Consider the following 288,358-nt stretch of genomic DNA (forward strand, 5'->3'; position numbering starts at 1 on the left):
CACTGTCACCTATCTCTGTGCATGTTTGTTTAATATCAAGGTATGCACCATAGAACAGAGAAAGGTTAAAACAATCTTTTAAATTGTCCCAAGACAGGGCAAGAAGTCTGCATTTCATTACATTCAATCTACACACAATTACAACAAGCAGACTATCAACATTGGCTGTATCCCAAAATATCTAAAATCTACCATAAATACATACAACAGTCAAAGCAACAAATACATAATTAAAGTGCAGTACATATCCCACATCAAACAGCCCATAATCCACAGTCTCAAAACTTTCAGGTGGCGACTACCTACTGAGAATGGAACACAAAGTGTCATTCCCATCCCCCTTCCCCATTCCTACATCTACTAGTGGCACCGGCCGTCGGCACGCCTTCCTCTACAGTACCATGGCAGGGCATCTCCTGGTTGCTTCTACTGCCTGCTCTCTCAACTTAATCTTTCATGATCCTTCTACTGTGATCACTCCCATTCACCTGCACTGCTGCTCACTTTTTTCCTCAACTGTCTCAACACCCTTTTCTTTTTGTCTCTGTCCTCCATTTTTATCCACCACACAACCTTCACCGATGGAGTAGAACCTGATTTAGTAGTGGGGTTACTGGTTAGGAGCAGACATCACCCAATTAGTGCAGATATATCTACAATATATATATAACTAGACGTGGAGTATGGAGATTCACCCTTCACTCTAGTCAGGTGGTTTCTCTGGGACCAAATTTTGTACAGTGGGATGGCATAAACTTTGCCATGCTTCCTCAAAAAGTTGTTCCAGTTCTGAGAAAGTTCATTGGGGATTGTTCATGGACTGCAATCTTTAAGTCTCATCATAAATGTATTATTGGATTAAAGTTTGGACTGTGAATGAGCCACTCAAGGATATTCACTTTCTTTATTTTAAACCATTATTGTTATTGTCCCGCTGAAATGTGATTTTTCTACCCAGTTTTAGATTCTTGGCTGACCCAAGAAGGTTTTCCACTTTCCCCTCAGTCCTGCATCTCGATAGCATCATGCTGCCACCACTGTAGTGTAAGGTACACTTATAAATTTAAACTAAAGAAGTGAATTTATAGTATCACCTTATCACGAATCCTGGAATCGAATAGAACTCAATATCTGTAATAATTGGACGCAGACACCAATTCCAAAGATATAAATTGTCAAATTTATTCAAAAACAAAGACTAAATGTAGCACTACACTAATTATACAAAAGGGAAAAACTAATTAAAATTCAACTCTAGATCAACAAATCAAAGACAAATCACTTCCGTGACCAAATCAAAGACCATGGGATTGCATATGATATCACACAAATAGTTAAACAAAAAAGGTTATAAACACATTGACTACAATACCAGTTAGTAAGACGAAGGTGAGTCTCTCATTAGTATTGTTAGTCGGACATTAAATAACTACGCAGGTTAGTATTTATGTCAGGTAACGTCTCGTTATATATATATCAGTCTCATTTACGTTTAGGTGCCGAGAAAGATCCTATCATTACTTGTTACCACAATTTCCCTTAACTGATTATTATTCAATGATTAAGGATAGGCAGGGCCACCAATAATCTAATGTCTATTAACTTGTGTCAATTTCAGACTAAACAGTTAAACAGGAATGAGAAGATATTTCTCGGCGTTGACAGATTTTATTTCTAAAATTATCAACAAAACAGTTTAATGCAACACACATTTATATTTAAGCAAAACTAAATGATATTACACATTCTAGAGTTATGAATCACAGATTAACATTTCTAATTGATTTCTCAAATGTCATGAATCACAAACTCCAAACTGTTAAACTTATCTGAACTTCGTCGCAGAGAGGCCTCTCTGGCTTCGGGCTCAGATAACAGCACACGGCACGAGGTCCGTGTGGTTTGGAACAAAGGCAGTCCGGTTCGGCTTTGTCCAAGAACTTCCACTCAGTCGATGCACCTGGAAGTTGGGGTTTCGCGAATGTAGAGTCTTTTCCAAATAGATTTTCCACTGGTTTGAAGGCTCCAAGGTTGTGCACAAAATCTTCTTTGTAAGCAGGGTCTCTCACCGTACTTATTTGAAGACAAAGTCTTTGAGGAAAGCAGGGCCCTGTTTGGTTCCAGGGGTTGAGTTTCTTAAGACTCAATAGCTATTTAAATGACTGACACTTTCGTATACATTCGACTTAGTCAATTGTCCAGCTGTAGAACTTCACTGATCAGGTGGGCACAGGCGGGCAGCACAGTCTGTAAAGTTCTTTATTTAATAAAGTCCTTTAAAAGAATTCTTCGTACGGCCCAATCTCCTTCTCCCAGTTTAACTCTTCTGTTGCCGGCAAAGACTTAGTTGATTTCTGGATCCGGTTCTGGCAACAGAGCTACAGGTTGAGCTGTGGCAGTGGGTTACTGGTTCAGGTGAGAGAGAGATGCCGTGCACTACCCTTTATACGCCTGTCAGATCAATAGATGATTGGTTCTTGAGTTTGTGAGATTGGATTTCAGTTTTAGCCCCCAGTGTCCTATTGGAGGGGGGCTTGATTTATGACTGATGTCAATCCATGCCATCTTTTGGAATTGCCGGTTGGCCTGGGTTCGTAGCTCTATGTCGGGATTTCGGCTCTCGTCCATTTCAAAGAGTTTTTATTACGTACAGGCCCCCTTCCCCAGACATCTCACAGCAGGATTCCAAACTATTTGGCCTATTCTCTGTGCCATCCTCCCAAGACTGCCACTTTGATGTAAACCAGTTCACAGCTGATGAGTTAAGAAAATCTGATAACTTTGGGGGGGAGAGGTCTTCTTAAGATCAGTGCTTCAGCTCAGAGCTAAAATGCTCAAAATACACCCAACATAACGCTACACCACCATACTTGACAGTTAGGAATTTGTTGAGTGGACATTGTACAGTGGGCTTGAAGTATATTGGGCTTCTCTCCCATGTAATACATTTAATGTAACCCCACAAATGTCTTCTGTATGTCTGCATTGTCATTTAAAAGATGTATAATAAACCCCATATGAGATTTAAGATGGGTCTTTTTCAGTAATGGCTGTTTTCTTGGTCACACAGGCCAGCTTTGTGTAGGGACTGGGATGTTGTTGATGTATGTACACTGACTCCCATCTCAGACATAGAACTGTGCAAATCTTTCAAAGTCACTGTTGGCTTCTGTTGGATGTTGACATCACAGTTTCCTGATTCCCTGGCTGCTCAGTTTGGTAGTGACTGGGTTGTATGAATCACATTTCTATTCTAAATTAATGTTTTCAGTGACTGAAATCATCTTATAGCTATCTTCTGATCTGTATTTCTCTACCACTTTTTCCTTGTCTTGGTTTGAAAACTCTGGTCTTCTTGAACGATTTGTCATATCACTATTTGAGTTGTGGATTGAAATTCACTTACTGACATAATCATCTTTAGATGTATGAGTTTGGAGTAAATTGTGTAGATTCTAAACATAAAGTCCTATTTGAAAGTTTCATGATTGCAAACTTCATTTATTAGCAGTGAGGTTCCATTTCCATGTTTTATTATTTCTATACAATTGTCAGAACTCCTCTTAAATATAGTACCCATCTTCATGGTTTACATACTACAGTCCAAACCTGGGTTATGCACCTGGGTCAAATGCAATTAAAGCGCTTCTGTTCAGTTGCAGTCAGTTGAAAAAGGTTGCTTGCAGTAGAAACAGGCTCTTCTTTTCCAAGTGATCTGTGAAGGGTTATACATGCACATGAAGCATGTGCTCCACCAATATGTAGAAATGTGGGCTCAGCTTCAGGAATCTAGAACTTATATTTTGCATCTATTTTTATAATAATGAATTAATAATGTTAATAATGAATATATCTCGTAGATGCCCATTATGCACATAATTAGTTTGCACAGAGAAGACTTTTGTTTTTGCTTGTGTCCGACTGCAGCATCATTTGAAAGCACTACGGTCTATTTGAGTCCAAATCTCATTTCAGAGGGCAGTGTTGATATGTGATCGATGTGGGATAGTTTAAGGTAAATTGAAAGTCAAGAGTTTTAGATAGAAAGGGGAGTTAAGAGACTTGACAAAGGTTCTGGTGGGAAATAGGGTCAAGATAAACTTTTTTAAGGCTAGGGGTGGCCTTCTTAAAACCAGAAAGCAGACAGGATTTGTAGAGGGGAAATGACAGGAAGCAAGTCAGGTATAACAGACTTCAAAAGTTGAAGTGGGAAGGGAACCCAATTTGTAGGTTTGTGTTTAACTAGAGAACAGGTCTCAGAGTCAGATAAAGGGGTGATGAAGGAGAATTAAAGGGTGGGGCAAATACATGAGTAGGAGGGATGAAGAAGAGACAGAGAAAAATATAGTTGAAAAAGGATAGAGATAGTAGAGGAGGGGGTAATAGGGGAGGTTTGAGAAGGGAGGCAAAGATTGAGGAAGGCCAAAGGGGATTGATTGACAGGGTATGAATAATGGAAAGAGGAGAGGAGACAACAGTAGAGATCTAGATCACAGGGCATTGTGCATCTCAGTTTCCTTTCAGCAGGACAAATCTTGTGGAAAGTGGAGCAAAGAGTAGAAGAAAGCCAATGCTGGGAATGAGACGACATGGGACATTACTAAAACAATACAATGAACTATTTACATATGTAAAATTTTACATTCATTAAGTCAACCAACTTTATCCTTATCTTACCTTTGAAACTTACAATAGTTAAGCTAACATTTTGACTACTACTTTATATCATATATATTAGTGCATTTTGCTTTCACAAAGACGATAGATACACATTTATATACAGTAGCAAGACACTTGATGGAGAAATAATGTATGTAAAAGAAGACTTATATATTTATATATCTGCCTTTGCTATTTCCTGTTCTTTTATTATTATTTTGATTTCCATATCACCTCTGAGAATTTGTACACTTGGTTCACTCATTAATGGATCCACAATAAACACATAAAAGTACCTGCACTCTTGGGCTGATACACATACAGATACAGACAGACAAAGAAAACAAGCCATTTTCCTAATGACTTTCTGTACAATGTAATCTCAGTCAAAGGAGAAAGACATCAAACCATTCACGTAAAATAAAACAGGGAAGGAGAAGGGAAGAAGAAAGAGAGGCAGGCCAACAAAGTTGAAAAAAAAAAAAAAAATCAACCCCCCAAGAATTTTTAAATGTTTTCAACACATCAGCATGAAGTATCGACCTGGCTGGAATCACTTAGATCTAAAGTAAATGCACTGATTGTTTTCTCAGCAGGATCTTCTTCTTCAAGCGGCAACAGACACTCTGAGGAGCTCCAGTTAGACAGTGTGTTCAGCCCCCCACCTCTGCCTGCTGTAGCCGGTGACATGATCGATCAGGAGGTTAGGAGCCAGAGGAAGCTGAAGAGAAGATTATGATGATGAGGTGAGTGGCAGCGTTACCTCACTGGGTTTGTTCTTTCACTCACCTTGAATCTCTTTGGAGTCAGACAAGAGACACAAACCGCCAGGAAATAAAGGCAGAGAGCATTAGGAAGAACAATATAGATAGGTAGATAGATAGATTTAGATATTTGTATTTATTTATTTTATAAGGTACAGGCTAGAGTATGCAACTGTGTGCCAAAAACTTGCAAGGGGCATTCGAAACATTTCTCCTTTTTTTGGTTATGGTTTAGATGTGCAATGGACATTTGTAAGTAACTTCAGAAGCGGTAGTGGTAGCAGTAGTAATAGTTGTAGGAGTAGTACAACTATTCCTATTACATTATTACCACTATAGCAGTTGTAGTAGTGACTATAATCGAATCAGATGCATTTATATGATGTAATGTGATGGGATGGTATTGTTTTCAATACTGCATAAAGTTAATGAATATAGATCTATAATATAGAACTATGGGTAATGTTTAGATTACATGGCCCAATTTAATATTAAATAGATATTTGATTGATAATCTATTAACATTCAACTAATTGCCAAATAAATATGAATAGAATATTAATGTAATACTTATCTATACCAAAAATGTTGTCAGCATGAAAAAAACACAAGTTACAAAATCGCTCAGCCATGTAAAATGGAGATATCAAACCCATAAGCTAAGTTACAAGAAACAATTTGTATTGATAGATATTGCATTAACATTCTATTGAATTTTAATTATCAAGTAATTGACTTTTAATTGAATAACTATTTAATATTAAATTGGATAATGCACTCTAAAGCGTTACCGAACTATGCACCTAATTAAATACTTAAAAATGTTATTTATTAAAATCATTTATAAGTTTGTTTTTCAAATAAATTTAAAGAACAGTCTCAAGATAATAATGGTAATAATAATATAAGAAGATAAGAAAGTTTACAAATGAGAGGAGGCCTTTCAACCCATCGTGCTCGTTTGGTGTCCATTAATAACTAAGTGATCCAAGGATCCTTTCCAGTCTGTTTTTGAATGTTCCCAAATGTTCAGCGTCAACCACATCGCTGGGGAGTTTGTTCCAGATTGTGACAACTCTCTGTGTATTATTATTATTATTATTATTATTATTATTATTATTATTATTATTATTAATAATAATAATAATAATACAAGTTAAGATGAGAGAAATATACATACATATTGTATAAATTGATCTACCAAAAAATGACATATTTATAAATCCTCAAAGATGATACAGTATTTCTGAAACCAGTGGTGTAATTTTTGGTATAAGGGGAGGACTGTGTGTCAGTCAGAGGCTTCCAATGACATCTGTGCCAAATTAAACTTAAAGGTCACCTCGCAAGGCAGAAAATGAGTAACTTATTGAAGATCCTGTTTATAAAGGTATTTCCCTGAGGGAAAGGGAAGTACAGTGATATACTGTAAGATAAGGTACTGTTCTAACATGACACACTGCCACTAAACAGTGAGGTAACTTTCAGTGTCTGAGAGCTTATTACTTGCATACTCTCATACTAATACAGTAACTAGGGTCCTAACTTCAGAATCCATACTGTACTGCAATCTAAAACATGAGGAAAACCTAAAGTGTTGGGTGGCGGATGCAACCTAGGTTATCTGAAAGGTAAAACAGTTCCCAGAGGGATTGTGGCACATCACCGTCCATACAGGTAAGATTACTGCAGGAAGATCTCAGTCGTTTCCTCTCCTGACTGTCGTCTCCTCTAGGGTTGCCACGATTATCATTCCCTGCGATATTTACAGTATTAAATTACTACGATACAACTTATCGAAGTATTTTCTAATTCGGTATTTCAAAAAAAATCGAGAGAAGCTTTCCTCCTAGTTTGTGATTTAATTCAAAATCTTGTGAGATTTTAATTGACCTTTTAAATTTTCATTTGAAAACAAAGAAAGAGATATGTACAGTAGGTCATGCCCCCAGCCCGCTTTTCATACTCAATCAAAGAATACAGCGTGGATGGACAACATGAAGGAGATCAGTCACACCATGTCTACAGGATCTCCACCACCTGCAGCTGCAGAAGTTACAGAAGAATTGGAACTAGCATCAAAATTAAAAAGACCCTACTCCCAAGTTTGTGATTATTTTGGAATTGAAAAAAAAAACTGAAAAGGAGAATCAATTGAAGATGATGAACCGATTTGTCTGTCTTGTAAAAATAAAATTCCATCAAAAACTGGGAACATTTCAAATTTATTCAGTCATCTTCGAAATTACCACTCAGAAAAGTATGCATTTACAAAAGAAGCATTGCAAGTATCCAGCAAGAAAATGAAAATGCCTGTTAATCTTGGGGTCGAGGTAATAATAATAATTATGATGAGGACAACTGAAAATGTATTTAATTTGCATTGTCTACATTATTATAGGACAGTCTGTACTCTTGCCTGCCTCCATGTCAATTGTTGGTCTGCATTAACTGTTAAGAGTGTATTATCTGTCAAGTATTTGTCTAGTTATCATCCCTCTCATATTGTTCGTAAGGATGATTGAGTTACACAAAGCGATCTGGGTTCCATTAATTATTCTTTGGATTATCAGTGACACTTTCGCACTACAACCTGAGTTTTGTGGCAATAATCATGGACTCACCTTGACCCAGGAAGATTTGCTACTACTCTTGCATCCTCTTCAGCATCAAACCATCCATTGTCCTCGCGGCAGACATCCGACCTAAGAAAAGAAGTAGGCGAGGAGGTGTGCGCACCAGATTGAGGAAGCACCCCTTCAAACCCCCTCTTCCCTCAATCATTCGGTCTATTGTACAGCCCCTCCGGAATAAAGTGGGCATAAATTCACGCCACATTCCTAGTGGAGAGGGCCTTCAAGGAGACCTGCATCATTGCCCTGACTGAAACCCGGCTCAACAAGGGTGCTTAAGGTCTGTGCCATGGAGCTCTCTCCAGTTCTCCACCAAATCTTCTGGGAATCCTACAGGACTGCCTCAGTACCCACTCTCTTGAAAACATCCACTATCATACTGGTGCCCAAAAACCCCCTCAGAACTAAACCACTACTGGCTGATTGCACTAGCATCAATAATAATGAAGTGCCTGGAGAGACTGGTGCTCAATTTAATCCAACCAGTTGTCGGACCACAGCTGGACCACCTACAAGGCTAAATGGGGGACTGAGAATGCTGGGGCTTGTCTCCTCCACTCCCTCCTACAACACCTAGAATCACCAGGTAACTTTTCCAGAGTGCTCTGCTTTTAACAACATTCAACGTCACCAGATGATCAGGGAATTCCACCATCTCAACATCCCACCACTCCTCATCCACTGGGTACACAGTTTCCTCAGTGACAGACCACAAACAGTAAACATCCTCAACCACCATTACCAACACCGGAGCCCATCACGTTTGTGTTCTGAGCCCCTTCCTATACACCCTCTCCACTAATGACTGCACCAGCCCCTCACCCATCACCACATACTTCCGATACTCTGACGATACTGCCATACCTGCACTCCTGAATGACAATAGATCTTTTACATTCGATCAACACTTCATTTCCCACTTCACTAAATGGTGTAAAGACAACAACCGGCAGCTAAATGTCACAAAGACAAAGGAACTGTCCATTGGCACTCCTGGCACAGCTGCACAGCCCATAACCCCACCTCTATCAATAATGAGACTGTTGCGATGGTGGAAAGCTTGAAATGTCTCAGACTCATCCTGGAGAATAGAATCCGTTTCAATCAACACACTACTGACATTCATAAACACTGCCTGCCAAGACTCTCCGCCATCGGTAAACTTTATGCACTCTGTTACCCCCCCACTATCTGTTATTGCTCTACAAAAGCATACTTGAACCCATATTACTTTGCTTTACCCATATTTACATATTACATATTACTCGGATCTGCAGAATTGAAGGGGAGGATATGTAATGCAGTGCAGGGTGTAGTCAGGGAGGGGAGTTATGTGAAGCAGGGTCAAAGCCATTCCTCGTCTCCACCCCCCCATTTTTGTACACACGCACACAGCTTCTCTTGTGCTGTAAAAGGCAAAAGAAGCTTTTCCACCTGCATGCAGTGTACTTGGGCAGTTGTGGGGGATGGGCTAAGTCAATGCACATAAGGGCCTTTCTGAATCTTTGCTTTTGAATACTTCCATGTGAAAGCTGATGTCCCATAATCCCTTAGGGAACTGTTTTGTAAGTAAAAGATAAGTGATTGTTTTATTTAATCTTATTTTACGGTTTAAAAAATCATGCACTGTGACATTGTTGAAGAGATTTTCTTACTGCATATTGTAATGACTATGGGGGTCTTGTAGTTATAATGAGAGGTAGCCATATTCACAGTTCTCAAATGCCCTGGTTTATTGAACACACTTGCAGACTTATTTCAACAGTTTACTACACTACACATACATGCACTCACATATAACAGCAGCAGTAACAGACTGACTCCATCACGGGGTGAGCACATTTTTTAAGCCCTCACTTAGGCTATCCCATGCTTGGCACTGCACCTAACTGTTGTGTAATACGATGGTTATAAACCCTTGAACAGAGTAAAGGGGTCTGGGAATGAACTAAATATGAGGGATACAAAGGTCAGAGTTCAGTTTTAAAGCAGAATGGGTCATCAGGTCGATGTGTAAGTAATAAACTCTGTGTGCAATAAAGATGGTTCTGTTAATACTAAATGTAGATGTGAGTGTACATGTGATTTGAAAATAGCTCAATCTGGGCATGTACAGCCAGTTTACACTGCATGACAGAAACATTTTTGGGACGCAAAAAGGTTATGAACCCAGAAAAATTCTCCAAGAACACATAAACACTATATACATAGTGTGTAAACAGATTCCCTCACAGAACACACCCTTGACATGCTATGCTACATGTGTTAAATGTGTATGTTATAAATACCACAGAAAATAAAAATAAAAAGTCACCCACTTAAATGCCCTCCAAAGTAAATTTCTTCAGTTGAAATTTCAAACACATCAATGTTTCAGCACAAATGTTCTTACAGTAGGGTAAAACAAGCTACTAAATGTACAGTAGTGAGTACATTTAAGAAACAATTTGACAATACAGTGATAACAATTAGTCTAATTTATAAAGTAATACAAGTATCAGCAGATTTTCAGAAGTTTAGGAAGTAATTTTTTTGCATATAATGGAAGACATAAAAAAATATAAAATCAAATGTAGTATTCATCCCATTAGCAGTAAGGTTTTTAGGTTATAAATCCAAAAGGGAAACCTCTAATCTAACTAACTTTCTATTCCAAAATTTCTTTGCTTTGTCTGTATGTACTGTACTGCTGTATTGTCTTTAATGTGTCTGGTTTGACTCTTGCTTGAATGTAGTGTGTGGATATACTAAGAGCATGTTATAAATAAAATGTATATTAATAATAATAATAATAATAATAATAATAATAATAATAATAATAATAATAATAATAATAATACACAGGTGTAGCTTGCAAGACGCACACCAGTTCAAGAAACTGGAAAGGCAGTGTACTTAATGCGGTTTTAACGGATCCAATGTGCCAACTTTTCGGATGAATGACATGTCGGATCCAGTTCAGCAGCCTTTGCCATGCTGAGCGTCTTCATCCCCTGTGATCACAGCTCCAGTGTGTTTTCTCTTCAGGTGCTCATGCATCGTTGTTGCGAGTTCAGCATTGCAAAATTTACAGCAAACTGTCTTCTTTGCAGTATAAGACTTACACAGCTTTCGATGGGTGTAGCTGCTGCTCCGACATCTTTAAAGTTTTTTTTTTTAAATTGTAGCCACGCCCCAGGTAGACCCAACTAATCGACGATGAAAGTCATTACCAACAATGTTTAATAATCGACATAATCAATTCTATGGATTATATGTTGCAGCCCTAATAATCATCAATATTTCATTTAGTGTTTACAGATGTAATGTATTAATTAATGACAGGAAATAAACAATGATTCAGTAAATATAATTCATATCAATTTTGGCAAACAAAGATGAATATGAATGTGTTACGCACCTTTCTCAATGTACTTATTGTTGTGCAATTTGGCAACAGTTTAAATAATGCCCAATTAAAATCTTAGTCTTTTTCATTATAAGGGTCCTTTAAAATTCTGTCCCAATGTATACAGAGTCATATGTTCACACTACCATGTGTATAAACACCTGAGCTGCTGCAGGGAAGACAAATCCCATGGTCTTTAGATGTAGCCTGTTTTGCTATCTTGAAACATCACATCTGAAACACCGAAGAGCTTTCCTTTGGGGTATTTATAGTAGCCATGATTATGATGAAAACCCTACTTTTAAGTTTTAAAAATTACTAAAATGATAGAATGTAACAGGAAAATCACAGATACTGTACTTATAGTCTCATATTAAGATATAAACCAATAATTTAAGTACTGTGCTAGTTCACCTTTAAGAAATATTTAATCAATTAATTATTCAAATCTAATGTTACTGTCTCTGTTATTGGTTGCTACACCATCTCCATTATTTAATGAGGAGCAGTACTCAGAGTTCAAACGTTTAAAAATGTTGTGATCCTGGGAGGTGCAGACATCAGATGACAGAGCGGGTCCTGGCCTGCTGGCCCCACTCCGGCCCCCAAGGCCATCCACCAGGGTGACACTGGTGGAGAAAGTACCGGACAGCTCCCTTATATATCGATAGCTTCAGCACAGAAGCTAGAGGTTAACAAGATACAAACAAGGAGCAGCAGGAAGCATTTCTCCTAATGAGGGGGAAGGCTAATATAAGCAGCCCCTGTGCTCTTCCAGGCAGTTGGGCTTCAGTGCTGCTGATGAACAGAGTGTGCAGTCTCACTATACTATTGCCTTTCCACATTGTTGGAGAAGTCCACCTGGAAGGAGCTTTACCCTTATAGAATACTAGGACATCAAAAACTATTTATCACAATTGATTGTATTTTTGTGCTTAAAAGCTGTGTGCTTATTAAGCAGCTTCCATATACATTGCAAGTTGGGGTCCTTGGAAAGTCAAACCGATGTTGCACATGCACAGTTCTTGGGGCTGTACCATTTTTTTAGTCATGACTCAAATAAATGATCTATTACTTATGGTGTTAATGGGTATATTGTTATGGTTAACATTGATACAACAATTCATGTTTTCTTTTATTGTTTAACTGTATGAATGTAGACTGGTCTGTAATTGTTGTACAGGGTATTTATCTGGTGTGGTCTAAAATGGAATTTGCCCAGGGGTGGGGCTACCAGCATATAAGACAGGGCCAGAAAACAACAGAGAGTGAGTGTGTAGACAGGGAGAATGTAGGCTCTTGTCAATGGTGAAAGATACACCATGTTGACTGTTCAGTTTGTGATTATGTGATGCTTATAGGCACTATATATATATATTTTCTTTTTTTTTTTCTCTTTCATGAGATTGTTGATAAATAAACACTGTGGCTGAGCCATCTGTGTTAGGGACCTATTACCGACGAAGAGCCTCCTTACAAAAGGTAAACAACAGGAACTATTATTTTATTTTATTTAATAACCAAACAAAAACTGGAAACCAAAATGAAAACAGCAAATGTATAAATATTGGCTGTAATTTTTAACCTCTCCTCTATGTCAAGTATTACTGCTGATTCTATCATCTGTAGTTCCTAATTTCTTCATATAGTACAATTCTACTGGCTTTCCAAAGCTCTTCAACAGAACACTCTATTATTGAGAGAATAAGGTTGTAGAATATCCACAACATTCAAGTATCAAAAAATAATGTTATTAATCTGAGTGGTGTGCTGGACATTGTTTTTAATGAACAATTTGAATTCTATACATTTTTGGGGTATTATTTTTTTGTCATTTAATAATGGCACCACATATATATACTAGATAATATGATATAATATAAACTGCATAGTATTCATCTAGTTGTCTTACTCTTCTATATATCAATTGCAAATAGTAGCTAATTCAAAAAACATAAGAACATGTATTTATTAATTTATTGGCAGATGCCCTTATCCAGTACAATTTACAGTTTACAGATTACACAATTAAAATGTGTATACTAATATCTGTGTGGTAACATAGACATCTTGATCTAGTATCAGATTTGTATTATAATTCTGCATTCATTAATTCTGTATTATGTATGTTTTTAATTCAGTTAATTATTTTCTATGTGGGGTTGGGCCGTATCTTTTCTCTTATATATATACACTCACCTAAAGGATTATTAGGAACACCATACTAATACTGTGTTTGACCCCCTTTCGCCTTCAGAACTGCCTTAATTCTACGTGGCATTGATTCAACAAGGTGCTGAAAGCATTCTTTAGAAATGTTGGCCCATATTGATAGGATAGCATCTTGCAGTTGATGGAGATTTGTGGGATGCACATCCAGGGCACGAAGCTCCCGTTCCACCACATCCCAAAGATGCTCTATTGGGTTGAGATCTGGTGACTGTGGGGGCCAGTTTAGTACAGTGAACTCATTGTCATGTTCAAGAAACCAATTTGAAATGATTCGACCTTTGTGACATGGTGCATTATCGTGCAGGAAGTAGCCATCAGAGGATGGGTACATGGTGGTCATAAAGGGATGGACATGGTCAGAAACAATGCTCAGGTAGGCCGTGGCATTTAAACAATGCCCAATTGGCACTAAGGGGCCTAAAGTGTGCCAAGAAAACATCCCCCACACCATTACACCACCACCACCAGCCTGCACAGTGGTAACAAGGCATGATGGATCCATGTTCTCATTCTGTTTACGCCAAATTCTGACTCTACCATCTGAATGTCTCTACAGAAATCGAGACTCATCAGACCAGGCAACATTTTTCCAGTCTTCAACTGTCCAATTTTGGTGAGCTTGTGCAAATTGTAACCTCTTTTTCCTATTTGTAGTGGAGATGAGTGGTACCCGGTGGGGTCTTCTGCTGTTGTAGCCCATCCGCCTCAAGGTTGTACGTGTTGTGGCTTCACAAATGCTTTGCTGCATACCTCGGTTGTAACAAGTGGTTATTTCAGTCAAAGTTGCTCTTCTATCAGCTTGAATCAGTCGGCCAATTCTCCTCTGACCTCTAGCATCAACAAGGCATTTTCGCCCACAGGACTGCCGCATACTGGATGTTTTTCCCTTTTCACACCATTCTTTGTAAACCCTAGAAATGGTTGTGCGTGAAAATCCCAGTAACTGAGCAGATTGTGCAATACTCAGACCGGCCCGTCTGGCACCAACAACCACGCCACGCTCAAAATTGCTTAAATCACCTTTCTTTCCCATTCAGACATTCAGTTTGGAGTTCAGGAGATTGTCTTGACCAGGACCACACCCCTAAATGCATTGAAGCAACTGCCATGTGATTGGTTGGTTAGATAATTGCATTAATGAGAAATTGAACAGGTGTTCCTAATAATCCTTTAGGTGAGTGTATATATGTATTTTTTTTTAATCAGTAAACATTATTACCAATATGCAAGCTTACAAAAGTGTGGTTCTCAACTCAAAATATATATATTTTATATAAATATGTTATAAATATATTAGCAGCATGTTCTAAAATGTTCTGCCGTGATTCAGGGAGTTACTGTTGTTGCACATGCTTATAGTTCGATTCCTGCAGCGTACAAGCATCTCTGTTATTTACATGTCTAACCTTTATCAAAGTATACATACATACAGTGAGGGAAAAAAGTATTTGATCCCCTGCTGATTTTGTACATTTGATCACTGACAAAGAAATGATCAGTCTATAATTTTAATGGTAGGTGTATTTTAACAGTGAGAGACAGAATAACAACATAACAATCCAGAAAAACGCATTTCAAAAAAGTTATGAATTGATTTGCATGTTAATGAGTGAAATAAGTATTTGAGCCCTTCGACTTAGTACTTGGTGGCAAAACCCTCGTTGGCAATCACAGAGGTCAGACGTTTCTTGTAGTTGGCCACCAGGTTTGCACACATCTCAGGAGGGATTTTGTCCCACTCCTCTTTGCAGATCCTCTCCAAGTCATTAAGGTTTCAAGGCTGACGTTTGGCAACTCGAACCTTCAGCTCCCTCCACAGATTTTCTATGGGATTAAGGTCTGGAGACTGGCTAGGCCACTCCAGGACCTTAATGTGCTTCTTCTTGAGCCACTCCTTTGTTGCCTTGGCTGTGTGTTGTGGGTCATTGTCATGCTGGAATACCCATCCACGACCCATTTTCAATGCCCTGGCTGAGGGAAGGAGGTTCTCACCCAAGATTTGACAGTACATGGCCCTGTCCATCATCCCTTTGATGCGGTGCAGTTGTCCTGTCCCTTAGCAGAAAAACACCCCCAAAGCATAATGTTTCCACCTCCATGTTTGACGGTGGGGATGGTTTTCTTGGGGTCATTCCTCCTCCTCCAAACACAGCGAGTTGAGTTGATGCCAAAGAGCTTGATTTTGGTCTCATCTGACCACAACACTTTCACCCAGTTCTCCTCTGAATCATTCAGATGCTCATTGGCAAACTTCAGACGGGCCTGTACATGTGCTTTCTTGAGCAGGGGGACCTTGCGGGCGCTGCAGGATTTCAGTCCTTCATGGCGTAGTGTGTTACCAATTGTTTTCTTGGTGACTATGGTCCCAGCTGCCTTGAGATCATTAACAAGATCCTCCTGTGTAGTTCTGGGCTGATTCCTCACCGTTCTCATGATCATTGAAACTCCACGAGGAGAGATCTTGCATGGAGCCCCAGACCGAGGGAGACTGACAGTTATTTTGTGTTTCTTCCATTTGTGAGTAATCACACCAAATGTTGTCACCTTCTCACCAAGCTGCTTAGCGATGGTCTTGTAGCCCATTCCAGCCTTGTGTAGGTCTACAATCTTGTCCCTGACATCCTTGGACAGCTCTTTGGTCTTGGCCATGGTGGAGAGTTTGGAATCTGATTGTTTGATTGTTTCTGTGGACAGGTATCTTTTATACAGGTAACGAGCTGAGATTAGGAACACTCCCTTTAAGAGAGTGCTCCTAATCTCAGCTCGTTACCTGTATAAAAGACACCTGGGAGCCAGAAATCTTGCCGATTGATAGGGGATCAAATACTTATTTCCCTCATTAACATGCAAATCAATTTATAACTTTTTTGAAATGCGTTTTCCTGATTTTTTTTGTTATTATTCTGTCTCTCACTGTTAAAATACACCTACCATTAAAATTATAGACTGATAATTTCTTTGTCAGTGGGCAAACGTACAAAATCAGCAGGGGATCAAATACTTTTTTCCCTCACTGTACACACATACACAGGCTACATACATACTAGGGTAGAACGACTACTAACTTTATGTAGTGAAGAGGAAAGTAGTCTAGTAGAACTAGTCGACTAGTCGGGATTTTACCATTTTATTTTGTATTTATTTGATTCTTGAAGATGAATAATGTTAAATAAAATGGGTCCCCATCAATTCGTCCCCAACGATAATTCGTCCCCGTGATAATTTGTTCCCGCAACAGTTCGTCCCCGTGTCAATTCGCCCCTATAACAATTTATCCCCGATGACAATTCGGCCCCATCATTATATGCTCTCCACTTGAGCATTTGTAACCATGAGTGCATTCACTTATTACAGAGCCATAGTACACACATATGTGTATATACACCGTTCAGCCATAACATTATGACCACCTGCCTAATATTGTGTAGGTCCCCCTTTTGCTGCCAAAACAGCCCTGACCCGTCGAGACATGGACTCCACTAGACCTCTGAAGGTGTGCTGTGGTATCTGGAACCAAGACATCAGCAGCAGATCCTTTAAGTCCTGTAAGCTGTGAGGTGAGGCCTCCATGGATCGGATTTGTTTGTCCAGCACATCCCAGAGATGCTCGATTGGATTGAGATCTGGGGAATTTGGAGACCAAGTCATCACCTTGAACTCGTGATTCATCAGACCATTCATCTTCCATTGCTCCGAGGTCCAGTTCTGATGCTCACGTGCCCATTGTAGGTGCTTTTGGCAGTGGACAGGGGTCAGCATGGGCACCCTGACTGGTCTGCGGCTACACAGCCCCATACGCAGCAAACTGCGATGCACTGTGTGTTCTGACACCTTTCTTAAAATAGGTTTCATGTTAAAGTTGTATATCAGTTGGTGCAATGGTTAGGGAACAGTAGTATGAACCTGGTGATCTGGGTTCAATTCCTAATTAGTACTTGTTATTTTCTTATGTATACATTATTATTATTTTAAATATATAATTTCCTGTAATTAAATGGTATCAGAGTATAAATAACAATTAGAAGGTGATTAATAAGGATTTTAAATTATCCTAATTAGAATTGCGTTTGAATAACGGTTCAGGGAACATGAACCAGTAGCAAATCAGACAGCAAGGCAAATTATAATCCAGTTAGAGTGGATCACTATTTGAATTCAGCCAAAATTAATGTAAGAAATCAATAATAATAATAATAATAATAATAATAATAATAATAATAATAATAATAATAATAATATCTCAATCAAAGAATGAGAAACCCCATAAACTCATCCTAACATGCGACCAGCACAGCCTTGTGGAGCAGCCATGCTCTTGCACTGCCGGGTCAGTTCTGTTTATACAGCTATTATAGAAATCTTCTATCAGTCATCCTATCAACCTCAGCAGAAAGTCACTTGTTAAAGTTAGGCCTACGAGTCCCCTGACGTAACAAGCCCTCTAAACTTTTGGGCTCCCTGCTATTGGGTTTGCAGGTGCTGCAGGCACACCGTTTCACCATGGTGAGTCTTAATGACGAGAGCTTGACAGACCTTCTTCGAGTCGTGACTGGTTGATAAGGTAGGATTGGACAAGGACCGTTTGGGGGCAGGGCTTTGCGAAAGGTCAATTGTTGCGGGAACCAATTATCGAGGGGACGAATTGTCACCAGGGTGAATTGTCGGGGACGAATTGACGTGCTCCCAAATAAAATCTCTTTACCAAAAACAATTACTTCCATTTTGATAATTAAAGCGGAGAAAACAGAATAATGCACTTTTATAACAAATTAATTTCTGCTTCATAGTAAAAACAACCAGCTGAAGTACTGCACAAACATAGTGAAAAGCAACAAATACAATAGGTAAAAAGAAAACCAAATGCATTGTTGTTAAACCTCAGTTTTTAGAATTATTTAGCCTATGATGAAAATGATTTATTCATATTTACATTACTGATTTACTTTTAAAAAACGGAATTATTAGTTCAAACAATATTCTAATGCCTTATAGAAAACAACTAAAGCTCGCCATGGAAAATAATAAAATACATTTAAAAATACCAGCGCCAATACCCATAACTCAGTTATTTTTTATATGGGTAACAAATCAAAAAAGCTTTTCATGTAAGAAACACAGTATTATATTGCTGGCATTGTCATGAACCACACACAAAACATCAATGTCCCAGTGTGTAGTTACACTATGTAGCACCCGAGACCTCGGCAGGGCTTTACCAGATGAGATTGAGGGCAGCAGCGCAGCCAGAACATTCACATGGAAATGTTTTTTTTTTGTTTGTTTTTTATCAAAATACAATTAATTTAAATGGTTTAAAATACATAAAATCACAAACAAAGACATACATAGAACCAGTGAGCAGTACAGGCGAGACGAGGCAGTGAGGATTTTAAACCAGTATTTCTTCCATTAAAATTAAAGCTGCTTTGCACTGCACGGGGACTGGTGAGGGAGAACACAAATTAAATGAAAATGCGTAAAATGTGCATCTAAAGCGTGCAGTGGGCTGAGACCGTTACAGTAATATAAACGGTCAATGTCCTGAGATCATGTTTTAGGTTCTGCTGCTGGTTTAACATTGTCATACTGGCACTGGATAGCTTCCAGACGCTATCGCGGGATGGCATTGTGCAATCGGGTTCAAAACAATGGCTAAGATCCTGAAATTGCTGCGCATGAATTACTGACACTGGACGTACATCTTTCACAACGAACGATATTCGATTTTCTGTCATTTCCTGTTTACGTAGCCTCTGTCATTTATTGGATGCTTTGAAAATCCAAACCTTCATGACTGCCTTTTTTAGGTGTCACTTATCAGACTGCAGTGTGACTTTCAGCTGACAGGTTGAAGGAATGTTTTCTTGTGCTTTGATTGTATTTTACCACTTTCTGACAAAGTGTGAATTGTACTTAGGGTTTGTCTTGCTTTTTCTTTTCAATCCACACTAAACCAGGGTCGCTTTGGATCGGTGGAATTCTGCAGATCGGTGCAGAACTACGGACATCTGTGCTTCTTTTGATGTTGACGTAACCACCACCACAGCAAATAGTGTGAATGGACATTTCCGGTTAGTCGACAACACCTGTAATTAGTCGATTATTCGATATTTGACTCTTTGGTGCTAGCCCTAATACATACATTAAGGAACAAATGAATAAACAAATTAGTTTAATATATAGCAGTACAGGTACAATATTCAAAACATTTTAGAATACATTTCAAGACACACAAGAAAGTTTGACTTGAGAATATAATTAAGTTTGCTTGCAATAAATTATAAATATTTAAATTAGATTGAGTGAATACAGATTTCTGGGAAATTATTAGTTGACAATATGCATTTTAGCTGGTGTTTTTTTCCCCATGTTATAGATCTATGTAGGATTAAATAGATTAAAAGTATCTACTTATTTAGATATATTTTCAATTCACAGTAGAATCCTCAATCCCCACATATATTGCAACCAGGAAGCGTCATGATTCATGGTCTTGTTTTTCTTCTTTTTTTTCTTTTGAGCACGTACATCCATGAGGAGGATATTGCTCATTTGCTGAAAAGCCAAAATAAAACACCAGAAGGCACCTTTTTTTCTGTAATCCCTGTTTTATTTGTTTTCCTTTCAAAAGCGAACCTGTCACAATGTGAATGAACTCGTAGCACTGAATATACAGTATTACGGGACACTCACTACCTCAGAGTAAATCTTTACATTTTTAACAGGAAACTCACTGACAAATAGTTTCTTTATAATAAACTAAATAACACTTTGATCGCTAATCACAAATTACAAATCAGACCAGGGTGTGTGTTTTATCAGTACAAAGCTTGCAACGGTATGGGATTTGATCTGATTTGACTTTTACTTAAACACTGAAATAGTAGAAAATAACAAGACTGAGATCAAATTAAATTAATTACAGTAAGGTAGGGTTTTTAAATATAGTTGTAGCTAGTTTTATATAGATTCATATATGCTTTATTATAATGTTTTATTGTAGAACGTACTGTTATATCAACACTCCCTGCAGACCGGTGACTTGGTGTCCAAGGTACCCTACTTCCCTCTGTAAGGCAATTCCTCGGCTACAGCATTAAGCCATATGCATGTAAGGAGGGGCAGCTCTGGTCGGTATGTTGTTGCACACCGCATTGTCCTCCCAAAGTCTTCCTCAATGGGAAGCAAAGACAATGCCATCACTGCAGTAGTACCTCTAATCATCACCGCTGGTCATCAATGTTTCTAGCCCACTCAACCGGACCTTCAGGACTTGAGGACTGGACGAAGCCCAAATCTACTTCAACCACAACCGGATGCTGATACTGAAACATGACTTCTTTCTCAGTGAAAACGTTGTGTTGGGCAATCCAGGTCACTTGTGCATGGGTGGTGTTGCAGGGGCACGTCTACGTGGTAGGGGCATAAGTTTAATACTTTAAGGGGTTCCTGCCCTCGCCACTTGCTACTCTTGGTCCCCCTCTAAAGCCTCGGCTAATGCGAACTGCTCTGCTCTGCGAGGAAACTCCCTCATGTGAGCCCATCGCACATCTCACTATAGGGAGGGATCTGCACTATGGGCTGGTGATTTAATTAAGCTGTCCCACTAGAAGGGACCTTCCCCTTGTTTAATGCCATCCTCCTACAAAGAGAGAAAGCTTGTTCCCATGGCTCAGACCTCCCTGTCTCTCCCCGGAATCTAGCCCAATCCATGCTCTGTCCCTCAAATAGCTGTTTCCACAGGGCCCCAATGATATTCATCCCCAAGACTGGAAACAAAACTGTGAATCAGATAAACCAATAACTCAATCAGCACGTGTGGATAATGAAGGCAACAACAATAATAATAATATTAAACCACATAACAAGTTAGGATCAAGGAACACAATTACAAAAATGATCATAAATAATAAGGAGCCCCGTCACCTCCCGTGACAAAAGTTTAAGTGAAAGTGTTATGTTTAGTTTAGCATGTTCAATACTAGTGCAGCACCGTATGTGGGGACTGCCGTAAAACAAGTTGCTGCTGTTGTAAGGGACTGAATGGATTAGAGAGAGAAGGAGTTAGTCAAACTAGGAGCAGAGTTTTCACTGTGTTCACTAAATAAACAATGTTGTAAAGACAAAAGCCTTGCATCTTACCTGATACAACAGAAAGCTTTCCTGTTATGAAAACAAAAGAAGAAAAGACATGGGAGTGGTTTTGCATTCCTTTATCACTCCCTCCCAAAAAAACTATCTATTTTGAAAGTCTTTTGCAACTCTGCTTTTTAAAGTTGACGGGAAATAAATTTAAACCATAACATTACCCATAGTTGTAAAACCACTTGTAAATGCCCAAAAAGCATTGTTTACATTTATTTTAGTGTCATAAGTTATTTTAGTTTGAAATATGGTACCAACAGTCTGCAGAAGTCCCTGTAAAACATTACTTTAATATGTATGTTATTCATGTATCTTTGTGTGTATAATATAATAAAAATACATAAATATCTTAAATATCTATAATATCGAAAACTTTGATAATTAACAGTAGAAACAAAATATTATGTTGATTAAACTGTAACATTTATATAATTTTGAAGCTGATGTTAAATATATGTATATTAAAATGAGAGGAAGAATATACTTATAACTGTACATAAGGAGAATATTAAATATATCATTAAAATAAAGTACATATATTTAAAAAAACGCTATTATGAAAAGCAAATACATTATCGAACTGATAAAGCAGTTAACACATACAGTGTAATTATAACATGCTTAAATACATTATAAATATGCAGGAGAGTGGGGGGGTTGTAAATTTGTTTACTACAACATCAATACCACATCTTTAGCAAATTGAGGAAAAAGCGACATACATACAGTAACAAAAACTAGAATGGTCCACACTAGAATTGGGTATGTCTGCATGTCAATACTGCTTTGTTATGCTATGTTGTGCTACAGTGAGATGTATTTAGGCTGTGCATTATTACTCAATACTATTAAGAATAGAAGATGAATAGATTAAAATGCAAAAGGTATATCTGGTATCTAAGATCATAGATAGGTGATCGTCATTTTAAATATAAATAAAGAAAAGGCATTCTTGAGGCATTGAATTCTGTGCAGAATCTTGTTCATTGAGTGATTGTGGGTAATGCCCATAGCTCCATGTTCATGCAGTTTCCTCACAACGCCATGTCAAGCACACCTGTCAGCACCCTGCTGGGTACAGCTGCACCAAATGACCGACAAAGCCGGTACACCAAAAGACCAGTGCTGTGAGGCAGGCAGCTTGTATGCTCACACACTTTGAGTCTGTTTCATATAGATTTTTGTTAACACTTGTTCTTGAAATTAAAACGTGACTAAGTTGAAAAGCTTTGAGAAGGACTATCTCATGGTTCCATGGTTGAAGAGCTGTTACTTTTAATTGTGTCTTTATTTTTCAATAGTTTTAAATTAAACTTCTGACCTTTCTGATTTTCTGTTCATGTTCATCCTGTTTATCTGAAATTACAGAACAGTCAGTACACCATTGCACTGGATTGTTGTAGATGGAGTATTTCAATTTAATATAGCATCCACTGCAAAGTTGCCACAGAGTGCTTCACATAGTAATACAAACACAGTAGGATATATATATTATATACTGTTTAATGTTATTAGGTTATGCATATATATATATATATATATATATATATATATATATATATAACCTATTAACATTAAACATTTTAAAACAGGGTAATGTTACTGGTTATATGAAAAAGAAAAAAGCTCCCAAATGGAACTGTGGGACATTGCAGTGGGAATTGGTGAAAAGCTCAATACAAAGCTGCCAATAGACCTCTGTAGCTGTTACTTAGACAAGCCCTCCCCCTTGTCTGCTTTATCTATAGAGCGCACAGACACACTTCCTCTTTTGTCATAGCCCAAGGACATGGGCTTTGGGAGCTATTTTCATTTTTTAGGTAACATTATCTTTCATGTCCAAAATAGTTTCAAAAGGGGACTATGGGATACCGGGTACCCAAGCTGTTGTAAGAGAGGACTACCCCATATTAGGCCTACACATATTTTCAGGAGCAGGGGCCCTGGGACTAGACTAAATAGCAATTATACCAGAAGCAAGGACCAAGCTCAACTGGAGACACAACACAAAGAGCAGCAGGGAGCACAAAAGGACCCCTGTGACTCCACTGAAAGAAAAAACGATCAGGTGCATGCCATATAAAGCACAGTGCCATCACCGCACCAACAGTAACAGTACCTGTCCTATAAAGAGCTTCCTTGCACAGCGCACTAACTCTATTAAAACCAAACAACTATATTTACCCTTTATTATTGAATAATAATATAAATAATATAACATTCCTGTCAAGTTTTTATCATTTTAGACATGCATTTATTTATTTTTTGTTTAACAACAGTTGCTTTTGACTGCCTGTCATACTGTAGTAGGGATATAGATAGGATACTCACTGTTGAAATTAACTATGATGGCACAGTCAGACCAAGTACAATAACATCTTTATTGTTAAAAGAGTGAGTGTTTTCATTCATTACATAACCTTTTGCTGTAGTTTTCTCTTCTTCAGGTAAGGCACCTTTTCCATTCACTGTTTCAATAAAAGCAAAATTATTGTTCATTGCTTTTTAATGTCTTTATAGGAGTAAAATGCAAATGTTAGCTGATCCTCAGATCATTTAAACTAATAACTGCTCAGGTGAAACAAACCTGGCAAGTAAAATATTTATATAGGTTTATATAGGTTTGTTTTAAAAGTGCATCTTAAATTGGTCTGAATTGCACTATTTAAGAAATTAGGGAGATTATTTATAGGCCGCTAACTCAGATATTCCAAATGACACTTAGAACAGGGGATGTGCCAACTGACTGGAAGACAGCAAATGTCACACCAATCCACAAGAAAGGGGACAAAACTGAGCCAGGAAATTACAGACCAATCAGTCTCACCTGCATTACTTCTAAAATTATTAGACAGAAAATGGAGGAGCATCTTAATGAAAACCATAATCTTGGAGATAGTCAACTTGGGTTTAGATGAGGCAGATCATGTCTTACTAATTTATTAGAATTTATGAACATGCAACTGCAGCTGTAGATCATGTGAAAGCATATGATATGATATACTTAGATTTTCAAAAAGCTTTTGATAAGGTTCCACAATAACAGACTGATCCTCAGATTGGAAGCTGTAGGCATTCAGGGTAATGTAAGTAGATGAATTATGAACTGGTTGATGTATAGGAAACAGAGGGTGTCGATTAGAGGAGTTGCTTCTAACTGGAGTGAGGTTGTTAGTGGAGTTCCACAGGGATCAGTACTAGGACCTTTGCTTTTTCTAATCTATATTAATGATCTGGACTCTGGGATAGTTAGCAAACTTGTCAAATTTGCAGATGATACTAAAATAGGTAGCTCAGCAGATACAATCTCAGCAGCACAGGCTATTCAAAGGGACTTAGATAACATTCAGTTGTGTGCCGACACCTGGCAGATGAAATTCAATGTGGACAAGTGCAAGGTATTACACGCAGGTAACAAAAATGTCCACTATAATTACACTATGGGAGGAATAGAACTAGATGAAGTAACGCATGAGAAATACCTAGGAGTCTATGTGGACTCCTCACTTTCTCCATCCAAACAATGTGGGGAAGCAATAAAAAAGGCAAACACAATGTTAGGGTTTATTGTCAAAAGTGTAGAATTGAGAACAAGGGCAGTGATGTTCAGACTGTACAATGCACTAGTTAGAGCTCATCTGGATACTGTGGACAGTTCTGGGCTCCACACTTCAAGAAAGATATCGCTGCTCTAGAGGCAGTTCATAGGAGAGCAACCAGACTTATTCCAGGTCTGAAGGGAATGTCCTACTGAGAGACTGAGGGAACTGAACCTTTTCACCCTGGAACAGAGGAGACTACGGGGGGACTTGATCCAAGTCTTCAAAATCATGAAAGACATCAACCACATCAAACCAGAGGAGCTTTTCCAGATCAGCAGGGACACACGCACCCGGGGACACAAATGGAAATTGGGCTTCAAGGCATTCAAGATAGAAAACACGAGACACTTCTTCACACAGAGAGTTGTCACAATCTGGAACAAACTCCCCAGCGATGTGGTTGAAGCTGAAAATTTGGGAACATTTAAAAATAGACTGGATAGGATCCTTGGATCACTTAGTTATTAATGGACACCAAACGAAATGATGGGGTGAATGGCCTCCTCTTGTTTGTAAAGTTTCATATGTTCCTATGTTTTTATTTAAAAGTGTATAAATGCAATAATTAAAAAATAGAACTGAAAAGAATATCAGTCTAGTGACACTGCAAGGACCTTCAATGAAGCAATGATGATAGGAACGGTGGAGAAATCAGAGAAAATAAAATAAAAAAGGCAATACATTAAGATGTAATGTTAATAATTAAAGAAGTGCCTAAAGGCACATTCATAGAAGCCAATCATCAGCAAACAGTTGAATATTAATGTGCTTCTCATTAATAATTAGATAGTTGCCATAAGTGAGTGGATATAGTGAATTTCTTTTGTCAGCCACATAAGGGGTACTAAACTATTTAAAGGTTCTTTAGTTTGTTTATACAATGAAATTCAATATAGTTGATCTAATTGTACTGAATTACTCATCAGCTAGTCATATGGAACAAAATAAAGAGACTCAACTTCATTGACAACTATGCTCAGATTAAGGAACAAAGATCATTAGCCATTTGTCCTTCATTTCTCTAAATTAACCATTCGCTGACATCTTGGGGAAAAAAGTAAAAATAAATAAAATATTTAGTATTTCGTTATTGATAGCAGTTGCTCTATTACGTTAGTGGTGGGCCAATCTAATATTTAAGAAGTGAAAAGAAGGGGTTTGAAAATAGACAGCATGGATGCAAAGTTGCAAACCATAAATAAACCTGATGCAAGGGAAGTAAATTGATTTTTTATCTAAATATTTTAATATAAACAATAAATAATTGAATATTATACTTTCAAGGTGGCATTACTTCAAAGGTTAAACATAAATTTATGCTCGCCAGGCTTTTTGCAGAGGGAAGGTTTTGGCCTAGTTTAAAATCCCCTGGTGAAACTGCAGGCCTGCTGTCACCAGCGTCTTTTCTGTGGTTTGAAAACATGCCATCGATGGTTACAAATCATTATTTTATTTTGCTATTCATATGCATTTGTTGACATGGGCATGCCCTGCCATTGTGCATTTTCATCAAAATAAGGGACATATTGACAGAATGCCTTGAAAGATCTCCTCAATAGTTTTTTTTAGTTTTTGTTGCTAATCAAAATGTGACATGTCTGCCTGAATCTCATCAAGACAATGAATACACACTGCTTTCCTAGTGCTCCTAGTCACTTCCTTCCTTCTGCCTTCTGTTCATAATGTAAAATGTATTCCTAATTGATTTGATGAATGAAAAGCCAAGGTTTCAATTATAAATAGGCAACTGAATATGAATAATTAACAGAAAAAGTTATTCTTCAAGAATCGGTATTTCAGCATTTACCAGGAATATAATTAACTATTTCCTGTTATGTCATACAATTTGAAAAAGTATTTTTGTGATATGCCTATTCTAGCTGAAAGAAAACCAACAAAATCTTTAGGCGAGGATGAAGACAGTGTAACCATGCTGCAGATGTCTAGTGGAATGTGGGATTCAGAGCATAGTGCAGTCTTCACACTGTAAGCATGAGAAAACTATCAATTTCCAGATTTAAAAAATAAAATATGCTATATTCAAAAATGTAAATCCTCACTGAAGATATTATGGATGTGCCAGGCTCACTAGGGATTGGAATGAGACAAACAGGTGAGATAGGTAGGCTCTTCATTAAAGTCTTTAATGAAATTAACAAATTAAACCTGTCTCACTTGAGCCCAAATTGAGAACAGTAACCAAAGTATAAATGTTGGCTTTAGCCATATTCAACTTCTCCACTAAACAAGTTATTCCTGCTGCCTCAAACTGCTGTCTTTTCAGTTCCTAATTTCTTTCATACAACACAGTTCTGCTGGCTTTTAATTCTATTCACATTTTACTTTTTTGTATTCAACTAAATCCTGCTCATATAATATATACATATAAACCAAATTTTAGCTTTTTACATGTGCAAGTTCCTAAACAAGTGTGATTAAGAAATTAAAAAAATATGTAATTAAAACATAAATCTAAAAGTTTAAGAGTCTAAGACTTTTAAAAGCACAAAGGTCTGGAATCCAACTCCATTTGAAAGCTCTAACTGAATTTGAATAGATCTTGCACACCATTGGTTATAGCAGATAAACAGGATTCCCACAGTACCCATGATACAGAAAGGAAGCTAGGGCCAGCATTTAGTAATTTTTTATCATTTAACAGTCACATTCCCTGCAATAAGTTGTGTCAATATCTACTGGCAGCCTCTAACTTTACCCCAAGTAAATACAAATATTGTCCAGTTACTATCTTGAAAAATAAGTGTCATGCAAATATGTCTGTACAAAGTAGTTACTGTGCAAATTGAACAGACAGCATCAGTACAGTCTCTCAGACTGGAGAAAACAGACACAAAATAAATGCAATAAAAAATGTATACATGAAACTTTGAAAATAATCCTGTGACACATGGGTCCTGTGCATTACAGAGTCCACCCTAGACTGACATCCAGTATACAGCGTGGTATCAATGCAAGGCAAGATATGACTCCTTATTTGTCAGTTCATTCAGATATTTGTAGTCCACCAAAAAGTGTAGAGATCCATCCTTCTTCCTTATCTGGACAGTATGGGTGACGACCAAAGTCTTGCTGATAGTGTGATGATACCATGCTCAGTCATTGGCTATATCTCTTGTGGGCTTCCTTCATCTTAACTGTAGGGCTTGTGTTTTAATATAGTTTTTTTGGGGGGGGTACTTTTTTTCTTAACATTCAAGCATTTGTTTGGGCAGGTGGCAAATACCAGAAGAAAAAATGAAATGATATATATACGAATCACTGAAAAAAGCACCATTTAGTCCACTATTTCTTCTCTTTTATTTAGCCTTGTTGTTTTAACACACTTCCATTTAGTATAGGCAGACTAGGCTTTTCTGCACGAAAACTTCCTAACTGGCTTGCTTAGCCTAGGGTACCTCATGAACAGACTATACAACAATGAAGAACACAGGTCCGAAGAAGTGCGATTTCAAAAGAGACAACAATGTAATTAGCCCTATTAACATAAGAAAAAACATTACAAATATAAATAACTTGCTGTGTTTAGGCAGCACTAGGATATCTGCCATTTTTTAATTGTTCTGTATTAAATATTTGTGTAAAACATATTTAGCAATATAATCAGTTCTTAACGGAAAACCTGACATTCCAAACTTGAAGGCAGCAGGGCCTTGTAAGGCCAAGCTAATTTTGATTATGCTACTCAGCTGATCTTTAAAGGAATATACACTCACCTAAAGGATTATTAGGAATACCTGTTCAATTTCTCATTATTGCAATTATCTAACCAACCAATCACATGGCAGTTGCTTCAATGCATTTAGGGGTGTGGTCCTGGTCAAGACAATCTCCTGAACTCCAAACTGACTGTCTGAATGGGAAAGAAAGGTGATTTAAGCAATTTTGAGCGTGGCATGGTTGTTGGTGCCAGACGGGCCGGTCTGAGTATTTCACAATCTGCTCAGTTACTGGGATTTTCACGCACAACCATTTCTAGGGTTTACAAAGAATGGTGTGAAAAGGGAAAAACATCCAGTATGCGGCAGTCCTGTGGGCGAAAATGCCTTGTTGATGCTAGAGGTCAGAGGAGAATGGGCCGACTGATTCAAGCTGATAGAAGAGCAACTTTGACTGAAATAACCACTCGTTACAACCGAGGTATGCAGCAAAGCATTTGTGAAGCCACAACACGTACAACCTTGAGGCGGATGGGCTACAACAGCAGAAGACCCCACCGGGTACCACTCATCTCCACTACAAATAGGAAAAAGAGGCTACAATTTGCACAAGCTCACCAAAATTGGACAGTTGAAGACTGGAAAAATGTTGCCTGGTCTGATGAGTCTCGATTTCTGTTGAGACATTCAGATGGTAGAGTCAGAATTTGGCGTAAACAGAATGAGAACATGGATCCATCATGCCTTGTTACCACTGTGCAGGCTGGTGGTGGTAGTGTAATGGTGTGGGGGATGTTTTCTTGGCACGCTTTAGGCCCCTTAGTGCCAATTGGGCATCGTTTAAATGCCACGGCCTACCTGAGCATTGTTTCTGACCATGTCCATCCCTTTATGACCACCATGTACCCATCCTCTGATGGCTACTTCCAGCAGGATAATGCACCATGTCACAAAGGTCGAATCATTTCAAATTGGTTTCTTGAACATGACAATGAGTTCACTGTACTAAACTGGCCCCCACAGTCACCAGATCTCAACCCAATAGAGCATCTTTGGGATGTGGTGGAACGGGAGCTTCGTGCCCTGGATGTGCATCCCACAAATCTCCATCAACTGCAAGATGCTATCCTATCAATAAGGGCCAACATTTCTAAAGAATGCTTTCAGCACCTTGTTGAATCAATGCCACGTAGAATTAAGGCAGTTCTGAAGGCGAAAGGGGGTCAAACACAGTATTAGTATGGTGTTCCTAATAATCCTTTAGGTGAGTGTATAACAGAAGCTATAGCTATAAAGAGACAGTAAAAAAGAAAAAAGAAACCACTGTAAAAATGATTTAAGATTTGTGAACTTACTGATTAAATTCTGGGACTGATTGTACAGAGGCAAATCACTGTGTGTGTGTGTGTGTGTGTGTGTGTGTGTGTGTGTGTGTGTGCGACCAGCAGGGGGATACAAAAAGCAGAAGGAGGAAAATCCCCACAATCCCCTGCAGTAAATCGCATTGAGCATATATTACTAGTGTGAGGTAGAGTGTCTGGCCGTTTGAGAAATCACGCCAAAGGAAATAAATACACTGTATCTGATATCATGAGTATACAGACCACACATCATGGCTATTGCAACAAGAGTGTTTATCTTGTTGTGAAGAAGTACAGTAAACCAACAGGAGTCTCCATTCCAGGGTACCCTGCCATTCAGTTGTCTTTGGTATCTTAAGCTTCTATCTAGCGTAGTTAGATAGCATAATTGGAGTTTTTCTTTGTAATGTTCTCACTTCTCTTACTCAGTTTATTTTATTTCTTTGAAAATGCCATTCATAAGTTAATCATCTATGGATCTGAAACACTTTTTGTGCATTTTTTTCCAATAAAAATAATAAGATGAGGAGGAAGAAAAGATCAACAGTGTTTAAATCAATAGTTATAGTGTACGTGTAAGTGCTGGGGAGTGGTCAACAATATGCACTAGTACAACGGTTGAATGGTAATGTGAAACATTAGTTAATTTCTACAATGTATTTTCAACACATACATTAAATATATGGATTATGGGCTCAAATATATTTAATATGTAAAAACATTGTAATTATCAGTCTGTAAATATTATTGAATGAACAACCAGAGTTTTGCTAAAGTATGACATTTTGAATTTTGTTCTTCATCCATAACCCAGTTTTTATAAAACAGATTATTTGTAGAAGTTATTAATTTCCAATAAAGTACGTATACCTATTCTGACATTTCTGTGTATCTATATATAGAGAAATCTATAATGTTGCCGCCATGCCCTGGAAAAGAGACAATGTAAATCTAAACAATATCTTGGGGAAGCCTGTATCCAACAGGGTATGGACAAATTTTGACGATCATAATGATAATATATAGTGACACTGTGGGGGATTATCCTCTGCACCAGGGCTCAATAATGGTGGGCTGTGGGAAGCGGGCACACACAGATGGGGATATGATAAAGGGAAGTGATTTATTTATTATGTACAGGGCTCGTGCTATAAAAATAAAAAGACTAATCAAAACCTAACTGTCCTAGGGAAGCAGCAGTCCAGGTGCTTCCCCTGTTAATGCGCATCCCCCAAGATCTGGGAGTTTCCCTGCACCTCACCCCACATGGCATCACAATATATAAGTAGAGAAGGAGAGACACAGAGAAATACTTTTTAATCGTACTTTATCCTCAATTATGTGAAAAAACAATGCAAGAGAGAGAAAGGGATAAGACCACAGGCACATTTATTTGAGCATTTAAACAATGCAAAATTCATGAAGTGATTCTGATCATTTTTAATTATCCAACTGAATATAAAAATTTATCGGAATCTCCATCATTTATAAAAACGATTTATCTGTGGTTGTATGATTCAATAATCATACGAAATTCATCATATCTGTTACCGTCATACAAGATTAACAATAATAATATATATATATATATATATATATATATATATATAAGTATATATATGTTCAAAAATAATTGCATGTGAAAATAAATTAATTAATGCAACAAGAAACAGCTAGCAAAAATGTGTTATTTTGTTTAGTTTTTTGCAGTGAATGCCCCCATCAAAATCAAGCTGTACCTTCTTTGCAGGCCCTGACAATATTTCTAAGACATTTCATCTGCTTTCCTTTGTGCTTCATTCCATTTCCTAATTCACTGAGCCTCACTCACATTTCAAGGTGGTCAGCAGGCAGAGCCAATGAACACACAAATGTACAGCAAGGCAGCGCCCTCAGGCCTTCAGATAAAGGTGACAGGCTGGGCTCAGTTTCCCTGGGGACGCCAGTGCCAGAAGGCCAATTGGACACAGTGACCTGTCTGCATGATATGAGCCAGAAATAAGAGGGCTGTAATGTTGAAGAACCAAACTGTCAATCATAGATCCAAGCTTACCAAGTGCTTCTCACAGCTTTTCAACAAAGCAGATATATTAGAGTGCATGCAGAATAAAGGATAACCAATTCAGGTGAACACGGTGTGTATGTAGGGAGGGGGGTGGGTTAATTAAATGGTGGCCAATTAAATTTAAATTGACAAGCAAATATGTGAAAATGTTAAACAAAGACATTTTTAATGTACAAAACTAATACTATTAAGCTTTTCATATTTTGCTAAAATGCATATAATTGTTACAAGACTAGAAGTGAAATGCTTTAGGTGTTCAGTGAAATAAATGTCATATGCTACTGTCTCAGAACAAATTCAAATTTATGTAATGTGTCCTTATTTCAATAATGTATGTGTATTGTGTAAGAGTTGTTTTTTTTGTCTTCTGATACATGGTTCAAGCTAAACTAGGAGCAAGGTTCAAAGCACAGTCCCCTGATACAGAGGGTTGTATTTCCTTCCCAAGTTCAGAGATGGATGATGTCACTATGAGCTCCAAAACATTTACTTGTATATATTATATTATGAATTAGGTGTGTTTTATTAAACCATGTGGTTATTTATTTTCATGTCTGGAAGCAAAAAATATGTAAAGACTGGCACTGAAATATAGCACCTCTCTATCCCCCTAAGATTTCTAATATATGTTTCTGCCTAAACAGATAACTGCCTCCTTTAAAAATACACTATAGAAGATGTTGAACAAGCTGTCTCCAAAGTTTAAATCCGATTTTTGCCAGGAAACTGGAGAGTGAGCCTGGTGAATATAATAGGTTTTCAATATATTGGATTGTCTGAGCAGTAAGTTATGTAAAAACTATTAATTAAAATAGTTTAATGTTATTTAAATTATTAATCTATGCTTTCTTTTTACAACAAAAATAAGTGTAATTGTGGCCAGTTTTCCATCTCTTATGGCAGCATATTTTTAGCAGGAAGACCATTCTGGGGGAAATAGCATATGTTTCTGCAGCACCAGGGAATATTCCCGAATGATGTCCCTGCAATACTTAAATTTTGGGAAAGTTAGCAGTTAAACCATTTAATGGAACTAGACGTAGACAATTATAACATAATTGGAAAAACTCAAAATATCTCAAATGCATGCACTGTAAATTGATTTGATTATTGGATCCCAATAAAAGCAAGCACTGCGTACATGGTAAGCAATAAAAAGATTGTTATGTGTGGCTATCTTGATCAATATCCCCTTACAATCTGGCCTATATGAACTATGAGACATATATTGGGATAGATGTGAGATAGATAATGGAACCTATTTTCATAAACTACCACTAACTGACACTCCTCATATTAAATTGCATATTTCTTGATTTTATCATAAGAAGATTTTAAGATTTACAGATTATGGCATTTATTCTAGGAATTATGTATTTCTTAAAGACGGTTGGAAATAGTCATGGTACTGAATTACCTAGAAATACCTCAATATGAATTTAAAGATGTTTCACATTTCAGACCAATTAAACACCTTACAGACCTTTTTTGGTCTTCATTCAGATAAAAAAATTTGTATTTGTAAGACACTTTTTTAAAAACAGTTTATATGTACGGTTTCCAAATATATTTTCTCCTGTATATATAGACGGGTGACAAATTAAAGGAAAAAACAACATGAAGTGTCTCAGTAAGTGTTGGGCACCACGAGTCGCTAGAACAGCTTCAGTGCTCTTGGCACAGATTCTACGAGTCTCTGGACTCTACTGGAGGGATGAACACCATTCTTCCAAAATATATTCCCTCATTTGGTGTTTTGATGATGGTGGTGGAGAGCGCTGTCTAACACGTCGGTCCAAAATCTCCCATAGGTGTTCAATTGGGTTGAGATCTGGTGACTGCGAAGCCCATAGCATATGATTCACATCATTTTCATACTCATCAAACCATTCAGTGAGCCCTCGTGCCATGTGGATGGGGGCATTGTCATCCTGGAAGAGACCACTCCCATCAGGATGGAAATGTGTTACCATAGGATAAAGCTGATCACTCCTTTGTAATGATTTGCAGTGACTCTTCCCTCTAAAGGGACAAGTGGACCCAAACCATGCCAGGAAAATGCCCCCCACAGCATAACAGAGCCTCCAGACCCCCTCACTGTAGGGGTCAAGCAGTCAGGCCTGTACCGTTCTCTTGGTGTCGCAACACATACACTTGCCCATTTGTCAAGAGCACTAGCCAGTTGAGCGTCTTTGTGACTGAAGCTCCTGCCATTCGTGTCCCAATAATGACCCCTCTTTCAAAGTCACTTAGAACCTTTCCTCTTGCCATCTTGATCCAAAATCGAGGTCAACTGGGCCTGTTCAGCATTTTTATACATGCCACAGAGCATGATAGGAAGTTAATTGCTTAATTGTATCATGCAGTACACCTCTCTCTATGATCCTCATTTATTCAGGTTTTTCCTTTAATTTGTCACCCGTCTGTATGTTTTCTTCCAGATAAACAAAACTTGGAAACAAACACAATAAAATGTAAAGACTAATACACACGATTCCTAAAAGTGTGGTTTTATGCGTCTGTCCATGTTGCTATGGTGTATTAGTAAGATGTATACTAGTCTTCCAGAATGATTCTCTCATATAGGCAAATTTTAAAACTTAAAAATTCAAAACCCAGCATATATCCTTCTTTAGTATTTCAGGATGTGTTATGTTAACTACAAAATCACCAGATTTGTCTTCCTCATGATAACCACTATCATTACTATCAAGTCAACCGAATGTCACTGTTTCTTACTCCATATTCTTACTCCATGACGCATTCGCTTCAACTTGTTGCATGTAGATCATCTAGTTTGTTTGAGAGGCGGTACAAGGAACATATCAGAAGGCGAGTTTCCAGGAAGTAGTTGGGTTCTGGGCATCTGCTAAATGACAAATAATGTAATGTAATTAACAGCAACGTCCAGTCTTGCTGACAAATTCTCAATTTGACTGGGCCATTCTAAGACACTCAGCTTCTTGTTTTTAGACTACTCCAGTGTAGCCATGGCTGTGTGTTTAGGATCATTGTCTTGCTGAAAGGTGAACCTTCACCCCAGTCCAAGGTCTCTTGCAGAAGAAAAAGGTGTTCCTATTTGATTTTCCTAGATTTGTCACCATATATCTTGCCCTCAAGAGAAATCATGAGAAAGTTTCCCATTCCCGGCCAACGAAAAGCATCCTAATAACATGATGCTGCACCACAATACATTACTGTGTTAATGGTGTTGTGGTTGTGCCATATTCTTTCATTTTTTTAGGGATTTAACTGTGCTCCCTGGCATGTTCAAAGTTTGGGATTTTTTCTTGTAGCTCAGCCCTGACTTGTGCTTTTCCAAAACATTCTCTCTTGTTTTGAAAGCATCTTGATCTTTGCGGTGGGGTTGTTTGGATATGTTCTCTGATGTACTCTGGTTTCTTGGCTCAGATTACCACTAACAGTGTAAGCACAACACAAGGGTCTTTTTCATGAGGTCTCCAAAAACCAAAGTAGAGCATGAGCTATGACACCCCAAGGATTGATCATCAGTGATACGGACAGACAGTACAAATACAAAGGCTCACCAGCATCGCTCCTGTCAGGACACATGGCCTGGTTCAGCACCAGACAGCTCCTAGTTTCTGCCCGGTGAAGGCTCCCCTATATTAATAGCTTCAGCACCATGGAGAGATGCTAAGGGCCAACAAGGGACCAACAAGGAGCAGCTGAAAGCTAATGAGGGGGAAGGCATTTAAAATAAGCAGCCCCTGCACTCTTTCAAGCAGTTGGGGCGGGGGGGGGGGGGGTTCAGTGCTGCTGCTGGAGTGTGTGCTGGTTGATTGCTATACCATTGACCCCTGACCAATTCTCTCATATTACTGAATTACAAATGGTACATAGAAATTGTGTCCAGTTTGAAATATTTGAACAATTTGCAGATTATGTTTTTCACTTTGACATTATGGACATCTTCTGTGTTGATCAGTGGCAAAAACTCCTGATTTAATCCATTCTGATTTCATGTTATAAAACAATGAAATGTGGAAAAGTCCAAGGGCGGTGAATACTTTTGAGAGCCACTGTATATACTGCACAAACTTTACTGTAGGAATGTACACCACAGCTGCAGTCAGGTCAAGACCCTGGCGAGGACGATGAGCAAGCAGAGGAGTTCCGTGAGACGGTTTCTGACAATTTGTGTGGAAATTGTTCAGTTTTGCAAAACTAAAGTTTCATCAGCTATTTGGGTGGCTAGTCTCAGACGATCCCACAGGTGAAGAAGCTGGATGAGGAGGTCCTGGGCTGGTGGTCTGTGGTGTTGAGGAGTTGGACAAATTCTCTAAAATGATGTTGGAAGTGGCTTATGTTAGAGTAATGAACGTTCAATTATATGGCAACAGCTATGGTGGACATTCCTGCAGTCAGCATGCCAATTGCTCTTGAGACATTACCATATATATATATATATATATATATATATATATATATATATATATATATATCCACTTGCTTTGATCTACAGCTTCTCCTTTCCATGTCACGCATGCAATGTTTATGATTCTATTTTCCAGTCTTTCATGTGGTTGTCTTGTAGGTCTTTTTTCATCTCTAGGTATGCATTCAATAACTTTCATTGTCCATCTTTGATCTGTTCTGCATGCAGTATGTCCAGCCCATTGCCATTTTAACATTTCCACTGTTTCAAAGATGTCACATATTTTGGCTTGTTCTTGGATCCATTAATTATTTTTTTCTTGTTATTTCAAGCATACATCCTTCCATGCTCTTTTGTGTTATCTGCAGTTTCCGTATCATTTTTGTATTAAGTGACCAAGTTTCACAGCCATGAGTGAAAAGTAAGTGGTAGTATGCATTGATTAAATATATTCTCTTCAGGCAAGTGGGTAGGTTTCCTTTCAACAGTGTGCTGTTTTTCCAAATGTACACAATCTAATTTGTATTATTATTTTGATTTCTTCCATAATATCTCCGTCTGCACTGATTTATTGTCCAAGGTAGACATAACCTTTGACTTCAAGTATCCGTTGATCTACTTCAATTTTCTTACGATTCAACAAAGCTGTGAAACATGACTCTTGTTTTACTCAGGTTCATTTCAAGTGCAGTTTTCTTGCTTGCATTCGAGAGTTCTTGAGATTGAAGCTGCAGGTCTTCAGGTGTTTTTGCAAATATTACAATGTCATTGGCAAATTGTAAATTGTTCAAATAAGCCCTGCTTAACCTTTGTCTTTTTCCTTGGCGTACTCCTTTACAAATCTTGATCTTGTCAGTGTCTTGGAGTTGGATTGTTGATGTGGCATTGTTGTAGATATATTTCATGAGAGTTGTATAGGTTTCTTCAATGTTTTGATTTCTTAGGACTCTGATGACTTATATTGTACTGTATATAATGAATCAAACGCTTTCTCGTAAGAAAGCCCAAGCAAAGAGGAAGCTCATATTATTTTAATCTTTCCAGTACTTCTCATACAACTTCGATCCATTGTGTATCCACTTCTGAATCCTGCTTGTTCTCTTGGTTGAGCAAAGTCCAGTGTGTCTTGAAGGCAATGTCTTAATAACTTTGTAAACAATTTGTTTAAAATAGGATGTAGACTAATGGGTCTATAGTTCTTAAGATCTTCTTTGTTAACTTTCTTGTGAAGGAGAATGACAGTTGCACTGTTCCATTTATCTGGTATTTGTTTATTTCTGAGACACTTTGTTAAGAGTTTTGCCGGAATCATGTCAATTTCTTCTCCAGCTTCTTCAGAGGGGGGGTAGATAGACAGATAGAATGCACACATAAGACAAAGTATTGAGAAATAGCTGACTCCAAACCTGACTAATTACAGGATTCATGTTATTTTTGTCCTGCTGGGCTTTGAGATCACCATATATCATATGGAGTCTGCGAAGGCAAACTGGGTTTCTGGCATGCATCTATCAATCAATGTATTTTCTTAAGAGTCGCAGCCATCACCAACAGCATAAAAGTCAAGTATCTCCACCAACTAGGTTGAAGTAAGTCATGTGACCTCTACAGTACACACAGACATACACATACAGCCCCACACACTCATACAGCCATACATACACTAATATGCAGTGTATGAGTTTTGCGTAGACCTGAAGTGACTTTGACAAATACCTGACGTATGTGGAGCCCGTTATTAAATCAACTGTTCGGTTCAGCACTGTCAGCAATTAGATAATCATTAAATAACATAAACATATCATTAAACTTAAATGGCTTAATGTCTTTCCTGAATTCCACATTTTATTTTCAATTTCTTTGTTATCATAAAACACTGGGTGACGTTTAGAGATTTTAAAATTATTTTTAAATTAGTAGCCTAATATTGCGTTGTTACTTGGACAAATGTCTACTGAAAGTTTTGCTTTGTCTGCTATTTTAAAGTTCAATTATTTTTCATATTTATGTCAGATCCATCCTGGAAACCACCAAAAGTATTTGAATTGAAATTGAAATTATGTGATTTTAACAGATTAAGCCTATATTTTTTCACTTTCTTATCTGTTGAAATAGACTTCAGACTTCTGGACTTCATTCCTTTCGTATTTCTCACTTACTTTAATGTAACTACTATTCTTTTGGGCATAAAATATATAATTGTACATTATCTCATATATGATAACTTTCTTCAACCTGTTTTGAAAAGCTTAACACATAAAGTTAGATTTGAGGTAAAACTACTAAAGGCAGCATACATCCCTGATTGTTGGCACTGTATGGTACAACTCTGACTGCATGATTTGAAATAAATGGTATATAAATAACTTTAAATAAATGTTGAAAACATCTGAATATAATGATGCATAACGCTTAGTATTAATTCCGATGAAAAGGGCTACATTATGAAGGTTTAAGATTGGCTTATTTATTTAAATTTATTTCCTATAGTATTTTTTTTCTATTTATGTCAGAGTTGAAACGTAAATTTAATTTAGTATATTTATTTATTTATTTATTAGAAAATCTTAAAAACAATATAGGCGTTATTATTATTATTATTATAAAACGGGGATATAACCAATTCAGGTATATTAGCCTGTTGGTTTCTTTTCAATGTTTACACACGAAAATACTTAAATGTATTATAACTCTGAATTGCCACTATTGGTCTTTGCAGTATATTTTTACTTTGTATTGTTATTATTATTATTATTATTATTATTATTATTATTATGTATATACGTAGACATATTACTCATGCGTACTAGCTACGAAACACAACAGAAGACAATGAGCGAAAAAATTAATAAAAACTAAGAACAAATGAAACCTAAGAAGGAAAAATGCCAAACTATGTAAGCAAAGCAGTATATATTTTCTCACTGGAATTGCCCAGCAGCGACCTCTATCTTCGGGTGTAGCAGAATAACCATTAAAACTATGATTTAATAGTTATTTATTCCGCAGAATTACACCGTTTACATTGAAGTATAGAGTATGAAACTCAAATAGGCAAAATCATTAATCAACTAACATTAAACAAATAATTGTAAATATCTTGTTAATTAAATTACTATTTTGTCATATTCATAGAAAGTGAGCCTGGAGAAAACTATACATTTAGAGTTTGGTCGTTTTAGTAAAATTGCTCTTAATTCACCTGTTACCTGTAATAACATAATTATTAATAATAAAAATAATAATGAGAATGATTATCCCGATATTAATTCAAATACGAATAAAAAGCACATATGAATTCGCAAAACTACGAACATGTATTTAAAATGTTATTTATTTATAATTAAATTTGGTTTGAAATCGACATTTCAACAGTGCATCAGTGACACTACATTTATATTCGTTCCTGTGGTTATAATTACTCTCTTTACCCGTGCTCCGGAAACCCTATATCAGATAAGATTATTCCTTATTGGCAATTTGCGCAAAGGGCAGGGGGAGTTTTATTTGAAAATGAATCAATGAAAGAATACTTTATATGCACATATAAAGGTGATGCTATGTTAACTCACTAAAAATGCTGTCTAGTCATATTGGTCAATTCTGATAGATATTCGCTTTCCCTATACTTCCCTATAAAGTGATTTGTTAATGATGTTATTGATATCAGACATTTGGTCACGGTTGTAGTGGGGTGTTTAGTGCCTATTGTAACCCACTAAAACGGTTTCCTCACTGGAAATATTGACATATTCTGATAGATAATCATTATCTTTATACATCTAGAGTTTTTATAGTGAGCAGACAGTAACACGATTACAGTAACAATTAGAAATTATGTGATATATCTGTATCACACACGTTGTAATTTATGTGTACTGTGAAGGGGTGTGGGCTTTGATCACAATATTATTATAAATAATATCTTCCAATATACTTCGGAAGTTAATTTGTTGAGAATGCTGTAACACATTTACAACATAAATTTGAAAATTTGAAATCGTGTGCATATCACCAATGTTTGTTTGGTGACTAGTGGGGTGGTGGCGTTTAATAAATCACTTTCCTCAATTGAAATATTGACCTTTTCTGATAGATAATCTCTTCCCCCATACTTGTGAAGTTTATACATATACATACATATATATATATATATATATACACACACACACACACACACACACACACATACAGTGGGGGAAAAAAGTATTTGATTTGCTGATTTTGTACGTTTGCCCACTGACAAAGAAATGATCAGTCTATAATTTTAATGGTAGGTGTATTTTAACAGTGAGAGACAGAATAACAACAAAAAAATCCAGAAAAACGCATTTCAAAAAAGTTATAAATTGATTTGCATGTTAATGAGGGAAATAAGTATTTGACCCCTTCGACTTAGTACTTGGTGGCAAAACCCTCGTTGGCAATCACAGAGGTCAGACGTTTCTTGTAGTTGGCCACCAGGTTTGCACACATCTCAGGAGGGATTTTGTCCCACTCCTCTTTGCAGATCCTTTCCAAGTCAGGTTTCGAGGCTGACAATTGGCAACTTGAACCTTCAGCTCCCTCCACAGATTTTCTATGGGATTAAGGTCTGGAGACTGGCTAGGCCACTCCAGGACCTTAATGTGCTTCTTCTTGAGCCACTCCTTTGTTGCCTTGGCTGTGTGTTTTGGGTCATTGTCATGCTGGAATACCCATCCACGACCCATTTTCAATGCCCTGGCTGAGGGAAGGAGGTTCTCACCCAAGATTTGACAGTACGTGGCCCCGTCCATCGTCCCTTTGATGCGGTGCAGTTGTCCTGTCCCCTTAGCAGAAAAACACCCCCAAAGCATAATGTTTCCAACTCATGTTTGACGGTGGGGATGGTGTTCTTGGGGTCATTCCTCCTCCTCCAAACACGGCGAGTTGAGTTGATCCCAAAGAGCTCGATTTTGGTCTCATCTGACCACAACACTTTCACCCAGTTCTCCTGAGTCATTCAGATGTTCATTGGCAAACTTCAGACGGGCCTGTACATGTGCTTTCTTGAGCAGGGGGACCTTGCGGGGGCTGCAGGATTTCAGTCCTTCACGGCGTAGTGTGTTACCAATTGTTTTCTTGATGACTATGGTCCCAGCTGCCTTGAGATCATTAACAAGATCCTCCCATGTAGTTCTGCGCTGATTCCTCACCGTTCTCATGATCATTGAAACTCCACGAGGTGAGATCTTGCATGGAGCCCCAGACCGAGGGAGACTGACACTTATTTTGTGTTTCTTCCATTTGCGAATAATCGCACCAACTGTTGTCACCTTCTCACCAAGCTGCTTGGCGATGGTCTTGTAGCCCATTCCAGCCTTGTGTAGGTCTACAATCTTGTCCCTGACATCCTTGGACAGCTCTTTGGTCTTGGCCATGGTGGAGAGTTTGGAATCTGATTGATTGATTGCTTCTGTGGACAGGTGTCTTTTATACAGGTAACGAGCTGAGATTAGGAGCACTCCCTTTAAGAGAGTGCTCCTAATCTCAGCTCGTTACCTGTATAAAAGACACCTGGGAGCCAGAAATCTTGCTGATTGATAGGGGATCAAATACTTATTTCCCTCATTAACATGCAAATCAATTTATAACTTTTTTGAAATGCGTTTTTCTGGATTTTTTTGTTGTTATTCTGTCTCTCACTGTTAAAATACACCTACCATTAAAATTATAGACTGATCATTTCTTTGTCAGTGGGCAAACGTACAAAATCAGCAGGGGATCAAATACTTTTTTCCCTCACTATATATAAGCAAGAGGTAACACTCTCACAGTAACAATAAAAAATTATAAACTTGTGCATATTTAATCTTTTACAGACTCACACCCCCTGCAGCAACCTATGGTAATCCTGACCCCCACATTGATATGAATTTAATTTTGGGTGATGTTGAATGTTTTATTATTTAAAATAAATGTCAAAAAAGTTAAATTGTCAGACCTGCAATTGTCTCTCCCGTTTAAGAAACCCTGTTCTAAAAAATGTCTCATATCTCCAGAAAGGGCATCTTGCACTCTCAGGGAGTGCATACACCCCTGGTTAAGTACCCCTGCACTAAACGGTTTGCTCACAAGTTATATTGATAGATATTGGCTTTACCTATATTCTAAAGTTGAAAGACATACACATGCTAAATGAGTTCTTGCAGAATAAAAATAACTTTGACCTTTCCTTTCAGATTTAAGGGTCAGATATATGTTTTGGTGCCTTATAACTGATTACGTAGTATTGATAGAATAACTTTCACTTTAGATCACATATAGTATACAGTGTCCTTTATTTTGACCTTTGACCTCTAGGTAAAATGCAACAATTTAGCACTTTTAGCTCTATTGAAGCTCACAGAGAAAAGAGGACATGGACCTATGGGCAATATAGAACACAAATTGGAAATCTTATATGGGTTTCAAAATATGACCTTGAATTTCATATCTGACATTTCCTACAAGGTCAAACTCACTATGACTATTACAAATATCCTAATTTCAAACTCAAACATCAAATATTTGGAAAGAACATCAAGAATGGTCTTTACCTCGTTACAGAGTGCAGCTAAGGTTATACAGTGGATTGCATAAGTATTCACCCCCCCCAGGAGTTTTGGACATTTTTCAGTGTTAGAATCTGGAACTAAAATTGATTGAATTGGGATATTCTGTCACTGATCTACACAAACTATTACATAATGTTGATGTTGTAAAAAATATATTTTATCTTTTTATAATTAACTGCAAATAAAAAACTGAAAAGTGCATAAGTATTCATCCCATTTGCCATGACACTTAAATGTGCTGTGGTGCAGATTGACTTCAGAAGTCACATAATTAGTTGAATGGAGTCCACCTGTGTGCAATTAAAGTGTCACATGATCTCAGATCTCAGATAAATACACCTGTTTCTGGAAGGCCCTCAGAGAGCATATCCAATCAACCACACCAGGAGGACCAAGGAGAGAACGTTCTGGAAAAGCACCAGTCAGGGTTTGGCCAAACTTTGAACATCCCCAGGAGCACAGTTACATCCATATAATAATAATAATAATAATGGAAAGAATATGGCACAACCAGGACTCTGCCTAGAGCAGGCTGTCCACTGAAACTGGGAAACTAGGTCGGTGGCCGCTCCTTTTGTTTACCTACCTGGTGCTTTATAGTACTAGATGTACTTTCCAAGGGTGCATTCCCTGGGTATTTAATGACATTGCTTATGTTATGTTAATGTCACTGCTTGCTCTTTAACAAATCAATGTTAGAACTATAGGGGAAGCATTTCTTTTTCAGAATATGTCAATAGTTCTAGAGAGCAATTCGTTTAAGTTGGTTAAAATAGGCACTAAACCCCCTGCCCTCACCACCATCACCAATCATCTGATTACAACATCTGTCTTTTGGATACCATTTCTAGCTGCTACTGTAAGTGTATTACAGTTTGCTCATTAAAAAGCATCTTCAGGAATATAGAGATGCGATTAGCTTTCAGAATATGCCAATATGCCAAGCAAAGTGTTTTAGTGGGTTAAAACGGACACTAAACCCCCAACCCTGCTACCATTGTTACTGTAAATAATAGTTTGCTCATTAAAGTATCAACTTTGGAGGTACTGTATAGGGAAAACGCCCCCCTATATTTAAAATATAAGATTATAATTTGTATTATTATATACCGTTATTTACAAGAGGAAGCTATTCACTTTGCACTGTAACCTCGCTAGATACCGTATTAATTCAATACATTTTACATAAAAGTACCCCCCCCATACACACAAACACAGTTGCCCATTTTAATTCATACAACTAAATATCTTTTTTTAATACTTATTTTTTTTTAATCAATAATATAGTATTTGCTTCTGTATAACTGATGTGCTCACGCTGCTGGATAAGGAAGTGGGAAAGGGGAAATAAACTACATTTCCCAGAGTGCAGCGACATTAGCTTCCTGTTTTTATCATGTGATCCTTATAGCTGCACAATGGCGGAAGTAGGAGATCAGGTAATAATTTCTAGTGCCGAGGATTTAAGCATAAAAACAATTATTTGTTTCAACTGACAGTTCTTGAAAAACATTTTTGCGTTTAGAAGTGCTTTAATAAGATTTTATCTACTTGATGCCAAAGAAGGGATATGTGTTGTGAAGTTATTTAGCTGCAATATAGCTGGCTTGCATGCATGATACTGTAATGGAAATAGTAGATTTGATAAATCATTTTTACTTCTGCCTTTCTTTAAAACATAAATAAACGAATCTTTAAATAAAAATAATTAAACAGCGAATTAATCAGATTTGTTAAAACCCACATTTAAATAGAAACATGACATATTTTTTTGCTAACGTATACAGCAGCCATATGAATTTCATGGGACCCAGGTTCCTGCATTAGATGATGCTGTACTTGGTGTCAGTAATTGAATTAATTTGAATGTTTATTGCCTTCGATAAAGGCATCAGCTCAATAAATACATTAGATATTAATCATAATGTTTTCAAAGATCTAATGCAAAGTAAACGAATCATTGTTCCCATATTATTTTATTTCTCCAAAGTTCTAAAACACGTTTCAACGTTCCTTTTAGATTTTAGAATTAAAATGTTCTGCTCTTTCCTTGTTAAGACATGCACAAAATAATAAGTTGTGCTGCAGATTAATGTTATTTGTAGTCCACCATTTTATATCATGAATCAGGGCACCTTTAGGCTTTTTTTTTTTTTTTTTTAACATGTGAAACCTCTACATTTATGTTTTTCTTCCAGGGAAGAAAATCAAGTGAAGAATCCACAGATGACTCAGAGGTAGGCATATTTAAATTCTGTATGCTATACCAGATGATCAGAAATAAAACATGTTCTATAATGGTGTTTTGGTTTGTTTTGTGTTTTTAAATTACATTTAACCATGCATTACTGTTCCTTGACAATTTTCCAGGTCAATTTATTTATTTAACAAGTGTCAGACTGGAAAAGTCAGGCTGACAAGTCCATGAAGCAAAGAAACATGGGATTATATGCTCTGATATTTCATTTCAGCATTATTATGAGAAATCAGCCATAGTTGGAAAATAAAATGAAAGTTTGGAAAATAAAACTCAGACTACTTTAACAATAATCACATTGTGTGTTAAGTTAGGTTACTTGTACACAATATTGCTACATTAAGACAAGTAATAATGACCAGTGGTCTGCTTCCGTAGGCCATTTTGACACATGATACAATTTATGTAAATTATCAGTGAATTTAAGTCTGTTCTTTCTCAGTAGAACTAATTCCACACATATTTGCAAAGTTCATGATGGTCACAAGCTTTTTAAAGACACTTTTCTGATTACTTCTAATAATAAGACAAAATTACATGTTTGGATATTGCTTGTGCTATCTTGACATTGGGGTTGTGAAGGTCACTATGCATTTTTGTGTTTTGGATTGACACTTATCAACATTGTTACAATTTTTGGAAATGGCCCAATACATCTATGTATAGTATAAACAACTCTATTGTAGATGGCTTCCACTATCGATGTGCATTCTGAAACCGTGAAATGCTTGACTCATTAAACTAAGGACTGGTTCGTTTTGGCGATCGCAGATGTTTCGTGCAAGTTATAAGCCTCCCCATGTATTGTAGCCATTGCGGTCTTTGCAGTAGCAGTGCAGGTTTCTTTTCTATGTCGGGTAGAAGGATCACCAGCCTGACTGAAATGTCTTCAAATTGGCATACTTAAAGTGTTAAAGAGAGACCTAACCTTTGCCCTACCTTAAAGTGAGCAAGTTTCACTGTCTGCTGAATCCTGAATGACAGATGACTTAATGCAGGTCCGGCTGTGTGCTTAGTCCCGAGGGGCTCATGCATTCACAGCAGCATGTAACTGAAAATCCACTGGATGAGGTCCATCTATGCTGATTCTGATGAGGTCATTCGTAGTGTTCGTTGAAAGGTGAGAGCGCAGTGGGGTTTTCATTGCACTGAACCCTCTTTCACATGTAGATGTAGCTGGTGATAGAGTTGGCAGAAATTCAACTACGAGAAGAATATTTGTTCTCTGGCATAGTTTTGATTTTAGATACTTTCATTCACTTTTTGCACAGTTTTCAGGGTCTGACATAATTTTTAAATTTTGGTTGCTCTGCTGCGTCCAACTTTTTGCATGAAGGTTATGCATTGTTATATGCAGTGGTGTCGTGGTAGGGAAAAAGGTACCGCATAGGGAGGGGTTGCTGATGGATACTCGACCGGCCAGGTTGAATGGGAAGTTGTCGAGGAATGCAGAGAGCCAAATATGGTAATTAGAAATGAATACTATGTAGGTCGCATGTCCGTCTCCAGTGGAAAACAAATCGGTCACAATGACATAAGGATGGCTGGCATGTAATATAGCGAAGAAGCCTGTCCGACTTGCAACCTGTGTCGGGCAGTTGGACGGACCTGTATGTCCAACTGTGGTTTTAGACTTCATTATTTAAGATTGGCTGGAATTGTTTGATTCATTTCGATATTTCATCACTTTGAAATGTTGCAAGAGTTTCTGCATTTATAATGTTCCATAATGTCAGACACAAAGACGTTTGGGTTGTATAAAAAAAAGTAATTCTGCAGCTAATGGTTTCACTCAAAACTTGAATTTTAAGACTGCATTATACCCTTACAGTGTTCCACTATCATGGGGGGCTGCCCGCTCTCGTTCGCTGGGACCCCCCCTCCATCTGCAATCCGTTAACACCACCCCCCCTCCATTGACAATTCGGGAACACTGCCTTAAATGTCTTCTCAGCACAGTCGCTATAAAATGCCTGTAGATCATGACCAAGTTACTGAAAGAGTGCTTCTAATCATATGCAAGCCTCTTCCAACACACCTGTGTAATGTAGAGCGATGTCATCAGATCGAAAATTCACTGACGCCATTATTTCAAAAATGTTTAGCCAGTAAGGCAAAGTTTTCATGAAACACATAGTTGATCCCACCCACTAGCTGTGATTGTCAGATGGTGTTTTGTTACATTGAAATGTAAATAGAAATGAAACAAATATAAATTAATAAATGTTGAACTAAATATGTGAATAAATAATAGATAAATGTCCATGTATTTATTTAAACTTTGAGATGCAAAAACAGATTTGTGAGGCACATGAAAAAGTGCTGTAATCCAATGTTGCACAAATGGGCTACATTGCGCAATGTTTGAAAAATGTTAATTTACAAAACACTGTCTTACATCATCTTTTTATCACATTCACAAAAGACTCTGTACACATTTTGGACATGCAGCACACTTCAGATTTTTCTAAACCCAATGGGGTGCAATTTGTTTTATCTTGTAATGTGTCCTTTTTGTCCATACTTGTAACAAGCCATGTCACTTTTAATTGAAGGTGGAAAAAGGAATATGCTTCTCAGCACCAGTCCTGGCCAAATTCTGCCACATTTGCGATAACATTGTTCTTTTGTTATAGTTTTGTAGTGTACACGGCCATAATGGCATTTATGGTGTTTTTTAGTTATATGTTATATAATTTCTTATGTATAATATGTGTTTGCAGTTTCTTATACAGCATAATTAAGCAGGCTGGGTTGTTTATGCATAGGCTATTTCAAAAGGTAACCTTTTTCATAATGAGTGAAGTTCTCCGTTGTTTTGTGACTTAACATACATCCTTTTGAATAAATAGTCTGCTAACCATTATGAGAAGTTGTTTTTTTCTTTTTCTTCCTGATACAAGAGTTAACCCCTGAGTCCTATGAACAGCAAATCATTTGACCCAGTCTTGCTCTTGTCATAGTGGAGGTAACCTGGACAGGTTTTCATCATCTAAAAGGGAAACAATTGCACTCATGTACCACAAGTTGTAAGGCGTACCTCACTACAGGGATTTCAAAGTTTGCTTTGTGGTGCATGTTAAATCATTGGAGAGCTCCCTGTGACTTTTCATTTGCACCAGTTGCTGTTCTTGCTGTCTCTGTGACACAGAACAAGGCAGTGCAACTGAATTTTCCCTCTGTTCAGACCTAAATATAGCTGATGCAAAAATGGAATAGAGTGCTGAAATTATTTCATTGTATTGAATAACTTTTTATTTGATCATTACTCTGATCTGAGACACAAAGATTTCATTTGTTGTAATGAAAAGTGCTTTTCTGATATCAAAGTACCTGTGCATACTTTTCCTCCTAGATGTGGAGCTAATGCTTTGAATGCCCTCTTTAATTAGTGGCATTCAGGTTGACTTTGATATCTTACAAATCTGAGATGGACCAATCTCTTAGTGCAGATTTCATTCAATGCCATTAAACTGAAGCGTTGTATTCATGCTTCAGTATGTTAGGTCACTCAGAAAAAGATCACTTGACTTTGCCAATGGATGACTGGCAACTACAGGATTTAGAAACTGAGGAGGAGGGGAAGGGGTGGCGGAGAGTTTGGCTGGGGGTGCAGTTTGGTTTTGGCAAACCATTTTTCATATGTGAAATGTGATATTTTTCCGTTCAAACTGATACTTCAGATAGACTAATTTAAAATTATAAACATTGTTTTCCACATTTTATAAGCCTGTGTAATTATAATTCTCATAATGTGTAAAATCATAGATGTTTTCATCTTCATTACTTGAATGTTCACAAGTATGTTTATTAAGTGCACTTGATGTTGCATTAACAATTAGGCTGCTTGTACGGGATCTAATTTTATGGGCTTTGATTTGAAAAATGTATGAATCCATTGGCTCATTGTATATTATTCTAATATGAACTTTACCCCTTAAGTTTTCTTCCTCTTTCAGCTAATCCTTTCACTCTCCTCTCTCTACTCCATTCTGCAATAGCAAATTAAAAATAAGTAAAATAAACCTAATAACCTAATAAAACTAATACTGCTTTAATATGTAGTGTTGTCCATATAAGAATCAATTAAGCTATCCTAAATCTAAGCTCTGTGTAAGAAGTATCTCTATTTTTAAAATATTTTTTAAAAGTTTGTAATTTTTAATTTTAGTTCTCGTCAATCCAATATGGCTGACATGGGACATTAAAAATCAAATGTTGACAAAGCTTTACATTTCATGAAACTCCACAATCTAATGAGGTCTTATGAGAACATGACTTAAAACATGAACATGACTGCTATGAGCTAATCAAATTTCAACTTAAATTAGTTTGGTAATGTTGTAGTATGTAGTACATATTTTAAATGAATTAAACTCATTATAGTGAAGGAATATATTAACTAAAGTACCCCTGTGCTAAAGCAGTAACGCAATGCTTGGGCAGCAGTGTGGAGAAGTGGTTAGGGCTCTGGACTCCTGAGCGGAGGGTTGTGGGTCCAATCCCAGTTGGTGGACATGACTGTACCTAGATTGCTCAGTGGAAACCCAATTATGTAAATGAGTAATTATATGTTAAAATAATGATATATTGTAACAACTGTAAATTGCCCTGGTTGAGGGTGTCTGCTATGAAAAAATATAATGTATAAATATATATAATGTTTCAACTTTTAGATTTAAATGAATGTGGGTCATTTGGATTTCCTAGTGCACAAGATAAGCTTTGTACATTTTTCTTCTTAATTGTTAAAATAAATAACATTTAATTTCCTCTCTTGTCAAAGTGTTGAATATTGGAGATATCAAGACCATGCTTTTTTTCTGAAGCACAACATTTGGTTAAAAAAAATGCATGAAAGCAGTCTGGAGCTCAGTGTATTTGATATGTTTGTATTGTTTTCTCTTAACCTTTTTTTTTTTTGCATGGAATTAAAAACATATATACTTTTTTAAAGATTTTATATATTTTTTTCTAAATGTCACTGTTCATATCTGAGTCTTGCTGTAAGTCTAGACTTGTGCAAGTTTTGCGAGGTTGTCATAGAAACGCAACTAACTGTCATTTCCACTCAGTTCGTTGATGGTTATATTTGAAATTCTGCTGGGTTATTACAATTTTAATAATATTGTTTATTTTCATTGTATTTGCTCTTGATATGTGTACCCTTGCAGAGGCGGACAAATCAGTAGTCCAGATGCCCGGGCTACTAAAAATGTTAATTGTGCCCAGGCTACTAAAAATGTGCCCGGGAGTTGGTGTAGTTGTCTAAATTGAAGAAGCCGCCGACTGGAACGTTAAAACTACATAAAATAAATAACATCAAGTAAAGGTAACGCAAATTTATTAGGAACTAACTTACATCGAGCTCTGCGTGAAGCGATGACGCGCATGCACGTCTGGCCTGAAAAATCGGGAGCATCAGTTTTGTGGCCAAAAAAAATGGGTCAATCCAAAATACTCCAGTAAGTGATGTAAGAAATTACAACAACACGGGAGAAAACACATGCGAATGCTACGGACATAATTGTGTATATATACAGCTCTGGAAAAAATCTCCTTAAATGGCCGCATTAAAAAGTGATGAGTGAAAAGATCTGGTCAGATTATTTGTAGGTTTCAAGGTAAAGTAAGTGAGTTGCTGAAGGACGTTTCTTGGTTAACAATGGTGTATTTCAGGTTAATGGCAATGTGGAAAGCTGTTTCTTATTTTTTCCTCCCCTTTAATCATTTTGCTTTCTATATTGTTGTGCACTGTTCAGTAGTGTACATTGTGTTGCAATCCTAATACAATATTGATACTCATGACTTGCTGCTCCATCAGTGACGTGAAGAACTATTTAATTTGAACAAGTTGTCACATGACAGCTATGGATTTGATGATGTCAGTGGCTGTATTAGAAACTGCATAGTACACATACTACATAACAACACTTCAGTAATAATGAACTGCTCGTATGTAGTATGTGTATCATGCGGTTTTGAATACAGCCAGTGTCTTGAGAATTGTTCTCACACATGTAAACCACCCTTTCTGTGATCTCCCTGCTAAAACATCACAAGAGCTGTACTTAGAGCTAATTTACATATTAATTCACTCCTTCGCTATGAATTAGCATTATGTCGGGTAAACAGCAGCTCATCTCGAGTGCAATAAACTAAAACCATGTAAACCCCAAGAGGGAGAGGGGCATTGCATCTGTGACTCAAGCATTTTGTCTCAAGTAATGTCAAGTAATGTAAACTGTGCCATTGTATCTGTTTTTTGAAGATCGCTCACAGTCTTTGTATTGTGCGGGTGGGAAGGGAAGGTTTGCAGTAATGTGATGCATTTTGTTAACTGTAGGGTTTCATGATTTTGAAGACTTGGATCAAGTCCCCCCGTAGTCTCCTCTGTTCCAGGGTGAAAAGGTTCAGTTCCTCAGTCTCTCAGTAGGACATTCCCTTCAGACCTGGAATAAGTCTGGTTGCTCTCCTCTGAACTGCCTCTAGAGCAGCGATATCTTTCTTGAAGTGTGGAGCCCAGAACTGTACACAGTATCCAGATGAGCTCTAACTAGTGCATTGTACAGTCTGAACATCACTGCCCTTGTTCTCAATTCTACACTTGTGACAATATACCCTAACATTCTGTTTGCCTTTTTTATCATTTACTATCATTTTAGTCATTTACCATCTCAGTCATTTCTATTTCTGCTTCTTTAGTCCCAGCTGAGCTTTCCCAGTCTATGTTGAAATCCCCCATTATAACAGTCACATTCTTGCTACATGCAGTCCTGATTACACTGTACAATGCAACATCTTGCTGAATATCTGAGTTGGGTGGTCTGTAACACACTCCTACCACTAATCCTCTGTATCTCTTGTTCAAAAGTTTAACCCACAAATATCCTGTTTCGTTACTAGGATCAAATTTGAGTTCTTCTGCCTCAATGTAATTTTTGACACATAATGCTACGCCACCCCCTCTTCGATTTTGCCTGTCCCTCCTAAACTGTGTGTATCCTTTCAACTATCCTTTCAACCATCATTTTCCTCCGTGGTGTAAGCCATGTTTCTGTCACTCCTATAACATCATAGTCAAATGCCAGCACTGTGGCTTCTAGGTCTAATATCTTGTTCCTTATAATCCTGGCATTGAGGTACAACCATTTCAGGACTTTCCTACTAGCAGGTTCCCTTTGTTTTCTTTCCTTAGTGGAACATCTCTCATTGTCAGAGCTCCCTGTCCCCCTGCTCCCTAGTTTAAAAGATTCTCAATTTCTATACGCATACGCTCTCATAATGCATTAGCCCCCCTTCTGTTTAGATGTAGACTGTCTGGTTTGTACAGGTCCCATCTATCCCAGAAGAAAGACCAATGCTCCATAAACTTAAAACCCTCTTCCCTACACCAATATTTCAATCAAGTGTTAAACTTTCTAATCTCAGCCAGTCTCCCTGGCCTGTCACGTGGTAACGGAAATATATCCGAGAAAACTACCGTGGAGGTTCTGCTCTTTAGTTTCATTCCTAAATTTTAAAATTTGTCTTGCATAACCTCTGCCCTACCTTTTCCTATGTCATTGGTTCCAGTGTGGACCATGACCAATGGATTCCCCCCGGCTTTGGCCAGTAGCCCGTCTACAAGTTTAGGGAGATCTGCAACCTGAGCACCAGGCAGGCAAGATACCATGCAGGTCTCCTTATCACTAGAACACACTGTGTGATCTACGCCTCTAAGAATTGAGTCTCCTACTATAACTACCTCCCTGTTCTGGGGGGGTGGGGGGGCACTATGGTACTCTGGTGCCCAACTGCCCTCCCATCACCCTCGGAGTCAAAACATGATTTGGGAACCTGTTGGGCATTTCTAGCTCTTGGGGTGTCTCTAGGGGTTGTGCGCACCCTTTTCTGCAGATACAACCTACTGTATCCCAGCAGTTCTGTACAGTTTCCTGTTCTAAGGTCTCAACTCTCCTGGGTTTTGACGTGCACACCATCTCTCTCATGGGCTGATTGACTAATTCTTCTATATCACTAATACATCACAGATCAACAAGCTGAGCCGCAAGATCACGGACCTTGATCTCTAGGATATCAACATGCCGACAACATTCACAAATGAAATCATCCTGGATGAGTTCATCCAGGAAGGCAATCATTCTGCAAACCTGACACTGTAGTGGCCACATGCTTCTAAAAATTGTTTTTGGGCTCTTGGTTTCTGTCCCCTGGTCAAGTGCTTGACTCTTTTGTCACTGAGAAACAGTGACAAAACCGTGTTGATTCTCAACAGCAGCTTTAAGCACCCTTTTGTCTACCTGCCCCCAATTCACACCTAACTGGCTCCAACTGAATCCACCTGGCACAACTCACTTAACTGAAATCCTGCTAGTCCTTGACTAAATCACCTTTCCTTTCACCAACTCAGCAGCTGTACTGAATTGACTTAAATTAAGATCACTACATCCAAGATTATCTTCAATTAAGGCAGATAAAACAAAATGAGGAATGCTAAGACTGTCTGAAACTAGGAACACAAGATGGCTGCTCTCACTTGTAATGTCCTGTGTCGGCAACTTGTAAATCCAAAAAAAGAAAAAAAAAAAAACAAGCTCCAAAGCTCTACAAAGCAGACAGCAAGAATTTAAGACACCACTAATCTCTTTGGCACAATTCGGTTACAGATATGCATTTATAGTTACCATTTCCATCAGTTTACTACACTGGGTTTTTACTGGTGGTTTATCACCAAATTAAAAGTAGGTTTTTATTTTATGTAGAAGGAGTTTACTTATCAGATAGTATTGTGTTATAGGCTGTATTTGTATCTGTATTTCAACTACTTTTTGGTTGTGTATTTTCTTAATCTAATTTAACGATTCATGTTTCATCATTCTCAATTTAATTTAATTTATTTTTATGGGCTTCAAAGAGTGTTGAGAGGGCTACATGACCTCTCAACACAGCTGTTGAGCTGTTTCCCAGAGTAATGATGGGGAAGTTTATTGGTTTTCATTAGTATAAAACATTGTATTTGTTCTTTAAAACACAAAGTCTATTAGCATGTTCAAATGCTGTGTTATTAATCTTTATGTAATTGTTTCGTTTAATAGAAAATGTTAGGGGGGCATGATCCGAAATAATTATGCAATGACATTTGAACATTACATACTAATGGAAGTAATTTAGCATCAAGTAAAAAGTTATCAGTTTAAGTATACATTATGTATTGGTGAGTAAAATGAGTAATGGTGTCCTGTTGGGTTTCTGATTCTCCATAAATCAAATGCATTTGAATTCTTAATGAATGCATTTAGTAATTCAGCCGATTTGGTAACGCAAGGCTGCCCCTTTCACCTTAGCTGAGAATGATTTTTGATAAACTTGCCCTATCCACTTGCATCGAAGTCTCACATGAGAATTGTTTTTAAGATGCGTTTCCTGTGGAAAGATGATATCTGCAAGATGAATCCTTGCCTATCTTGACAGGGTGATTCATCCCTTTTAGATTCCTTGTAGCAAATGTTAACTCTGCAACCCTTCAATTATTTACTACATTACATCCCAGTTAATACCATGATATTTAATATTTTAGGACATCTGCATACAATAGCTGGACTAACTCCCAAACTTTCCATTTCTAAACAAGGTCCCATACATTTAACACTGATTCCCACCCAATCAAGCATAAACCCCCCATAATCATAATCTAACACGACCTAAAGAAATAAAATAAAATACTTTCAGGCTTCATTACCAAACCCGATTGTTTCAGCACCAGTAATCTGTTGCTAAAGCCTAGCAACTCGGTTTCAGACAGGAGCTTGCTTTTTGCACGTCTGCTTCATGCGGCCTTACTGGAAGTCCCTGAAATCTACCATTGTTGGCCAAGAAGTTCAGCGTTGACAGAAATTCACCTAAACAGTTTTTTCAAATTAATGTTGTCAGACTCTAAAAACATTGAAATGCACTGTGGAAAGGAAATTGTTAACAATTGAACATAAAGTTTTATATGTTGAATATATCTGTAAAATAATAAAAGCTGTGCTGATTTGGAACACACCTGAAAAAGTTGTTGCCATTACTGAAAAAGCCCCATCTTTAATCTCGTATGGGGTTTGTGACAAAGCATGTAAATTATACTGCAGACATGTGGCAGAAGGTTTTGTTGGCACATGAGACATAAGTGTAACCTTTTGGTCTGAGTCCAAAGCATTACATCTTGCACAAAGTCAACACTATCCCAACTGTCAAGCATGGTGGTGGCAGCATCATTTTATGGGAATGCTTCTTATCCGCAGGGACTGGGAAGCTTGTCAGGATTAAGGGGAAAATGGATGGTGCAAAGTACAGGCTAATCCTAGAGGAAAACCTTGTGTCACCCAAGAATCAATACAGGATTGACAAAATCACATTTCAGCAGGACAATATCCTGAAATACAAGGCCAAAGCAACAATGGCATTTTTGCGAGGAAGATTGGGCAAAAACCATCCCACTGGGCAAGGCTAGTAGAAACCTATCCAAAAAGGCTCACAGCAGTAATTTCTGCCAACGGTGCTTCAACCAACTGCTGACTTAGGGGGCTGAATACTTATGCAACCAGTGCAGATCAATTTATATATTTGCTTGCAGATTTTGTTGACATTCAACCTTGACTAGATTGTTTTTACAGATTTATATGTATTTTTAATAACCTGACTGACCAAATTGTTTTTCTTTTTAAATGATTATTCAATTATTAATTTGATCTGCATTCAATAATAGTTTAGCAATGTGAGCTGCGATGCGAATTCCTTAAATTAGTGCCCTTGTGTCAATGTTTTCAGTTGTCAAAACTGCAAAATTAAAAAATATATTAGACTATCTTATCAAAGTAGCTAATTTATACAATCTACTTAACCAATTGATTCACTTTTTCCACGTTTTGAAACCACACTCAACATACACTCACCTAAAGGATTATTAGGAACACCTGTTCAATTTCTCATTAATGCAATTATCTAACCAGCCAATCACATGACAGTTGCTTCAATGCATTTAGGGGTGTGGTCCTGGTCAAGACAATCTCCTGAATTCCAAACTGAAAGTCTGAATGGGAAAGAAAGGTGATTTAAGCAATTTTGAGCGTGGCATGGTTGTTGGTGCCAGACGGGCCGGTCTGTGTATTTCACAATCTGCTCAGTTACTGGGATTTTCACGCACAACCATTTCTAGGGTTTACAAAGAATGGTGTGAAAAGGGAAAAACATCCAGTATGCGGCAGTCCTGTGGGCGAAAATGCCTTGTTGATGCTAGAGGTCAGAGGAGAATGGGCCGACTGATTCAAGCTGATAGAAGAGCAACTTTGACTGAAATAACCACTCGTTACAACCGAGGTATGCAGCAAAGCATTTGTGAAGCCACAACACGTACAACCTTGAGGCGGATGGGCTACAACAGCAGAAGACCCCACCGGGTACCACTCATCTCCACTACAAATAGGAAAAAGAGGCTACAATTTGCACAAGCTCACCAAAATTGGACAGTTGAAGACTGGAAAAATGTTGCCTGGTCTGATGAGTCTCGATTTCTGTTGAGACATTCAGATGGTAGAGTCAGAATTTGGCGTAAACAGAATGAGAACATGGATCTATCATGCCTTGTTACCACTGTGCAGGCTGGTGGTGGTGGTGTAATGGTGTGGGGGATGTTTTCTTGGCACACTTTAGGCCCCTTAGTGCCAATTGGGCATCGTTTAAATGCCACGGCCTACCTGAGCATTGTTTCTGACCATGTCCATCCCTTTATGACCACCATGTACCCATCCTCTGATGGCTACTTCCAGCAGGATAATGCACCATATCACAAAGGTCGAATCATTTCAAATTGGTTTCTTGAACATGACAATGAGTTCACTGTACTAACTGGCCCCCCCAGTCACCAGATCTCAACCCAATAGAGCATCTTTGGGATGTGGTGGAACGGGAGCTTGGTGCCCTGGATGTGCATCCCACAAATCTCCATCAACTGCAAGATGCTATCCTATCAATATGGGCCAACATTTCTAAAGAATGCTTTCAGCACCTTGTTGAATCAATGCCACGTAGAATTAAGGCAGTTCTGAAGGCGAAAGGGGGTCAAACACAGTATTAGTATGGTGTTCCTAATAATCCTTTAGGTGAGTGTATACACTACCGATCTAAGATAAATCAGAAGCATACCTGTGAGTTCAAGTTCCAGTGAATTAAAAATAAATAGCTGGCTATGTATGTAGCTTGCTTAATAATATATATTTTTTTGTTGCTGTCCTTTCCTTTTCTGCCATTGCTAGTGTCGCAGAAGGGTGTGTGGGTTTTAGGTGATAAACATACAAGTTGTAGATCTGTGCACTATATCTTACGCTTCACAGTTTTATAATACAGTATTTCCATGCAGAACTTTACTGTGAGGAAGCCATCGCTAGCCAAGGTACGTTCTAGTTTAGCCAATCACAGACAAGAAATAACATATCCAACCCTCCAGTCAATCTTCATTACCGTGACATAGAGAACCAATCAACAGTACAGGCTTTAAAATAAAATCCATATATACTTTCTTTTTTTTATGTTGAGTGTTGTATTCACTTGTTGATAGTTGCCATCATTAAGGAACAGTTGAATGATCAACTGTTCAGTCTCATCCATAATCAGGGCTCTACAGTGCGAGCATTTTTTTGCAAGTAAAAATAATGTGGGAATGTGAAATACAATTTGGGCGCACAGTGCGAATACAATTTTTGAACTCTATAAGGAAATACTACATTGAAATGATTATGATGATAACATTTTATACAAATCATTTTTACGGTAGCAAATGTGGGAAATTATCCCAATTAACCGACAAGGCAAACGAAAACTACAAGTCCTGTGAATGACGTTTATGCCCCAGTGTTGCAGCGGTTAATTTGGTACGATATCCAATCACCTATTAGCTAGCGTTAGCTGCCTCGTCATTAAAACAAACGTATTGATACAATAGTACTCAGCGACAGCAGGGCTGCAACATCTAATCGATAACATCAATTATTAAAATCTATTGAAATCTTAAAATGTAATTCATTATCGATTATTTGGCTCTACGTGCGGTGCAGCTACTAAAAAAAAAAAAAAACTTGAAAGATGGCAGAGGCTGCAGCTACACCCATGGAAAGTATTGGAGCACTTTACATTGAATTTACACTGAACACAGTTTGCTGCAACATTTGCAAAGCGGAACTCACGAGCACAACAATGATGCACGAGCACCTTAAGAGAGAACATTGGAGCCATAATGACAGGGGATGCAAGGCTCAGCACGGCAAAGGCTGTTGCCTCTGGATCCGACACGTCATTTGTAGTCCGTCATCTGAAAAGTTGGGCACATTGGATCCGTTAAAACTGCAAAAAGTACTCAGCTTTTCCCATTTCTTGAACTGGTGTGAGTCTCGAAAGCTACGCCTGTTTCTTTACCTCCTTGACTACATTATTATTATACATTATACATGTAATACAGCAGTACAGTGCGACAGACAAAACAAACTAAGCAAGAAAACGAGCAGCTAGGTTAGCCCATAAAGGGGAGCAAGCAATTAATGGCTGAAAAGATTATTTTAAAACTTGTAACTAACAGAGATCCTTAAAAACATTTTTCACAAACGTGATTTTTAAGACATTTATTTAAACTATCCTGTGTAGGGGCGCTTCGCACAGCCTCTGGAAGTGCGTTACACAGCCATGGTGCATTATCACAGAAGGCTCGGACTGTATCAAACCAGTGCCATAAATATTGAATGATAGGCCTAAATATAAATATAGCCTATATCAAAAACGGAAAAAATAAGGAAAACTTTTGAGTTGGCAACGGCGCTGCTGTGTGTGCATATATTTACACAGGGACGTGCCCCTTTTCTTTCCCCAGCCCGTTTTTCGCCCTAAAGTGCCCTATATGCCCCGACTGCCCCCCCCAGACCTCACTTCGCTAGCTGCCACCCCGGAACGAATTCCCCCTTTTTTGGTTTGAGCCACTGCCCCCCACGAGGCTGTGCATGGCACTGTATTTACATGTCTTGAACATTGTTTCATTTGTTTTTCATTTGAGCATTAAATATGAACCATTTATGATGGTGTGCCACAATTATTATTTTTTTGTGTGCCCCTAAATTTTGAACTTTGAAAAATGTAGGGGCACAGTGCTCCTAAGGAAAAAAGTAAGCGTAGAGCCCTGGTAATATTTAGTAAATATGATAAATGGAAAACAACATGCTATTCTATTCTACAAGTCTATTCTATTGCTATGAGATGTCTAATCAAATCTCTGTAAGCACTGGCAATGTAATATATTGAAAAACTTTTTTATACCACCTGCAAATTATGATGTTAAAGTGTGACAAGAAAAATAGTTATTTGTCATTATTATGTATCTGTATGCATGACTGATGGAAATTATGCAATACTATTGTATCTCAAATAAATATATTTTGAATTTATGGAAGCATTTATGATGTGGGTTGTAACTAGGGGAAAAAATTAAATTAAATTGGCCACTAGCGAATGTGTCTGGTATAAGGAAAAAACTTACGAGCCACTTGGTATTTTTACCAGCCAAAGGCAAACATCACCAAAAATGCATGAGGGTGCATAAATGTGTGGTGAACATGTTAAAACATGGCATTTATTCAGGTAATTAATCAAGCATCATAACAAAAGCTAATTGCACACCTGTATAGACTAGACAGGTGTGTATGAGGGAAAAGGATCTGGATAGAAAAAACAAGATCCCACACATTTTCTACTTGCAAGTGTTATAAGGTCTTTGATCAAAACATTGCATTCTATTGAATTTATAACACTTGCTAGTAGAGACAGTGTGCGGGAGCATCGTTTTCAAAGTAATCAATCACATATGCAAGAACAGAGCAGCTAATGGGGATCTGTATAAACACACTAAACTAACACATGAGAAGGTGGTGTATATGGTGACACATTATTGCTCTTCATACTCCTCTTCCTCTTCAGTGCTACTCCCTCCTCTGGGATACAGGTCATTAAAAGGATTTCATTTGATTGGCTAGATATGCATAGGGTCACGGTCTGTGGTTGGGTAAAAAATATATAATCTCTAGGAATGATGACAGACAGTAAGATCCTTTCCATGGTCAATACCGCACGCCAGAAAAGACGCAATGCAAACAAACCGCACGCTTCTCTTCAAAAAATCGCAGATCGTTTCCCCCTAAATTAATATGATGTAATTGATGCAATTGATGAATATTTATCTAACACAACAACTTTGTTAAATAAATAACTATGTAAAAATACATTATTAGAAGACGTATGGAAATGGCTTAATAACAGCAGACCTTTCAACTCTCATGCATCTTGTGTCAGACTCTTGTATTATTGTCCCAACATTATCACAACTTTTTATTGTCACAATTTCAAAGTAACTATAAAGGTTGTGACTATTTGTTTTATAAAGGAATATTTTGCAATTACAGCTGTAATTGACTGACCAATATGTTTCTATTTTTCATTTTTTTATACATTTTCATTCAATTGCCAGTTTAGTAATGTGAGCTGCAATGGAAATTCCTGAACAGTAGCTTCCTTGTCGCAATGTTTTCTGGTCACAACAGCGAAATACAAAATGTATAAGACCTATCTAGCTAGCTAATTTATACAATCTACTTGACTAAATGATTGACTTTTCCTCTCCAAACCACACTCGGACTGCTGCTCTGTGTTCGGAAACATAACTGTACTTTCGAGTTCCAGCGAATACAAAATAAATAGCAATAGCTGGCTGTGTGTGTATTCATGTGTTTGTTGTGGTCCTCTTTCCTTTTCTGTCATATTATAATTCTGAAACACTTTGATCCATATAATTAAAAAGTCAGTAATTATGACTATGAAAAGTAATTAAATCATTATTTTTCCACATCCTTAACCACCTTACTTCTGCTTCATTGGTCTCCATGAAATATGTCCTCCTGTACTGAAGAAGCCATATATTTTCAAAAAACATGATATTGCGGTTTGCCAAATCAACTAACATACCAACAATACAACGTCAACAAATTAATTTGTATTTTGAAACATACTGACAAATACTCTGTGAGAAACTAAAAGTTGAGTTCCTGTACACTTGTTGGCTACCACCAAAGTGGCTGGTAAAATTGACAGATTTACCCACCACTGGCTAAATCTAGCCGCATGTGGCGGGTGTTAATTTTATTCCCTGGTTGTAACGCATTCAGTCTACTTTGCGTTACCTAGTTTACAGTCTCTTATATACATATACAATTATGACTTTATTATTCTGTACTACTTCCCCCCCATTTTAAATGCTTTTGGGAACCAGACTTTTTGTTTCAGAAGTATTCAGTTTAATTAACTTTTGCGTTATAATGAGCACATTCTTTTGCTTACAATATATTATAATATCATTGCTAGAGATAGGGTGCAACTTCCAACTATAGTATAGGGCAGAACATTGTCATAAATGTTTTCAAGCATTACTTTTCTGTTTCAGATGGTATGTATTACCCAGTTAATAAAGGATGGTATGTCAGCTGATGGGAAATCTAAAGTTATACAGAAAATGAACTGTCAAGAAAATGAAGATGCTTTAATAAACCTCACAGAAGAAAGAAATAAACAAGTATAAAAAAAAAGAAAGAAAACAATATCCACTTGCTTTATAAATCAAATTCTGCCAGGCATAGTCAGTTGAGGCATATGTCATATCAGAAATCCATAAACCTTCACACATGCCTTCAAATACATGATTATTTGTTCCTTCTGAATTACTACAAGCCCAGTGTTTTTTTATTTTTTATTATTCTTCCATTTTATACTTATTACTTCCATGTGTTGTCAGTGGATGGACATAGTGAAAATGGGAGATATGATCCCGTTGTAGATCGCACTCTTACATCCTCAGTGGTTTAGTGTAAAATAGGTTTATTTTTTCATTAGCAGCTTGACAGTAATGCCCTGTACCCAGAATGGGTAAACTTAATTTTGAAAAGTTACCACTGCCATCAATCAATTAACTATTTTTGCATAATAAAAAAAAATGCAGACACCACATTATAGTACATTTTACAGTCGCTCTCAATCTTATCCTAACTGCACTGAACCAGTGGCGGTTCTAGACAATTTCAGCTGGGGGGGCCTGGCTGGGGCCAGTTGTAATATTAGTGAGGCCATCAATTTCCCCGCGACGCTAGTGGGGGGGATGTTGGGGGGCCAGCCTCAATTCAGGGGGGGCCATGGCCATCCCAGCCCCCCACAGGGTCCCCCCTGCACTGAACTAACTTTGAATGCCTTAGGAAAAATTGCATATTTGTTTTTTGAAAATTATATTTACTATTGTTTGAGATTAAGTATGTACATATATAACAACATTTTCAGAAACTTATCTTAATTTAGAGTCAATGGTTCTCAACCTTTATGGATGTGCAGACCACCTCTGAATCCCCACATCTTGCAGATTACTATAGGCTATATGTCATAATACTAAAAGACTACCTTTTCAGTCTTCATTCAAGAAAATTAAAACCCTACAAAAAGTGTGTATTACAAAAATAAACATCAAGTTTACATTCTATTTTATTTTTTTAATCAAACAATGTACAGTGCTACTTTTCCGTTTAAGTATCAGTATCCTTTTGCAAATAACCAATAGAAAACAAATAAACAAACCAAGAAATTTCAAGCAATCTGTGTGTTCTTTTACTTAATGTATTATTTAATTTAAATACTCATCTGTCAGACTGATCTGGTTTCTGGTTAGCAATATGTCCTGCTGAAGGATAAACCTTCTTGGAATGAACAGGTATACCTATGTATTTTGTGAGTAAGATATGAATATTTCACATTACTGTTTTTCCACCACGTTTGTGCCTCCTTTCATCCAGAAAGCCAAACTAATGGTAATTTACATACACATTTATAACTAATGTATTGATATGTCCAGTTTAATTTATAAAGCTTAATTCTCTCTCAGCTCTCACAGCTCTAAATCTTATTGTATGGCAAGCCAAATAAACACATCCTGAATAGCATTTAAAGATATCTACAAATATTTCAAGATGTATTACAATCAATATAGCTCTAATTTCACAATTTCACAATCTCAAAATAAATTCCCGTCTATTTTACGATATCTGAAACACATTTGTATACATCTTGACCTGAACTTCCTGTATATTTCACGACTTGTTAGTTTGATTAAATAAATTCCAGTTCTCTTGCTTCCTGGCTGATGTCTAAGTAATTGATATGGTTGTGTTAAGAATATATATGATAGTGGTGTTACCGTAATCTGAAATCCATTGCAAATCAAGTCCAGGATAAAATTAATTAAACAAACACTATGATATTAGCAACAGTTTTGTAAAGCAACTGCAAAGCAAAACTATATATCATCATCAATTCAATGTTAAATCCGAGACATACCGGAAACGCTGAAAAACACAAGCATGCAAACTACAAATGCATGCTAAAACCTTAAACCTGCCCACGTAGCTTGGAAGCCAAAAAGCTGCATGCAGCTTTTTTTTCCTCTAAGTATAGGTTTGTATTCATGTGTTTCTTAAGGGCATAGGCATAATGGTATAGCTGCATATCAGAGTAGAGTCCAGGCTAGATCTATAAACGTGTAGCAACAGTAAAACCAAAGCTCACACTAGAGACTGTGACAAAACCTGAAAAATGTAGATTTAAAAGCTGAACATTTTTACTGCAGAAAAAGAAAGCATGTATTCGAAGTAAGACAGAGTTAACAAAATTGTCGCTAACATTACATTTAAAATTCATTCTTGATTTATTTTTACAGCTGTAGTCTGACTAATGTACCAGTTTTGTAGAACATCTTCCCCTAAACCACATCAATTAACACCAGGAAATAACTGAATGAATCAACCCCTTTTGAAAAAAAATCTGTAGAATTTCCATAGAAAATTGTCCCTAATTCTCTATAGAATGATATAGAAAATTTTATGGTTTTCTTATATGATTGCATGGCTCTTTTTTTCTATAGAATTCTATACATGTTTGTAATGTTATTTATATGTTATTTGAAATAAAACATTCACTATTCAGCAAGTGCTACAGTGAGGGAAAAAAGTATTTGATCCCCTGCTGATTTTGTATGTTTGTCCACTGAAATGATCAGTCTATAATTTTAATGGTAGGTGTATTTTAACAGTGAGAGACAGAATAACAACAAAAAAATCCAGAAAAACGCATTTCAAAAAACTTATAAATTGATTTGCAATTTAATGAGGGAAATAAGTATTTGATCCCCTATCAATCAGCAAGATTTCTGGCTCCCAGGTGTTTTTTATACAGGTAACGAGCTGAGATTAGGAGCACTCTCTTAAAGGGAGTGCTCCTATCTCAGCTCGTTACCTGTATAAAAGACATCTGTCCACAGAAGCAATCAATCAATCAGATTCCAAACTCTCCACCATGGCCAAGACCAAAGAGCTGTCCAAGGATGTCAGGGACAAGATTGTAGACCTACACAAGGCTGGAATGGGCTACAAGACCATCGCCAAACAGCTTGGTGAGAAGGTGACAACAGCTGGTGCGATTATTTGCAAATGGAAGAAACACAAACTAACTGTCAGTCTCCCTCAGTCTGGGGCTCCATGCAAGATCTCACCTCGTGGAGTTTCAATGATCATGAGAACGGTGAGGAATCAGCCCAGAACTACACGGGAGGATCTTGTTAATGATCTCAAGGCAGCTGGGACCATAGTCACCAAGAAAACAATTGGTAACACACTACGCCGTGAAGGACTGAAATCCTGCAGCGCCCGCAAGGTCCCCCTGCTCAAGAAAGCACATGTACAGGCCCGTCTGAAGTTTGCCAATGAACATCTGAATGATTCAGAGAACTAGGTGAAAGTGTTGTGGTCAGATGAGACCAAAATCAAGCTCTTTGGCATCAACTCAACTCGCCGTGTTTGGAGGAGGAGGAATGACCCCAAGAACACCATCCCCACCGTCAAACATGGAGGTGGAAACATTATGCTTTGGGGGTGTTTTTCTGCTAAAGGGACAGGACAACTGCACCGCATTAAAGGGACGATGGACGGGGCCATGTACCGTCAAAAACCTCCTTCCCTCAGCCAGGGCATTGAAAATGGGTCGTGGATGGGTATTCCAGCATGACAATGACCCAAAACACACAGCCAAGGCAACAAAGGAGTGGCTCAAGAAGAAGCACATTAAGGTCCTGGAGTGGCCTAGCCAGTCTCCAGACCTTAATCCCATAGAAAATCTGTGGAGGGAGCTGAAGTTTCGAGTTGGCAAACGTCAGCCTCGAAAGCTTAATGACTTGGAGAGGATCTGCAAAGAGGAGTGGGACAAAATCCCTCCTGAGATGTGTGCAAACCTGGTGGCCAACTACAAGAAACGTCTGACCTCTGTGATTGCCAACAAGGGTTTTGCCACCAAGTACTAAGTCGAAGGGGTCAAATACTTATTTCCCTCATTAACATGCAAATCAATGTATAACTTTTTTGAAATGCGTTTTTCTGGATTTTTTTGTTGTTATTCTGTCTCTCACTGTTAAAATACACCGACCAGTAAAATTATAGACTGATCATTTCTTTGTCAGTGGGCAAACGTACAAAATCAGCAGGGGATCAAATACTTTTTTCCCTCACTGTATATGAATACATTATTAAATACAATCTTTATTAGATTAACAATGTAAAACTAAACATTTTATACAATGAAAAAATAAGGTTTGAAAGTTTTCTTAACAATGGGTAACCAGTAAGTTAGGCTCAGAATGCTTTGTTCCAATACATTTACTGAAGTAGTTGTTGAGAGTTTTATTGCCATTAATAACCTTTAGTATTGTAATTAGAGCCCGACCGATACAGGTTTTTTGGGTCTGATACCGATACCCATAATCGGGAAGCAAAATTTCCAGATTACCGATATATCTGCCGATATTTACTTTTTGTTGTTGTTAGTATGTACAACAGACATTGTCTTGCATGGACACCTCAAATCTCTCCCTGTCAGAGAGAAATTGTGTCAAATATGCACTGAAGGCAGGATTTTTACATTTTACATAATAAAATTAACATACATTTTCATCATAAATAACAATCACAAATCAAACATTGTAATAATAAATTAGAATAAGGGAGAATAAAGGAAAAATATAAAAATATGCATGTTCTATACATTAGAACAAAGACCATGGTATATGAGCAATTTCACACACAAATAGAAAAATGTGCATCTTCTATACATTAGAGCAAATAATATGATAGTGTTAAGTGCTGGTCTAGCTTATATTAGCATTTTACACGCGTCGGGTTCACAAGTCCTCCTCAATACTGACCATCCAATAGGGGCAGGTTATAGCACAGGAAGCACAGCACAGCTGCATTTGATTTTAAAAATGGATTTAAAAATGCCCTTGAAAGTGTAACTTATTTAATACATATGTTAAATGTATTGCAATACAAATGAAAACAAAACATGATGTAGAATTTGAAAAGATTTTATAAATATTATGTATAGTTTCCAACATATAGTTTTTTCCAACATTGTCTGAGATGTGTTTTTCAATAATTTTGTATAGATGTTTTACTGTGATCTGAGCTTGCTTATCATTTGGTGACAGTTTTTGTTTGTTGATATCCAGTCAACATCTTCAGCGAACATTTGTGTTTTTTCTTTATTTTAATTGCAATTGTGAATTTTGAAAAACGTTTGAATTAGCTTTTCAGTAAAAAGGCATATCTGTGCCATAGTATACAGTAATCTTCAGTCCAGACAAAAAAAATCAATAATCAAAACCATGGATACAAAAATGCAGCACAGCTTTCAAAAATACTTTCTATTGGTTATGAGGGTTTTAGTAGAACACTTGTTTATTGGTTTTTGAGCCCTGTGTTTCTCAATGGGTGTGTTTTTGCTTCACCACGGTGCTCAGTAGTGCTCGCTGCGCATGAGAATCACTGTGGAGTTGAGAGCTTCCTGCGAAAACTAAAGCACCATAACTATGTTAAAAAATAATGGTATATAAGTATAATAACGATTGTAAAACCAAATTATGTATTTATTTATTGTCTGAAGTCTGACAAAGGATTTTATTTGCCACTATGAGAATATATCGGTGCATTATCAGTGGATACAGATATTTCTGTAAAAGGCCAGTATCGGCTGATAATATCGGTGCTCCAATATATCTGTTGGGCCTTATTGTAATAAAATTGTCTGCGAAGCTGTACAACTGGGTTCCAGATCATCGTGGGAGAGTGATATTGTGAATACTGAATATTGTGAATACTGTGATATTGTACGGGTGTCTGATGTTAGCGCCTGGAATGTTAAGGGTTTGTAATGCGAGGGTTAGACGCCTTTGGGCTGTGTATTATTGTGAAGACTTACGTTTTGAAGAGGAAGAGGTTAAATTGTAGAAGTCTGAAGTGATGTTAAAGGTGGTAGAGAGTAGAAAATTTGAGTTGGGGAATATAGAGACAGGTTATACTATGTTTGAAAGTTTAGGAAAGTAAAATGGCAGGAGTTGTTTGTTGTAGATTGTAGTTCAAGTGGAGGGAAAGGTGTGTGGTTAATGTAGTGTTGGGCAAGTCAAGTGGAAAGGTTAAGGAGTGGATAATGAATGCGAGGGAAATACATATTTGTTAGTATGAATTTGGAAAAGATTGCTGAAATGAAGACATATTAAGTAACTATTAATGGTTGACAAAGTTATAGTAATGTAAATGTGTAGAACTTGAACTTGTGGATTTAATTTAGAAGGGATTTGAGAGCAGGAGTGGTATTGCTATGAATTTGAAATGTGTAGAAAAGGATGTATTATACAATTTGAAACTGGTTAGGTGGTAGTTAGGATGGTGAAGTAAGCTCTGCAAGAAGGTGAAATGTATTTGAAATGTGATATTGAAGAAGGGTGACACAACAAGAAAATTATTTGAAATTAGAGGTTTTAAAATATAAATAGATTTTCCGAAGTGGGTTCTCAAGCAACCAAAGGCAAAATAAGTTGTATTAACCGTGTACAAAACACCAGGTAGATATTGTTACATGCATTCACCAATGATTTATTATTAGTATTATTTATTTATATATATATATATATATATATATATATATATATATATATATATATATATTAATGTAGTCACAATATCTGCTTTTTGTTAAACACATACATTCATTGAATTGCAGCAAAACAGCTATTTCCTCCTGCAACAACATTGTACTCTACTAGTCATCCTTCCATCAGGGGAAAACATTTTAAATTTAGATTTATTTGTTTATATACATATTTTTGTTTGATGGTCTATTTCTGTTTAAGGAAGAGGAGAGTGAAGAGGAACCGAAACTGAAATATGAGCGATTGACAAATGGAGTGACTGAAATTCTACAGAAAGATGCAGCCAGCTGTATGACTGTTCATGATAAGGTATGTTTGTTCCATTATTCTTTTTTTTAGTATTATTTATTCTTTAATCCTGAAAATAACATGTTAAATGTTTTTATTGAATGAAAATGTTGGAAGCAAGAATACCCACTAAAGTTGGATTTCTAACAGCATGGAAGTTTGGATCACTGATTATCTGACCATTATGACATTTATGTTCAAGTATTTAAAAATATTTATTTGGTGTATAATTACTTTTTAGTGCTTTAACTTATATTTGTGTGGACAGGAATTTTATAATGCATTTTTAACCTGTAATTAATGTATGCTACTGATGTCTCTGTTGTCACTCCAGTTCAAATAAAACAAGTAATAATAAAGAAATCATCACTTTAAGGTCTGATTAATTAGAAAAAGAAAACTATAATGTTGAGGATATGTGCCTATTTAATAAATTAACACTTAAAAAATGGCCCTGTAGTTGCGAAGACACAAGCAGTTTAAAACAGTATTTTATTTTATGAAATGTTATATAACAAATAAAGCAAGAAAAGCTCTCTGCATACTAGCAATTTTAATCATCTATTTTTATACGATTTTAATCATTTAAAAATATTACAGTTTTGTAATTATTGTCTTACATAACTGTAATTTTTTTTTTTTTTTAATATATAGTTTTTCTCCAGTTCCTTGTTAACCTTTATAACTAACATAGTAATTAAGTAAATTGTTTAACTAATTATTGCATGTAGACTTCAAGTAAAACTCACTGTGGGAAGAAAACAAAACTAAAAATGGTAATAATATTTTTGTTTAATCTTATGTAGGTCTACTCTTTATGTAAAGTTTTCTTTATTTTTTTCTTATTTGATAATTTATATTTAAATTATAAGCATATGCAATACATCTGAAATGTATTTTGAAGTTAATGATTGGCTGCAGATTCCCACCTCACTTTGCGCTACAAAAGTTGGACTGTTTTACATAGCAACAAACTGAGAGGTTTTGGCGTGTTTTGAATTTTCTGTCCGTCTCCTAGCTGGGATGTGAGAAATGTGTTTCTAAGGTTTTACAGCTTCTGAGGCAGAACTTTAATTTTGCAACCTGTTCAGTGATGTAGACAGTGATGACAGCGATTTGGAAAGGGATGTAGATGTGAGGGGAGGTGACACCACAACACTTGTCGGTTTCTTTGAGCTGTTATCAATGGGGAGATAAGAGCACATCTGCAACAATTTGAAGAGCAGTTGAAATTAATGAAAAGTACAGGAATGTAAGTTTATTAATAATAGTAGTTATACAAAGTAGGCTATTGAAGACTCGATGAAATCCAGAGAGAGATGTCTTTTCGAACAGAGGGATTTAATTGCGAGCAGCTGCACGGAAGAGGTTCCAATCTCAGGAGCAGTCTTGGAGAAGTTACAAAGTACAGGCACTTTTATGCAGACCAGACAGGAGAGAAAGATAGCAGGGCCCACATGTCTGTCCCGTAATAAGTGGGAGCTCAGTTTCTGCCTGACAACTGCTCAGGAACACTCATATATGGTTACACCGGGGTAAAATTAAGCCATATATTTAAAATAAGGAAGCTTGTACAATGTATCAAGCCCAAATTGCTGGTAAAAACTGGTTCTTATCAGACCCTGTTCTTCTAGGTATCAGGGTTGAACTATAGCACAGTACCACAGCACAGTAAGACCGTGAAACAGTGACCTTGTTCACACAGACACACAGGGAAAGACATGCAGTTCTTCAGCTATATTTGCATATGTTTTAATATTTATAAAATGCTTATTCACATTGATTTTAATATGATTTTAAATAAGACTTTTACATTTTTTTCACTAAGGAATAAACATTCGCATCATAATAAAATATGAATTATATAGTAACAATGAAGCAAATGTATTATGGGTGTGTTGCTATACATATTCAGCAATTTATATGAATAAATGACTTTTGAAGGCAAGCATGTTTCCCTTTGCTGTAGTTCTGATGAGCTTGTGGGTAGATGTGTTTTTACGACATGTATGATATCTTTTGAACAGTTATTTGTAAACATCTCTGTATGTTTGTATTTTAAAAAGCATGCTGGGGATTTGTAAGGTTTTTAAAGCATTTGTGGGCATGGTTGATTTTGACAATGTATGTTTTGAGTCTAAAAATGCACTCTGTGTAACATGAGTTTCTTTGCTAATGCACTTTATTACAAAAATAAATGAATAATAGAAAAAAACATCTTGGGTTTCTAGGTATAAATAGGTAATGCATATACAGCTCTGGAAAAAATTAAGAGACCACTCCAAGTTCAGAATTCAATGTCTCTTCATTTTTTCCAGAGCTATATATATATTATGTAAAATAAATAATTTGCTTTGCTATACTAAGTGCCTTCATTTGTTTAAGCAGCTATAGTCCATTTAGCATCTAAAGTTCCTTTTCATCTCTTGATTTGGGGGTTTTACCTGATTATCATAATTTCTGCTCCACAAACACAATTTTCAGGGTTAAAACCCACAATCTCCACGAATCTTAGAAATCGGTTGATGAATACACATGCACACTTGTTGCTGATTCAAATGCAGAGACGACGGACACCAGTAACTGCAAACCTATTTAGGCTAGCTATTTGTCTGGCAGTCTTTGTATCCCTCAGTGTTTCTGTAATATAACTAAGGCTTCTGATCTTCATGTTTCAGCTGATTTAACCAGCTGTATACCCTCTGAATGGCTATTTCTGCTTATGGGTTAGACTTGACAAATCCCTGAATCATCAGAAAACTTGTGCAGCTGTCTGCTTCGAACGCCAGAGAAGAATATGACTGTTCCGATGGTAAAATGAATTACCAAATCGAAAAATATGGAAACTTAATACAAAGGTTATTTTCCTCCAGTTTTAGCGCATTGTAACTTTAATATTTCAAAACTATTTTTATAGGACAAAGCAAGACTTTGAATTTGAATAGGCAGTGTATTCCCACATCCTTTGTTTTTAATTCCTCTTTAACCACATATTTGATGTCAAAGATCTTTATTTTTTCATTTGGACTTTTTTTTTTTTTTCCTTCGTCTCTAAAGCTTCATATTTTCACCAGGGTCTGTCTGCACTGGATGACTAATCAGCATGGCACCTGGTGCATTCAAGCAGGCCTGTGCAGTGGAATAGTCATACCTAGTTATGTCTCCTCACCTGATGTTTTATTAACCAGTATTGATTTTTTACCCGGGGGATTTTTATTTATTTATTTATTTTGGTGCTGGAAAAAAGGCAACCTTGCAGGAGTGAAAGACATTGCAGGACTGAATTTCCAATGAGCCTCCTCTTTCCTCTTTTTTGTCTGTGTGCACGTCCCCCCCCTTCCCCCCCCATACTCCAAACACCCAGCCCTTTCCTTAATGCAGTTTTATATTATAAGTGCTCGAATTGGAATTTCATTTTCGCAATTTCATTTTGATAAATCCTTTTAAACCTGATCTTGCTTGGAAGGTTATTTATTTATTTATTTATTTTGAAGATGGTGGGCTCTGTCTGACATGCTTAGTTGTGCCTGTAAATATAAGCATTTAATTAAAGACGGCACTGAAGCATGTGCTGGTGCTACACAGATCAGAGAGGTTTAGAGGCAAAGTTTTGACTAATGCCAAAAACCTCGCCCTGCTGGGTTTTAATTTATATTTTGAATCCCCCCCCCCTCATTTATACTTAAATTAAACTGTGTTGTATTTCAGCAGAGAGTGTGGCGGTTTACCAAAAGCCGTTACAACTGTCAGCAGAAGCTCATATACTCGAAAGAAAGTATTGCTGGGTATACCTCTGGGGCTTTGATTTTTCAACCCTGACTTGAACTACCAAATTTACAGGTTAATGCTTTTTTCCCCCTTAGTTTTTTTTAACATGGAACAGTGGAATAAATTATAGTCTGATTATTCAGTTTTTGCAGAAAACATCATCTGAATACAACAACAGAACTTATTGCTAATATTCTGCTATTTATAACTTCCTCCACTATCATTTGTGGTCAGATTTTTCCATAACTTCTTTATATACCATATTAGAAGTGCTTTGGATGCAACATCTTAATGCATAATCTTAATTAATGTATGATAAGTTATCAAAACACATCTATTTATAATTAGCTGTACACAAGTACACTTATTTTATGTACCACCTTCTGCGAAATGTAATTACTTAAGTCAGGAGGTGATGTAGCAACAAATCTGTAGAGGCTGGGTGTAAATTTACATGTATACACTTATTGGATTAAGTAAAACTTAACCAGATGCAAGTCTGTTTCTATACACACATTAGTTTGAGTTTAGGGTATTCAAAGACCTAGTTTAAGAATCACTCCATTGATTAACACCAAAGGTTATAAAGCTTTTAAAATCACCCAAGAAAGGAATATTGATTGATATTTAGCCATAACCTTCAAAACCAGGTTGTGATTACTGTCAGGGAACAATATCCTGCTGTCATATATATCCACAGTTACAGGATGATCCAAATCCTGTAGATTTCTTATAGCTTTGATGCCTATAATGAACAATATCTGGTAACACACTCAGGAATTATTTAATTAGTTTTTTTAATAAAGATTTGATATATATCTTTATTATATATGTGTGTGTTTGTTTTGTATCGTGGATATCTGCCTGGGCAACAGAACATATGCTGAATTCCTTATAGCCAATAAACATGCATCTCTTAGATCTGTGGACTATAAAAATACATTTCCATATTTTTCCAATGTGCTTTCAAGACAATACCACCAAAATAAAGTAGGTTGAGTTCGCTAGGCAAATTATGCATTTGAGCAAGGTATTGATCAAGGGTCTGTCTTATTCCCCCTCTTTCCTGAAAAGAAACCTACAATATGAAACAAAACAATTTGGAATATAAAATAATGGAATAAAAATGTATTGCACTTGCAGCAGGACCAGACGCAGAGAAAATGGAAAACCTTTTGGGCATGTGTTGAGCTGCCTGAATTGCATTTATTATGCTTAAGTATTCTGAATAGTATAAAACACCATTTCACAGTGCTCTGTTTTTAATAAATAGGGTTTCCCCAGCAATTTCACAGTTTTTGCTCCAGAGGCTGTTTTGCCCCATGTCTCTCAGACTACATTTTTAATTCCCTGCCACAGTCCATCAGCCAATATGTACAGTGTGCCGACACACCATTTGTTGTCAGCAGGAAAACCTGCCCCGTGCCACATTTTGCACAACTGCTACAATATAAGTAAAAATAATTTCCCCTTGATTTACAATAACTTGATCTATTTCTACTATATGTACTGGCCACTTTATTAAGTACACCGACCTAATAGCAAGTTTGCTCCCACTTTTGCCCTCAGAACAGCTTCAATTCGTCGGGGCAGGGACTCAACAAGATGTCAAAAACATGCTACAGGGTTGTCAACTGGTGTTGGATCTCTACTCCAAATAGCTTGTTCCATCCCATCTCATCCCACAGATGCTCGATTGGTTTGAGATCATTCACCAACCAGCTTATAGTAAACATGTAGTATAATATAGTAGACATGAACTTGATAGTGGTTATGTTTAAAAGTAGATGAAAGAAGCATCTAACAGTAAAAAACAAAGTTGTTTTTTAAGTGTGTTTGCATTTTCTTACCACCAATATGTGAATGCATATAATGGTCTTAGTTTTTCTTATAGTTGGTAAATAAATACGGTACTTACTATAATAATAATAATAAAACTAAGCAGAAAATAAATACATGTTTAAAAAGAAAAATAAGGTATTTACAGTTGTAAGCATCTTGTAAATATGATCCAGACCTCTCCATAGTCTTTACCTATATTATTTATGTGACAGTTTATGTAAATTTGATGTGAAGAAAATTAAGGGTGTAGCAGCATTGAGAGTAGTGGTGTTGGTTGGGAGGGAGAGCGGTTTCAATGGCATGTTTGTAACCCCCAAGCCCAGTTGGAGAACCTCACTCCCCACCCCCACTGTCAGATGCACTCACTCACCACCCCGAGGGAGATTCACACTTTCACCGGCAATTGCAGATCAGACAAATCCAGTTGCGTTGTTGTTTGCCAGGTCTTTGATAGCAATTACACAAAAAATCATAATATTTTAATTTCTCTGTCCCTCCTGGAAAAAAGGTCAAGCTACGCTACGGTGAACACCGTGCCTGTGATTGTGACCGCATGCGCCAGGTCCCAGTTAAACATTTAGTCTAATTGCTGTGCTCATGTAAAACACAAACAAGAACACAACATATTTTTTCAACATTGCTTGAGTCTGCAACTGCACAGGTTGAAATGTCTGTTTATTTTTATTTAACTAATTGTTTTATAGTGTAATTTATAATTAGTTATAGATCTGTGCATGTTCAAATCTTTATTGCTATTTGTGTAAATAGTTGCCTTCACCTGCAGCTGATTTGTATATACAGATTAAATCTTATTTTTTTCCAGAACTATATATATATATATATTGAAGAACCCAGTTTGGATGCATAGATGGTAAATGTATTTATTTAACATGCCAGGCCTGGAAGGGGCCCGACATGGAAGCACTCTACCTCAGCAGAGAACAGCACAAGTGGTCAGCCTTATATACAATGCATGACATGTTGGTCTGTGGGAAGGGGCACAGACAGATTTCCCAAAGTGTTGTCTTGAGATCAGGTTTCTGAATGTCTGTGGTGGTCTTCGTGAGCAGTGGGGGTCATCATGGAAGCAGGTGTTTTCCTGTTGTTGGCATACAAACTGCCCAATCTCACATTTCTTTAACAATGGACAATGAGGTAGTCAATCACTATTATGTAGCATCTTCAGCCTTGAGAGAAGAAGTGGAAACCCCAAACAAACTGGTATCTGTGGGCTATTGATCTGTTTGGGTGTTCCTCTTATCAATATGAACAGAAGTCAAAGTGGAGAGGAGAATGTCTGCCTGTTGCTAGCTTGAGAAATCTACCTTGCTCAGTCTGCATATTATTATTATTTCTAATATAAAACATAATACAGTTTATATAAAACATGAATAACGGCTCTACATATATATATGTGTTTCATTTTATTGAATCATAACGCGCTTCGACACTACTGTGTCTTCATCAGGCAGATACTTAGCTCAACTGATAAAAAGCTTTACATCATACAGTGTTCCTCAAAAATAACCCCTCTCTTCTGCAGGGTGTCCCGCAGTGCTATTCAGGCCAGGCGGACCACCTTGCCAAATATCAGTGCCCCCTGGCCAATGAAATTCGTGAATGGCAGAAAAAACAACAACTAACTATTATGTTAGCTACACAAATTATATAGATAATATATATTGTAATTAAGGTACTGCTGTCTTTATTGGTTTGAAATTGTTTAAGGTAAATTCAAACTATTTTTCTGAAAGGAACATATATTAAATATAATGTAATAGTGCATGCATGGGAAAAATCCCATGCTTTAGCGGAAACTTGATTTTACATGCATTATTTTATTTGTTACATATCGATATTTAAACAGGTAGAGGCTTGTGGAGCAACATAATTTAGCCTTCTTTAATAGCATTAGTCTAAACTGATTTACTGTATGCAGTTTTTTATATTTTGTTTGATCTTTTCAGTTCAGGGTAGAGATTTCAGTAATATTTTCCTACACATCTTCTTTCTTAAAAGTCAACAGAAGAAAAAAAATCCTTATTACATTTTCCTTATATGTTCTTGATACTGCATTTGTTAAAGATGTGATGTCTGACAAATGTATTTTAAAAGAATTCGCAAATTACCATGTTGCTCATACTGCTTGGTAACTTGTAAAATTAAATCAATAATAAAGATGTATATAAGATAGCTACTCTCCAGACTTTATCTGAATAATAAAACAAACTGAACTAAACAAACAATATAATCAAACATTAAACTACTTTTTAGTACATTATACATAAGACATTATTTAATTCACCATTATTTTTTGCTGTCATTTTTAGCATAGAATGGTAAACACTATTGGATCCTTGAAGTTTTAACATTTCAGGATATCTTTGTTTTTTCTTTCAGTTTCTGGCACTGGGAACACACTTTGGCAAAGTTTTCCTGCTGGACATTCAAGGAAATGTAACCCAGAAGTACGAAATCGTAAGTACCAAGGTTAAATCTTATACATTTTTATTGTACGTATAATGACATGATGTACTGACATTACGATTTAACTAAATGTTTGGGAGTAGGTTTGTGACAAAAATCTAAACCTACAATCTGAAGGGAAAAATGTACTTTTCTTGTAATTGTTTATAACCCATTTTTTTTTCTAAATATTAGTAATGTTTATCCTGCCATATCTTTCAAGCCAATATAATTTCAAAGATGCTCTTGACTGAAAGAAACCCCTAAAAGTAAATGTTAAATATAGTAATCTTTCAAGTCCAGAATATTACCCAAAAGGAGTGGGATATTGTAATTTACTATGGGTACTCCTACGCGACCTCTCCTCTGCCTACTTTAACTACAACGCAAAGCGAATCAGCCTCTTTTTAATGTTCATTGGGACTTCAATCCCCTGACTCATGAGCAGTAAAACAAATTTAAAAATAAAATTGTTATAATAAAAATAATCATCATTATCCTTGTTTCTGTATTTGTGACCATGTTCTTTATTTTGAAATCACTAATAGTAATAATAATATGGGGGAGGGGGGGCATTATCTGTGAGGACAGTAGTGTTTCCTACTACTATTCATCCCAGTTTGTGTGTGCATGTGTGTGTGTCTGTTTGTATATACACTCACCTAAAGGATTATTAGGAACACCTGTTCAATTTCTCATTAATGCAATTATCTAACCAACCAATCACATGGCAGTTGCTTCAATGCATTTAGGGGTGTGGTCCTGGTCAAGACAATCTCCTGAACTCCAAACTGAATGTCTGAATGGGAAAGAAAGGTGATTTAAGCAATTTTGAGCGTGGCATGGTTGTTGGTGCCAGACGGGCCGGTCTGAGTATTTCACAATCTGCTCAGTTACTGGGATTTTCACGCACAACCATTTCTAGGGTTTACAAAGAATGGTGTGAAAAGGGAAAAACATCCAGTATGCGGCAGTCCTGTGGGCGAAAATGCCTTGTTGATGCTAGAGGTCAGAGGAGAATGGGCCGACTGATTCAAGCTGATAGAAGAGCAACTTTGACTGAATTAACCACTCGTTACAACCGAGGTATGCAGCAAAGCATTTGTGAAGCCACAACACGTACAACCTTGAGGCGGATGGGCTACAACAGCAGAAGACCCCACCGGGTACCACTCATCTCCACTACAAATAGGAAAAAGAGGCTACAATTTGCACAAGCTCACCAAAATTGGACAGTTGAAGAGTGGAAAAATGTTGCCTGGTCTGATGAGTCTCGATTTCTGTTGAGACATTCAGATGGTAGAGTCAGAATTTGGCGTAAACAGAATGAGAACATGGATCCATCATGCCTTGTTACCACTGTGCAGGCTGGTGGTGGTGGTGTAATGGTGTGGGGGATGTTTTCTTGGCACACTTTAGGTCCCTTAGGGCCAATTGGGCATCGTTTAAATGCCACGGCCTACCTGAGCATTGTTTCTGACCATGTCCATCCCTTTATGACCACCATGTACCCATCCTCTGATGGCTACTTCCAGCAGGATAATGCACCATGTCACAAAGGTCGAATCATTTCAAATTGGTTTCTTGAACATGACAATGAGTTCACTATACTAAACTGGCCCCCACAGTCACCAGATCTCAACCCAATAGAGCATCTTTGGGATGTGGTGGAACGGGAGCTTGGTGCCCTGGATGTGCATCCCACAAATCTCCATCAACTGCAAGATGCTATCCTATCAGTATGGGCCAACATTTCTAAAGAATGCTTTCAGCACCTTGTTGAATCAATGCCACGTAGAATTAAGGCAGTTCTGAAGGCGACAGGGGGTCAAACACAGTATTAGTATGGTGTTCCTAATAATCCTTTAGGTGAGTGTAGTTTGGAACTGAAAACCACCGTTTGATTGTACAGTTTAAAAATTGAAAAATAGCATCTGCAAAATAAATCAGCAGTGGAATGTCTTTGATGGAATTTTGGATAAAAACTTCAAACATATTTCCCAATTTAACATGAAAGAAGGAAAAAAAAATTAAGTACACTGTCTGTTATTAGCAGTTCTGTGGTTGCTGAGAGAAGTGTTTCATCATACGGACATTTTTCACACAAAAACATCAATCCATGAAAGAAAACTGGGTTAACAAACCAACAATGCTTAAAAATCAATAGCAAACTATTATGCACTGGACGTTTTCTTTCATGAAACTCTTAAGTGACATTTCTGTGCTCCTTGTGAGAAACCTTTTATTTATGTATTTATTTATTTATTTATTTTCGCATTCCATTGGTTATATACATATGTTACTGCATTCATTTTTTGTTTTCAGTATTTTTAATCTCTTAAAATGATAAGCAAATATTTCACATATTGTGTTTCTAGTGAATGTTGAATAAAACAGATATATAATTAAATAAGTGTTAGTAGCCAGCTACATTGCTCTGTTACTATGTGTGACAATGCAACATTTGCAGTAATAAAATTACTAATTGAGATGATTAAGGTACAGTTCTGCAGAAGACATTTGTGCTGAAGTCCCACAAGTATTTGTTAAAGGTGAAGATGAGTAGAAAAATAGACAAATATAGCAGACACAAAACATTTTGATAGTTATTATCATTAGTGAAATTTGTGTTGTATGTAGTGGCTTAACTAATAAAATGTATGTATTTCATTATTTAAAAAAGTCTGTGGATGCTGTCGGTGTTAAAACAAGTGTCACTCAGGTTTTTGGGTTATGCAGTAGGCTTATGTACTGCCTTGATTTTAGTATGCCCAGGCAAGTAACAAAAAATAACTAAAATGTACTCGCCCACGAGAGTTTCTTCAGAGCCGGATACAACAAAAGGAAAAAGAAATAAAATAATAAAGGGTGAACCATGATTGAGCTTAATAACATGGGTGCTCTGGGCAGGGTTAGGGTGAGGATTGCGCCTTTTCAAATTTCTGTGGGAAACCCTAGCTTGTATAATATATAATATTTCTCCATTAGCTATTTGATTCAGTTAATAAAAAGTGCAGTCTGTTCTTTTTTTCGTTGGTAATCAAACAATTGGTGTGATGGTACTGAAGCTGAAAATACAGAAGATAGTCAGCACAAACAAAGGCAGGTTAATCACCCGCTGCTGATCTGCATTTCATTTTTGCTACTCATTTATTCAATTGTATCGATTGTGTTATAAATGGTGCTGACATTGCAGTGACAAATTGATATTAATACTAATTGAGCTAGTACCAGCTTTAGATTTCCATTAACCAGCAACAACAATTCTTATATGAGACAATGATTTGTGCTGTTACAACGATTAGCTTTTTATAGTCACAATATATATTAATCATAATCTCACAGGGTAAATAACTGTGCTGTATGGAAAAGTGTTGATCGACAGACTTCAGAAGCCGTTAAAATTTACATCTGTTGATGTTTTATGTAGATGCTAGTAGCATGAGTGATTATAGTAACACTACAAACTCCTAATTTATAATTTAAAATAACTTTATTTTGTTTACCTATAGAATAAATTGGTTGTAAAATGTATCAGTTCACAGATATAACTAGAGATGTGCATGACAAATATTTTGACTATCGATAATTCCACAGCTGTTGTCAACGACTATACGAATAGTTGCCCCCCCCCCCCCCCATTCAAAAAATTATGTAGATTTTTTTTTTTCTTTCAAAAGTTAGATTCACATGTCGATAGTGGCCATCGTTTGCGAATAGTAAAGTATTCGACTATTCGGTCTCATCCCTAGACATAACATGGTATTAAATTAGTCTGGATAAGAATAATGGACAAGAGGTTGTGGTATCATCTTTGTCTTAGTTGGCTTCCTTTGTGTGTGTTAATTTACTTTATCTGAAAAGGAAACATCAGTTAAGTTATCCTAAACTAACACATTTGAATAGTGCAACCACAGACTTACCACCCCCCACATTTATGATGATTTTTTAAATGCGAGAGAGCCCCTAAAACCCCCCAATTTATGGCTGCAAGTCGCATTTATGATGGCATAGACTTCACGTATCATCCCAAATCAGGAAACGCACGTAAGCCAGACTCAGCAGACTTGCAGCTGCTGCTTGAACTGCGTGCATCACAGCAACATCTATCTTCACATTATAGTTATTTCTGTGCATTATTTGAAGTATTTGAACTTGAGAAACAGAAAAGTGATGCAGAGTCCCCTCCCCTTCTGCTTTTCTCCAATAATGTTATATATAGTATTTATTTAATGTATATAGTATAATACAATGTTTGAAAAGGTATATATCACTGTTTTATTTATTTTTCCTTCATTTCTGTAGTACATTTTGTTAATTTTAGGGTATGAAATCACTTTCCAGGAATGGAACCATCATTTATAACATCACGCCTATGAGAAATGAGGGTTTGGCTTCAGATGTCCCAACTTACAATGCCTCTACAGGAACCGATTAGGTCGTAAGTGCGGGGATTGCCTGTACAGAACTTAGTGTTTCTTGTTTTTTCTCAAATGTAAACTTACTTATGCAAAAAGAATAGGAATTTGAATGTGTGGGTGTTCTTTCAACTAAGATGAGCTCACACAACCCTGGGGTTAACTTTTAATGCTTTTACAAAGCACACACCAAGTCTAAACTCTCACTTTTCCTTTGTACATGTCTTTTACTTGTAATAATGGATTGGGCCATGAGTACAAAGTCTGTTCTTTATTTAACATTTACTTTATTTTATTTTAGATTAATAAATTCTCCATTTGTGAGAAGGGGAGCCTTTTCATATTATGCATATAATTCATTCCTCCAATTTACTGTCAAAAGACTGTGAGATAACATTGGGCTGACGTTGAGGATCCTGGGAAGAAATTAATAATTGCGGCTAATTTTTATACAGGATTGTTCCTCTTTATTGACAAGCTGTCAGAAACTATATTTACTCTTTTTCAGACTCACGCTTTTTTTTACAACTTACTAAATTGACTGACAGAATCCACATTTACATTGGTCTTGGTCTGTTTTCTTTTAAACTAGTAGACATAACCTGGTGTTACTTACATGCTGAGGTTTATGGCTCAAGAGATTGATTAGTGACTAAAATCACCACCACTTGAACTTTGTGTTGGTGCAGCTATATTTTCCTGTGCTAATATTTCACCTTTAGGAACTGAGTGTGACATATGTGTCAAATACAGAAGCATGGTAAATTGGGTTCATATATTTTTGTCAAGCCTGTTAAATGTTTGTGACATATAGGTCACACCGGGATCTTAAGGGTTAATTCAATCCTATAGCCAGTCACTGGTTTGTTCACCTCTGTGACTGAATTAGTGTACTGTGGTCTTTTGATATAGTTTAAATCCAAGAAACAGTTGTCTGTTTCTGTTTTTATAGCTAAGATATTAGTTTTCCAGTATTCAGAATATAATCTTTCCCTTTTTACAATTAAATTAATTTGGATTCAATGGATACAGTGAGAACATTATCTGACATTGCATGGAACACTCACAACTAAAATAAACTCATATACCTTTTGAAGTACACCCTAACTGGACAGAAAATCACTTTTAATAATTGAAACCAGTCACATGTTTGATCTTGGCCAATGTTTAGATTTTTCGACTTTTTTTTTTTTTTTTTTAATTAACATATAAATAAACAGATTGATGCAACATGGGCCAACAATATGAAAAGCATTTAAAATGAATTAGTGGACACAAACCAGAAGAGGGGGGCAAAATGAAGTCATTTTATGCATCTAGGGATGCATCATTTTTGCAAAAAACAGTTATTTATTCTAGTATTAGTTTGTCAAGTACAAAAGTGCACATATTAACATGAACAAAATAATACAATATACTTTAATATATTAACTGGTGTAGAAATCGGTATGCACATATCTTAGCAGACTTATACAATTTTAAAACATAAATAACCAGTTATAAAAATAGCATAAATATAAAATATAACATCTTATGCAATGTGAAAATGTACATCAATGCAGAAAACGTTCTTTTCACCAGTACAGCATATTACCACAGACTGCTTTTCCACCCCATGATTGGACATCAACTGGGCTGTTTGTGAACCTGGCAGTGTCTTTATTCCTTGTGCCTGTGGGCAGTGCTGGCTGAAGGGTGAGGGGCATCTTCTCAGGCTTGTATAAATACTGAATTGTAGTTCGAACAGCAGTCTAATAAATGCCAGTCAACCTGTCACTAGCCGTACACCTAATACAACATAATTAGCATTATCAAACAGGTGACTGATCAAGGCATTGATCCAGAGACCTCGGTTTTCAACGGTATTAATATTTAATTCTTAAGGAAAGTTAGATACTTGTTGAGAGCTATATCAGGTGCGATTCTTGAATTGTGTATATTTTGTGACATAATAAGCCAATATAGTTAAGCAGGTAAGCTCCAATAAAAAAACATAACTGTTGTGCTCCAATTAAATTTAATGTATGCACCCTGCTGCATACAGTGGCAAGAAAGTTTTTGAACCTAATTGATAAAGATAACCTAATTAAACAAATTATACAAAAACATGATACTTTTCGTCAATTATTTTCCATAAATGATTTGATGTTCAATATCCATGTGTGCAAAAGTATGTAAACCTTTAGATTCAGTAACTTGTGGCCCCCTGAGCAGCAATTACTTCAGCTAAGCAGTTTTTGTAACTGTTGGTGAGTCTCTCACATCGGTTTAGAGGCATTGTTTACTTCCTTGTGAAACTGCATCAACTCGTGACATTTGCGGGTTTTCTTTTTTTCAGTGTTGGTCTGAACGTTGACAAGTGCATTCTAAAATGTGGAAGTTCTTCTGCCGCCGTCCTTTTGTAGATCTGCTTGTATGTTTTGGATTATTGTCTTGCTGCATGACCCACTTCTGTTTCAGGAAAAAAAAAAAAAAAGAAAATTAAGAGGTTTTGCTTTGGATGTAAAAGTAAAATCAAAAGCAGTTTAATTGATAAACTAAAATATTGTTAACCACTTTAAAGCTAATTATCCTCCAATCTTTAACACTAGAGATGCTCTCAGCATTGACACTTAATTAAAATAAAAACTTAAAAAAATGTGTACTCTGTATAATTTTAAACATATCCAGCTTTCTAATTTTTAAAGTACATAGCAAACCAGTTCATTATTAAGCTACATACATATTAGTTCACTGGAGTGTTCATGAATGAAATTAACATAGTTACATAGATTTTAACTCTGTACCTGAACCTTTTAATATTGTTAATTTAGTGTTAAAGGACAGCATTGTGCAGCGGTTTGCCCTTTCTGAACTCATTCTTCCCTCTGAGAAGTAAATACCTGCCCATATGCTGATATTGACTGTTCTGCATCTACAAGTTTGGGGGAACTGACCGAAGCATGCAAGTTTGACCATATTTAGGAAGTGGAATTCAGACCTCTATCATAAATCAAGAGCATTTATATGTCAACCTTCCTGCTAGGGATTGACATAACTCTCCACCCTCATTTCCGCAGTGGGTTTCACCTCTTGCCTTAATAACAAGATTCACAACACTTGACACTGATCTATACGCTCAAAACAATAGCCTCTCTCTCTTATCTGAAAAAATATTGAACGTATGTTTCTGTTTGTAGGCAGCAAACTAAATGTGTACAATTGAAGCAAAACTTGGTATACCTACACATGTTAAAGTCAACGTGAATTTTGTCCATATCTATTTAATTAAATAAACAATCCCATACAGAACACATGTGAAACATCATGTGTCAGCTCAGATCAATAGTGTTGTCAAAACCAGTTTCATCTTAACACTTATAGCTATAACTATTTAATGTGGTGACCTGGTTTGGTATCCGTATTGTTTGGATATGTTTGGATATTTAAAAATAATCTTCTCTGAAGTAAACCGTTTGATGTAAAATTGTGAAATTATTTGCATTATGAGCTACTTTTAGATTTGTTTAAGTGGTTTGGTCACATGATGTGGTGACATTTTATATTTTTTTGATAAGGCAAACATAAATTGCCACCTACTACCAGTATATCTGTAGAACTTTCTCATTTAAACCAAACCAGGGGATAGGCATGCATGATATGGCAGCAGGGTTTTACCCACAATCGCTGCGCTACCAAACAAAAACCTCCAAAATATCTCTGTGGTTTAACTGCGAGGTAATTGTCACAGCACTTCAACACCAATACTATTGGCTAGAAAGCTGGGCTCATTTCACACATGAACTTTTGCGACTGTCGGATTGATTCCTTTGGGTTTCGGGCGCTGGATTAATAAAAACCCAGGTCCCTTAGATGAAAGGCCAGTTTATCAAAGCTGAGTGCTAATCCTCAGTATGAGTTTGTGTGTAAGTGTGTGCATTCTCTTCTGTTCCCTACTGATCTGACACTAAATGGATTATTAAAGCCTGCTTTTGTCTCAATTTTGTGTGTCAAAGTCTTCACTCCTGATTAGTTTATATGTTTTGCCTTCCCAGAGTCCGGTGAAAATAAATCAGATCAGTCTGGATGATGGCGGGGAGCATGTGGGCATTTGCTCAGAAGATGGCAAGGTAAATTGTGTCTTTATTAATATGAGTGGTGTTGCAGGGCATTAAGGATATTACCATTTACTTTTGATCAACAATGTCTAATAAGAGCAGCACACTTCATTTTTTGCCTGACTTCCCTCACTCGGCAGCTGTGTTCAGGTTCAGCACCTTTCAACAATGGGTAGATTTTTGATGCCCCCTAGTGGGATTACTTTATTTTATGTTGGTCTTCTTTCAAGGAAATAAATGCACATTACAGTACAGTAGTTGATGAGTATATTTGAATATTGCATATTTTTGTAACACTTCTTTTGAAGCACACTTCAATTGTAATGAATAATTATGGATTTTTTGGAAAAACATAAACAGACAAGATAGTGGGAAATATGTTATTTAAACACACTTCCTTGTTTTAGTTTGCTGGTGTTCATTCACTGTTAGTCATGGGATGGCTAAGAATTGAAGGGATAGTTTGTCATTCCTAAACAGGGGGAAAATATGAAGAAATAAATGGTTTAATTTTTGGTACTTCTGTTCAATAGGTAAGATGTTTTCTAAAGAGAAGTATAATTTTAAAAACTGGTCCAGCTTCCTTTGCATTTTAGAAAGTCAGGGCAGTGGAATGTAACTGTGTATACCCTGATTAAAAGTACACCGTCATTTGCAATCAGGATACATCTGTGTCCCAATGATATCCTTGTATTGATTTCCACTTGGCTGTTATCTGCCTTTTCAAGGTGATTATCAATATCAGAGACTCTTTGAGCAAGTAGATATGTATGTTGATATCTCTTAAAACTCACACTCTGTTGCAAAGCAAGCTCTTGTAATCTTTAAAGTGGCAGTTCCAATTAAAATCAATGAAAACTTGTTGTTCCCCTGTGCCAGTTTCATTCTTTTGTAAAGCCCTGTGGTTAAAGTTCATTTTTTTTTATTTGTAAAATATCTGAACTATTCAAGAAGATGGGTAGTGGAAGATTTCTTGCTTATTACTTTCTGAAACATAGATTGTATTTGTTTTTGGGGTTACATATGCCATTGACAATAAAACCAGCAGCCTATTACTGGATGCAAAGAAGAAAGATGTGAAAGCTGCTTGTATTAGATTAATAAAATTATGAATGTTTAGATCAATTATAGTAATATTGATACAGTGTGTCTAAAGACTCATTATTTAAAACACTAGTTATAGTCTTTATTTTCCATACTTCTCTTCTAAGTTTCTTGCTATTTGAATAGTATGTGGTATGAAAATAATATAATTAAATTGCTGGTTTATTCTGTTGTCATTGGGATTGTGGGTAGGGTCTATATGAAAATCTGTTATATTTACATTTTCAATTTAAAATAATGGCTTCATCACAGAAAATATGGCATTGACATTATGTTTATATTCTTCAATTGGAACAATGTTTCTATATATATATATATATATATATATATATATATATATATAAAACACCACATACTAATTAATTTTCATCTAATTTTTTATTCTAGCAGTGAGTACCGAAAGCTATTTAAGTGAATCGGCATTTCCTTTTTTATATAGTAACAGTGATGCCTGTAGGATTTCCCAAAAAAAAAGCAGTAGATACCAGCAATTGTTATATTTCTCTAGCATTTTAACACAAAAAAGTACAACATACAATAACCAAACATCCTAGTACAAATCAGCTAACAACTGAAAACACAAGTGTTCTGTCCCTGGTATGTGCTAAGGGCTGGGGTAGGAATAGGAACAAGAGTAGTTACAGTAACATTATCAAATATAGCTTTACATATTGGTGGCTGAAAATATTATCTTGGCTGTTTAACAGATCAAGGTGTTGTGGTATTAACAGAATGATGAAAAATACAGCAAATGTCTGTATGCCTGCACTCACACACAGATATCTCTCACGGTTAACTATTTCCACAATAACAGGGTGCCAATATTTCCTAAAGTTACTACGTATTTATTTATATTTTTCTTTCAACTTTTTTCCATTATTTGTATATATAACCTTTATAATAATAATAAATAATAAAAACAGATGACTTGCTGTTGAATGTAGCATCCTTTAATTATCTTTGCTGAATCAAAAGAATCCACAAATTGCTCCTGATAGAAAAGCTACATAGTTGATCTTGCAAGCATAAAGACCTTCAAAAGAATACAGAGATGACAGATAGAACAGAGCAATAGATGAATGCATAGAGGTAGGCAGATGGATTTTTTTTTCTGCATCTCTTAACACTGCCTCGTAAACTAATCATTGACTGAAACTGAACTATGAACTTTTCATTTTCTGCATGACTCAAAGCACAGTGAAATAGAAATACATTTTCCACTGCATTATGTGTAGCTTTGTTTAATAGAATAAAAGTTCTTAGTATTGCGATGGTAACTGTAAAGGCAAATTCAGGTTTTTGAAAGCATCTGTTGTTGCATTTGCATTTATTTTACATTATTATTTTTATTAAAGCTTGTTGTTCCTTTTGTCTTTCCGATTTCTTTCATATTTGTTTCTTTAATGGATTTGTGCTTTGTCCTACATACGTGCTTTCTCCACCGAAGGACAGATACTCAAAATGAATGTATGAGCGACTGATATTGCTACAGAAAACTGGCCAGTTGAAAAGGCGATATGATGTATAGGGGAAAAAAAGCCTATACATTGAAAACATTTTTTTTCACTTATTAGACTTATTAGATTTTAGCTCACACATAAAACAACAAAAATAATTATCAAAATTTAATTATTTTTTCATCCTACATATTTGGCTTCATAAATTTCCCTGATAAAGGTCGCTGATAGCTTTGGCCTGGAGTTTAAAGGGCGGCATGTAATTGGCTGAGCACATGTGGGCCCTGCTATCTTTCTCTCCTGTCCGGTCTGCATAAAAGTGCCTGTGCTTTGTAACTTCTCTAAGACTGTTCTCGAGATTGCCTCTCCTGGACTTCTTCCATGCGGCCGCTCGGATTAAATTCCTTTTGATTGACCATGCATCTCTCTATTGATTATTTTGGACTCTTCAGTCGTTCTGTCTACATTAAATCTTGCATTGAGGTGACAGATAGGCAGTGTCCATTCTGGGCTTACAGTGTGAACATAGCAGGACAAGAGCATTGTCTCATTCCTCCTGAAAAAGAAAGAGGGTCATAGCGAGTTTAATAATTGCCAAACCCAAATTTGGGTGAAAAATAATTGGACAATCCAAACCCGCCACAATAAAAGACTTACTGTAACAAGTACAACACTTTACCATGCCTCTACACCATGCACCACCCCACACCAGGTGACAGTGGTGGAGTATGCGGGCAGTGCTGAGTGGACTGGAATATCCTAAAACAACACATGGAGAATCTCCTTCAGTAACTCATACAGAAAGTAACCCTTGGGGACAATGTGGAGACTTAACTGAACCTGTGTGATGACTTCTGAGCAGGAAACAAGGCTGAAAGCACAGTGGACAGGGATACTAGCTTTCTGTGTGGAGAAGCAAATACATTTCCTACAGTATTTCCTCCACCATTATGTATTATAGTTGAATGCACATGCCCCGCCCCCGCTCTCATTCACCATGCCACTGCATTCATTCGCTACGCCAGTAATTATTTGGTTTGCCATTATGTAAATCTTTAAATAGATACAAATATCATACCATGTACAGTCAAAGCAGAAGCATGGGATAATTAGCTACACCCCATGCACTCTTTCCTTTAAACAAAAGAAAGACCATATATTTTACAATGGAAGATCTGTAATTTAATATTACCTATTCATACAATATGAAGCATATTAAATCCTTACCTTTGCTGCAAATGGCTAACCTGTAGCTATTGTCTTTTCCCCTCCATTTCTGATAGGTCCAGGTATTTGGGCTGTACACAAGGGAAGGATTTCATGAAAACTTTGACTGTCCCATCAAGGTGAGATATAACAAAGTGTCATTTATCTGATGGAAAATGTTATGTTATTGCTTTGTTGTTTATTTTGTTGTCATTGGTTTGTCAGTTTAGCTTTTTTGGTTTTCTTATAATCTACTGGTTGTGCACAATACACAAGGATTTATACAGAGATTTTGATTAATGTTTTCTGGCATTGTGCAAACCCCCAGCTCACTTTACCAAAAAGTGCTTTATCCTTACCTTAAAACATGTAAAATATGCTAAAACACATGCAGCCATTTCTGTTCCCCAGGAGCATCAATTATGGAACCATATGATCACAAGTTGCATTAGTTAAAAAATCATAATCTATATTTTTGGTTCTCCTTAAAAAAAAAAAATGTTTTTGTTTAATTAACTATATGACATTTATTTACAAATATTGTTTAAATGCACCTCTGCTTTGTTATTCGGTTTGATATCTCCATGAGTTGTATCTGTGTTATTACAGTTTATTACCAAAGGGACAATTAAAATAAGGGGACATTTTTTACATTACAGTAGATAAGTCATCACACAGGCAAGCTGTGAGTACTGCAAATGGAGCTTTATCCTTTTATGTAGTAATGACTGAGAAAATAAGGGGGAAGAAGATGTTGATAATTGTGGAGTTCAAAGATGTTAACTTACTATAATTCCCAGTCACTTCAGAAGGTAACATATTTGGACTGACTGAAAAGCTGAAACCGAGGTTCAGACTGGACAGGCTAGCTATACAGATCTTTAGCTGTCTCTTACTGCATCCAGACTGTAGTAAGGTCACATGTATTCATAATGACAGTTCATTAAAAAAAAGTCACAGCGACTCCTTCGCACTCAAAACTGTAAAATAGAAGGTCTCTGTACCTTGCAGCTGCTTCGTACTGCCCCTTTTCCACCAAGTGATTGATGTAGGCGATACCAATTTTCCGAAAACAGAAGTAAATTACACCTCATTCAGACGGTCATAGATCACTAAGTTTAAAATTCAAATAGGCTTGTTTTGTTCAGAACAACCTAACGATTAATCCAGTATATTATTTGATTTCTTTCAAACAGAGAAGTTCAGATCCAATTATGTAAATTCGTTGTTAATTGTTTCACTGTAAACAGAGTTTTCCATCTTGACATTTTGAGCTCTCTACGGGTGTGTGTTGCTTCTACCAAAACATGGATGGTCTTGTTTTGATCAGTAGACTGTCTGGTTCCAGAATATGTCATAATTGTTGTTAACATTTTCTGAGATTTTGTATTCCTACTGAGACCAAGTATCCCCCCACCACACCATTTCAGAATGGCGTATGGTGGGTTGGGGGGGGTGGTATAAAAATCAAATTTTTCACATTGTTAGAAAGCTGAGAGTCTCAGCTTTCATGGGATACCAAACACTTGGCAAACAAGCACACGGATTTGAAAGCCTTTTAAGGGTACCAGAGCGGTTTGTCAGCTTAAGGGGTTAAATTTTATCTCCAATTTCAGAGTACATTGAGGCGTTATTATTAACATTGTTATGTTCTTATATGGAAATTGGGCTTCAAGGCATTCAAAATGGAAAACAGGGGACACTACCTCACACAGAGAGTTGTCACAATCTGGATCCTTGGATCACTTAGTTATTAATGGACACCAAACAAGCATGATGCGGCAAATAGCCGTTTATAAACTTTCTTATGTTCTTATTAAACTGCATAAATTTCAATAAAAACTAGACAAATGTAGGTGTTCTAAAACGTTTGACCAGTAGTGTACATCCTAGTACAATGAGCTAACAAGTGCAGACATAAATAAACAATCTTGAGCATAAGGAAGCATAGTTTAATGACATGATTAATAGCAAAAGTGCTGAGCAGCCTAAGAGATTAGGCTGCTGTATTAGGCTGATGCTGCAGATACAGCCTGAACAGATGTGTTTTGAATAATCGCTGGAAGGTGGTCAGAAAATGTGCGGTCCTGACCTCAGTGGGAAAGCCGTTCCACCACTTAAGGGCGAGGGTGGAAAAGGAGCGGGCTCTTCTGGTACAGGAGGACAAGAGTGGTCTGGAGGGAGTGTAAGGATTTTTCCGGGAAAGAGAAGCAGACCCCGAAATACACATTTCCAGTTTATTGAAAACACAAAAATAAAATCTAATACTTGCACGCTCTCCTACAGCGCTTTTAATTCTTAACAGTCGGCTCAGAGTTTCAGCGACCCGTGTTGGGAGGTCTCTGTAGAGATACTCAAATTACTGTTAGAAAGTTTTGTAATCTAAGCACCTTATTGTTGGTTTCCACCAATTGCCACTAAACTATCCCTATCTATGAGACTATTGTTTTCTTTCTTTAGTAATTTTAAGACCTTTACTCCAGCCCTCACATATTAAATGCTACAGCTTTAATTCCTCACCAGATTTCTTCGTTTTTAAGATCATAGCTATGCCTTGTCTTCAAAGATCGATTCAGAGAATTTCTTACAAACAATTTGAAACACAAAGTATGTGTTCTGTTTGTTTCTTGAATTGCTTTACAGTAGCATAAGGAGACACGAGAGTATGTAAGTAGCTACGTGCAGTCTGGTCAAATACAAGTTATAAAATAGACTGACTTTCAACCAGACTGCATAATACATTAGTTATCAATTTTGAATTATATTCCAATGTACTGACAGATGTGGAATTACAATAAGAATCAACAGGTTATGGTTCACATTTCCTTGTTGTAATTTTAGTCCATTTCTGCATCAGTACAGATCACAAAATATTAATTTATCTCTGAGCAATTCCAGATCTAGAGTAATTCTGCCTGGAGGAATGGTTCCCCTTCAGAAGTGCCAGAACTTCACTCAACACAGGAGGTGTCTTGTCAGCGTAATCCATGTCAGATGTGAAATTAATTACGAAGTACTAACTACAAGGGTGTGAATAAATGTGACCCTCATGTTTTCTATTGCTATTGATTACAACTATGACTTTGCTATGTCCAATGCTAATAAGATTACAGTATAATATTTTTAGACTTTTCATTTCAGCAGGACATGTGATCCAATCCTTCTTTTATATGGTGTTTTCGGTTCCTATTTATTCAGTGCTATTAATCAATCAGCAGGATACTGTATATATAAAGGCCCACAATGAGGAGTTAATTAGGCAAACACAAGTACAGTTTGAAATCATTGTATAGAGGACACTACTTATGGGACAAGTAATACAATTACATTTTAAAAATCACTTTATAAAAATACATATTTCAGCATTGGTTTGTAGGACTTGTGGTGTTGCTGACTCAGCACACTCTAAATTCACTGGGCCAATGCTTCATTCCAACATTATTCACCTAATGTCCGCAGAGGTCACATCTTTAAACATTACAGATTTGATTATATTCTGTTTTTCAAAACTCCTTTGTGTGTTTCAACACAGCCGAACGTTATTCTAAACATGTTTATGAACAACTGTGACACCATCCCAGCCTTTGAATCGTTTGCTTTATTTTTGTCTTTGTGGTTTATTTTGTTTAATTAATTGTTACTGTATTGATTAGAAGTTAAAATATATTTATACAAATTGGAAAATAAAGATGATTTAACAGAACAAATGCAAGTGTGTATTTTGTTTAAAAAAATAAATCAGTATATAAACTTAACTCTAACAACAGTGTAAGCATGTCAAAATAAATGCATACAAAATGAATCCTACATTTTGGAAGTTAATTGAAAGCTTCTGGAACTTTCATACAAACTTCCAAAGGTCATCTGTTTCCACAGGGTATAAAAGGAGGTTGCACACGGAAGCAGTCATCATCATGGTCATTGACTGAGGCTGAAAAATAAAAAAAGACTTAACCTAACAGTTTTCACCTTAGTGTCCATGTTCAAGAAGTTCAAAGCTACTGTGAGGAAAGTGGTTTGGGAGGCAAATTCAAACCCAATAGCAAACAGTTGGAGATCTTCAAGAGAGTCTGGCATCATCAGGGTATAATCTTTCAAAAAGTACCATTCAACATTGGCTATATGAATCTGGTGTTCAAGGCAGAGTTGCAAGGAAGAAGTGAACACACATTTTACTTTTGGAATATTGGTTAGAATCAAGTTTTGTTTCTGTCAAATGGTTTACATTAATGTATTTTCTTTACTTTAAGTCCACATGCAGAGCTATATACTAATGTTTTGAGCTTTTACAATGTGATCATATTTATTCAGTGATCTCTCTTTGTACACTCTGTAGGTCGTGGCACTTCATCCTCAGTTTGGACGATCAAACAGCAAGCAGTTTGTTACTGGAGGAAGTAAGGTAGGTTGGAAATAGTATTCAAATGTATTGCCACATTTCCATTTAATCATAGGAGACCAATCACTTGATGTGGTAAGTATAAATGGAGGAGAATTGAGTGTTTTAAGTGCCCAGAACAGAGCTTCTCTCAACTATATCCCAATTGTTGAGTGTCTGTCTACATTTCTACTGAGTGTTCTGGACTTTCTACCCATAGTTTTGCTTAACCCTGTAATTATTTAAACACTTCCTCATAGACATCTTGCACAGCATCCAGAAACCTCTTTTAAAATATATATATAATATTTATACATATATATGCATACATATCACCATCACCATCAGCCAGTATGGATCCACTCCTGGATGAAGGCCTCACCAAGATGTTTCCATTTCCATTTCGATTTACAGCTTCTCTTTGCCATGTCAGGTTTTCAAATTGTATTTAATCTTCCCATCTTTTATGTGGTCATCCTCTAGGTCTTTTTTCACCTTTTGGTATACATTCATAATCTTCTTTTGTCTATCTTTGATCTGTTCTTCTTGCAGTGTGTTCAGCCTATTGCCATTTTAACATCTTCACTCTTTCCATTGATTTTATTTTTCTATCTCTTCTTGTCATTCCAAGCATACATCTTTCCATGCTTCTTTGTGTCATCCACAATTTCTGTATCATTTTTGCATTCAGTCACCAGGTTACATAGCCATACATTTCTCAAATAATTATTTTCATGACAAACTCTTCTGTGATTCAGGATATACATAGCCTATATAAAGTCTACACCCCCTCAGATTTTAATTTATAGAAATAAAAAATCCACTTATATCTGCACACCTATACTCCAAGCTGTTAATGGGAAAAAAGTGTTTATTGTGAAATCTTTTATATATTAAAAATACAACACTGGAATATCAGCACTGGACAAGTCTCCACCCCCTTTAGTTCATACTCATTGGAAGCACCTTTGGCAGCAATTACAGCTGTGAGTCTGTTGGGATGGGTCTCTACTAACTTTGCACACCTAGCTTTGGCAATATTTGACCATTCTTCTTTACAAAACTGTTCAAGCTCTTTCCAGTTCCTTGGGGAGCGCTGATGGACAGCAATCTTCCAAGTCATGTCACACATTTTCGATTGCCTAGGATCTAATTTGAGCTGCTAAGTTGACTGTAAGTGATATTTAGCTAATGTACTAGTTTAGTACAGAACTCTGTTTTAAGCATGAATTATCCTCTGTTAGTACACTGCTTCCAACAGCATCCTCCAAAAGGAGCTCAAAATCATTCAGGATATTGTAAAAAATTATAAGATCTTATACGGGATACAGGATGCTCTAGGATCCTGAAAGATTCAGGATAATGAAGCTCAGCTCAGACAAGCACACCAAGCATCTTTCCCCTTCTGTTGTGTTTTTTGATAGTCTTGCCCAGTAACTCAATGTCTATGAGGTTAAGTTATTTTGAACTTTGGTGGGAGGGGGAGATCTTGTTTAAAAGATTGCTTATTTCAAAGGCATGCAATTTGCTGCACTGCAGAAAGCCACCAAGTGTTGGTACTTGTTCATCTTTAAGCTGGGAGCTGATTGTAATTGCCCCTGAGGGCTAGTAGAAGGACACCAATGGAGAGTGGGGATGGGGCTGTTGTGAAATTCTTTAGATTTAAGGTGGCAATGCACTACTGTGTATCTTGTCCTTCTGTTGCCCTCAGTATAATGGGTTGCATCTTATTTATTTAAAGGTATTCCAGCTGTATAGATCCACTGAAATGTATTATAGAGTTTCTTTTGGGTATTTCGCCAATGCATTTATGTGCTGTTTAAAATACTACTGAGAGCATATCTGACAGTATTGTGGTAAGATGCAGGAAAACCAGGCTTATGAAAAAGGCTAGAGATTTGCAGAGTTTAAAGTAAGACCCATATTTAAGTTTATTATTATTACAAGTGACTTCTTTATGTGATGCAGAGTTAAGATGTAAAATTTTTTAAAAAAAGGTTAACAAACCTGGCAAGAACCATGCCTTTTAAGAATGCATTTCTGTATGATGCTAAAATTAATCTAGTTAAAATCTATATATACATAGAATATAGTATGTTGTTGACAATCCATAACATGACTGTGCACCAGGGGGGTCTCCTGGCTTCAGATCTGTGTATGTGCGTATGTGTGTGTATACATGTAAGCAATATGTGCTTTCCAAATTAGTAACACCTAATCCATTCAAGTTTAAACTTCAGTGTCCTTCCATGGCATTTATATTTTATTCATTTCGTGTAATGGAATGAATAATAATTTGTGTTGGGCATTGGAGTGATTACTGTCCTACCAATGGTTTAAGTTTTATGGATTGGAGCGGTTTACGTTTTATTGATTGGAGCATATGGCAGATGGCTCTGTCCTCAGGGAGATGCCCGACCTCAGGAGGAAAGGGCCAGATGGCAGGTACCTAACAGCTGAAAAGAAATGGCCAGTGTTTCACAATTGGATTCCTCAGTGATCTGGTGGAAATCATACTGGTATATATATGCATATAAACTAATACCACAAAACCCACAAGACTGATTCTGGTCCAGATAGCAGAGGTGGAAACATATAATCTGAAGGCTGAACAGCAAATGACAATGTTGTGTCAATGTGTGTTTTGTTGGGATGGGAGAGAGTTCTAAACAAGCACAGAAGATCCTCCATCAGGGCTCAGTGAGTGAAAGGGGGTTGAATGCAAGGAGATTTACTGCATCCATGTGCCCTCTGGTGGTAAAGCAGAAGACTACATTGGCAATTCAATGGGATGTGCGTTCTATTGTATTCATATGTATGATTTTTGTCAATTTCCCCTAAAGTACTACACACATTTTCAGAAGAACACTCCTACAGTCATGCAAATTAACATGAAAAATAAGTGTTTAATACAAAAGACATCTCTTTACTGTTTTCTTAGGTAGACAGATATGTACTGGGTATTATCTGATTTGCAACAAACTGAAAGCTGCTTAGGAAGACAATGACTCAGTCTTCTCATTTTGTTTGTTTTCATCTTTCTGCTACATTTGTTTGTATAGATTTGTACTCCATGTAATCAAATCATTAGTCATTGCCTTTCCCTCCAACTTCCCTTAGAGCAAACATATGTGTGAGTAGTGTCACTCAAATAGGCATATTTATGGATATCATAAAATACTAGATAGCACAAATATATAGCTATTAAATTGGTGATATTTATGTGGAGTGGGTTGAGTTCGGTCACTTCACTCCAGGATATCACTGCTTTCAGGTAGTTCAAAGACTAAATCCAGGTCTGAATTGAATGTCATTCCCTGGGGGGGAGTAACAGAATCTTTTTAGACTCGAACAGATAAGAAGACAAGGGGACGTGATTTAGATATTCAAGGATTTTCTCAGAGGACATCCTGAGGATCAACAACAATACAATAACGAGTAAACAAGTGGAAACTTGATTTTAAGACTGGCACAATTTTGGGACTGGGCTTTGGGGATGTTTTATTAATTTTCTTTGTCATCCTGGTTATTGATAACATAAGAAATATTCAATGTTCATAGTGTATTTGATTATGATTTTGACTGGCAAGGAAATCCAAAAGAAACTGTGCTAGTATCCAAAAGCCTTAAATTGAAGGTTGTGTGACATGTCCAGAAGTTTGTTAATTCCACATAATTTGCTCTCAGACGAAACATGAAAAATGGCTAATATGGACACCTAAAATGTGGTGGATTCTGTTTCTGTTGAGTGAATGACTATAGCACCATTAAAGTTAAACTTTGTATTAAAAACGTAAGAAAGAGAATAACCTCAAAACATTAAGTTTGGGATGATTCAAAATAATTATAAGTAGTAACATGTATTTATGTATTTATTTAAAGTAGAATTGGAGTTTAAATCTAATCTGTCTAATCTATTTAACTATTTAACAAATTACTTAAACTGGAAATTGTGTTGGGAAGGTGAATATATCAGGTTTATGTATTATCGAGTTAGGTTTTAGGATATGGCTCCTGCTCCTATGACACTATAATTAACTTACATAATACATCTTGTTAAAATGTATGTGGCATCACAAGAAATATTTGTCAGATGTTTGAACTTTAAAATAATGACTTATGAAAAATGCAGTTCATTGTCCTTAAAACAGCTCCTGTATTCCCCCTAACATTAAGTTGTTTTAATCCAGTGATTCATAACATTGAAGGCATATGTCATGTAACCATCTACAGGGTGTTTTCTCATTATGTGAGTCAAAAACATATATATTATCAGTTTATAAGATTTTGGGGGACTCAATTATCAATTTCACACTTTAAGCTGACCTGACAACCAATACTAGGTTTAGGAGCTTTCAAATGGAACACTCTAGATAACTTTTCACTCATGATTTTCTCATGTTTTTTTGCATGTTATTCTCCATTTATTCTGATGTTTTATTTTCCTACAGCTCTTACTGTATGAGAGAAACTGGCTAAACCGGTGGAAGACTGTCACTTTACATGAAGGAGAAGGAACCATTACCCATATCAAATGGAGAGCCAACCTTATTGCCTGGGCAAACAATGTGGTAAGATTAAGTGGTATTTTTCATTTCTCTAAAAGGGCAAAACTCATGAGAGTCATGATCTACCCTCTCAAGCAAAAGTTATCTTTCAATTTGTAGAGCAGTTCTCAATATGGGGAATGCATCACACATGTGGGAGGTTCTGTGGCTGCTGTCAAAGCTGCTGATAAGCCCTTCAGTGGGGTGATGTAGAAGCGAGCCCCAATGTCCTGCATCTTCACTGAACCCCATTGAAGCAACTTCCTCTTTTGCGTCTCAGCTTCATAGGAGATGGTCCTGAGTGTGTTAGTTAAGAACATAAGAAAGTTTAAAAAATGAGAGGAGGCCATTCGACCCATCGTGCTCCAGCCTATTTTAAAATGTTCCCAAATTTTCAGCATCTACCACATTTGTGGTAGTCTATCACAGTTGTGACTAGAGAGCTTGTTACTGTTAGCAAGAGTAAAAAACGAGTAACGTGTTTGTATTACTGTCACTTCCTCCAAATCCGGTAAGAGCTGACAAAGCCAAAAAGCGCTCTTACTTCACTCATGTTCTGGCCAGGCTTTTCAGCACACACTGCTATCTCCCTGGGCCCGGTGACTGAGGAAATAGAAAAGAGAGACCATTAAGCAGCTTACCGCTCCACCCTTGGCAATGCGTTCCCTACCACCCTAGGAGGTGCCAGCCTCAACAGAGCAAAGGTCTTAACCCTCCCTTGACCTCCCAGCCCTGATGAGACCCAGCCGTCTCTGACTCGCAACTAATTTTCGCCTGCTTACGATGCTCAGCCTGCTTTGCCCTGCAGTGCCCTGCAGCAGTGCTCTCCACTCTAAAGGGAGCGAGACACCCTCAGTTAGATCATACACAGATACCACACCTGGTATCTGGCTGAGGGCCATGACTAGGGCCAGACAGGATCTGCAGGAATTGTTTTCATATACTTGACCCTGTGATCCACCCTAACACTTTTGAGTATATTTATGGTGCTGTGGGGCCATGGCAGATTGCTGGAATACACAAGTTGGGACTTTCGTTAATAAAAAATAATCAGTAGAAGAAAATATCTCCTAATATTGCTGGATTACGATGTCCAGCTTTTTATTTTATCAGGTATCCTTCTTTGATCCTTATTGTTACATTTGCAGTGTACACCTCAATTGTTTTTATGTAATATATATTTGTATTTATGTATAGTGTTTGTGATAACATCCTTCCAATTGAAGTGATACAAATGAGTATTAGTTCTTAATCAGGGATCAAGAAACTCAAAATGTCTGAGTTTTACTCCAGCAATTACCTCAAGACTTAATGTGTCTTTCCTGTCTGTTTACAGGGAGTGAAGATCTATGACATCAGCACTAAGCAGCGGATCACCAACGTGCTGCGGGACAATGTCAGCCTGCGTCCAGACATGTACCCCTGCAGTCTGTGCTGGAAGGACAACACCACCCTCATCATTGGCTGGGGATCATCTGTTAAGGTATGGACACACTGTTATCTGCAGTGTCTTTATCCAAGGCAAACCAAAAACAAGATCCACAGAAAAGAAAGACATGTTCCCCACATGCTCAGATGATGATTATGTTGATGGCTAACTTTAATAATAAAACCATTGATTTATATAGGGGATCCCAACCTGGTCAAGCAGGCCAATCAATTTTCATTGTTTCCATTTTTATTGGGTTTCCCACCCTTTGCAAAGTTGACACAAACACAAAGTCTTCACACACTAAAACAATAACGCAAGCTTTTGATTAATACAAAACAGTAAAAGTAAACCATTAGGCACAGAAGAGACATATTATTAAAATATGTTTCTGTATTTAAATTATTATAATATCGTAGTATGTCTGATATTAGTACCAAAACATATATACTGGTATTATTACAGTATTATTATTATATTATTAGTAGTATTATTATTACATTAAGTGAGGTAAAAATAATAGAAAGCACCATTATGAGTAGGGGGTTGCATTTCTGAGGACTACATTTTATAACCTCTATTTCAGTCCATCCTATTGCGGTACTGAATTAGTCATGTCATTACTTCTAATTATCCATATGTAGCATGCAGATTAATAGAGTGGTGTGATTTACGTGGCTACAGAGTTTTGCTTTCTTCTTATTTTTTTAAGAGATAAAGTGACTGAAGTCAGAAAAAATAGTAAACGTATGTTGGCAGGGTATAGCGAATTAGTAAAGATCAATGCCTCATGCCCAGAGTAATTCACAGAGTGCAGATTTGTGTGTTATTATAATGCAGGTCTATAGGTGTGTTTCATCTTTGGTCCAATAATAAATGGCAGGTTTTGCAAAATTATATCCATTGGTGTTCAGTGCTTCAGGTGGATATTGTTGCATGTGTTTGCACAATGAAATGCTTTGATATAGTCTGTATGTCCATTTTTAGGTTTCTCTTAACTATGTCAATTAATTGATCTCAATTGCAGTTAATTGATTAATTAACTCATCATAATTAGTTATTTTCATATTTATCACAGGTACTATCACAGGTGATTTCCTAATTGTTATTTAGATGTGCTTATCTGGAGTGGCAACAAATTTGAAATACTGCTTAAATGATATTTTGAAATGAATCCTCATGTTACACATGCTTGTTTGGATTTCATAGAGACATCTACAGAAATATACAACATTTTCAAATGAGAGGGTATACATGCTTTCTTGCTCATTATTCTTGTGCATTGTTATCTACAGAGAGTATGCACATTGTCCACAATAGGAAATTAATTTGCATACAATTATGTATTGAATTTCACTTTATTATGTGAGACTTCTTTGAGTTAAATGAGTGTATGAGTGTGAATTACATTTTCAGTATGGAGATTTTCATTATTATGAAAGGTTATGGAAATGTTTTCTCTGCAACTTTTGCTAAAAGAATTTGTATTTGCAATAATAATAATAGTCAATCAGTCTCCTGCAATGAATTCCCTTTATCACAACTGTATATGTATTTAATGTGTCCCTGAATTTATTGGAGAGCTGCTGTAGAATTGCCAACAGGTGCAAGTTTAGCTGAACCTATTTTCCACTTGAGCTCCTTCATTACGCAGCTCAGCCTTTTGGTAGATGAGGAGTCCAGTTTTTTATCCAGAAGGCTAAATGAGTAATGCAGTGAATACTTCTTTCACTTTATCTTTAGTGCTGTTTCAGATTATGCCAATGACAGAGGTTAAAATATATATACACAAATGTATATGCAGTCTTTTTGCTGGTGTTGATGTCAGCAGCTTTATGTCTTAAATGTGTGGGGTCAGAGTAGACGGTTCGACTGAGTGAAGTGGTAAATCTACACTAAGTTTCTATTTTATACATGGTAACCAGGAGATGGAGATTTTGGATTTAACATTAGTTTATATTAAAATTAAAGATAACAACAACCAAAAAGTTAAAAATTGGGCCCAACTGTTTAAATAAGAGATACCAAAACAATTGGCCAAGATAAAAATTAAAAAGCTACCAAAGTAGACTGAGACATTATTACATGCTATGGGAAATGTAGGAAACTCATAACAAAGCTGTTCATAGGCCTCTGTGTGCTATTACTCAGACGAGCCCTCCCCCTCGGGCTGCTCATCTAGGCTGTGCAGACACACTTCCTCCTAAAAGTGACCTCACAACTTTGGGAGCTATTTTCTTCTACTGATTGTATTTGTTTAATGAAAGGCCCAACTCCATCTGTGCCAACAGGGCACAAACACTGCAACAGCATGGGCCTATTCAATATAAAGGAAAAGGACAATTTTCTGTTTATGTGCAGATTCTGAGCCTCTGAAGAAACATAAAAGTTCACATTGTATTACTTAGTTGTAAATTATTACTTTAATGTAATGTTCATTACAGCCCACCAGATACAGGTTTTTTGGGTTCTATACCGATGATCGGGAAGCTTAATTTCACGATTATTGATATATCTGCCTGTTATTTTTTTGGTTAGCATACAAAACAGACATTTTCTAGCACTTATCACTTAAAACTCTCCCTGTCAGAGAGAAATTGTGTCAAATATGCACTGAATACAGGATTTTTACATTTTACATAATAAACTTAACATTAATTTTCATTATAAATAACAACCACAAATCAAACATTGTAAAAATAAATTAAATACATTAGAATAAGGGAGAAAAAAGGAAAAATATAAAAATATGCATGTTCTATACATTAGAACAAAGACCAAGGTATATGAGCAATTTCACACACAAATAGAAAAGTGTGCATGTTCTATACATAAGAGCAAGTAATATGATAGTGATAAGTGCTGGTCTAGTTTATATTCGCATTTTACATGCGTCAGGTTCTCTCTTGTCCTGCTCAGCACTCAACACTGCTGCTCACACAGGGGCAGGTTATAGTGCAGGCAGCACAGCACGACACAGCACAGCTGCATTTGTTTAAAAATAAATAAATAAATAAATAAATTCCCTCGAAAGTGTTCCTTATTTAATACATATGATCAATGTATTGCAATACGAATCACAGCCAAAACACGATTTAGGATTTGAAACAGTTTTATAAGTGTAATGTACAGTTTCAATTTTATACGACATTGTCTGAGAGATGCGTTTTTCAGTCTCATTTTCTTTAGATGTTTTACTGTGATCTGAGCTTGCTTGTCATTTGGTGACATGTTTTGTTTGCTGATACCCAATCAACATCTTCAGCGAACATTTCCTTTAATTACTATTGTGAATTTTGAATTGCGATTTAATTAACGTTTAATTAAAAATGCACTTTTATGCCATAATCTACGGTAATCTTCAGTTATGACAAAAATAAACAATCAAAACCATGGATACTCAAATGCAGCATGTCTTTCAAAAATACTTTCTATTGGTTATGAGTGTTTTAATAAAACACTTGTTTATTGGTTAATCAGCCCAGTGTTTCTCAGTGGGTGTGTGTTTGTTTCACCATGGCACTCAGTAGTGCGCGCAGCACCGCAGCACATGAGAATCACTGTGGAGTTGGAAGCTTCCAGCGGATACTTAAGCACCATAACTATGTTACAAAATAATGGTAAAAAATTATAATATCGACTGTAAAATAAAGATGTATTTATTTGTTGTCTGAAGTCTGACGAAGGATTTTATGGTAATTTGAAAAAAATATTTAGCCAATAGTTTGAGAATATATCGGTGCATTATCGGTGGAATGTGCCGATACAGATATTTCTGTAATGGCCAATATCGTCTGATAATATCGGTTCTCCGATATTTCTGTCAGGCTCTAATGTTCATAAACTGTATAATGTACAGTGAGGGAAAAAAGTATTTGATCCCCTGCTGATTTTGTATGTTTGCCCACTGACAAAGAAATGATCAGTCTATAATTTTAATGGTAGGTGTCTTTTATACAGGTAACGAGCTGAGATTAGGAGCACTCTCTTAAAGGGAGTGCTCCTAATCTCAGCTCGTTACCTGTATAAAAGAAGCCATCAATCAATCAGATTCCAAACTCTCCACCATGGCCAAGACCAAAGAGCTGTCCAAGGATGTCAGGGACAAGACTGTAGACCTACACAAGGCTGGAATGGGCTACAAGACCATCACCAAGCAGCTTGGTGAGAAGGTGACAACAGCTGGTGCGATTATTCGCAAATGGAAGAAACACAAAATAAGTGTCAGTCTCCCTCGGTCTGGGGCTCCATGCAAGATCTCACCTCGTGGAGTTTCAATGATCATGAGAACGATGAGGAATCAGCTCAGAACTACACGGGAGGATCTTGTTAATGATCTCAAGGCAGCTGGGACCATAGTCACCAAGAAAACAATTGGTAACACACTACGCCATGATGGACTGAAATCCTGCAGTGCCCGCAAGGTCCCCATGCTCAAGAAAGCACATGTACAGGCCCGTCTGAAGTTTGCCAATGAACATCTGAATGATTCAGAGGAGAACTGGGTGAAAGTGTTGTGGTCAGATGAGACCAAAATCGAGCGCTTTGGCATCAACTCAACTCGCCGTGTTTGGAGGAGAAGGAATGACCCCAAGAACACCATCCCCACCGTCAAACATGGAGGTGGAAACATTATGCTTTGGGGGTGTTTTTCTGCTAAGGGGACAGGACAACTGCACTGCATCAAAGGGACGATGGACGGGGCCATGTACCATCAAATCCTGGGTGAGAACCTCCCTCCCTCAGCCAGGGCATTGAAAATGGGTCGTGGATGTGTATTCCAGCATGACAATGACCCAAAACACACAGCCAAGGCAACAAAGGAGTGGCTCAAGAAGAAGCACATTAAGGTCCTGTAGTGGCCTAGCCAGTCTCCAGACCTTAATCCCATAGAAAATCTGTGGAGGGAGCTGAAGGTTTGAGTTGCCAAACGTCAGCCTCGAAATGCGTTTTTCTGGATTTTTTTGTTGTTATTCTGTCTCGCACTGTTAAAATACACCTACCATTAAAATTATAGACTGATCATTTCTTTGTCAGTGGGAAAATGTACAAAATCAGCAGGGGATCAAATACTTTTTTCCCTCACTGTATCAACTTCTTATATCTACAATCCTCTTTATCAAAACTGACCTAAAAAAAGTAGTGTGCTTTTGACCCTCATAATTTCAGCCCTTGTCCTTTCTGTTTTACTCGAGAGGCAGCGGTAGGAAATTATTTTTGTACGTTTTTTTTGTTTTGATTTTCAGATCTGTGCAGTAAAAGAGCGGGACCCAACAGAAATGAGAGACCTGCCGAGCCGCTACGTTGAAATTGGTAATTTTTGCCTTCTCTGTTTCTATTGTCCTTTGTCTTGGCAAGCTAACAAGGGGAATGAGGGTAGTTTCTTGCGTGAAACAATCTTGTCTTATGATGTGCAGACTGTCAAGGTCACCTTGCAACTTGGAATTTTTACCCAACTGCCAAGGCAATATAGAGGGCTGTGGGATCAGCAGAAAACACAGCTGCAGGCATTTACTGTTATTCTTGTACATGATAAATGGTTTCTGACATACTGTTGTGCCAGGTTAGCTTAAACGCCACATTTAGCAAAACAAAATGTATTCTTCTTTTAAAAGATCTGCTCAAATTTTTAGCTTTCACAGAAGCAGAGAGTGGTCCTTATGCTTCTATATTTATTCGTAGTGATGTGCTTCGTGGTGCCAAAATCAAATCAAATGTTCAAGGCACTCAGACTCAATGTGAAAGTGCAGTGATCGCAATGATTGGTGTTAGTACTTGAATTTAAAAAGACATCTGGTGTTGTTTTGGATAGGATTACTCCAATCCAGTCTTTTGAGGGGTCACTGGGAATGTTCTGTTATTTCCAAGATGTGCCGCCTTACAGAGCTGAAGGAAAAACAAAAGTTATAATTCTGTTGGAGGAGGCTTCACAATGGAAATCTATTTTATGTTAGATACAGCAACACTTTTAGCCATTTTCAAATGCCCATGTGTAAGCCAGAGGCAGGGTTGTGTGTGCATATACATTTCCTGCTACGATTACCACCTCCTATGGCAGAATGACTTTGCCAAGCTTTGAAAGGAGCAAAATAACATTCAATGCCTTTGTCTTCCAGTGTCTGCGTTTGATACAGAATTCTACATCAGTGGACTGGCGCCTCTGGCAGACCAGCTTGTGATCCTGTATTTCGTAAAAGAGATCGCCGATCAACCGGTAGGAAATGAATTCCATTCTCTTACTCATGAAACAACAGTCCTCTATAGGAACTTTTTTCACTGTTTTCATATTCCAGACATTAAGGACAACATAATTGTGGCCTCTCTTTTAGTATATATGAATACATCTATAAAGATCTGTATATATATATGAAAATCACACGACTGGGGCCACACCCAAGTAACTCTGCCCCAGCACTTAGTCTCTAGCATTGAATATCTGTTTAATAACAAATTACACCTCACCTCATTAGTGAAATGCTTTCAGCTGCTCCTTGCTGGCCTCTAGCATCTCTCCATGGTGCTGAAGCTGTTAATATAGTGGAGCCTTCACCGGGCAGTAGCTGGGAGCTGTCTGGTGCTGAACCAGGCCATTCTTCCTGCTGGACCCCACTTCCTCCACCAGTGTCGTCCTGGTGGATGGCTTGTATTTCCAAGCAAAGTTACCATGATTCCAGGTCTAAGGGTAATCATGATGCTTTCTATTTACTAAGTCTCACTTTGCTGGACACCCCTGCAGTTTATCACAAATTATGAACCCTGTGTTACATGTTATATATTTCTAATCAGTCAGAAAATCAGTCACCAGTGTACAGACATTGAACTGAATGTGTTTTTTCTATGCAAGACTATTTTCGCACTAATTATAATAGTTGCAGTTCAGTTTAATCAATATGAAGGAATGTATGAAGGCTTTGTCTTGGGTGTAGATGGCCGAAAGCAGTATTTTGGGGACTTCACTCCCTGCTATCACTTATCAGTGGGATGTTATATCCATATATAGAGATCAGTGGCCTATAATGCAATGAGCTGGTATCGGAGACTTGTCATTTTCTTTGCTATCCCCCAAATAAATATTTTTATTTTGATAGACCCTCTTTAAGGAGGAAGGATAAGCGCAGTTCTCAAGTGGCTCTTCTTCTCTCAGCAGGAGGAGGAGTTCCGTGCTCGACCTCGCCTGGACATTATCCAGACCCTACCAGAGGCCTATGAAGAAATTTCCTCAGACGCCCTCACCGTCCGGCAGTTTCAGGAGAACGAGTGCAGGGACTACCGGCTTGGTGAGACTTTTTAATGTTACATTTTTATGTAAGCTAATGAAAACTCGTAATACGTAAGATACACATCTCCTTTGAAGGTCCAAATCGTTCATTGTAAACTCATTTCTCATAGAACACGCCGAAGGGGAGTCTTTGTTCTACATTATCAGTCCTAAAGACATTGTAGTTGCTAAGGAACGGGATCAAGATGACCACATTGACTGGCTCCTTGACAAGAAGAAGTATGAAGTAAGTCTGGCTGTTGAACACTTTCATATTCCACATTGTATTCTTATAGTATTGGAAAGCAGTGAGATAAGTTAACTGTTTGGTAATCAATGAATGGGCTTCTGTATCTTGAAATATGGATGATGGTAATACATTCCCAACATTTAGTATTCTGTCCAAACCATCTGTACCATCTGAAAGCTCCAAGATTGGAAATGTTAGGTATTAGTATTTCCAAATAAGAAACTGAACTTAAACAATTTGCTCTTTATGCTACAGGAGGCTTTGATGGCAGCTGAGATAAGCTACAAAAATATCAAACGGCATGAAGTTCAGGTATTTTTTGTGTTTTTTTGTGTTTCTATATAGAAAATGTGTTTTTAGACCAAAATGAAAGATACCTTACATAGTCTATGTATATGGTTCAGTAGATATGCCTCTCCTGAGAAAACTCAATTTTCCATGGCATTGTACAACTAAAATGACTTCTATTTTGAATATCTTCTTTCAATTTCTTAGTTTGTCTTCCTACTCAAATCTGTTATATTGATTTTCCTATCGACTATTGTATTTGAAACATTTTTTAAATTATTATTAAGGTCAGATTATGACATAAACACAAACATCTTTGTTAACATTAAGAAATGACAATGACAATGCTTCACAGAGTTATTTTTTAATAAGCACTTGAACTTTATCTTTAATAATGTACTCGGCATTTACTTTGTTTGAGGAGTGCTTTTGGGTTTCAGGTATAATTTCCTTGTTTTCAGAAAATTGGTATCGCCTACATCAATCATTTGGTGGAGAAGGGGCAGTACGAAACAGCTGCAAGGTACAGAGACCTTCTATTTTTCAGTTTCGAGTGCGAAGGAGTCACTGTGATGTGGATTCAATAGGACATATTTATGTTTCTGTTTAGAAAATGTCAGAAGGTGCTTGGAAAGAACATGGACCTTTGGGAAAATGAAGTGTACAGGTTCAAGACAATTGGACAGCTTAAGGTAAGTTATATTGAATAGCCATCTTAAAAGATTTAACAAATCATGACTTTAAAAAAATGTTACATGTTTTTAACTGTGTGAAATCTGCAATTCTTTCAGAAATGTATACACAGAAGTATGCTGTTTAGATTTTTTACATGTTATTTCTTTAAATTGTTCTTTAGACTGAGGGAACCGGTTTTCTATAAAATGACATATATAAAAATAAATGATCTGTTACAGAATTATAATCCATGAGCATAAGTCTAGACTTGGCTTCTGTCAGTATCAATTATGTGATGATGTACAGTGAGGGAAAAAATTATTTGATCCCCTGCTGATTTTGTACGTTTGCCCACTGACAAAGACATGATCAGTCTATAATTTTAATGGTAGGTGTATTTTAACAGTGAGAGACAGAATAACAACAAAAAAATCCAGAAAAACGCATTTAAAAAAAGTTATAAATTGATTTGCATGTTAATGAGGGAAATACGTATTTGATCCCCTATCAATCAGAAAGATTTCTGGCTCCCAGGTGTCTTTTATACAGGTAACGAGCTGAAATTAGGAGCACTCTCTTAAAGGGAGTGCTCCTAATCTCAGCTCGTTACCTGTATAAAAGACACCTGTCCACAGAAGCAATCAATCAATCAGATTCCAAACTCTCCACCATGGCCAAGACCAAAGAGCTGTCCAAGGATGTCAGGGACAAGATTGTAGACCTACACAAGGCTGGAATGGGCTACAAGACCATCACCAAGCAGCTTGGTGAGAAGGTGACAACAGTTGGTGCGATTATTCGCAAATGGAAGAAACACAAAATAAGTGTCAGTCTCCCTCGGTCTGGGGCTCCATGCAAGATCTCACCTCGTGGAGTTACAATGATCATGAGAACGGTGAGGAATCAGCCCAGAACTACACGGGAGGATCTTGTTAATGATCTCAAGGCAGCTGGGACCATAGTCACCAAGAAAACAATTGGTAACACACTACGCCGTGAAGGACTGAAATCCTGCAGCGCCCGCAAGGTCCCCATGCTCAAGAAAGCACATGTACAGGCCCGTCTGAAGTTTGCCAATGAACATCTGAATGATTCAGAGGAGAACTGGGTGAAAGTGTTGTGGTCAGAAGAGACCAAAATCGAGCTCTTTGGCATCAACTCAACTCGCCGTGTTTGGAGGAGAAGGAATGACCCCAAGAACACCATCTCCACTGTCAAACATGGAGGTGGAAACATTATGCTTTGGGGGTGTTTTTCTGCTAAGGGGACAGGACAACTGCACCGCATCAAAGGGACGATGGACGGGGCCATGTACCGTCAAATCTTGGGTGAGAACCTCCTTCCCTCAGCCAGGGCATTGAAAATGGGTCGTGGATGGGTATTCCAGCATGACAATGACCCACAACACACAGCCAAGGCAACAAAGGAGTGGCTCAAGAAGAAGCACATTAAGGTCCTGGAGTGGCCTAGCCAGTCTCCAGACCATAATCCCATAGAAAATCTGTGGAGGGAGCTGAAGGTTCAAGTTGCCAAACGTCAGCCTCGAAAGCTTAATGACTTGGAGAGGATCTGCAAAGAGGAGTGGGACAAAATCCCTCCTGAGATGTGTGCAAACCTGGTGGCCAACTACAAGAAACGTCTGACCTCTGTGGGTTTTGCCACCAAGTACTAAGTCGAAGGGGTCAAATACTTATTTCCCTCATTAATATGCACATCAATGTATAACTTTTTTGAAATGTGTTTTTCTGGATTTTTTTGTTGTTATTCTGTCTCTCACTGTTAAAATACACCTACCATTAAAATTATAGACTGATCATTTCTTTGTCAGTGGGCAAATGTACAAAATCAGCAGGGGATCAAATACTTTTTTCCCTCACTGTATGTTGCTTTCAGAGAACAGGAAAAAGGCCAGATTATGACATTATCAAATTTTTCCATGTTTTACATATAAAAGCAATTTGTGTCTTGTTCAGAAGCACATTGCTCTGTTTCCCACAGGCAATCAGTCAGTATCTCCCACGTGGCGACCTGAGGCTGAGACCTGCCATTTATGAGATGATTCTTCATGAGTTTCTGAAGAGTGATTTTGAGGTAAGTCTAACTTAACTTCCTTGGTTTTCTGACTTGGCGAGAGTAACAGACCTTTGTAATCTCTTACTAAGACATGAACAGCATCCCTCAAATCCAATTAAATACATTTCTAAACAAACCCACTGATTAAAACATCTGATCTTAAAAATGCTGTAAGGAGTCCTGCAATGTCTTGATCATAATTATATATATATATATATATATATATATATATATATATATATATATATATATATATATATATATATAATTAAATAAATTGGTAACATTTCAGTTGTTTTTTGTGTTTATTTATGATCTAAAAATTCCAAAAACTGCTGGTGAATAAATTTAGAAATAGCAATTTACTCCAGCGCTTCAATAGTCTTCTCTGTCATTTCAGGGCTTTGCTACACTTATACGAGAGTGGCCAGGGGAGCTTTACAACAACATGACCATTGTCCAGGCAGTGAATGACCACCTGAAGAAAGACTCCAACAACAGGACACTCCTGACAACACTGGCTGAGCTGTAAGTGACATAAAACATACTTTCAAAGACTTACTCAATCCCTTAATGAAAGAATTTGCACAGTTGCAGGGATTCACCATAGGGGATCTTAAACATTTAAGTCTTAAGACTGTAAAGATATTGCACCAAAGTAAGGTAGAAAGTCCCAGGACGTCAAGGCTGTAGAAATTCTTAAAGGTGTATAGTCATATGGGTGGGCCCACATACATTTTTATGTATTAATTTATTCGGTGAATTGTCTTTCCATGCTCTATCCAGGTATACGTACGACCAGCGCTATGACAAGGCTTTAGAGATCTACTTACGGCTGAGACACAAAGATGTCTATCAACTAATCCACAAACACAACCTGTTCTCCTCTATTGAAGACAAAATTGTTCTTCTGATGGACTTCGACAAGGAGGTAGGAGCAAGGATTGCACGCTGCTAATCTTGTTTGACATAATATACTGTAAGGAGTTTTATGTAGGAGAAAATCAAAATAAAATAGAATACACATTGAAACATGAGCTACAGAAGTAAACTTTCAAAGAGATATTGCATTGGAATCAAAGTTAACTCAAGTAACATACCTGGATGTTTATCTTCACATTTGTGGTTACAATTTTACAGTTTTATGGTAGAATATATAATTGCACAGCAGCGCAGAATAATGTCTATCCCAAACAACTACATGTAACTTTTAAACAAAACTAATACTCTGTTTCCTTCCTTTCATTGCCAAGCAACCAGTAGAACACATAGGCCCATGTAATAAATTGGACCAGACACAATATATTAAAAGAAGCCATTGGTACCAGATTGCTTTTAAAAATCGTTTTTAAAAATAAAACTTTGAATATTTTCCTTTGACATTTGTGTCATACAAAGTTAGTTTATTCTCAACAGCATTCAGGGGATGTGGCCACCAGGGGGGGCAGGGGGGCAGCAGCCCACTTTTCTTACTGATTTGCGTCCATAAGTGTAAGCAGCCTGTATTCAGGTCCGTAGTTTGCAATTAGCAGGCTGGTAAATGTTTTTTTGTCCGTGTTGATTCTCAGAGGTACCTCTTGCAGGATCCACCCTCTGTTTTAGCTTGAATAATAAGAAATGTGGCATTGCAATATTTAGAGCTGCGATTCCATCGAAGAATTTGTATTGAATTGGTAGGAACAGATATAATTGACATAAACAGGTATTTTACAGACTTTTGTAAGAATATGTGAAAGAACAGCATATGTGCTACTGCAACTTGATACACAAATGTTTTCTGTTGCAAACGGTTTTCTTTCTTTGATGGAAATGAGAACAAATTCACTTATTTCTTCTGTAACAACATTGGTAACAGTGTTAACATTTTTATTTCCAGACTAGATTTAGAGAGTATTTGTTTTTGTGTTGTCTTTATATATATTCAACTAAGTTAGTGAGTTGGATAAGTTATTTAGATGACTTATGCACATAGTTTGTCATTTAAACATAAAGGATTAAGTTAGTATTATAGTTGTTGGTATGGTGTTCAATAATTTGTTGTCATTTTCAGAAAGCAGTTGATATGCTTTTGGACAATGAAGACAAAATATCGGTGAGTTGAGCAAATTCAAGACCAGTGTTAAGACATTATGTGAAAGTGAAAATGATGTGCACTTCTTGTCATGTGTATTTATTATTTTTTCATTTTTTCAGACTGAGAGAGTGGTGGAAGAGCTGAAAAATCGTCCTGAATTACTGCATGTAGTGAGTACAATCCATGAGCTTTATTTGCTGTGCCTCCGTACTTGATTGTTTTTCTCTAATTTGTTTTTGTTGCAGTACTCAAGCTGTAGGGGCAGTTTGCAGTACAGCCTTCATTCACTGCTTTTATAACCCCCATAAATTAAATCATATGTAAGGGAAGGTTGCCTTTCACTCTTGGCTATAAAATAAATAGCTTAAGCAATAGTTTTATGAACTCCAACTTTATGTTCTATCTACACCGATCAGCCATAACATTATGACCACTGACAGGTGAAGTGAATAACACGGATAATCTCGTTATCATGGCACCTGTCAATGGGTGGGATATATTAGGCAGCAAGTGAACATTTTGTCCTCAAAGTTGATGTCTTAGAAGCAGGAAAAATGGGCAAGCGTAAGGATCTGAGCGACTTTGACAAGGGCCAAATTGTGATGGCTAGACGACTGGGTCAGAGCATCTCCAAAACTGCAGCTCTTGTGGGGTGTTCCCAGTCTGCAGTGGTCAGTACCTATCAAAAGTGGTCCAAGGAAGGAAAAGCGGTGAACTGGCGACAGGGTCATGGGCGGCCAAGGCTCACTGATGCACGTGGGGAGCGAAGGCTGGCCCGTGTGGTCCGATCCAACAGACGAGCTACTGTAGCTCAAATTGCTGAAAAAGTGAATGCTGGTTCTGATAGAAAGGTGTCAGAACACACAGTGCATCACAGTTTGTTGCGTATGGGGCTGCGTAGCCGCAGACCAGTCAGGGTGCCCATGCTGACCCCTGTCCACTGCCGAAAGCGCCTACAATGGGCACGTGAGCATCAGAACTGGACCACGGAGCAATGGAAGAAGGTGGCCTGGTCTGATGATTCATGTTTTCTTTTACATCACGTGGATGGCTGGGTGCATGTGTGCTGCTTACCTGGAGAACAAATGGCACCAGGATGCACTATAGGAAGAAGGCAAGCCGGCAGAGGCAGTGTGATGCTTTGGGCAATGTTCTGCTGGGAAACCTTGGGTCCTGCCATTCATGTGGATGTTACTTTGACACATACCACCTACCTAAGCATTGTTGCAGACCATGAACACCCTTTCATGGAAACGTTATTCCCTGATAGCAGTGACCTCTTTCAGCAGGATAATGCGCTCTGCCACAAAGCAATAATGGTTCAGGAATGGTTTTAGGAACACAACAACAAGTTCAAGGTGTTGACTTGTCCTCCAAATTCCCCAGATCTCAATCCAATCGAGCATCTGTGGGATGTGCCAGACAAACAAGTCCGATCCATGGAGGCCCCACCTCGCAACTTACAGGACTTAAAGGATCTGCTGCTAACGTCTTGGTGCCAGATATCACAGCACACCTTCAGAGGTCTAGTCATAATGTTATATCAGTGTATATAGCTGCCCCTTAAGTCTCCATTTATCTCTAGTCATTTTAAAGTATTATTATTATTATTATTATTATTATTATTATTATTATTATTATTATTATGTATTCCTTGTCCAGGGCAACTTACACAATATAAGAGCAATACAAAGTACAATAATACAATGCAATTCAAGGCATAATACAATTTACAAATTCACAATTTACACAAGTGTATATAAGATATACAGTAAACGATATATAATGTCTTACATCCTAGATTGTAAAAGCTGATAAGTGCAGACAAGATGTTACGTCAAAGTTAAGAACTAAGGAAGAGGGAGAATCTAAATAAAAAATATGAGTACTAGTAATGCAAAGGCAAGAGTATGACAAAACATTGTATTAGTGCAATCTTACAGGAGAGTAAATGACTAAATTACAAGTACTGTCTGAAAAGGTGTGTCTTGATTAATCTCTGGAAGGAGGTCAGAGACTCTGCTGTCTTGACTTCAGTGGGAAGGTCGTTCCACCACTTAGGGGCCAGAGATGAGAAGGAGCGGGCTCTGGCGAATGTCCACCAGCTTCTCCAGTAAAACCAACCGTGCTTATAACATGTGCATTATTTTTCCAGTACCTGCATAAGCTGTTCAAGAGAGATCACCACAAGGGACAGAAATACCACGAGAGGCAGATCAGTCTGTATGCTGAGTTTGACCGTCCCAACTTGCTGCCATTCCTGAGAGACAGCACCCACTGTCCCTTAGAGAAGGTACATATCACATGAGGAAAGCAACCCCAGTCAGACTCAATACAATTTGGCATTGTAATACGTGTTTTGATTTATTGATCCGTAGGAAGTATTGTAGAATGTAATACATTATCTTATTGTCAAAACCAAATATAGAATAGTAATGTATACAACACTTCTACTAATAATATTTCAAAGTAACTGCATGTTTAAGAGATTAATCTCATGGCTTCTAAGTACCGAATTGAAACTTTTTCAGGTTACACATATCCGGATATGACCAGCAGATGGCAGGCAAATCAAGTTAGCTACTTCCTGTATGCTTACACCCAGAGCAAATGCTTCAATGACATAATCGATTTCAGTTTTCAAACAGTTCGACCTGTTCAGTGAATTTAAGAGGAAACGGAAGGATGCCAGAGGTTTATTTGGACTTTTAAAGAGAAAAAAAGAAACATTGAATCTCTGTGAAGACACATTTAACTTGGATAAATTACCTAACGTACATAGCTTTAGTCTTCAAAATGATTAACATAATCATATATTTTATGCCTCATTAATATTGCTTAAAAAGGGAATTGTTTTTCTTCTGTTCTGTAGGCCTTGGAAATTTGCCAGCAGAGGAATTTTGTGGAGGAGATGGTGTTTTTGCTAAGTGAGTTTATTTAAATGAGCTATTGCTGTAGGTTGAACTATTCATATTTGATTTGTGTGTTTCAAAACAAAGTACTAAGTGCCACAGAAATGCATTTATATCCCTACTCATTGTGAAAGAAAACGATTTTACAGAGACCCTCAGGAAATAAAAAATACATTATAGGTACAGTGAGGGAAAAAAGTATTTGATCCACTGCTGATTTTGTACATTTGCCCACTGACAAAGAAATGATCAGTCTATAATTTTAATGGTAGGTTTATTTTAACAGTGAGAGACAGAATAACAACAAAAAATCCAGAAAAACGCATTTCAAAAAAGTTATACATTGATTTGCATGTTAATGAGGGAAATAAGTATTCGACCCCTTCGACTTAGTACTTGGTGGCAAAACCCTTGTTGGCAATCACAGAGGTCAGACGTTTCTTGTAGTTGGCCACCAGGTTTGCACACATCTCAGGAGGGATTTTGTCCCACTCCTCTTTGCAGATCCTCTCCAAGTCATTAAGCTTTCGAGGCTGACGTTTGGCAACTCAAACCTTCAGCTCCCTCCACAGATTTTCTATGGGATTAAGGTCTGGAGACTGGCTAGGCCACTCCAGGACCTTAATGTGCTTCTTCTTGAGCCACTCCTTTGTTGCCTTGGCTGTGTGTTTTGGGTCATTGTCATGCTGGAATACCCATCCACGACCCATTTTCAATGCCCTGGCTGAGGGAAGGAGGTTCTCACCCAAGATTTGACGGTACATGGCCCCGTCCATCGTCCCTTTGATGCGGTGCAGTTGTCCTGTCCCTTAGCAGAAAAACACCCCCAAAGCATAATGTTTCCACCTCCATGTTTGATGGAGGGGATGGTGTTCTTGGGGTCATTCCTCCTCCTCCAAACACAGCGAGTTGAGTTGATGCCAAAGAGCTCGATTTTGGTCTCATCTGACCACAACACTTTCACCCAGTTCTCTTCAGAATCATTCAGATGTTCATCGGCAAACTTCAGACGGGCCTGTACATGTGCTTTCTTGAGCAGGGGGACCTTGCGGGCGCTGCAGGATTTCAGTCCTTCACGGCGTAGTGTGTTACCAATTGTTTTCTTGGTGACTATGGTCCCAGCTGCCTTGAGATCATTAACAAGATCCTCCCGTGTAGTTCTGGGCTGATTCCTCACCGTTCTCAAGATCATTGAAACTCCACGAGGTGAGATCTTGCATGGAGCCCCAGACCGAGGGAGACTGACACTTATTTTGTGTTTCTTTCATTTGCGAATAATCGCACCAACTGTTGTCACCTTCTCACCAAGCTGCTTGGCGATGGTCTTGTAGCCCATTCCAGCCTTGTGTAGGTCTACAATCTTGTCCCTGACATCCTTGGACACCTCTTTGGTCTTGGCCATGGTGGAGAGTTTGATCTGATTGATTGATTGCTTCTGTGGACAGGTGTCTTTTATACAGGTAATGAGCTGAGATTAGGAGCACTCCCTTTAAGAGAGTGCTCCTAATCTCAGCTCGTTACCTGTATAAAAGACACCTGGGAGCCAGAAATCTTGCTGATTGATAGGGGATCAAATACTTATTTCCCTCATTAACATGCAAATCAATGTATAACTTTTTAGAAATGCGTTTTTCTGGATTTTTTTGCTGTTATTCTGTCTTTCACTGTTAAAATAAACCTACCATTACAATTATTGACTGATCATTTCTTTGTCAGTGGGCAAACGTACAAAATCAGCAGGGGATCAAATACTTTTTTCCATCACTGTATATGTTTCAAGCCCAAGGTGATGTCTCTAGGTTTAACAGGGATGGTGGATGATATGTGAACTTCAAACTGCCATCAAATATACCTGCTATCATTGAGACTAAACAAGATCAATGACATTTTTAAAAACATTTGCTATTTTTAAGACCATTTGGAACATTCAGCATGTTGAGTGTAAAATGGGCCTTACCGCCTTGCACTCAACTTCCATCTGAAACAATGGTAGATACAAACTACATATGCACTAGGGAGCAGTTGGGATGCAGTCCAAGAGCTCAAGGCTCATAAAGGGATATTGGCCAAAGAAGAAAATCACAGAGAAAAAATATACAGTGATTCAATAATAAATAAATAGCAACTTTTACCAGGAACCATTGATCTCATGTTTTCTTTGTGTGTTTATTGTTTAATTAATCACAAATTTAGTAGGAATGGTAACAATGAGAATACATACAATTATTCTTTAGCTTCTGAGGTTCCATCTCTAAGATCGGGTTCTTGCAGTAGGTATATATGACAACAATAAAACGATGGATCGTGATTTGCGTAAACCTGCTTTATATATTACTGGGGAACAATTGAAATAATCTTATTTGTTTTAAACAATTCTGCTAACCCTGATATCTTCTGCAGGCAGGATGGGTAACAGCCGACGAGCTCTCCAAATGATCATGGAGGAGCTCTGTGATGTCGACAAGGCCATTGAGTTCGCCAAGGAGCAAGACGACGCTGAGCTATGGGAGGACCTCATCTCCTATTCCATAGACAAGCCACGTATGTTACCAGCTGATCCCGGGTAGAAGTATCTGCAGTCTTGGCAGTTGTGTAAATGTCAGTGTCAGTATTTCTGCTGGTAAATGGCACTATTTCAGGTGACAGGAGTCAGTCATTATGTGTTGTTGCATGAACGCCATTTCATTTTTGAGATTTTGTGCATTGTAAATTCTGTGAATGTAAACGCGGGGATACATTTGAGTGTTCAGGTTTTTATTTTTCTCCATTTTGTAGCGTTTATCACAGGCTTGCTGAATAACATTGGAACCCATGTTGACCCTATTCTCCTGATCCACCGCATTAAGGAAGGCATGGAAATCCCCAACCTGAGAGACTCGCTGGTCAAAATCCTGCAGGACTACAATCTGCAAGTAAGTAGAGATGATGTCCATTAATACTACTAGTATTGCTTGAACTTCAAACTCTTCCTCAGTTTTGATTATTGCAAGGCTTTAAATCTATCACAGAATTGAATTTCTGATATTTCGTAACAGAATTTTATGACACTACTGGCATGACGCTACATAACATAGAATTGAAATGTACATTTTACTCAGACATACAAAAGGCCAAAGAATAGTGTGAGCAGTTGTGTAGTTGCTTTTAATCAAGTTAGAATGTGTATCTTTAGCCCCATTCACACGCAAACAATTGCTGGCTTTTTGGTGGCATTTTGTTGCCGGCAATGTCTGTGTGAACGGGTTTATGCCTGCATGTCGACACCAGCAATTTTCCGGCAAGGATCCTCTTCTAAATACCAGCAATTCTCCGGCAATGGGTCTGTGTGAATGGAGCAGGAAAACTAATGCTGCCAAATGATGCATCACGTCCTTGCTAACTGATGTAACCAATCAGAATGGGGCACATTTTTGCCTTTTGACCACAACACAACAAGGTTAACAAGAACTTGTGACCGTGTTGTTAGAAACGGCGGAGCAATTCTGAGTGTTATTGATGAACCAACAGGTTGGTGACGTATGTAATGCTAACTATTGTCTCACACATGTCAGAATTTATAAACCAATAAATCATGCAAAATATAATCTCTGTATACAGGCATATACACTCACCTAAAGGATTATTAGGAACACCTGTTCAATTTCTCATTAATGCAATTATCTAACCAACCAATGACATGGCAGTTGCTTCAATGCATTTAGGGGTGTGGTCCTGGTCAAGACAATCTCCTGAACTCCAAACTGAATGTCTGAATGGGAAAGAAAGGTGATTTAAGCAATTTTGAGCGTGGCATGGTTGTTGGTGCCAGACGGGCCGGTCTGAGTATTTCACAATCTGCTCAGTTACTGGGATTTTCACGCACAACCATTTCTAGGGTTTACAAAGAATGGTGTGAAAAGGGAAAAACATCCAGTATGCGGCAGTCCTGTGGGCGAAAATGCCTTGTTGATGCTAGAGGTCAGAGGAGAATGGGCCGACTGCTTCAAGCTGATAGAAGAGTAACTTTGACTGAAATAACCACTCGTTACAACCGAGGTATGCAGCAAAGCATTTGTGAAGCCACAACACGTACAACCTTGAGGCGGATGGGCTACAACAGCAGAAGACCCCACCGGGTACCACTCATCTCCACTACAAATAGGAAAAAGAGGCTACAATTTGCACAAGCTCACCAAAATTGGACAGTTGAAGACTGGAAAAATGTTGCCTGGTCTGATGAGTCTCGATTTCTGTTGAGACATTCAGATGGTAGAGTCAGAATTTGGCGTAAACAGAATGAGAACATGGATCCATCATGCCTTGTTACCACTGTGCAGGCTGGTGGTGGTGGTGTAATGGTGTGGGGGATGTTTTGTTGGCACACTTTAGGCCCCTTAGTGCCAATTGGGCATCGTTTAAATGCCACGGCCTACCTGAGCATTGTTTCTGACCATGTCCATCCCTTTATGACCACCATGTACCCATCCTCTGATGGCTACTTCCAGCAGGATAATGCACCATGTCACAAAGGTCGAATCATTTCAAATTGGTTTCTTGAACATGACAATGAGTTCACTTGTACTAAACTGGCCCCCACAGTCACCAGATCTCAACCCAATAGAGCATATTTGGGATGTGGTGGAACGGGAGCTTCGTGCCCTGGATGTGCATCCCACAAATCTCCATCAACTGCAAGATGCTATCCTATCAATATGGGCCAACATTTCTAAAGAATGCTTTCAGCACCTTGTTGAATCAATGCCACATAGAATTAAGGCAGTTCTGAAGGCGAAAGGGGGTCAAACACAGTATTAGTATGGTGTTCCTAATAATCCTTTAGGTGAGTGTATGTTATATATGTTAGACTGCATTACAGTGACACTGACAGTAGTTTGTTTTGCATTATTTAAGTAGATTTAAAGGTAGTAATGTCAAACTTAAAAAAAAAAAAAAAAATGTTTTGAGCAATGAATCAATTGCAGATCAGCACACCCAGACTTTTGGTAGATATAGATATACACACAATGTAATGTCTTGCTTTTTTGCTCTCAATTATTTTAGTTGATTTAAGACCCCACACAATGCCTCTCGTTATGCGACCATGAACCGAGAGCCGTCTCATACTGGGTTCACTGGTTCAAATGATCTTAGATCGCTGAGTCCTGTGACACCACAAAAACCATTCAACCTGATGACCTGGTCATAGCGCAAAGAAGCACCCTAGTTTGCATTTCCATTCTGACTATTTGTTCTTGGTAGTGATTCCGAACTGAACCAGCGCCCTGGTCAGAACCAATAGACCAGTAAACACAGTGGAAGGAAACTGCCAAAACTTTTACAAACACGTCCAGAGTATCAGTCCGTGTCTCCTCTCTCGAATCCACAGGCTTCTGTAGTGTCTCGTTCCCATGGCTACAGCACTCTTGCCGGCAATCTCTGGTTTCTGTGTGAATGGGTACTTTAATAGAATATGTTTAAAGGAACCATTGTTTCCATTGTTTCAGATACAGAACTGAATATAGAACTGATATTTCAAAGGAACCATACTCCTAATAATGTATCTTTCTCTGCCATAGATTTTACTTCGAGAAGGATGTAAGAAAATATTAGTTGCAGATTCCTTATCACTGCTGAAGAAAATGCAGAGAACACAAATGAGAGGAGTCCGTGTGGATGGTGGGTAACTTTTAAAATAATGTAATAAACCACAGGGAAAAAAACACCAAAAAGCTATTTAATTCTATTGTCTTAGTTTCCTAGTACACTTCCCAGTTGCTTTCAATTAAATACACTATGAATACACTGTACTTCAATCAAAATAAGAAACCGTTTTGAGAAAAAAAAATGTTTTGTTAATTGATAGTGATAACAAGTTTATATATGATTATTGTATTCCTTTCAGTGCAGTAGCATTGGAAATGGCTTGTCCTCACTACCTATAAATCTGTCAGGAGTGCTGTGTTTCCAGTTGACTCCTGCCTAATTTCTGCCTGTAATGTTTGGAAACACTTGTGCTTATGTGTTTGTCTGCAGCTGAAACTAGGAATTCACACTAAACTGAACATGAACACGAACAGACAAACAAATGACCTTAATCCATTCAAGATGTATTAGTTCAAATTGGTGCACTGCTGTTACCAGCACATATTGTTTTACATCAATGATCAGCCTTTTTTCTATGACTAGCACATTTATTAATACAATAATGTTTGCTTGTTTTTATTGTTCTCCACAGAAGAGAATATATGTGAATCTTGTCATGCTCCAGTTCTACCATCAGGTACGTTTATTAGATAAATGGATATGAGATTGTGGAGACAGTAGAGAGCCATTTCCCTTAGCCAGCAGTTTTCCTTCAATGTGACTTAAGCTAATCAGTCTTTTTGTACATAATGTACAAATAGTTTCTACTTTCTAATAGTTTCTAATACTACTGCTTCTACAAAAAAGTAAAATGAGGCAAACTTGAAACTAAACAGCAAAGAATGTTGGATATGTTGGATATATAATCTTCTTAAAAACTTGTTCCTAACAGTTTAAAATTTCCCAGACAACTTAACCTCTGTGCGTAGGCTAGACAAAATCACATTTTAATGTATTGTCAGAAGCCATATTCTACTACTTTTCAATCAAAACATGATAGGGTACACATTTGAAATTTAGGTCAAAGTTATTGGTTCATATTTATTCATGGGTTAGTAGGAGTGTGTAAGTAAAGTATCTGTTATATTCCATCTGTTAAGTAACTTTAAATGTTTTAGCATCTGCTAAATAATTAAATTAATTAAGGTGAAGTCTCTCCTGATCAAATCAGTATCTTTGTGAATAAATTATGAGCAGCTGATCAGATAACCAGAACTCTCAGTGTGTCCCAGTTAACATTGTACCATAATAATATTATTATACGGGAGAAATAGCTCTCCTTTGGGATATTTACAGAAACCATGTTTATGATGAAAGTAATTATTTTAAATGGTAAAAGTTACACAAAAAAAAATCAAAAAATCACAGATACTTTATTTAAACATTCTTAGTAACACATGAGAAAATATGAACCAATCTTTTTGGTGGGTGTGTCAGTTCCCCTTGAAGAATGAAAATGCAGTTAGGAATCCAGAGATAAACCATAACAGATATGTTTTGAGTTTTGACTGTGACTTTAGGTGTAACATTGGTAGTGATTCTGCTTTCAGATACAGCCAAGCTATTCAGTGTGGTGGTGTTTCACTGCAGGCACATGTTTCACAAGGAATGCTTGCCCTCTTCAGGAACTGTAAGGACCTCTCTCCCTCTCCCTCTCCCTCTCTCTCTCTCTCCTTCTCTCTCCTTCTCTCTCTCTCTCTCTCTCTCTCTCTCATTTAACACAAAACACATTGCCAAAAGTATTCACTAGTTTAATGTTCTGTTTATAGTTATTCAGTAACTCTCAGTTATTCAGAGTATTGCATTAAAGATATCACACCTACAATCCAGAGTGGTCATATATTTCATAAACATGCTTGTTAAATAACCAAATGTATTATTTGATCTATGTAGACTACATGTGTCCTTTTTGTGTATTCATATTGTTGTTGGAGCCCCAAAAGCAGGCAAAGATCATTGTTTCACTTGCTGTAGAATGATTGACACTAGAGGGAAAAGGCTGAGCCAAAATTAAAAACAAAATAAATACATATATTACCACATTAATGAATTCATTTTGATATGTATTTTAATTTTGGCACAGATTATCCTCCATAGTAAAGTGCATTACTCTTTTATAAACTATAGACATTTAAGTGTACAGCTGCAATTGTCTTAACTACATAAGCTATATATATATATATATATATATATATATATAGCTTGTCTTAATCATGTTCGCTCTCATTCCAGATCCCTGCAGTCCAGTTCTGCAATATCTGCAGTGCGAAGCGCAGAGGCCCTGGCAGTGGCATCTTGGAGATGAAAAAATAACCAGGACTCCGAAATGTGTCTTCGTGTAACATTGTGCCCTTTTATTGACTAGAACATGTTAGTGACATGCCATTACTTCTGTATTTAATAAGATAGCATGTCGGCTTTATTTCGCACTGCTTACAATAAAATACTAATATTGTTAACATATATATACACACGTGATTGTGAAGTATGATTTGTGAAGTTCAACAGCTTTAAATGAAGAGCAGCTTTGCTTCAGGGAAATGTAAATGTTGTGTAAGTTACTAATAAACCAAGAATAACATTTCACAACATCCATTACCAAAACACATTCACAATCCTAATTATTGCCAGTGCATTGTTACAATATATACAGTTTTATACTAAAGTATTGTGGTTTTGAAATAGCGGTGGATGCTTAATTCCCTGTTTTAAGGCAAATAAATGAAACAGTATAGCACAAAAAAACATTTAATTAACATTCAACCTTGAATATTCATACTCTTGGATAGACAATTATATTTTTTGTCATTTGGATTTGTTTTCAAACTTATGGGTCATTTTATAATAAATACTGAGTGTGAAGAAAGTAAAGAATTCATTTCAGTTCAATTTAAAGATGTTTATGACACTGTAGTATAACAGTATATCCCACAATGCCACAGTAAAAGTGTAGTTTATTACTATTGATCGTTACTTATCTGGGCAGAATTGTAAGTAGCATATCTACATTAACAGAATATACAATAACTTTATTTTAAATACAGGAAGTCCTTGCTTAACATTGGGGTTGCAAAGCATGAAAATCAATATTAAGCTAAACATTTCCCATGGAAAACAATGAAAATGCGAAGATTATGTTCCTGGGATTTTCTTTCCTCCCTCATGCAAGACATTCATATCTTTCAAAATTGAAGAATAACTATAATGAAGCTCCAAACTAGTTTAATTAAGCAGAAAGGAACTGAGAGATCCACCCTAGTGGCAATTTCCACAGCTCTGTCTCCTGACTCAAAGTGCTGTAACACCTCTAATTTTGACTCTGCAGCGAACACTTTCTACTTGAAACACTAGACTTACTTTTGGTTGTACCTCATGGTGGTGGTAGATACTGTACCCACAGGGGACTGTCAGCCAAACGATGTTAAATGAGTCGAATGTTAACCCTGCTGTGGTACCATGGGGCCTCTGTGACCCCACCCCAAATGGTAATGTCAACGTAACTTTTTTCATGGTACCAGAGCAGGGTTAAATCAAAATGACCTTAAGAGAGACATATTAGGCAGAACTACTTGTTTGCGGGTCATAGTACACACAAATACATTAGTAGAAAAGGAATTTACATCATCATTTAAAGACAGGTTGTTTGATTCTGTGTCTGGGATTTAGGGACTAAGGAAATCATCAGTATTTACCTGTGGGACCCATCCTGAAGAATCTAGGGCTATGAGATCACCTGTCTGCTACCTGCTGTCTCATTTGGGAGCTCCCCATTGTGCTATATTTACTGCTGTGAAAAACAAGCAGAATCTTTGTCGTGTGTGGGCTAGGAATCCGATAAAGAAACACAAAGATATCACAATGCCCTTTCCTTCTACATCATTTCTTAACAGATGGGCGACTTGCAATTGTTACAATATATCACATTATTTGTACATAGAATTTCCCATTTGTTCAGCTGTTTTTTTTTACAGGAGCAATGTAAGTAAAGTCTCGATCTCGATCAAATAGTTCCCCACCTGGGATTGAACCCACAATGCTCAGGAGTCCATAATAATAATTTCTGTGGCATTTTTGCATGTCGATTTTTGCTGTCAGTGGAGTGTGCCTTCAACTCTGTTTCCAGACTGTCCAGTGCACTGATGGAATTATTGTACATTTGAAAAAATCAAAGCTTAAGTGATCACACATCTGATAATTATCGTGCAACACAGATCGTATGTATTGAAGTTAGATCTCTAGCGCTTCCTCCCTGTTGTCACCACTAGGTGGTGTATTTATGCTATTGCTATTGGTTGCATACACTTTGTTTTTACTTTGGCTTTGTATAGGTTTCACCATTGTTCATGACTGTTAATAGGTTTAGACATTTCTAGAAACTTTATCTACATTGTAAAAATAACAATTTTTGAAAGAATGTCTGATGAATGCAAGCAGGTCAGTACATTAGTATTTCATGTGAACATTTTTTAAATGAACCATTGAAGTGGCATGATGCATTTTCTCTGTAAGGATTTATGTGCCAATTTTGATAAACTATTAGCATTTCTACACTCCTCAAGGCATTATAAACAATTTAAATTATTGACCTTGAAGTATTTGTTTGTTTATTAAATGTTTTATAAAGTGCATCAGACCACACAGTGGTTTCAGAGTGCTGTACAAGTTAAATAGACACCTGAAAAGAGCTCAGATTAATCATGAAACTATAAAACAAGAATAGAGAATAAGAAGAATAGGAAAGTTTTGAGTTTCTTACGGAATGGAAGGAGTTCAAAGGTCAGATGGAGTTCAGCTGGTTGTGTATTCCAGATCTGAGGAGCAAGTACCGATATTAAACGAGTTTCTGTTTGAAGTGTGGTTGGCACAGCAACATTTTGTAGGTGGATCTCAGATTCCTGCTGGGACAGTGAACCTGCAATATGTCCGACAGATAGCGGGGAAGCTGTTGATGGAGCGCTTTGTGCTTTATGCAAAGTAGTTTAAATTGAGCCCAAAGCTCTACTGGTAACCAGTGCAGTTCCAATAAAGTTTGAGAAATGTGGTCTCGATGCTATATGCCAGTCAGGACACAGGCAGAGGTGGTTTAGATGCCCTGGAGCAGCCTGGTGCAACATCAAGGCAGGCCAACATACAAGGCATTGCCATAGTCAAGGAAGGATTTTACTCTGACATTTATGACAGTCTCTGGGATAAAGTGTTTGATTGTCCATCGATGAAACACACAGGATTTTACTACCTGTTTTATGCGTGGCAAAAATGACAGGGAACTATCTAGCACTATGCCCAGACCTTTGGTATTATTTACTAGCAGGGGGAGATTCCATTGATATTTAGAGATGTTGCTCTATGATGCAGACCATCAGGCTTGGAGTCTGGCCCAATTCTGTTTTGCCTGGGTTGAGCTTCAGCATGTTGGCAGTCATCCAGCCTTCTACGTCAGTCAGGCAGTCAGATATGGTATTAAAGCTGTCTTGAATTTCAAGGTATAGCTGAGTGTCATCAGCATACTGATGAAAGGAGAGGCCATGTGACTTTATCAGATCTCCCAATGGCTGGATATAGATGTTGAACAATAGGGGTGACAGTACAGTAAATGAGAACACATGAACTAGCAGAATTAAAATACCTTCCTACATGTTTTTATTTCTTAGAGCACTGATGACTGTATAGATTGAATCAACTTATTTATCGTAATCCATAAAGCCCACGCACTTCCTGATACACTGCTCAAAAAATTAAGGGAACACATAATCATCACAGTATAACACCAAGTCGGTTAAACTTCAGGAATATCAATCTGTCCAGTTAGGAAGCCTAAGCGATTGTGAATCAATGTCACCTATTTTGGTGCAAATGAAAGTGATAACAGGTGCACTGGAGAGGCAACAGCAAGACAACCCCCGAAAAGGGAATGGTTTTGCAGGTGGTGGCCACGGACAATTGCTCTCTCCTTATCCTTCCTGACAGATTCTTCTCTAGTTTTGTGTTTTGCTAGTGTCCTTGTCACTACTGGTAGCATGAGGCAGTACCTGCAGCCTATTCAGGTTGCACAGGTAGTCCAGCTCCTCCAGGATAGCACATCCATATGTGCCATCGCAAGAAGGTTTGCTGTGTCTCCCAGTACAGTCTCAAGAGCATGGAGGAGATACCAAGAGACGGGCCGTTACACGAGGAGAGCTGGACAGGGCCGTAGAAGGGCATCAGCCCAGCAGCAGGACCGGTATCTGCTCCTTTGTGCGAGGAGGAACAGGAGAAGCACTGCCAGAGCCCTACAAAATGACCTCCAGCGGGCTACTGCTGTGCATGTTCTGACCAAACTGTCAGAAACTCCATGAGGGTGTCATGAGGGCCCGACGTCCTCTATTGGGACCTGTGCTCACAGCCCAGCACCATGCAGCTCGATTGGCATTCGCCAGAGAACACCAGAATTGGCAGGTCCGCCATTGGCGCCCCGTTCTCTTCACAGATGAGAGCAGGTTCACACTGAGAACATGTGACAGATGTGAAAGAGTCTGGAGACGCCGTGGTGAACATTATGCTGCCTGCAACATCATCCAGCATGACCGGATTGGCGGTGGTTCAGTGATGGTCTGGGGAGGCATATCCTTGGAGGGTCGCACAGACCTCCACATGCTAGCCAGTGGTACCCTGACTGCTGTTAGGTACCGGGATGAAATCCTCAGACCCATCGTCAGACCTTATGCTGGTGCAGTGGGCCCTGGGTTCCTCCTGGTGCAGGACAATGCCCGGCCTCATGTAGCCAGAGTGTGTAGGCAGTTCCTGGATGACGAAGGCATTGATGCCATTGACTGGCCCTCACGTTCCCCAGACCTGAATCCAATTGAGAACCTTTGGGACGTTGTATATCGGTGCATCCAACACCGCCAAGTAGCGCCACAGACAGTCCAGGAGCTCACTGATACCCTGATCCAGGTCTGGAAGGAGATCCCCCAGGACACCATCCGCCGTCTCATCAGGAGCATGCCCAGACGTTGTCGGGAGTGCATACAGGCACGTGGGGGCCATACACACTTCTGAGTCACATTATGAGTTGCCGTGATGAAATTCACACAAGTTGGAACAGCCTGTGATTTCAATTGTTTACTTTGATTTTCAGTGTGAGTGTGAATCCAGCCCTCAATCAGTTGGTGATTTTGGTTTCCATTGACCGTTGTTACATCATTTTGTTCTCAATGAATTACACAATGTACAGTAAAGATTTTGATCTTTAATATATTTCGTTCATCGAGATCCGATGTGTGATTTAAGTGTTCCCTTAATTTTTTTGAGCAGTGTACTTCTTGGATAACTTGAATATGATCCATTGTCTTATAGCCACTTCTGAATCCCGCACCTATAGTGTTAGGAAAACACAGCTACTCTGAAGAGGCACATATGGAATCGCCTCCCAAACATCTGCTCAAAGGTAATGCAGCCAGCAATCAAACTGTGTATAGGCTTACAATCTCTAGCTGATTTATTTTACCATATTTTTTTTGGTAATATATAGCTTACTTTAAGGGTTTCTGTGTGGTTTAAAATACCATAACCATATGCTATTAGGCCTACTTTATTTCCACTCTCGAGGACGCATCGTCAGGTCCTGAATCTGACTGTATGATCTCCCACTATAATGTATAGACCCAGCCCTGGCCCTGGCCAAAAATGTAGCAGTACAAACATTGAACATGTAGATTAAACACAGCAATCATGTCTCTGTGAAATTTAAGCTTGATTCTATCTATATAGGCATAGACAAAATATAGATCACTGTAATTTGCACAGACCAAACACCCCCGAAAACATTCACCAGACAGCAAGAAAGCCAAAGTATATTCTTTCCACTAAAGGAAGTTGACCTGCCTGGCTTTTCTCCCTACAAAGGTGCATACAGACTATGTTATATCCAGCTGTTGTGCCGGTTCATGATAGATATAGATATTGTCGCCAGTCCATTCAGTTGTTGCTCAGTCATCGCTGAGTGAAGGGAGTTCAATCAGTTTTAGTGTTGAAAAGCTGTGTGCACCACTTGCAACAGTGCACCTGATCTGACTGTCATCAGTGCATTCATTGATGGGACAAAATGAAGACCAATCAGCCAGCTGGAATGGTGCGGTTTGGCCCCCATAAGCAAGAGGTCCGTGATAATAAAAGCATTGAATGGCAGTCACAGCATTCGCACGGTACTTGATCTGTATATTGTACTTATAGTTCACGGTTTCACGATGAAGATCTTACAGCCAATCAGTGCTTCCAGGTTTCCAAACTCCAGTATTACTTTCTCCCGTTTTTTTTAAATAATTCAAACCTGTCAAAGGCTCTTTGGATTGTCACTCTTCTTCGTCCCGCCTTCAAGCAAAAGTAAATGACCCAATCAGTGAAGCGAGGTTTTGGAAACCAACTCTGTTAGGACAGAACTGCTCTGGAGCGCAGAACTATATGATGGGTTTGATTGGTTACTTGCAAGTGGAAGGGCGGGACATATGCTGCGTTCGGGCGGTATAGTGGCAAACTGAGAAATTTCAATTTTCCTACTTAATTTTCAAATGGTTGATCAATTCGTATTTTCAAATGGGAGACTTGGTATTCTGGATGATACACGAGTTTACGATATGTGATGTACTATGCAACCTTTCACGTTTCAGGATATAATGAAGGGTTATTAAAGGTGCAGATGGCACCTTCCCCCACATCTTGCCACTCTGTGCGGTTACACACACTTGCTCAGTGGGCGAGCTGGCCCTGTATATAGCTCATGGGTAACCAAAGGTGCATTCTCAAAGATTTTCACCATTCTGTGCGTAATCTGCACAGATCGTAAAGATTCTCAGAAGACCATTTGGCGAGTTTTTATTTTATTTTTTTAGAATTGTGTTTAAAAAATTGTTAAAGCACATTTTTTTGATGTCACGAGGAGGTACTGGAACTTGGGCAGTCTCAAATTGGGAGGTACCGGCACAAATTAAGCCCTGGATAGTTCACATTGAATCCATCATTGGTGTTTTGAGCCTTCATTTCTAAAGCTTTCTATCATCGATATTTAGGATGTAAAGTAAATCAATATAAAGTAAATTTAGCTTTATGATATGTTACTTGTTGAATCAATTTAATTAAATTAGTAATGTAAATGTAAAATTACTATTTATTGTATTCACACAACTATCAAATTCAGTTTCATCCCTAATTGCAAAATGTCTAAATCTTTATTTTTTAACATGTCCGTGGACTATAGGAGAAATGTCCAGCTTGTGTTGTTTCAGGGCCTGACTTCACAATGTATTGCACCCAATAGAACCACCTTAAAAAAAAGACATTTCAGTGGTGCCATTGGGGGCAATGAATTTTGAAGTCAGGCTATAGGAAACAATGCAATAAATAGGTTTTAGACTTTTGCACATACAATTATGCTTTATGTGCCTTGTTCCAGAGCACAGAACCAGTCCCCCACCTGGGAAATGTTTTCGTTATTGCTCTAGATGCAGAAAAAATACACTTTAAGAGTGACATCAAATCCTGTTTGTATTTTGCCATAAGGCATGTGGAAGACACAGCAAAGATGTAACAAACGTTTATCTGGTCAGAAGAGACCACAATTAAACTTTTTGTCCTAAATGCAAAATGCTACGTGTGGCACAAAGCCAGCACTGCTCATCTCCCTGAGAACACCATCCCCACAGTAAAGCATGGTGCTGCAGCATCAACTTATGGCGATGCTTTTCATCGGCAGGGACTGGGACACTTGTCTGGATTGAGGGCAAGATGGATGGAGCCAAATATATGAAAATCCAAGAGGAAAAGGTGTTGTGTATATGGTGTTCATCAAAGGGAGATAATACCAATTCAATCAATTTTCAGTCGAGATTTTATCATAACAAAATATGAGAAAGTATCGGGAGGGTGCATACAATAATAATGCACTCACTATAAGAAATGTGCATACTTTCCTGCATTTGAGTGTTTGAGTGTTTGTATAGTTACCTGCCTTTTATTTTGTTAAAAGAAGCAAAACAAGGACAGTACTTGAGGCTGTATTGCAACTGGTTATTGCTGTGATTAAGTAAACCATTTAATGATGGGATATACATCTTTGATTTTCTAACCTGTGACACCACTAAACTGTGATACCCTGCCTGCATGAGATAAAACGGACATGTGCTAAAAGTGCAGTATCAAACACTAGAGCTGCAGTTAAAATGAAGTGCGGCTATATAACCGGCTGTGACTTTAAGGGCCGCTCCTCCCCCTCTCGGCTGCTTTGTCTATCACACACTCTCAGCGCCGGAGCCCAGCTCGTCTCACTTCAGCACCAGCAGCCATGGCCGACATTAAAACTGGCATCTTCGCCAAAAATGTCCAGAAAAGGCTTAGCAGAGCGCAAGAGAAGGTAGGGGGCAATCCAATTGTACAGTTGTGTTACCAAAACAATACAAGACCACGTCCGCAGGATTATGTGCACAGTGCAATATGTGAAACAGAGGATGCACAGGCTGTATTGGGAGGAGCAGGTGTAATCTGACAGCAGCAGGGTAGGAATTACAAGGGTGTTTTCAATGGCAAGTTATTTACGTTTGTACACTACGTTTGCACCTTAGTTCTTCTGCACTCACGCTCCTGTAGTTGTTTGTTTGCTATGGCGCCGCAAATAGCTGTTTGTTTCAATGACACAGTGTAATTGTATCTGTTACTGCCATTATTACATTTGATCTCAACTTCGTACATGTTGGCTGAATAGTACAAACGCATACTATATATGTACAATTTACACAGTCAACATAAAAATAGCAATGAAACAGATACACATTTTTTCTTCTTCTTTAAAATGGGCTCAACGTTGGTTTGAAATCATTGCTGCCATGGCAGTACTTGAGGTTCAGTGCTATTGATGTGTGCAATGCGTTATAAATGGCAGATCCGGACGCGTAGATGTTTAAAGAGAAGCACCACTGCGTTTTTGCCCCCCTCATATAAAAGCACTGATTAAAAATGCTTCAGCGTCTGCGAGGATGGGTTTCTGAAACGCCTCTTTGCCTTACAAGGTCAGCAGAAGGGGAGGTGGGGAAATGTTGATCTTGTGCACCAAGACTGTGGCAATCTTTGGGCTGTTTTTGAGCACTGTGTATCGCAGGGTTAGGACTGTGAAGAAGTCTCAAGAGTGTCAACTTCGGCGATTGTCATATATATATGAAATTCTCAATAGGCTGCAGTTGTAACGGTGGACACCTCTGAATGGATACTTATATATAATTATAATTTTTGGTTCCTTAGTTGGAAACCACACCGATTCCTTTAGATTAGAGGAAGCCCACTGGAAGCCTGTTTTACAGAACTGGACTTAAAAGCATTTCACAGTCCCTGTAGTAGGCCTATCTTCAGAGTACTATATATCCTTAAGTTCATCCCTTAGCTTTCTTACCATTCATTTTTAAACAGACGTAGAAGCAATGTTACACAAGTGTATAGCCTTGGCTATACATACACTGTATCTACCTATATGTATGTGTGTTTATACATTTTCACTTTGTTCTGAAATCCATTGCTTTGCTGAACGTCTTGCAAATGTAATGTAGCGTTAAATTGGACGTGCATGCATCTGCTGAATGCGTTGCCACACAATCACAGCAGCGGCCGCTTGTCTGGCTGTATTGCGTTGCGGTTGCCGTCGAGCTCCATATCACGCAATGGATGCCTCGTCAGGAGGAGCCAGAAGAGAGTAAAACTGCAGGAAAGCCGGATAAACGGCGTGATTGATGGAGGTCCAGGCTTTCCACATCAGCCGTCCCGCCTCCTCACACACACAGGCAGCGCACACATATGAACTGCTCTAAGAGGATTGCTTTGCTTTTAATATCCGCGGTCCAAATCTCATCTGTCCTAATGGTGAAGCCGAGGGGGAGCTAAACCTCTCAGCCACAGCCTGCCAGCGTCCCTGTGGCTGCAGGGCAGAGCGCATATTAAGAGGACACGCATGTGTAGGGACATTTGTCCTCATGTTAAATACATATATATCAAGGAAAGACTAAGACAAAGGCGTAATGACACTGACATAGCAAGGCGATTGCCGCATGTGACTTCAGATTGCATTACCTGCTGATTTAAATGGGAATACCTCCTGCAGAATCTAAGATACAAGTCTGCAGTAGCTGTAATGTGCATGATCTCTTTTTTTTTTTTGCCCCTGTTATTGATTGGATTTAGTCAATTAAATGGAGGCTGGCAGGGTCATTTCTCTTAGCGACAGAAATGCATGACGCATCAGTTCATGCCAGCAGTCACTAGAGGTTTGCAAACTGCCCCTGTGGCAAAGGGAAGAGGGTGGGAGTTTCCACATCACTGCCCCTGCACACATACGCTTAAATAACCCGGATGGCGTCTCTTTACATTGATCCAGTCCCTGTGCACAAATACTACAGTGTTGGCCATGCTTTTATTTAAGAGATATCAATTAGACTGCATGATCTCCAATTGGAAACACACATTATTATATAATACTACTATTAGATATAGGACATGCTGTTATGATTCGGTTAAATGAGTCTGTAATGAAGTCTTGGAATAAGGGCAGAATTCAAATAAACCTCGAAGCTGCTTGTTAAGAGCAAACTGCAAACTCCCATGAATGAAAGAAGCATCTGACAATAAATGAGTCGTGAATTATATTCATATGTTTCTAAATTGATAATCAAGCCTTTGTTTTAAATTGTTATTTTAGAAACGGTACATTTTAGAGTTTCAAAAGAGATGCTTTAAGAGTTGCTTTAAGAGTTGTTTTATTCAAAATTGAAGAGTTATACATTATTTAATGTTATGTAACATAGTCACACAGTACTATTGTGATAAGGATACACGTCTGCTCATTCCACTTAGTGAAACTGCAACAAAAATCAAGTTTTCATAGTCTTTCTCTGTGTCTGAGTTCAACTGTATCAGTTTGTCCTTTAATGTCTTCTATAAGAGTAACTACTGTCTTAATACAAGCTGCACTTTTCACACATCTCTTAGCAGGTGACTGAAAAACATTACAAATCTTTATTAAATAGTATTTGCCATTAATTGACCAGGACAGTGAGAGTGTAATATGCCTTCTAACCCTGTACATCTTAAGCACATTCATGTGGAAGTTTAGAACAGCTGTACTTTCCATTTCAGTGGAAACCATGCATCTAATGAAGCATCTGCTAAGTAGTATACTAATTTTAGATATTTTATGTGGTGGGATGTTTCAAGAAGTCCCAGCAAATGTTTATTTGTGTCACATGCATCTTTTATTTTTGTTAAACTTTATTGCTGAATTTGAATATTTGAAAAAAAAAAAATTAATTAAGCTTTTATTCAGACACAGAGGGAGGAAAGAGAAAGAATATAATAGTAAATATAACATAAACAGCTGATATATTTATTTATTTTTCTCTTTGTTATGTTGACCTACATACACAATATAGGCTAAACAGTGTAGACATAATTGCATTATTAATTACTTTCAAAGAGGACTGTTATTTTCTGTGAGACAGAAAACAAATCATCTCATAATTTTTGCCATCAGTACCTGCATTTAATTTAAACAAAATTCAATTTGTTTATATTAGCAAAGCTCTTGCTTGCAGGATATCTCCAAATCACTGTATTATCGTTGTACACATACATTTAATGTAATCTTATCAGATCTGATAATGCAAGAACTGTCCTCCCAGTATCTTCAATATACCTTTAATTTGCCAGATTTGCTTGCATACCACCAAGCCTCACCAAGCTGTATTACCTATATCCAATAATTAAACTGTGTATTCAAGCACACTATTTAACAGTTTAAATCCTGTCTTGGATACAGTTCTTGTTTGTTTTTTTGGCAAAATAAAATACAGAATAGTTGTCTACATACAACTAAAATCTAGTACACTATGTCAATATCTGAACAGTGTGAGTCCGATTGAAACATTTGCATTTTTAAAAGTAAATTCACTTTACGCTGCAAGTGTCTTTGTTTATTAATTTATTTATGTATTGTGTGAGGAGCTATGTTACTTATTTTTATTTAAATATGTTTTTATTTTCTTTAATAATTTACACTGGACAAACCTGATTCAAAAGGACTTTACATTGACTAAATACTTTGTCAGTACTAGTTTCTTTGATTTGTTAAGTTTCATTGTTGAACAGCTTTATTACAGCCTATGGTTCATGGCTAAATAAACAGTGCAAAGCTCTTGAAAACAAGCCTAAATCAAGTTATCTCTGAATTTTCTCCATAAAATGAAGGGCTAGACCTAGGGCCGGATTAAATCAAAACTTTGACCCAACCGCTAATAGAAAACTACAGAACTCAGTTGTGGCTTCATTTTTAGTAAGATGCACTTTCTTCTAATCAGAAATGTAACCGCTATGATAGATAGTATTGTAGTTTTCTATTAGTGGGTGGGTCAAAGTTTAGATTTAATCTGGCCCCTAGTCAAACCTTTGACCCACCTGCAGATCTGCAGTGTACAAATATCCCACAGATATCCCACTTCATTGTTGATCTATTGGTCTCATTCTAAGGGTATTCATTGAAGAAAAAACTTTACAGTTGTAAAGCATGGCACGTTTGGCAAATGTATATGAAATACAAGTGTCACATGTGCGTGTCAATACACCTTCATGGGTCCTTGTGTGTATAGAGAAAATATAGAATGTTTATTTTCCCCAGTAAAAAAGGTGAACATTATGTGTAACAAATGAGGTTCTGCCAAACATCCACAATAACAAAATGTATAATTTGTGGACAGGGACAATATATGTTGATATTGCATGTCATTTTATATGAATTATGGTTTTACTTCAATATGTCATTTTTTTATTTTGCTTGTTTTTACTTATTTGTTCATTTTAGTGTTCATTATTTTGTGGGAGTAGAAAGGATGGCTGGTGGAAAACTCAGAGCAGGGGTGTAGAGGTGCAATGGATTACATATAAATCCTCACTCATACATACTACAATGTTATGTATTTAAATACAAAGCTGATCATATAAAGAAAAAAACATGTTTTCAAACCAAATACATTTGGCATTTTTTTAATATAAGTATAACACGTAATACAGGAAAGGTGGCCTATGTTCTTTTTAATTTAAAAAATAAAAATATAGTGAAACAAGCTTATTCCAGACTGGTTGTATTAAATGCAAGGACAAATTGAATCCAATTTAATTGGGATTATCTCTCTTTTATTATCACCACATAAACAACACCTTGAAGGTGGAAAATACACTCACCTAAAGGATTATTAGGAACACCTGTTCAATTTCTCATTAATGCAATTATCTAACCAACCAATCACATGGCAGTTGCTTCAATGCATTTAGGGGTGTGGTCCTGGTCAAGACAATCTCCTGAACTCCAAACTGAATGTCTGAATGGGAAAGAAAGGTGATTTAAGCAATTTTGAGCGTGGCATGGTTGTTGGTGCCAGACGGGCCGGTCTGAGTATTTCACAATCTGCTCAGTTACTGGGATTTTCACGCACAACCATTTCTAGGGTTTACAAAGAATGGTGTGAAAAGGGAAAAACATCCAGTATGCGGCAGTCCTGTGGGCGAAAATGCCTTGTTGATGCTAGAGGTCAGAGGAGAATGGGCCGACTGATTCAAGCTGATAGAAGAGCAACTTTGACTGAAATAACCACTCGTTACAACCGAGGTATGCAGCAAAGCATTTGTGAAGCCACAACACGTACAACCTTGAGGCGGATGGGCTACAACAGCAGAAGACCCCACCGGGTACCACTCATCTCCACTACAAATAGGAAAAAGAGGCTACAATTTGCACAAGCTCACCAAAATTGGACAGTTGAAGAGTGGAAAAATGTTGCCTGGTCTGATGAGTCTCGATTTCTGTTGAGACATTCAGATGGTAGAGTCAGAATTTGGCGTAAACAGAATGAGAACATGGATCCATCATGCCTTGTTACCACTGTGCAGGCTGGTGGTGGTAGTGTAATGGTGTGGGGGATGTTTTCTTGGCACGCTTTAGGCCCCTTAGTGCCAATTGGGCATCGTTTAAATGCCACGGCCTACCTGAGCATTGTTTCTGACCATGTCCATCCCTTTATGACCACCATGTACCCATCCTCTGATGGCTACTTCCAGCAGGATAATGCACCATGTCACAAAGGTCCAATCATTTCAAATTGGTTTCTTGAACATGACAATGAGTTCACTGTACTAAACTGGCCCCCACAGTCACCAGATCTCAACCCAATAGAGCATCTTTGGGATGTGGTGGAACGGGAGCTTCGTGCCCTGGATGTGCATCCCACAAATCTCCATCAACTGCAAGATGCTATCCTATCAATATGGGCCAACATTTCTAAAGAATGCTTTCAGCACCTTGTTGAATCAATGCCACGTAGAATTAAGGCAGTTCTGAAGGCGAAAGGGGGTCAAACACAGTATTAGTATGGTGTTCCTAATAATCCTTTAGGTGAGTGTATATGGCAAGTCAAATGATAATTTAGAGATTTCTTTAATTCATGTAAAGATATCATTAAATATTTCAAGATATCTCTAAATCATTTAAGGATATCTGCAAATCAATTAGAGAGATCTGCAAATCATTTAAAGATATCTCATTTAAAAGTACATTTAGAGATATCTGCAAATCATTTTATAATACATAAATAATAATAATAATAATAATAATAATAATAATAATAATAATAATTTAGATATATCTGCAAATGACTTCCTGTGTATTTAGAGATATCTCTAAATCATTTTGAGATATCTTCAAATCACTTCCTGTATGTGGCCGAAGATTATCACTTCCTGTTAATTATTTTCTCTGTAACTGAATGAGGAAACAGTAAGTGATAATCTCATCTAACATACAGGAAGTCATTTGAAGATATCTTGAAATGATTTGCAGATGTCTATAAATCATTTAAAGATATCTTCGAATCATTTAGATATATCTGCAAATCATTTAGAAATATCTTTAAAAAGCACCTTATTTAGATATCTATAAATGGTTTACAGATATCTCTAAATGATAATTTGGCTTGCATACAAAATATATTCTTAACGTGAAAAACAAATTAAACACAAAAAACTGAAATGTGTTAGTTGCATAAGTAACTAATGAGTCAACTCTTGGTAGAACCACCTTTGACAGCGAAGCTTAAAGCTGTGAGTCTTTTTGGGTAAGTCTCTACCAGATTTGCATATCTGGTTCCTGTAATGTTTACCTATTCCTCTTGGCAAAATTGCTCAATATCTCTCAAGCTCAATGGGCACTGCTGGTTAACAGCAGCTCTCAAGTCTTACCACAGATTCTCAATTGGATTGAGGTCTGGGCTTTGACTGGGCCATTCTAGGACACTCAGCGTCTGAGCACTTTTGGCTTTGCGTCACACATCGTGTTTTGCATTTAGGCCAATTTTGGTCTCATCTGACCAGAGAACCTTTTGCCACATATTTGCTGCATCATCCACGTGCCTTATGGCAAAATCCAAGTGGTATTTGATGTGACAGATTTTCAGCAATGGCTTTCTCCGCACCATTCCATATAGCCCAACATTGTGGAGCGCCCGGGTAATAGTTGACATATGGACAGTTTCTCCCATCCTGGAACTCTGTAGCTCCTGTAGCTCTGTTTGCCTTTTGGTTTCTTCTCTGACCACCGACCTCCTTGCCCGGTCACTCAGTTTCAGTGAATGACCTGCTCTAGGCAGAGTCGTGGGTGTGCCATTTTGTTTCCATTTTTTATAATGGATTTAATTGTGCTCCAAGGGATGTTCAAAGTTGGAGATATTTTTTCATAGACCAGCCCTGACTAGTGCTTTTCTAGAACTTTCTCTCTGGCTTGTCTTCCTGGTGTGGTTGTTTAGATATGCTCTCTGGCATGAAACAGAAACAGGTGTACTTAATCTGAGATCATGTGACACTTTAATTGCACACAGGTGGACTAATTATGAAGGCAATTGGCTGCACCACAGCTTATTTAAGTGTGTCACAGCAAAGGGGGTGAATACTTATGCAGTGGAGACTTTTCAGTTTTTTATGTAATTAAAAAAATAGATGTTCCTTTTCAAGAGTGACATTATGTAATACTATGTGTAGATCAATAACAGAAAATGACATGTATGTGTATATATATATATATATATATATATATATATATATATATATATATATGTGTTACAGGTCATATAATCAGCTATGGGTGAAGACAATTTTTTAGAGAAACATTGATACAAATTTCAACAGACAAATTTCTGTAACATTATTTATAAACACAATCTATAACATCACCATTACCATCAGCCTATATCGATCCACTGCTGGATGAAAGTTTCCAGAAGATGTTTTCACTTGCTTTGATCTACAGCTTCTCTATTCCTTATCACAAATTGATGGTTGTCTACTAGGTATTTTTTCATCTCATAGGATCCATTCAGTAGCTTCCTTTGTGCATCTTTGATCTGTTCTTGCAGTGTGTCTGGCACATCTCTACTTTAACATTTTCACTCTTTCAATTATGTCACATATTTTTGTTTGTTCTCAGTTCAATTCATTTCTTTTTCGATCTCTTCTCATTATTCCAAGCAGACATCCTTCCACGCTCCTTTGTGTCATTGGAAGTTTCTGTATCATTTTTGAGTTAAGTGACCAGGTTTCACAGCCATAAGTGAGTACTCTAATAGGTTGCATTGATCAAATACTTTTCTCTTCAGGCAAGTGGGTAGATTTCCTTCCAGCAGTATGCTGTTTCATCCAAATGCACTCCATCCCAAACTCTTCTTTTGATTTCTTCCAAAATAACTCTGTCTGCACTGTATTTGTTGTCCAAAGTAGACATGACATGACTTCTTCGGGTAACTGTTGATCTACTTACATTTTCTTAGTTGTAAATAAGCTGTTAAACATGACTTTGGTTTTACTCAGGTTTGTTTAACGTCCAGTTTTCTTGCTTGCATCTGAGAGTTCTTGAAATTGAAGCTAGATATAAATCTAGCTTTATAAATCACAGCTCTCAAAGCAGCTACACACATTTTCCATAGCATAAAATGTATTAATAAGTGCTATTAGATACAGTGCTTTGCAAAAGTATTCAGACCTTTCCTATGGTGTCCCATTTTGTGAAATTACAAAATAAATACATTTCTTTAAACTTCAAAGGTAGAGATGAGTTACAGTAAATGTCAGTAAAAAATAAAGACAAAAAAGTGAAATATTTTGATAGCATAAATATTCAGCCCCCTCATCTTTGGTGGAAGCACCTTTGGCAGCAATCACAGCTGATGTCTATTTGGGTAAGTCTCTACCAAGTTTGCAAACCTTTTTGGTGCCATTATTCCCCATTCTTCTTGGCATTCACTTTCTTATTCTTAAGCCACTCCAGTGTAGCTTTGGCCTTGTAATGTGGATCATTGTCCTGCTGAAAGGTGAATTTTCTTTAGCAATTTTCTTTTAGTATGTGCACCTACTTAGCTCCATCCATTTTTAATTCAGTCCTAACAAGCTTTCCAGTCCCTGTTGAGAAGAAGCATCCCTGTAGCATGTTGCTGCCACCATGTCTGACCGTAGGGATGACATTGACTGAGAAATATGCTGTTTAGATTAAAATGTTCGTCTGGTCTCATCTGACCCCAACACCTTTTGACACATTTTAACAGGATCTGTAAAGTGTTCTGGATATTGGTGCTGTTTGACTGATACACATTTTCTCCCAACACAGCCATTGAACTCTGTAGCTCTTTCAAAGTTGTTGTTGGCCTCCTTGCCCAGCTGCTCAGTTTGGAGGGACGGCCTGATCTAGGCAGTGCCTCGGTGGTACAATATCACAAGATATTTTTGTAGCCTTCTCCTGATTTCCAGTGACTTAACCCTGACTTGTTTTGAAAGCTCCGTTATGGTGGAGTCTTTACTTGAAATTCACTATTCTGAAATTATGAGAACCACTATTATTACACACAGACAGAGGCCATTCAACTTATTGTGTGGCTTGTTAAGGTAATTGTGTGCACCTGATTTAATTAAGGTTTGGCGCAGCAAAAGGTCTGAATACTTATGTGCTCATTTTATTTCATGTTAATTCTCTATTTACTGCTTTCATTTTGTTTTTGCTTTGAATGTGTGGTGTAGGTTGTGTATATAACACATTAATTCCTACTTCAAAGGGCCATGACTGCAAGCTTTTAGGAACAAAATGTGAAAACTGTAAGAGGTTCTGAATATTTTTGCAAGGCCCTGTAGGGATGAATCATTTTCTTCTCATAACATTTACATGACGTGCTTCACATACATATGGTAATTTAGTTACAGTATATGGAAAGGTCTGGATGATATTTATGGGACAAGATTCTTAAGACTGTATATGCCTTTTTAAAGTCACATTTTAGACACCTGTTCATAGTAAACACCATATTCTGTACTAACAGAACAATACACGATAAACAATAGAAGTACAGTGGCAGCTTTATTCATTGTTAGATGCTGCTTTCTTCTACTTATAAATATATCCAGTAATAAGTGAATGTCTGTAGTGTCCTATTAGCAGGTTGGTAAATGTTTATATTTTCTTCTGTGTAGTCTATTGCAGAAACATCTGGTGGCTTCCAACCTCCTTTAAAGCTTGAATAACATCTGATGTAATAGAATTGCTGTGGCTTTCTCCCTACCTGCCCGTTACAAAAGTCACACTGGCAAAGCGTGTGCCAGATTAAATCTGAACTTTGACCCTCCCGCTCAGCTACAAAGCTGTACATCGTAGTGGTTACATGATTAGGAAAAAGGAGCATCTCACCCAAAATGAAGCTGTAGCTGAGGACTGTTTTGTAGTTTTTTAATAGCTGGTGAGTGAATGATTTGATTTAATCCCAGCCCTAGGGCTGAACTAAATCAAAACTGTGACCCACCCGCTAAAAGCAAACTACAAAGGCTGTACATCTTGGTGGTTACATTTATGATTAGAAGAAAGTAGCATATGACTAAAAACGAAGAAACTAAGTACAGCTTTGCAGTTTTCTATTAGGAGGTGGGAATACATTTTGATTTAATCCTAGCGCTTGTCTCTTTCCCATTTGCAGCTCAGCTTATTTTAGATTTAATACAGACAGAAGTGCCGCTGCAATATTCAGAGCTGCTACCCTCCCACAACTTTGCGTCTTACCAGAATGCAAACATTTGAGCCGACCAATGTATTAGAGGTTGAATATATTGTATAAACCATATAGTGTATATGGTTTATATTGTATATATAAAAATGTTCCAAGATCAGTGCTTGAAAGGTGAAATCTCATGCAATTCTCTTCTGTTGATGAGATACATATTTATGTTCCTGTTTATAATTAATGTATTCATGGGATGATTGTTCATGATTTCTCAATAGGTGGCTTACTGAGGAGCTACATTCACTTCTTTGGGCTGGAGGACTGAAATAGTTTAAAAATTCAAGTCATGCACAACATGGCACCCTAGTCAAAATTGAAGATTTTGAAGATACATATGAGTATTAACCCTGATAACGATATCAGTTGATACTAGAATTGGTATGACTGGAGTAAAACTGTAGTAATGCCAACAACTACAGATGTTTACAAATATAGTTGTTATGTTTCTGTACATGCTATTTCATTTCAAGAGGTAGAGCAAAGCAATGAAAAAGACAGGTGTCTCAGTTTAAGAGAAAATGATGCAGAGTGAAAAAGAAAACCAGATAACCCAGAAAGAAATTGGTCAAGTTAATTAATCAAGGAGAGAGATTGAGTTACATGGTGAGAGACAAATGAGATGGAGTCAGTCTATAAGAAAGCCAAAACAAAACAATAAGAAATGAGATCTGGTTTGGCTATGAAGTGAAGAAAAGGCAGATTATATTAAGGAATATTTGGTATTGGTCAGCGTAGAGAGTGGGAGAGATCAACTTACGGATTTCATTTTATTTTATTCTGTAGCAGCTAGAGTAGCTCAGAATTTGAGAATCAGTTGACATTTCCATTTCATTTTGCTAAGAAATTAAAAAAAGCAATAAACAATTGTGCAGGAAAATATACATACATTTGTGCCTCTGTGCTTTGTGTGCTGTGAGCCTGGAGTTTTCTAACAAGTAACTGTTAATTTGCCTGCATTCTTTCAAAATGAATTATGGGAACTTGTTCTTTTCAACTTCTCAGTTACCCCTTATTAGTTTATAAGCAACCTTACTTGCTTCTTATTAAAGTTGAATTGTTTCAAACCTATCTTTGCTATCGGCAAATGACCTTCCAACGTAGCTGACAATTTAGAGGATAATAATTATTATTCATGAGTAATAATGGTTATAATACTGATGAGATGGGAAGGCTTATTTTAGAATGCCCATGAAATCACAACTATAGTTATTTCGATGACCAATCAGACACTGTTTGTAAAATGTTAAAATGTCCCAAAATGGATATATAAGCTTTGTACTTCCTTGAAAAGTTTGGAAAAACAGCATTATACTTGTTTAATACTTTCTGTTGCTGTGTTCTGCTTTTTATTCCCGTGCAGGTAATAAATTCTGATTAGATCTGCAGACTCCAAATCTTTCTTCCAGCCCACAATGTTTTCCCCCCCGAAGTGTCCTTTTTTGAAACATCGAATTATTTTCCAAAAGAATAGAAAACTTTAGATTAAGATTCATGTGATGTAAACAAACACTCAGATAGAATTATTTTAACAATAACATTTTTATTTGTACTTGCTCTGTCATTTTTGACAGTGAGTTTCCTAGCTATTCCTCTCTGCTATGTAGTATGACAGGCAGGTCAAAATCAACAGCTGTTAAACAAAACAAACTTTGTTTAACATGACACAAACTCAACTCTAATAGGATATGTTGTGATTTCATCAAAGTATTTCACTTTAATGCTGTGGTACCATGTTTACTTGCCCCCCAAAATATTACTTAAATCATTATATATGTATTGTAGGTGCATATTTAGTTTTCTTATTGTATTTGTTTATAGTGCTGTAAACTACTGTGGTTTTCAGGAAATAGTTGTTATACTGTGGAAAATAGAAAGTATTGTACAGATAGGCCTATTTGTTTCTGGTCATAGGCTCGAATTGGATGACACCAGGAATGACTTTATTGTTTATTTTCTCCATTTATTGTTCTCCATCGTTTGGTAGTGTTCTTCAGTTTGTAACTAAATATGTATCAGTTGGTATGTTTTTATTTAACTGGAAATGTACATTTTAGTGTAATAAGTGTACTGTCACGTGTAGATGCATAAATTGACAGTATTATGAGAGATTAATTGATATCCTTGGAAATATTACATTACCACGTATTACCACTTACCACAAATTATGTTTTTATGTAATTAAATTGGCATTTGTACTTAATTATAGATTAGATTAACTGAGCTTGTAGGAAATGTGTGTTTTGATGGATTTGGGGATGTAACAGTCACTTAATAAATTCACATTCTAGACATTCTACAATTTTCACAGACATTTGTAACAACTTTTAACACAGATTTTGAAACAATTGTTACAAATATGTATTTAAAAACTTTAATACGGGGAATCAAACTTCTAATCATTATATAACAATTAAATGAATTGAAGAGGACATAATTAGATGAATGTTATGTAAGATAAAGTTGATAGTAAGTTCTTGGGCATATATACTGTGATAGACTTGTGCAAAAATAATTTTATTTTGTATGGCACATAAAGTATGATCACCTGTAAGCTCAGTAGCTACCTTATACAGTGAGGGTAAATGTGCATAGTCTTTGGCTTTTATGTGGAGGAAAACATACTGTGAAATGCTGACAACCTTTTTGTCTAGCAACTAAGGTGGGAATTACAAATGCTAAGATTCTTTCAAGTTTTATTCCCTGTTGCCATTATTATTATTATTATTATTATTATTATTATTATTTCTTGGCAGGCACCCTTATCCAGGTGCAAACAAAGTGCAAAAATACAGAGAAGTACAAGGCATCAATCATTACAAATTCAACTTAGCTAAAACATAGTAATTCAAAATAATACATTTTACAAATTCCAATTTACAATTTACACAAGTACAGTAAGAGACTTCCTACATCCTGGACGGTGAAAGCTAAGTGCTGTCAAGATGTAGGGTTACAGACGAGGGCTACGGGAAAGGGAGCAAGGAGGAAAACAATCAAGAATGCGAGGAGCATAATAAGCTGAAGTGCTATCTAGCAGGGATAGAGGACTAATATTACAAGTGCTGTTGGAAGAGATGCGTCTTGAGTAAGCGCCGGAATGAGGTCAAGGACTCTGCTGTTTTGACTTCGGTGGGCAGGTCGTTCCACCATTTAGGGTTCAGGGATGAGAAGGAGCGGCTCTGGAGGAAGGAGATTGGAGAGGAGGCAGAGTTAGCCTTCTGGCACTGGAAGAGCGCAGTGGTCTGGAGGGGATGTATGGAGAGACGAGTGACTGAAGGTAGCTTGGTGCAGTGTGGTCAAGACAGCGGTAGGTGAGGGTCAAAGTCTTGAACTGAATGCGTGCCGCTATCGGGAGTCAGTGTAGGGAGCGGAGCAGTGGAGTAGCATGTGCGAATCGTGGCAGAGAGAATACCAGACGAGCCGCAGAGTTCTGGATGAGCTGGAGCGGCGGGTAGTAAATGCAGGCAGGCCGGCCAGGAGGGAGTTGCAGTAGTCCAGGCGGGAGAGGACCAGTGACTGGACGAGTAGCTGAGTTGAGTAGTCGGTGAGAAAGGGGCGGATCCGGCGTATGTTGCTCAGGAAGAATCTGCAGGTGGGTGTCAGCGTGGTGATGTGCTGGGAGTAGGAGAGTGCAGGATCGAGGGAGACTCCTAGATTTTTAGCGGAAGAAGAAGGAGAGAGTGTGGTGGATTCCAAGGGGATCGAGATGGGGAGGTCACCAGAAGGTGAGGAAGAGTGGGGGAAAAAGAGGAGATCTGATTTGGAGAGGTTGAGCTTGAGGTTGTGCGAGTGCATCCAGGCGGAAATGGCAGAAAAGCAGGAAGAGATGCGTGAGGGGATGAGAGGGTCAGAAGAGGGAAAAGACAGGAAGATCTGGGCATCATCAGCGTAGAAGTGGTAGGAGAAACCATGGGAAGTGATGAGGGGGCCCAGGGAGCGAGTGTAGAGAGAGAACAGGAGCGGGCCCAGGACGGAGCCATGGGGAACGCTTGTGAGGAGAGGTTGGGGGGTGGATGAGGAGCCTCGCCATGTCACTTGGTAGGTCCGGTCGCTGAGGTAGGAGGAGAACCAGGTGAGAGCAGTCTCAGAGATCCCAAGGTCAGCGAGGCAGGAGAGGAGGATGGAGTGATCAACGGTGTCAAATGCTGCAGAGAGGTCAAGGAGGATGAGGACTGAGGAGAGGGAGGCCGCCCGAGCACGGCTGAGGGAGTCAGTGACAGCCAGGAGAGCCGTCTCGGTGGAGTGAGCTGTGCGGAAGCTGGATTGCAGAGGATCAAGGAGTGAGTGTTGGGACAGAAAGGTGGACTGCCCGCTCGAGAGTCTTGGAGAGGAAGGGAAGAGGTGGATGTTGAAGTCTCCCAGCAGGATGGTAGGTGAGGACAGCGAGAGGAGGGAGGAGGGAAGAAAGTCGAGTTCATCCAGGAAGGAGGTGAGTGGACCAGGTGGACGGTAGAGAACTAGAAGGAAGAGGTGAGAGGGAGAGGTGATTTACACTGCATGGAATTCAAAGCTGTGGGTTGAGATATAGGAGAGAGGGGGGGGACAGAGAAGAGGAGAGAAGGGGAGAGCAGGAGCCCTGTTCCTCCTCCCAGCCCGGTAAAACGAGGGGAGTGGGACAGGACAAAGAGAGAGGATAAGGCAGCAGGGGTGGTAGAGTTGTCCGGGGAGATCCAAGTCTCGATGAGAGCGAGGAAATCCAGAGACTGGTGGGAGCCGAAGGCAGAGATGAAGTCGGCCTTGGAGGAGGAGGGGGGGAGAGGCAGAGAGATGAGGTTGAAGGGATTAGGGAAACAATGGCGCGCAGGTGCACACCAAGAGGAAGGAGAGAGCAGGACAGGAATTGGAGAGATCGTCATGGTTGCCTGTTGTTGCTGTTGCTGTGCAGCGTCTTCTCGCTGGAGTCCGCGCAGCTAGAGTCCCTGCCCTTTGTAATTGGGGCCCTTTGGAAGGGGGGCACTGAAGGCTGCTGGCGCTGAGGGGTGGGGGGCTGTTAAATACTTCACCTGTAACTAATTAGGAGAGTGCGTTCAACCTGTGTTGCGTTGAATGACACAAGGCTAGTCAGGATGGCCCTCCCTCCCACGCAGGACTGCTAATAGCACAATTACTGGCTGCTTAATATCTGAATACAGACAAAGACAGTGCCAGATACACGCAGTTACACTGAACAATAGCTCGTAGTAATGTTAAACAAATGCCAAATAATCACAGCCTACACACGCATCTGATTGCAGACAGGGCATGTCGAGTGCGCTAGGTTACTGGCTAATTTCACTAACAAACTAACAGTCACTGCTTTTCCAACAATACAGGTGCAAGATATACAATTTGGTGCTAAACACCAAACCACATAAACAGTCTATGTAACTTAACTAAACGAGGAAACGCGAGAGAAAAGCGATACTTAGCTGCGGCGACTGGAGCGACTTCTCAGCTGGCTTGTCCGAGAGTCCGAGAGTCCAGTGCCATGAGCAGAGAATGGAGGGGCATAGATCATAATGGTCTATCTGCCATAGCCACTGCATCCGCCGTTTGATCTTTATATTTCTTACATAACTAATTGTATTGCTCATAACTCAATTTGTTTTTTGTTTTGATTAACATGGTTGGTGTACACATGAGGCAAGATCTTGTAGCATACATTTGGTTTAGTGTCTCTTGCTTCCATAGTAACATAGTAATTTTGTCTTGTGTTTGCAGTTCTGGCCAAACAAACACATTGTCTTCTTTAAATTTCAAACTTGTTTGTAATGAAACATATTTATTTATTATGCCTACCTTCATCTACTATAAACTACAAAACAAATGTAGGTTTCTGAGCTGTTGGTAGGGGATCTTTTGTATGCCTTATTCTTGGGTATTTACAATTTTGGATGAGATTAAGATGTTACTTAATCTATCACATGTAATTGTACCTTCAGGCCATTTCAGAAATGAAGGGCTTTCTTATATAACCAATAGTTTTTAAGATGTCTTGAGTTTTGTTTTGTAATATATTGATTATATATCTTTTAGGATGATATTATTATTATTATTATTATTATTATTATTATTATTATTATTATTATTGTTGTTGTTGTTGTTGTTGTTGTTGTTGTTGTTGTTGTTGTTGTTTGTATTTCTTAGCAGATGCCCTTATCTAGGGGAACTTACAATTTTCACAAGAGATAATGTCAAAACAAGTGCAGTAAATACCACTGGTACAAAATTCAACAAACATACATCATAGTACACATGAGCTAACAAGAGCAAAGAGAAATGTCCCTAATATGTGCTAAGGGGTGGGGTAGGGATGAAACAAAAGAAGAAGAAAAAAACAGGATTGAAAAAATACTCCCACTGCATAGTTTAAGCCATTCCAGAATTTACAACCCACATGCTGCTGTATTACCATCGGGGGGGTTGTTCAAATTCACTTTCCGTTTCTGTTTTATTGTTCAATCAAACGGTAGCTAGAACTACACAAATACATAATAAACCAAATATTAACAAATACACACAAACAGAATAAAGATTTAAAAGAGTTATGAACAAATGACTCCATTGAAAATTCTTTTAAGTTGTATAAAGTTGCAATTTTTTTTTTGTATGTGTTATGAAGTTGCTGACTTATATTGATATAAGATAAAAATAACAATAAAAAAAATCCAAAATGTATCTTCCTGTTTAATAGGGTATGCGCGTTCAAACTTAGAATGACACTTTATTCTCACAGTACTTGTTCATGGACCGACCAAAATTACACACCTTAATTAGTTTACTTGATAGAAACAGTTTTAACTATATATGTTTTATATATTTTTCAATATGCTGAATAATATGAACTATCCACACATAGTTTTTTAACTGTCTGCAACTCGATTATTTAGAAAATGGCTATTAGACTATTAGAAGAAAAATGCATCTTAGTAACTGTACAGACAGCTGACACGCACTGGCCCTAAAGAAAGTCACTGACAGGCATCTTGCGTTCACTGTGAATAGAAGAATACACTTGTGAGCCACTTTGTGCTCACCACGATTGAAAGCAGTTGACGCACCAGAGCAGACTGCAGCTGCACCAGCGTCTTCAAGAGGTTTGTCAAAAGACAGTTTGCTTTGGAAATGTGATGGTGTTACAGCTGTGAACAACCTGACAGACACCTGTTCCAATGTCTCACACCAGAAATTGTTATAGTTTCAATCGCTGCTGCTGCTTATTTTGCACAGCTTTATATATAAAATACGTTTAAAAACGAGTATTGACTATAAATAAATGTTCTATCATCAGTGAGTCTTTATTGAACATTAATGTACAGGTCTGTACCATTCACATATAAATCAGAATTGTGGAACATGTTTTATGTCACACTCTCAAGACCTTCCAGTTTCAAAATGTACATGATTACTAGAGTCTACTTGCAAGACCAGCAACCTAAGAACATTTCACCGCTTCCTGGCTAGCCTCATCTTTTGAATAACCACATCTGGGCTGAACTGGGATGCCAACTGTGACATCATTCCTCAGCCAAGAATCATAGGCAGCTAGAGTCTCTTCTCGTGGAACAGGCGACCTCAAGCTTTCATTCTAATGCCTGTTGATTAGTGTGGTGTATCTGTGTGTATTGTATTGTTGCTAATAGATGTCACAAGTAGGATATTTTGGGAGCTGTGCAGCTGTGATTATAACACAATTTCAGACGAAGACAAATCACTTCAGTTCAGTATTTGTTTTGACATTAACTTTCCAAAAGGAAGTAAATAAAATGTTAAAAAGACCATGTTAGTCTGCAGTTATCATCCACAGTACCAATAACTGCTGCGTGTCTCATTCTTAGGGTAACTTATATATTTTAACAGTTATGCGTATTTGTGATCAAAGTGTAATAAATGCTTGATTTGAATACCAGCATTTTTGTAAACTATTTATCTCTGTTCCAAGGAAAGTAATGAAAGTCAGATTGTATAGTAAGTGGGCAGGAATTTGTAGTTTTTCTACCACTTTATCCTTTAATACACATCCACGTCTCCCCAGAAAGAGGCGTGAAAGGAAGAGAACATCCTTTCTGTGGGATTGCATATGGTCTTTGAAACAGTTTTCTGCTTGGGCAATGATGTGGTTTGTTTGTCTGCTACTACCTGATAAAAATTCAGTCATACTATTAAAATCATTTTCAATGTGTTTAAACATTTCATATGCCATCGATGAGTAATTCACAGAATGCAGATTATGTGTGTTTTTGTGATGTTACATGTCGGGTCTACTATTGCCTTTCGATTGTGGTGTGAAGATAAATTGCAGATTGTGCAAAATATTTCCATCGGTGTATAGTAGCCTATACCAGATATTGTTGGGCTTATTTGCTCAATGAAATGTGTTTGATGCAGTCCATACGTCTATTTTAAGGTTTATTTGTGCTTTTCCTTAAACATATGAATGGTAACACTTCACAATACGTCTCCCAGTTACATTGTATTTGCATAGTAGGTACTCAGTAACTACATTTGTGGTTACTCATAAGGACAGTGAAACTATGCATTATTGCAATGTATTTAATGTGTAAAAATGATTAACAGTATATGTAAGTACACAATTGTCTGGTAAGGTCTGGTACTTTTTTAAGGCGCAGACGTGGAATGTTCTGCATTGGCCAATCACCTGACCTGAATCCAATTGTGGCAAAACTGAAGGCAAAACGCCCCAAGAACAAGCAGGATCTAAAGACAGCTGCAGTGCAGGCCTGGCAGAGCATCACCAGGGAAGAAACCCAGCATCTGGTGATGTCTATGGGAACCAGACTTCAGGCAGTTATTGACTGCAAAGGATTTGCAACCAAGTATTGAAACTCACAATTTAATGCATGATTATGTTAGTTTGTCCAAATACTTTTGAGCCCCTAAGATTGGGGGGACCACACATAAAATTCGTGTAATTTCTACACTGTTCACTGTCCAAATATTTATGGACTAAACTGTAAACTGTTACCCACATGAATTAATTTCACACAAACAAAATCATAATTATTTTTATGATAAACATAAATCATAATCTTGTTTTCTAATTAATCACCACTTCTATGATGATCTCCTTATTGTTTCTTATATGAGTTTACCCTGAGTGGGTACAGAGATGCCTGAAGGATAACAATTTAAATACAGGTTACAAAACCCAAGTCCAAAAGAACGTAACACCCTATCTATAGGGGCTCTTAAGAAAAGTTTACAAACGAGAGGAGGCCATTCAACCCATCATGCTCGTTTGGTGTCCATTAATAACTAAGTGATCCAAGGATCCTATCCTGTCTATTTTTAAATGTTCACAAATTTTCAGCTTCAACCACATCGCTGGGGAGTTTATTCCAGATTGTGACAATGCTCTGTGTGAAGAAGTGTCTCCTGTTTTCTGTCTTGAAGCCCTGATCTGGAAAAGCTCCTCTGGTAGTCCCCACGTAGTCTCCTCTGTTCCAGGGTGAAAAGGTTCAGTTCCTCAGTCTCTCAGTAGGACATTCCCTTCAGACCTGGAATAAGTCTGGTTGCTCTCCTCTGAACTGCCTCTAGAGCAGCGATGTGTGGAGCCCAGAACTGTACACAGTATCCAGATGAGCTCTAACTAGTGCATTGTACAGTCTGAACATTACTGCCCTTGTTCTCAATTCTACACTTTTGACAATATACCCTAACATTGTGTTTACCTTTTTTATTGCTTCCCTACATTGTTTGGATGGAGAAAGTGAGGAGTCCACGTAGACTCCTAGATCTTTCTCATGGTTAAATATTAGCAAATTAGCATAAGCAAAGGCCCTAATACTGATCCCTGTAGAACTCCACTAACAACCTCACTCCAGTTAGAAGCAACTCCTCTAATCGACACCCTCTGTTTCTAAATAATTTCCCTCATTTCTTTAACTACTGTTGGAAATATACCATCTGGTCCAGGTGATTTGCTTGTTTTTAATTCTACTAGTCCCTTTAGTACCTCCTCCTCATTTATCCTGATCTCTCTTATGGTTTGACTGGACTGATTGTTAACCTGTTCCATGTTATCCTTTTTTTCTTTTGTAAAAACCTCTGTGAAATACTCATTTAGAACATTTGCCACAACTTGTTCGTTTTCCAAGATACTTCCACTTTTGCCCTTTGGCTGTTTCACTTCCTCCTTTATTGACCTCTTGCTGTTGTAGTATTGAAAAAAGCTCTTTGCATTAGTTTTAGCTCCAAGAGCTATGATTCTTTCTATTTCCCTCTTTGCTTTCCTGATGCCTTTCTTAAGATCTCTTTGCAGCTCAACATATTCTTTGTATTTTGTTTCGTCTGTATCCCTTTTGTATGCGCTATACAACATTTTATTTATCTTGATATCTTTTTGGATATTTCTATGAAACCATTTTGGCTAGATGCTTCTGAGCGTCTGATATAATCTTCCTATTGTATGTGAGGTATTCTTACTGTATGTATATGTATATGTGCATGTGTGTGTATATGTGTATTGTGCTGGCACGTCTTAAAGGCAGATGAGTTTTAAGTGAGCCATAATGTTATTGTCATTCTATTTCAGGTGCTGCAAAAATTGGGGAAGGCTGACGAGACAAAGGATGAACAGTTTGAGCAGTTTGTCCAGAACTTCAAAAGACAGGAGGTAGGCGCCTCTCAGTTCTTTGGCATTATGATATGAATAGTGCATGTGTTGCAGTTTGAAATAATGTTGAAATAGCCCCCAGAATGTCAGCTTCATGTTCTTCTGCAGAGCTAGGATGTGTGTGCTTTCTAATCAGCTGCAAATTGCTCACAGGTGTATTAGGTATATTAAATTCATGGAAATCTCTGTGCTGCAGCATTCTCAGGGTATTTAAACAACTACGATTTACAGTGCAAAATGAGCTTCTGGTTCTTAATGTTTTGCACAATAATGCAGTAAAAGTTCCTAAGGAATCCCTCAAGAGAAATAATAAACCCACGCCACTCAGGTCTGCCATTATCTTTTCTTAATCCAGATTAGCGAAGCTTTATCTATGTGCTGTGCCAAGAGGGGTTATATCTCCTAAATGCATCTTATTGTAAAACGTCTTGGAGTGGAATTTTGTATAGTTTTTTACTGAAATTAGTCTTGGAGTCACCCTCTGTCCTACTCCCAGCACATCTCCACTCTGACACACAGTTGCCGATTCTTCCTGAGCAACATACTCATAACCTGTCCCTTACTCACACTTTACTCGACTCAGCTGCTCATTTTCTCCCACCTGGTTTGCTGCAACTACTCCCTCCTGGCTGGCCTGCCTGCTTCTGCTACCCGCCCGCTACAGTCCATCCAGATCTCTGCTGCTTGTCTGGTGTTCTCTCTGCCCTGATTCGCACTTACTACTCCACTACTCGCTCCCTGCACTGGCTCCCAATCTCAGCTCGCATCCTGTTCCAGACTTCTATATTGTTACTACGACTTCTCCTGTGCCTTCCCCACAATTTAGCACATACCTTGGACTTAACTGTATTATGTTAACACTTATTAGCTCATTGAACTAGGAAGTATGCTTTTTTGTAATTTTTCCTGGTTGTATCACTGCACTTTTGCAATCATTTAAAATGTTTCTTATGTAAACAGTAAATAAAAAAATACATACATAAAAGTAATAAATTACCTTTGGCTTATAGACTTAGACTTTCATCTGGATTTACTGTAGATTGGTTCAATAGATTGGATTTTTTGTATTAGTGTTGTATGATTAGAGAGAGTCATGTGGGAGAAGTAGGAGAGGAGCTAGGCTTCTGTCTTGGCTTTCTTTTGTTTTTCATTCAGCCTTTCAGCCCTATAAATAATAAATTAAAAAACACCATCCTTCGCACCACATTAAAGGCCTTTCAGTGTATCTGTTTCCCTAGACCCCGCCTCATCCAGGGCAATGTACAATTGTTACAATATATCACATTATTTTTGCATACAATTACCCATTGATACAGCTGTGTTATAATAAAACACGGTTTCTTTTGCATTGATCCAGGTTGTAGTTATAAGTCAGATATGTCAAGGATGGGTTTTACACATAGTTTATTGTGGAGTCTGTGTTTTCGGCTATCTCTTGTGCCAGTGCTCAGTATGTATCAGTTAATTCTGCAACTTTATTATATGTCTGATGGACTCTCACTTGTCTTTTAAACTGAATCAGACAAGTGCTCCATCCTGTCATGCAAGGCTCAGATCACAACTTCATAAATAAAGCACAGCGCTCATGTTGGATTGCTTCTGTCAGGTTGTCTTTAAACAGTAGCAACCAGTTTGTCTTCTTTGGGAAAATTATTTGCCCAGATATTTTTGGCAAGGTTTACCCTATACAATGAACTATATATGAAACTTGAAGAATGTCAATGTATACCTTGATCATTTAGGTATCAGAGACAAATCCAGTTACACTATTAAAATGTACTTCAAATGCATTTAAACATTTCATAACACCCCATGGCAACAATGTGCAGATTAACTCTGACTGCTAAAATTACTTGCATTTCAGAAGTATTTGATAGTCCTGGGAGAACAAACAAAATGTGCAAAACATCAAGATTCTTTGCTTATGTAAGCTCATCTGTAACTACAGATGCAGTCTGACATTATTCCCAGTTGTAGTATTTTCTTCTTGTGGAAATCAGCAATTTGGGGTAAATATTCCTTTGGCTGAACTGCTGTACAAATTGTTTTTATTACAATATGCATGCAGTTCGGGACAAATGGCTGTCAAACTGAGAATAATATCTTGTCGACATTCATATCTTTCTTTCCCCTAATAGTTGTGAATCTCAGCCTTTTGTTTTCTGTGTCTTTCTGATGATAAATGTCAGTCTATTGTAGAGCACAACCAATACAGGTTTTTTGGGTCTGATGCTAATACCAATAATTGGTGAGCAGAATTTTCAGATTTTCCGAATTTTCAGATTCCGATCTGCCAATATTGATATTGTTTTTGTTAGCATGCAAAACAGATATTTTCTAAAATGGATCCCTCAAATTTTGCTCTCAAAGAGAAATTGTGACAAACATATGCACTGAAGGCAGGATTTTTACATTTGAACAATAAACTTTAACATTTAATTATCATCATAAATAACAACCACAACTCAAAAGTTACAAAAATAAATTATACACATTAGAATGAGGGGAAATGAAGGAAAAATATGCATGTTCTATACATTAGAAAAAAGAACAAGGTATATGAACAGTTTATGAACAAGATATGAATTTGAACTATTTCACATACAAATTGAACAATTTGCATGTTCTATACATTAGAACAAAGAATAAGATAGTGTTAAGTGCTGGCCTAGCTTATATTAGCATTTTACACAGTCAGGTTCTTCTCAGATTCGCAAGTCCTCCTCACTGCTCAATACTGCTGATCTAAGAGTGACAGGTTATAGTACAGGAAGTACAGCTTCTCTGCATTTTCTCCCAAGAGGGAGCTCCGTGTTTTTTTTTCTTATGTTTTTAAAAATGCCCTCAAAAACGTAATGTATTTACTGCATATGTTAAAAGTATTGCAATATGAATCATAGCCAAAACACAATGTAGGATTTGAATTAATTGTATAAATATCGTGTATAGTTTCAGTTTTAACCAACATTGTCTGAGGGGTGTGTTTTTTCACTCGTTTTCTTTATAGTTTTCACTGAGATCTGAGTTTGCTTGTCATTTTGCAGACAATTTTCAGCAAGCATTTACTATAATGTCTTTAGTTACTATTGTGAATTTTGAAAAGTGATTTACTTTTAAGTAAAAATATGCTTTAATGCCATAGTATACAGTAATCTTCAGTCATGACGAGAATAAACACTAACCAAAACCATGGATACTCAAATGCAGCACAGCTTTCAAAAATTCTTTCTATTTGTTTAGACGGTTTTAGTAAAACACATTTTGTTTGGTTTATAAGCCCTATGGTTCTCAATGGGTTTGTTTGATTCACCACAACGCTCAGTAGTGTATCCTCTTCGCCACTGTGCATGAGAATCACTGTGGAAACAGAAGCTTCAGCTGAAAACTAAAACACCATAACTATGTTAAAAACAATGGTAAATAAATATAATAATGAATGTAAAACCAAATTAACATGTATTTATTGTTTTGACCAATGTAGCCAATTATTTTCTGATAATCTTTATCGGTGTATTATTGGAGGAATATATGCCAATACAGATATTTCTGTAAAAGAACAATTGGACAATAATATCGGTGCTCTGATATATCTGTCGGGCTCTAGTCTATTTTTAGACTTTCAAATGTGGTCCAAAGATAAACTGCAAGATAAACAAAATAAATTATACCAGTGGGCATTCAGAACACCAGGTGGATATTGTTGAATTTTGTTTTGATGTTTCTTGTAATGTACCATTTTATTCAATTACCATTTACACTCATTCTTTTTTATTGTTTTATTGAAGTCAAAGTGTAATGTGTTGATTTCTTAATTGTCAATTTTCCATTACTCTAATTGAAGTGGCTGCAGGGTCATCAAGGGCATTTCAGTTGAATTATCATTGAAAAAAAAACAAGTTGCATAAAACACAGCACCCCTTTGTATGTTATCTTAATTTGGTTTTAGTTTCAAGGACTCTTATATATTTCCTATTAGGGTGTTTCAGAAAAGTTCTTATTGTGGTGAACACATCTTGGGCAGGATTAAATCAAATATGTTCACAAGGTGTGAACGCGAAAAGTTGCGGAAGAGTCGCTGGAGGGAATCTCACAGCCCAGCTCCGCCGAATTAAATCTAAAATATGAGGAGCTGCGAACAGGGAGGAGTCTAGTCTGGGGGCGTGGCTTCCGGGATGGGCGGGCAGCGCGAGAGGCATTACAAGCCAATCACAGTGTCTGAAATTGAATAGAAACCGGAGGCGGAAGAGCAGGACTGTCTGCGAGAAGCAGCGATGGGTCAATAAAGCAGAGAAACAGCGATCTGGTGCTCCGTGCTGTGAGTCCACAGCATTAATCTCCCCGCTGACACAACACAACAAGCCTGTACTTCGTAGCAGTTACAAATATAGAGTAGAAGAAAAAAATATAAAATAAAAACCAAAGCCATCATTGACGAAAGCTATGTAGTTATTTTTATTTTTATTATTATTATTATTATTATTATTATTATTATTATTATTATTATTATTGGCAGACGCCCTTACCTAGGTGTTATCTATTAGTGGGTGGATCAATGGTATGTTGGGTGAATAACAGATCAATGTCAATATTTTATTCAGCGTCCACTTCCCAGCTAACATAACGTTGCCACAACATTGTGTGTTAGCTGGGTTATGTGCAGTGGTGCAGATTAAAAACAAAGGCTACAAAACTCATAGTGGTTACATCTTTGGAAGAAACTAGCAACTAATAATAAGCCACAACTGTTCTTTGGAAATCAGCTGTTTCCGCCACTGATGTTGGAGTTTCTAGAATGCAAGTCTCCTGTTGTGACGCCCAAATTCATCAATAACATCAACATCAATTAGTTTGAGGTCCTTATTTATGTACAGGTGCATGAGCCCATTAAGTCTTTCTTCTGTCATAGTGGAGAGCAAATATGTTTGAAGTTCTTTTAGCTCACTGAAAATAACTTAATATGAACACATTACAAGTGACATAACCCTCCGAATAAATAAATACAGTGTTAAGCCATCTGCTTCAACATATCTACCTGATTGGTCTAGCGGGTGTAACACAGCATTGGGGTGCTCTGAGTGGCTGAGGTGCGCGGTTTGTATCCCGAGCGGAGAGCTCTGTCCACATTTAATTTTTCAAAATTGCCATGGCACCGTAGCTGGTGTTTTGATTTAAACTCCTATTGCAATTTGTATTATCATCACTGAATAGTGATGTGTACATCAGTAAAAAGTACATAATTGTAATATCACTCAATGCCATCTACTGTAAGAGGCAATAAGTACAAACATTATGCTCGGTGTCTCATGGTACAGTAATTACCCAGCTAACACACAATGTTGTGGCAACATTTTGTGTTAGCAGGGTCCTGACAGTAGACCCTGCGGTGCAGCACGCCTGTGCACTTGTCATTTTCTCTCCAAAGAATGTGTGTACTGTGGCCAAACTGGCAAAAGATGTAATGCAGGAACCAGTGTTCAATGTTTACACATACATGTTAAATATATGATTGTGTTACACAGTTATATTTACATTTATACCATTGTCTAAATTGCATATCCATACAAAAATACTCTAGTACACCTTGTCATATGTCTGGGTTGGGGTGGTGGTGATCCAACAGCAGGCACCTGCTTTGTGTATTCTGTGTTTGTGAATGTAACAGTGCACAACAGTACAGTGGAAAACATAGTTATCAGTTCCACTTTGTATACTGTGCCTGGGATAAAGCTAGATGTATTTATGTTTGTAATCCACCCAATGTGCAGTTCACAAACCTCATACACTGAATGTGTTGGCTTGCAAGTTAGGCAATACATACATTTTCAATACATACATTTTCAGAACAAATTCAAGAGGAGAATAAACAAACGAGTGAATTATATAAATAATACATTAACAAATACATAAAACAGAACCGAAATGAACACTGACACATGACAACATATTTTCTCTCTGTGCACGAACAGTAGACAACATTTTGTTTGTATGTATGTTTGGCGCAACATGCAATTTGTGACGCACACTGTACACCTGTATTGTAGTTACTGTAGCAATAAGAAGTTATTTCCTTTGAACACAGAGCCGCGGAGGCTGTGAATAAACCCGCAGCAGCACCTGTACAAACCTGTGCCAAACGGACTTTCTTTCCACTTTGCCTTAAGATGCAACTTCAAATTGTCTAAAAACTAGAGGAGCTGCGAGAGCATTGTCAGGGGGTTTTCTCGCACATATTTTCTTGATTTAATGCAGCAAAAATATAACCACTACCACTGAATTGTTGGGCGGGATTAACTACAACTTTAACCCTCCGCTAATAGCAAAGTACATAACTGTACATCATGGGGTTTACTAAATTTTTTTAAGAAAATAGCATCTAACTAAACATGAAAGCGCTGAGTACAGTGTGTAGTGCTGTAGTAGCGGCTGTGAAAGCTGTGTTTTATTCTCTCGCGTTGTGCCAGAAAGGAGCTGCGAGAAGGACGTTTTGCGGCGCAAATGGGCTGATTTAATATCGCGATAGTTTAGCAGCGCGATTTCCATTCGCAGACATGCGCTAATGCTTCTGCCAGCGACTCGCAGCGCCAACATTTTTTATTTAATCCTGCCCCTCGTATGAAGTGAATCCACCTACAGTACTGTACCAGGAATATACTTATTAGTAGTATTTATTTCTTAGCAAATGCTCTTATCCAGGGCAATTTACAGTTTACTGAAGAAGCATTTTTAAGCATTAGAAAAGTGCAGTAATACAATCAAAACAGAATGCAATTTAAAGCATTATAAAAGTGCAGTAGTAGAATCAATACAAAATACAATAAGCATAGGCCTACATCCCAGTTCAATTAAGTAACAAGTGTGGATATAATACAGTTAAGTCCTAGGTATGTGCTAAAATGAGGGCATAGGAGAAGTTGCAGTAAAGCAATAGAAGTACTGACAGTACAGTACATAGGAACATAAGGAAGCATAGATAAATAAAGTGTATAATAGCAACAGTGCTGAACAGCTCAGGAGAATAAGTGGGGATGAAAAGGAGAATGCTCTGGAGCATGAGTGGAGAGGGGGTGCAGTGAGTCTTCAGGAGGAGGAGGACAGGATAGGTCTGGAGGGAGTTTAAGAAGAGATGAGAGTCTATAGGTAGGAAGGTGCAGTCTGGTTGAGACTGCAGAAGGTGAGAGTCAATGTCTAGAACTGGATGCGAGCCGAGATCATGTACAAATCGAGGCTGATAGATCTCTAGACGAGCCGCTGAGTTCTGGATGAGCTGGAGCGGGCGGGTAGCAGTGTCAGGCAGGGCAGCCAGGAGAGAGCTGCAGTAAACCAGGTGGGAACCAGGGTCTGGATGAGCAGCTGACTCGAGCAGTTGATTCAACTAAGTAGTGTGGGCTGGAATGTCTTATCAGAACATGAGAATCTTTTTGTTTTACGTTATTAGATGTTGTTTGCACTTGTTTTGTATTATGTAGTTATAAAGCATAAATCACTTATTTTAACTAGCAGAGTATTACAACTGTGTTTGAATCAGCCTGGTCTTATAATACATTGTTCTTCTATTACAAACCAACTAAACATATCCCCCCTAGTAATATTTGTATGTTTTGTATTTTATAATATTGATGTATCATAGTAAACAATTTACATCAGTTGAATATTGTCTTGGCACAAAAAGGAAATTATGTGTTTGCATTCCATTTTTAATGTATTGTCCAGGTGGTCTGATTAGTTGATCAAAATAAAATGCCAAGATTAAAACCTCTGATGTATACATTTAGTGAGGCCTCTACAATTACTGTTATTCAAGGTTGTAATATGTTTGTATATAAGCTCTGGACCCTGATGCATTACGGTTTAATTGCCAGCTTGAATCTATAAAAAGAGCTTTTCAATTTCACATTATTTGAGTGTCAGTAATACCCAGATAGAGCTCTGAACTATGACTCACAGCTACTGCTGATAGAAGATGCAGTAGGAAAGAAAACAAGCTGTAAACATCACCACATTATTATTGTTTCTGATTAGGGCCTGATAAAATAAAAAATGTTCACATGCTGCAACATCTTGTGGATTCCACCCTCTATTTTAGCTTAAATAACAACTGATGTTTTTTTTTTTTTAAAGTGTTATTGTTTTCCTCAATAATTTTGTGCCATAAACACATAAAATAGTTTACAGTTTAAATTATATGTATGATGACTGGAATAGATGGATGAAAATAGTTTTTCCCTTATGTAAAAAATGAAATAAAGTAAAGTGAAATAATAAATACATTTATATAAAATGAGTAATCGTAGGGATCTTCATGGTGGGGAAAGATATATAAAAGTTAAAATTGCACTGAAGGGTAGGCATTATATATCCCAGAAGGGAGGTTTAAAATATTAGAGGTACTGTCTAAACTGGTGCTTCTTGAGATGTCACTTTTTCACCTTTGTGTCTTTAATTTCTTGTTTCTCCCTTTAACAGGTAGAAGGAACTAGACTGCAAAGGGAAATGCGAGCATATTTAACTGCTGTTAAAGGTGAGCCACTTAATTTAATTCATTCGTGCACTATAGTAATTTAAACTTTCTCAGCAGTTATTGGAAGGACTGCACCAAACAACCTTGTCAGGGTTATTGTCTCACTGCCATCTCTGTGCTGCAGTCAACACTAATGCACATGCATTTTAAACAGGCTGTATGTATGCTGCATTACACCAAAGTGTAATTTATCTTTTGCGGCTGTCCTTTATAAAACTCCAACAGCTAATTCTGGATAATATTTTGCATTATTATAGAATAATCAGCAGTGTTTGGTTGAAATGTATCAACTATAGGTGTTTGTTCCAAAAATAAAATCAACGTACTATGAAAATATGAATTGGCAATGGATATATGTGAGACTGTCCCCCGGTAGAACATGGCTTGTTGAAGTCATTAAGCAGAATACATCTGGTGCTCTAAACAGAGAAACCTCAGAAGACATTTAGTAAATGGTTTTATTTCTAAAAATAACACAGGGCTCGTGTATGGTCATCCCACTCTGAAGTCTAAAACAGTTTTTACTCTAAATTTGACTATTTTAGTTTGAGTTGGTCTTTAAACCAACATTATTTTACTGTTCTACACAAAGGCATACAGATGTTAATTATTTCAACCATTTCAAATATAAGAAAAAACTGAATCTGTCAGTCACAAAAAAACTGAAGACAAATGATTTTGTGGATTAATTATATATTACATTCAGGAGGGTGCTATTCAAATTGCATCCAGCTGCTACAAAGCAAAATACCTGTTAGAGAAATACAATTGTCAGCATTTATTTTTAATTTTTTTAATTTTATATAATTTTAGTACATTTTCCTTTTATCTATTTTATTTTTTTGTCAGCCCAAGAGAAATTGAAAGACAAGTAATTTTTGGCATGAAAATATATTGAAAATTGTCAGTCTTAAATATTAGATTTGATTTCATTGTGAACATCTGTTTCTGCATTAATGCAACAATTTCAGTTTATTGAAATACATCAGTGTTACAGTGCAGCTTCAGAGACATTTAGTTGTAGCTCAGCATCCAAACTTTTGATATGACAGAAAAAAATAAAACAGTCTAATTTATTTTGTTGTGATCAGTGCTTGATAACCCAGTGGATGTGCCTCCGTATGTCGAATTCTAGGAATGCAAGAGGCGTCCATGAAGTTAACAGAGTCCTTGCATGAAGTCTATGAGCCAGAATGGTACGGGAAGGATGATGTCATGACCATTGGAAAGGTAAATATAATATATAATATATCTTCAGTTTTAGTTGTGTCTTGCAGGGTGGTTGCTGCTGTTTAATGGTTGCCTTGGAACACCTTGATAAAGCATATCTAACACGGAGAGGTGTTTGTCTTCTGCTACTTATTAATATGCTTTAAGTCTGGAATTGTTGAACACTGACCAAACATTTGGCATTATTTGATATTTGTTCATTTTTACATAAGGTAAAATCCCACATTACAATCATAAATGTTTATGTTTAGTATGCTGCTTCTCATTATAGTCTTGATGTTAGAATGAGATTTGAAAGCTATTCACTTTAATTCATAATAAGATACGTGGATATGCATACATATAAACAGCAGTCTTCAGTTAATTGGATACAGCTGCCTTATGATCTCATCGCACCCAATGAAGGGAGAAAATAATTAAGCTTCCTGATTACAAAAGTAATAAAAATGTACTCACTGATCATTTTAATGTAAAACAGTAGCATTCATTCATTCAAGTTTCTATTTTTTTTGTGCTGGTACGGTAGAATAAAAGTGTACTTTTCTGTTTTATTCTATTTTTAACAGTGAAATAAATGTTAAACAAAATGGTAGCTATGTAAAGGCTGAATACATTTTATTTCAATGTTTTAATGGAAATAGAGAGTATACAGTACTATGCAAAAGTTTTAGGCAGGTGTGACAAAATGCTGTAACGTAAAAATGCTTTCAGTAATAGACATGCTAATAGATTATATTTATCAATTAACTCAATGCAATGTGAGTAAACTGAAGAAAAATCTACATTAAATTCATATTTGGTGTGACCACCCTTTGCCTTCAAAACAGCATCAATTCCTCTAGGTACACTTGCACAAAGTCAGGGATTTTGTAGGCATATAGTCAGGTGTATGATTAAACAATTATACCAAACAGGTGCTAATGATCATCAATTCAATATGTAGGTTGAAACACAATCATTAACTGAAACAGAAACTGCTGTGTAGCAGGAATAAAACTGGGTGAGGAACAGCCAAACTCAGCTAACAAGGTGAGGTTGCTGAAGACAGATTACTGTCAAAAGTCCTACACCATGGCAAGACTGAGCACAGCAACAAGACACAAGGTAGTTATACTGCATCAGCAAGGTCTCTTCCAGGCAGACATTTCAAGGCAGACAGGGGTTTCCAGATGTGCTGTCCAAGCTCTTTTGAAGAAGAACAAAGATACGGGCAACGTTGAGGACCGTAGACGCAGTGGTCGGCCAAGGAAACTTACTGCAGCAGATGAAAGACGCATCATGCTTACTTACCTTCGCAATCGGAAGATGTCCAGCAGTGCCATCGGCTCAGAACTGGCAGAAAACAGTGGGACCCTGGTACACCATCTACTGTCTGGATAAGTCTGGTCAGAAGTGGCCTTCATGGAAGACTTGCCAAACCTCCAACGTGGCAACAAGGCCAAGTGACTCAACTATGCACGAAAACACAGGAACTGGGGTGCAGAAAAATGGCAGCAGGTGCTATGGACTGATTAGTCAAAATGTGAAATATTTGGCTATAACAGAAGGCAGTTTGTTCGCCGAAGGGCTGGAGAGCGGTACACAAATGAGTGTCTGCAGGCAACAGTGAAGCATGGTGGAGGTTCCTTGCAAGTTTGGGGCTGCATTTCTCCAAATGGAGTTGGGGATTTGGTCAGAATTAATGATCAATGATGAGAAGTACAGGCAGATACTTATCCATCATGCAATACCATCAGAGAGGCATCTGATTGGCCCAAAATTTATTCTGCAGCATGTCAACGACCCCAAACATACAGCGACAGTCATTAAGAACTATCTTCAGCGTAAAGAAGAACAAGGAGTCCTGGAAGTGATAGTATGGCCCCCACAGAGCCCTGATCTCAACATCATCGAGTCTGTCTGGGATTACATGAGGAGAGAGAAGCAACTGAGGCTGCCTAAATCCACAGAAGAACTGTGGTTAGTTTTTGATGCTGTTTTGAAGGCAAAGGGTGGTCACACCAAATATGAATTTGATGTAGATTTTTCTTCTGTTCACTCACTTTGCATTTCGTTAATTGATAAATATAATCTATTAACATGTCTATTTTTGAAAGCATTCTTACTTTACAGCATGTTTTCACACCTGCCTAAAACTTTTGCACAGTACTGTACTTTAAAATCACAGCATTTGTCTTCCCTGCAGCAACTATATATTTAACAGAAAATATGCAGAAGAAATGTGTGATTTTTTTTCTCAAATAAATTAAAATATGCAAATATCTAACAACACTGCACAGAGCAACATCATATATTTGCTTTTCAAGAAACACAACTAAAATATATTCACATCCCAACAATCAGAATTTTGCACATACTTCTTTGAAATAGTTGGAAGATGGTTCCTGTAGTCTTTTATAAGGCTAGTGGATTGTCGACTGAGGGATGGTCGTTTTAAAGTTAGTTTGTTTGTTTGTTTCACCGTTCGTGTATTTGTTTGGCCAGACGGGCATTGATTTTGTGTCCAGTTATCCAATACCTCGTACACTTGGATGCGTACTTTGGATCATTATTCTTATTTATTTATTAGGAGATGCCAAGGTGACTTACATTTCTCACAAGAAAAATCTTTAAAGCATTACAGAGTGCAGTAAATACAATCTGTGCAAAATACAGTACATACATCCTAGTAGAAATGAGCTAACAAGTGCAAGTGACAAATGTAATACAGTTAAGCCCCAGGTACAGGGAGCAGGGGGAGCATAGTTTAATAAGAAAGTGTGTAAGAGTGCTGAGCTGTCCAGGAGATCAGGTTGCAGTATCACATGTACAGTCTAACAGATGTGTCCTGAGCAAATGCTGGGAGGTGGTTCTCGGATCCTTTCATTTATTTTTCTATTTCTTCTTGTTATTCCAAGAATACATCTTTCCATGCTTCTCTGTGTCATCCGCAGTTTCTTTATTATTTTTGCATTAAGTGAGCAGGTTTCACAATGCTGTGACCTTGCAATGATCCACATAAACTATATACAAAAAAAAAAAAATCACTGCTCAACTAAGATGCTATCATAATGGATAGCACCCCATTAATACATTAATAGGACGTTCATAAAAAAAATATTAGGAACGCCCATCTAATTTTTGACATATTAGTTTTGGGGCTAGACTAAATCAAAGTTATCTAGTACAAAATGGCGAAAAGAAATGACCTGTGAGGTTTCCCAGTATCAAAACAAATACAGTTCATGTCAAAAAACGACAGTCTCACTGGGAGAAAGGGGGTGGTTTTGCATAACCATATCAAACAAAAATGTGAGCAAAAAATATATGCAAAACAAGCTTCCAAGCTGTTGAAATCTTTTGTGTATTGAGGGAAAATGTATAACAGCATAACTAGCCATTCTGGTTGTTGCATACCACTTTTAAATGTATGCAAATAATATATTGATCAGGTGCATACAAAACATTAATAATTAACAGTAGAACAAATATCAGCAATAATTATTTTTATTAAATACAGAAAAATATATTTTAAATGAAAGTAAGAGCTGACAAAGCCGAAATTGTCAAGCAAGACCCCCACTGCGCTCTTTCTTCACCCATGTTCTGACCAGGCTTTCCAGCGCACACTGCTTAACTGGTATGTAGTTGGATTCACTGCAGACAACATAAGTACAGTAGTCAGTACCACTGGGCAGGTCCGTGGGTTGCTTAGGATTCAGAAGTTATTTGGAATTGCCTGATATATGCCTTAGAGCATTGATTCTCTATCCTGGTCCTAAACATATATATTTTTGTATATGGAATAGAAAGTATGATTGTAGACCCCTCTGTGTATCTTAGAAGACAATTGAAAAACATGGTTTAGTAAGGTCAACTGACAGTCTTGTAACCTGCTTTTCAGCGGTATGTTATAAGGACAACTTCAAAATGGACCAGTAGTAGTACTGTTAGGTAATTCCTGGTGATTCAGGTTAAATAAAACCAAGGTAGGTTGGGGCTGAGTAGGTGTGCAGGTGTTGATATAATCCATACGGTTGTCACAAGTGAGAGTGGAAGGGATCACCTCTGAAAGCTCTACCTGCTGATATGTTAGTGGGGCTAGCAGGGGTTATTCGTATGTGTTTCTATTACATTATAATGGAAGGCAGACCTGTTAGAGGATAGAGTTTGCTTGTATTTCATTACACTATCATTCCATGCCACATAGTATACTTCTAATTGTATAGTTCTTCATTTACGTTCATATTTACGGCATTTTATTTGAAGCGAGCAAGGTTTAAGTGCTCTGGCTCTTAATAGAGCTACTATGTCTAGAAGGGTGCTCAGCGTATTGTTAAAGTTATTTAATAACTTGACTTCAGTTATTACTGTTTTGACAAAGCTTGATGTGTGTAACAAAGTAGTGAATTTAAAGATTGCAGCTGGACTCAAATAATGAGATTTTGTGTTTCATTCTGGTCTGTCAGTTGCTACAGCTTGAAATTAATAAAGCAGGTATCAGAGATCATCCGAATTTTGGGTCATTTTATTAAATTGTGAATCAAGTGTGTAATTGTCGCTATGTGGTGGGGGGTCTGATACATGCTGATAGGGACTCTAGTAGGGACAGAAAACTCACATAAAGGGAGTTATATTCAATATCCATATGTTAAAGTTTCCCAGTATAATAAGTCAATCATAGTAATCATAGAAGTGAAATAGGGGCCTGGAGGCCTTTACATAGCTATAAGCTGTAATGAACATTGAGAACTAAGTTATTGTTAAAGAATTTCAAATTATGTGTATTAATAATAATAACACTTTATTGTCCATTCAATAGTAGCATAAAATGGAAATGTATTTGTTAATTATCTGTTGGTTTGGCAAAGAGTACTTGGTGGCTACGGTCCGACCACAGCCTGATGTACAGTGAGGGAAAAAAGTATTTGATCCCCTGCTGATTTTGTACGTTTGCCCACTGACAAAGAAATGATCAGTCTATAATTTTAATGGTAGGTGTATTTTAACAGTGAGAGACAGAATAACAACAAAAAAATCCAGAAAAACGCATTTCAAAAAAGTTATACATTGATTTGCATGTTAATGAGGGAAATAAGTATTTGACCCCTTCGACTTAGTACTTGGTGGCAAAACCCTTGTTGGCAATCACAGAGGTCAGACGTTTCTTGTAGTTGGCCACCAGGTTTGCACACATCTCAGGAGGGATTTTGTCCCACTCCTCTTTGCAGATCCTCTCCAAGTCATTAAGCTTTCGAGGCTGACGTTTGGCAACTCGAACCTTCAGCTCCCTCCACAGATTTTCTATGGGATTAAGGTCTGGAGACTGGCTAGGCCACTCCAGGACCTTAATGTGCTTCTTCTTGAGCCACTCCTTTGTTGCCTTGGCTGTGTGTTTTGGGTCATTGTCATGCTGGAATACCCATCCACGACCCATTTTCAATGCCCTGGCTGAGGGAAGGAGGTTCTCACCCAAGATTTGACGGTACATGGCCCCGTCCATCGTCCCTTTGATGCGGTGCAGTTGTCCTGTCCCCTTAGCAGAAAAACACCCCCAAAGCATAATGTTTCCACCTCCATGTTTGACAGTGGGGATGGTGTTCTTGCGGTCATTCCTCCTCCTCCAAACACGGCGAGTTGAGTTGATGCCAAAGAGCTTGATTTTGGTCTCTTCTGACCACAACACTTTCACCCAGTTCTCCTCTGAATCATTCAGATGTTCATTGGCAAACTTCAGACGGGCCTGTACATGTGCTTTCTTGAGCAGGGGGACCTTGCGGGGGCTGCAGGATTTCAGTCCTTCACGGCGTAGTGTGTTACCAATTGTTTTCTTGGTGACTATGGTCTTAGCTGCCTTGAGATCATTAACAAGATCCTCCCATGTAGTTCTGGGCTGATTCCTCACCGTTCTCATGATCATTGAAACTCCACGAGGTGAGATCTTGCATGGAGCCCCAGTCCGAGGGAGACTGACAGTTATTTTGTGTTTCTTCCATTTGCGAATAATCGCACCAACTGTTGTCACCTTATCACCAAGCTGCTTGGCGATGGTCTTGTAGCCCATTCCAGCCTTGTGTAGGTCTAGTCTTGTCCCTGACATCCTTGGACAGCTCTTTGGTCTTGGCCATGGTGGAGAGTTTGGAATCTGATTGATTGATTGCTTCTGTGGACAGGTGTCTTTTATACAGGTAACGAGCTGAGATTAGGAGCACTCCCTTTAAGAGAGTGCTCCTAATCTCAGCTCGTTACCTGTATAAAAGACACCTGTCCACAGAAGCAATCAATCAATCAGATTCCAAACTTGCTGATTGATAGGGGATCAAGTACTTATTTCACTCATTAACATGCAAATCAATTTATAACTTTTTTGAAATGCGTTTTCTGGATTTTGTTGTTGTTATTCTGTCTCTCACTGTTTGTTAAGGTACAACTTGACTGCCAGTCAAAAACCTTCAGGTACATGTGGATCGCTTCCCAAGTGTATCAGCAACAGTAGGAACCCTTTAGTGCATTACGAGCCCAGGAAGTAAAGTCACCGACACAATGCCAGATCGTTTGTCTTCAGTTTATTTTTGCAACAACACACACTTTTATACATGTCAGAAGTCTGATTGCCAAGAGTTCCGGGGCAGGTACATACAGATATTACAAACATATTACAGATCTAGTTGCTAGGCAGACATGAAATGTGTTCGATCTCATAAGTCATAACATTCATAACACACTCTGTCATAACACAGCTGCACGGTTTGCCTAGTAGTAGATGATGTGGGACTCTATCTTATTTCTGGTTTGTCTGAAGAGCAGCATGTATATTGTTTATGTTATTAGCTCTGAGCTGTTCCTCAAAATATAATATAAATATAGGGACTTTTCAGTTTGACATTTCCAAGATAGAGTCAAGAAGGCCATGAGTTCAATTGTCTAGACCTTCACAGAAATAGTTATGCGCGAGTATGTTATTTATGATATTTCTGCAATAATTACAAATTTCAGCCCCCCTTGCCACGGCAACATTTCCAGTGAGATATGACAATGTTAACTCTGCAACTTCTGTTAAAGGCTAATCCTACAATAAGAATACAATACAATGATTTACATGGTTACAGTAGGTTAAATAATCAGTATGCCACCAAACTTAATTATCCCCAACAGTTAGTATATGAATATGTTATATAAAAATCCTTACACTGTTACAATACACCTACCATTAAAATTATAGACTGATCATTTCTTTGTCAGTGGGCAAACGTACAAAATCAGCAGGGGATCAAATACTTTTTTCCCTCACTGTATGGGCCCAGTAAGAGAAGCCATCAGGGAAGGCTTCCACAAGTGGAATAATGTCATCTGTTCTTAGCCAGGTTTCAGTCAGGGTGAGACTCTCAGTTACAGTATCATTTATTAAAGCTGCATCGCTTTAAGACTGCAGGCTTAATCCCGGAGGGTGTAGTGTGAGGAAGTAATCATTTCAGTTGTGTAGTTTTAACTTTTATTAGATTGTTGAAGCAAGGCCCCCTAGAGGAGGGCATATACCCAAGCCTGGGAAGAATGATTGTGTTTATGGGCTACACCATGTCCTTGTTATATCGCCCCTCAATATAAAACTGGTTCAGACATATTGCGGTTGCAGTGTTAGCTCCTTTTTATAGTAAAGATGTGCATGCCTCTAAATTTAATTAACCTCATTATTTCTTAACCCATTTTTCTTTTGATATTCAGTGTAGTGGCTACTGTTACTTGTAGTCTAGGAGGCCTGTGCAATCTGTTACTTCCACTCTACTGTATATAGTGATGACACATTCTTGTCTGTAAAGCAATAGTGCATAATTTAACATCACACAATACAGTACTACAGGTACACTATGCACTCTATTAGCCTCCTGTATATGTCTGTATATCTGGATGTATTGCTGCCCTGTTAGTAATTTCTGAAGCCTGCAATAAAACTAATGTTAGTTGTACAGTATGTGTGACTTTCTTTTCTTTTTCGATCTGTTTTTTTTTTTTATTGGACCCCAACCCCAGCGATATAATGGGGTGGTGTAATTTATCATTTTGTTTGTGGTAATTATCATTTCAGATCTATTTAATTTATTGGATGCCCCCAGGCAGGGATCTAGCATCAGGGTATGACTATTGATGGAGCTAGCTCTGTAATCATTATCAGATAATGTAAAGGAACCCCTCCAGTAAGGATGGATCCCATCTCTTCTATAAAAACAGACCTTTCCCCAAAACAGCCCACATTTTAGGCACACTAGTGTGCTCAACTAGCTGTTCAGAGAGGGCAGCTTGCTAATGGCTTCATCTCCTCTGTATAATATTGGTGAAGGGCCAGTTTTTTTTGCAAAGCACTTTTTGGGCATGTTTTACACCCTTGCTTTAAAAAGAACAGTAAATCCATTTTATACAGTAGCACCTTGAAATTGGTTTCCTTTTTTTGGAACACTGCATCAACTATAAAAAGAAACATTTATTGCCTTTTGCATTCCATTACGTTACAAATATATTTGATGTATTTCAAAAATGCATGTTTTTTGGTATTATTATTCTGTAAATGTGGATGTTTCACTGAGATACAGTGGATTAGAATCCCCCAAGTACTTTTAGAATGAAAATGGATTTAATTGGGATTCTCTCCCTTTGATTAACACCACATACAAATTAAAGGTGGAGAATATTTTTTAGTGTGAAACAAAAGTTAATTTAACCTATGAAACTCCCCCAAGTCAATACTTGGTAGACCCACCTTGGTAGCAATTACAGCTATGTGTGTTTCTGGGTCTCTGCCAGCTCTGCACATCTGGTTCCTGTAATTTGTGCCCATTCTTCTGGGCAAATTTGCTCAAGCTCTCTCAAGTTGGAGGGGCACTGTTGGTTAACAGCATCTTTCAAGGCTTGCCACAGATTCATTAATTGGATTGAGGTCTGGGCTTTGATTGTCCCATTCTTGGACACTCAGCTTCTTGATTTTAAACTGCTCCAGTGTAGCCTCGGCTGTGTTTTCAGGGATCATTGTCTTACTGAAAGGTGAATCTCCATCACAGTCTAAGGTCTTCTGCAGACTGAAGCAAACTTTCCTCAAGGATTTCTCTGTATGCAGCTACATCCGTTTTGCCCTCTACCCTGACCAACTTTCCAATCCCTGCCACTTTACATCAGCTTCTTTAATTATGTTTTCTCAGACAAAGAACAGTGTTGTGGTTTTCTTGCTGATAAGTATTCTTTTGACAGGGCACAAATTAAATATACTATTTTATGTGTTTATCTTATTAATTTGTTTTCCCCCTACTTGAACTTTTATATTAAGCTCCAATGCATTTGATACTTACATGTTTTCAGTGACAGGTTTTATTTTATATCTTAAAATCTCAAATATATGGTCCATCATTTTCTTTTCCTGAAAGTGGGCAGCTACTGGAACTGAAAAGTCATCAGAAAGGAATCAGAACACAAGTACAATCATTATCATGGCAGGACTATTATTATATTATATTATATCTCGAATATGCTTTTTTTATCTTTCAGAACTGTGATGCACTCTGGGAAGATTTTCATCAGAAGCTTGTTGACGGTGCACTTATAACCTTGGACACTTACCTTGGACAGTTTCCTGACATCAAAGTACAGTATTTCATTTCAATTTTATTAACACTGAATTCCAATTTAGGAGTCAGCAATACTGACTGACAATGTTGTGGAATTGTTATTTGCAATATTTATTTTATCTCCACCAGCGGGACAACAACAAAGGTAAGTGAATATATGCCTGTAGATAATGTATACCAGCAATCTGTATATGATGTGCACTGAAACATTGAAAACTAAAAGGGTATTCAGGTTTTTCAAACACTATTTCCTTGACAGGGTGCAATGGTATAAATAGGGGTGCCCTTGTTCCCTCGAGTGGAGTGGAAGTGGAGAAGTAATTTAGAGAGACTGTGGTCAGTTCTGTGTGCTACACAAGAAGCTTTGATTTGAGAAATAAACCTGTTGTGCTTAACCCGAATCACCTCTCCTACTATTTGTTGGGTTTCCCAGTGGTGAAATCGGTAGCAAAAATACTGAAAGGCTACGCAGTTAACGTTGAGTTAAATTGTGTAAGGTAATTGTTTAGTTGATTGTTTACAATTATTTCTACTTAAGAGAATCCCCCACAACAAGAAATTGTGTGGTATACAGAAATAATACACATTGATATATCAGGAGACTGCAATAACAAAGAGTATTTTCATGAATTCCATATTTGTTCCTGGCCTTTGCTGGGAGTGTGACTGCTTTTCAATTTGTAAACCTCAGGGAGGTTAAGATGCACGCTAAGCTTAGTCGTCTATTTAATCTGGCTTTAGATAATAATACATTTTCCTTTTTGTGTCATTACAATATGTTACTCTGAGAGCATTTATGGGTGTTTATTGGATATCATTATAATAATAATAAAATAAAATAACATGTTGCCAGAAAAAAGTGGGGAATTCATGTTTGGAAAGCTTTTGAGTCATTTATCAGAGTATATATTTTTACTTAAACATATGTGTAGGAAAGGACATTTCCCCTACTACATGAATTATATATAGTTAAAGTGCACGTATACAGTACATTAAATAGTCTATACTAAGGAATATTTCAAGTGTACATGACTTTCCTTCTTTTTTTTATAAGTTACACATTCTGGGATAATAAATTAAGGACTGTCATATTATTCCTCTTAACTGATTTACACAAACCTCACAGCTAAACATTTACAGTATTTCCTTTATATAACTATTATTTTAATTGACAATAAATAATTCTCTGTCTCTCCTCTCCTCTACATTCCCTTCTGTTTGCCTGCCTTCTCTCTCAGGATATTATTTTTTGTAGAGATCATTCAGTAGTTATCATTCCTAAAACTATAGCCTATGAATATACATTATTTGTATTGTTGTTGTAGGAATTTGTCTTACATCAGACTGCACAGAGCAGTATTATAGCAACTATTTTAGACTTCAGGTGTGTTCCATCAATCCCATACTCATACTTGAGACCACAGAAGTTAACAGTGAGTTTGCAATGCTTTCAAGTGCCTTTCAAATAAGTTCAAATAAGATTCATAATATTTTACTGTGACAATTTGACCCACAGATCACGATGAAATTGAATTAGTAAACAAGAAAGTCTGTTATTTTCAATGTATTCCATTTATGTATTAAAATTGCAATATTGGGTAAAATATGAAACACCTTTTCTGTGTTAAAATACTAGATTAAATGCTTTTTAATTACATTAACCTTTTGTAAAAGGTTTTGCTTTATTTCATGCATTGCATGAGTGAAACTAGGTGAATAAGCGATCTAGTTCTTGTGTATGTCTATCCAGAAGGGTTTCATTGGAGAAGAAGCTGTTAATCAAGTACAGATGGGCTGAACTACTTCAGTGAAAGTTATTTTTTCAGCATAAAGTCAATCATTTCAAGGGAGAAAGGACTGCTGGTGAAAAGTGGCACACAGACACGAACTAAACATATAAGTGTTTCCAACAGATTTATTGAATCATAATAGCTGGTTCTCTACCTTTTCTTTGTGGACATATGCTCCATTTTAAAACACAAATAAATAGACTAATATGTATAATGTGGAATTTAAAATGCATCTGTCCCCCCCCAGTTTATTTTGTTATTGACAAATAACTGGAATGTTATGAAAGCTGCTTTTCCTGTTATTTAAATCTGCCTTTTCAAAGGTCACTGCACATAATAAAATGTGACGTCAAAAATGTTGTTTAGAATGCAAAAGCCTAGCACATTATCCTACCTTCATTACATTTTATGTGTTATTATTATTATTATTATTATTATTATTATTATTATTATTATTATTATTATTATTATTTCTTGACAAATGTAATTATCCAGGGTGACTTACTACATAAGTGCAAAACAAAGTGCAAATATACAGTTTAATACAAGGCATCAATCATTACAAATTCAATTTAACTAAAACATTCCAATTTACAATTTACACAAGTACAGTAAGAGACTTCCTACATCCTGGACGGTGAAAGCTAAGTGCTGTCAAGATGTAGGGTCACAGTCAAGGGCTACGGGAAAGGGAGCAAGGAGGAAAACAATCAAAAGCGCAAGAATCATAATAAAACTGTGAAGTGCTATCTAGCAGGGATAAAAGGACTAATATTACTGTCAGAAAAGATGCGTCTTGAGTAAGCGCCGGAATGAGGTCAAGGACTCTGCTGTTTTGACTTTGGTGGGCAGGTCGTTCCACCATTTAGGGGCCAGGGATGAGAAGGAGCGGCTCTGGAGGAAGGAGAGTGGAGAGGAGCTAGAGTTAGTCTTCTTAGTGTTTTGTGAGCTATTACAAATTCTGGGGAATGCAGCTATTGTCACTTTCAAATAAGTTACAGCAAGCAAATCATAACTTGTAAAATGGAGTGTTTGCCTTTAAAAGAAAAAGGAAAAGGGAGGAGAAATGTCCCTGATTTTGACTACTTAGTACTCTTAATCTAACACAGTTATTGGGATTATTTTTACACAGTTCACCTAATAATGTTTCAAATTACCTGAATTTAATGCTGAATAGTGCTTCTGGGAACTTTATTTTAGCTGCTGTAATACCCACAAATCCCGAACCCTGCCTGAGCTGTATCTAGAGACAGTGCTGTTCCTCTCAGTAACTTGGCGGTCGGAATGAGGGTACCTCGCTATGTAAATTAATAAGTAATGATATATATAGTTCTATACAAAATCTGTGTTATATATATATATATATATATATATATATATATATATATATATATATATATATATATATATATATTAAATACATTGTGAAATTGTGGAAATAGAACTGAGTATGTTCTATGCTACTCTATTTACTATGTGATGGTATTGATTTTTAAACCCTAAACTTGTTTGAATGTAAATCTTGTTTGTTTTTGATACTTTGTCTTATTGGGTATCGGGAACATAAATTACAACAACTTTGTACTGGATAACCAAAATAACACATGGAAATATTATATTACGAAATATTTTACTTTACTTCAATTGCAGTAATTAATCATTCAATTGAGACTCGTAAACCACTTTCAAAGTGGAATAGGCCTGGAGATGATACAGATTTCCACATGGACTATAATAACAGGCACATCACTCTGCTTTTGTCAGTATTAGTCCATAGCCTTATGGTACACATATCAGTACATTGTGTCAGTAGCAGGAAGATAAGCTGCATAGTCCTCATCAGACTGCAATAATGCATTGACATGTGAGAATGGTATTGGTATTGTGGTTTGGCTCATACTGTTACTATATAATGATTACAAATAATAAGGGCAGCAAGGTTAAGAGGTGTTTTTGTTATATTTTTTTATCCCCTTAAAGGCACTATGATAATAATAATAATAATAATAATAATAATAATAATAATAATAATAATAATAATAATAATAATAATAATCATACAGTTCTTTTCACTGTGGGGAGAATGTAAAAACATGTTTAAACCACCTAAAATGACTTACAACTACAAACGTATTTCCCTTATGTGCAATTATTTTTAATGAGGTCATTGTATTCATCATACAAAACATCAGTCCCATTACATCATCCAAGCGTCATGCGTGTACATACTCAAAGGCATTCCACTTTAACCCTGTATATAAACCACACATTACATAGATGCTTGAGTGTGTGTCACTTTCCCTGAGGTTTTATTGCTATGGAAACTATTCAATATGTTTTTTTTCTGCATGTGCAAGCAATTGTGCGAAAGTTGAGCAATATTTCTTTCAACAGACCCGTATTGCAAAGCGAAGTCGGAAGTTAATCGACTATGACAGTGCCAGACATCACTTAGAGACCATGCAGAACTCCAAAAGAAAAGATGATGGTAAAATGACAAAGGTAAGAGTTTTTGTCAAGAAAAAATAAACAAACAAAACAAAAACCTTTTCTTGTGTTTTTTATTTTTTATTTTTATTATTACATAGTAGTGCTTATAATATTTTTAAACTAGTGTCCACTAGTATGAATGCTCTCCTTGATTTCTGTGTTTAATTGGTTTCATGGAAGAGATTTAATCATTCCTAATGCAAGAGTAATACAGCAGTTATCTCTATTACAGGCAGAAGAAGAGTTCAATAAAGCACAGAAAGTATTTGAAGAACTCAACATTGATTTGCAAGAAGAGCTTCCATCTTTATGGGACAGGTAGGAAGCTATTGGCTTGTGGAGACTGTGAAACACATAATTAGTTCATTAAACAAAACAAGGAACTTGGAACAACTCATTGATTATAAATCCCACAACAGCAGCAGAAAAAAGTATTGTTTTATGATTTATATGCCTGGAAGCTGGAGGTTAAATACATTATGCAAAACTGAAATTCAGTTTTTAATAAACTGGAAAGGAAGAAATAATCTGTTTTTTTATTTGTTATTTTAAAGTTGGGTGGATTAAAATTTTAGAGCAGCTGAAAAGAAAATGTATTTTAATGTAAACGTCCAAGCAGTAGTGAATAGGAGAGAGCAGGAACTGTTACATAACCTTAGATGTCTACATTCTCCCTCACACTGCCTCAAGGACATTCCTGATTCACAGCCCATAAAGGTTATGGTTGAAGTTATTTATATCCTTTTATTTTATTTTATACTATAATTTATTCTTGCTTAAAATTGTTACTGAATTATAGTGTTATTCAGGAATATATCACATGCAAATATTTAGTAAACAGACATCTCAAATAAATCTTTATTCCCCTTTTTACTAAATGCTAAATGCAGGGTGTTGCACAAATGTTCCTTTATCGCAAAGAATGGGAAATCAAGGATTTCACAAAATGTGTAGCCCCTTCATGTCTTATTTTGTACAATTCAGAATTAACATTTGATCCATGTGTTAATTTTTCTCTATACTTTAGTAGTGTGCAAATGTTTGTCCATATTTTACTAAAGAGCTATGTTTGATTTAAACTCTCATCCACAATGGGCAGAGTGACACGAGATAATAACATTGCTCCACACCAGACATGATGACAAAAAACCAAAAAGGAATAAAATAAAATGCATTTTTATTGGCTATACTATAACTAGCACGTTATGTCCTCTGGCACTTGGCTTTATAATGATAGGTTGCAGATGCAATCCCGGTTATCTGTAAAAGGGAATAACACTCAAAGCGACTATGAGAATGATTGCATCATGTACCAGATTCCGTGAGCCAGCAAGCTACCGAGGCTCAACTGCAGCCAGCGCCGGATTCCCTATACAGGCCCGTCACACAAAGCTGTAAAATTGAATCAATGTGTGCAAGGAGCCCAGCTCACATCAGCACAAATGTCAGTCTGATGGGCCCCCAACACCTGGGGTTGAGTGCTCTGGCACTGTAGGACTCGCCAACTCGCAGACTTTGGCAATTGTACCCACAATGCAATGGGACAGGCACTGCTCTAACAGGGCCTTCCCCAGTAATCTTTAACCATAACACACAACTGGTCCATGTGATGTATAATCCCTACAGCACCACAGTGCCCAAACAGGACACAGCGAGAGCAGACAGTGATCATCATCTGAGGAGAAGTGGAGGAGGATGAAACGCCATTAATGCCACTGGCTGATTGATATGGGGGGAAGGATTATATTCAGGGGAATCGCAGGGTTCGGCCTGGAACCATCACCAGCAAAGAGAGAACAAGATGGTTAGACAGTCAAGATTAGGGCCTAATGATTATTTTTTAATTGACTAATTTTCCTTAAATGAAAAGAAAAGATAAAAAGGGACAATTTATAATTTAGCCACCCCAAATGTATGTGTCTGGTGTGTAGTTCCTTTGAAATGCACTCGCTTGTGTCACCCATGTCCAATGTTGAAGGGCCTTAATATATACATTATCTATATAGATTTAAGTTATGGAGACCTAACTATTAAGCAGAAAGTTCATTTTGAGAATTAGTTATAAAATTTGTACAAAAAAAAAGCTTTTGTGATTGATGTTTTCTTTTTTTCTTTCTTCATTTTAGCCGAGTTGGTTTTTACGTGAATACTTTCAAAAATGTAACAAACCTGGAGTCAAAATTCCACAGAGAGATAGCAGTGGTAAGTATTGAGTTTATACTTTTATACTGTGGGTGCATTGCTCTGTAATTGTTATCAATATATGTATTAGTAGTAGTAGTAGTAGTAGTATACTTATGCTAAGCCTTAATATTTGTACTTTTACATTTACTTTCAAATCAGTTGCAGATGCTGTTCAGACTGCAGTAGCTTTGAAAATTACTTCTGCTTCTGTGGTTCGTAATCACAAACAGCTGAGCTTCAGCCGGAGGTCAGGCCTTATGTGTCCTCACACTGTACACCCATACAGGCTCCAGGCCAGGTACAGAAAGACAGTATTCTTCAACACAGGGAGCACTCATATCCTCTCCTTGGTGTTGTCAAATGTAAATCCAAGGTCTTAAAGATTCTGAACCAATATAATATTCAATATAATACTCAGGTAACATTACCTTTCTAAATAATAGAAACCAAGAGGAATGTATATTAAGACATTAGGAATCAATGCCTAATTTGATCACTGAATAATTGTATTTCAGATCAGATCTACAGCTCTGGAAAAAAGTAAGAGACCAATGTTAAGTGGTCTCTTAATTTTTTCCAGAACTGTATGTGACTCATTGGCTCATTGTGTTTATGAGCTTGTTATGGTGATGTAACCCCTTCTGTGAAATTAGTAGAGTGTATTATCTCCAGTGTTGGGAAACCGGCCTTTTGGCATAGCTGATTATATCCTCTGCTGGGTGGAGTTGTGTGGTGTGGAATGCTCGGAGGAGCATCCTGTATCAGCATGGTTTGAATTCACCTTGATATGCTACATAAGCTCCGTCTGCTTTCCATTAATGTAGAATGAAAGCCTTTACTTCAGTTAAAATACTTTTGTGACCGTCTTCCAGAGCTACTCAAATAATATTCTTGGAACAGAGAAGTGCTTTTAGGTTTAGGTTTAGATTTAGTGCACGTGGGAAGTCTTGAGCCTTTATGACTTGTGGTTGATTTTGTTAATGTGTTTGGCCAATTTCTATTCTACAAATGGAGTATAGATGGTGGGATGACATATTGCATTATTGTTGTGTTTTTAAGGTCAGCTCTAATTATTTGCCTCTTTAGTTTTGGATTTAAGAATATAGACCAAGCCTGCTAGGAGCTTGATTCTGCCACTGGCTGGGGCGTCCTTGGAATTTCCTGGAGGGTCTAGTCTGATGACCATGTTAGTGAAGGATAATGTATGATGCTTGAATAATCCCCTTACCAAATGTTAATTTTGAATTGCATTTAAAATGCAAATGATCCAATGGTTGTTTTTGCTAATGCATGTTTTTAAGACCAAACATGCCCTGTCCAGGTTGTGGTTTTGAAGTAGAATTACTTATCTAAGTGTCATTCATTTAGTTGTAAGTCACGTTTTCATGTTTGTTATCAAACTGAGGAAGACACTAGCTAAAGCTTCTGTTAAGGGGTCTAGCCTTGTGAAAACCAGCAATTAAGTGTTATCTGTCATGCTTTGATGAGCACAGGCCTGTATTGTAAAACACAGAGCTTCGAAGCGGTCTCCCAGCAAAGGCAACTTCTTTATCACAAGCCTACATTTCTCAATTGGGAAGGTCTATAAATTGATCTATATATTTGCCAAAATAAGGTTGTATGATAACGCAGCCATCATTATGGGAACAATTTGCCCAAACTGTTGAAAGGGAGGAAGGAGGATGGCCACACAGGCAACGTATTAGGGAGGTTTACTAAAGGACATAGTGTATACCCAGTATACTGTACACTCACCTAAAGGATTATTAGGAACACCTGTTCAATTTCTCATTAATGCAATTATCTAACCAACCAATCACATGGCAGTTGCTTCAATGCATTTAGGGGTGTGGTCCTGGTCAAGAAAATCTCCTGAACTCCAAACTGAATGTCTGAATGGGAAAGAAAGGTGATTTAAGCAATTTTGAGCGTGGCATGGTTGTTGGTGCCAGACGGGCCGGTCTGAGTATTTCACAATCTGCTCAGTTACTGGGATTTTCACGCACAACCATTTCTAGGGTTTACAAAGAATGGTGTGAAAAGGGAAAAACATCCAGTATGCGGCAGTCCTGTGGGCGAAAATGCCTTGTTGATGCTAGAGGTCAGAGGAGAATGGGCCGACTGATTCAAGCTGATAGAAGAGCAACTTTGACTGAAATAACCACTCGTTACAACCGAGGTATGCAGCAAAGCATTTGTGAAGCCACAACACGTACAACCTTGAGGCGGATGGGCTACAACAGCAGAAGACCCCACCAGGTACCACTCATCTCCACTACAAATAGGAAAAAGAGGCTACAATTTGCACAAGCTCACCAAAATTGGACAGTTGAAGACTGGAAAAATGTTGCCTGGTCTGATGAGTCTCGATTTCTGTTGAGACATTCAGATGGTAGAGTCAGAATTTGGCATAAACAGATTGAGAACATGGATCCATCATGCCTTGTTACCACTGTGCAGGCTGGTGGTGGTGGTGTAATGGTGTGGGGGATGTTTTCTTGGCACACTTTAGGCCCCTTAGTGCCAATTGGGCATCGTTTAAATGCCACGGCCTACCTGAGCATTGTTTCTGACCATGTCCATCCCTTTATGACCACCATGTACCCATCCTCTGATGGCTACTTCCAGCAGGATAATGCACCATGTCACAAAGGTCGAATCATTTCAAATTGGTTTCTTGAACATGACAATGAGTTCACTGTACTAAACTGGCCCCCACAGTCACCAGATCTCAACCCAATAGAGCATCTTTGGGATGTGGTGGAACGGGAGCTTCGTGCCCTGGATGTGCATCCCACAAATCTCCATCAACTGCAAGATGCTATCCTATCAATATGGGCCAACATTTCTAAAGAATGCTTTGAGCACCTTGTTGAATCAATGCCACGTAGAATTAAGGCAGTTCTGAAGGCGAAAGGGGGTCAAACACAGTATTAGTATGGTGTTCCTAATAATCCTTTAGGTGAGTGTATATATGGTTCTACTCAACTCAGCTGTGAATAATACAAGGAGGTTATAATAATATAATAATAATGATATAATAATAATAACTTTTATAATGAGTACATGCACAATTACAGGATTCCCTGTAGGGGATGTACAACTGGCCCAATGGAGTTGCCATTTACTTAAATGTAAACTTTAAGTGAAATACTTGTTTGACTGCTGCGAAAAAGTGTCTTCCAGTGCATGTAAAATAATATTCTTGGAACAGAGAAATGCTTTTAGGTTTAGGTGCATGTGGGAGGCACAAACCAGCACAGACATAGCACAAATGAATAAGACTATTTTGGTGAGATTTGGACATCGATGGGGTGCTGAGTGACGTCACTCATTAAAAAAGTATCGCTTAATAACTCGAGAAATAAAATAGCACAAATGTATCTTTTAACGGCACAAACGTAGCACAAACGAAAGAGACTATTTTGGTGCGATTTGGACGTTGATGGGGTACTGAGTGACATCACAGCTCATAAAATATAATCTTTATTATCTTGAGAAGCCGGCACAAACGATGATTTTTGTGGCACAAATCAGCACAAATGCAGCACAAATGAATGCATATGTTTTGATTCATATTCTGAACACATGGGGTGCCAACTTCACAGAGGTGAGAAAAACCAGCAGCTTTTGAATCATTTATATAAAGTTATTTGATCAAAAGTAATTTAATTGCAATGCATACTTAAATCTGCAAGTTTCAAAGAATGGGCAAGAGACTCTGACAAGGGCCGCATTGTGATGGCTAGACGACTGGGTCAGAGCATCTCCAAAACTGCAGCTCTTGTGGGGTGTTCCTGGTCTGCAGTGGTCAGTACCTATCAAAAGTGGTCCAAGGAAGGAAAAGCGGTGAACCGGCGACAGGGTCATGGACGGCCAAGTCTCATTGATGCATGTGGGCAGCGAAGGCTGGCCATTGTGTTCCGATCCAACAGACGAGCTACTGTAGCTCAAATTGCTGAAAAAGTGAATGCTGGTTCTGATAGAAAGGTGTCAGAACACACAGTGCATCACAGTTTGTTGCATATGGGGCTGCGTAGCCGCAGACCAGTCAGGGTGCCCATGCTGACCCCTGTCCACTGCCAAAAACGGCTACAATGGGCACGTGAGCATCAGAACTGGACCACGGAGCGATGGAAGAAGGTGGCCTGGTCTGATGATTCACGAGTTCAAGGTGTTGACTTGGCCTCCAAATTCCCCAGATCTCAATCCAATCGAGCATCTGTGGGATGTGCTGGACAAACAAGTCCGATCCATGGAGGCCCGACCTCACAACTTACAGGACTTAAAGGATCTGCTGCTAACGTCTTGGTGCCAGATACCACAGCACACCTTCAGAGGTCTAGTGGAGTCCATGCCTCAACGGGTCAGGGCTGTTTTGGCGGCAAAAGGGGGACCTACATAATATTAGGCAGGTGGTTGTAATGTTATGGCTGATCGGTGTATATATATATATATATATATTCCAAACCTAAAAATACTTTCTGATAAGACTTACAATATGAGAAATTGTGAAATGTCAAAGATGTTTAAAATGCAATCATACAGTTCCTTGTCTCACAGCTTTAACTGTATAGAGATACAACATCTAGCCTTGTAAACTCTGTGATGTGACATAACATTTCGAAGTGGGTGACTGAGAAGGCGTTCACGGGCTGCAATGGCAGGCAAACGTGATGAACTTGATGAAAACATTCTTCTCAAAATGTATATTTTTAAGTTAAACACTAATGTAAAAAATGTATTTGAATTGTAGATATGCATTTACAACTTTTTCACCAGAGCTCACATTAATATGTGTTTGTAGTTTTGGAATTTACAGGTATATTTTTGTTCATTTGCAGAGCTCACAGGCAAATACATATCTTATCTCCATTTCACATACGCATTTTTAGATTTTCTTTTTAAATACAGCTAACATTCGACTTTGGCTCCTGATGTCATTCCCACCTAGGTCTTCATTAGCGCTTTCAGCTTTTAGGCTGCCCTATAGTGTAGTATTGTTGTAATATGTTCCTATTATTTGATATTTTTTGCTTAATTTTACATTAACCAGTATTTACTAAAGGAAATTGCTAAGTAATTAACTACATTGGTATAGGTTGGCAGGAAAAGACAATCATAAAAAGTTAATAGGGGAAAATAAAAGATTGCAGACAAGCCAGTTGTGAGTGTATGACAGTACTCTAACAGGAAAAGTGAAGAGAGACTGTTGAGAAAGATGTAGACTTCTTGTACTGTTACTTGAAAGGAGAAGCATAGATACTGTGATCATGAATCCTTCACATCCATAATGGTGAACCAGTCACTGAGCTGGACTGACTAGGATATGGTGTTGCACTTTAGCTTTCTGAACCACAACACCTTTATGTAGCGATTGATGTCATAGATCCAAGATCAAGTGGCAGCCATGTTCTTTCCTGGGCACCAAGTCTTCTTCTTAAAAATATTATCTAAGAGAGAATACCAGGATCACCTGATTGAGAGCTGAGCATTGAAGAGGGTCCTTTAATATCGCTGCTGATAGCCATAACTACAGGGTACAGCTGGTATGAATAGTCCTGAGCACTAAGATAATTTGGAAGCAGATTTGCCAGTAGGTCAGTTGCATGTTGAAGCAGGCTATCCTGATTAATTAATGGGGGTATGAGTTCCCATTCTGTTCAAGTCCATGTCCTAAGCAAAGCTTAGGACAAGTAAAGGTCAGGTTTTTAGAAAGGAGATTGGCTTTACAACAGTAGCAGTGATAGCACCCAACGTAGTGTACTGACAAGTCACTGTCAGGCAGGCACAAGGGTTAGGGTCAATTCAATTAATCCAACTCTAAAGCAACTTTCCACACCAATCCCTATGGTTTAATTGCCTCTCTAGTCCAATTAATTAAATGTAGATAGACATTAATTCCACATCAATTCCACCAGTACTACTCCAGTGCTCTCTGTATATGAATTCCTGGAATTCATTTCCTTCTCCCATTGTTCTAGTTTCAAATTAAATTATTTAAGGGCTGTCTATTTTCAATGTTTTTCTTGCAGAAATTATTGATGGGTGATTTGGTTTTTTGTTAGATAACACTCTTCCATGTGTATCAACAAATACCATTCAGTGCTGATGTGTATCATGCTATGCTCCTTCCAATTCATTGTGAGCACAAATTAGTTTTAATAGAGAATATATGCAAATGATCTTTAAGTATAAGAGGAACAACAAATTAACTCAGGCTATTGTTCTAAGTGGAAACATAAGTTCTAATTAGTTTGTCTGTTAGTCTCGGCACCAGTTTGAGGCATTTGAGGCTACACTGAGAGTACTATTCGACTTTTTTATTTAAATGATCAATTTGTCCATACAAATATATTACTGTTGTTAAGCAGAATAAGAACATAATTTCCAATTAAATCAATTAAAATTCTTTGTGATCTCTCTCAATTCATATTTATTATCAGTTCCACCACACTTGAATTGGAATTGACCTCAGAATTTCAATTCAATTTGGCATTCAAAGCCAGGCAGCAGTGGCAGTGATAGACACAGAATGCTGTGCAGATGCATTGCTGTTGACAGGCGTGGGTATATTGTTTACACACAGTGCATCATGCTAATATTAGAGGGAGTGCTGCTGAAATTGCAGAAACTGCTAAATGAAAGAACTTGTGATGCAGATCTGTCATAGCCTCGTCCCAGTGTAAGTCTTTCAGAGTGTTACCCTGAAGACTGGCCTTTAAATAAAAGTAATGGTTTTGTACTTATCTCTCGAATGATTGATACATCTATTTTAATGACCCCTTTCTTTGCTTTCTGTCTTTCTCATTATTTGCTTTAGTTGTGTCACAAGCTCTATGAGGTGATGACCAAGTTGGGAGAGCAACATGCAGACAAAGCCTTCACCATCCAAGGAGCACCAAGGTAGTACAACAAGAAAGCACAGAGATTTTTGCAGACTTAGACATAGTATTCTTAAAAAAAATATTTAAAGGTGTTTTTTGTTACACAGTGTATTAACAAAGGTGAGCAAAGCTGGAATAGCTGGACTGAACAGATATGGACACGTGCCCACAAAGTGTAAATTAGAGACCCTAAATATATTCTCAATTTGGACATCGCCCCAGGTGATATGATAAATAGGCATCACCTAAGCAGTTTCATCTGAATTCCTATCCTGCTTTTACATAAGGAGATTATATATGTTACAGAGAAAGGTTGAACTAAGGCATTTCAATAAAAATGTGATTGATTTAGTTTTTGAAATAACTATAATGACTCTGCTGTTTTTCTTGTGCATGTCACAGAAACTGGTGGTAAGTAGATGGTGTGGTGTTAGATGCTTAGGTACAGTTAGGTGCAGTCATGATTTGAGTGTCAGACTTTTAATCATGCAATGTGTGTGTTGAGCAAGATATTAGCATTGGTCCAGACCTTAGTTCCAATTTTCAATCACACTGTTGTAAATACCTTTCTTTGTGTTTAAAAACCTCACTATTGTATTGATTTTGTAGCTGCTAGTGCTGCAATCTTTTAAAAGGAAACATTTATTACCACTGATTAGACTTGGACATGGTTTTAGGATTTTAATAGTTGGGATTGAGAAATTCAACCATAAATATAAGAATGATTTTCAAAAGGAGCAAATGAAGAGGTTGGTCAGAAATAAGTGCTTAACCTTAATTCTGAACATTACACATTCATTTTACATCAAATGTATCACGTATGCACCACTAATAAGAAATGTAAGTGATTCAGACCTTATGAATCTCAAAAAGCTTATCTCCTTGCCTCTTCTAAAAAACTCCAGATTCCCACTTATAGACATCTAAGTGCTTATAGAAATGCTTGTAGTTCTTAGGCTTCAGGCAATAAAGAGTTTGCTTTTATGTTCTCTCTATGTTCTCACTGTTTTAAAATTAACCTTATCAACCACTGTCATGACTGGGACCTGAAATAACTGTACTTCCTAACCACTGACAGAGACTTAGACATTTACCTTGCTTAACAAAGAACTCATGCCCAAAGAGCCCAGTCCAGACTAGCACGCTGCCATCTACTGATGTAGTGTTTAGAGCCATACCTTTCAATTAAAAAGCTTAAAATGCCAATTAAACTATAATGTATTGTATGAATTTGTATGTTCCTTCATTCAGTCGGTGTCCCCTTGTTTATACTTGGAAATTAGATTATTATGATATTATTGTAATATATATACATCAAATGACTAACTTTACTTTTTTTTTAAGCTTTCTATCTTTAGTTCCATATCAGTATTATTTTGTACAATTTTACATGGATTTTTTTGTGTGTGTGTGTTTGTGTATGGTTTTTCTTAACTGATGCTTAGGTTTGCCAGTTATCTAATGTTTTGAAACATTACAGATTTAATACACTACTTTTATTGGATGAGATTTAGTCAATTATTATTATTTTTCTGCTTAAAAAACACACAAAAAAACAAAATAAAATCACTTAATAGGCAAACTGTGTAATGTAAATATGTCCCAGTATCAAATGTACAAGCAATGAAATCTACTGCTATATTCCTATGGTTAATACACCATACCATTAACAGATATTTATCTGAAATAAATGTAACATTCTAACCTATTCTTGGAAAAGTCATGTTTTGTTTAGGGATAAAAAAGTAAGTCATCCATTGAAAATATTCATCAGCAACAACAAAATGTCCCAGGTGTCTTTTTGTTACCTCTGTAGTATTATTTCACTGAACAGGTTGTAAAGAAGTAAATAAAGTGTAACATTATTGCAGAGTAAAATAGTTTCTTGTTTTGTATTTTTAAGAATAATTAGATCTTAATGTTATATACAAATATAACTAAGGATAAATACTACATTAGTTTCCATGACAGTCTGATTCTGTCAAAACGCAAAGTATGAAAAGTTACTAAGCTATTGTAGTTTCAATATTCAATATTTGACTTAATTAAAACAAAAGTAGAGCAGAGCACACAGGAAGACAATTAGGAAATAATAACAATTTAATGTCTGGTAAAATATGAGTCATTATAATCAGAATTGCAACCAGAATTAAGTCTCTTTCAAAGTTTTTCACAAAATATGTATTAATTAATTTAATTTAATTTAATTACAATAGCCAACACAGAGAAGTGTTTTTTTTCCATCAGGCATAACATTGCATGTTTAATTTTTTTTTAAGAACAGGAAATGAAATGAGAATATTTGACTTTCAGTTTCGAAATCAGAAGCCCTTCTTTTTGTTACGGCTGTTAAAAAATATTAATTTTAGATTAATGATGGACATTGATTCTGTATAGTGATGTGGAGAATAAACTGAATTTTATTCTGCGTACTATAATCTCTCATTTGGATAAAAGGTCCAGGCTCCCTATAGTCATTAATTATCACTTTTGAAAAGAGTAGGGATGCTAACCCTGGTCATGGCTTAATTCCAGATAAGGGTTTCTCAATGAGTCCTACATGGACTTTCTCCTTCTGTGCCTCTCTTCATTTGCCATACAGCTAAGGGGGACTACACTTCAGTAGTAGAAGAAATTAGACTTCTCCAAGTTGTGTTTTGCAGTCCCTTGGAATGAAAAGCGCTGTATAAATCCAATATATTATTATTAAACTCTTAATGAAGATGGATCTAGGTCTAAATCCTCTGAGGCATGTATGCAATTACAAGAAGCAGAGGCCTCTTATTTAACTGCCCATCTGTGCCGACTCTCACAGTGATACTGGACCATTGCGGCTTGCCAAGACGCCCTCGCCACCAGATCAAGAGTCACCGCCTGAAAGCCCTGAAGCCAGCCCCAATCACATGCTGGCGCCAGCATCACCGGCACCAGCACGGCCCAAATCTCCATCACAGGTAACAGAAAGCTCTGACACATGGGATGATAGTATTGTGTCTCTGCTGGTTTTCTTTCCAACGGAAGTTTAATTGAAATGTACTTATAATCTGAATGATTGAATAATTCAATATAATTTGAACAAAGCTGTTTGCAACAACCAATTTGAAGCCATGATAATCTGAAGGCTTTATACTCTAAGTGGGCCAAATGTTTTCAACCCAGGTTCAGGATGGTCTGTTTCCCTCTGGTTTCAGCTCAGGAAAGGCCCTCCAGTCCCCCCCCCTCCAAAGCTCACCCCAACCAAGGAGCTGCACCAGGAGCAAATCATCAGCTTGTTTGATGACAACTTCGTCCCAGAAATCAACGTTACAACGCCTTCACAGGTCAGTTTCACCTCTTCAAGTTTCAAGTTCTGTTCACTTTGCAAGTAACAGTGCAATTTAAATATCTAATTCATATTTTTTTCTTTTTCATATATTTCATATATTGATGCTTAATCAAATCCTTGGCAAAACAGAAATATTCTTATTACAAAATACAGGGAGATATTCTATATACTCATATCTATGTTACCATCTACTGTACCATGTATCTTCTAATGTGTGTATCACGCTATAAAATATGCGCAGAACCAGTAATCTGTGACATTTTTGTCTGGATACAAAAATGTTTTACTAGTGTTGTGCCAATACTTGCAAAAAACTAAAAAGACAGATTTGTCACATTACAAGAACAGGTTACATTGGAAAACGTGTGCAAATGACAGATTCACATTTTGAGATAAAATCAAGTTCAGTTAACTGAAGTGACCCCTTCGTACACAATGCATATGTAAATTATGAATACATTGCTGTTTGCAATAAAAGGTTTATACAATGTATATTTACTATCTATGACTATCAGTGTTTGATGGTCTTTCTATCCCCTTATGAAAATGGCTTACACATTTTTATAAAATTCAATTACCTATCTATATTATATTTATTCCAAATACTCATTGCATAATCACATACTACTAAATGTTGTCTGTCCAAAACCAGAATACCAATACCAGCTGCCATACCAATGAAACAGCCAACCCAAGGTAAAAAAATAAAAATCCATTAATGGTCACTATAATTGCTTTCCCTGCATATGAAACAACTTCATACACATTCTTTCTTTTTGTTTTTGGAATCCCTAATTTTGGAAACCCCAATGCTATCGTGCTAATGCATCTCAGAGCTATGCACTATGAATCCCACAGCCTTCGCTTGGGGAGGGTGAGGAATCCTGGCCGTCCTCGAGCCACGAGGAAATATATATGTTTTAAATATATACATTTTGGGAAAAGTCATGGAATTTGACATATGGTTATTAAATGAAAAGTACTCTAAATGGCTGGAGAAGGATGTGGACAGAAGTCGTGCAAAGTGTGTACTCTGCGAGTTTTTACATTTCTAATATGGGAGAAGTGGCCTTGAGCAGTCATTCAAAAGGAAAACACAATGAATTATTACATGTAGTTACTACCAATGCCAGCACAAAGATTTCAGATTTTTTTCAGATCATTTTCAATGATGGCTAGTTCAGTTGGGTGCTGGTTAGTGCCGCTGCTTCACAGCTCTGAGGTCCTGGGTTCAAGTCTCAGCTCGGGGCCCTGTCCGTGTGGAGCATGTTCTCTCCGTGTCTGTGTTGGTTTTCTCCAGTCACTCCGGTTTTCTCCCACCGTCCAAAGACATGCAGGTTAGGTTAAATGGCCTATCTAAAATTGCCCAGGTTACTGCAGGACCCTAGTCAGGAAATGTTGTTAAAGTAATGTTGTTATTATTTTGGGGGTGTTCACAAAGTACTGAAATTCCTGTGCAAGTGAAAGACACACACAACTTCAACTTTTTCTTGTAATTGATTTAGTTACTTCATTATGTAATCATTTATTTAAAACAGTTTAATTGGTTATAATAAAAATGTATTGAGATTTCAGATCCCTAATGCATTAATGCAATTTAAATGTTTCTACAGTAAATTATAGCAATCTGAGAGTAAAAGTACATCAGTAGAATTACAAAAAGTTCTAAAACATTTTGTTCTGCCTTTTTTATTGACTGTGGAGAAAGCAAATATAGAACAAGATATTACAGCTGAAGAATGTTACATGCCATTAAAGATGGATAATCTCAAGGGTTTTAATGCTTTCTATCCGAATTTTACAAATGCTTTGCTAACAAATTAATGGACCCCTTCTTACACATGTGTGGAGCCTCCCTAGGCAAAAAATATCTCTCGGAGTCTCTCAATTTGGCCTTAATAACATTATTGGTTAAGAAGGAAAAAGACCCCTTCAATTGTGTCTCTGTTTACCCCATGTTCTAAATGTAGATTATTAAATCATTGCTAAGGTGCAAGCTATGTTTTTAGTGGTGGTTTTCATCCTGACAAAACATGTTTAATTTAGGAATGACTGTCCTCATATAACCTTTACAGTTTTTTTCATATGATAGCTCATGCCAGCAGGCTGAAGGACCCTAAGGTAGCTGTTTCGTTAGATGCAGAAAAAGCATTTGATACAGTTGAGTAGGACTTGCTTTCAAACCAGACACAACCTCCTGAAGAAATTCGCCATTCTTGCATTAGTAGTGACTACTCCGTCACATAAATGTATGATTTGATTTTGTATAGCGGAAGAAAATAATGTTATGTCTCTATATAAAGATTATGTTCAGCTTTATTTGTCAGTCCCTGACACCTTATCATTAGCACTACTAGATACTTTAGTCACATTTTAGCCTGTTTCTGTATTTCAAGTAAACTGGAATAAGAATGAAATTCCTGACAGCAATTTTACAACAATAGCATACTTTAATTATCCCACCATAATCAATATCACTGAGTCCAAATATGGATGACATTACCCATTTCTTTGATAGGCAGGATTAATATAGTTTAAATTAATCTGCTGCTAAAACTGAATGATCCCTTCCAGGCAATGCCGATACACTTTCTCTTGTCTTTTTTTGATTACCAAGATGTTAAGTTTACTTTCACATTTTGTCTGTGAAGGAAGGAATCCAAGGGTTAAAAAAACATTTATACATTTTCCTTACAAATCAGGGTCCTAGGCCTGCAAGACATTACATTATATTAATAGGCTGTACAACTTAGACCAATCAGCCAATGGCTTGGTAACCACCCAGCATTGTTGGTAAAGTTTAGACCCTCTGACATCACACTATAATATAATATATTTACCTTATTTTGGTGTTAAGGGTGTTAAACAAAATGACAATAATCCAGTTGTACTTAACTCAGTAACAGTTTGGGAGGCGGCACACAAATGTATCTTTCACCTTTTGTGACTAACTGGAAGAATCCATCCCCCCTATTGATATTCAGTGCATTTAGGCCATGGTTTGATAGCAGTATTCAAGAATTCAGACACTTATTTCACCAAGGAGCATTATTTTGTTTAAATCAGCTCAAAATTGTACTCAGTACTGAGTAATTTTCTCCATGCTAGTACTAATTATCTCTACAGACAATGGGAGGAAGGTACACAAGAAGAAATTAGCTCAGAGGACTGGCATATTAGCTGTGAAAATGCACAATATTGGTAATATAACATAACATTTAAAACAATGCATAGGCTATACTACACTTTGTCTCAGCTACTAATGATATCTGAGATATCTGATTCATGTTATTAGTTGTGTCTCTTCTTCCCTGTGGAATTCCCTTGCAATTTTAATTAGAAATTTTGATACATCTGTTCATTTTAATATTACACTGACACATTTTTATGCTCTACTGCATTTGGTTCTCTATAATGCATTTTATCGTTTTCTGCAATTGTGTTTTTGTTTTTAAGTACTTTGAGACACCTCGGTATGAAAGCTATAATAAGTTAAAGTTATTATTATTATTATTATTATTATTATTATTATTATTATTATTATTATGGGTGTGTATCTTTCCCTCTGCCGATTCAATACGCCATCTAGATACACCATCATCGATATGATACAGGAAAAATACGGTTAGAAAAATGTACAATTTGATACAATTTGATTCAGCTTTGAGTCAATTCGATGCGATACGATTCGATACAGTGCGATTCGGTTAAAGTGGTTGGATTTAGAAATACATTTAAAATAATTAAATTACATTATCCAACTAAGGGATAGAAACGTGCAAACTGTCCATTTCCCATGCAATTATTTTGGCAGCCAATTTAACACGGTACACAAAGTACAAGTCTAGAAATTTATATTTTGAGATTCTCAAATGGAAAAAAAAGACTGGATACTTGTAGGACTAGAAGATTTCAACTGTGAAGATTTCGTGTGGAATTTATGTTGTAATCAACATTTTGGCTAAATCTGAATTCATTTTTGTTGTTTCTTCTCAGATCGGTATTAATATGTTTGCAATTATTATTGTATTGAACACGTGTGCATTTTAAATAAAACCACAGTGTATTAAACTCTCCACTAGTTTCAATTCAGAGTACTGTAAAATGTAGTAGAAGTAAGTAAGTGTGCATGTGTGTGTCTGTGTGTGTGCGTGTATGTGCGTATGTCTGTATGTGTCTGTGTGTGTGCATGTGTGTGTGTGTGTGCGTGTGGGTGCGTGTGTGTGTGTGGGTGTGTGTGCGTGAGTGCGTGTATGTGCGTATGTCTGTGTGTGTGTGTGCGTGTGTGTGTGTGGGTGTGTATGCGTGTGTGTGGGTGTGTGTGTGTGTGCGTGTGTGTGTGTGCGTGTGGGTGCGTGTGTGTGTGTGTGCGTGTATGTGCGTCTGTGTGTGTGTGTGCGTGTGTGTGGGTGTGTGTGTGTGTGTGTGCGCGTGTGCGTGTGGGTGCATGTGTGTGTGTGTGTGTGTGTGTGGGTGCGTGTGTGTGTGTGTGTGCGTGTATGTGCGTATGTCTGTGTGCGTGTGTGTGTCTGTGTGTGTGCGTGTGCGTGAGTGCGTGTATGTGCGTATGTCTGTGTGTGTGTGTGCGTGTGTGTGTGTGGGTGTGTATGCGTGTGTGTGGGTGTGTGTGTGTGTGCGTGTGTGTGTGTGCGTGTGGGTGCGTGTGTGTGTGTGTGCGTGTATGTGCGTCTGTGTGTGTGTGTGCGTGTGTGTGGGTGTGTGTGTGTGTGTGTGCGCGTGTGCGTGTGGGTGCATGTGTGTGTGTGTGTGTGTGTGGGTGCGTGTGTGTGTGTGTGTGCGTGTGGGTGCGTGTGTGTGTGCGTGTATGTGCGTATATCTGTGTGTGTGTGTGTGTGTGTGCGTGCGTGTGCGTGTGCGTATGGGTGCATGTGTGGGTGTGTGTGTGCGTGTGTGTGCGTGTAGGTGCATGTGTGTGTGGGTGTGTGTGTGTGTGCGTGTGTGTGCGTGTGCGTGTGGGTGCATGTGTGTGTGTGCGTGCACACACGTGCAGTTGGGATTTATTTAAATTTATTTCGGGTGAATAGAAGTTGAAATTAAAGTAAAACAAATACAATTGAATGTGAAATCACTGTGGTATTTTTGTGTGAAAATAAGAGCCGTGCCTGCCTGAGTTCTCAGTCAGTCTGTTTACAGTGATTCCTGTGGAGATGCTGCGCGAGCCCGGGCTGCCATTCACTGCATGTGATTCATATGGGATTTTTGGTGCGTTTTAATCCCAGTTCCAAACGTTTTACACTTCAAAAGTATCATTATAGGAGAAGCAATTACTGTATCGGTTTGTTGGCCAATTTTTGATGAGCGGATTGATATTTGACCGGTTCGCTAATAAAGATTGGGGAATTTGAATCATATCTCAAACAGCTGGACCAGTGTATCGATTCGAATCGGTGAATCGTTACACCCCTAATTATTATTATTATCCAGAGAGTGGATCTTTCCTATGATTTGGACCTGCCCAAGATTAACTATCTTTTGGGGAAAAGTGATAGAGGTTATCTCACTCCGTACTGAGATACAATCCCCAATGTCATCACAGCTAAACTTATTGGGAAACCTTTACATAGGTGACACTTTTCTGAAAAAATAAAATATTTTAGCACTGTGTGCAGCAAATAAATGTATAGCAGTTCAACTGAGATATGCTGAATCCACAACAAGAACTATCCAGTTATATCCCACTGGATCATATGTAGTATAATATAAATCACAAAGCAGAACATTTCTACAGGGTGTGGACCTCACACGTCTAGACTAAGAACAGCATGGCTTGAAAGTTGAATACTCAATTTGGACTCTTTCTTCCTCTGCCCCCTACACCACTTCTTTTGGGTGGGTTAAATTGTCTTGGTTGTATTTCTAATGCTCAGTTGTTTCAATGTTACAATATAAAATATACATATTATTTGTTAATCAATTGCAAATGTATTTTCAGTCCAACCTCTACCAAACATATTGCTGTCATTCTGAAAAAATGAGTTATCCCCACATTCTACAAAGCATTGAAATGACAAACACAATTTGCAGGTTGATTAAAAAAGAAAAGAAAAATGAAAGCCAAATATTTTCTAATTCTTTCAGCTCTACACAGTAAGGATTTATGGGACCAATATAAATAATTGTATTACAAAGGATTTCAATTTAGTTGACTGTTATGCTTTTCAGTTTGTTGAAGGAAATTCAGGAACTTCCTGCAACTCAAAGGAGCAGTTTGCATCACATTTATTTTCCATACATCAATAAACTGCCCTACCTGATTTTCTCCCATCTAGTCCTGGATGTTCTTGCTGGAATGTGTACATGTATGTATGTGTGTATATATTTATGAAAAGGTGTCATCTGTTGTTTGCTGTTTTTCAGTTAGTCTTCAACAGCCAATTGCCAAGGGCCACAGCAAGAAGATAAAACCAACGAGGACTAATCAGACTCAATATGTTCTCTTTTGTGTTCCCTTATAGAATGAAACACCGGGGGCAGTGACAGAGGGGTCTCTACTAGATTTGGATTTCGACCCATTCAAACCAGACACAACAATGCCAGCTGGGAAGACACAGTCTGCCATCTCAGAGGTCTTTCTCAATTATATTTGTGTTGTCTTTAGAATATAATTATTTTTTATGCCCACTTAACCACTGCAGGTTAATTTTAAACCAGCTATCATTGTGGTTATTTGACAAACATATCAATATCTCGGAATGGGCAGTATAAACTGCATACTGTTCAATTTGTTGCAATAAGATATAGTTTGGAATGAAGAAAATTAAATTGTAAATTGAAATAAATGTGGGATACTTTCAATCATTTGAAAAATAAATGTACACTGAAAGCTATCTTCAGAAAATTCGTAAGGCCTTTTTAATAATTAATGTTTATTGATGTTTTTGTTTTTTCCTTGCTAAATCATTCAAAAACATATTTTTAGACTTAGATCTATGTCATTTAAGTAATTATCTGGGTCTTATTACATTTAGCATGACATAGAAATATCATTATAAGGATTCAGAGCCAGATGTTGTATTATGTGGGAAGCCGGTGGAAAACGCAGTGCATTAAATAAATATGTATTGTCTATATAACTCATGAGAGTTATTATGTTTTACAGACATTACCATGGGATTTGTGGACGGTAAGACTTTGTCTGCTATAATTACACATCTAAACTTTATATATATCTCATCAGAATCATCATCATCAGCCTATATCAATCCCAGAATATAAGAAAGCTCTCACAGAATACGCACGTGACTAAAAACTGAGGCTAACTGTTTAAAGGTATCTTTTTTCTTTTCTTTTTTTTTATCAGTGTTAGAGTAAAAACACTAGCGGTTCTAATCTACATTTCAGTCGATTTAATTCTTATTCGTGTAAATCCTTAAAACTTCCATAATCAGTGGAAAACTTTACAACAAATTCAGAATGCTCGTCTGACCTGAGTGAGCATAACAAAGTAGTGAAAAATATTTTGTAATCTGAAAATGTAACGGGAATACTTGTTTTCCATTACTACCCAACACACATATATATATATATAGCTTTATAGCTTAACCTTAACTGTGATCAACATCAGAACAATAGATTATGTTTCTCTAAACTATACACATGCAATTATGATTTATTTATGTACCCCCCCTTTCTGTAGGTCCTCCAGCTGCCTTCTTTGTCCTGCTGGGTTGCTGTGCCTGTAGACAAATAGGGGGAAATGCTGAATAGTGCAAAAAATTCAATAAGTCAATAAGTTCCATGATGTTTGATGAATTCTGATTGTTTTCTTCCATTTGGATTGATTTTACACATTAATACAATACTGTCTGTAGAGAATCACATAAATAGAAGTAATCAAATGTATATATTTTTAAAAATATTTTTCATGAAAATTTTATTTCTGTATTTCCTTGTCAATCCTCAGGCATAGAATAGGACTCAATTCAATCGGAAGCACAACAGAACCATGTTTAATTCATGGTGTCTATTATTGATCATATTTCAAATTATATGTTCCATCTTTCTGTGTTTAATATAAATGAATGGAAGAAAAACATTGTGACATTGTGACAAATGTTGGGAATGAGGACAACACTGATCTCGCATCAGACTCCTGTGTTTCCAAGCATTAGTATCTGGCAACAAATGCACTTTCCCAGCATTCCTTACTTTGTATCCCTCCTACACCCTTGGGTCACTCTACCTAGTAGGGGGTTCTGATGACCATGCACTCATGGCCAGGTCATCGTTCCCTTAGTCTAGATCAATATAAACTCTATTTACCTTCTACTACATAGGTCTGTTGGGGATGTCCAAACTTCTGAACTTATGTGTATGCAAAGTACCATAATCTATTAATTTACAAGAAAATTTCCAGAAATCACAAACATGATTAAGATGAATATGTGCAAATTATCTTTTAATTGAATCAATGTATTTATTTGTTTCTAGGCAAGTGCTGGTCCTCCACAACCTGTAAGTATTCCAAAGAAAACGAATGTGCACTACATAGCCTAGACATGACTAATTGTATTTTTGATTACTTTGGTCAAATATAATTGACTTTTAAAAGTAGAAGGTTGTAAGGTGATTGTTCTGTTTTTATTAAAACTCTTGTAACATTGATTGTAATTATGATTGTATAGAAGTATATGACTTAAAACCATACCAAAATGTAAACAAAGAAATCTAAAACAAGCTTACTTGAAGCAGCAGAATTTGTCGACAACAGAATGTAGGCACAGCAGTACAGACATTACCCAGCTTTCAAGGTTTTTTTTATTTTCTTACTCCTTCCATATTAGTTCGGCAAGCATTTCAGTGTGCGTACATTTTGCATTTCTTTTACTCATAAAAAAGCTTGCTCATTTTATTTCCTGCAGTATCAATGTGCAGGTGTCATTGGCTGTGTTAGACACTTCCATTCTGATCAGTATATCTTAAAGTCATGCTCTCGTTTGTTTGTTTTTTCTTTTTTCTTATTCTCTTATGGATTTATCTCTTATTTTAAATGGCTTTTTGTTCTTTCTTTACTTCATCTGCTGATCCAAAGCCCGACTCTTCGAAAAGTCTCTCTCTCTGTAACCTCGCTGTGGACGACAGCACTCAAAATCAAATCTCAGAAGATATATCTCGGTCAAACTCAGACCAGGGTTCAAGTGGTGGCTTTGCTACAAATTGGGCCACAGAATTTAACGTTCCAAGTGACAGTCAGGAGGAGGCCGTTGTGGGGAATGAAGACTCTGAGCTGCCACCTCCACCTTCCCAGGGAGAGCAAGAGATCGTGGAAGACATTAACCAGTTATGTGCGGACCCTGGGGAGGCCACGGAGGGGCAGGAAGGGAAAGAGGTGCAAGACTGGCCACCAGCAGACAGCTGGGAAGAGGCAACCAAGTCGGAGAAGGAGGGAGATACTGCAGATGCAGAGGTTAGGAGCTGGGAAACTACGCAGTGTCCAGATGCCACCCTAGACTGTGATCCCTGTGCTGTAGGTCATGGTCTGACAGAAACAGAGGGGGCTGAGGCAGATTGTATAGGACAGTCTTGTGCTAACCCTCCCAGGGCTGACTGGGGTGGCAATGAGCTCAAGATGCCAGGAATTATATTTACCAATGAATATGGGCAAGAGATAGAAGACATCACTGAAGGAAGTGAGGCAGGGCTGAGAATAGTACAGGGTCTTGATGACAGTGACACGCAGGTTTCTAATGAATATAACTCGGACAGTGAACCAGTAGATGATTTAGGGCCTGAATATATAGCAGGAGCCGATTGGGTTGATGGCGAAGGGCCAAGAGAAGAATGGGAAAGTGGAGGACCAGAACCTGTAGATGACAGTGGGTTTCCGATTCAGAGCATAGCCACAGAGCAGAGTGAGGAAATCGATGTTGCAGCGGGCTTGGTAAATTGGGTTAGCGAAGACCAAGCCATCTACGACCAAAAGAAACCTGAGAACAAGGGCGACGATGCAGCAGGTAATGTGGGATCTGTGTCTGAATGCACGGTGAGAGATTTGGGAGAGGGGGAAGACATTTTTTATTCGGATTCGGATTCTAGTGTCCAAGATTGTTCCGGTGTTTCAGGGCTTCCAAAAGAATGCCCAGGCTTAGATGACACATTTGAGAAAGTGAACACAACCGATCTCTTTGAGAATGACTCTGCTTGTCAGCCATGCGATCCTCCAATACAGGACAGTGACTGCAGATTGACTGAAGGTCAGGGGGCAGACATTCCTTGCGATTCATGTACAGAAAACATTGGAGGGTGGGTTTCAGACCCCTGGGCTGCTGATAAGAATCCAATATGGCCAGACAATTGGGAACCAACGATAAGCAACGAGGACTGGGGGTTTCCCAGTCACTCAGAAGGTCAAGCCAATGGCTTTGAACGATGGCCAACATTTCCAGACACACCTGGTGATAAAGAAGGCATCAACAGCAGTCCCTGGCAAGAAATCAGTGACAGCAGTGGATTTTGGTCCACTGACGGTCTGGGGGACTTTGGAACTGGCTGGGGAGATGGCGATCAGAATGTGGACATTCTTACAATGAGAAGTACATGTGAGGAGATGGAAGGTAGCATCTCAGTAGAAGTGGGTAAAGACCAGTCCAAGGCACCGGGTCACTTTGAAAATGAAAACTCCAGGAACGCTAGCATCGAGAGCTCATCCAGCCATAAAGATAACGAAACCAACAGCTCTGACTTGTCAGAAGATGAGGTTGCGAACCGGAGATATGGATTGTTATACCACGAAATAGATGCTGAGAAGGAAGAGGTACTTAACTTTCTCCCCATGTGTAGAGTAGAATAGTGAAGAGCAACAGCCCCCTTCCCAAGATGTGACACAGAACCAAGTGTTTTGCAACATTAATCCCTAATTGTTCCTACAGTGCCCAGTCTCCTTTCCCTTTTCTCCATCTTTTCTTTTTCTTTTAAAACAAGACAACCATTTTCATTCACCATAAACGTCGTTACACATTTACAAACCATTTCAAATACACTCTTACAAAAACGTAATATTTTGTTTCTCTCTGATTCAATATAGGTGTCCAACAATGCTTTTAATGGATTCTCGCAGGTAAAAAGACCTTACTGTGCTTTTTATTGTTAACCTGCAAATTAACGAATGCTGCTAGTATGCTAAGAAAGTGTCTGATTTGTTATTTTAGATGTAGGGGGATCTCTGGTCATTGGTGCCCATTCAGGTCAACACAATCATTTCAAATTAATTTCTTAACAAATTGGCATGTTCTTAACCAAAAGTAAGCCAAGAATACATTTTTGAGGACCAGCGTTTCTCACTCTTGATGTGTAAGGCATGATGAAAACATTTACTAAAAAGCAAACTTTGTGAATTATTACAATGAGTTTTGGTCCAATATACATAAACTGATATCTTACAGACCGAGGTATTATTCAGCAAAAACTTTGCAGGTTACATTAGAATTTTCTTTCTTAATAAATACATTGATCTAATAAATAGATATATTTATAAAATCACACACACACACACACACACACACACACACACACACACACACACATATATATATGAGATTGTATAGTGCAGCAACACATAATGAAAAAGCTGATGCATATTACATACATTTAAAGCATTTGTTCTATGTTTATTATCCCCTCTTGATTTTTTTTAATTATTAAATTGGCAACAGTTGTTTGTTTCTGAGGAAGGATTTCTTTTGAAACGGATAGTATCTCATCTCTACTATATTCTAAGTTAAGAATATTTATTTGGTGTTTTCAGTACCAAATAGAATACTCTGGGGTCTTATAATGATGAATCACAGAACATATCTGTCTTCTTACTAACACTATCCCTAATACTTCCCCCAGCATTACTGAATTGCATTAATGTTAACTAACAGGACTGTTATAAGACCATCATAACTTAGAATGGCCAATTTAAACATACAATCACAAAACCTGTCCATAATTAAGACAAAACAGATGGTAGTAACATTTGGAAGTATTTGAAACCCATAAGAGCTAAATATAAAATCCCTATACCAACTAATTATTGGGAATGTTATGTTATTGGGGAGTCCTATTTATGCTTCCATGACATTTTTTTTTATTCTGTAACAAAACCAATGACTGCTTCTCTTTTATTTAAGAGACTGTGATGTTTCATGTGGAATTTTTCCTTGTATTATCATTACAATCAAAACCTTTGTGAAAGATTCAACCAAACATCCATATATATATGACCATTACCCCAAGCAGTCATTGTGAAACATTAGTAAACCTATGTACTAAAGACATTGCATTATCTAATGATATTTATCTGAAAAAGAGAATGCAAGATTATTGTTTTATCTGTTTAACATATTAAAACATTAGAGATCTTTCATATTAAGAAATGTAGAAACTAGTTGATTTATATTGTGTTCTAAATAACTTTTTAATTACTTTTTACAAATATATATATATATATATATATATATATATATATATATATATATATATATATTGTCATGTGATCGCTTTGGGCTCGATTAGGATTTGAATGAGATGGATGAAATACAATTGCAACTAGAGAAACTTTTATTCACTAATTACATATAAAATAAAAACTAAACTTTAAAAATATAAATATTAGTTGGAGCAATATTCAATGGCTCCACTACCCCTGCTATTAATGCTGCATCAATCAATCTACCTAATTTCCTTTACATAATGCTTTCAAATCCATTAACTTCAGCTGTTCAACAACACTGCAGAGTGCTGAGTTTCTAATGTATTAGCTTGTTGAGCTAGCTTGACCAGATGAGCTTGCTTGTCTGGTAAATATATTGGTAATTTACAATAATGTTGTATTATATGTATTACACTTATGTGATCAACTTTTTGAATGTACTAAATTCTGAGGTACAATGATCTTTATCATACTAACACATAATTCACCATTCAATTGTGTGTATGATGGTATTCATCATTTTAAATACAGTATTACTCATGATAGTATCATAGTAAAAAATAAATAGATGTTATGGCATATGTGTCAATATAAAAATGATGGGATATTTGTGGCATATACACAATGGTAAATTATAGTATATTGTAGTGATCACCATGTTTAATTATGATAATACCATGGTACACCATGATTTACATTGCAAATATTACATATTTACTGCAATACAAAATGTATTATCACAGTATTTACCATTGTTATTTTTTCACTTGGGTGAGAACACTCCACTGAACTAAGTTCTGCCTATAATTCCATATAAATACATTTTATTTTTTATATACAGTACATGACAGAGGAGCTAATGCCAAACCCACTGCTAAATATGTATGAGATTAACTAAAATAATAAAATACATGACAAACCTATAGAGGAAATGTCTAAAGCATTAAAAGACAATTAAACTAAACTAAATGCCAATTTCCAGAACTTTCTAAAATGAAAAACTAGCAAATTATAAATATACACCACAATAAAGTCAAGAAATTCAAGTTATTAAATATTTTGCAGTCTAGATATAATCTGTTAAAAATTTCTGTGAATGCAAATGGACATAATTGAGGTTCAGCTGTTTATTTTTGTGAGATTGCTATGGTTCTTATTTAGATTGGAGCCACCCCCCCAAAAAAAATATTTGTTAATAATAAAAAATTATAAAATAAAAAAAAAAAGATTAAATAACACACAAAAACCAAAGCAGATAATTTTGAGAACTACAGTGAGGGAAAAAAACTATTTGATCCCCTGCTGATTTTGTACGTTTGCCCACTGACAAAGAAATGATCAGTCTATAATTTTAATGGTAGGTGTATTTTAACAGTTAGAGACAGAATAACAACAAAAAAATCCAGAAAAACGCATTTCAAAAAAGTTATAAATTGATTTGCATGTTAATGAGGGAAATAAGTATTTGATCCCCTATCAATCAGCAAGATTTCTGGCTCCCAGGTGTCTTTTATACAGGTAACGAGCTGAGATTAGGAGCACTCTCTTAAAGGGAGTGCTCCTAATCTCAGCTCGTTACCTGTATAAAAGACACCTGTCCACAGAAGCAATCAATCAATCAGATTCCAAACTCTCCACCATGGCCAAGACCAAAGAGCTGTCCAAGGATGTCAGGGACAAGATTGTAGACCTACACAAGGCTGGAATGGGCTACAAGACCATCGCCAAGCAGCTAGATGAGAAGGTGACAACAGTTGGTGCGATTATTCGCAAATGGAAGAAACACAAAATAACTGTCAGTCTCCCTCGGTTTGGGGCTCCATGCAAGATCTCACCTCGTGGACTATCAATGATCATGAGAACGGTGAGGAATCAGCCCAGAACTACACGGGAGGATCTTGTTAATGATCTCAAGGCAGCTGGGACCATAGTCACCAAGAAAACAATTGGTAACACACTATGCCGTGAAGGACTGAAATCCAGCAGCGCCTGCAAGGTCCCCCTGCTCAAGAAAGCACGTGTACAGGCCCGTCTGAAGTTTGCCAATGAACATCTGAATGATTCAGAGGAGAACTGGGTGAAAGTGTTGTGGTCAGATGAGACCAAAATCGAGCTCTTTGGCATCAACTCAACTCGCTGTGTTTGGAGGAGGAGGAATGACCCCAAGAACACCATCCCCACTGTCAAACATGGAGGTGGAAACATTATGGTCTGGGGGTGTTTTTCTGCTAAGGGGACAGGACAACTGCACCGCATCAAAGGGACGATGGACGGGGCCATGTACCGTCAAATCTTGGGTGAGAACCTCTTTCCCTCAGCCAGGGCATTGAAAATGGGTCGTGGATGGGTATTCCAGCATAACAATGACCTAAAACACACAGCCAAGGCAACAAAGGAGTGGCTCAAGAAGAAGCACATTAAGGTCCTGGAGTGGCCTAGCCAGTCTCCAGACCTTAATCCCATAGAAAATCTGTGGAGGGAGCTGAAGGTTCGAGTTGCCAAACGTCAGCCTCGAAAGCTTAATGACTTGGAGAGGATCTGCAAAGAGGAGTGGGACAAAATCCCTCCTGAGATGTGTGCAAACCTGGTGGCCAACTACAAGAAACGTCTGACCTCTGTGATTGCCAACAAGGGTTTTGCCACCAAGTACTAAGTCGAAGGGGTCAAATACTTATTTCACTCATTAACATGCAAATCAATTTATAACTTTTTTGCAATGCGTTTTTCTGGATTTTTTTGTTGTTGTTCTCTCTCTCACTGTTAAAATACACCTACCATTAAAATTATAGACTGATCATTTCTTTGTCAGTGGGCAAATGCACAAAATCAGCAGGGGATCAAATACTTTTTTCCCTCAGTGTAGTATGTCCTTCTGTACACCAGATATATTTTCGTAAAACTTGAAAACAGAAAGATTCTTAACTTAACCCAACAACCACATGAATGATTGAAAAGTCATTTCATTGATGCATGAATTTGTGATGGCCTCTGAGACAAAATTAAAATACAAATGTAATAAAATGTTCTATTGATATTGAAAGATATTGATTGGATTCTGTAATAATAGCTTGGGTCACAGTCAACAAAATATGAACTTGCATTGTTTTTTATCCCAAAAACAAAAGTGGAACTTATATGAAATTAAAGCAAAGATTGAGGTACTTTATCAGCTATAATGTAATCTCATTAGGTAACACCCTTAACTAAATATAAGGCAGAATTACAGATAGTCTAAAAGTAAATACAGCAGGGCCTTTTTTAGAGTAATTTATCATTATAATTTTAACTGCAAATTATCAGATTAAACTACGTCCATTTTATCTAAGATTCTTGTTCTTATGTTGGCATGTTATTCACTGTCTTTTAATTTTCTTTCTCAAAACTAAGCTGGATGCTGGTGTTTCTGCGTTTACTTCAGATTCTAACCAGAGTGTGTTTGATGCAATGGTGAGTCATCTGTTTCACTACTAACAACATCAAAAATATTTAATGGATTTTTGGGATGGGGAGGTGGTTGGTCTTCAGTTACCTTCAAATATGCATGGGGTTAGTGAAACAGCATGTCATGCATTTTATAACCACTATTAACCATGATTTATTAATAGATTTAATTCAATTATTACATTTCACAAACAAAAAGTAAGACTAATTTTCTTTGTTTAGCACGTTTTTTGCTTGTGGTTATTTTGTACATGAACAAGAAAACTCAGTCTTACATTGGAGGTGAGTGCTAAGAGTATTTGGATATCTTGCCAAATATAGATGTGATACATCTGAATGTGATACATCAGAAATATATTAAAGGCAGTATATTTGATTCATTCAACTGCATTTCAATCCGTTTTGCTATTATACATCAATAACTTCCAGAAAAATTCAAGTTCGAACTAAATCAAAACTCTTCGCACTCCTGCAAAAACTAAAAGCAAAATAAACATATGTTCCCAATTCACACTAATTTACCCATACCAAATTAAAACCTCTAATGGGCTGTGAAATGAGTAGAGAAAATAATTTGAACATGAGCAGGATTGTGGGAAGTCTCAATGTGAGTTGTTTTGGACTGTTTTGAAACTGCAAAAAAAAATGTTTGCTATAAAAGTTAATAACTGGTTAATATGTATACAATTCTATAAATACTCACTCAGAAGTATAATACCAGTATTATTTTTTGTCTTGTTTGTAGGTTTGTATGTTATACTTTCAGATAACCACGGAAAAAGATTTCTGAAATATATTTTCAAATAAATGTAATTATATTTTTTAAAAATGTTATTAATGGAATTAAGCAGTGTATATCTGTACATAGCAGTCCATTCCACGCATGTACTATTTAAAATGGTCTGTCCAGCAATAGGTTTAGGCTGCATGTATGTATAATGTCGGTAAGTGCCAGTAGGTAATATATACATAACGTCTACAGTGCCATAAAATGTGCATCATACACTGCATATTATCAGAAACTAACACCTTATGAGTCTGAAAATGAGATAACACTAGTGTTTTCTTCTTTTTGGTGGTGGTTGTGGGATTTTGTGGGATTATGTAGCAAACCAGCTAATGGGCAGGATTAAATAAAAAATGTTCATAAGAGTCGCAGGAGGGAATCTTGCTCAGCTCAGCTCCTCCCTGAATTAAATCTAAAATATGAGGACCTGCGAAGGAGACGTGTTTTGCTGGTGTGGCTTCCGGGATGGGCGGGCAGCGCGAGAGGCACCGCGAGCCAATCACAGTGTCTGAAACTGAAGAATAACCTGGGGGCGGAAGAGCAAGATGGTCCTGCAAGAAGCAGCGATGTGTCAAGAAAGCAGAGAAACACAGCGATCTGACGCTCCATGCTGTGAATCCACAGCATTAATCTCCCCACTGACACAACACTACAAGCCTGTACTTCGTAGAGGTTACAAATATGAGTAGAAGAAAAAAATATAAAATAAAAACCGAAGCTGTCATTGATGAAAGCTGTATAGTTATTATTATTATTATTATTATTATTATAGACAAACGCCCTTACCTAGGCGTTATCTGTCAGTGGGTGGATCAGTGGTGTGATGTGTGAATAACAGATCAATGTAACTGTTTTATTCAGCATCCACTTCCCAGCTAACACACAGCGTTGTGACAACATGAATTAGGTTGCTACAACATTGTGGCAACATTGTGTGTTAGCTGTATGTGTAGTGGTGCAGATTAAAAACAAACTGATCCTACATTGATGTTTAAGTAATCAGTCTCTCTCCAAAGTAATTTACAGAATTATTCGATGAATGGTTTACAATATTTGGTACGTAAATACTTATAGACACAGAATATTAACATTTTCAATATTAACATTATGGTAAAACATGAGCAATTGATTTTTTGTAATCAAGTTCAGTATCCAAGAGTCTTACAAATTGTATATCAATATCTGTATTGGGTTGTGTCTTAATCTTCTCAGATTTTCCTCCACTTCTTCCTCTTCTGATGAGCTGTCTTTATTTTTTCCTTTTCTGAATCTTTGAGAAAAGTTGTTGTTTCATTCTGAAAATTACCTCCACCATCAGAACCAAAAGATATACAATAACATGAAGTACTTTTATTGGCAGAGTAATGTCTCCTGTTTGAGATCTTGTATTTATCCATGGGTATATCATATTGTCTGTAAAGTCCATTGTGTCCCTTTAGAATTTCTATTAGAATTTTCTCGACTGAAGGGTTGAATAAGGTTCCCACATTTCGACAACACCCCCATTCCGGTCCACGCTTCGTCAGCACTCACCACCCCCCCAACAAAACTATGCTCTGTTCAGTTTCACTCAATAGTTTAATACTTCTAACTGTTCACAATCCATATTCAGTTATAAATAATTAAGATATATCATTTTAATTTTTTAGGTTTTTACATGAAAGCATGTACACATTTTACTCATATTATTTGTATTGCTTTTCCCTCAATGTATGATTCTTTTACAACACCGAAGTTGCCTATGAAAAGTGCACTTATTCATTGATGTATTTCTTTTGTTTTATTGATTGGGTAAGGCAAGGTAGAACCATGCTCCTTCTCCACCCACTGAAGCGAAACATGAGACCTGTACAGTTTTTCATCCAAAAGGGGCTTGTTTTGATGTAAAAATAGATATTTTGCAGGTCTTCTTATCTTTTGATTTAGTACTGGGGCAGCATCTGCAGTAAACCTTTGCTATGCAATAACTTGAAATACAAGAAAAAATGTACATGCCGCTGACACAAGAAGCGAAAGAATAGTGAAAAGAACAGCTCTGAATATTGCAGAGCCACTTCTTGTTGTATTAAATTAAAAATATCTTAATCTGCAAGCAGGGAGCAGCTGCTCTGGCTTACAAAATAGGCAGGCAGCAAGAAATCCACTGCTAGGCAATCACAGCGGTTGTTATTCAAGGTAAAACGGAGGGTGGTAAGCCATGAGAGACTACACAGAAGGGATCTGAGTGTATTTGTATTATATTTAGTGGAAATTAGTATGACATCTTTTGTTTACCATCCACTTGCACATAATTGTCTAGATTTAGGGCCTAATTAAATTTAAAAAAATGTCCGTGCCGCATATCGCTCACAGAGCCATTAGTATAAATGGATTTCGCCCTGCTAAACTTTCAGGTTATCAGTTCTTGCAGATGCCGTGGGAGCGGTCACGTTCTAGCGGTATTATATCCAGAAAATATTTGCAAGAAAACAACCTGCAAATGCTTACACAGCTCCTCTGGTTTTAGACAACTTTAAGGTTCAAACTTTGAAGTGCTAAGGGCACTTACACTGTAAATGTATATTTTTATGGCATAGAAGCAATGAAAGTGATGATCATGATTGCTGTGAATGGGACAGCATTGCCAGGTTCCAGTTTAATATGTACTACTACTGTGTCCCTGTTAAAAACACATTTTGAATTTGACTTACATCCCGATACACACAACGAGGCACAGATGTGTGAGGATACATGACTATGTAAAGCTTGTGTTTCTTTTCCATTTGCAGAGCATGCTTGATTTACATTTTGTCATATCTGTGAGAGGGTTTTAGGCAACTTTGAAATTGCCTAAAAAAAGCATTAGCAGCTTGATTCTCACAGGTTCTTTCTGGTGTAAATGCAATGGGAATGTGACAACTCCCAATAAACTGCAAAACCAGAGCTGTAAGAAGCTGGTGTCGCTTCGCAGATCATTTTGGTTTTAATACCGTGAAAATTTAACAGTGCAAGATTAACTTGCTGTAATACCTCTAATGCTTCTGTGAGCTATTCAAAAAGCAATATTTTTGTTCCCTATGAGTTGAAGCAGGCCATATACATACTCTTGAGAAATATATTGATTATGTTTGAACTATTTCCATTTTATCTTATGAAAGATAAACATTATATACAATGTAAGTATATACATTTATACAAATGTATCGATATAATTTTGTGCATGATTAAATATACATGCAATCAAATATTAAATAAATACAACATATGGTCCAATAAGGCTGGTTTTGAATAGTTACTAAATGTATTATTATTAATATTATTATGGAAAATATTACTACTAATAATAATGATACACAATTATTTTACAGCTTTCAATGTGGTCAGCTTGATAAATGATGTTTTGGAGGACAAAAAATGTATTACTGAATTGACAAAGGCCTTTAGTATAAATAAAACCACTGGTTGCTAATGTGTCCAGGAGGAATAACTAGGTTGAGGTGAGGTTGAGGTGCATATTCACATTTTTAATGGTTTTCTACCTTCCCTGTTTTTGGAGAAGCCTGAGGTTGAGGCTTCTGCTGCTGCTTTGGACACCACGACCCCGGAACCTGTTTCTGAGCCCAGTCAAGAGGTCACCGCTGCCGAGCACAGTGAACCGGCAGAGAAGCCAGTGGTGAGTCTCCTAAGACTTCTTCTTCTTCTTCTTCTTCTTCTTCTTCTTCTTCTTCTTCTTCTTCTTCTTCTTCTTCTTCACTGTTTCTTGCCCACATCCATGTATCTGCATTTTTTTTATGTGTACTTGATTAAGAATAAAGGTATTTTTGACAGATATGCTATTGAAATGTAAAATACTGAATGCAATGGTTAGCTAGTTAATATATTGTACACAAACAACACTTATCCTGTGGATTTAGGTTTGACAGATGCAGAGTAGTTTCTCTTGTGTAGCTGCACTCAGTCCAGTATTAACATTTTCCTATTATCCCCCCACTTAGGAAATCACTGAAGCTGAGGTGAAAGAACCTACAGTGTCCGTTGAAGCAGAGCCTGCTGAGGTATGTATGAACAGCCATGGGTTTCCACCAGTGGCCAGGTGTTTATTTCCCACCATATGCTTAACATATGCTTACAATTTTAAATGTACAGACAATCAATCCCTGGTTGTAAGTGAATGAAATATAATTATTATCCAAGACTTAGTGAACATGTTCAGCTTATGTGTACTCCCATAAGCAACACAGTGTATTTTTGTATTATTTACTTTATATTTATCATTTTTTTGCAATTTACATAAACATGTGGACTTGGATTTTTCATACACAACTCTCATTTTCTGTTTCATAAGGGGCCATGTTGAAAATGATTCAATCATCCTTGCACAGTGAAAATCAAAACTAGTGCTGAGTTATATCAGTGAATACAGTGAAGACTGAATCATTTTGCTGTATTTGTCAATCTTGTCTTTCCATATGGGTTTTGTTTTAAAGTAGTTTGTTTTCACTCAGTATAAGGATTCACTTGTTATTTTCTATAGTAAATGGATTACTACCAGTATTCATGGTTCATCTGGGAATCTGATTTACTTTGTAAAAAAGTAATCTTTTTTTATGTTTGATGATTAAAACAAACATATCTCAGACATAAAAATGCATTCATATATTACCATAATGCTTTAGACAGATTAATGAGTGTTTCTGAAGCAGCCGACCACATTTGTAAACACAGAGCCTTCTAAACTACAGCAGCATTCTTTGAGCATCTATTATAATACTTATTTTTTTAATATTAAGCAAATATCACAACTTAATATTTCCACATAGGAGTTCTTGAATTAGTGCTAATGTACAGTGAGGGAAAAAAGTATTTGATCCCCTGCTGATTTTGTATGTTTGCCCCACTGACAAAGAAATGATCAGTCTATAATTTTAATGGTAGGTGTATTTTAACAGTGAGAGACAGAATAACAACAAAAAAATGCAGAAAAACACATTTCAAAAAAGTTATACATTGATTTGCATGTTAATGAGGGAAATAAGTATTTGACCCCTTCGACTTAGTACTTGGTGGCAAAACCCTTGTTGGCAATCACAGAGGTCAGATGTTTCTTGTAGTTGGCCACCAGGTTTGCACACATCTCAGGAGGGATTTTGTCCCACTCCTCTTTGCAGATCCTCTCCAAGTCATTAAGCTTTCGAGGCTGACGTTTGGCAACTCGAACCTTCAGCTCCCTCCACAGATTTTCTATGGGATTAAGGTCTGGAGACTGGCTAGGCCACTCCAGGACCTTAATGTGCTTCTTCTTGAGCCACTCCTTTGTTGCCTTGGCTGTGTGTTTTGGGTCATTGTCATGCTGGAATACCCATCCACGACCCATTTTCAATGCCCTGGCTGAGGGAAGGAGGTTCTCACCCAAGATTTGACGGTACATGGGCCCGTCCATCGTCCCTTTGATGTGGTGCAGTTGTCCTGTCCCCTTAGCAGAAAAACACCCCCAAAGCATAATGTTTCCACCTCCATGTTTGACGGTGGGGATGGTGTTCTTGGGGTCATTCCTCCTCCTCCAAACACAGCGAGTTGAGTTGATGCCAAAGAGCTTGATTTTGGTCTCATCTGACCACAACACTTTCACCCAGTTCTCCTCTGAATCATTCAGATGTTCATTGGCAAACTTCAGACGGGCCTGTACACGTGCTTTCTTGAGCAGGGTGACCTTGCAGGCGCTGCTGGATTTCAGTCCTTCACGGCATAGTGTGTTACCAATTGTTTTCTTGGTGACTATGGTCCCAGCTGCCTTGAGATCATTAACAAGATCCTCCCGTGTAGTTCTGGGCTGATTCCTCACCGTTCTCATGATCATTGATAGTCCACGAGGTGAGATCTCGCATGGAGCCCCAGACCGAGGGAGACTGACAGTTATTTTGTGTTTCTTCCATTTGCGAATAATCGCACCAACTGTTGTCACCTTCTCACCAAGCTGCTTGGCGATGGTCTTATAGCCCATTCCAGCCTTGTGTAGGTCTACAATCTTGTCCCTGACATCCTTGGACAGCTCTTTGGTCTTGGCCATGGTGGAGAGTTTGGAATCTGATTGATTGATTGCTTCTGTGGACAGGTGTCTTTTATACAGGTAACGAGCTGAGATTAGGAGCACTCCCTTTAATACTTTTTTCCCTCACTGTATCTTGTTCTAATACAATGTTGGAAATAAAGAATATGTTGTGCATCACCTACCTATGACCCTAAAAGTACTATATTATGAATACAGAATATTATGAATACAGGCAAAATGCCCCAAGAACAAGCAGGAACTAAAGACAGCTGCAGTGCAGGCCTGGCAGAGCATCACCAGGGAAGAAACCCAGCATCTGGTGATGTCTATGGGTTCCAGACTTCAGGCAGTCATTGACTGCAAAGGATTTGCATCCAAGTATTGAAACTCACAAATTAATTCATGACTTTTGAGCCCCTAAATTGGGAGACCACATAAAAATGGGTGTAATTCCTACACCGTTCACCCTATTTGGATGTAACTACCCTCAAATTAAAGATGAAAGTCTGTTGATAACAAAATCACTGTGACAAATAAAAGGATAATAATAATAATAATAATAATAATAATAATAATAATAATAATAATAATAACAATAAACCATATATTACCATTCAGTATGTGCCTTTTTGGAATAATCAGTAACATTTTATTTTGTGTTGTACACTTTGGATCTGTCTGTTGCACAAATAATCTTTATTGAAAAGTATTTCGTCTTTTTATGTGTATTTTTTTTAATATATTGTAGAACTGACACAACAGTAGTGCATGGACTACAAATCTGCACTACAATGTGAATAATCACTTGTTGTTATAGTCTGAGGAACATAGGGTTTAGAATTAAGTCATGACTTTAATCACAACCTGATTCAGGCAGTTCAGTGTAAACATTACCATTTTGAAGAGTAATTGATATTAACAAAAAGCACAATTTTAACTCTTATTTTTTTATATCATGGTAATGTAAAGAGTTAAATCTACTCTATCAATGTTGCTCCTTAAGTTTTAATAGTAACATGTCTTTACCTTTCCTTTTTTGACACATCGGCACTCATATACCAGTAATAACAATTAATCACAAAACCTCTGCCTCATGTTGTTTCAGTTACACACTAGAAAACACAGTAGCCTATAATATGGGTACTATGTTTTCTTGTATCAAGCAAAGTAACCATCCATGGAGTGCTCTTCAGAATCTTCATTTATTCTTTGTTTTGTATTATTTCAAATACCAAGCATTTTATAGTACCGAACTTTTGTTCATATAATATAATGCATATAAACATGTTGTTCTGAATATGTTTCAGAAATATACAGTGCTTGATTTTAGTAAAGATGGGATTTTACTACTTATATTAGAAAACAATTTTTATTTTTTATTTTGTTCCATTAACCTCTACATATAATTTGCTTACCTTAGCTTTTCAGGGGCTTGCTGTTTTCTGTGAATCCTATGTCCACCAATGCTTTTTAAAATGTATTTCTCCCAAAATCTAACAGCAGTAAACATAAACAAAATGTTTTGGATGGAAAATATCCACCTTCTGTGTACAATTAGTTTTGTCATTGGGCAGCAAATAAACTCATGTCTGCTTATTCCTCTCTGGGAAACATAAGGAGGCTTGTTAGAATCAAAATAGTCAAGACTGGTGTGAACTCTAATCATTTTCTGTGGAAAATCAGAAAGCAAGCAGTTCTCCCTTTGTAATTGCCAGTGATGCTTTCCCACTGCTTTAACAGCTTTGATTTGACATTGAAATAATTGTAAACAGTGTCCTTTTGGATTTTTGTAAGAGCCAGATGAATCCTTAGAATCTGTTTAGGGACATATTAGTCATATCATAACCAAGCTTGGGTTGCACCTGGTCTAAGTGCTTATGGAGCCAAAAAATGTATTCCAGTAAGAGCTGTTCTGTCTTGATTGAAAGTGAAAGTAATTTAATCAGCGGTCGTCCAAGCTAAATACAATAGTTTAGATTAGGCAGCCATCATTTTCAGAAGATAATGCTGCTCTCTTCTACATTATTATTACTGACAGCGTACATGGCCTTGACCAGCACTTTGAATATGAGCATTTTGGGTATCTGAAACTTGATGTGCTTCTATGATATTGAAATTCATATCACCTTATTTGAACCATCCGAAGTGTTTTAAAATGGAAACATTCATTAATCCACATTTATTTTACATCACAATTGCAACTGTGGTTCAACTGCGGGTGCAGAGAATGCTCAAAATAGAGAAACGCGATGAATTGTGTTACAAAATATTAACGCATTATTAATTTTAAATTAATTGCATGTGTTAACACGTTAACACTGAATATATATATATATATATATATATATATATATATATGTGTGTGTATGTGTGTGTGTATATATATATATATATATATATATAAAAAAATAAAAATATTACCTGACTAAAGGATTTAGTAATTAATGTGTCCTCTAGTCAAGTAATGGCATATGGAGTTATTGGACAGTTCACAAAGGTAATTCATATTCAAGTTACATATTTATGTTTTCTACAGGTGGACTAAGATTAATTACACCTTCCTCCAAGGTTAATAATTCAATAAGTACATTAGGGCCAACTTTTGGGGATAAAAATGGGTACTGTGATGAATTTACCAGATTATCTTTAATTTCTGAAGTCCTGGATCAAGCCAAGAAGTGGAATGAGTTTGAATGTTTCTTCATAACCCAGAGGTCTAAGGTTTGTAACACAAATCTATCACATGACTTCAGTACAGTCCAACAGCCTTGCTTCAGGGCAGTGAGGCAGTGGCTTGTGTGAGAGGCTACACAATGTACTTCACCTCTCTAAGGTCACTGGACAGCAGAGTTGCATCATTATGCTACTGAGAGAAGTATTTACTATAGGTATCGTCCTTCACTGAACCCAGTTCCCTGTCTATTAACCGTACTGGGTTTTCAATTCATTAGAAACATGAGATATGAGCCTTTACCTCACAATTGTATTTCATGCTGGAGTTTGTTTTTCACACACTTCAGGAAACAGGTGTTGAAACTTATCTTTGACTAAATAACAAGGGTGACTTTTTTTCACATAGATTTCAGCAGTAGATGAAACTGAATCTCCTTCTGCAAACCCTCTGGTAATTTTTACTTTACTCTGCATAGTATAAATTAAACTGAATTTTATACAGGATTGTTTGTCCTGTATGTGCTTCCATTTGTAACCTGAGATGTGTAGTGCATGCTGCAGCTTAGCATCCCAATATGTTTTCTAGTCCCAAGCACATTCAGCAAAGCCACGATAGAAAGGAACAGATATACAGCCGTGGATTATTCTAGCATAGTAATGTTTTGTTTTTAAGCATATTCAAATAGCTAAAAGCATATGTTTATGGAGTATGATGAGTTTTAGATATCTAAAACAAATAGTAACACAATTTTCCTTTCCCATTTTACTCTTATTTGTGCTTAATATATTCTCTAATTAAAGGAAAACACACAGCGATCGTAACATTCTGGTTTTACACTTCTTTAGATGTAAGTAAGATGTATAGCACTCTCCCAGATCGAGTCTATCATATAAGCAATTTTTACAACTTTAAAATGTAAAACTTACCAAATAATAGCCGATGTCAAAAGGCCTTTCAGGATTTCAGGATGTGTCGTGTCACGCCTTCCTGCATAGTGGAAAAACTACAAAACTGGATTCAACTACCCTACGGCATCTCGAGTCATTACTATCATCAACCGAAGTGTTAGTGTTTCACAGTTGTACTCCTTGATAGTAAGTCTTTCAGTTGTCTATCTGAAATATAAGAAGGGTGGCTGTACAGTGCAAAAAATCTGAGAAGCATCAACTTTGTTGTTTTAATTTGAGTGAAGTGATCGCTGCAGATTGCAGCTTTTCCCTTTTTTGAATGATGGATTGTTTACGAGCACAAACAGTCTCTACTGTGCATTAATCTCCTCTGTTGTTGCAAAGGAAAAAACAATCACTCCATCTTCACAGTTTTTGCCGCAGTCGTGGAGACAGCAACACTTCATGTTGCCAACGTAAACCTTAATTACTATTAGGAGTAAGAATATGGAGCAAGAAACACTAACACTCTGTTGACGTGTTAATAATGACTCTGTTTTTGTTGTTTTTCCAATATCTAGCAGATTATGACGCAACACATCCTGATATCCCGAGAGAGCATACATGCTGACTTTGACATTTGCCAATATTTGGTATTTGTTTTATTTTTAAAAGTTGCTTAGATTATAGAAATGATCTTGAAGACTTCTGTAAATCTTACTTATACACTATATCAACATGTAGTGGCTTTAAACCATGATTTTAGAAAAAGTGCGTTCATTAAGCTTTACTGTATAATATACCAGTAGTTTCCCATTTAAAATACCACATGTGACCCAATAGCTTCAATTGTTGCTTTACGATATTAATTAGATATTTATAATAAAATAAATAAAACGAATTGTATATCTATTCATGTTAAAATAGTTTAATTGATTGGCAGCATAGAAAACTGAAATTTAAACATTATATAGGGGAAGGTTTATATTGTTTTGTATCATATTTACATTCTGGGGTTAAGCTCACCCCTTCTGTCTGAATGTCTTATTTTTGCATGTAGGAAACCAGTACAACAGATGATACAGAAAAGGAATCACCCACAACACAGGCTCTGGTAATTATTATAAGCTTTTTTCTAGACAAAGCAATTTGGCGGTATCCTGCTACAGCTGGGTTTTGTTGCTGGTCGTGGTTGCAAGTACCACACTATTCATTTAATTATATTGAGATACAATGTTAGATTATTTGATTTTAGAAAATAGAATATTTGTACAGAATGCAGTATCAGTTACAGCATGAGTTACATGTATCCAATTTAATTTTTAAACCATCTAAAAATATATTACATTTGTTTGTAAGGTTATTCATCAAGGACGCCTGTTGTGGAATACATGGATTCTGTTTTTCTATTTTTTTTTGTAATATTACAATTGTTCTTTGTAATTTTATAACTTGTTATTGTTGCTTATTTATCCAGCTGTTCGATAATCTTTTTATTATTTGGTATTCTTTTGGAAAGAGATCTAGCTGTTTGATTTGTATCCTTTTCTAATAAGTGTCTTTCCTTTGAAGGTCTTCATAGGTATAATGAGAAAATAATTAAAATGTCTTGTTTGGTCACATATTGACTTGCTTCTTTTGTATTTTTTTAATATATTGATTAGTTAGTGAATTGTATTTATTTTACTGAAATGTGCTAGCTTGAAAACTGAATAAAAACTACTTTTTATGGCTAGCAGAAACTGAAAAAGTATTCATTTGATATGCTTTCTTAAAAATGAAATGTATTACACATTAGGTTTTATATACATTGAATGTGAGTACACTCCATGAAATTCTCAAAATAAATATATATTTTTTATTTCTAAGTATGTGTGCTGTAAAACTAAGACTATTGTATATTTTTACACTGTTAAATGTATGTGATGTTGAATACCTTCATTGGAAGATATGTGGAAAATAAGTCTTGGGAGGAGTTTTCCATTTGATCTAGGGTTCTATATTTCCTGCTGTCAGTTGCAGAATCAGCAGATTTCAATCCACTTTTCCACATGGAGCTGAATTCTCAAAGGAATTAGTGGAATAATAGGGTTCCCATTTGTATATACAATTTATTTGTATTTCCCTTTCTTGTTTTAATGACAGCTTGAGACAAAATATCCTTGTATCTTATTCTTGCATTTTTAAATACAGTGTTAATTTATGGTGAAAGGATCACAAGCTCGATCTATATTCTTCCCACACCATATTATTATTATTATTATTATTATTATTTTTATTTCTTGGCAGACGCCCTGATCCAGGGTGATTTACAACATAAGCACAATACATATATTTCTAAACCTTTTATAATGCTCACCAACTTGGAATTTCGGGGAGAAAAAAGAAGACTTAGATTTTGCTGTCTGATGATGTTTGTATGTTTTCATACAGCACATAAATTATATATACTATTAGTAAAATAATATATTGATTTGCAAAAGGTCTCTCTCGGAGTGCTTTATTTGTTTTGTTTGCAATACACTCATCTTTCCATTCTTCATTGCCTCTACCTTGCAATTTTGATTTTAATAACTCACACTGAGATTGATGTTAGCCTACATGACCACCTGTCACTGGGAGACATGAAGTGCAACTTAAGAAAGACAGGGCCCTTATTATGATCTCAGGTTACATTTCACCACTCAAGGACACAGGGATGTTTTCTTGTTCCTTATATTCAATTATAGCAGTCCATTATTTATTTTGAGAAAAGTGTTCAAAAGTTAGCTGTTTAAAAACAAGAGATTGTGACAATACATTGTTTACAGTGTTCTTTTTGTTTAGTTGCACAGGTCCTGAAATGATTATTTACATTTCCAACAAATGTAAGGTTGAGTACATTATTTTGAAACAATCAAACCCATAAAACCAGAACATTTACAAAAAATACAATAATGTGTACTGTATTGGACTGTAAGACTAAGTAGTAAAATATTTATGTCACCAGACACTACAATTTCCAACAGCGGGGTGTAAGTTGGTGTTTGCAATGTTAGCTATGTAAAACAATTTGATATTTGTAGACTCAATGTGTGTTTTTCATGCAATTATATTTAAAAACTATTCTTCTCCCCCAGCCCCAAACACCTTTTCTCCCCAATGGTCCTGATTTGAATACGTAATAAGTTTACAGATATTGAATTTCATGTTTTAAACATCTTTTAGAATGTAAAGCCTGAACTAGAAGAAACCAATAAAGAGGTTACTGAAGACACAAAGGCAAAGCAGGTAGATACCAAATTCAGATCTTTATTTACAAAAAGAAATGTATATGCCTTCATTGTACTGAGAAAGATAATATAGTCATATATTCTGGCACTTTAGTTTTTGTTCATCTGATAGATGTTATTATTATTTTCCTGAAGTGCCAAGTTTTATATTTGTATTAATTATATTAATACAAAATCTCTATATGTTCTAAACAGAATACCATAGTGGACCATTTTCCCTGAATAACTCATGTGAACCCTCTCTCCAGCCTATGGTGAAGAAAATGCAAATTTCAAATAATGTTTCTGAGATATGGGCTGGGATTAAATCAAACTTTTGACCTAACAGCTAACTACAAGCCTGTAAATTACATTGGTTACATAAAAAAGCATCTTACAAGACAATGAAGCTACCACCACAGGTTTGTAGTTTTCTATTAGCAGGTGGGTCAAAGTTTTGATTTAATCCCGGCCTTGCAGTGGGTTAGCTGTTCAATTTGATCGATGTGTCTTTTGTGGTTACTTTTCAAGGAGAAGATGACTATACCCTCAGTTGTCATTGAGCCAGCATCCAACAACGAAGGGGAGGAGGAGGAGGACCTGCATGGAGAAACAGTGATTGAAGAGGAGGTGTCGGCTGCATCAGAGAGCAAGGTCAGCGACAGCACTGAGTCTCCTCCCACCATAAAGGAAACAGCAGCTCCTTCTCAGGCACCTGAAGATAGTCAGCAGAGCACAGAAACTGCCGCTCCGCCTGCTGCTGCGGCTCCAGAACCGGCCATAGAGACTAAGACTGAACCAGCCTCTGCATCCGGCCTGCCTCCAAACTTTCTGTTTAAGGTAGGCCTCTGTATTTGATTTCGTTCAAACCCACAGGTAACGTATCTTATTTTCAGATAGAATATGGTTGTTTCTATCAGATCTTCTTCCTTGCTAAAGCACCATAACTGAATATACTTGCACAATTCTTAAAACAAGTCATGCAAACACATCCAAGAGTACTCATTTGAAGAAATATACATTCATTTAAAGAGTTTACTTTTAAAATGCAAAATTCCTACTAATGCATATGATTCTCAAAATGCAGTTCAATTACGGAAAAATAAATTGACACATGAATGATTTTATTACACATGTACTTAATTGTTGTTACTAACAATCAATGTTTATTCTTTTAAATACAATTTTACAAGTGTAGTATGCATTACATTATTTATATATAGAATTTCATGACATATTTGAAAAAGTGAGGAGTAAAAATATCTATTTCAGGATTTGGTGCAAATGTTTGGTTTTACAGGATGTCTAATTACATTTTAAATAGAAACGCAATTTTGCAACAATACGTAATTGAATGGATACTTTTGTTTTTGTGTTACAGAAATATTTGAACACACAGAATATTAAAAGGTTTCACCTGATGAGATATATATATAAAATCTACTTAATGAGAAACAAGGAATTACCATAGATTTTTATTGTTTTATAGTTTTATTATACTTTTTCCTGAAAATAAAGGTTTCTGGGCCTTATTATTTCTGCCATGTGTACATGTTTGTACCCAAGTTTGATGTTTATTGTCACAGTAATAGCACAAATCCTGCCTTTTCTTCAAATACCTTTTTAATGGAACAGCTCACCAAATATGTAACACTGCACTGCAAACTCAATATATGGAATAAACCAATTTAATCTACAACATTCTTGTGTTATAGGTTGAAACACTGCATGATTTTGAATCTGCAAATTCAGATGAACTGGACTTGAAGAAGGGGGATGTTGTGTTAGTAATTCCGTCAGAAGCTGCGGAAGATCAGGTAAAGGAGATCAAAATCAATTTCTTGCTGCACAACATGAACTGCATTAAAACTAATCTGCAAACAATATCATGTGATTATTAGAAGTGATTAAGGAAAATATATATTCCTGGTTGGATCAGATATCCTCCTAACAGTTAAGATACCTAATGCTAAACTTTTTGGAATGTTTTCCCTGAGGCGGCCTTATCTCAGCACAACACACGTAAAAGCTTTATTGCTGAGGTACAATACCCTGGTAGAAATCTTGAAAAATGTTCCTGAATCACACTGGTTGGATCCTGCAAATGTCTTATACGATCCTAGTAAGACCTATCCTGTAGGATCCTATGCAAGATCTTACAAGAGTCATGACTTCTACCAGGGTAGGGGGGGAATCTATTTAGTAACATACACAAAAGCAAACAAAATATTACAAACAAAAGAAAAAGATGAATGAAAATGAAGAATGTTTTAGCATTTGTCAGCTTTTTTTGAGTGATTGTTGCTTTCTGCAACTGTGAGATTACAGCAGCTTTGTTCTATAAAACCCAGAACTGGCACAATATGGAAATTAAACAACATGAATATTGTGCTATGGTTGGCTCACATGAGCACACAAGAGGGAACAAAATCTGTCCTTCAAATTAAAAAGTAAGCATGGACCAAAACTACAAACTTATGCATGAATAACAAAATGAAAACCAGTGCTTAGAACATTATTGAGAAATGTAAAATGGGGTGAATAGGATGCATTGTGCTGCAAGTAATGCAGCATGTCAAAGCAAGCAACACAAAAATGACTACCAGGATAAACAGCCAACATGAGCTTTTACTAGGGTTTTAATGAAAGAGAGGACACAGCATGATTGCGTCAATAAAACTGTGTGCATAATTTATTTTGCTAGATAAACAGTGTTAATTGCAAAGGGGATTGCTGGTGACTTTGTGCAAAAGTACTGTTCATATTGCCTTTCCTGCTCACCTGATTCACATTGTGATGTCAAAAGCCACTATTGCACGAGAAATGAAAAATGTGAAATCTTTCATGTACACAAACTATACTAATTGGGGCTGCAGGTATGACAAGGAAGCATTCTGGTGTTATGCAAATACTGACGGCCACTGCACCAAGAGCGATCTGGACACAGAGAGGTGCTAGTTGCAAAAGATATTGAACCAGAGCTTCCTCTCAACCAAACAATAATCATTGTTAATTTAATTAAATCCAAAGCAATGATGGTGTTTGTCTGCACTTTGTGAGGAGATGGGTGCCAGGTACAATGCCTTGCTCATGCACACAGAGGTGAGAGAGCTCTCCCATGTCTTTAATTTCAACAAAGGGGTATGTAGGTTTTTAGCTGTTAAGAAACCTGAGCTTGCCAAGTTGCTGAAAGATGATGTGGCTGGCTTCCTCTCCTCTGCTTACCTTGCTGATATATTCAGTAAAATTAATCAGTTGAATAAAACTATGCAAGGTGGGAGAACCCATTGTGTTGTCTAGCATAAAATAATTGACCCATTGTCTCCACAGGATCCTGCAAGATGTGGTTAGGTGCAGTTATAAAATAAAAGGGGTGGCCAACCCTGTTCCCGGAGAGCCACAATCCTCAGATTTTACAGCTCTCTCTAAATTATCAATCACTGGATACCATTAACACATAGAAATTGTGACTAAATAAGGCCAACAATTGGCTCAATTAAGCAGTTAACAATTTGGATTAAACAAGAAACAGAAGACACTCTAGGACCAGGCTTGGCCACCCTGATCTCCCGTAAGACAATGGAGGATGCTGTGTAAGATCTTATAAGATCTTTGATGGTCCTGTACAGTATTTTTTTAAGATAATGAAGGATACTAAATGATTATTTGCATGATCTTACAAGATCTTAAAATATCTTAACGGTTCCTATAGGACTCTTTGCAAGATCTTATACATTTGTATAAGATCTTTGGGGATATTATGTACTATCTTACAGGACCATCAAATGTCTTACAGAATCCTTTACAAGATCTTATAAGATATGTAGATTTCCCTAAGATCTTGGATTCTATACAGGATATTAGTAGATCTTGAAAAATCATATTGGACCCTTTCTGTGACTCTTCCGTGACCTTATAGGATCAATCAATCCCCAATGGAAGTGACCATGGCACACTGGCGGCACTATGGGTTATGATGACTAGAAAACAGATTAAAAAGATGAGTCATCAGCCGCGATATAGAGGTTGAGATAGAAGGAGCATCTCTTACAGATCATTCCACAGGATCTTGAATTGGATCCTATTGTACACTCCTATATGATCCTTCAGGAATCCCATACAGGATCCTGTTCAGGATTTCTACCAGGGTTTTTGCTCCACTTAATTCCTAATATTAAAGATCTATTATGATCTATTCAGATTTACGTACAGAAAATCAACAAAATGCTCAATTCACTCTACTGTAACAAACATGCAGTATAATGTCAACTACAAATGAAAATAAATATTAAAATAAATATTAAACTATTCCAGTTAGAATGTCCTTGATTCATAACTTTAAAATCCACTAATTCCAGAGTCAATCCCAGTATAATTTTACAATACTCAATCTCACTATTCTGTCCTTTATAGGAAGCTGGATGGCTCACGGGAATCAAAGAAAGTGACTGGCAGCAGAATGCAGACATCACTCACAAGGGACTTTTTCCAGAAAACTTCACTCAGCGCATAGACTAAAGGACTGGCACAACAGCAGCAGATGGCTCAGCTGAATAAACCTATTTTAAAAATTCAGTCAATTTGTCAATCCTTTGCCAATGGCTGAAAGTGGGTGAATTGTTAAACATCTGGCAGTTCAGACACAGTAAACGAATACAAAAGAAAATAGTGCAGCATGATGCAAGACTATGGTCACCCTTCTTCTGAAACCAATAAATCAATATGTTTTTGTTTGTTTACCTGTAAGAAACAACACATTTTTGTGCTTTGTTGGAGGTATGGTGATCCCACATGTAATCCCTAATTGTGAAAAAAATAAATGAAGAAATTCCTTTTCAGAAAAAAGACCTTACCTACTCTGCATTAAGTATTGTATTAATTTTGTTGCTATACAGCAGATTTTATCAGTAATCTGTAGTGATATGACCTATTTAACAGTTAAAAGTGTTCCACAGACTTTTTAAATGTTTGATTTCAGACATTAATGTTACCTTTCATCATTGTTAGTGTTTTTCATTGTTTCATGGCCGAGTGTGTGGGTAAGATGATATTTGGCATATTTGATGTTTATTTTGTTCATTTACAAGACTGCTGCTCTTTTGCCAAAAATATTATTTTAAATACTGTGTGTATGACTTTTCCTGCATGGTGTTTAAAGATCTAGTGTTTGAAAGAGAGAAACAAGAACTCTAAAACTAAGCAGATGTAGCATTCTAGAAAATAAACAATACAGTCTCCCCAATTATAGACTCTCAACAAATCACTGAAAAAAAATATATACGTCTGTCGTACACAATATCTACATACCTTTCAAGCCAAGTAATGCTGTAAAAGCATATCAAGTATTAATTTGTGTATAACATTTACAATATAGTGTATTTTATTTATCATTGAATTTTTTTTAATTAAAATTACGTGGGGGAGGTCCTGAAGATTGGAAATCAGTTATGCAATACATTTAACTGTTAATATAGTTCCCATAGTTTATCTGTGAAGTTATAGAAGAATTCCCATTGTAGTGTACCTACAGTCAAGCCTCATAGTAGAATACTTTGTGATGTACATGTTCCTGTTTATGTTTATTTATTTAAAAGTGAATAAAGTATAGTTAATAAAGGTACTGGTCACCATGATCCTGTTCATTTTTGAGGCATGTTGCCTTTCATTTTTGTTTTTTGTGTTTTTTAAATGTATGTACTGTGGCAGTGTGTGTATTGTCCAACACTGCCGGCACTCTTAGGCGGGGCTCAGGAAACACAAGACAGTGTTACGGTGCAAAAGTGTCAATTTATTTACAGACCAAATCAGGCAGACAGCAAATTAAAGAAAAACATTTTTTTTTAGCAAAAATCTGTAGCTGAAGTCAAATGTAAAATAAACTAGTTTGTTACTATAATTCACAAATACAGTTTCTCCTCCTGCCTTTCCTCAGCAGGAGGTCAGCTGTTCCCCTCCAGTAACTCACCTCCACCGGGGTCCAGGTAGATGTAGCACAGCAGGGGGCAGTCTCTCTCCATGCCACCCAGTACGGTATAACAGTAAATTATCCTGGGGAACATTTGAACTTTTTTCATAATTATAATATTTCAAATAGGTAAATAAATAAATAAATAAATAAATAGGTAGGTAGGTAGGTAGGTAGGTAGGTAGGTAAGTGTTCCTGGTGTTATATGATTAATCAATTTTAGTTTTTACTTAAACATAGCTTCTGGGGTTTTCTGTCAGAAAGTGTAGCAAATTTGCAGTGGCTCAAAAAGTCTGCTTATTCTTTTCTCTTTTATGTGCAAAGATCTTTATCAACGTATTCATGTTCAATCATTACACTTCACCACCATCTGCTGGAGATATGTGCAATAACTGTGCAATGCAACCTATGTCAACTACATTTAACTCAGTGATCCATTGCTGTTCAATTTCTGGAAGTGTTAACATAATCCTCAAAACAATTCACACAAACACAGAATCTCAGTTCTCACTGGCAAAACCATTCATAAAAAAGTTCAAAAACAAAGTTCTAAATTCTAAAACATTCTTTTAAATAGTTTCTTACTTGCTAACACACAATGCAATTTATTACTGAATTCTCAAAATACCAATGCAAAACCAAAACCATGCACTTAATTACTAAAAGCAAAATTTAGTTTCCATGTTTCTGTCCCCCGAGTCTTCCATAAAACACAATTAAAATATTAAAACACAAACTACAATTAAGAAGGAATAGGTATAGTTTAGAATAGACACACATATGCCTTGCATCCAAGTCTAAATTTCTGTCAATACAAAGTTTGCTATTGATTTTGTGGTCGTCTCTCCAGATGCACTGGCAGCCTTTGACTCCACTCTGCCCACCAGTTCCCATTTATACACAACTGGTAAATACTGCATGTGAGCATGAACGTTGTCATCAATTAAGCATGGATTTAGAGTCGGTGTGTATCAGTAAACCTCAGTCACTACAAGTACATTGAACACTGTCCACGGAGTACAGACCAGACGAAAACATTATTATAACTACTTCAACACAGGAAATATGCTCGCGCTCTTCACTTGTTGAATGTAAATCTTCATTTATATCTTTGCTAAGTAAAATATTCACTCACATCTGATTATTCTGGGATTAAATAGATTCAAAACATAGATCTATCCATCTATCACATCAATGTTATGTGTTATTTCTGATCACTCTGCAAATGTCACCAGTAACATTAAACTGACTGTGTCTTTATACAAGCCAATTGTTTCGCTTACAATAACACCTAGGGCCACAATCCAGAAGAGCGGGAAAGTAAACAATTAAAGGGCTTAGAGTAATTTATGTGTCATGGGCGAACGAAACACCAAACTCACAATAACTCAGTTCCATACCACTCATTTATTAGGATGAAAACCTCACTATCTCTCCTGTGGGACCATTTGACACTGAAGACCTTCCCCCGGGGCTCCTGGACTAGTAAGTACCAGAATCCCCTCATGTAGGCATTGATAGTGTCACTCCCTGAAGGCCCTACGGCAGTGGTGGGCAACCTAAAGTAATCAGTGGGCCGCAAGTCCAGCTGTCAAATACCTGCCTGGGCCTCAAGACAACGTTTACCACAATTACAGGCCAAAATGGCTCATTTACATTTAAAAAGAGCAGTATAATGCAGTAAATACATAAAAAATGTATTTAGTGATTAATACACTGTTACTAAATAAAAAGCAGTTGTCATAAATATACTAATTACTTAATGTGACTTCTGGGTAACCATATTGTCCACATGCTTTTTGAAGTTAGGAGTAAGGCAGGTGCAGGCACATCGCAACTCGGCAGTGAGGTTTCCACCCATCAGTCTGTTCCGTTTGTTGTTTTTGAAGTTTCCTATCACAGAGAATGTCTGTTCGCATGTAAAGGTTGAGCCAAATACTGGTAACAGCTGTGCAGCGCAAAGGTGGAGAACAGGTCCTGGAGAGGTTTGCCAGAGTCGCGGGATGTCCTTTTTCTTCAGCTGTTTGATGATGTCTTCATCCAGTGCATGCATGTGCAGATGTTCTTCTTCAAAGTGTTTCTTCCAAGCCTTTGGCACACTGTTCCACTGTTTACAAAGTCAAATCCGAATGGGTTTGTAAGCAGTGAAATTAAAGGCTTCATTTCATTCAGTGAAGAAAACCGTTTTTCAAAACGCTCCGCCAGTCCAATAAGCACACATTTAGCGCGTTGATATGACCAGTGATGTCAATGAGAAAGGCCAAATCCAGCACCCACTGTGCATCGTCAGTTCAGCCTGTGGGTGGCAGCACTGAATAAGAAACTGCTGGATTGATGGGAGTGGTGCAGAGAAGCGTTCCAGTACCTTCCCCTGCTTGGCCAACGCACTTCAGAGCGCAAGACAAGGTCCCATATTCAGCATCCACTTGACCCAAAAGTGCGATAAACTGCCGGGGGTGCAGTGGTCACCCTCGAATGAAGTTAACAATGTGCACCACATTGTCCATCACAGCCTTCAATCGATCTCCCTTGTCTAGCTTGGCACAGACTGCCTCCTGGTGGATTATGCAATGCATCCCAAATAAATTTGGTACGTGAGCTTTCAACAATGTCACAAATCCACGATGAACTCTGACCATTGAAGGACAGCCATCTGTTGTGACAGAAACGAGTTTCTCCAGTGGCAAAGAATGCTCTCTAAAATCATTGACTCTGCAACAGACTGTGTGTCTGCTGAGCTGCAGGCCTCATATATGCTTGAGAATCTCCTCTCTGTTTTTGAACTCCTCAAATAAAATCCTAGATGACTCAATAAAGCACTCTTTTATTAATTCTCCATTCGAGAAGGGCTTAGCATTTTTTGCAAACAACTAACTTGCCAAAGTCACCACATCACTTTGCTTCACGGCACATTTCAGCACTTGCTGTTGCGAAGCAAGGCCGCCTTCAAACACTTCCAGCTGCCGACTGCGTAGAGCAGATCCAGTGGGACTCTGCTTCACAGGCAGAATGGTGAGCTCTATAGTGTCTCTGTATATTGACACATTTCCTATTGACAGTGTTTCCTTGCAAATTAGGCAAAATAGCATTCGCTTGTGCTCAGTGACAACAAATTCCAACTCCCAGCTTTCTTTAACAGCCCTGCCTTCGTCAGCAATCTTGCGCTTTTTGACACTCCTGCGCTGTTTTTTGAAGTAGCAGATGAACTTGGCTCCCCACATTCTTTTCCATCTAACCTGGTAACAAATTGATTCATTTTGTTCTTCTTTTTCCTTTCATTAAATGTAGTATTTTATTTTACCGATATGGAATAAAAAGATGAAGCCGTTTATTTAAAAACAATTAAAACAAATATAATTATGGAAGGGGACTTGCAGTCTAAATACAAAAATAAAATATTTTTTAATTAGTATTTCTTTCAATTTCCACTTTTACTTTCTCCCACTCTCGTTTTGAAGCACCACCTCTGTCTGCGCCACTTTCGCACCGTCCTTTCAAAACAGGGCCTCACATATTACGCAACTGCTGCACACATATGTACGCGCACATTTATTCATCTTGACTTTATATTAAAGTTCATGCATTTTGGACCGCATTTGGCATGCGGGCCGTGGATTGCCCACCACTGCCTTACAGGCTTCGACCATCATGAACTTATGTAACAAAAGGCTTGGTTCCTGACATCCTTCCACTCACTCCTGGACTGGCCGAATCACAGTATTCTGCTGTTGCCACTGTACCTATGGAAAGTGCACCTCATCTGGAGCTCTGGGTAATGCCTCTGCCCCTGCCACAGCATGTACAAAAATAGATTATGCTACTACCTGCTCCACTAGCAATCTAGACAATTTATCTACATTTTGCTTGCAACACCCTAGCTGATTTTTTATTTCAAAACTGTCAGTATATATGGTAAAAGTGGGAAATTATTTGTTGACAATACGCATTACGCATTTAAGCTGGCGTTTTGTTTGTGTGTTTTTCCCCATGTAGGATGTAGATTAAATAGATGACAATTATCTCCTAATTTAGAGATTTCTTCTGTTTGCAGTAGGAAATCCCCAAATCTATTGCATTAAGGAAGAGCTATGACTGATGGTCTTGTTTTAGTTTCAGTTTTATCTTTTGTGCATGTACGTGAGGAGGATATTTAGTTTTCTTTATCGGTAATATTTGCTTTCCTTTCAAAAACGAACCTGTCACAATGTGTATGAACTCGCTGCACTGAATATACGGTTTTACTGGACACTCACTACCTCAGAGTAAATAGTCAAATTTTTAACAGGACACTCACTGACACATAGTTTACTTTATAATAAAGGAAATAACATGGTGTGTGTTTTATCAGAATGAAGATTGTATTGGTATGCAGGTTCTCATATGGCTCGATTTTAACTGTTGTTTAGTTGTTTTGTTAATACAAAATAATGAGACAGAGACCAAATTAAATTAAATATAGTAACATATGGTTGTCGAATTATTTAAAAAACAATGTTTCATATGCGCTTTATTACCTTTCTATTGTAGAATGTAGCAGTACATCAGTACTCCCTGGGGACCACCTCGCTTAGAACTGGTAGAACTGCTCAAAGGGTTAATGAGTATGCTGCCTTCTTTCACCCAAGCAACCATGAGTACCACCTGACACTCAGTTTCTCCCTGAGGGACGTCCAATGCACAGGACACCTCTAATACATCAGAGAAAGCGAGCCTGGGGCCCTGGTGTACATGGCATTGTAGGTCTTGTCATGTCATTCTAGGCAACAATCCCGAGACAATCCCAGTCAGGGAGGGTATTGTCATCCTGTGTGAAAGGTTCTTCCCCTACCCTGTCAAAGCCTGAAAAACTGCTCTCTTATTCCTGACACTGAAGCTCTATTCTTATTAAGACCATGTAATACCCTAAAGACCTGTTTACTCATTGCCTTCTCGGCAGGCCTTAAAAGGAGGATTTCCCATCAAGCACACCCCTCCAAAGCCCCATATAACAAAATCAACCTTATGTTGCTCCATCAAAACCTGAGCCCACATCTTCACCTGCAAGCAAGCCTTCCAATCCTCATACTGTGCACTGACACCATCGCCTGTAAATCTAGGGATCAAGGGCACCCCCATATACCAAGGCATGATAAGTGTACTGAGAGAACTTGGGATTCGTGTTGGTCCATTGCGGGCGGGTTCAATATCCTGCTGACTACGCCAAAGAAGTTAATGTAAATATACCTACTTGGAAAAACGTAGAATTCCTTTTAAGTGATATGCATTGTGTTTTTGTTGGTGTTTTAACATTTATTCACAGTTTCCATTTCTTCTAGTTTCCTCATTCTGATGGAACATTTTAATTTTTTTCAGTATTAAAGGTACAAGCTGGGTATTAATGGTCCTGGTATTAAGTGTGAATTAAATAAAAATAAAAATATTGATTTAATTAAAATGTGACTCAAAGTATTTTTTCATTGCATAATATGAATGTTAACCTATGAAGTGTATTTAATATTTTTACCCCACTATATTAAAAGTGTAACTGTGTGTAAAGCTATGTAGTTGAGTGGTGTAGATGGAGGCAGACCACAGATGAGACAAAGTGCAAAGGGGTTTATTGAGGCGACTGAGTGACTCGGTTGAAAGAGAAAAATAAAAACAAAACTACAGCAACTTCTTTTCAAGTCTTTTAAATTTGCCTTCTGCCACTGGTAGGCTTAAGGTATACCCCCTTGAACTACCCCCATTTTGCAGTGCCTCTGAGATTCATGCATTTAAAAGAGGATTTTGCCCCACACATATCTACACAACCATATTCCAGACAGTTAAGGGGACAATAGTTTTTTTAATTGTGGAAGACTAAAATAATTAAATCATAAATAAATAAATACATTTCCACCCCCTGAGTTGGTGAAAGGATCTACTTGGTGGAAGATCCTTTGGCAGCAATTACAGCTGTTCGGATAGGTCTCTACCAACTTTAATTAAACACCTACACTTGTCAATATTTGACCCTGGGGAGAATTGATGGACAGCAATCTTCAAGTCATGCCACACATTATTGATTGGATTTAGGTTGATGCTCTGACTGGGCCACTCATGGACATTTACCTTTTTGTTCCTTAGCCACTCCAGTGTAGGTTGTGTACTTCGGGTCATTGTCATGCTGAATGGTAAACTTACATCCCAGTTTCAGCTTTCTTGCAGAGGGAAGCTGGGTTTCCTCAAGGGCTTTTTTATACTTTGCTCCATTCATTTTCCCTTGTATCCTTATAAATCACTGCCAATGAGAAACATCCCCACAACATGATGCTGCCAATACCATGCTTCTCTATAGGGATGGGGTTCTTTGGGTGATGTATTTTGTTGGGTTTCTGCCAAACACAACGCTTTGTATTTAGGTCAAAATGTTCAATTTAAGTTTCGTCAGACCACAAACCTTTTTGCCACACTGCTACAGAATCTCCTGAGTGTTTTATTGCATAGTTTCAAAGTGGGCTCTCTTGAGTACCATGCAGGTACAGAAGTGCTTGGGATAATGTTGTCACATTTTGGCACACTTTGACCAGTCTTGAGTATAAAAGCCTGTAGCTCTTGCAAATTGCCACTAGCCTCTCTGATCAGTCTGCTTCTTGCTCAGTCATCCAGTTTTGAGAGAAGGCCTGATCTAGACATGGTCTTGGTGATGACATACACCTTCTCTTTCTGAATAATCTTAATAATCATCTTGACCGTTCTACAAGAGATTTCAATGGCCTTTGATTGAAGTTCCTTGGTGCTCATGGTTGAGTCTTTACTTCTCCCAGCAGAGAAAAGCTACAGAAACTGATGAAACTATCCTGAAATCATGTGAATCACTACAAATGAACACAGGTGAAGGCCACTAACTTGGTGTGTGATTTTGAAGGTGATCTGAGCTAATTTAGGGTTACTATTACAAGGGGGGTGGAGACTTATCTAACCAAGCCATTTCAGTTTTTTATTTTAATGAAATGTCTGCAAATTTCTATAACATTTTTTTTCACCGTGAAGTTGTGGAGTAGGCTATGTAGATACATAAAAAACAAATTACTTAATTTTAATTCTAAGCAATTAAGGTAAAATATTTTTCTTAAAGGGTGTGTAGACTTTCTATATGCATTGTATACAACTGGTGCAATAATTATGCAATGCTTAGATTATTAATGTGTCCTTAATTAAAAAAATGAAATATCAAAAACGAAATAATGAATGGTAAGAAATGCATTTAAATAATTAATAACAAACAACACAAGTTAAAAAATACATACATACATACAACACAGACATTTACAAAAATAATTTAGATGATCAATTAAGCCCCCAATCGGACACTGATTATTATTATTATTATTATTATTATTATTATTATTATTATTATTATTATTATTTCTTGGCAGACGCACTTATCCTGGGCGACTTACAACATAAGTGCAAAACAAAGTGCAAAAATACAGTTAAGTAAAAGGCATCAATAATTACAAATTCAATTTACATAAAACATAGCAATTCAAAATATAATACATTTTACAACGTCCAATTTACAATTTACACAAGTACAGTAAGAGACTTCCTACATCCTGGACGGTGAAAGCTAAGTGCTGTCAAGATGTAGGGTCACAGACGAGGGCTACGGGAAAGGGAGCAAGGAGGAAAACAATCAAAAGCACAAGAAGCATAATAAAACTGTGAAGTGCTTTCTAGCGGGGATACAAGGACTAATATTACAAGTACTGTCTAATTAATCGAGACTAGAGTATTTGCCAGATACGTGTGAATATTTGGATAAGTAAACTTGCTAACTATATAGTTTCAATCCGATATTTTGTTTTATTTAAAATCACAACATTTTTAGAATCATGACGAACACAGTCACCTCTTTCAATCCAGGTACCGAAAACACAACGTGCTGAAATAATGCAAGGGCAAATGTTTTAAAGAGTCCATGCCTTGTAAATGCTCACGGCACGCCTAGGTCTACTGTGCATGTGTGTGTGTGTGTGTGTGTGTGTGTGTGTGTGTGTGTGTGTGTTGCCTGGTACGAGGTAACCCGTGCTGTATGCGGTCACACTGAATATGAGTTGCTTTTCTTATTTTTGGTATATACCTTTTCTATTTTTTATCTTTGATTTGACACGCCCCTGACTAAACATTGATGGATTTATCTCCACGCCCTACACCCCTTGAGGGTAGGCTTTGCACAGACTGCTACAGAATAAATTCAGCCGTCAATCAGTAACCAGAAATCTGAAACATGAGCTTTGCCCTGTTTTGCATTGTTGTATTTTTCACAAGTGAGTTTGTTATCTTTACAAATGATTGCATAGATATGTATAGTTATTTCTTAGTTATGCAAGCACATTGTTAAATGTTTTTCTTTTCTAATTCAAGGTCGCGTTGGGGGTAATTTCATCCATTCATCCACAGTTCTCTTAAAAAGCCCTGGAAAGTACGCAAGAATTGAATGTAAGATGGACAGCAGCGTATCCATTGGCAATACAGTAATACACTGGTACCAGCAGTCGGAAAGCAACACATGGAAATGGATCATGTATTACACATCGTCCTCTAAGTCTAATACTGCCAGCGAGTTCCAGGACAGATTCTCCGGCGATAAAAATGAGGAGGAAAACTCGTGTACTTTGACAATAGCACCCTTAGAGGTGTCAGATTCGGCCACCTATTATTGTGCCTATTGGAGTGCTCACACTGCCTGACACACAGAGGAGGTCTCGACAAAAACATTCACATTGGCACAATAAAACAGCTGTCTACTTCACCTCAAAGTGCACCTTGCAAAGCGCTTTAGTGTATTTATACAAAATAATGACACCTTTGTTAAAAGCTTGGGATTTAATATATATACAATTTTGTGAAAAGTCTGATGGAAGTCTGTAAAAAACGACACTAAAGATTTCAGATGAGAGAAATCAACGGAGTTGCATTCAAATGTTTCCCCAGCGTTGCCGTTAACATCCCCTAGTTTTCTAGGTTGATTCAGTGTGCAACTTGAAACTTGTATACCGTGTCCTGCAGTTGTAGGCTCACATAAGTTGAACATATTATAGAATTAAACATATTTAAAGTTAAATAATAATGTTAAACAAATACCTTTTAAATGTAATATATGTTCAACGAGGTTTTATTCCCATTTTGCACGCAGCCAACCCTCCCTGGGTTAAACCACTCAATTACATGGTAAACGGGTATCATCGCATATTCGTTACAAGACCAGATATTTTCATTTTTATTACATTTCTATTACTATATATATATATATATATATATATATATATTACCAAAGTAATGGTATCTTTTAACTGACCTAGATGCTTCAATAAAACTTGTATTACTTTGTATAACTCGACTTTTATTTATTTTAACAATGTTTACAGTTTAAGCACACCCTCTATGATAGATAATTTGACTGCATGTCGCTTATTTTAGCCTAATCCGTTGTTTCTTCTGTCTTTTAGGAATTTGTGCCATTTGTCATTTCCCCTTTATTCCTGTTGAAGATATATCTATCTATATGTGTAGGAAATACAGGACAGTCCTTGGAACTGGCAGACAGCATAGTCAGATCCATCCAAAATGGCATTGATTCTTCCTCCTGGGATCTCCTTCTGCCTGCTGTTTTTATATTATTTATTTCCAACTAATGTGTAAACTCCAAGTATTAATGTTATGATACATTCGCAATCAAAGCTACACCACATTTTAGACTAATAATTATCTGTTGACTATGCCAAATGGTGTGCTCCGGGACTTTGGGGTGACTGCTCCCCCCTCCTTGTTTGATATAGAAGACTGATATTCACAATTTGTACTTCTTTGCAGAATGCCTTCATATAAATGAAGAAAAGCCAATGGTGGCCAAGTTGAGGCCCACTGAACACTAGTAAAATGCAAGCATAAAAGCAGGATCAGTGCAGTAAGTGCTATACACCACTCTGCTGCTCTTCTCCGGTATGAAGCTGGTCAAATAGACAGGTGCCTCCCAATACAAATGGATGACTGGATGTGTGAAAAATAGTACAACATGCAAAGAAATTGTGCAATAAATGTTAAAGGGCCATATTAACAGAACGCCAGTGAAAACATATATAAAGTAAAGTGAAATAAAATACAGGCATAGGTTTAGGAATGTTGAGAGAATGTTAAGTTTTTCCCACCAATAATGTGTGCCAGGCTCCATAGGTGTATCGCCAACCAACCTTGTATGACCTTTGGTCTCTACTCTGGTCAGGATTGCTCTTCAGGTCAAGCATGATCTCTGTTCCTGCTCCCAGCCATATCAAATGGGTTTGCAGGTCCCTGTAGGTCAACCATCGATTATGACACTATCTAGTTTAGCATCCTGATGTTTGCTCCTGGTCTTATAAATATTGCCCAGTAGAGCTGTCTGTAAATTCTGCTCCTGGGTCTGTTCAAGAGGTTGTGCAGGCGCTTTTGACCTGCCTATCCCACATTGTAATTATTTATGTGTGTTGAGACACAGCTGAGCTGTTGCACCATTCCTGGTTATGTTTCCAAGTAGAGCAGGCATGCATCTTCTTCTGTTATCAAGCAGATGTTGAACAGATAATATTGCCCTGTCATCTGGCTGTAATACATATGCATGTATTTATTTCTACCAGAACAGATTTACTCTGTTTTCGATTTGACATTGTTAGCATGAGCTGTGCTCTGCCCCGGTCAGAATTGTTATTGTTGTTCTTGTTTTTCAAACCAACTGTTGTATTTTCTTCTGGGCACTTCTGGATGTGGAGGACCTTTGCTAAGGTTCCTTTTTGTGAACACAGTATTATTGTTTGAATTGTGACCTCCTTAGCAGGCAGCTGCCTTCTTCCCATGGTTTGGTCATTCAATAACTCCTCCCCCTTTGGGTAGGATTCTCCACTTGAAAGATAACTATAGGTTGCGAATGTAACCCCAGTTATCTGAACAAGATAACTTAGATAAAGTTGTGGGGCATTTTTATCGTGTCCCTCTTGGTAGTATCAAAACTCAAAGCCTAACCATTATTTTGGCATACACACATCTCCTTTAGGTCCAAATAATGAAGGTTTTATTGTAGCAGGTACGGGGTTGACGGGAGGACTGGTGAGTAGGTGGAGCTACAGTCACACATACACACCAATGTTGGAGCCCAACAGACACTTGAGTACAGGGTTTATAGCTTGCACCAGACGATGGCAAGTGGGGGCAAACAATCAACAAATACAATAGTTCTCCAATGTCTCTCTGGGCAGTTGGGCTGCCGGAAGCAGGAAGCAGGAAGCAGGAAGTATTTTGAGGGCAATTCCAGGGTGTCATTGTCAGGTCACAGGGGATGGGTCTTTAGCAGAGGGGGTGTCATCCAAAAATATGTTTTTAATGCACAGGGTCCAATTGCAGTGCAAGGGTCTTCGTCCTGGTTTCAGTCAAATTCTCTCTTCAATTATTCTTTTGCTCACCCACATATCCTCCTCATCCTTTCATCAACACAGTACTAAGACGAAAGAAAAGAAGGTAGCGGCCTCAGATATATAGCCCAGCTTGATGAGCTTCACCTGTCAGTGTTCATTACTGAGAGGTTTAGCAGCAGGTGTGTCTCTCTGCTGCTCAGTGGACATTTCCAAACTGCTGTCCATGGTGCTGCACCTGGGAGCTGCTACTGCTGTCCATGGTCCTGCAACTGGGAAAGCTGCCTGAGGCTTTCAGTGGTTCTTAGATAAGATCATCCCAATTCCAGGGAAAAGCATGGATTCTTGTCCCATCCCTTGACAACATATCCCCTTTCCCTGAAAGAAAAATTGAGCCACCCCCCACCATCACCTTCAAGACCTATTATAGAAGAGACATGGCAACTGGCAACATTCGTCTTCCCCACATTAGAAAACCTGATCCTGCTGGCTGACCAAATGTAACATGGCCAGGCAGGCACTGTTACATCACCCTGTTGATTTGGTCAGGGTCCCCTAAATTCACTTCTAAAACTTTTAATATTCTTATAACTATTGACAGAATATTCTAATATAAATGTTCTTTAACACATGAATACATTTCATACAATATACTATGAGAAGTCATAAAACTTAGTCATAACGTCATTCTTTGTTTCTTTAAAATACCGTATTTCCTAAAAACAAAAATGTATTATCCTTTAAAAAAATGTATTTATTTTTAATGTATTCTGGTTATCCTCAATCCTGCGCTACACCTCATACACACAATCACTCCAGGATGGAGTTTTAGACCAGAGCACAACGCTCTTCCCAATTATCCAATTAACAATTATCTCCAAACTTGCATTCTATCAGCATCCAACTCACAACCTACTAAGGTGACCTATTTATCCCTGCTATGAGGGGCCACACAACTGTTGGCTGCTCGTGGAGTGTTAACTAGACTCCATTATGGAATGTGCGCACAAGAGCATCCTTAAATTCAAGTGATCAAACAAAAGTAAATGATCAACACAGAAATATACGTGCGTATAGTCAGGGGCGTTTCTCGACTTACAGGTATAGGGGGGCTTGGAAAGTTGAACACGGCGTCAGCGGGGGAGGGGGGTGCTGAAGCCGTTTTATCCGCGGCGTGTGTAGGGGGGCTGACGGTGTTTGGTCGGACTGAAGTATTACTTCATAGTGCATTGATCGTTATATTTTAAATATAACTAATTTAATAATTTAAATATAAAATAAAGGGGCCCTGAGGACCCACTAGTGATAGTGTCTAGCGATGCCCCTGTGCGTAGAAATATAGGAATAAGGTTGGCATGGAGGTGACTAAAAGCTTTGTATATTTTTCACTATTATATTTTGTTTATTTTCACTTAAGATAGTTAATAATAATAATAATAATAATAATAATAATAATAATAATAATAATAATAATAATAATAATAATAATAATAATAATAATCTTATTGGTTTCCTTTCTTTTTCACTTGGATTGTTTACGATTATTTTCACTTAATTGTTTAGGTTGCTGCGCGTCAAATTGAGCGCAAATCACCAGACGGACATACCTGTGCCTTTTCCCACCTGACGATCTCCAGACACAGGGGCCGACAGGGACAAAAAAACGGCGCTGTACTTTTACACACAATGAGGAGAGCGGGAGGGGGTGCCGGCGAAGTTCTGTCGATGCCGGAGAAGTGCAGTCCGGGGGGCCGGGAAGTGCGAATCCACACGGGACGACCGACCCACACGGGACTTGACCGGCCACCGAACAACAAAATGGACAGGTTCTTCTGGCATTTGACACAATTGTCAGATGGCCAGTCCGCCTCCAGAACACGTTAGATATTATGGTTGGGGAGATTCAGCCATTTTACGCATGGCTATGTACACATATGTGGTATGATATAGATTTTCACAAATTATTCTTATAAAACAAAGGCTGTGAAAGAATTCACAATTGGTCTTCTTCATGTGAAAGTTGATTTGAAAACGCTAGCTGTCGTGCTTGGGGGCATACAGCTCTTTTCATTCATGTCTGGTATCAAACTAGCATCAAACGTCAAGATAACTTTGCCAGCGACTTATAAGAGAGCAGAGGGAGAGGCTGCAGTCAGAGACACTTCAGTACAGAGTGCACCGGCGCAGGGTATTTGACTGGGCTGTGAGACCCCTTGAAGGACCAATTAGAGCTCAATTGACTGGAATTGGTCACGAAACTGGCTGAGGTCGGGGAGAACGAAGCTCTTCAAATGAAAGTTCAGTAAACCTTGCGTAAAAGAGACGTGTGTGTGAGAAAGCAGAGATCAGACATGTTCTTTTCAGTAAATGGATCTGAGATGGTTTAGCGGTTTGAAACGAACACTATTGCTGTAAGTCAGGCTGTGCTGAGGTCTGCTGCTGTGGTCTCCCTGTCATCCCGCTGCAAAATACAGGAAAGTGAAAAGAGAAATACAGGATTAATATATTCGTCTATGCACCTGCGATTATCAAAAAGCACTGGTAGGCAATACAACTTCATGTACTTTATTTTAGATCATGTAACCTGTGTAAAGGTCTAATTTTACTTTATTGTATTTATATATTTTATTTTGCTGTACGTTTGCTGTATGTTTACCAGTCTGCAAAGCGCTCTGTGGCTACCACTCGAAGGGCGCTATTCGAATTGAAATTGATTGATTGATTGATTGATTGATTGATTGATTGATTGATTGATATAGCCTATAAAAAGGTTTGCATATTAGTGTTTTGTTACAATCGGTCTAAAACCTAAATATGCTGTGTCTATTCATTTGATTTAATATAATTTACTGTTATTCAGTTATTAACATGTACTTTTTCAAGTATTATATAAGGCTAAGGAAAAAGTCAAGCTATGCAACTTCTTACATCCAAGAAAAAAAAAAAAAACACGCAGGCCACAGTAGTTTGATTAAGGGGGAGGATTCATAAATACGTCACTGTGGCGGCAACACCCCTGTAAGACCGTAACGTATTTAATTGTATTGAGCCACAAATGTTGAAGGCATAGCAATACACGTACATATTTGTTTACCATTAGGAATTATGATGCTGTATTTTATAGTGATGTTTGTGTTTTCTCTGTTGATGGGTGAGTATTTCTTCCGTTTTCTATCATGACTTATACATATGAAAATGTACCTTTTAAACGTTGACGTTTCTTTCATATTTTTTTAGGAGACGTGGTCCCCCAGGTAACTCACCCCAAACCCTATATAATAGCTACACCGGGAAAAAGTAAACGCGTGGAATGTGAACTTGGTGGTTCGCTGTCGTTCAGCAGTACAATCCTTCACTGGTACAGACAACGAGAGGGGGAAGCGATAGAAAGGATTTTATACCAACCAGCTGGAAAGGACGAAAATATAAACGATCCCAATTTCAAGGAAAGGTTTGTAGCTGGAAAACGACAGAAAAAAAGCATCCTAACCATCTCAAGCGTTCAGCGGAGCGATGCTGCCACATATTACTGTGCGTACTGGGATTCACACAGTTTTTATATTCAGCGGAAATCCTCACAATAACTACTCAAATGTCTAGTCAATTAAAATGTCTGAACAATATACATATCACATTTGCTCCGTGTCTGTTGCAGCCTAGACTAACTACAGCTAATTGTAACCCCGCTAAACTACTACAGAAGGCAGAGGTTGTTTTGAGACTAAATCCCTGTATAATAAATATGATGTTTGCCTATACATGCCAATGTCTCAGATGCCTTTGATTTTCTTTTAATTTATTAACCTATTTAGCTCACATTCTAAAACATAAGATCACAACACTCTTATAACTAATGTTACATTTAACATATTCTGTGTTTGTTCAAGGAGAACACAACTGTGTCAAAATAGTGTAGTGCCCTAGGGGATTTTAACACAAAACTGTAGTCTTTGAACAAACAATGTTAAATTGAGCACATTGTTCTAAGTTTTCGGCGATATGCTTCCCTGCCCCCGATTAAAGATAGAGAGAAACTGCACATGTACTATTTTTCATTTCTGCAGCACCAACATGGGATGTTCACTTGGTCCAGGGAAACGTAAATAAATAAATAAATTAGCATGGTAAATATTTTACACTTTAACAAAATACTAACATTGTAGTACAGTTCCCAATACTGTACGCTATTCACAAGTACTACTATTACCACGACTACTCTAATATTTCAACACCCTTATGAATAGCGGCTACACTGTTGCACTGGTGAGGCATTCACACACAATACGTCTCCTGAGATTGGTTTATAGATCTCTGCCATTTCCTGTCATGATTCAAATTACCCACCCAAAAAGTACCAGTAGCACAGTAGTCCACACACACAAGCAACAACATCATACAAGAAATCATGTTCCTGCTTTCACACATCACTATTTATTCTGCTTTTATAGGTAAGGAAAATATAGTTTCTATCTCGGTCAATCAATCGATCTATTTGTATAATTGTATGTATTTTATCAATTGCACTTTCTGTCTTCATTTCAGTTGCTGTCGCAGCGCTGCATTTGGAACAAACAAAAATGATTGACGAAAATGGCGAACAGAACTTTTCGCATTACCTGCAAGTACGTGGGCTCAGATTTTCAAGGCACTTATATGCACTGGTATCAGAAGAAAGAAGGTGAAGCTATGTATGGTTTTTCTGTGGCTCCAGAGCTGGAGCTGGAGCTGCTGGAGATGGACTGGAGCTGGAGCTGAACCTCTGGAGTCACTCCGTAGCTAGAGGCAGCAAACCCAGAGCACTGCCAACCCTATCTGAGTGCATGTTGCCTCACTTGAAACGTTCGCTCTTTTCTACTTTTCATAGCAGTGTGTTGGACGGTAACAGCATGGTGGGCTCCCAGCCTGTCCTCTTTCCCAGGCTGCACTCTGGATCAATGTGGGCAAAGGGTCATTGACAACCGCAAGTTGGGTGATGGCCATACAAATATTCACCAAAAACTGAACCTACCAGTTGTCCATCATCTAGAATTTAAAGGCTGCTGGAATAGCCGTTACCTAGCCAGGAAGAAAGTCAATGTTTCCCTTACTTTTATACCACCTCCCTTGAATGACTGAAACAAATAAATAAAAATACACCTCCCCCATCAACAATCCACTGGCACCCCTCCCTGTCACCCATAAACATTCCACTAGCATTCCATCCCTACCCTTGCCACCTTGGGGAATAATTCGGTAACACACCTGGCTATGCACATTTTTTGGGGAAACACTGCAAATATTACCAATACATACAGTGAGCCATGTGACCTGGGAGGTCAAATCAAACCCAAGAGCAATGATTGGAGATCTCCAAGAGAGTCTGGCATCATCAGTTTCAAATGTCTCAAGAAGTACCATTTGACATCAGCTGCATGAAACTGATGATCAGATTGGTGATAAGAATTTGCAAGGAAAAACACTCTTCTGAAGGAAGCAGTATGAATTTACTCAACTGCAGCTCAATGACACTTGGGACTGTGTTTTATGGTCAGATGAAATAGAAAATTTGCTTCATGGACATGTTCATCAGTGCATCAGCTTGATGCCAAAAAGTTAAAGTTCATGTTAAGAACAATATAATCCCCTATGTGAAATACGGAGGTGTTTTCCTTTAGATTTGTTTTACATCATCTGGTCCTGGTGCACTTTTGCATTTTGGCCAAGAACCTGGTTCCCTCTACTAAAAACTCAAGCTTGGTCAAAAATGAACTTTCCAGCATGATAATAATCCAAAACATGCATTCAAATCTACAAAGAAATGGTTAAGTAAAAATATAAGTAAGGATGCATAAAATATTAATTCGCTTGGATTAAAATAATTGCAATCTTTCTTGAAAAGCATGCCTTTATTTCTAAAACATACGGAGTTCAGTGTTTAACACATTTTATTCCAGTACAAACGATTGCAGCCTTGCATTTCTTCTGTTAAATCAACTTTGCCACAATTTATCAAAGTGATTTCAATAGACAGGCATTGTATTCAGCAGAAATATTTACCAATATTTTACATGTTATCAATTTTCAGTCATCACTATTTAATAAATGGTGTAATCTGAGTGTAAAATATAGATTGTGTTTTTCTTTCAATCTTTTCACTTTCTTTCTTTATACTGTGTAATATGTTTATACACTGTTCACAGGCGTATGTCAATCAATTCATTTCTTGCTAACAATTCTGAATCCACTAATGACAGTGACGTCTAATGGTAATTGTGGTCTCTGAATGAAAAGCCGTTAAACGTGGTCCTCTGAGATTGGTTAGTTTGTCATAATAACTTCCTCTGAATGTGTAATGAAAATATCTGAGCTGAAAAATAAATACATAAACCAAGCACACACTTCATCTTAATTTGAGAAGGAACCATGTGTTTAGTTCCAGGCAACGCTTTTCTTTTTTTCTTTTTCATAGGTAAGTGAAGGTCTGTCTGTTCTAAATATTAGAGATCAAAGATATCTCACAATTTAACAATATTTGTCTGTCATTGCAGTGGCAACAATGACATTGGAACAGAAATCATCCCTGACAAGAAAGAAGGATAGAACTGCACTGATCACCTGTACTGCCTCTAATGTACCATCTAGCAGTGCTTATATTCACTGGTACCAAAAGAAGGACGGTGAAGCTTTTAAAAGGATACTTTACTTAAAGCTTGATGGTACAGGAGTAACTCAAGACTCAACCTATGGAAGCAAAGATTTCCAGGCTGAAAAACGTGGATCTGATGTGTATATTCTTAGAATAACATCTGTGAAGGACATCCATTCTGCCACATATTATTGTGCCTACTGGGACAGACACGGTGATACAGATGCTTCAGGAAGTCCTTACAAAAACACACAATTACCTTTATGATCAGATTAAATAACTGTACTAGCCTATTTTCTGTTCAAGTAAATTACGGTATCTGAGTGCTTCATGATTGTTACCACATCCAAGACAAGTGTACCCTCAGGCATGAACAGGTGTTCAACTGAATTGTGGAAAATTCACATGAGAAAATTACAAAGTAAATAACATAAGTTCCATTTATTTAAATTTATCTTGTGTATATATTAATGTATGTTTATATAACGCATTAGTAAGAGTTAAACCACATATTCATTATATTATGTTACTTACATGGAATATTGCTTTAATATAAGTGATTTTTTTCTTGTGATTTTTTCATTGATGGTCACATAGTGCAACATTAGCAATAGCTAAAAGTGTGTAGACATTTCCAGTGAGACAAGAACATTTCCATATTTAAAAAATATCTGGTGTTATTTGAATAACAATATAATAATTAATACATTTTGAAAGCATTACATCCTACAGTAAAATCCAACAATCACAAAATACAACATACAAAGTTATGCAGCATAAATTCTAGTTAGTGTGATCTAGAAAAATGTATAAAATACAGTTCCTTTTTCTCCCTATGTATGCAGTGAGTGTTTATGATTACAATTTATTATTGATTGATTCATACTCATTCAACAACAACCATATAAATAACAAACATAAAATAAGTATTTTTCTTGGTGTATTTATTATAGTAAGTTTAGCAATTGTGAAAATAATAACAAAGATGTTCATGTCTTTCCATTGAAGGTCAACTTTAACATCTCATCCTGTCTCAAAGTGTCCCTGTGAACACAGAGACATATAGTCATCTACAATTGAATATAATTATTGTACCTTTGAAGTATTAAAGTTGCTAATGTAACAAATAATTTACCAATACACCCCTAATAACACAGGACAACATAAAAACCTACTTTAAGGAAGTACATTAGTTGTCCTTTAAAACAATAAACCGCAAAAGAGTATTGCGTGGCCCTCTGAAATTGGTTAATATTTAGTCATTTCCTTTCAGATCTCATTTCAAATATCAAGTTACCTAAGGAAATAAAGATTCTGTACCTACCTGCAGAGACCCCCATCAGCATGTTTCTTGCTTCATGTCTAATCATATTTGCTCTGTTGCTTGGTAAGTGACAATTTAATTTGATTTCATGTTTGAGTGCACAAGCAACTCAACTGAACCTGTTTTTTTGTTGTTACAGTTTCAGAGGCTGAAATCACTTTGGAACAAGAAAGGATGACACTGACGCGATCAAACACCAAAACAGCCCGGATTAAGTGCAAATTATCTGGGACAGACTTTGGCAGTGCTTATATTCACTGGTACCAGCAGAAAGAAGGCCAAGCTTTAAATAGGATTCTTTCCATAGCTGGTGCAACCCCTGTATATGACCAAGACTCCAATAAACCTTTTTTCACTGCAGAAAAGGACACTGATGCTAAAGAGTCCATTCTAATTGTAAGAAATTTGGATACCAGCCATTCTGCAACATACTATTGTGCCTGCTGGGACTCTCACAGTGATACAGAGTATATATGCATTCTACACAAAAACCACAGTCAAAGAAACCGCATTAAAGGTGCTCCAGAAAATATCTTGTGAATATCGTAGTGATGTCTATCACTACATCCCACATAACAACTGTTAGTTTCGCTCTGTAGAATGTTTTATTTCTATTTTGCTTTCCTATTTGTTTAAACAGGAACGAGTTACTAATAATTACTTGCATATGTATGATACAGCTTGGGAGGGCATTGCTCTGAAATTGTTTAAGAAGTAGGAAGACTCTTCAAATTCACTTTCCAATTCAGTTCCAATGTCACTTTCAAATGTATTGTTCAGTCAAACAGTAGAACTGCACAAATACAAAATAAGTACTGTGAACAAATATACACATTTGCATCTCAAAAGTGGCAACCCTGGTGGCAATCAAGATTATTATTATTATTATTATCCAGGGCGACTTACAACATAAGTGCAAACAAAGTGCAAAAATACAGAGATGTACAAGGCATCAATTACAAATTCAATTTGGCTAAAACAGCAATTCAAAATACATTTTACAAATTCCAATTTACAATTTACACAAGTACAGTAAGTGACTTCCTACATCCTGGACAGTTAAAGCTAAGTGCTGTCAAGATGTAGGGTTACAGTCAAGGGCTACGGGGAAGGGAGCAAGGAGGAAAACAATTAAGAACGCGAGAAGCATAATAAAACTGTGAAGTGGTATCTAGCAGGGATAGAGGACTAATATTACATGTACTGTCGGAAAAGATGCGTCTTGAGTAAGCGCCGGAATGAGGTCAAGGACTCTGCTGTTTTGACTTCGGTGGGCAGGTCGTTCCACCATTTAGGGGCCAGGGATGAGAAGGAGCGGCTCTGGAGGAAGGAGAGTGGAGAGGAGGCAGAGTTAGTCTTAGCACTGGAGGAACGCAGTGGTCTGGAGGGGATGTATGGAGAGACAAGTGACTGAAGGTAGCTTGGTGCTGTGCGGTCGAGACAGCGGTAGGTGAGGGTCAATGTCTTGAACTGAATGCGTGCCGCTATCGGGAGCCAGTGGAGGGAGCGGAGCAGTGGAGTAGCATGTGCGAATCGTGGCAGAGAGAGTACCAGACGAGCCGCAGAGTTCTGCATGAGCTGGAGCGGCGGGTAGTGGATGCAGGCAGGCCGGCCAGGAGGGAGTTGCTGTAGTCCAGGCGGGAGAGGACCAGTGACTGAACGAGTAGCTGAGTCGAGTAGTCGGTGAGAAAGGGACAGATCTGGCGTATGTTGTTCAGGAAGAATCTGCAGGTGCGCGTCAGCGTGGTGATGTGTTGGGAGTAGGAGAGCGCAGGATCAAGGGTGACTCTTAGATTTGTAGCGGAAGAAGAAGGAGAGAGTGTGGTGGATTTCAAGGGGATCGAAATTGGGAGGTCACCAGAAGGTGAGGAAGAGTGGGGGAAAAAGAGGAGATCTGATTTGGAGAGGTTGAGCTTGAGGTGGTGTGAGTGCATCCAGGTGGAAATAGCAGACAAGCAGGAAGAGTTGCGTGAGGGGATGAGAGGGTCAGAAGAGGGACAAGACAGGAAGATCTGGGCATCATCAGCATAGAAGTGGTAGGAGAAACCATGGGAAGCGATGAGGGGGCCCAGGGAGCGAGTGTAGAGAGGGAACAGGAGCGGGCCCAGGACAGAGCCTTGGGGAACGCCTGTGAGGAGAGTTTGGGGGGTGGATGAGGAGCCTCGCCATGTCACTTGGTAGGACTGGTCACTGAGGTAGGAGGAGAACCAGGTGAGAGCAGTCCCAGAGATCCCAAGGTCAGCGAGGCAGGAGAGGAGGATGGAGTGATCAACGGTGTCAAATGCTGCGGAGAGGTCAAGGAGGATGAAGACTGAGGAGAGGGAGGCCGCCCGAGCACAGCTGGACAGTAGAGAGCGGTAGAGTTCGAGGGCAGCTGGGAGTTTGGTCCTTTTCCACTTCTGTTCGGCGGCACGCAGACTAGTTCGGGTTGCGCGGAGAACAGCAGAGAGCCAAGGCTGAGGAGGGGAGGGACGGGCAGGACGAGACGTGAGAGGACAGAGAGAGTCAAGGGAGGAGGTGAGGGAGGAGAACAAAGAGGAGGTAGCACAGTTGACACTGTGCAGCATCTCCTCGCAGTCTTCTCCCAGCAGCTAGAGTCCCCGCAAATACAGTCCCTGCCCTTTGTAAGTGTTGCCCTTCAGAAGGGGGGCACTGAAGGCTGCTAGCGCTGACTGCTTGCGCAGAGGGGTGGGGGGCTGTTAAATACTTCACCTTTAACTAATGAGGACAGTGCACACCTGTGTTGCGTTGAATGACACAAGGCTAGTCAGGATGGCCCTCCCTCCCACGCAGGACTGCTAATAGCACAATTACTGGCCACTTAATATCTGAATACAGACAAAAGACAATGCCAGATACACGCAGTTACACTGAACAATAGCTCGTAGTAATGTTAAAAAAATGCTAAATAATCACAGCCTACACAGTGTAACGCTTCTGATTGCAGACAGGTCGTGTCGAGTGTGCTAGGTTACTGGCTAAATTCACTAACAAACAGTCGCTGCTTTTCCTACAAAACAGGTGCAAGACATACAATTCGTAGCTAAACAACAAACCACGTAAACAGTCTATGTAACTTAACTAAACAAGGAAACGCGAGAGAAAAGCGATACTTAGCTGCGGCAACTTAAGCGACTTCTCAGCTGGCTTGTCCGAGAGTCCAGTGGGTATGCAGGGGGCATGACTTCAAAATGTGACCTTAACTCCCAGGCAACAATCTTTTGGACGATCTCAGATCATTGTAAATTGAGGTGAATTTAGGCCGATGAAGAATTTGGTTGAAATTAAATCATTTGGAGATACATAAAACTGTAGAAATAAAATGTACTTTCCTTTGATTGCAAGTAGTTATCCAAGGATGTGTCCTGACATTATAAAATCACTTCTTGCACTGAGTTAGAAAGTGAAGGGTCATATAATTACAATGAATGAAAGCTGATCTTATTTTACCCCTAACACCAAACAATACCTATGAAGTTACATATTATGTTAATTCTTCCCCAAAGTTACCAGATTTCCTGAGCTCATCGGCACATGAACTGTAATACATCAAAGTGGCAGTCTTGGGAGGATGGCACCTAGAATGGGCCAAATGGCTTGGAATCCCTGCTGTGAAAATGTCTGGGGAATATGGCGTGGAGGTCATAAAATTGCAGTGGACAAAAAAAAAAGTGGACGAGAGCAGAAATCCCGAAACAGAGCTACGAACCCAGGCCAACCAGCATTTCCAAAAGATGACATGGATTGACATCAGTCATAAATCGTGCCTCCTCCAATAGGACATTGGGGGCTGAAACCGTAATCCAATCTCACAAACTCAAGAACCAATCGTCTATTGATCTGACAGGCATTAAAAGGCAACGCACAGCAACTTTCTCTCTCTCTCTCACCTGAACCAGTAACCTGCTGCCACAGGATATTGCCAAAGGAGATTGAGCCGTACGAAGAATTCTTTTAAAGGACTATTATGTGAAGAACTTTAGAAACTGCGCATGCCCGCCTGTACCCATCTGATCAGTGGAGTTTTATAGCTGGACAATTGACTAAGTCGACTGCAATATGAAAGTGTTCAGTCATTTAAATAGCTATTGAGTCTTAAGAAACCTGACCCTTGGAAACAAACAGGGCCCTGTTTCCTCAAAGACTTTGTCTTCAAGTAACTACGGTGGAAACCCTGCTTGAATAGAAGATCCTGTGCACAACCTTGGAGCCTTCAAACCAGTGGAAAATCTGTTTGGAAAATACTCTACTTTCGCAAAACCCCAACTTCCAGGCGCATCGACTGAGTGGAAGTTATTGGACAAAGCCGAACCGGACTGCCTGTTTTATTTGAGCCCGAAGACAGAGAGGCTACTCTGCGACGAAGTTCAGATAAGTTAACATAAGAACATAAGAACATAAGAAAGTTTACAAACGAGAGGAGGCCATTCAACCCATCGTGCTCATTTGGTGTCCATTAATATCTAAGTGATCCAAGGATTCTATCCAGTCTATTTTTAAATGTTCCCAAACTTTCAGCTTCTACCACATCACTGGGTAGTTTATTCCAGATTGTGACTACTCTCTGTGTAAATAAGTGTCTCCTGTTTTCCGTTTTTGAATGCCTTGAAGCCCAATTTCCATTTGTGTCCCCGGGTGCGTGTGTCCCTGTTGATCTGGAAAAGCTCCTCTGGTTTGATGTGGTCGATGCCTTTCATGATTTTGAAGACTTGGATCAAGTCCCCACGTAGTCTCCTCTGTTCCAGGGTGAAAAGGTTCAGGTCCCTCAGTCTCTCAGTAGGACTTTCCCTTCAGACCTGGAATAAGTCTGGCTGCTCTCCTCTGAACTGCCTCTAAAGCAGCGATATCCTTCTTGAAGTGTGGAGACCAGAACTGTACACAGTATTCCAGATGAGTTCTAATTAGCGCATTGTACAGTCTTAACATTACATCCCTTTTTTTTTAATTCTACACTTTTGACAATATACCCTAGCATTCTGTTTGCCTTTTTTTATTGCTTCCCCAAATTGTTTGGATGGGGAGAGTGAGGAGTCCACATAGACTCCTAGGTATTTCTCATGCGTTACTTCATCTAGATCTATTCCTCCCATAGTGTAATTATAGAGGACATTTTTGTTACCTGAATGTAATACCTTGCACTTGCACATTGAATTTCATCTGCCAGGTGTCGGCCCACAACTGAATATTATCCAAGTCCCTCTGAATAGCCTGTGCTGCCAAGATTGTATCTGCTGAGCCACCTATTTTAGTATCATCTGCAAATTTGACAAGTTTGCTAACTATCCAAGAGTCCAGATCATTATTATAGATTAGAAAAAGCAAGGCCCTAGTACTGATCCCTGTGGAACTCCACTAACAACCTCACTCCAGTTAGAAGCAACTCCTCTAATCGACACCCTTTGCTTCCTATACATCAACCAGTTCATAATCCATAAACTTACATTACCCTGAATGCCTACAGCTTCCAATTTGAGGATCAGTCTTTGGTGTGGAACCTTATCAAAAGCTTTTTGGAAATCTAAGTATATCATATCATATGCATTCACATGATCTACAGCTGCAGTTGCATGTTCAAACAATTCTAATAAATTAGTAAGACATGATCTGCCTCATCTAAACCCATGTTGACTATCTCCAAGAATATGGTTTTCATTAAGAAATGAATGCTCCTCTATTTTCTGTCTAATCATTTTTCCCAACATTTTACAAGTGATGCAGGTGAGACTGATTGGTGTGTAATTTCCTGTCCACTTTCTTGTGGATTGTTATGACATTTGCTGTCTTCCAGTCAGTTTGCACATCCCCTGTTCTAAGTGTCATTTGGAATATTTGAGTAAGTGGCCTATAAATAATTTCCCTCATTTCTTTAAGTACTGTTGGAAATATCCCATCTGGCCCAGGTGATTTGCTTGTTTTTAATTCTGCTAGTCCCTTTAGTATCTCCTCCTCATTTATCCCGATCTCTCTTAGGGTTTGACTGGACTGATTGTCAACCTGTAGCATGTCATCTGTTTTTTCTTTTGTAAAAACCTCTGTGAACTACTCATTTAGAATATTTGCCACATCTTGTTTGTTTTCCAAGATACCTGCATTTGTGCCCTTTATTTGTTTCACTTCCTCCTTTATTGACCACTTGCTGTTGTAATATTGAAAAAAGCTCTTTGCATTGGTTTTAGCTCTAAGAGCTATGCTTCTTTCTATTCCCCTCTTTGCTTTCCTGATCCCTTTCTTAAGATCTCTTTGCAGCTCAACAAATTATGTGTATTTTGTTTTATCACCATCCCTTTTGTATGTGCTATACAACATTTTCTTTCTCTTGATATTTTTTTGCATACCTCTATTAAACCTTTTTGGCCAGGGTTTTTTGGTCCTCAATTTGCTAAGTTTTGGTACAAATTGCTCCTGAGCCTCAAGTAGTATATTCTTAAAATATACCCATCCATTTTCAACTGACTCTGTATCCAATGTGCTCCAGTCTACCTCTTCTAAGTGCCGTCTCATACCTTCAAGGTTTGCTTTTCTAAAATTGTAGACCATTGTTTTAGACTTGGACATTGTTTTTTGAAAGAATGCCTCAAAGCTAACCATATTTTGATCACAATTTGCCATTGGTTCTCTAACTACTGTCCCCCTGACTCGATCTTGGTCATTTGAAAAGATCAAGTCAATGCATGCACTCTCCCTGGTTGGTTCCCTGACAAATTGAGATAGAAAGCAGTCATTTACCATCTCAACCATTTCTATTTCTGCTTCTGTAGTCCCCACTGGGCTTTCCCAGTCTATGTTTGGGAAATTGAAATCCCCCATTGTAACAGCCACATCCTTGTTACATGCAGTCCTGATTACACTGTACAATGCAACATCTTTCTGAATATCTGAGTTTGGTGGCCTGTAACACACTCCTACGCTAATCCTCCAGATCTCTTGTTCAAAAGTTTCACCCACAAAGATTCTGTTCCGTTACTGGGATCTAATACACGTTCTTCTGCCTCAATATCATTTTTCACATATAATGCTACCCCACCCCCTCTTCGATTTTGCCTGTCTCTCCTAAACTGTGTGTATCCTTCCAACTTGTATTCATCCCCATCATTTTCTGTAAGCCATGTTTCTGTCACTCCTACAACATCATAGTCACACACCAGCACTGTGGCTTCCAAGTCTAACATCTTGTTCCTTATACTCCTGGCATCAAGGTACAAACATTTCAGGACTTTCCTACTAGCAGTTTACCTTGGTTTTCTTTACTTAGAGGAACATCTCCCATTGTCAGAGCTCCCTGCCCCCCTGGTTCCTAGTTTAAATGACAGTTAACAGTTTGGAGTTTATTATTCATGACATTTGAGAAATCAATTAGAAATGTTATTCTGTGAGTCATATACTTTAGAATGTGTAATATCATTTAGTATTTTCTTAAATATAAATCAGTGCTGCATTAAACTGTTTTGTTTGACAATTTTAGAAATAAAATCTGTCAATGCCGAGAAATATCTTCTCATTCCTGTTTAACTGTTTAGTCTGACATTGACACAAGTTAATAGACACTAGATTATAGGTGGCCATGCCTATCCTTAGTCATTGAACAGTAATCAATTAGGGAGAATTGTGGTAACAAGAAATGATAGGATCTTTCTCAGCACCCAAACGTTAATGAGACTGATATATGTAACGAGAAGTTATTTGACTTAAATACTAACCTGCATTAGTTATTTAATGTCCGACTAACAATACTAATGAGAGACTCACCTTCTTTTTACTAACCGGTATTGTAGTCAATGTGATTGTAATTTTGTGTAACGTTTTGTGTGTCATCATGCGATTCCATGGCCTTTGATTTGGTCACAGAAGTGATTTGTTGATCTTGAATGGATTTTAATTAGTTTCTCCCTTTTTGTATAACTAGTGTGGTGCTACATTTTATCTTTGTTTTTAAAAAAAATGAGAATTTATATCTTTGGAATTGGTGTCTGCGTCCAATTATTGCAGAAATTTAGTTCTACAAGATTCTAGGATTCTTGATAAAGTGATACTTAAATTCACTTCTTTAACTGAAATTTATAAGTGTACCTTACACTACAGACGATCGCATCACAGTTGCAATGTTTCACTATTCGTTTTAAAAACAATTCTTAAATGGAGCATAATACTAGTAGCAGTCCGATCACATTATCACCACAAAAGTGTCCTGTATCATAACAATACTAAAACAAAACTGAAATAGCCTACAATTATCAAAATAAGACAACTATAATAGGGATCAATGTTTAATAGGCTATGAGGTGTCAAACTTAGAATGATACTTTATTGTCACAGAACTTGCTCATGAACAAGTGTAATTACACATCACAATTAGGTTGACAGAAAAAGCTTTACCCATGTTTTATATATTTTTCAATATGTTGAATAATAAGTAGGCCACACAGTTTTTTTAACTGTCCTCAACTCAATGATTATAAAATGGCAACATATGAAAATCATGGGAGAATTTATTACACAGACTGTAACTAGACAGACAGCTCACACGTAATGGCCCTAAAGAATGACTGACAGGCATGTTGTGCTCCAGCTAGTCCAATCTCTCACACTACAAATTATTTTAGTTTATATGGCAGCTGCAGGTTATTAAGCAAAGCTATATATTTTAAAAAATAAATAAACGCTGGTATTGACGTAACTTGACAAACTTATTTTTTCTTTGCAAAATTGCTCAAGCTCCATCAAGTTGGATGGGGACCTTAGGTGAACAGCAATTTTCAACTCTTTCCACATATTCTCCACTACAGTGTGACTTTGGCTGTATGTTTGGGGTAATTTTACTGCTGGAACATTAATCTTCTCCCAAGTCCCAGGTCTCCTGCAGCAGGTTTTCTTCCAGGATTTATCTGTACTTTGCTGCATCCAATTTGCCCCCTATCTTTACAAGGTTTCCAGGCCCTGATGCAGAGAAGCATCCCCATAGCATGATGCTGCCACCACCATGCTTCACTGTAGGGATGGTGTTCTCAGGATGATGTGCGGTGTTAGGCTTGCGTCAAACATAGCGCATAGCGTTGAGGCCAAAAAGCTGCAGGGGATATTCAATGCCTTGGAAATGTTTTTATATCCTACCTCTGATTGGTACTTTTGAAGAACCTTATTCCGGATTTGCATTGAATGTTCCTTCGTCTTCATGATGTTGTTTTTGTTAGGAATTGTACTAACCAACTGTGGGACCTCCCCGAGACAGGTGTATTTAACATGAAATCATGTGACACACATTAATTGCACAGAGGTGCACTCTATTCAGCTAATTACATGACTTAAGACCATTGGTTTCACCACATCTCAATCAGGTGTGTCATAGCAAAGAGGGTGATTACTTATGCATTCAAGTATTTTCTGTTTTGTATTTGTAATTAATTTAGAACAATTTGCAGATTATATTTTTCACTTTGACATTATGGACATTTTCTGTGTTGATCAGTGGCAAAAACTCCTGATTAAATCCATTCTGATTTCATGTTGTAACACAATGACATGTGGAAAAGTCCAATGCAGGTGAATACTTCTGAGAGCCACTGTATTTGAGCTCGGAACTGCAGCTCAATTCTCTCTCTCTCTCTCTCTCTCTCTCTCTCTCTCTCTCTCTCTCTCTCTCTCTCTCTCTCTCTCTCTCTCTCTCACACGAGAGACTTGAGTCACTCTGATTTCATGAATATATAATCTGGGTCTATAAGTGTTGACCATTGAAAATATTTTCAGAAAATAAAGCTCAAGCACCAAAGAGATAAGATAGCATTTGTGTGTTACATGAATTGCATAGTTTATTTACAAAGTCTAATACATCTACCTTTCTTTTCATGTTTAATTGACCCTCTGCAAAAATAAGTCTATGGTTACATCTACACATCCAATTACCCACATTTTACTCCAATCTCAATCTTTATTAATACAAAATTACTAGTTACATCATGGCTAGCCCTACTCTGCAGTAAGTAACTTATGCCTCAGTTCCACTGGCTTAAGCATATGTGCCATGCCGTGCCGTGCCATGCCGTGCCATGCCGTGCTGTGCCATGCGCGTTGCATTGTAGCAAGTCCTCCCTGTAGTGGAGGAGCAGCGACTGTGGGTTTGGTTTGTGTTTGTGTTAAAAACAGAGACAGAGTACAACACTATGAGCGACACAGCCTGACGTGGAAAGGACTTTTGTGTCTATGTTATTCTTTATGCATTGCGTGATTGGAGACAGCATAATAAATACACGTTTCTGTTAAGAGATATTAGGAAGAGCAACGTGTATAGACAACATTATATTCAGACAAGCATTACATTACTGTAGTAAAACATTTCCACTTGAAACAATACAAATACATATTTGCTATTTATTATTGTAATCATCATCAAGATATGTGCTAGTAGATATTGTAGTGTATTCTAGTTTAATTTGTGATACGTAAGATGTACGTGGGTTGTACGTAAGCAGGAAACACGTGTAACGGAAAACGAGATAAAGCGTGTCAGTTCAGTAACCACCTGTGTGTCGTCTGACTTATTATAATAAAATAAAACACAATATTACATGATGTCAGAAGTTATAAGTGCAGTGAAAGAAGAATGGCACAGCTACAGCCACCCTCGAGCTTATGTCTTCAAGGAAATCTCGCCGAAAACTGGAAGATCATGTACTGACAGCAGAAGGACTAAAACCAGATGAAGAGAAGGTGAGAGCCATAGTTCAGTTACCTCCACCAGAAGACAAACAAGCTCTTCAAAGATGTCTGGGTATGTTGCAGTATCTTGCCAAGTTCATTCAAAACTTGTCAGAAGTAAGTGCTCCACTCAGACAGCTGCTGGAGAATGATGCTGAATGGATCTGGGGAAGTGAGCAAGAAAAAAGTTTTCAGAAACTTAAAACACTAATAACGAATGCACCAACACTGAAATTCTACGATGTCAACAAACCGTTAACATTGTCAGTAGATGCCAGCTCGGAAGGAATGGGTGCAGTTTTGCTACAAGATCACAAACCAGTAGCATATGGATCAAGAGCGCTCACAAAATGTCAACATAGATATGCGCAAATTGAGAAGGAACTACTTGCTATTGTATACGGATGTGAAAAGTTCCACCAGTATGTATATGGCAGAGAAGTTCGAGTAGAGAGTGATCACAAGTCACTTGAGAGCATTTTCAAAAAACATTACACCAAACACCATTGAGACTGCAAAGGTACTCAGACTCCAAAGGTACAATCTGAAAGTCATATACAAGCCGGACAAAGAGATGCACATAGCAGATGCATGAAGTCGTGCTTACCGTAGAGGGATGAACTGAGAAATCAACATTCCCTTGATCTTTGACATATAAGAGGTCATTGTAGTATAAAAACATCCTGTAAGTTTCAGAACTCAAAACTTTCTCCTTAGTCTAAAAACAGCTTACAGTGAGGGAAAAAAGTATTTGATCCCCTGCTGATTTTGTAAGTTTGCCCACTGACAAAGAAATGATCAGTCTATAATTTTAATGGTAGGTGTATTTTAACAGTGAGAGACAGAACAACAACAAAAAAATCCAGACAAACGCATTTTAAAAAAGTTATACATTGATTTGCATGTTAATGAGGGAAATAAGTATTTGATCCCCTATCAATCAGCAAGATTTCTGGCTCCCAGGTGTCTTTTATACAGGTAACGAGCTGAGATTAGGAGCACTATCTTAAAGGGAGTGCTCCTAATCTCAGCTCGTTACCTGTATAAAAGACACCTGTCCACAGAAGCAATCAATCAATCAGATTCCAAACTCTCCGCCATGGCCAAGACCAAAGAGCTGTCCAAGGATGTCAGGGACAAGATTGTAGACCTACACAAGGCTGGAATGGGCTACAAGACCATCATCAAGTAGTTTGGTGAGAAGGTGACAACAGTTGGTGCGATTATTCGCAAAAGGAAGAAACACAAAATAACTGTCAGTCTCCCTCGGTCTGGGGCTCCATGCAAGATCTCACCTTATTGAGTTTCAATGATCATGAGAACGGTGAGGAATCAGCCCAGAACTACACGGGAGGATCTTGTTAATGATCTCAAGGCAGCTGAGACCATAGTCACCAAGAAAACAATTGGTAACACACTATGCCATGAAGGACTGAAATCCTGCAGCGCCCGCAAGGTCCCCCTGCTCAAGAAAGCACATGTACAGGCCCGTTTGAAGTTTGCCCACATCTGAATGATTCAGAGGAGAACTGGGTGAAAGTGTTGTGGTCAGATGAGACCAAAATCGAGCTCTTTGGCATCAACTCAACTCGCCGTGTTTGGAGGAGGAATGACCCCAAGAACACCATCCCCACCGACAATCATGGAGGTGGAAACATTATGCTTTGGGGGTGTTTTTCTGCTAAGGGGACAGGACAACAGCACCGCATCAAAGGGACGATGGACAGGGCCATGTACCGTCAAATCTTAGGTGAGAACCTCCTTCCCTCAGCCAGGGCATTGAAAATGGGTCCTGGATGGGTATTCCAGCATGACAATGACCCAAAACACACAGCCAAGGCAACAAAGGAGTGGCTCAAGAAGAAGCACATTAAGGTCCTGGAGTGGCCTAGCCAGTCTCCAGACCTTAATCCCACAGAAAATCTGTGGAGGGAGCTGAAGGTTCGAGTTGCCAAACGTCAGCCTCGAAACCTTAATGACTTGGAGAGGATCTGCAAAGAGGAGTGGGACAAAATCCCTCCTGAGATGTGTGCAAACCTGGTGGTCAACTACAAGAAACATCTGACCTCTGTGATTGCCAACAAGGGTTTTGCCACCAAGTACTAAGTCGAAGGGGTCAAATACTTCTTTCCCTCATTAACATGCAAATCAATTCATAACTTTTTTGAAATGCGTTTTTCTGGAATTTTTTGTTGTTATTCTGTCTCTCACTGTTAAAATACACCTACCATTAAAATTATAGACTGATCATTTCTTTGTCACTGGGCAAACGTACAAAATCAGCAGGGGATGAAATACTTTTTTCCCCCACTGTATATTGAAGCCAATCTACAAAAACAACAGGATGTGGAATCAGCCTCCGCAGAAGAAGATCAACGCCTGCTTCTACATTATTGCCTGTTTAGCCCCGCCCACCAATTAACGCATATAGTAGGTCAATAACGAGAGAGGCAAACGCAGGTCTATGCAGAAACCAAACGATAAAGATGGCTCCGAAGACAACAAGATGCTGTGCATTGCCAAGTTGTGGAAAAACACAGTCTTTGCATTGCCTTCCTTCTGATCCCAAAATTAGGAAAGAGTGGATGAAGTTTATTTTTAATGAAGCTCCTGACCGCCTCAGTAAGAACTTGGTCCTTTGTTCACTTCATTTTACCGCGGATTCGTTTACAAACAAGGCACAATTCGACCCAGGATTTTCAGAAAGATTGAAACTAAAAGACGATGCTGTGCCGACTATATTGGATCCCACAGTAATGTCGCACCACACAAGTGTGAGCAACTGTTTTTATTACGTGGTCACTCTTGCTTTGTCTGTTATTACAGTTCGTTTGATATGTACAGTATTTATAAATCACAGCAGCGTCCATCTCTGAAGGATGTAGGCTGTCAAACATACATGCAGTTTTCAAAACAATTCCACACGTGTACTGACGGGGAAGTTGAAAATGTTTAAATGTGCAAAACTGTCAGCCAATCATACCAGTGGGCGTTTACTTCCGAGTCTCCAATCCGCCACGCCTATGCGTACGGTGTGTTCCGATGAGGGGGGTCAAAACAGGACGGAAAATAGCCTATTACTTCTAAATTATAATGTTTTTTGATGTACAAATCTTGATAACATTATAAGTGGACCTCAGAGAACAGTACCAAAAAAAAGGCAGTTCATGACCCCTTTAATGAACACATTGATGATCCTGAAATGCAGATGTTGAAAGACTACATCATGAAAGGATGGCCTGTTGAGAAATGTTCAGTTCACAAAGATGTTCAGAAATATTGGACATTTAAAGAGGAACTCAGTTACACATCAGGACTGCTGTTCAAATCTGCAAAACTCATAATTCCAAACAAAAAGAGAAATTAAATGCTGGGCCGAATTAATGAGTCACATGTGGGCATGGTGAAATGCAAGGAAAGAGCAAGAGACATCATTTATTGGCCAGGAATGTCAGCTCAAATTGAGAAAATGATATCTCACTGTGCCATATGCAACACTCATCAAAACAGTCACTCAAGAGAACCATTAATACCTCACACATTGCCAGGAAGACCATGGGCAAAGGTCGGTACTGATTTGTTTCAACACAATGGTTCAGAATATTTGCTTTGTGTAGACTACTACTCAAAATTTCTAGAAGTTGCAAAGCTGAGTGACACTACGAGCAGAGGAGTGATCACTGCATTGAAATCACTGTTTGCCAGACATGGTATACCGGATGAGGTAATATCACATAATCGTCCATAATATGCAAGTCACGAATTCAGATGTTTTGCAGAAAACTGGGAATTCGAGCAAAAAACGTCTAGTCCGGGATATGCTCAATCTAATGGACAAGCTGAAAGAACAGTCCAGACCATCAAGAAAATGCTCATAAAGTCACAAAGTGAGAATGGAGATCCATATGTTGCATTGATGGAATATCGCAATACTCCACTAGATGGCGCTGGAATGTCACCGGCACAACTTTTAATGGGGAGAAGGTTGAAAACAAAACTGCCAACTACAACCACATTGTTGGCTCCAAAAGGAAGTGGACAAATTCAAGAAAAGCTCAAAAACAGGCAGTCAAAGCAAATTTTATTATGATAGAAACACCAAACAATTGCCAGACATAGCACCAGGGGACAAAGTGAGGATACAGCAAGGACAAATCTGGAAGCCTGCAACAGTGCTAAAGAAGCATGAGTTGCCAAGATCATATGTTCTTCGCACATCTGATGGGAAGGTTTACAGAAGAAACAGATAGCATCTGTTAAAGACAAAAGAACAAGAGTTTACATCAACAAGTGAACAAACTGAGTCAAACACAAATGCAACGCTGGAAGAAGAAACAAATCCAGACATACCTGTTGTGGTGAAGCACACACATCAAAATGGTTCACCTGAAACACAAAGCAAACCAGCTATCACCCCAAGATATGGAAGAGAAGATTCAAGATTCAAAGACTATGAAGTTCACTAGAATACTTATAGATTTAAAGGCCTCAAAGCAGATGCTAAATGACATAGTTAAGTAATAAATCTAATGTTTGGTGAATACATTGTTGAATGTAGAGACAAATGTGAAAGTTCTGAATTGTAAAAAAAGAAAAGAAAAAGGATGTAATATATTCTAGTTTAATACGTGATACTTAAGATGTACGTGGGTTGTACGTAAGCAGGAAACACGTGTAACGGAAAACGAAATAAAGCGTGTCAGTTCAGTAACCACCTGTGTGTCGTCTGACTTATTATAATAAAATAAAACACAATATTACAGATATGTATTTAAAATGGCACAACTTGACTCCCTTAACTTAGTACTCTTACAACAGGTTTGTAACTGCAAACCACACCTTTTGCCTCATTATGTTTAATTTACTTAGCAGACGTCCTTAACCAGGGCAAGTTACACTTGAAACAAAATACACACGTTTCACGATTAATCATACAGTAACAGCAGCTACAATGTAGCAGGTTATACTTGAACTAAAGTGTGCAGTCATGGCGATTATGGACGCATTTATTAAACCAGTCCTTAATGTTTTAGAGGGAAACCCAGATCTGCTGTATTTATTTATTCATTAATTTATCTTGTAAATGCGCTCGTTAACTGAATCGTGTTCGCCTTAATACTTAATGCGGATTGTCCTGCACACCATTCACAAAACACAGCCTGAAACACCGGCCAGCTGTTCATACGATATTAATAACATCGGCTGCTACCGATCCGATTATTATCCTTCAGTTTATTTTAACTAGTCAGTCACTGCACCGGTCCTGTGAAATCACAGTGTTTAATGCACTCGGATATTAACTGTAAGCAGTCATTGTCTCTGTACGTGGATTTCACTCCATGCTGCTAATAAAACTGTAATTTCTTCGTGATCCCACATGGCACTTGAGATTATATCTTCCGACACAATGTATCTGATCTCCTCCCTGTCTGTGTAGTCAAGCGCACAGCTCGCTGCTGAAAGAGAAGTGTTTCCTCAGTGGGTGACGGACGCTTAAGCCAGTGGAAATGGGGCATTAGCAGCTATAATTTCTTACACCTTTACGATAGCAAACAGGCTATCTTTTGAGTAACGTTAACATATTGATACTAACAATTGTTCGTTTTGAGTTCAAGTACGGAAATCGAACTGAGTTAATGGATTTCCAATTGCTAAATGTTAACTTGCTGAACACTGACAGCTGTAGACTAGTTACCGCACATTAGCTAAACATGTGTATACTGTAACTTACACACTGCACTGTATATGTGTGTATTACTAGCACAGATGTAAACATAATGTTAGGCTAAATTGGGAACCGATCTCTCTTATCTGATTAACTCATCATCCTCAGTTTGAAAAATGCGCCGCCGAACATAAAAATAAATGCTTATTTCAACAAGAGGTGACATGAGATGCCAATCAGCATCAAACTGATTGTAGCCAATTAAACGTTGTGGAGGCACCCGGGGTGGCCAATCGGATGTCAGGGGTGTCCAGTGCCACCCCGGACACCCCTCTGACTCCGCCAGTGAATATTTGGATCAGTTACTTTTCTCACTATAAAGTTTCAATCCAATATATATATATATATATATATATTGCACAGGAACACGAGAGGCACCGTGATTGGCGGAGCCAGTCACAGGGCCGGAGGGCTTAAACAGGGGTGCCCGGTTCCTGCACAGAGCAGTAGGGAGTTGGGAGTAGTGTAGTAGTGGAGTGAGGAGTAAGACTGTTTCCAAAATGAAAGAAGCCTTAGCTTGACGCTCTTTTTCCACTCCCTTTGTCTGAATCTGCATCCAAGAAATTCACACGTGCACTTTAACTGTTTAACTGTTTACTCCTCCATACAATAATTGGTACAAAAACGATTGTCCACTCCAAAACCTTTGAATTATTCCACAAAATCAAGGTGATAATTCCCAATGAGCGTAAAGTTAACATTAAAGTTATTAAAGTAAATGAGTTAACATGGAGGAAGTGGAGAGAGAGAGAGCGAGCGAGGTCAAAAAATCTATGCTTGCCAGACCCCTCAAAACGCCTCCCACTTTTTGCCGGTGAGCAAATCCAAAGCGCAATTAAAGGTACACACAACCACTACAAAACAACAATTATCCCAACTAATACACACATCTTAAGTGCAAAGAATAATAACAATTAACCCATTACATCCTAAACGTGAACCATACATACACAGTAAGCACTGTAAACATTTTAATCTGGATCAACAAACTGTGTACATTATTTTTGCCCTATATATTAACCCAAATGACTACACACTGATTACTCATATCTATACCCCATTGATAAACTTAATTTAGGCTTCTATATTACCAGCCTCTAATTGTTATCAATGTCCTTGAAACAATTACTCAATATGATTTACATAAATTAAAGAAGCCTAATACTATGTCACTCTGTTAAAGTTCAACTATCGAAAGAAATCTTCTTCCCATTCTTTACCCCATCCAAAACAGGGACTTGCCTTCGGATTTGGTCCATCATTAACTTTACCCCATTCCAAATGAGGACTTAGCTTCAGAACAGCTCATCAAGAACCCTCAGATTCTTGAAGAAGACATAACTTTGTTACTGGGTGAAAAAGCTCATTGGTCTTGGTCTTGACTTTCACTTGACGAACAAGGCCTTACTTGTCAGGAAAAGTCTCCACAGTTCTTCCTAATAGCCAAGAATTTCTAGGTGACGTGTCATCCACAATCAGCACCACATCACCAACACAGAAGTTTCTTCCGGGCATGGACCATCGTAGATGTTCTTGGAGCTGCATGAGGTACTCTTTGCACCAACGTTTCCAGAAGATGTCAGCGAGGTACTGGACTTGCCTCATCTGTGGTTAGCGTACTGGTCATCCTTATTCCTCCAACCCTCATGACTCCGTCTTGAAGCACTGGATTCAACTTAATGAGTGAGCTACTTTTCTTTACCCTTTGATGTTCCTTTAGCATTGCCACATCTTCTTTGAATCGTTGTTGTTGACAATACTTCACAATTTCTGTTTCTGCTTTGGTCAAATCTTCACAGGTTAGGTGAGTTCCTTTGAAAGCTTTATTGAACTGATTCCTTCTACTTTCTCCTTTTAATGTGATGGACTCCTTTCACTTTGCTTTCAGTTCATTAAGCAAATCTTTCAATTTCAGAAACCAGGCCACAGCGCGTTTTAGGTTTGTCCAGGAGGAGTAATGAATCATCAACTGGTCTGTTGCATCTTTGGGCTCCTGAGCTTAAATTACATGTGCTTGAACTACTCTTTTGACATCTGGGTCGTCGATGTCCAGCATTCCAGGTTCTGGATTCCTGGGCCACTGCTCCTGGGCCATTGAGTCATGAAGTTCCAGTTTAAGTTCTTTCTTCAGAAGCTTTTCCATGTTGATTGCAACTGTGGCTGCAGTCAGTTCCATTCTGGGTATAGTAGGAGACTTCAAAGGCGCGACCCTCACCTTTGCCATCATCAGGGTGGAATTATCTTCACCAATTGCAGTGCGCCACAATAGATAGCTTGTTGTTCCATAGGCATCTTCGCTCACGTCAGCAAAGTGAAGACTGGTTGCACCAAATCTTTGGTCAATCTTTGAGGTTGATCTTGAACTTCAACTGATCAGATTTGGCACACCACTGGATTCCTAATGATCTCTCCATCAGCAAGTTGTCTACATCCAAGTCCAGATCTTGAAACCCTTCGGCTCTGTCCTCTTTAGGAATTAAGCTGAGCAACTTCTGGCTGTTACTTGACCATTTCGTTAAACGAAATCCACCATTTGCCAACATGCTCCTCAAGTCAGTGCAAAGGGCAATTGCTGTGTGTTCATCAATAGTTGACTTAAGACAGTTATCTACATAAAAGTTTTTCTTGATTGTTTTGGCAGCTTCTTGACCAAATTCATCCTCAAAAGCTGTTGCACATTTCTGAAGTGCAAATGTAGCAACACTTGGCGATGACTTTGCTCCAAAAATGTGAACCAACATCTTGTGTTCAACAAACTCCTGCTCGAAGTTCCCATCAGGCCACCAGAGGAACCTGAAGAGATCCGTATCTTCACTGTTGGCTCTGACCTGGTGGAACATGGCCTCCATGTCGGCCATTATCGCCACGGTCTCTTGTTGGAACCTTGTGAGGACCCCCACTAACGAGCTTGTTAGGTCCGGTCTGTGTAGGAGTTGTTGATTCAGCGATATTTCTCGAAAGCTTGCACCGCAGTCAAAAACAACATGCAGTTGTAGCATTATTTTGGGTGTATTTGGATAAGAGCATTTGGGCTCTGAGCTGAAGCACTGATCTAAAGAAGATCTCTCCCCCCCCAAAGTTATCAGATTTCCTTAGCTCATCAGTTTGGAACTGGTTTGCATCAAAGTGACAGTTTTGGGGAGGATGGCACCGAGAATGGGCCGAATGGTTTAGAGTCCTGCTGTGAAATGTCTGGAGAAAGGGGCCTGTAGGTGATAAAAACTCTTTGAAGTGGATGAGAGCCGAAATCCCGACATAGAGCTACGAACCCAGGCCAACCGGCATTTCCAAAAGATGGCATGGATTGACATCAGTCATAAATCAAGCCCCCCTCCAATAGGACACTGGGGGCTGAAACCGAAATCCAATCTCAAGAACTCAGGGACCAATCACCTATTGATCTGACAGACTATAAGGAACAGCGGACAGTCTTTCTCTCTCTCTCTCTCTCTCACCTGAACCAGTAACTCGCTGCCACAGCTCAACCTCTAGCTCTGTTGCCAGAACCGGAACCAGAAACCAACCAAGTCTTTGCCGGCAACAGAAGAGTTAAACTGGGAGAAGGAGATTGAGCCATACGAAGAATTCTTTTAAAGGACTTTATTAAATAAAGAACTTTACAGACCGCGCATGCCCGCCTGTGCCCACCTGATCAGTGGAGTTTTACAGCTGGACAATTGACTAAGTCGACTGAATACGAAAGTGTCAGTCATTTAAATAGCTATTTGAATCTTAAGAAACTTGACCCTTGGAACAAACAGGGCCCTGCTTTCCTCAAAGACTTTGTCTTCAAATAAGTATGGTGAGAGACCCTGCTTGCCAAGAAGATTTTGTGCACAACCTTGGAGCCTTCAAACCAGTGGAAAATCTGTTTGGAAACGACTCTACATTCGCGAAACCCCAACTTCCAGGTGCATCGACTGAGTGGAAGTTCTTGGACAAAGCCGAACCGGACTGCCTTTGTTCCAACCACACGGACCTCGTGCCGTGTGCTGTTATCTGAGCCCGAAGCCAGAGAGGCCTCTCTGCGGCGAAGTTCAGATAAGTTTAACAGTTTGGAGTTCATGATTCATGACATTTGAGAAATCAATTAGAAATGTTAATCTGTGATTCATAACTCTAGAATGTGTAATATCATTTAGTTTTCTTAAATATAAATGTGTGTTGCATTAAACTGATTTGTTGATAATTTTAGAAATAAAATCTGTCAACGCCGAGAAATATCTTCTCATTCCTGTTTAACTGTTTAGTCTGAAATTGACACAAGTTAATAGACATTAGATTATTGGTGGCCCTGCCTATCCTTAATCATTGAATAATAATCAGTTAAGGGAAATTGTGGTAACAAGTAATGATAGGATCTTTCTCGGCACCTAAACGTAAATGAGACTGATATATATATAACGAGAAGTTACCTGACATAAATACTAACCTGCGTAGTTATTTAATGTCTGACTAATAATACTAACGAGAGACTCCCCTTCGTCTTACTAACCGGTATTGTAGTCAATGTGTTTATAACCTTTTTTTGTTTAACGATTTGTGTTATCATATGCGATCCCATGGTCTTTGATTTGGTCACGGAAGTGATTTGTCTTTGATTTGTTGATCTAGAGTTGAATTTTAATTAGTTTTTCCCTTTTGTATAATTAGTGTAGTGCTACATTTAGTCTTTGTTTTGAATACATTTGACAATTTATATCTTTGGAATTGGTGTCTGCGTCCAATTATTACAGAAATTGAGTACTACAAGATTCCAGGATTCGTGATAAGGTGATACTATAAATTCACTTCTTTAATTGAATTTTATAAGTGTACCTTACGCTACACAGTTTTTGCTTAACTGGATGTCTGACTCCGTGCTGAGGCAAATACCATGTTTGCCCATCAGTAGGCTCTAGTTTAGTACTGTCGAACTTCACTGCATAGCCTTTCCTCAGGATGTCATCCATGAAAGCAAGGTATTCTGTGTAAAACATGACATCTCTGTAGACCCTTTTCTGTAAGTTCAGCACATGTTGCGCAGCAAGTGATCTGTTGTTTGGCATGCACAATGACTTATTCCTCATTGGAAGGCAAACATTGTAGTGACCCTACACAAGTTTCAAGCAAGGAGTTTCAAGGAAAGTCCTGCTTGAATTGCAGTTGCCAGAGCTCTTCTAGCCTGGCCACTGAGATTCGATTTGCAGTGACTTCTGTAAATTGTTTGTCTCCAATATATCGCTTCCACTTCTGAGTGGTCCATTTACCGTCCAGCCTAATATTGTTCTCACAGCGTATGGTCCATTGTCAACACTACTGATCACTTGTAGTGGCTCCGTCGCCTTGGGAATGTTTGCTCCTATGAGTAATCCTACCTCTGCTTGGATAGTGGGAAGTTTCACCTCCTTTAGGTGAGGCCAACTATTAACATTCTCTTGGCGTGGAATATTTTCTTTGGTTACAGGGATCGTCTTCTGTGAAAACACCTCTGAAAGCTCAATAAACTGGTTGCCATCCAGGCAACTGATTTCCAGTCCAGTCACACTGTAAGTGTTCACAACAGAATCATTTCCCTTTGTTCGCAACAAGATGCTTGCATTGCATCCAGTCATGCTAAGTTGGTTTATCAGGACCTCTGTAGCAAAAGTAACTGAGCTACCTGGATCCAAAAACGCATACGTTGTCACTGCCTTGGTTCGCTTTTGTGCCTTGACACACACTGGAATAATTGAAAGAGCACAATCTTCCTTACTGGCTCCAATGATGCCAAAGGTTTCCTTCATTGATATGGATTGTTCTTCACAACTTTCCTTTTGCTGTTTCTTCTTGTGAGTCTTTAATGTTCATGTGCAGCAGGGTGGGATGCAGTCGAGAACATTCTTGACATTGAACTTTCAATTTGCAGCTGCTACTCATATGACCGTGTTTCAAACATCCAAAACACAGACCTTTGCTTTTCAAGAAGTCAAGCTTCTCTTGATGTGGCTTCCTCTTAAGTTTCCTACAGACTGTGAGCTTGTGTTGCTCTCCTTTGCAATTAAAGCAAAGCTTGCTGTTTGTGTCTACTGAGACTGTTTGTGTTTTTGGTGTTACCTGTTTGTCCTTTTCTACCTTGAGATTGTTATTGGTTCCATGGGAAACAACGGCTGTTGTGAATATTTTCATTGGTTTGAGTGCTTCTGCATACTTTGGTTTTGAGTTTTGTCGAACTGGGTCTCTTGTGTTTGTAGTGGTTTCCTTTACGTTTCCATAGAGTGGGTGTAATATATACCTAACTTGCTTATTGACAAAGTTGACAAAATCCTTGAACTTCACTCTTTTCTGTGTTCTTTCTTGTAAGTCACAGGCATACTTTCTCCATGTTTCTTTGAGCTTTATGTTAGCTGTGATATCGAAGTGTTCCATATAGTTAATGTCTGTCATTGTGTTGGAGCAGCCTGTGAGGAATAATGCGAATGACTGTAGCGCAGCGCCATCTTCTGACTTGATTGTCTGCCAATCCAAAGCCTCCTTTATATAGGCTGCTGCTATTTGGTAGTTGTCGCCAAAAAACTCCTTTACCATTTGTTTTGCTTTAACATAACCTGCTGACGGTTCCATGTGGATGCAGCTCTTAACCAATTTGTGCGGTTGTCCACTTGTGTACTGTAGCAAAAATTGTAGGCGATCACGATTGTCACCAGTGCATCCTTCAACTCCATGTTCAATAGATCTAATAAAGGATTTCTATTCAAGCGGGTCACCCTTGAGTGTTGGAATGGTGAGATCGGGAAGTAATGATGCTTTGTGATTCTTCACAAGGTACTCTGTGATGTTGGCTTGCTGACAGATGGCCTTGCATAGACTATCAAGCACTGATCCATCATTGAATTCCATGTTAGGCACAGGCGAGGATCTTTGAGGCATTGCTGTCTGAACATTGTGTTCAACCTTGGGTGTAGGTGAGTCATGCTGTGGTGGTGGTTGAAAGGTGGTGTTCACCTTTGTTTCATCAATCTGTTCATCAACTTCAATGATGCTCATGTCTGCTTGTGCATATTCATATTTTTGCAAAACTTCAATTTTTGCATCCGACTCTGCAAGAGCAGTCTGCATAGCATGCATCTCCTTCCTAACCCTTATTGTCACTTCTATTATTTTGTGTTCAGCCTCAAACTCCACCTCTCGACGTTTTTCTTCCACCTGCAGTTGAGCCTCCCTGCATCTTTTTTCCACATGCCAATCTGCTTCTTCCTTTTCTATGGCTAACTTCTCCCTTAAAGCTGCAGCCTTTGCCTTTAATGATGCACACTCCATTTCTGCGTTTATATTTTTATGATGACAACACACTTCCACATTGTTATCCGAGTCTATTGGGCATTTAGCTGTTGATATTGATGATGTGGACCTACTATCTGTGTGCATTACTTGTCTGTCACACTCTTCCACCTGCTCAACATGGTTCATGACCTGTTTCAGCCATTCCTCACATTTCCAGAAGAAATTGTTAATTGATTTATTTTTAGGATCAAAACTGAAATATAATTTGAAAATTCTCCACCCCTCTTAGTTAATAAGAGGAAAAGGAAGCACCTTTGGCAGCAATTACAGCTGTGAGTCTGTTGGGATAGGTCTCCAACAACTTTGCACAACTAGATTTTGAAATGTTTGACCATTCTGCTTTACAAAATTGTTTAAGCTCTGTCAAGTTCCTTAGGGAGAGTTGATGGACAGCAAGCTTCAAGTTATGCCACACATTATTGATTGAAATTAGGTTGATGCTCTGACTGGGCCACACATGGACATTTACCTTTTTGTTCCTTAGCCACTCCAGTGTAGTTTTGGTTGTGTACTTGTGTCATTGTCATGCTGAATGGTAAACTTACATCCCAGTTTCAGCTTTCTTGCAGAGGGAAGCTGGATTTCCTCAAGGGCTTATCTATACTTTGCTCCATTCATTTTCCCTTGTATCCTTAAAAATCACTGCCAATGAGAAACATCCCCACAACATGATGCTGCCAATACCATGCTTCTTTATAGGGATGGGGTTCTTTGGGTGATGTACTGTGTTGGGTTTCTGCCAAACACAACGCTTTGTATTTAGGTCAGAATGTTCAATTTAAGTTTCGTCAGACCACAAACCTTTTTGCCACACTGCTACAGAATCTCCTGAGTATTTTATTGCATAGTTTCAAAGTGGGCTCTCTTGAGTACCATACAGGTACAGAAGTGCTTGGGATAATGTTGTAACATCCACACTTTGACCAGTCTTGAGTATAAAAGCCTGTAGCTCTTGCAAATTGCCACTGGCCTCTGTTAGCCTCTCTGATCAGTCTGCTTCTTGCTCAGTCATCCAGTTTTGAGAGAAGGCCTGATCTAGACATGGTCTTGGTGATGACATACACCTTCTCTTTCTGAATAATCGTAATAATCATCTTGACCGTTCTACAAGGGATTTCAATGGCCTTTGATTGAAGTTCCTTGGTGCTCATGGTTGAGTCTTTACTTCACCCAGCAGAGAAAAGGTACAGAAACTGATTAAACTATCCTGAAATCATGTGAATTACTACAAATGAACACAGGTGAAGGCCATTAACTTGGTGTGTGATTTTGAAGGTGATTGCTTACATCTGAGCTAATTTAGGGTTACTATTACATGGGGGGTGGAGACTTATCTAACCAAGCCATTTCAGTTTTTAATATTAATTGAATGTCTGCAAATTTCTATAACATATTTTTCATCGTGAAGTTGTGGGGTAGGATATGTAGATACATAAAAAACAAATTACTTAATTTTAATTCTAAGCAATTAAGGTAAAATATTTGTTTTTAATGCTTTCTATGGACATTTTATACAAATGGTGCAATAATTATGCAATGCTTAGATTATTAATCTGTCCTTAATTAATAAATATATATATATATATATATGTAAAAACTGAATTATAAATGTTTAGAAATGCATTTAAATAATTTATAACAAGTTAAAAAATACATACCTACATACATACAACACAGACATTTACACAAATAATTTAGATGATCAATTAAGACCCCAATCGGACATTGATTAAGACTAGATAATTTGCCAGATACGTGTGAATATTTGGATAAGTAAACTTGCTAACTATATAGTTTCAATCCGATATTTTGTTTTATTTAAAATCACAACATTTTTAGAATCATGACGAACACAGTCACCTCTTTCAATCCAGGTACCGAAAACACAACGTGCTGAAATAATGCAAGGGCAAATGTTTTAAAGAGTCCATGCCTTGTAAATGCTCACGGCACGCCTAGGTCTACTGTGCATATGTGTGTGTGTGTGTGTGTGTGGCCTGGTACGAGGTAACCCATGCTGTATGCGGTCACACTGAATATGAGTTGGTTTTCTAATTTTTGGTATATACCTTTTCTATTTTTTATCTTTGATTTGACACGCCCCAGACTAAACATTGATGGATTTATCTCCACGCCCTACACCCCTTGAGGGTAGGCTTTGCACAGACTGCTACAGAATAAATTCAGCCGTCCTTATGAATTCACCCGAGAGGAGTAAAGGAATATCATTTTCTCTGCAGAATTTGTTAATCAATCAATCAGTAACCAGAAATCTGAAACATGAGCTTTGCAATTGTCTACATTACTGTATTTTTAATAAGTGAGTTTATTATCTTTACAAATAATTGCATAAATATGTGTAGTTATGAAAGCTAATTGTTAAATATTGTTCTTTTCTAATTCAAGGTCGCGTTGCGGGTAATTTCATCCATTCATCCACAGTTCTCTTAAAAAGCCCTGGCAAGTACGCAAGAATTGAATGTAAGATGGACAGCAGAGTATCCATTGGCAATACAGTAATACACTGGTACCAGCAGTCGGAAAGCAACACATGGAAATGGATCAGGCATGACACATCGTCATCTGAGTCTGATACTGCCAGCGACTTCCAGAACAGATTCTCCAGTGATAAAAATGATGAAGAAAACTCGTGTACTCTAACAATTATATCCTTAAAGGTGTCAGATTCGGCCACTTATTATTGTGCCTATTGGAGTGCTCACACTGCCTGACACACAGAGGAGGTCTTGACAAAAACAATGAAACAGCCGTCTACTTCACCTCAAACTGCACCTTGCAAAGCGCTTTAGTTTATTTATACAAAATAATCGTGACACCGTTGTTAAAAGCTTGGGATTTAAGACCAGATATTTTCATTTTTATTACATTAACATTATACACTCACCTAAAGGATTATTAGGAACACCTGTTCAATTTCTCATTAATGCAATTATCTAACCAACCAATCACATGGCAGTTGCTTCAATGCATTTAGGGGTGTGGTCCTGGTCAAGACAATCTCCTGAACTCCAAACTGAATGTCTGAATGGGAAAGAAAGGTGATTTAAGCAATTTTGAGCGTGGCATGGTTGTTGGTGCCAGACGGGCCGGTCTGAGTATTTCACAATCTGCTCAGTTACTGGGATTTTCACGCACAACCATTTCTAGGGTTTACAAAGAATGGTGTGAAAAGGGAAAAACATCCAGTATGCGGCAGTCCTGTGGGCGAAAATGCCTTGTTGATGCTAGAGGTCAGAGGAGAATGGGCCGACTGATTCAAGCTGATAGAAGAGCAACTTTGACTGAAATAACCACTCGTTACAACCGAGGTATGCAGCAAAGCATTTGTGAAGCCACAACACGTACAACCTTGAGGCGGATGGGCTACAACAGCAGAAGACCCCACCGGGTACCACTCATCTCCACTACAAATAGGAAAAAGAGGCTACAATTTGCACAAGCTCACCAAAATTGGACAGTTGAAGACTGGAAAAATGTTGCCTGGTCTGATGAGTCTCGATTTCCGTTGAGACATTCAGATGGTATAGTCAGAATTTGGCGTAAACAGAATGAGAACATGGATCCATCATGCCTTGTTACCACTGTGCAGGCTGGTGGTGGTGGTGTAATGGTGTGGGGGATGTTTTCTTGGCACACTTTAGGCCCCTTAGTGCCAATTGGGCATCGTTTAAATGCCACGGCCTACCTGAGCATTGTTTCTGACCATGTCCATCCCTTTATGACCACCATGTACTCATCCTCTGATGGCTATTTCCAGCAGGATAATGCACCATCTCACAAAGGTCGAATCATTTCAAATTGGTTTCTTGAACATGAAAATGAGTTCACTGTACTAAACTGGCCCCCACAGTCACCAGATCTCAACCCAATAGAGCATCTTTGGGATGTGGTGGAACGGGAGCTTCCTGCCCTGGATGTGCATCCCACAAATCTCCATCAACTGCAAGATGCTATCCTATCAATATGGGGCAACATTTCTAATGAATGCTTTCAGCACCTTGTTGAATCAATGCCACGTAGAAATAAGGCAGTTCTGAAGGCGAAAGGGGGTCAAACACAGTATGGTGTTCGTAATAATCCTTTAGGTGAGTGTATACTCATTGTGAACTCATAGTGAACTCATTGTCATGTTCAAGAAACCAATTTGAAATGATTCAACCTTTGTGACATGGTGCATTATCCTGCTGGAAGTAGCCATCAGAGGATGGGTACATGGTGGTCATAAAGAGATGGACATGGTCAGAAACAATGCTCAGGTAGGCTGTGGCATTTAAACGATGCCCAATTGGCACTAAGGGGCCTAAAGTGTGCCAAGAAAACATCCCCCACACCATTACACCACCACCACCAGCCTGCACAGTGGTAACAAGGCATGATGGATCCATGTTCTCATTCTGTTCACGCCAAATTCTGACTCTACCATCTGAATGTCTCAACAGAAATCGAGACTCATCAGACCAGGCAACATTCTTCCAGTCTTCAACTGTCCAATTTTGGTGAGCTTGTGCAAATTGTAGCCTCTTTTTCCTATTTGTAGTGGAGATGAGTGGTACCCGGTGGGATCTTCTGCTGTTGTAGCCCATCCGCCTCAAGGTTGTACGTGTTGTGGCTTCACAAATGCTTTGCTGCATACCTCGGTTGTAACGAGTGGTTATTTCAGTCAAAGTTGCTCTTCTATCAGCTTGAATCAGTCGGCCCATTCTCCTCTGACCTCTAGCATCAACAAGGCATTTTCGCCCACAGGACTGCCGCATACTGGATGTTTTTCCCTTTTCACACCATTCTTTGTAAACCCTAGAAATGGTTGTGCATGAAAATCCCAGTAACTGAGCAGATTGTGAAATACTCAGACCGGTCCGTCTGGCACCAACAACCATGCCACGCTCAAAATTGCTTAAATCACCTTTCTTTCCCATTCAGACATTCAGTTTGGATTGTCTTGACCAGGACCACACCCCTAAATGCATTGAAGCAACTGCCATGTGATTGGTTGGTTAGATAATTGCATTAATGAGAAATTGAACAGGTGTTCCTAATAATCCTTTAGGTGAGTGTATATATATATGCCAGTTCCAAGGACTGTCCTGTATTTCCTACACACACACACACACACACACACACACACACACACACACACACACACACACACACACACACACACACACATATATATATGTATGTGTGTGTGTGTGTGTGTGTGTAGGAAATACAGGACAGTCCTTGGAACTGGCAGACAGCATAGTCAGATCCATCCAAAATGGCATTGATTCTTCCTCCTGGGATCTCCTTCTGCCTGCTGTTTTTATATTATTTATTTCCAACTAATGTGTAAACTCCAAGTATTAATGTTATGATACATTTGCAATCAAAGCTACACCACATTTTAGACTAATAATTATCTGTTGACTATGCCAAATGGTGTGCTCCGGGACTTTGGGGTGACTGCTCCCCCCTCCATGTTTGATATAGAAGACTGATATTCACAATTTGTACTTCTTTGCAGAATGCCTTCATATAAATGAAGAAAAGCCAATGGTGGCCAAGTTGAGGCCCACTGAACACTAGTAAAATGCAAGCATAAAAGCAGGATCAGTGCAGTAAGTGCTATACACCACTCTGCTGCTCTTCTCCGGTATGAAGCTGGTCAAGTAGACAGGTGCCTCCCAATACAAATGGATGACTGGATGTGTTAAAAATAGTACAACATGCAAAGAAATTGTGCAATAAATGTTAAAGGGCCATATTAACAGAACGCCAGTGAAAACATATATAAAGTAAAGTGAAATAAAATACAGGCATAGGTTTAGGAATGTTGAGAGAATGTTAAGTTTTTCCCACCAATAATGTGTGCCAGGCTCCATAGGTGTATCGCCAACCAACCTTGTATGACCTTTGGTCTCTACTCTGGTCAGGATTGCTCTTCAGGTCAAGCATGATCTCTGTTCCTGCTCCCAGCCATATCAAATGGGTTTGCAGGTCCCTGTAGGTCAACCATCGATTATGACACTATCTAGTTTAGCATCCTGATGTTTGCTCCTGGTCTAATAAATATTGCCCAGTAGAGCTGTCTGTAAATTCTGCTCCTGGGTCTGTTCAAGAGGTTGTGCAGGCGCTTTTGTCCTGCCTATCCCACATTGTAATTATTTATGTGTGTTGAGACACAGCTGAGCTGTTGCACCGTTCCTGGTTATGTTTCCAAGTAGAGCAGGCATGCATCTTCTTCTGTTATCAAGCAGATGTTGAACAGGTAATATTGCCCTGTCATCTGGCTGTAATACATATGCATGTATTTATTTCTACCAGAACAGATTTACTCTGTTTTCGATTTGACATTGTTAGCATGAGCTGTGCTCTGCCCCGGTCAGAATTGTTATTGTTGTTCTTGTTTTTCAAACCAACTGTTGTATTTTCTTCTGGGCACTTCTGGATGTGGAGGACCTTTGCTAAGGTTCCTTTTTGTGAACACAGTATTATTGTTTGAATTGTGACCTCCTTAGCAGGTAGCTGCCTTCTTCCCATGGTTTGGTCATTCAATAACTCCTCCCCCTTTGGGTAGGATTCTCCACTTGAAAGATAACTATAGGTTGTGAATGTAACCCCAGTTATCTGAACAAGATAACTTAGATAAAGTTGTGGGGCATTTTTATCGTGTCCCTCTTGGTAGTATCAAAACTCAAAGCCTAACCATTATTTTGGCATACACACATCTCCTTTAGGTCCAAATAATGAAGGTTTTATTGTAGCAGGTACGGGGTTGACGGGAGGACTGGTGAGTAGGTGGAGCTACAGTCACACATACACACCAATGTTGGAGCCCAACAGACACTTGAGTACAGGGTTTATAGCTTGCACCAGACGATGGCAAGTGGGGGCAAACAATAAACAAATACAATAGTTCTCCAATGTCTCTCTGGGCAGTTGGGCTGCCGGAAGCAGGAAGCAGGAAGCAGGAAGTATTTTGAGGGCAATTCCAGGGTGTCATTGTCAGGTCACAGGGGATGGGTCTTTAGCAGAGGGGGTGTCATCCAAAAATATGTTTTTAATGCACAGGGTCCAATTGCAGTGCAAGGGTCTTCGTCCTGGTTTCAGTCAAATTCTCTCTTCAATTATTCTTTTGCTCACCCACATATCCTCCTCATCCTTTCATCAACACAGTACTAAGACGAAAGAAAAGAAGGTAGCGGCCTCAGATATATAGCCCAGCTTGATGAGCTTCACCTGTCAGTGTTCATTACTGAGAGGTTTAGCAGCAGGTGTGTCTCTCTGCTGCTCAGTGGACATTTCCAAACTGCTGTCCATGGTGCTGCACCTGGGAGCTGCTACTGCTGTCCATGGTCCTGCAACTGGGAAAGCTGCCTGAGGCTTTCAGTGGTTCTTAGATAAGATCATCCCAATTCCAGGGAAAAGCATGGATTCTTGTCCCATCCCTTGACAACATATCCCCTTTCCCTGAAAGAAAAATTGAGCCACCCCCCACCATCACCTTCAAGACCTATTATAGAAGAGACATGGCAACTGGCAACATTCGTCTTCCCCACATTAGAAAACCTGATCCTGCTGGCTGACCAAATGTAACATGGCCAGGCAGGCACTGTTACATCACCCTGTTGATTTGGTCAGGGTCCCCTAAATTCACTTCTAAAACTTTTAATATTCTTATAACTATTGACAGAATATTCTAATATAAATGTTCTTTAACACATGAATACATTTCATACAATATACTATGAGAAGTCATAAAACTTAGTCATAACGTCATTCTTTGTTTCTTTAAAATACCGTATTTCCTAAAAACAAAAATGTATTATCCTTTAAAAAAATGTATTTATTTTTAATGTATTCTGGTTATCCTCAATCCTGCGCTACACCTCATACACACAATCACTCCAGGATGGAGTTTTAGACCAGAGCACAACGCTCTTCCCAATTATCCAATTAACAATTATCTCCAAACTTGCATTCTATCAGCATCCAACTCACAACCTACTAAGGTGACCTATTTATCCCTGCTATGAGGGGCCACACAACTGTTGGCTGCTCGTGGAGTGTTAACTAGACTCCATTATGGAATGTGCGCACAAGAGCATCCTTAAATTCAAGTGATCAAACAAAAGTAAATGATCAACACAAAAATATACGTGCGTATAGTCAGGGGCGTTTCTCGACTTACAGGTATAGGGGGGCTTGGGAAAGGTGTTTCGTTGGACTGGTTGAACACGGCGTCAGCGGGGGAGGGGGGTGCTGAAGCCGTTTTATCCGCGACGTGTGTAGGGGGGCTGACGGTGTTTGGTCGGACTGAAGTATTACTTCATAGTGCATTGATCGTTATATTTTCGGGGGGGGGGGGGGGGGGGTTGGGGGTGTGGCTGAAATAAAATAAAGGGTCCCTGAGGACCCACTAAATAGTGTCTAGCGATGCCCCTGTGCGTAGAAATATAGGAATAAGGTTGGCATGGAGGTGACTAAAAGCTTTGTATATTTTTCACTATTATATTTTGTTTATTTTCACTTAAGATAGTTAATAATAATAATAATAATAATAATAATAATAATAATAATAATAATAATAATAATAATAATAATCTTATTGGTTTCCTTTCTTTTTCACTTGGATTGTTTACGATTATTTTCACTTAATTGTTTAGGTTGCTGCGCGTCAAATTGAGCGCAAATCACCAGACGGACATACCTGTGCCTTTTCCCACCTGACGATCTCCAGACACAGGGGCCGACAGGGACAAAAAAACGGCGCTGTACTTTTACACACAATGAGGAGAGCGGGAGGGGGTGCCGGCGAAGTTCTGTCGATGCCGGAGAAGTGCAGTCCGGGGGGCCGGGAAGTGCGAATCCACACGGGACGACCGACCCACACGGGACTTGACCGGCCACCGAACAACAAAATGGACAGGTTCTTCTGGCATTTGACACAATTGTCAGATGGCCAGTCCGCCTCCAGAACACGTTAGATATTATGGTTGGGGAGATTCAGCCATTTTACGCATGGCTATGGCTATGGCCACAGTAGTTTGATTAAGGGGGAGGATTCATAAATACGTCACTGTGGCGGCAACACCCCTGTAAGACCGTAACGTATTTAATTGTATTGAGCCACAAATGTTGAAGGCATAGCAATACACGTACATATTTGTTTACCATTAGCAATTATGATGCTGTATTTTATAGTGATGTTTGTGTTTTCTCTGTTGATGGGTGAGTATTTCTTCCGTTTTCTATCATGACTTATACATATGAAAATGTACCTTTTAAACGTTGAAGTTTCTTTCATATTTTTTTTAGGAGACGTGGTCCCCCAGGTAACTCACCCCAAACCCTATATAATAGCTACACCGGGAAAAAGTAAACGCGTGGAATGTGAACTTGGTGGTTCGCTGTCGTTCAGCAGTACAATCCTTCACTGGTACAGACAACGAGAGGGGGAAGCGATAGAAAGGATTTTATACCAACCAGCTGGAAAGGACGAAAATATAAACGATCCCAATTTCAAGGAAAGGTTTGCAGCTGGAAAACAACAGCAAAAAAGCATCCTAATCATCTCAAGCGTTCAGCGGAGCGATGCTGCCACATATTACTGTGCGTACTGGGATTCACACAGTTTTTATATTCAGCGGAAATCCTCACAATAACTACTCAAATGTCTAGTCAATTAAAATGTCTGAACAATATACATATCACATTTGCTCCGTGTCTGTTGCAGCCTAGACTAACTACAGCTAATTGTAACCCCGCTAAACTACTACAGAAGGCAGAGGTTGATTTGAGACTAAATCCCTGTATAATAAATATGATGTTTGCCTATACATGCCAATGTCTCAGATGCCTTTGATTTTCTTTTAATTTATTAACCTATTTAGCTCACATTCTAAAACATAAGATCACAACACTCTTATAACTAATGTTACATTTAACATATTCTGTGTTTGTTCAAGGAGAACACAACTGTGTCAAAATTTGCCAAATTACAACCCAATGCCTATGTTGAATACAATGTGTTTTTCCCATACAGACTTGTGTTAAAAAGACACATAGTGTAGTGCCCTAGGGGATTTTAACACAAAACTGTAGTCTTTGAACAAACAACGTTAAATTGAGCACATTGTTCTAAGTTTTCGGCGATATGCTTCCCTGCCCCCGATTAAAGATAGAGAGAAACTGCACATGTACTATTTTTCATTTCTGCAGCACCAACATGGGATGCTCACTTGATCCAGGGAAACGTAAATAAATAAATAAATTAGCATGGTAAATATTTTATACTTTAACAAAATACTTACAATGTAGTACAGAGCCCAATACTGTACGCTATTCACAAGTACTACTATTACCACGACTACTCTAATATTTCAACACCCTTATGAATAGCGGCTACACTGTTGCACTGGTGAGGCATTCACACACAATACCTGTCTCCTGAGATTGGTTTATAGATCTCTGCCATTTCCTGTCATGATTCAAATTACCCACCCAAAAAGTACCAGTAGCACAGTAGTCCACACACACAGGCAACAACATCATACAAGAAAACATGTTCCTGCTTTCACACATCACTATTTATTCCGGTTTTATACGTAAGGAAAATATAGTTTCTATCTGGGTCAATCAATCGATCTATTTGTATAATTGTATGTATTTTATCAATTGCACTTTCTGTCTTCATTTCAGTTGCTGTCGCAGCGCTGCATTTGGAACAAACAAAAATGACTTTGACGAAAATGGCGAACAGAACTTCTCGCATTACCTGCAAGTACGTGGGCTCAGATTTTCAAGGCACTTATATCCACTGGTATCAGAAGAAAGAAGGTGAAGCTATGAGACGCATTCTGTATATACATACAGTGAATGTAGATCCTACATATGACCAAACCAATGACAAAGTAGTTTTCAAAGCCACCAAAAATACTAATGGGGAGAGTGATCTTATAATACACAAAGCACAAACCAGCCATTCCGCCACATATTTCTGTGCCTGCTGGGACTCCCACAGTGACACAGATGTCAGTAAATCAGCACAGACCCCTCAAAGGCCATTTTCCTTGAAATAACAGTAAACTCCACTCTAGTGTAGAAGTGGCGCAGGTGCTGCCACAGAAATGTGTGAAACAAGAGGAATGAATGAATTAAAGGGGGGGGGGGTTAAAATATATGAAAATACAATAAAACTCTACAGTTGTTTATACTACCACTCACAGAGCAACAATTATAAAATGTAATGTGCGATGACACTGGTGAACATGCACGTATATATAGTAGCCACTATACATTTTATCCATGTTGTGCATTTTGTTAAAAACAAACTATTATTTATAAATGTTATTTAATATCTACTAAAACGATTTGTTCAGGAGATATGGTGCGATCTGTCCGTCTCCGGTCTGGACTCTGAAAATCGATACACCAGCAACAATAATACAAAAATAAAAATAATAATCTAATCTTTGGATCTACTTAAATGTATTTCCCCCTGATGGATATTATACAAGTTATTATTTTCAATATGTAAACTACATATTCAGCAGTTACATTTCAAACTGACTCTGAACATGAGCATAGCCTTAGTAGTGGTTATTCATTTATCAGCTCAATCTACTGTTGAGATCTGACATCTTTCATATTTAGAGGAGTATATATGTATCAGTGAGGAAAACACCTCATGCGTGGCCCTCTGAGATTGGTTGACGTATCCGTCATTTCCTTTCTGATCTCAAACAAAATGGTCGGGCATTTAAGCAAATTTAATTAAAGTCACACATGCAAAGCCCTACATGAACAGAAACCATGATTCTCACCTCTTGCATAGTTTTCCCTTTGCTATTCCTGGGTAAGCCGATATTACATTTATTAATTTCTAAGGAGCACAAAGTATGCAGCTTAATATTTTTTTTCTGTTTTTAATTGCAGCCGCCGAGACAGCAGTGACCCTGGAGCAGGATCAATTAACTGTGACGAAATCGAAATCTAAAACTGCCCGGATTAGGTGCAAAGTCTTTGGAACAGATGCCACCAGTGCAACCATCCACTGGTACCAGCAGAAAGACGGGGAAGCTTTGAAGCGAATTCTTTACATAGCTGGTGCAGCTTCTAAGTTGGACACAGGCTTTAGCGAGTCTATTTTCAGCGCTAACAAAAACTCAAAAGAGTCCAATCTTATCATTCAAAATGTACAAGAAGAAAGCCATTCTGCAACATACTATTGTGCCTATTGGGACTCTCACAGTGATACACAAACCATAGGCAGACTGTACATAAACCATCTTACTTTGAACTGATATAATATTATTTGAAATCTAAGTAAAACATCTCAATATAGTTTTTCCTGGAAATTTACTAAAAATATTCAGTTATTGATACAAACATCTCTGAACATGGAAGAGAATTCTAAGATTCTCTCAGCTCACAGTAGGGCTTTTTACACCTTAAAATCTACCTTTTCAATGTCTAACAATTAAAATATAATGTCTTTGACTATTTGTTTCATAACACCAGATAATTAAATTAACATTTTTAGACAACAAACGCTACTGCTATATACTATTGCCTATTGTGATGTAGCATTGTTTCTTTAACTTGTTTTACAGTAGGACCCAAAACAACATATCACCTGGTTGTTAGGGGTGGAATGCTAGCAGACGGAGGGGTTCCACAAATACTAGACAAGTGGTTGAAGTACATAATAATACCAGAGTCCAGTAAAATACCACCTGGGTGGCAACCCTAACTGCCACAGACATCTGTGTTATATTATAAAGATATACTTTACTTTTTAATATTTTAATGGTTGAAAAGATGTTCATGTTATAAATATTTAGTTTTTGTTAAACTGTTATTTACACGTTTTTAAACAGTAAAAACTAAAAATATTTATATTTACTTATATTTTTTTATAATTTAAAAAAATGTATAGCAAAGCAACACAACTTAAAACAACTTTATACATAATGATCCTATCCTAGTCTGTACAGTTTTCTGTGGCTCCAGAGCTGGAGCTGGAGCTGCTGGAGATGGACTGGAGCTGGAGCTGAACCTCTGCAGTCACTCCGTAGCTAGAGGCAGCAAACCCAGAGCACTGCCAACCCTATCTGAGTGCATGTTGCCTCACTTGAAACGTTCACTCTTTTCTACTTTTCATAGCAGTGTGTTGGACGGTAACAGCATGGTGGGCTCCCAGCCTGTCCTCTTTCCCAGGCTGCACTCTGGATCAATGTGGGCAAAGGGTCATTGACAACCGCAAGTTGGGTGATGGCCATACAAATATTCACCAAAAACTGAACCTACCAGTTGTCCATCATCTAGAATTTAAAGGCTGCTGGAATAGCCGTTACCTAGCCAGGAAGAAAGTCAATGTTTCCCTTACTTTTATACCACCTCCCTTGAATGACTGAAACAAATAAATAAAAATACACCTCCCCCATCAACAATCCACTGGCACCCCTCCCTGTCACCCATAAACATTCCACTAGCATTCCATCCCTACCCTTGCCACCTTGGGGAATAATTCGGTAACACACCTGGCTATGCACATTTTTTGGGGAAACACTGCAAATATTACCAATACATACAGTGAGCCATGTGACCTGGGAGGTCAAATCAAACCCAAGAGCAATGATTGGAGATCTCCAAGAGAGTCTGGCATCATCAGTTTCAAATGTCTCAAGAAGTACCATTTGACATCAGCTGCATGAAACTGATGATCAGATTGGTGATAAGAATTTGCAAGGAAAAACACTCTTCTGAAGGAAGCAGTATGAATTTGCTCAACTGCAGCTCAATGACACTTGGGACTGTGTTTTATGGTCAGATGAAATAGAAAATTTGCTTCATGGACATGTTCATCAGTGCATCAGCTTGATGCCAAAAAGTTAAAGTTCATGTTAAGAACAATATAATCCCCTATGTGAAATACGGAGGTGTTTTCCTTTAGATTTGTTTTACATCATCTGGTCCTGGTGCACTTTTGCATTTTGGCCAAGAACCTGGTTCCCTCTACTAAAAACTCAAGCTTGGTCAAAAATGAACTTTCCAGCATGATAATAATCCAAAACATGCATTCAAATCTACAAAGAAATGGTTAAGTAAAAATATAAGTAAGGATGCATAAAATATTAATTCGCTTGGATTAAAATAATTGCAATCTTTCTTGAAAAGCATGCCTTTATTTCTAAAACATACGGAGTTCAGTGTTTAACACATTTTATTCCAGTACAAACGATTGCAGCCTTGCATTTCTTCTGTTAAATCAACTTTGCCACAATTTATCAAAGTGATTTCAATAGACAGGCAATGTATTCAGCAGAAATATTTACCAATATTTTACATGTTATCAATTTTCAGTCATCACTATTTAATAAATGGTGTAATCTGAGTGTAAAATATAGATTGTGTTTTTCTTTCAATCTTTTCACTTTCTTTCTTTATACTGTGTAATATGTTTATACACTGTTCGCAGGCGTATGTCAATCAATTCATTTCTTGCTAACAATTCTGAATCCACTAATGACAGTGACGTCTGATGGTAATTGTGGTCTCTGAATGAAAAGCCGTTAAACGTGGTCCTCTGAGATTGGTTAGTTTGTCATAATAACTTCCTCTGAATGTGTAATGAAAATATATGAGCTGAAAAATAAATACATAAACCAAGCACACACTTCATCTTAATTTGAGAAGGAACCATGTGTTTAGTTCCAGGCAACGCTTTTCTTTTTTTCTTTTTCATAGGTAAGTGAAGGTCTGTCTGTTCTAAATATTAGAGATCAAAGATATCTCACAATTTAACAATATTTGTCTGTCATTGCAGTGGCAACAATGACATTGGAACAGAAATCATCCCTGACAAGAAAGAAGGATAGAACTGCACTGATCACCTGTACTGCCTCTAATGTACCATCTAGCAGTGCTTATATTCACTGGTACCAAAAGAAGGACGGTGAAGCTTTTAAAAGGATACTTTACTTAAAGCTTGATGGGACAGGAGTAACTCAAGACTCAACCTATGGAAGCAAAGATTTCCAGGCTGAAAAACGTGGATCTGATGTGTATATTCTTAGAATAACATCTGTGAAGCACATCCATTCTGCCACATATTATTGTGCCTACTGGGACAGACACTGTGATACAGATGCTTCAGGAAGTCCTTTCAAAAACACACAATTACCTTTATGATCAGATTAAATAACTGTACTAGCCTCTTTTCTGTTCAAGTAAATTACGGTATCTGAGTGCTTCATGATTGTTACCACATCCAAGACAAGTGTACCCTCAGGTATGAACAGGTGTTCAACTGAATTGTGGAAAATTCACATGAGAAAATTACAAAGTAAATAACATAAGTTCCATTTATTTAAATTTATCTTGTGTATATATTAATGTATGTTTATATAACGCATTAGTAAGAGTTAAAGAGTCCATTCTAATTGTAAGAAATTTGGATACCAGCCATTCTGCAACATACTATTGTGCCTGCTGGGACTCTCACAGTGATACAGAGTATATATGCATTCTACACAAAAACCACAGTCAAAGAAACCTCATTAAAGGTGCTCCAGAAAATATCTTGTGAATATCGTAGTGATGTCTATCACTACATCCCACATAACAACTGTTAGTTTCGCTCTGTAGAATGTTTTATTTCTATTTTGCTTTCCTATTTGTTTAAACAGGAACGAGTTACTAATAATTACTTGCATATGTATGATACAGCTTGGGAGGGCATTGCTCTGAAATTGTTTAAGAAGTAGGAAGACTCTTCAAATTCACTTTCCAATTCAGTTCCAATGTCACTTTCAAATGTATTGTTCAGTCAAACAGTAGAACTGCACAAATACAAAATAAGTACTGTGAACAAATATACACATTTGCATCTCAAAAGTGGCAACCCTGGTGGCAATCAAGATTATTATTATTATTATTATTTTTATTTCTTGGCAGACACCCTTATCCAGGGCGACTTACAACATAAGTGCAAACAAAGTGCAAAAATACAGAGATGTACAAGGCATCAATTACAAATTCAATTTGGCTAAAACAGCAATTCAAAATACATTTTACAAATTCCAATTTACAATTTACACAAGTACAGTAAGTGACTTCCTACATCCTGGACGGTGAAAGCTAAGTGCTGTCAAGATGTAGGGTTACAGTCAAGGGCTACGGGGAAGGGAGCAAGGAGGAAAACAATCAAGAACGTGAGAAGCATAATAAAACTGTGAAGTGGTATCTAGCAGGGATAGAGGACTAATATTACATGTACTGTCGGAAAAGATGCGTCTTGAGTAAGCGCCGGAATGAGGTCAAGGACTCTGCTGTTTTGACTTCGGTGGGCAGGTCGTTCCACCATTTAGGGGCCAGGGATGAGAAGGAGCGGCTCTGGAGGAAGGAGAGTGGAGAGGAGGCAGAGTTAGTCTTAGCACTGGAGGAACGCAGTGGTCTGGAGGGGATGTATGGAGAGACGAGTGACTGAAGGTAGCTTGGTGCAGTGTGGTCAAGACAGCGGTAGGTGAGGGTCAATGTCTTGAACTGAATGCGTGCCGCTATCGGGAGCCAGTGGAGGGAACGGAGCAGTGGAGTAGCGTGTGCGAATCGTGGCAGAGAGAGTACCAGACGAGCCGCAGAGTTCTGCATGAGCTGGAGCGGCGGGTAGTGGATGCAGGCAGGCCGGCCAGGAGAGAGTTGCTGTAGTCCAGGCGGGAGAGGACCAGTGACTGAACGAGTAGCTGAGTCGAGTAGTCGGTGAGAAAGGGACAGATCTGGCGTATGTTGTTCAGGAAGAATCTGCAGGTGCGCGTCAGCGTGGTGATGTGTTGGGAGTAGGAGAGTGCAGGATCAAGGGTGACTCTTAGATTTTTAGCGGAAGAAGAAGGAGAGAGTGTGGTGGATTCCAAGGGGATCGAGATGGGGAGGTCACCAGAAGGTGAGGAAGAGTGGGGGAAAAAGAGGAGATCTGATTTGGAGAGGTTGAGCTTGAGGTGGTGTGAGTGCATCCAGGTGGAAATAGCAGACAAGCAGGAAGAGATGCGTGAGGGGATGAGAGGGTCAGAAGAGGGACAAGACAGGAAGATCTGGGCATCATCAGCATAGAAGTGGTAGGAGAAACCATGGGAAGCGATGAGGGGGCCCAGGGAGCGAGTGTAGAGAGGGAACAGGAGCGGGCCCAGGACGGAGCCTTGGGGAACGCCTGTGAGGAGAGGTTGGGGGGTGGATGAGGAGCCTCGCCATGTCACTTGGTAGGACTGGTAACTGAGGTAGGAGGAGAACCAGGTGAGAGCAGTCCCAGAGATCCCAAGGTCAGCGAGGCAGGAGAGGAGGATGGAGTGATCAACGGTGTCAAATGCTGCGGAGAGGTCAAGGAGGATGAAGACTGAGGAGAGGGAGGCCGCCCGAGCACAGCTGGACAATAGAGAGCGGTAGAGTTCGAGGGCAGCTGGGAGTTTGGTCCTTTTCCACTTCTGTTTGGCGGCACGCAGACTAGTTCGGGTTGCACGGAGAACAGCAGAGAGCCAAGGCTGAGGAGGGGAGGGACGGGCTGGACGAGACGTGAGAGGACAGAGAGAGTCAAGGGAGGAGGTGAGGGAGGAGAACAAAGAGGAGGTAGCACAGTTGACACTGTGCAGCATCTCCTCGCAGTCTTCTCCCAGCAGCTAGAGTCCCCGCAAATACAGTCCCTGCCCTTTGTAAGTGTTGCCCTTCAGAAGGGGGGCACTGAAGGCTGCTAGCGCTGACTGCTTACGCAGAGGGGTGGGGGGCTGTTAAATACTTCACCTGTAACTAATGAGGACAGTGCACACCTGTGTTGCGTTGAATGACACAAGGCTGGTCAGGATGGCCCTCCCTGCCACGCAGGACTGCTAATAGCACAATTACTGGCCACTTAATATCTGAATACAGACAAAAGACAGTGCCAGATACACGCAGTTACACTGAACAATAGCTCGTAGTAATGTTAAACAAATGCTAAATAATCACAGCCTACACAGTGTAACGCTTCTGATTGCAGACAGGGCGTGTCGAGTGCGCTAGGTTACAGGCTAAATTCACTAACAAACAGTCGCTGCTTTTCCTACAAAACAGGTGCAAGACATACAATTCGTAGCTAAACAACAAACCACGTAAACAGTCTATGTAACTTAACTAAACAAGGAAACACGAGAGAAAAGCGATACTTAGCTGCGGCAACTTAAGCGACTTCTCAGCTGGCTTGTCCGAGAGTCCAGTGGGTATGCAGGGGGCATGACTTCAAAATGTGACCTTAACTCCCAGGCAACAATCTTTTTGACGATCTCAGATCATTGTAAATTGAGGTGAATTTAGGCCGATGAAGAATTTGGTTGAAATTAAATCATTTGGAGATACTTAAAACTGTAGAAATAAAATGTACTTTCCTTTGATTGCAAGTAGTTATCCAAGGATGTGTCCTGACATTATAGAATCACTTCTTGCACTGAGTTAGAAAGTGAAGGTGTCATATAATTACAATGAATGAAAACTGATCTTATTTTACCCCTAACACCAAACAATACCTATGAAGTTACATATTATGTTAATTCTTCCCCAAAGTTACCAGATTTCCTGAGCTCATCGGCACATGAACTGTAATACATCAAAGTGGCAGTCTTGGGAGGATGGCACCTAGAATGGGCCAAATGGCTTGGAATCCCTGCTGTGAGTCTTAAGAAACTTGACCCTTGGAAACAAACAGGGCCCTGTTTCCTCAAAGACTTTGTCTTCAAGTAACTACGGTGGAAACCCTGCTTGCATAGAAGATCCTGTGCACAACCTTGGAGCCTTCAAACCAGTGGAAAATCTGTTTGGAAAATACTCTACTTTCGCGAAACCCCAACCTCAAGGCGCATCGACTGAGTGGAAGTTATTGGACAAAGCCGAACCGGACTGCCTTTGTTCCAAACCACACGGACCTCGTGCCGTGTGTTTTATTTGAGCCCGAAGACAGAGAGGCTACTCTGCGACGAAGTTCAGATAAGTTAACATAAGAACATAAGAACATAAGAAAGTTTACAAACGAGAGGAGGCCATTCAACTCATCGTGCTCATTTGGTGTCCATTAATATCTAAGTGATCCAAGGATTCTATCCAGTCTATTTTTAAATGTTCCCAAACTTTCAGCTTCTACCACATCACTGGGTAGTTTATTCCAGATTGTGACTACTCTCTGTGTAAAGAAGTGTCTCCTGTTTTCCGTTTTTGAATGCCTTGAAGCCCAATTTCCATTTGTGTCACCGGGTGCGTGTGTCCCTGCTGATCTGGAAAAGCTCCTCTGGTTTGATGTGGTCGATGCCTTTCATGATTTTGAAGACTTGGATCAAGTCCCCACGTAGTCTCCTCTGTTCCAGGGTGAAAAGGTTCAGGTCCCTCAGTCTCTCAGTAGGACTTTCCCTTCAGACCTGGAATAAGTCTGGCTGCTCTCCTCTGAACTGCCTCTAAAGCAGCGATATCCTTCTTGAAGTGTGGAGACCAGAACTGTACACAGTATTCCAGATGAGTTCTAATTAGCGCATTGTACAGTCTTAACATTACATCCCTTTTTTTTAATTCTACACTTTTGACAATATACCCTAGCATTCTGTTTGCCTTTTTTATTGCTTCCCCAAATTGTTTGGATGGGGAGAGTGAGGAGTCCACATAGACTTCTAGGTCTTTCTCATGCGTTACTTCATCTAGATCTGTTCCTCCCATAGTGTAATTATAGAGGACATTTTTGTTACCTGAATGTAATACCTTGCACTTGTCCACATTGAATTTCATCTGCCAGGTGTCGGCCCACAACTGAATATTAACCAAGTCCCTCTGAATAGCCTGTGCTGCCAAGATTGTGTCTGCTGAGCCACCTATTTTAGTATCATCTGCAAATTTGACAAGTTTGCTAACTATCCCAGAGTCCAGATCATTAATATAGATTAGAAAAAGCAAAGGCCCTAGTACTGATCCCTGTGGAACTCCACTAACAACCTCACTCCAGTTAGAAGCAACTCCTCTAATCGACACCCTTTGCTTCCTATACATCAACCAGTTCATAATCCATCAACTTACATTACCCTGAATGCCTACAGCTTCCAATTTGAGGATCAGTCTTTGGTGTGGAACCTTATCAAAAGCTTTTTGGAAATCTAAGTATATCATATCATGCTTTCACATGATCGACAGCTGCAGTTGCATGTTCAAACAATTCTAATAAATTAGTAAGACATGATCTGCCTCATCTAAACCCATGTTGACTATCTCCTAGAATATGGTTTTCATTAAGAAATGAATGCTCCTCTATTTTCTGTCTAATCATTTTTCCCAACATTTTACAAGTGATGCAGGTGAGACTGATTGGTCTGTAATTTCCTGGCTCAGTTTTGTCCCCTTTCTTGTGGATTGGTTTGACATTTGCTGTCTTCCAGTCAGTTTGCACATCCCCTGTTCTAAGTGTCTTTTGGAATATTTGAGTTAGCGGCCTATAAATAATTTCCCTCATTTCTTTAAGTACTGTTGGAAATATCCCATCTGGCCAAGGTGATTTGTTTATTTTTAATTATGCTAGTCCCTTTAGTATCTCCTCCTCATTTATCCCGATCTCTCTTAGGGTTTGACTGGACTGATTGTCAACCTGTAGCATGTCATCTGTTTTTTCTTTTGTAAAAACCTCTGTGAACTACTCATTTAGAATATTTGCCACATCTTGTTTGTTTTCCAAGATACCTGCATTTGTTCCCTTTATCAGTTTCACTTCCTCCTTTATTGACCACTTGCTGTTGTAATATTGAAAAAAGCTCTTTGCATTGGTTTTAGCTCTAAGAGCTATGCTTCTTTCTATTTCCCTCTTTGCTTTCCTGATCCCTTTCTTAAGATCTCTTTGCAGCTCAACATATTCTATGTATTCTGTTTCATCACCATCCCTTTTGTATGCGCTATACAACATTTTCTTTCTCTTGATATTTTTTTGCATACCTCTATTAAACCTTTT

At 37.9% G+C, this 288,358-nt stretch overlaps 4 protein-coding genes and 1 pseudogene across 14 annotated transcripts; 4 read left to right on the forward strand and 1 right to left on the reverse strand.

Annotated features, from left to right (window-relative positions):
• The first annotated feature begins 44,898 nt into the window (after nucleotides 1–44,898).
• On the forward strand, nucleotides 44,899–123,517 carry vps41 (VPS41 subunit of HOPS complex). Of its 4 annotated transcripts, none has more exons than XM_066723488.1 (29): nucleotides 44,899–44,942; nucleotides 45,702–45,740; nucleotides 69,102–69,209; nucleotides 77,199–77,276; nucleotides 85,717–85,791; nucleotides 89,624–89,686; nucleotides 93,883–93,948; nucleotides 98,376–98,495; nucleotides 99,808–99,954; nucleotides 105,147–105,213; nucleotides 106,017–106,114; nucleotides 107,045–107,177; nucleotides 107,290–107,405; nucleotides 107,664–107,720; nucleotides 108,158–108,219; nucleotides 108,307–108,388; nucleotides 110,370–110,462; nucleotides 110,845–110,972; nucleotides 111,231–111,375; nucleotides 112,495–112,536; nucleotides 112,638–112,688; nucleotides 114,674–114,811; nucleotides 115,391–115,445; nucleotides 117,831–117,971; nucleotides 118,206–118,342; nucleotides 120,986–121,085; nucleotides 121,645–121,689; nucleotides 122,603–122,682; nucleotides 123,254–123,517. In XM_066723488.1, the coding sequence occupies exons 1-29, from the start codon at nucleotides 44,922–44,924 to the stop codon at nucleotides 123,392–123,394; spliced, it is 2,628 nt and encodes an 875-aa protein (XP_066579585.1). In that variant the 5' UTR covers nucleotides 44,899–44,921; the 3' UTR covers nucleotides 123,395–123,517. The 4 variants fall into 4 exon arrangements, with proteins under 4 accessions (XP_066579585.1, XP_066579603.1, XP_066579593.1 ...); XM_066723506.1 differs by having other exon boundaries at nucleotides 123,285–123,517; XM_066723496.1 differs by having other exon boundaries at nucleotides 107,048–107,177.
• Nucleotides 123,518–131,326: 7,809 nt separating this feature from the next.
• Nucleotides 131,327–223,945, forward strand: amph (amphiphysin). Of its 8 annotated transcripts, none has more exons than XM_066723523.1 (25): nucleotides 131,327–131,436; nucleotides 152,727–152,807; nucleotides 161,271–161,325; nucleotides 162,461–162,555; nucleotides 172,066–172,161; nucleotides 176,330–176,437; nucleotides 176,658–176,743; nucleotides 178,552–178,627; nucleotides 185,433–185,515; nucleotides 188,312–188,450; nucleotides 188,688–188,816; nucleotides 195,298–195,408; nucleotides 195,942–195,965; nucleotides 197,273–197,296; nucleotides 197,874–198,248; nucleotides 199,866–199,898; nucleotides 204,645–204,704; nucleotides 209,021–209,137; nucleotides 209,460–209,519; nucleotides 214,593–214,637; nucleotides 216,135–216,188; nucleotides 218,282–218,344; nucleotides 218,857–219,165; nucleotides 220,041–220,142; nucleotides 222,739–223,945. In XM_066723523.1, exons 1-25 carry the CDS (start codon nucleotides 131,368–131,370, stop codon nucleotides 222,841–222,843), a joined length of 2,499 nt encoding a protein of 832 aa, XP_066579620.1. In that variant the 5' UTR covers nucleotides 131,327–131,367; the 3' UTR covers nucleotides 222,844–223,945. The 8 variants fall into 8 exon arrangements, with proteins under 8 accessions (XP_066579620.1, XP_066579629.1, XP_066579639.1 ...); XM_066723532.1 differs by having other exon boundaries at nucleotides 209,024–209,137; XM_066723542.1 differs by lacking the exon at nucleotides 199,866–199,898.
• LOC136711936 (uncharacterized) lies at nucleotides 145,246–147,048 on the reverse strand (annotated as a pseudogene).
• Nucleotides 223,946–242,231: 18,286 nt separating the features above from the next.
• On the forward strand, nucleotides 242,232–244,187 carry LOC136713057 (uncharacterized). Its single transcript, XM_066689955.1, has 2 exons — nucleotides 242,232–242,537; nucleotides 243,787–244,187. Exons 1-2 carry the CDS (start codon nucleotides 242,234–242,236, stop codon nucleotides 244,185–244,187), a joined length of 705 nt encoding a protein of 234 aa, XP_066546052.1. The 5' UTR covers nucleotides 242,232–242,233.
• A 34,960-nt stretch (nucleotides 244,188–279,147) lies between these two features.
• On the forward strand, nucleotides 279,148–282,558 carry LOC136713063 (uncharacterized). Its single transcript, XM_066689966.1, has 3 exons — nucleotides 279,148–279,220; nucleotides 279,301–279,615; nucleotides 282,194–282,558. Exons 1-3 carry the CDS (start codon nucleotides 279,178–279,180, stop codon nucleotides 282,556–282,558), a joined length of 723 nt encoding a protein of 240 aa, XP_066546063.1. The 5' UTR covers nucleotides 279,148–279,177.
• Nucleotides 282,559–288,358: the final 5,800 nt, after the last annotated feature.

Source organism: Amia ocellicauda, chromosome 2, assembly GCF_036373705.1.
Source record: "Amia ocellicauda isolate fAmiCal2 chromosome 2, fAmiCal2.hap1, whole genome shotgun sequence".
In the NCBI taxonomy this organism is placed as follows: domain Eukaryota; kingdom Metazoa; phylum Chordata; class Actinopteri; order Amiiformes; family Amiidae; genus Amia; species Amia ocellicauda.

What these genes read in the sequence shown, in the direction of transcription:
- vps41 (XM_066723488.1), top strand. Translation starts at nt 44,922, where the DNA reads ATGGCGGAAGTAGGAGATCAG. An exon ending in TGGCGGAAGTAGGAGATCAG is followed by an intron (nt 44,943 to 45,701) that starts GTAATAATTTCT and finishes TTTTTCTTCCAG; the next exon opens with GGAAGAAAATCAAGTGAAGA. An exon ending in GCTTGCCCTCTTCAGGAACT is followed by an intron (nt 122,683 to 123,253) that starts GTAAGGACCTCT and finishes ATATATATATAG; the next exon opens with CTTGTCTTAATCATGTTCGC.
- LOC136713063 (XM_066689966.1), top strand. Translation starts at nt 279,178, where the DNA reads ATGATTCTCACCTCTTGCATAGTTTTCCCTTTGCTATTCCTGG. An exon ending in TTTCCCTTTGCTATTCCTGG is followed by an intron (nt 279,221 to 279,300) that starts GTAAGCCGATAT and finishes TTTTAATTGCAG; the next exon opens with CCGCCGAGACAGCAGTGACC. An exon ending in TGCCTATTGGGACTCTCACA is followed by an intron (nt 279,616 to 282,193) that starts GTGATACACAAA and finishes CTGTCATTGCAG; the next exon opens with TGGCAACAATGACATTGGAA.
- LOC136713057 (XM_066689955.1), top strand. Translation starts at nt 242,234, where the DNA reads ATGACATTGGAACAGAAATCATCCCTGACAAGAAAGAAGGATAGAACT. An exon ending in TGCCTACTGGGACAGACACG is followed by an intron (nt 242,538 to 243,786) that starts GTGATACAGATG and finishes TTGTTGTTACAG; the next exon opens with TTTCAGAGGCTGAAATCACT.
- amph (XM_066723523.1), top strand. Translation starts at nt 131,368, where the DNA reads ATGGCCGACATTAAAACTGGCATCTTCGCCAAAAATGTCCAGAAAAGG. An exon ending in ACCATCCAAGGAGCACCAAG is followed by an intron (nt 185,516 to 188,311) that starts GTAGTACAACAA and finishes CGACTCTCACAG; the next exon opens with TGATACTGGACCATTGCGGC. An exon ending in CTTTTAATGGATTCTCGCAG is followed by an intron (nt 199,899 to 204,644) that starts GTAAAAAGACCT and finishes CTCAAAACTAAG; the next exon opens with CTGGATGCTGGTGTTTCTGC.